Genomic DNA, 288,358 nt, shown 5'->3' with positions numbered 1-288,358 from the left:
CTTGTTGTGATTCTCTGGTTTCTGCTTTTTTTTAACTATTTTTTCCGGGCTTTTTTCCATTGTTTATGACTTATAGCACTTGTTGTTACAATGATAAAATATTTAATCCTCTTCACCCATCAGTTTAAATCTATTAGGAACTTCATCTTGTCATATATCTGTAGCATCTCAAACTCTATTCTGTCCAGCCGCAGTTGATGTTATCTGTTCTTTTGGATTAGTTTGGCATGTGACACATTTTTTTTTCTTGAAAGAGTCCTCAGATTTTGTAGTTACAAACACTCTGTCAGGAGGTAAAGATCCTCTGCTACCACCTGCTTTGCTCATGTTTATGAATTTGAATCAATAAAAAAACTGAAACAAAAACAATATTAAAATAAATTACCAATATGATGACTAAAACACATCATTACAGAGATGCCATTTTGGAAAATGGCTGAAGGGTTGCTCTTAGGAGTTATTTTCTGTCTCTATAAGACTACTTGAGCACCAAAACCTATGTTTTGACACTGCAATGAAGTATATAGGTCTCATGGTTTCTGAAATATTATATTATCCCTGCAACACTAATGCATTTTATAAAAATATCTTCCAGAAAAACTCAGCCCAGATTAGCAATGTCTACCCAAGCTAAATTACTTGTCTAATGACACGAAAACACAAATCAAAAATGTACATTTCTGAACAACATGTTTTTTACAGAGGTATATCAAGGGGCCAGGACCAACAACATGCAGAAACTTTCTGTGAAGGCAAGACAATCCCTCTCTTGAACGTGAAATGTGTCACTTGTGCATCTCCATATAAAACATGCTTTATAAGTGATGATTACACACTAAGGGCCATATTTATACTCCGTTTGCGCCGAAATTGCGTCGTTTTTTTTGACGCAATTTCGACGCAAAACTAACGCCAACTAACGCCATATTTATACTATGGCGTTAGAGGCGAATAGCGCCAAAGTTCCCGGAATGTGCGTCATTTTTTAGCGTGAACCCCTTCCTTGCGTTAATGATATGCAAGGGAGGCGTTCCCGTCTAAAAAATGACTCCCAGGCCTTTACGTGGTATTTATACTCCCGGGCAAAAGAGACGCCCGGGAGTTGGCGTGGCTAAAAACGGCGCATTTGCGCCACTTTTTAACGCCTGCTCAGGGCAGGCGTTAAGGGGTCTGTGGGCTCAAAATGAGCCCACAGGTGCCCTCCCATGCCCCCAGGGACCCCCCCTGCCACCCTTGCCCACCCCAGGAGGACCCCCAAGGATGGAGGGACCCACCCCAGGGACATTCAGGTAAGTTCAGGTAAGTATAATTTTTTATTTTTTATATTTTTTTTTGGTGGCATAGGGGGGCCTTATTTGTGCCCCCCTACATGCCACTATGCCCAATGACCATGCCCAGGGGACAGAAGTCCCCTGGGCATGGCCATTGGGCAAGGGGGCATGACTCCTATCTTTACAATGATAGGAGTCATGTTGATGGGGGATGGGCGTCGAAAATAAATGGCGCAAGTCGGGTTAAGACGATTTTTTCGACGTAACCTGACTTGCCCCATTTTAAGACGCCCATGCGCCATTTTCCCCCTACGCCGGCGCTGTCTGGTCTACGTGGTTTTTTCCCACGCAAACCAGGCAGCGCCGGTCTGATTGCGCCGTCTAACGCCATTCCATAAATACGGCGCCCGCATGGCGCTTCAGAATGGCGTTAGACGGCGCAAAACTTTTTGACGCTAAACTGCGTTAGCGCAGTTTAGCGTCAAAAAGTATAAATATGGGCCTAAGTGTAGTCCCACAACTGGACTTTGGAGTCTGTATTTTAAACCATGTGTTTTTTATCCGTGTAAGTTGGCCATGGGCAAGTCTTGTCATCAAGCTTGAATTTCAGTCATGGTGATAATTTAAGTCATTCAAATGCACTCATTTGTATCTTTTGCTAATCCTATTACCTCTGACAAATAAAGTTGATGTGCAAAATATTAATCAATTTTCAAACAGAATTAATGCAGGAGATGTGCTTCTTTTCAGAGTCCATGTCTGGGAACCGCCTTGTCCACCAAATATTGTGTTTTTTCCTCACCTAGCACTGATCTCCGATGAAATAGGGGCTACTAATTTTATAAATGGTTAGCCAAATTTTTGCAGCACATTTCCAAAATTCTTCAATCAAGTTACAAAGTAAAAATTAATTCTTAGGCTTTCAAATTAATATTTTAATGCTTGTCCTCACATTTCAATGCAAAATTGCTCCGTTAGAGCTTTGAAACGTTGACACGTTTGATCTCAGATGTATTGCAGTGTTCCAGGTCCAATTTGCTCACCTTGTACAGTGATAGTGAGCAAGAAATCCTCATATGTGATTCATGTGGACACCTCTACCCCTCTGGACACTTAGAATCCCTTGAGACCACAATTCCAGGGAATAGGAGACATGAAAATGCCAAAGTAATTAATTGCCTCAATAGAAGACCTTAACCTAAAAATCAAGCTCAGTTCTTTGACGGGTGGGTGCAAAGCAATCTTCAAAACTAAATTAATGTCTAAGTCTACACATTACTTGATTTGAAGAAGAGACCAATTTGATCTTCAGAGCCGTACAGTTGACTGAGCACCAACAAGCCTGTTGAAACAACAGGCTTTTCAATGCAGCCCATGAATGCACAGAACTATCCTGAATATTTATTGGTTATATCCATTACTCCATGCCTTAGGGCCCAATATTCGAAACACTTTTGCATGTGATTCTTAAACCCATAAGGGTTGTGACTCCTGGAGTGTAATGTGCAAGTGCTAAATCCATTTTGCGAGTCAGAAAAGCCTTTCTGACTCACAAAATGAGTTTTGCAACCTATTCCGAACTTCAATTATGAGGTGGCAGTAAATGGGGTTCTCTCCTAATTGTGAGTCACAGTAGTATGTATCAGTCGTTTGCAACCACAACTGTGATCACAAACCATTTAAATGTGACCTGCATTTCAAAGGGATTATAAGTGATTTACTAAAGAAAAAAGTCCTATAGAGGACAGTATCTCCTTTGACAGATCATGCTGTCCGTCTTTGAGGGAAGCAAACAAAATGTGTTTGCTATTCTCACCCCATTGTCTTACAAAATGTTGACATATATCACAACGGTGAGAGGAGGAGTGTAGAGGGAAATTAGCTGGTTGTATGAGAATACATACTCCAAGGTGAATTATCCACTAAAGTACCTGGCACACCCTAATAGTTTTGTAACACTACTTTGAGTACCTAAGAACACTTGAAGGGAACCACAGAAAGAGGTTTTCTCATTAAAAGAGGACAAAGCCCTGAACTCAAAGTGGGGACATTCTTCATCATCGGCCCCTCCTTCATCATGGAAACAGCATTGTTCCATGAAAGGCTCTCCCTAGAGCTCTTTAGTTGGAGAAGTAGGTGAGTATGCCTGTTTGTGTTCGACCATCCTTGGGGAATGAAAAGTGGAAGCATAATAATGTACAGTGGGGCGACCACTCCCTCTCATGTGGTTAAAGACCCAGGACATGGGAAGGCAGTGCTATGAAATTCCCTGGTATTATGCCAAATCTAAACTCTAGTTGAATCCTTGTCATTCGTCATAGTGACATGCCTAATTATTATTTATTACGCAAGTCGATTTGCGCCCCCTGTGACTGGGAAACATCCAGTGCGACCTATTTGTACGTTGGTCGTATCAGAAATTGTAGGCCCATTTGCAAACCAGTAAGTATCAAATTTGCACATCCCTGATTTGCAAACTGAGATAGTGTATCCAGCCTCTAGGCACTCTTGAGCCTGTTCTCTTCCTGCTGTGCTGTCCATTCATCTTTCCCCTCTGAGCACGTTTTTGATCCCGGGTAGGGTTATCCGGCTTGTGACTTCAGGTGCTGTAGGGGAAGTTAATAATTAATGTCTCATTGGCCAGGGCAATCCTTAAAGTTTTGAAAAGTGCAATAGATGCTCCATTGTTGAGAGAAGCTCACCAGGCACCATAGTGATCTACTGAAGACCTTCTTGTACACACTGATATGAATTAGTGGTCAGACAATTGGCTCCAGGTATCCTGTCAGAGACAGGTAGGTTTTGTGGGTCCTCCCCTTTTAATGCCACAGCAAATGTCAGTTCTCCGTCCAGGCTAGTGTCTTCCAGAAGGGTGCCTAAGCTACGCCTTCCATAAGCAGGAGACTTTATTACAGGAAAACAAGGGTTCATTTTGCATGGGATTTAGTCTTCCATAATGTTTTAACCAATGCTGCAGAAATAGGTGGCACAATAGAGCAAAGTGGAGTCGTACAAAACATTGCAGGGGAAGGAGACAAAAATGCGATGTTGGACCTGGTCCTTTTTTGCAGTGTCATCCACAAACTTTTTGCCTCCTTCCTCCTTTCTTTCCTGACCTTTTTTTGTTGGCTTTTGAACTCTGAGTACTTGACCACTGCTAACTAGTGCTAAAGTGCATATGCTCTTTGTGTAAATTGTACTGTTAATTGGTTTATCCATGATTAACATATCTGATTTACTGGTAAGTCCCTAGTAAAGTGCACTAGAGGTGCCCAGGGCATGTAAGTCAAATGCTACTAGTGGGCCTGCAGCACTGGTTGCGTCACCCACATAAGTAGCCCTGTAAGCATATCTCAGACCTGCCACTGCAGGGTCTGTGTGTGCAGTTTTAAACTGTACATTCGACTTGGCAAGTGTCCCCACTTGCCAGGCCTAACCCTTCCCTTTTCCTACATATAATACACCCCTAAGGTAGGCCCTAGGTAGCCCCATGGGCAGGGTGCAGTGTATGGTTAAGGTAGGACATATACTAATGTGTTTTATATGACCTGACAGTGAAATACTGCCAAATTCAGTTTTCACTGTTGCAAGGCCTATCCCTCTCATAGGTTAACCTGGGGGCCGCCTTTAAACATGATTAAAGCAGAGCTTCCCTTTGGGAGCAGACAGACATGTGGAGTTTGGGACCTCTAAACTCACAATTTAAAAATACATATTTTAGTAAAGTTTTGAGATTGTGTGTTTGAAAATGCCACTTTTAGAAAGTGGGCAATTTCTTTCTTGAACCATTTGTGTGACTCTGCCTGTTTGTGGATTCCCTGTCTGGGTTAGTTTGACAGTTGTGCTGTTTGCACCTCTCTCCAGACAGTGACACAAAGGGGGCTGGGGTGTAGCCTGCATAACCTGATGAGCCATCTGTGCTAGGAGGGAGGCGAGGAGTGGTCACTCGCACCTGAAAGGGCTGTGCCTGCCCTCACACAATGCAGTCTCCAACCCCCTGGTGTGTGTCTGAAGCCTTGTCTGGGCAAGGCAGGATTTCACAAACAAGTGAGACTTTCCTTTGAAGTAAGCCTACTTCAAAGGCCAAAATGGGTATAAGAAGAGCACCCAAACCCATGGACTTTAGACACTTCTTTGGGTAGACACTCTACCTCATGGACACTTCTGGACAAGAAACCTACTGGGGAAGAATCCCTGAACCAGACCTGCAAAGAGGAACTGCCTGGCTTCCGAAAGGACTCACTGGGACTGCTTTTCTGACAAGGACTGCTGCCTTGCTGTTGCCCTGCTGCTCCCTGGCTGTGCTGAGAAGTGCTCTCCAAGGGCTTGGATAGAGCTTGCCTCCTGTTCCCTGAAGTCTCAGGACCAAAAAGACTTCACGTCTGCAACTGGACTTCTTGTGCAGTGAAAATTTGACGCTCACCCTGTTAATAATGACGCACAGCCTGCCCCGCGGTGAGAAATTCACTGCACGCCGAACTGGAATGACGCAGCCCTGCTTCGCAAGGAGAAGATCGATGCAGCACCTGCGTTGCGACCAGAACTTCGACGCACAGCCCACCGGATCAACGCACAGCCGACCCGGGACGACGCAGCACGACTTCCAGAGAGGAATCGATGCAGCACCTGCCGTGCGGGATAAATTTACACGCAACGCCCACTGGATCAATGCAGCGCTTGTGACTTCCCCGGGACGCCAGAAAACCCTGCAACCCGAAGAGGAACCAAGTCCGTGCGCCGGCAATCGATGCAAATCCTACCCCTGCATGGAAAACAATGACGCAAGACAGTGTGCAAAGGGGCGAAACCGACGCACACATCCCTGTATTCCACGCATCGCCTCCTGTGCGGTCCCTTGCAGAGATTTTGAACGTAAACCAGGTACTTTGTGCTTGCAAGAGACCTTTATTGTTTTTAAAAGACATCTACTTGTTTTTCAAAGACATAAGACACTTTATAACACTTTTACAGTGATATCTCAACATTTACTTATTGCATTTTAATCGTTTTGACCTGCATCTTACCAGATAAATATTATGTATTTTTCTAAACACTGTGTGGTGTATTTTTGTGGGGCTATATTGTGTTATTGTATGATTTATTGCACAAATACTTTACACATTGCCTTCTAAGTTAAGCCTGACTGCTCAGTGCCAATCTACCAAAGGGTGGGCACAGGATAGTTTGGATTGTGTGTGACTTACCCTGACTAGAGTGAGGGTCCTTGCTTGGACAGAGGGTAACCTGACTGCCAACCAAAGACCCCATTTCTAACAGGCGGAATTCCTACTGCGGTGCATATGGCGATGAGTGAGGGTGAGGAGAGCTAGATCTTTGCAAAATAGTGCCGCCTGTAAAAGTAAGATGAAGATTTGCAAAGACTGCAGTTTAAGTGTAAAGGAATTAGTGTGTCACAATACCAGTCTGTCAAGAATGCTATGGAAAAAGAAACTGCACCAACAAGTCTCAACTATTCAGGGCCCTGGCACCTGCGGCCCCAGGCTTTGGAGAGAGTCACCAGAAGGCACAGCTCGATGTATGGTTCCCATTGGAACTGCACACATTCACTCCTGTGAATCACCAGACTGAAGTGAATGATGTCTTTAGTGCTTCACACCCCAGCAAGGTGCCAAAGTGCTTTGCTGACCGTGAGAATGTGCTTGGCTGGAAGTGCACGGTTTTTCTAGTGTGGCTTATGTAGGAGTGTGTGTGTGTGTGTTATGCATGAGGCCCACGATTGTGCTCTTTTCCTTTTATATGTTGTTGCTAGGACCGACATTTGCTCAGACTGCACCCTATTCGAAAATACATTTGGCGCCACTCCTGATCCTCCCCCCACCCCTTCCCCATTCCACCCCCTTCCCATTGGTGACCCAGGTGATGGTCTCTTTTGTGCTCACTGGTCTCATGGCTGACTACCTCAGACCAGTAAACAGACTGTTAATACGCATTTGCCACTTGACCCCTCAACTTAATCACATATTCAGTGGCAAAACTGGAAGTGAGAGTCCATGGGAGGGGGAGAGAGAGACTGAAGAGGAGAGTAGGGGAAGGGTAATTGGAGGGGGGATAACGAAAGTATACATCTTGCTATCCGCAGGTAACGAACTGAACAGTGGCCTGGAATTAAATTATTATTCGAGGCAGCTCGGAAAGAGTGGTGCACGTGCGCCTCTCTACCTGTGGGTGCCCTGGGCCTGGGCCCAGCGTCGGCCCTCGATGTTGCACCCAGCGTGTGGTGGAACAAAGGAGAGAGGGCGGAGGAGAGAGAGACGGGATGCGTAAACGATTGTGTTCGGATTGAAGGATGTGAGGATGCAGTGCGTTGTGTCGTACCAGGTTTTAAGATGCTGCTCATATCGTGTTGGTGAAATGTGTTGCTCCGTTTAAGCACGGAGTGTACTAAAGGAGAGCGAAAGAGAGGTGTGCAGGTCTTCAGGCTGGTGGAGGTACAGAAGATCGAGAAAGGAATATCATGTACCAGAAGATCCTAACCAAAATATCGAGGTCCAAAATATCGACAGGTAATTCCGTATTCCATATTCAATCATTCAGATTACAGTCGTTCGGCCCTACCATGCTCGAGGTGACATTTCGCTCCAGTACAAGGTTGATTATGATTCCCATTTCTATCACGTATATGCTCTTTTTGCACTGGTGGAATTTTTTTCTGCTCATTGCTGTGGCCCTGCATCATCAATTGGGGAACAGCCAGGTCTTTACTGCTTTCATGAATTGCAGGTGGATCTGAATGTTTCTTGTCTTTGCCATGAATGCACATGTACATTGAGTGCTCTGACCGAATTAGCTGCGTGCTGAGTAAACTAAAATCTATGCATATGAAGGTTGTGCCACCTTGACCTGTTTGTTATATAACAGATGTATTAGTAATCTTCTTTCTAAAGCATCTGAAGTATGTTTGCATTTTATTTCCACCCTTTGACATACCAATGCCGATTTTCAGATTTGAATTTTTCAGAAGATTGTATAGTTGGTAGGATGGCTCAGCGAGTTGAAGATATCCCACATCAGTTCAACCCATTGCAGGCCAGCTCAGCCTTTGATTCCTCTGCAGTCTGTAAATTGAGTACTATTAAAAAATTATTAATTAATAAACCCATCAAACGTGCAGTATGAAAAGCTATTCGATAAGCATACAGTGGAGTTTCACCTATCGTGCCCACTTCCTCCCAGATGATTACACAACTGTCTCCAGTTCTGGACTCCTGTGTGATAGCCTAATTTATTCTAGGTGTTGTAATCCTGTTTTGATTCCACTGAGCTAATTAGAATGACACACCTGTAATCAATGATTTGTATGTGGGAGTTCTGGACTGGAGACAGTGTCCGTGCGGAGAAAATGAGGTGTAGAGAATGACGCGGTCACCCTAAAATTCTGAAAAGAATGGCCTTTAAACCTCTGGTATTGAGATAAAAATCTAAAGTTTCCTAAAGGATTTTCTAAAGGCAAATGTCTGTTCTGTTGTTTTTATGTAAATATGGCTGCTTCAGAACCGTTTTTACTTAACTTTTCAAAGCAGAAAACTTTCTGATTAAATGGACCTTTAAAGTGCTCCAGGCAGCTTTTGAGCTCTCCTGATGTCAGCGAGGGGTCCATCATTGAACGACCTGCCAGGGTGGGAAGCTCACTGGACTGAAAATGAAAAACAGCTCTTGGAAAACTGCATACCAGGGACTCAGCCAATGAGGACATTTTGTAAAGTTGTGATGTGTCAAAAGCAAATGTTGCCTAAAATAAACCTTGTGTCAGAGGAGCAATACTGCTGCATCTTAGATGTGTGAAAGGTGTCCACTGGCAGCAGCCTTGACAGCTTTCCACAGAAACGAAGCACCAGTTCTTCTACCAAGAATTTGCAAAAAGAAAAAAACACAGTTTCTCAAAGAATTGAAAGAGTTTTCCACACTTTCTGCATCTCTGTATTGGAAGACTGTAATGTTCTGATAATGAAAATGTACCATTACATATTTGTATGAGATTTTTTTTAGGTGTCACCTGCACAGCACTTGTGCTTTGCTTGCAAAGTCTTTTGTGTTAAAAATAATATTAAAAGGGGCTTAAAACCCGTTCGCCTACTAACCTAAACTTACCATTAGGTGATTCCAACCTCACTCTAATTTACTTGCTTCTGATTGGCCAGCACATCGCCTGCTTCACTTCCTGCTCTTCCTGCTCTGTTTTTGCTATCGCTAAGCTTGAACCAAGTACACCTTGTGGTCACTGGCCACTGATTACTGGCCAGTGTCCTTCCACTGGCTACTTTTTTCTGCAGGTACTTTTTTTCTATTTATAATCCTGCACGCCACTGGAATGTTGCTTCTGTAATATCCAGTTGTAGTAAAACAAGCCTTTCTTATTATCTATATGTTACAGTATGCATGTATACTTTTGTGAAACTCTAATTCTACTTGTGACAGTGCTTTTTTGTGAAAATGCCACTTCAAAATACGATTATGAACTGGGTGTGATGGGCCGACGCTACCTCGGTCGGACCCGTCTTACCCCGGGGGCATCAAAACAAGGGAAACACCCGACCCTGAAGTCCTCCGGGTGGAAACCAATCAAGTTTTACTTCCAGGTGACGGCAGGCAGAAACAGTCGCTACGTGCCGTCCCCTGGATAAAAAGGGAGGAGAAGGACGAATCGACTGAGAGCAACGCGTGAAACGATGGAAAAGACCTCGGCAAAGCAGAAGAAGGAAAAGGGAGCGAGAGCTACGACCAAAGCATTCCTGCCGGCGGCTGGGTGGAGACCAGCGGCGATGACCTCGGGATCAGCACCAGTACAGCGGGACATCGCAGAGGCCTGGGAGGCACTAAACCCGAACTCCGGCCATGCTCAGGGAAGAGCATGGCCATTGCAGGTGCGTGGGCAAAACATACCAGAATTAGGGAGGTGGAGGGGACGAAGGAAGAGGAAGGGTGGGAATAAGGACAGTCATATTGAAGGTTCAGCTACTTTTTATTTTGTTGCTTTGTTTGGTGTGCTTGCTTATTCCTTTTTTTACACTAATGTCCCAGGAGTGGTGTTTTTTTTTTTTTTGTTCAGTCCGTTGAGTTGTTGATTAGGAATCCTATGACATAAGACCCCGGGGGGGGCTTGGAGGGAGTTCAGGAACGCACAAGGAGAGTGCAAAATTCAGGAAGTCATAGGGGAAGAACAGAGGTTAAGGAATAAGACTTGTCCTATGGCCGGTATAGAGGAAGAAAGAGGCAAGATCAAGAGAGCCAGGTCAAGAGAAAGAAGGAGATGCAGAAAGTTGACAGAAAGAACAAAAAGGAAACACTCATACAGAGAAGGCCGCTATACCCACGGAAGAAAGCAGGAAGAGTGAGAGAGTGAGTAAGAGAGAGAGGAATCAAGAAACTAAAGGAGAACCAAAGGGGAAAAGGAAAGAAAAGAGGAAAACAGGACTCAAACCAGACAGAGGGCATACAGTAGAAAGAGAGAAAGAAAGGATACAGAGATAATAATAGGAAGACAAAAGACAAATAAATATTAGACCACTTACCACTGTCTGTCTCTGTTCTCTTTCCACATGCGCCTCCTGTGAGCCCACCTGTTAAGAGAAGACGGCGAGAGGAGAATCAGAAGAGTAGCGGCCGAATACCCTCATAAATCCAGAATCACCTTAAAGACGCTTAACAAAAATAAAAACTACATATCATCTGACCCCGGGCTACTTGTCATCATGCGCCACCCTATTACACTGGGCTACTGTCCAATCTTTTCGTTTGCTGTGCACTGAAGTATAAGACTGCTGTGTGGTTAGTGTGTAAGTGGCACTTTAGAATGCATCATTGTCTACACAAAGCAAGCAGCACAGACCCGTGCACCTTCACAATCTAATGCCTGACAACTCCCAGCCAGGAAACAACAAAGGAGCAACAGACCAAGCATTACTGACCCTACACTCGCTTTTACTGCACTTAAGATAGGCTCAGCAAACGACTGCCACAAACATCAGACTAGTGACAATCCATATCTCTTCTGCTTCTGGCCTACACTGTGGCCTTATTGTGATGGGAAATGTAACAAAATGGATTTTCATCGCACTAAAGCCACTGTCTGTTATGGTGATATTTCACAGTACTGGTTTAATTACTGCAAAGTGTAATACTGGAAGCGGTATTTATGTGTTGTTCTTCCTCAGTATGCACAGTGCGAACATTTCTTTCATTTTCATGGTTTGAAATATATTGAAAACACTTTGTCTACATTAATGACAAGAAGCCACCAAAAGTCATTTTTGACCTACGGGAGAGGCCTTTTGAGATTAAATTACAGAGCAGTAAAACAATGGTCTTTTTCTATGGCAGTTTCATGCTATTAAAGGTAGTCTATTGGTTGCAACTCCTGACTTGCGGTTGGCCACGTTTTTGTTCTTGGATTGGAATGGTTATGAAAATAAGTAATTTTTAGAGATGTCAGACATGAAGGACGGCCTAAAATAAGTCATAGTACATCTGTTTTCCTACTGCTACAATCCGGTCGTAAACTCAACTGGTACTTTTGCAGATGTTTTATGTGACATAATACATAAATACATAAATTCCTTTATATGTGCAGAAAGATGCTTTATTTTATCCATTAGTAAATAAAATAAAAAATATGAAACTGTAAAAAGCGTGTTCATATTATTGATTGCATCTATAAGTCATTTGTGACGTTGCAGCTATCCATTATTTGCTACTCTTGTACTGACATGAATCAGGAAAAATGCTATAGCTACTGCCCAGCCGGCATTCACAAATTTGTCTTTTCTTTATTTTACAGTATGTGCCGGTTTGATGAGCTGTGATCCTGGCTTCGGCATGGTGACAATTGCAGTGCATCTTGGTTGCAATGTGCCTGTGTGGTGATATACAAAGTAGGGCTCGTGAATTAGAGTTCACTGTGTGTATCTGTACATCTATATATCTATATATATATTGCTGCCAGCATCTCAGCTTCTTGGCTCCAACTCCGCCACCTGAGCGGAAGGGCGATGCTCCTCGCATCACGTTTTTAAAGATGTCTACAACTCTGTGACACTATCTGTCTTTCCAGGCCTCTGAGGGACTTTGAGGAAGCAGTGGCTCTCCACAATGAGGTTTTTTCACTATCCAACGGTATTAAAAACACACACCGAAATCTCAGCTTTGTAAAAATGTATATTAAAAACGGCATGCATAGGTCAGCAGGTTAATTACATTTCATAATTGTATGAAAACTGCAGAAGACGGGCGTGGAAAACTCCCTGCTTGCCATGGAGCCAGTTCAGATTTTCCTTTTACGAGGTCAGTACTAAATAGTTACCTTCATGTTACTCCTTTTATTTATTGCATTAAGTAGTTCTGTAGGTGTCAGCCAAACTGCACTTTAGGACAGTGTGCTGTTTTTCACCCACCCCCTGCCCTTCCCCTGCTCTCCAATATGTGTGCTGTGCAATATGTAAAAAAAAAAAAAAAGAAGAAAATGACAAAACAATAGATTTAACATAGGTGAAACTTATTTGCTTTTCCAATGCTTGTTATTATTTACAAGCTAATGCTGAAATTGTTTGATAAGTGGAATTTGAAGATGTTGAAGATGAAAATGGTGGAAGACGTTCATGTGGAAAATGGCCTAGCTGTATCCCAAGGACTGACACAGGTTACACTGAGATCCAGTATGTACCAAAGCTATGTTAACATGGGACAAGATGGCTATCCCATATATCTGTCACTAGGTACCATCACCACAGAATATAGAACGTGGAATGCTTTACAACATTGAGCAATACGTTAGACATGCAAGAGCTCTGAAGTATACTTTTAAAGGAACGTAGTGAAACAATCTAAGACAGACATGATGTATACAGTGCATCTGACTGATAAACCAGTGCAGTCCTTTTTTCCATTCTTCTGCACCTGCCTCTTCTCATCCTGACTGAGCAGCCATCACATCAAGCATGTAGCCAGACTTCCAATGTGTACATTTGCATCTAGGCCTAGATTTATCAAAGTTTTTGCATCACCCAGGCACGATTCAGGGGGACACAGGCAATGCAAAATCTAGCGCGAGTGTTACCAAGCCGCGCAAGGCCACCTTGCATGGCCTTGTTGTGCTTGGTAAATATGGAGTAAAGAAAGGCAGTGCAAGTCACTTCCTTGTTGATCTCTATCCCAGAGAGGTGTTCCATGGGTGGAGCATAGGTGTTCCCATACATTCCCCCAAGAGTTTGGCACATTCCCATAGTTACAATGAGTAGTAGACCTGGGAATGCATCAAAATGCTACGCCTTGCCAGGGGAGGGGTAACAAGGAGAAATATATTTATTTCTCCATGTTTTGTCCTCTTTCTAGGTGTGCTGCATTCTGCAGCACGTGTAGAAAGAGGAAGAAGCCTCAAAGGACTGTTTTTGTGCAGGAATGGATACCTGCATTGGCTCTAGGCAGCCAAAAGTGTTCCAACGTAAGGAGAGAGCAGGAATGTGCCATATCTTAATAGATATGGTGCATTTATGCCCTCCCCCTTGTACGCAAGGTGTCTTGTGTTGCGTGAAAAAATGATAAATATGTGACTTAATCCGGTTACCACCCCATATACCACCATAAGCTTTTGATTGTCTCTCGCCTTTTTAAAAGTATTTTTGCCAGTGCTGAACAGCACGAATAAAGGGCACCAATAAAAGCCACTGGCAGAACCAAATGTCTCAAAGGCGATGGCCAATGCTAGTTGGCTTTCACAGTTGGAACTTCTAGTGGATCTACTTAGAGCTATCCTTGCTTCGGTTTTATCTCTTTGCTGATATCAAGGGGAATCTGCTGCCTTGCTATTAACTTCTGTACTAATCTTCATCATCAATCTAGAGCTCCAAGATTATCAAGGAGGTTTTTACCCCTTGTGTTTTTACCTCATAGCTGGGAATCACTTAAGAGAAAGTTGGCACCTGGCACAAATTAAACACTGACTTTCAGAAGCGTCCAGATGGGGCCCTATTTTTATTTGCTTTTCTTTAAGGGCAAAACCACAGATCGATATATCTACTATGACCTTAAAAACCCAAAGGTATTCCTTGTCAGTGATGCACTCTTTGTTTACATTTCACGTTTGAAGTTGAGCAGCTGAGAGAAACTGCACAAGGAGGTATTGTAAGGCGAGAAGAAGAGGGTCTGAGAAACTCTGAAGGCCACAATACCTTCCACAAACCCTATTATTATTCAATTCACAGTCTTGCATTTTCAGAATTGCAACTTTTTGAATTCTATTCATGGTAGTTGTTGTTATTTATTTATCCAATAAGAAGCATTGGCAAAATCAGTTAGGCTCGTTTTAGGTATTTGTGTTGCTGCTGTGTGACATGTGACCACGCCTCTTGGACAGGATTTCTAGTTGTGCTTCTTTTTCTACACCTTTTTAGAGACCCCACTTTTTTATTGATGTGCTGAGGGGCACATCAAAAATAACAAGATCTGAATATACAGTGACCCATTGAGAAGAAAAAGCCCATAGTCCAGGCCTGCTTAAGCTTATACACTATCCAGCCATATGAGTGCCTGTGCGACAGCCCACCCCTTTCAAAAAAACAGGCCAGAAGAATGATCCAAAGCACAACTCTCACTGGCAATAACAATCTGCCAAGAAACAGGCAGTCTACCACAAGCAAGATAGAACAGAGCTTCACTGCCTACTCCTACCCCTCCTGTACACCACATGCAGCAACCCGTGGGACCTATCACCTTGCATAAGGAATTGGAGAACAGAATGTTATTACACCCCTGTGGTCACTCATGTTTCTTCTGTTGAATCATGTAAGGCTCCCTGTGCTAACCTCCTCTGGATTAGAGCAGGAAATTAGCAGAATTCAGCTGTATCCAATATCAAGCAGTTATTATTCAGCCTGATCTGGGATCCGGCTGGCTCCAGTGAAATGTGCTAAATTTGTCCTGGTGTCATTTGCTGGAATTGAGACACATTCAGCAGCACCTGCACATTTTCTACTTTCCATCTTGAATAGCAATCTGCACTGGATGAGGAGCTTTCTTATTTTTAATTCCAGCAGGGCCTAACACAAAGGCTAATAGCCATCCTTCTGCTAGAGCCTCATCCTTGCTTTTGGAGCAGGGAGCTTTCTGAAGCCTAATAGTGCTTTCCATACTTTTTCGAACAACAATTCACTTTTTACCATGACTGTAGGAAAGTGCCAGACTTGGGTAGACTTTGTGGACTGTTCAGTCAAAGCACTAGAGGGCTGGATTAAATGCAATGAGGTGGACACTTAAGATGGGTTGTACAATTTAATAATGAAAGAGCACATACTAACTAATTGTACCACAGAGAAATTGCGCCAGCATCTGGTGGATTCTGAGTTGTCTTCTCCCAGAGAGCTGGGAAAGATAGCTGACAAATGGGTCGGATCCAGGGAAAGACCCAGGGTGGAGGTGACCATACGAAGGGTTCACAGGCTTCCCATCGGGGAAAGAGGTGAGCAAGGAGAAAGATAAAAATAAGGAGTTCTCTAAAGGGCCCCAAAGCACTTCTCAGGAGGGAGGCTCGAGACTTCTCACAATCCAAAGGAAAGGGGTATCAGGGTAAGAACTGGGATCCAAAGAAGGCTTATTGGTTGTGTCATGACTGTCATCAGGCAGATCATAAAAAGGGAGATGCAGCATTATCAAAAAGTCCCCCAGTGGTGGACAATCCCAAAGGTTGGCTAGCATAGGAGTGGGGATGGAAGTGTACTCTGGAGGGGCCAGAGATTACAGTGTAGCTATCTTAGTGTCTGTGAATGTGGTAGATATTGAGACCCAGGCTGTCGTACCTCCAAGCATGGAGAAGTACAGACAATGGCTGAAGATCAATGGGACTGAGGTAAAGGTTCTGAGGTATACAGGTGCTAGTGTCACTATAGTGGCTGCTAGACTGGTTTCCCCAGATCAAATGTTGCCTGGTGTCAGTCACCAGGCTACTCATGCTGACAATGAAACTAAGCTATATCTATTGGCTTTGGTGAGCTTAGAATGGGGAGGGGTCACTGGCCAAAGAAGGTGGTTGTGTCCCCTGCCATCCCAATGGAGTGTCTGTTGGGAAATGATCTAGAGACTCTGCTTGGGCAGAGGTTGAGAGGAAGGACTATGCAGAAATGCTGGGCCTCCCTGAGTAGGTGTCTGTCTCCACAAGAGCACAGGTAGCACTTCAGGGAAAGAAGGGGAATGTGGATCATGAAACAGTGGATCAAGTCACCCTCAACAAGAGAAAGAGCAGGAAGTCTGCTAAGGCAGCTTCAAAGAGGTCACAGGACCAGGAGGAAATGTACCCAGAGGGAAATGCCCTGTGTCTGAGGAGGGAAATGCAGCTGAGAGAGCCTGGCCTGACCTGGCAGAGCTTCTCAGTGCAGGGGGACCCTCCAGAGAGGACATATGCCAAGGGCTAAGAGAATGCCCTACTCCTGAGGGCCTGAGGCAGCAAGCTGCCAGGCAAGAGGAAGGTGATTTCAGTGGTACCCACAGGGTCTACTGGGAGGATAGGCTTCTGAACACTGAGGCCACGGACCCAAAACCAGGGGCATCCAGGAGAATGATGGTTCCCAAAAGTACAGATATCTTATCCTTACATTGGCCCATGACATCCCCTTAGCTGGACATCTGGGACAAACCAAACCTGGGACAAGTTGACTGCCCATTTTTATTAGCCCAAGATGTCTGAAAAAGTGAAGGAGTTTTTTTGCTCCTGTGTGACCTGCCAAGCCAGTGGTAAAACAGGAACTTGTCCAAAGGTGCCTTTAATTCCACTACCTGTGGATGGGACACATTTTGCGAGAGTGGGCATGGACCTGCAAACTGCATCTGCAAATCATTTTATTTTTGTGGTAGTGGACCATGCCTCTAGATGTTCAGAAGCAATTCCTCTTAGGACTGCAACTGGCCCTGCAGTAGCAAAAACCCTCATTCATATCTTCACCAGAGTGGGGTTTCCTAAAGAGGTACTGTCAGATAGAGGAAATAATTTTATGTCTGCCTATTTAAAGGCCATGTGGGATAAGTGTGGGGTGAGTTACACGTTTGGCACCCCATCATCCCAAATGGCTTAGTTGAAAGATTCAACAAAACCCTGAAAGGCATGACAGTGGGACTCCCTGACAAACTCAGGAGGAGGGGTGTCCTGTTGCCTTGCTTCTTGTTTGCATACAGAAAGGTACCACAAAAGGGGGTTGGATTCCGCCCTTTTGAGCTTTTGTTTGGTCATTCTGTAAGGCGTACACTGAGTCATGTAAGGGAAGGATGGGAGAGACCAGCCAAAGAGCCCAAGCAGGACATTGTGGATTATTTGCTAAGCCTGTACTCTCGCAAGGCAGAGTACATGAAAAAAGCAAACAAAAACCTTGCGGCCAGCCTCAAGTTTATCAGGCGCTGGAATTACCAAACGTCAGCACTGGTGGAGTACCAACCAGGTCAGCTGGTGTGGCTGTTGGAACCTGTGGATCTCAGTGCCCTCCAAGACAAATGGACTGGGCCCTATCCAATTTTGAAGAAGAAGGGGAAAGTCACTTAAATGGTAGACTTAGGCACCCCTAGGAACACTCACAGGGTTCTGCATGTGAATCACTTAAAACCCCACCAGGACAGGGCTGACATGACCATGCTGATGGTCACTGATGTAGGACAGCTAGTGGAGAGTGAATCCCTCCCTGACCTTCTATCACACAATCCCCAAGATGGGTCAGTTGAAGGTACAGCCTTATCTGACTCTTTCACTACCCAACAGCAGGCTGACTGCAGGCAGGTCCTCAGCCAGTTTGCTGAGCTCTTGTCTTTAGCTCCTGGATTGACAAAGTGGTGTGCCCACGATGTCGACACTGGTGACTGCCTCTCTGTCAAAAATAAAATGTATAGATTGTCAGACCAAGTTAAAGCTTGCATAAAGACTAAGGTCTGCAGGATGTTAGAGCTAGGAATTGTTTCACCTTCTGACAGCTTCTAGGCCAGCCCAGTGGTGCTAGTCCCTAAACCTCACTCAAAAGGTGGAAAACCTGAGAGGAGGTTCTGTGGGATTACAAAGGCCTCAATACAGTTACAAAAACTGATGCTTATCCTATCCCTAGGACAAATGAGCTGATTGGTAAGTTGGGTGCAGCCAAAGTCCTAAGTACATTTGACTTAACCTCAGAATACTGGCACATTGGTTTCACCCAGGGAGCAAAAGAGAGGTCTGCATTTCCCACCCCACAGGGCCACTTCCAGTTTACTGTGATGCCCTCTGTATTAAAAATGCATCTGCTACTTTTCAAAGGTTGGTTGGTGCAGCATACCTGGATGACACTGCTGCCTTTAGCTCCACCTGGGAGGATCACCTGGTCCACCTGAAGGAAGTGTTACAGGGCCTGCAGCAGGTAGGCCTAACTATCAAGGCAAATAAGTGCCAGATAGGGCTGAGTTCTGTTGTGTACCTGGGCCAACTTGTAGGTGGAGGCCAAGTACAACCTCTACCAAGCAAGATCCAGACAATTCTGAACTCAGAGCCTCCCAAGACCCAGACTCAGGTCAGGGCCTTCCTTGGCTTGACAGGGCATTATAGAAGGTTTGTGAAGAATTATGGGACCAGTGTGGCTCCCTTAACTGGACTTGCCTCTAAAAAGCAGCCCAAGAGAATCATTTGGACTGCAGGGTGTCAAAAGGCATTTGACACCATGAAAGAGGCTATGTGCTCAGCACTTGTACTCAAAGCACCTGACTAGACCAAGGAGTTCATTTTCCAAACAGACACATCTGAACATGGGATTGGGACATTGTAAGCTCAAATAAATGATGAGGACCATGATCAACCAGTTGCCTATATCAGCAGGTACTCCTCCCTAGAGAGCAGCGTTGGAGTGCCATTGAAAGGGATGCCTTTGCACTGGTCTGGTCCTGAAGAACCTGGGACCATACCCATTTGGGACTCAATTCAAGGTTCAAACTGACCACATGCATTTCAGATGGTTGATGCAGATGAGAGGTGAAACCCCAAATTGTTGAGGTGGTCCATTTCCCTTCAGGGAATGGACTTTACAGTGGATCACAGACCAATAGACCAGGGACTGACCATGCAAATGACCTTTCCAGGTTCTTCCACTTAGATGATGAGAACTACCAGGGTGTAGGTTAGTTGCTCATTCCCTTTCATCTGAGGGGGTCATGTAAGAAAGTGTCTCTTTTTGTATGGTCACCCCTCCCCACTGTTTGCCCTAATGATGATGTGTATGACTCTGTTAGTGCACTGGAACTTGTTAACAAGGCTCCCGTGCCTGTGCTCGCTCCCTAAATTGTTATATTGACTTGTTGATTGCGTGATTGGCAAGCCTTAACCCCCCCCTATAAAGCACTATCAGATGATACCAGGGTACCCGGGGGATAGGTGATAAAGGGGTCCCCAGTGGGACAGCAGCAGTTTGTGCCACCTTGGGTAACCCTGCCAAACTGCCAGACTGCCAGAGCGGTGCAAACTGCTCAATCAATCAATCAGTCAATTAGTAATTTGTTTAGCACGACTTCTCACCTGTGGGGTCTCAAGGCGCTTGTGAGGGGGTACTGATCAGTTGAAGAGCCAGGTCTTGAGGTCCTTCTTGAACTGATTCAGCGAAGGGGACTGCTGAGGTGGAATGGCAGCGGGTCCCAGGTCTGCGCAGCAAGGTAGGAGAAGGATCTACCTCCTGCTGTGTTCTTCCTGATTCTAGGGGTGGCTGCGAGGGCCAGTTGAGCAGAGCGGAGTTGTCTGGAGGGGGTGTGGAAGGATAGGCGATGGTTGAGGTAGGCTGATCCGTTGTTGTGCAAGGCATTGAAAGCATGTGTCAGGAGTTTGAAGGTGATGCGTTTGTTGATGGGGAGCCAGTGCAGGTTTCTCAGGTGGGTGGAGATGTGCCGGGGATGTCCAGGATGAGTCTGGCTGCTGCGTTCTGTATTCTCTGGAGTCTTGTTTGAAGTTTCTTCATGATGCCAGCATAGAGTGTGTTGCCGTAGTCGAGTTTGCTGCTGACGAGTGTGTGGGTGACTATCCTTCTTGTTTTGATGGGGATCCACTTGAAGATCTTTGGCAGCAGGCAAGGTGTGTGGAAGCACAACAATGAGATGGAGTTGACTTGGTGGGCCATGGTCAGCGAGGAGTTGAGAATGATGCCAGGGTCGCGTGTGTGGTCGGTGTAGGCAGGGGTGGTTCCAAGGTCTGTTGGTCACCAGGAGTCATCCCAAGCGGTGGGTGTGGGGCTCAGGATGAGGATCTGCTCAAATTCGACTGTGGTCTCATCAAGAGTGGCACAGTCGAATCAGTGACTTACATATATGTCAGAGACCTCTGAGGTAGGCCTTTGCAACCGAGATGGCAGAGTGCATTATCTTTAAGGTGCAGACATATAGACTTGTATGTCTCTATAGCATCCTTTCCATTAAGGTACACTACAAGTGCAGGTCGATCCATAGAATAACATGAGACTTAAGCCCCGGTTGACCAGGGCTGCTAGCGCCATTATGGTACAGCCTAGATATGTTGAGTTAGGTGTCAAACAAGTTGCCTTCTCTCCCCAACACAATTCTTGTGTCGAGGAACAGCTTGCATGCATCAAGGTGGCACATTACATGTTGCCCACCTGTTTGCCACCTTCCTTTGTGCTGTGGCTGAGCAGCATATGCTTTTCCCCATGCTTGCTGCCACCAAGACAGAGTTCTGACCTCCTGACAGGCTGAGGCAGGAAGGAGGTTACACCTCCCACCCCCAGATGGGCTAGTGAATAGAGCCATCAGGGGTGGTAAGCTTCAAAGGCTTCACTGCCCCTAAAAGCCATTAGCACTGCCCTCCAGCAAGGAAACAGCCCTCTCCCTGCCCCAGGCACATTGCTCATGGACAGGTGGGAAGTTAGGTATGCAGACTGTGCACACCCCAGCAGGATGGCCACACCTCTAGGGTGAGCAGCCTGGTCTGTACACTAATTTTAGTTTCTGCCAACTTAGGAGTGGTAGAATAGAGGGTTCTGGGTAGATAAAGATGACCTGTCCCACCGGATGTGGTCACCTCATGGGTGGGTTAGCTGTAGGAGCTAGCTGCCCATTGGACACTAATCTCCGCACTCCTAACTCCCCTAAGGGACACCCCTGACGCCAGAACCTCATTTCTGATGGACCAACTTCAAAGAAGGACCAAGAGAAGCTCTGCATCACCGACAACCGGACTCTGCCCACTGCTTCACTGAAAAAGAGGGAAATTCTGTCCCTGAGGCAACAGACTGGGAATTGGGTGATCCACCTTTGTCCTTGGCTGAAACTCATCATTCCCAACGAGAGGGATACCTGTGGAAGCCAGCAGTATCTTCAATCTCCCTTGGACTCATAGCACTAGTCCCTGCAAACTGCAGGTAAAAATAACTGCAGGATCCAAAGTTTCACCAGTCATTGGGCCCGCCATGGGATCATTTAAAACTAGTCTTTTGGGAGTCGTAGTCCAGCCTGCCTCCAAGATTCAGGCTACTACTTCACTCCCTCGGGCACTGGTAAAGTCATGAAGGATTCCTGCACCTTTACCGCCGCCAAGGCTTGTTGGGTGCCAGCCTGGTAACTATCTCCTTCAAGCAATGCTGCAGGTGCATGGACAGCGTGCAACCTGCATCCGACATCTGCAATGCAAACCCAGCTAAGATTTTGCATCCCCTTCTCAGCATCATCGTGCCAGAGGTAAAATCAGATGTGAACTGACTGTTGTGGCCTTGTCTGAAGGCCCGCACAACCTTAACCTTGCATGGTTTCCACCCAGTTCGATCTCCAAATGGTCGTTTGGAGCATCCCTGCTATTGTCTTCAATGTGAGTACCGTTTTTCACCACAAATAGCCAGGACAACACTGCACCTGGAAACCATGGGCCATGTAAAACCTGCTCTGATTGTTGTGATCTGATCCCAGGGACTGCACTAGTTAAACCCCTCCCTCCACCAAGAGCTCCATGCAACTTGCCTTTTAAGTTCATTTTTGCAACATTTGCCATTTTCCCATTGACTTCAATACAACATTTAAATGGTATTTCTGCAGTGATTTTCTATTGCTTCTGAAATCGATAACTCTGGTTCTACCGGACTCATACTGTTCGGTTTGGTGTCTAAATTTATATTAAAATAAGCTCTATTTTTATAAATTGGTATCAGATTTCTTTCAAGTCGTGGCGTGTTCCTCTAAGAAAAGCCTGATGCTCTTTGCCACACTTCCAGGACTGAGCTAAGTATTTACTAGTGCGAATCTAAGGACCATCGCTGGGGTACTGTGAAAGTATTATATGGTGAGGACTAACCCCACCACTTAATACTTCACTTTGCTACAATGACAGACTTTCACAATCTACTACGCTTCAAGTAGACATGAGGTGGGCAAATTCTTAATGTAACTAAAGAATCATGGGGTTGCACACTGTCATTTACAGACAGCACGTGCTCCATTGAAAGGACCACTAAATTTGCACAGACATAACGTTTTATTGATAAATAAATGATAATGTATGGAACTTGTGTTTCTGTGAATATTTATCATTTGACCAGCAATAAGTCTTGATTTGATACCATTAAAATCTTTGTTTTCATCATACTTCAGAACTTCAAGAACGTGCTTAATCTTTGCTTTCAGAACTGCTCTATGTGTACAGTTCATATCCATGTATTCACGTTTTGTTGTGTATGGCCGAAAACGACATCACACAGCATTTCCCTACACACATTCAGCAAAACTGCCATAAAATGCACTTTACATGTTTTCTCTGACTGCAAAGTGAGAGCTCTTTTCCCATGTTAAATAACAGGCAGCTACCTGTCAGAAAACATTGCCTTACATTTGACCTCTGATTGACATGTGACAAGATAAATACAGACTTATAAGGCATCTATATTTATTGCTTAGACTTTCGCCCAACAAAAATGGGCTCGCAATGACCTGTAGTTTGGGTATCACTGTCCTAGATGCTAATGCAATGAAGAGAAGCTAAGTCTCTCAACATGTCATCACGTTTCAAGTGCTTAAAAAAGCTGTGATTTGGAGGTATATTTTTTCTTTCTGTAAGAGATGTGCATACACTGTAAGAATGTCACATGTATCTGTCTTCATAAGTAATTATACTGATAATATTAAATACCGCAAATTTTTATTTATTTTATAGCACCTTTCATTGCAGTGTGTCAGAGCACTTTACATCACACACACATAAAATAGAGAAAATAATATTATGTATGTAAATTAACGTACAGGGAATTTTAGATAAGACAATAAGGGTGTAGGAATCACATATCATCCGTATGGTAGGTATTACGTGTTAAAAGTGCATTTCCAGGGCTGCTCCGGGCCCTGCATCCAGATCCTAAAAATGCATAAACAAAAGCATACACCCAGACTACATAGAAACCTCATTGTTTGCACGATGCCCTCAGCGTCACCCTCAGTGATGCTACTGCCCCAGAATAAAGGACCGGGAGCAGCCCACGAGCAACATCCTGCCCGGATGCATCAGCAATCGCGGTATCGGGGCTCTTTCCAAGCAGATTTAGCTCTCAACACAGTGCACCATCCAAGAGCAGTTACCCCCAGAAGAGATTATGGCCCACGCAACTCACCTCTAGACAACAAGATGGATAAAAAAGGACACAAGTAGAAAGAAACAACTTCCTGAGTGAAATCCTATTGAACAGTCGGGCCTCAGCCTACAAAGGTAGCAGCAGGAAGCAGAAAATGCACTGGGCCAGATGTACGAAGAGACTGGTCACAAAAAGTGGTCACAAATTGAGCCCCCAATTTTTTTTAAACATAGAAATTCACTGGAAAACCCCAAAGTTTAGAGGGACGTTATACTTAGTGATTATGGGTGTTAGTAATTGTATTGAGGACTGAGTGGGTATGTTAGTGACTGAATGGGTGAGTGTGTGGATGGGTTAGTGGTTGTGCAGTTGCTTCACTGAATGTGTGTATAGATGAATGATGTAAGATTTGTTTTTTCTGATCCTTTGTATGGATGTATCAGTAAGCGTATTGATGGCTGTATAGGTGTATGAGTGGATGTGTAACTAGCTGTGTGATTCTCTTATTATGTTATGTTATGTTAAAATTGCTTATATAGCGCCTAAAACTGCCCAGGGGCCTCGTAGCGCTTATACTGCAGCACGGATAAGTCACTGTTTCTATTCGTATAGAAATTAGGTTTTAAATAACCAAGTTTTCAGGGCCTTCCTGAAAGAAATCTCTTGCGAGTTTGCTCTAATATTAAGGGGAAGGTTATTCCAGAGTAAAGCACCTTGATATGACAAGGTTCTTCCTCCCCATCTTGCTTTCTTCACTGTTGGAACTATGACCAGCATAGCTGAGGAGGATCTAAGCGGTCTGGCTGGGATGTAGACGGATGCTAGAGTTTTGAGCATTTCAGGGCCATGATCGAATATAGCTCTATGAATGTGGCATAAGGCCTTGAACTGAATCCTTTTATCCACCGGGAGCCAATGTAAAGACGAAATTCCGGCCCTTATGGATTGTTGCTTAGGCATATTCAAAAGCAGACGCGCAGCTGCGTTTTGTACCCTCTGTAATCTTTGTATCACATAGCTTGTAGATCCTACAAACAGGGAATTGCCATAATCTATACGAGAACCTATCAATGCCTGAATAGCCAGTCTCCTGGCAAGAAAAGGCAATATTGATAAAACCTTCCTCAGAGTCCTAAGCAGAGCAAAGGAAGTTCCAGCTATTCTATTGGCGTGTTGGGACATTGAGAGTTGGGGGTCCAGCCATACCCCAAGACTTTTAATAAGACATTTCGGTGGCGGGAGGGTAAGCACTCCTGTTGATAAGCTAGGATTGATTAAAGAAGTTTTTTTTTGCCCAAAGAACATGACCTCAGTTTTATCATCATTGAGTTTCAGTTTACTTCCTGACATCCATGCAGCAACTGCCTTCAGACAAGGACCCAGTGCCGTCTCCATGTCCGGATGAGTCTTGGAGAGGGAAACAATATGCTGAGTATCATCTGCATAGGATGTGAGTTGGTATTGTATTGGTGACTAAGTGGTTATGTCAGTGACTTATTAAGTGAATTAATGCTTGTGTATCACTAGTTTTATCTAAGTGTGAAGACATATGTGAGTAGTTGTGGGTGCGTGGACATAGAAGAGCTTCTATGTGTGAATGAGTGGGTGTGTCAATGCATGTATGATATCATCAGTGAAGTCATTTGAGATGTTAGCAGTGGGTGTCACTGACCATGTCTCGAGTTACGTAATCTGTGAGGTCATTAGCAGTACATTAAGGGGGCACAAGTTATAGTTATCTAAGGTAACTATAACTGCTGAATTTCTATGGTTTTGTAAGCTGGAAATGTGACCCTAAATATAACGTTCCTTTAATCTTTGTTTTTTCAGAGAGTTTCTATGTTTAAAAAAAAATCTGTTTCCTAACTAAAATGTTCATTACTATACGTTAATCCAACCACCGCCGTGCATGGCCTGTGGCCAGGCCCTGACGCCAACCTCCTATAAGCACCCAAACCTGCATCATGCACTGCCTTCACCCGTGGACAGGAGAGATTGCCCTCAAAGCCTGGCCTGCAGCAGACCCTGTAGCCAACTCCACCTATCCACTGAACCCCATGCTGTACACGGGCCTTTGGTCGTCTGTGGAGGCAGATGGCCACGGCCTCTCTGGGTGTGAGAATAGATGTGAGAGGGTGTATTTGTGGGTGAGAGTGGCTGTTGGACTGTCTATCTTGGTGTGAGAGTGCGTACATCAGTGTTTTAGTGGGGCATCAGTTTGTGCAGGGTCTGTGAGCAGGTGCATGAGGGTGTGAGTGGATCTGTGAGTGGGTGCGTGAGTGTCTAAGTGGGTCTGTAAGTGGGTGTGTGAGTCTGAGTGGATGTGTGAGTGTCTGACTGGGGGCTGTGAGTAGGTGCATGAGGGTGTGGGTGGATCTGTGAGTGGGTGCGTGAGTGTCTAAGTGGGTCTATAAGTGGGTGTGTGAGTCTGAGTGGATGTGTGAGTGTCTGACTGGGGCTGTGAGTGGGTGCATGAGTGTCTAAGTGGGTCTGTAAGTGGGTGTGTGAGTCTGAGTGGATGTGTGAGTGTCTGACTGGGGCTGTGAGTAGGTGCAAGAGGGTCTCAGTGGATCTGTGAGTGAGTGTGTGAGTGTCTAAATGGGTATGTGAGTGGGTGTGTAAGTGTCTCAGTGGGTGTATGAGGGCAGAAAGAGGTTGAAAGAGAGAAAGAGAAAGAGAGTGAGATTGAGAGGGAGACAAAGACTTTTTTAGACTTTGATATATGATATACTTAAAATGACATATTTTTGTTTAATGAAAATGTACTTTTAATTTTAATTTATTTTTAAGAAATAAAATCACCTTTAATTTTTTATTTATACATTTGAATTTTTTTTTTTTTTAAAGAGGGAAACAAGTCCAGCTGGACTCAAACCCTCAGTGCTCAGTGTGAAAGTCCTTGATTTGCATGCTGAGCTATCTTTGTTATTTTTTCAGCCCTCTTTTTTTATCTTTAAGTGCTATCTAGGACTGTGAGGGAGCCCTCTAGGGCTTCCCCGCAGTCTGTATGTGTATTATTATTTTAAAACATTATTTTTTAAAAACAAGCCGTTTTTGGGCTATCTGGGACCGCAGGGAGGCCTAAAGGGCGGTCCCTACCTTTATTTTTATTTTATTTTACAAAAATGCCCTCTACAGGCTACTTGACACGCAGTGCCAATGCTTCAGGAAAGAAGCTATGTCCTGGGGGTTGGCACCCCAGGACGTAGCAGGAGCCTGCTCTGGGGGGTGGTGTTCCCCAGGGCCATCAGTGGCTCCAAGAGGGGGGCCGTGCAGACCCCCTCCAATGTTTACATAGCCCCGGGGGGTGGTGGTTCCCAGGGCCTGGGGGTCCAGAATGGACACCCTGTCAATTCTTTTCTGTTTGCCAGGGGTGGTGGTCTCTAGGGCATGGTGGGCCACGCCCCGCATATATCTATGTGGAAGCCCGGGGGTGGTGGTCCCCTGGGCTTGGAGGTCCCATAGAAACACCTTATATTTTTTAAAGATTTGCCCAGGGGGTTGGTGGTGGTCCCTGGAGAAGCAGGAGGAAGCTGAGTGTCCCCCGCATATGATAACAGCCCTGGGGAAGTGGAGGTCCTCAGGACAGTGGGGGGGCACGCGGCCGCCCTGCATAAACAATATAAGCCCCAGTAAGTTGTTGGTCCCTGGGCCAGCGGGAGGGGCCAAGAGGCCTCCCACATTTCTAAAAAAATTCTTCTGTGCTTTGGCCCACCCGGGAGCTTTATAATAAGGAGGCATGGGAGACCACACTTTGTTTTTCTTTTTTGATTTTGCAGTGGATCTGCGCGGATCCGACCACAACATTTAAAAAAATATATACTTTTTAGCGCTGGGGGGGGTCCTTTTGGGACCCCACCACCATAGCTAAGGGGTCAGGTTGTTCGTACCCTGGGCCCTTTCTTTTTTTTAAAATATTTTTCCTGGGAGTCGGTTTCAGCCGAGTCCCAACATGGCTGACGACACTTCAGTTGTTGAACTGTTTTCAGCCAATCAGATCTCTGCACGAGATCAGGAGGGGTTGCAAATTCTTAGCGTCCCTATTTGTACACATTTGGATTTTCTTAAATTTCTCAAAAACTACTGAATGGATTTGCACCAAATAACAAAAAAGCTCTTTCTGGACCAAGAACTACCTTTCTGCCAAATTTGGTATAAATCCGTGGTTTTTGTGCTATGGCTGTTCAATTCTTCCTATAGGAATTAACATTAGAAACTCTCTAAATTTCACCCCCCCCTCTTTATCTTGGCCCCCACTTCACAGATCACCCCGAAACTTTACAGACAGCAGCTCATGTGACTGTTAAATTTTTGGGGAACATTTTGTGAAGATTCGTCAAGTGCTGCCAAAGATATAGGCAAGCAAAAAACAGCTTTTTCTATAGAAATTAGGTCCTAACTATACCTACTGGCGACTGCCAGTAGGTTTTATATATACGCGTGTGCTTGTGAGTGCATCGATATAGATATATATATATGTGTGTGTGTGTGTGTGTGTTAGATAGCATCACAACATTTTCAGTCACAGAACAACCTGCCTTGTGAATGAATATAAACGCTGGGAGGATGGCCTGCAAGGAACAACAAACCACTATGCTATATTAAAGCAGTTGTGTTCTTCAAAGTAACCAGCGCTGCTTTTAAAAACAACTTCCTGTTTGGAAAGACATGAGACGGGACCACTGCCTGCTGTCCCCAAGGTCACCTTACAGGATTGTCAAAGTAGAAGGAGTCACTAAAGGACCCCTTCTTCTGTCAGAATCAGTTATCATCTTCTTTGAGGTGTGCCAGTAATTGGTCATTGGTTTGCCACTGACCAATTTGCTCCATACCATGCGAAATAGCACTTAGGAAGGAATGACACTTTTTCGCCCCCTCGTAATTGTGATTCGGTATGGGTCGGTAAACTCATTTGGCGATTCGGAAATGCATTCTTGACTTCGCATAATGGATTTAGTACATGGTAAAATACCATTTTGCTTTTGCAAGCCCTTTGACTTTACACACCGCATGGTTTGAGAATGCATAATAGCTTAGTACATTTGGCCCCCAGTCACGGTAATCCACCCTAATATCGAAGAAAAAAGAGGATGTAGCCAAAATATTGAGCCCTAAACTTTGAGAGCGAAAACATTGAGAAGGTGAGTAAATAAAGGTAAACTGTATATTTACGTTAGTTAACTCCACATATGTACAGTAATGAAATATATATCTTCAAAGTTAGGAGTTACATCTTGTTTTTAGGCCTCGATATTATGGCTCCTTATTTTTTCTTGAAATTTGACATACAATCGCCCTCCTTCCAGAGGCGTCCTGCCTAGAGAGATTCTGCCACTTAGTAACTTTGTCACAAGATTGCACCAGTGTAATGGGGTCGCAAGGGCTTAACCATTCCCCTGCACCCCTGAGTTGTAACATAAATTTTTACAACTGACATCCATTATTCTTTGGGAAGGCCATGCAGTGATCCTACCCCACTGATCATGTCGTGGGGCTGCTGAACTGAAGTACGAAGCCACAATGAACAGCATCACACAACATTTGAGGTTTACCGAATATGGTGACAAAGCTAATTTTCTAAATAGGAATGGGGTTACAGATCGACAGTATCAACTCCTCAAGTGGTAACAGCAGGCCATTACTTATTAACTCTTAGTGCACAAAAATAACTGATTAAAGTGCAGTGGAAAACTCCCGTTAACACACGCGTTTTTACATCTTTTAGTGAAATAAAATAAGCATTGGGCCTTTACCGGCTACAACTGTGATTTCTGAAAATATCATATCACAAGAAAAAGCAGTTTGAGTTACTTTTTAAAAAATAACTTATTTTGGGAAATGAACACGTTTGTAGTGCGCTGCTGTGTTCTACCGCCCATTTAGGACACCCAGAATGTAAATTAATGGCGATCAACCCTCCTTCAATCCTGTTAACTTTTTGAAGTGACTATTGTCCAGTAACTAAGCAACCTACTTGTATGGTCATACATTGTAATCTGTTTGCTCACACAGCTGTCTCTCTACATATTTACTTTTGGATTTATATGGGTAATAAAGTGGTAGGACGTAGCAGATGAGCATAGCGCAAAGTTTCTTTGCCAGCATATGGTGACCAGCTGTATAAGTTGGATTTCCCACCTAAAAAGCATTGTGAAAGTGTTGGATATCAGTACTTAGTGCTGTTGATTTCTATCCTATTGTAACTCCATCGAGAACAGAACTTATGCTATTTGCCAAGAACAATAAATAGTGCAAACCTTTTCAATCACTTGAGTCTGAATGGATTACATTTACGCTGGCTACGACCTCACCTGCAAGGAATACATTACCAAGAAAAGTGATACAGCCTAGTACCAGCTATCTCTACTAAAGAATGTGAACTATCTCTGTACTAAAGAAAGCAAAATCTCTCTCTATTAAAGAAAATGAAATTGTTTATCCCAAAAAGCCTTCATACTCTTGCATATAGATGGTAGCTTCCAGCTCCACAATCTCCCAGCCTCCACACTTGTTCCCTTTCGGGGCATTTTACATGCCTCAACATGCATGTTCAGGATCACAACTTCACCTCAACCTTAATGGAACTCCACTGTCTCCCCTTGCTCACCCCCAACATCTTCAAAACCAGCTGTATCATCTACAAAGCAATCACACCTGTCAATCTTACTGATGTAGCTGACAAACTAACCATCTCTGGTCGCTCGCATCAACCAAAAATTAGGACACCATGAGACTGGGGGGAAAAGTGGGAAAAAAAAGAAAAAAAAAGTCTATGGAACAAGGTGACAATAATATATCGAGTAAAACTGTGCATGGTGAAAACAAAATATGGCACTGGGTTTGTGCACGCAGCCTATAAATGCCAGCATGCCAAAACACAAGAGATTAAATGGATAAATCCAGTCGAGTTAAACCAAAAATCCATGTACAAACCGTGTGATGCCAGACAGCAAACAGAACAGGTGGCGATGTTGGGTTTACAAAATAGAGCATGCAATGTGGTCAGAGAAAAGTAATGAATGCAAACCGTACATGGTGACATTATGCAAGTCAACAATTCAGGAACCCAATTAGATGCACACAAGCATTATGGTCAGTGAAACGTGAGGCACAATAGTCATGCACAGTGGATAAAAATGTAGGATAGAACTGAAAGGATGAATCAGGGAGGAGACAAGAAACAAAGAAGGAGCCCAATTCGGAGTTCCTAGATGTCTTAAATGCAGATAGTTAGTTGAAAGGTAAAAACAATATAGCACACATTTAACATGGTTGGAAGAATACATGTCTACATATGAGGTTTCGTTTTGTACTACTTTTATTTCAAAGTTATTACATTTCTTCTTTGAAAGAGGAATCTTCAATGCTCGATCTGACTCGTTGCCTTTTCTGCTTACTTTTTTGGCTTGTAGTTCTCTGCTGTACTTGTCAAGAAAAATGTTATTTAGAGGAAAACATAGAAGGTTGACGTTGGTTGAACACTGTGTTGGTGACCTGATGTTCTTGGTGCTGATGAGTGATGTGCTGGGGTGGTCAGTATCCGTGAAAATAGATTCATAAGATAAAGATGGATTAGTCTTTTTGGTCATTGCTCTTTTCCTTGTGTAGGCCTCTTCCCAATTACATACAATTCTTTTTTTTACAATAAGAAGTGTCTTACTTAAATTTCCTGATCTTCCATTATTTGATTTCTTTAAGATAAGCATCAATTTTGGTATACAAATCATGCAGTTTATGGATAAAGCATACATTTTAGTGCTGCTGTCCCTGGTGTCACTAAAGTCCTTAGACTGTGACAAATTTAGATTATGAAGGTAAAAGAGAGAAAAACTAACCTAGAAAGCTGCACTGACACACATTTTAAAAGTGCATTTATTTGTATTTCAAATTTCAACTTAAATGCCTTTTTAATTAAATCATATGGTAGAAGGTTGAAGTTGATGTTAAAATATCATCTTGACTCTCAACTAACAGTATATGTAGAAACAGTATTACATTTGTAGTGATGAATTTAAGATTAATGAGTTTCAAAGGCATGCACAATGAGAAAAATGCAGTTCTCTGTTATACCTAATGTAATATGCTAACAATGTTTTTACATTTAAAATTAAATCTGTTACTCATACTGATGAAATATTATTAATGATGAAGTTATAAGTTTGCATGTTATATGTGGCTTACTAAAAGTATTAATTAAGTGCAGTTTATATGTTTCTTTGTGTTAGCATAACTGTGTCCTACAGAGCTTTCATTTGCAGTCAAGTAAAAGTATTGAATTAATTTTTTTCAGAACGCGAAGTCTTCTTTCAGATCTCGTTCCCATGAGAAGCAAAGTCCTTTTGTAATAAATTCAGTGCTAAAGTGTGGAAAGTAGTACCCATTTGTCCTTGGAAACGTTTTAATGCAGGAACATGAGCTAAGATCGTATACATTTTTTTCAAACCTGCTTGGAGTCACACGGAAAGGACATGTTCCCATGACATACTTGGGAAATTGTCAAACTGTTGCAACCAGGAGTCTGGTGATAATTTATGATTGGATGATGCCTATTCAACATAATAGGAACTTGCACCTTTGACCAATCAGAACACTTTTTATGAATTGATATACCAGTGGATATTCAAACTTTGGTCAGTCTTGCCTTTGTCAGCCACAGATGATTTCCTGATGCATGCAGATGCCTTGCTGACCAGATGCTTTGGTGATGAAGATTCCCTGAATGCTGTATCCCTTGAAAAGGTATCTTCCTCTCTGCCATTTGCCACTGCCCCTTGAAATGCCCTTTAAGGTTAGAGACTCCATTATGCTGACGCTTATTTTCTTTTTCTTTTTAGTTAGTGACCTGTAGCCCGAGTCATTCTTTTTCCAAATTGTTTTTGTCCTTTTTACATTTTGCCTGCATATGTTCCTCCCCACACACATTCCCCTAATTTGATTAGATGTAGGGTTGATCTGTGCCCAGCCAAAGATTACTGACTCTGCAAAATTTTAATTGACTAACAATTGTAAGTTGTAATCACCGCGTAATTTCCGTGTTGCGGATATTCTTACTGACGCTATGTATTAATTTTCTTGAATGCTTAAGTTTATTAATGTTAGTTCACCAGAATCTATTTTGTCGCCTTGGGCAACCTTTGGTGATTATGTATCTTCATAATTTGGTTTTCCACTTTGTCTACATGACTTTGAACTTGTGCTTATAATCAATCTTTGTACTATATTCCTGATTGGAGTTTTCCTTCCATGGCTGTATTAGCCATGATGTCTAAATTGTTGGTGTGGTGTTGAAATATTGTTGATAGTTCACCACACATCTTTTGGTGTCCAAAGGTCCGTTGACCTCGTTGCACATTTGAATCCTGCGAAGGATGAAAAATGCATCCACAATAGCCTTTCAATTGTATTCTAATTGGCTCGATAGTTCAGATCTCGTGAGGTTGATATAATCTTTCAATCATTTAATAGTTTCTGAGAGCTCCTCAAACAACAAGTAGGATCAAAAGAGAACATTTGTCATTTAATAAGGTTGGTGCTTCAAAGTAGTCGCCATTTCACAGCTGTCTTACACATTCCTCCTCTCAGATAGCTGGTTCTCTGGCTGGGATGCTGCAAAGCCCTTTGCCTGGCGAATTGTTGGGAGGAAGAGTGACAATATAAGGGGATTCCATACCTGTTAACTCAGCCACCCTGGTGTGTGCTTCTCAGAAAATAAGAGTGAAGCACTGACCAATCTTTGGGCCATTGATTGAGAGTCTGATCCATTCAGACTTCTGAATCCTGGGTGGTATATTTGAAACCTACGTTTGAATCCTGGGTGTCCATCCAAACCTGGTGGCATATTTCCTGCATGTTCACTGAGTGAGCATTGTATTGGGGGAGTCTGCTACATTTATCTTCTCTCTCTCTTGAAACCTGTGTGTGCTATCCTCAGAGAGGAATCTTAATTAACTCCAGGTCTGGGGCGTGGGGAGCAGAGGGAGACGGTGGTGCTAGATAATTAAGGAGAAGAGATACCAGCTTAGTTTACCTCAAACACATAGTCTTACCAATGCATCCTCACTCAGTGAACACCCCCACTATCAACAAGCATATCCTAGACACAGTAGAGGCAAAAAGAACCCTGGTAAGGGAGACTGCACAGACGTTACCAGGGGGGCTTCAGGTGCCTCAGCTATAGATTAAAGCTACCCCCTGTCAGTTTCCCACAGCCTGAGTAGAGAGGGCAGTAGCCACTCTCGGTAAAACCGTGCCCCCTCGACTTCTGAGCTATTCTTTAAGTTCTCTAACCATGTTGATAAGGAGACCCTCAGTGGACATACTCTCTTGTGCCGAAGTCCATGACAAACCTGACCACACTATTTTAAAAACCCTTTTCAAATGATAAAATTGGAAGAGGAGTAGATCTACTTAAAGACAGTTGCAATTGTCCACCCTGGAGTTTAATGCTGTGCATAACACCACAAGCGTATGAGTGGTGCAATACTAACTGATGGAAGCACCCTCCTCCTACATTTTCTGCCTGGGTAATAATGTTCACATCATCATCAAGGTTCTGAAACTTAGAGCAGGAACCTTTGGCCAAAACATTTTGGTCATGGTAGAGGATTAAGAGAATAAGCCTTTTGGTGTCCAAAATTAAACTTAATGCTTAAGAACTATTTAGTAGAGTTGCCTAGAGTACATCCAGGTTGTGATGCTTTTAACTATGTTTTGTAACTTGCCATATAAGCGTTAAATTATGAGAAAAGCAAATATAAATTTGAGCATTGCAGGACTGAAAACTCACCCAAAACTCATAAAAAAGCTCAAAAGAGCAGGCTAGGTGAACATGAAATAATACAAGCAACAATGGTGACCCTGAGTGGAACCAACAAGATGGTACCACTTCCTGTTGTTCTATTACATTAGCAAGTGTGTTTATAAGAAGGTAAAGATATATTATTCTTCCCTCAACATGCCTCTTCCCAGGTTCTACACCCTGGATGTAAGGATTGCTCATATATATGTTGTATTGACCTGTTTTAAAGTTTTATTTTATTTGCTAATGGAGGTGGGATCAAAAGTCGGAAAGGCAATTGGGGATTTTTATAGTAAAACACATCTAGAAGTCATTTGTGGAACTTTTATGGTAGAAAACAAATTTTTTCATGTTTTTTTAGCCTTTTTTCTTACATCAGCTTTGAATATTTGGTGCCGCCATTTTTTACTGCTGGAAGGGTTCCTTGTAGAGCGGCCACCTTTGTGATGTGAGCAATCTAGTTGTATTTTTTTACACAATGTGCAAACCATCTTGCATCTGTTTAAGAATGGCTGCCTCACATACACGCTTGATGTAAAGCTTGTTTCGATGTGTGTTATACTGACCTGTTTAAAAGTTGCTTTTATGCTAACTGAGGAGGGAACAGAAGTCTGGAAGGCATTTGGGGAGATTTTATGGTAAAAACACACTTATTGGTGATTTTGTAAGCTTTTTTCCATCAGCTTTGACTATTACGTTTTGCAAGAAGGGTTTCTTGTAGAAAAGCCAACTTTGTGAAGTGTGGACTAAGTAATGAGCCACCCAGACTGCTCTGTGGTAACTGATTACCCCGGATGTGAACTGTTGTACATCCTCTGGCCAGGTGTGGCCAGAGACTATAAAATAAAGGGGTAGTAGACAGCACAGGGTGTAACACCCATGCTAATACCTATGTGTACGTGTATGTTGATTAGCGATATCCCACATATGAGATAGTAATATGCTATTAGTCACTTTGGATGTGATATCATTATACACATGTATAGAACACGATGTGGGTTTGGAAGCGACTGAGTGGTTTCTCAACAGAAAACCTGCAAGCTTGTGGGAACATACTAGGATGCTATTGGATATGATCAAATTAATTCTTAATAACAACTTCTTTATCTTTAAGAATGATTGGTAAAGACAAAAGCAGGGGGTGGCAATGGGCTCCAGATTTTCCCCTTCTTACGCAGGCCTATTTATGGGCCTGTTTGAGGAGAGGTGAGTCTGGGGACCTGGGGCCTCCCCCTGGCAGACACATATATTGTACTGGGGATGCTATATTGATGACTGCATTATGATTTGGACTGGCAGTGTCAATCAATTGACAGAATTTTTCGAATTTTTGAATTCTAATTGCATGAATGTAAAATTTACACATCATTATAGTGACAAATTGATCGAGTTTTTGGATGTTGAACTATTTGCTGAGAATGGCAGAATACAGAGTAGATTGTTCTGCAAATCCACTGCGTGTAATTCAATCTTGCACGTGGATAGTGCACATCCTAGACACCAGATTACGTCAATACCCTATGGCGAGATGATAAGAGCACGACGAAATTGCAGTAGGGAGGATGATTTTGAGAGGTGTATTGAGGAGATTGGAGAATGGTTTGAGTTACGAGGTTACCAGAAACATATCATTAGGAGAGCACAAAATAGAGTAAGATGTATTCCCAGGACAGATATACTCAAACTCAGGGAGTATTCCGCCCGAAAACAAGATAAGGAGAAAGAGAGGGTGAGACTGGTTATGGACTAAACAGATACCTCTTAGATGTTGAGGAAATATGTTTTTAAACACTGGCATGTTCTACAACAGGATGAGGTACTGAGAAACCTTATTGCCCACAAACCGGAATTCACATACCGTAAGGGTAAATCCCTAAAAAGTATTCTCAGTCCAAGTTTTCCGGTAGCAAATAAGAATATTAATTGGTTATCAGCTCAGAGGACAGGTTTTTTCAGATGTGGCAACTGTGACTTTGCAGATGGGCTTGCCACGGAAAAAGGAATTTTCAAATAAGATGGGTAAGACCTTTACGATTAAGTCAGTCATCAATTGTAATACGTCCTTTGTGGTATATATTATTTCCTGCAAATGTACACGCTTCTATGTGGGGAGCACAGTCCGTCCTCTTAGGGTGAGGATTGGGGAGCATGCAAGAGCATTAGCACAACAGGATGTCAGGTCTCCTTTGGTGGAACATATGATGTCATGTGAGCTACAGAATACACGGAAGAGTTTTGAGTTCTTTGGATGCGACCATATACCGAGAGACACCAGAGGGGGTAATAGAGAATTGGTACTGCGCAAGAGAGAGGCAATGTGGATACTACGTCTTAGGGCAGTAGAGGAAGGCCTGAATACAGACCGCGAGTTAGAGTATTTTTTGCGGTAACACGTCTAAATGGTGGAAACATGATGTATGGCGTTACGAATTGATATGATTAATAATTTATGTATTTTGTTTTTAGTAATGACACCATATGTTCTTGTGTTGCCGATTTATACATATGTTCTTGTGTTGCCAATTTACACATATGTTCATTTCCTTTGAGTTATGACTAACTTTAATGTGATATTTCAGGACAATTGGGCCTCAGCTCCCCGTTTTGAATGTACAGCATTCATTACATTTTTCTACCTCGTAAAATATTGTCGATTATCATGGTTAATCATCGTCATGCTGTGACTACTAAATGTGTACACCTTGACATATTTCTGTGAATTCACCAGTGGTGCACGACTTTTTAAATGGTAAATATGTGTTGTATTATTTAGATTCAATGAAATAAGGAATCTTTAATGTTTTAGGTGGACATTGGAAGGTTTCTCCGTCCATTTGTTAAATGTGGGGATTAGCTCATTTATACCTATACACATATGAGGCCACATAATCATCAAATAATCATGGGATCTCTTTCCCCTTTTCCCTGCATGTTACTTTTATTAAATTCACGTATTTTCACCATAACACTATTATATGACACATGTGTATTAAGGTGAGGATATATTAATTAAGGGTAATTTATTTCAGTAGTTGCGATGATGTAAAATACTCCTAAGCTTTACTATTATTGGAAAAAAAAAATTAATGGAAATGTCAGTCACTCCTCTATGTCGGTGGACATTGAATGTAGCCTCGGGACTCTGCTTTGTATGTCTTACGTAAGCACGTAATCAGGAAGTGGGAAACGTAACCATTAGCCATTCTCCTTCCAGTCCTCCCTCTATCTTCTACATCAGAGGTCTTCAAACTGGGGGGCGGGCCCCCCTTGGGGGGCCTCAAGAGATCCCAGGGGGGGCACCAAACTCTGTCCAAAAGAAATATTATACAGGTAACATGCCTTTGTTTTAAGCAGAAGCATGTTATTGCAGTTTTAAAACAGTAACAGTACTTAACTGCAATGTTTAAATAGGTTTCGACCTATTTAAACATTACCATCTTTCTAAAATGATTATGAAAATTTTTGAGGGGGGGGCCCAATGATTTTTATTTTTCAACTGGGGGGGCGCGGCATTAAAAAGTTTGAAGACCACTGTTCTACATACTACGTAAATAAGGCGCTTCCGGTCACGGTACGCGACTGGTCGGAAGTGGCGAATTTTGTGGCCGATGCTAAACAAGAACCCCAGGTGGGTACCGCACGCAATCTCGACAGTCCTAATAATGCCGGGAGTATTATTATTCTATGGCGCTCATATACCATAGATGGCATACGATGTATTTTGACTAAATCTATCCAACATTCCGACTGTTCCTGACAAAATATCTTTGCGATTTTTCTACTTTATTATCTAGCATACACTTGGTCAGGAGAGGAATAAAACAATAGCCGAAACTAACTGATCTCAGATATAGCGTTGTGAATTGTTCCACAATACAGATTCCCAGGTACTCAACACGTGTGTCATATCTAGCACTATCTGGTATGTGTAGTGTGTTGTTTTCTTTGGGACTAATATCTTCTATATCGGTTAGTTAACATTGCGACTGTTATGACTTGATTTTTATTCAAGGTTATGGCTAGTTAGGGTTCACTTGGGCCTTTCGTGGTTTCGGTGATACACTGATAGCCACATTGTGCTTACAATTGGGGACAACTATTACTAATATGGAACTATTACATAATACGGGTGAAAATTGTAACACTGGTTTTATAAAGCACTTCTGTGGCTATCCATCCTACTCTCTTTAGTGAAAAGGGCATACTAATATTTTTGGTGTTATGATGATTATAGGTTACCTATATGATAATATATATTATATGACATTTCAGCCCTGAAGAAGTCGTTGGACGAAACACGTGTTGGCTGTGAGGACATCATGGAACCAATCAGCACACAATCAAACTACTGAATGAATTGTTGGATCTTATCCTGAGTGTATCTATGTGATGAGAATATAAAGCAGAAATACGGTGGAATACGGTGACAAACTCATTAAAATTTAGCTAAATATGGCATCAAAGCAAAAACTTTAGCACGCTTCTTCTATGTTGGATCATTTCACAAATGTACTCGTAGGATGGGACACTGTTCGTATGAAATATTTGGGGTTATTTACTTAGCTATATAACGTATCCAATTAGGTATCTACTGTGAGTTTTATGATAAGTAACGAGTGCCTCTGACTGGTATATTATTATTTGATTGGTTTGCCAATCAGTGAGGGTTGAAGGGTGTTATCCCCATAGAGTGCACCGTTTATAATTAATGTGGTAATTGGAGATATAAATTCACTGCTTGGATCGCCATATCTTCCTTATACAAACACCCCCGGGAGTAAACGATGTCCAGGATGTTGTTGTCCTCGATGTGCTGGCATAGCTGAGTGTTGATTGTTTTCTCGGTGACCTTAGCTGGGAAGGGTAGCAAAGAGATGGGGCGGTAGTTCTTGAGATCCGTTGAGTTGGCTGTGGGTTTCTTCAGAAGTGGTCGGATCTTGGCGTGCATCCAGGCCTTGTTGAAGATGTAGTGGGGGCATGGGTCGGTAGGGGCTCCGGAGTGGATGCTGCTCATGATTGAGTGGGTCTCGTCCATTGTGAGGGGGGTCCAGGTGTGTAGGAGTCTTGGGGGTTTGGAGGGTCCTGGCAGGGGTGTTGTTTGGTGAGTTCAGCGAGTCTTGGGGTTCGAAGATGCCGTAAATGTCTTTGATCTTCTGATGGAAAAACCGCATTAGTTTTCCTTGTGCTAAAAAATTATACTATATATTGTCACATTTTATCCAATTATCGCCCCATTTATTTTTTCCTTTTCTTTACCAAGATTCTGGGTGAATACAGAGCTATCCACTTTTTGACCAGAATAATGTTCTCAATACATTTCTGGGTGAATACGCAGCTATCCCCTTTCTGAAGAGAATAATAGTCTCAATACATTTCACACAGCTATCCTCTTTTTGAAGAGAATATTATTATCAATAAATTTCAAACAGGCATCAGACCTTCATTTAGTGCAGAATCTGTGCTTACAGCTGCTGCAGATGATATTCACATGATCTTCCATGATGGGAGCTCTGCTGCTCTCATCCTCCTTGATCTGTCAGTGACTTTTAGATACTGTCTCTCACATGGTTCTGTTGAAGAGACTAAGGATATTGGCATTCAAGGCAATTATTTTCTGTGTTTTAAGTCCTTTTTGACAGGTAGAATGCAGGCTGTTCAACTGGCATCATGCCATTACACATTTAACAGTCTTGTCTGCAGAGTCCCCAGGGCTCCGCCCTTAGCCCTACTCTTCTTAACATCTATTCTAGCTGACCTGATTGCTTCATTTGGATTTTAGTTTTATGGCTGCACTGATAATACTCAGTTGATTATTTGTATGGAGGATGATCGCAGACATCAACAAGGCAAGTTCAGTTGTCTTGTTGAAGTAGCCAGTGGATTAATACAAATTTTCTGTGCCTAAATTCAGGCAAAACTGAAGTATTAGTGTTTGGCAATTAATCTTGCTGGTCCTTGTCTTGGTGGCTTCAGTCATTAGGAGTTTGCCCATCCCTATCAACTACAGCTTGCAATTTGGGGCTTACATTTGACAATAATTTCGCATTTAAAACTAATATGAGATTCTACCTTTGATCAGTCCAGGCAGTTACTAATTCAGGCATTAATCATGAGCAGAATGGATTACTGGAATACATTGTATGCTAGCCTTCCTGACAATCGGAAGCGTCAGTTGCAGTTAGACCTGAATGCAACTGCTATGCTGATAGTTGGAACTCGGAAATTTGATATCTTTTTGGCATATGGAGGACATTACACTGGCTCCCTGTTCAGAACAGATGCTGGTTCAAGGTTTTATATATGGCAATTACATCTCCTCCAGGTTAAAAATACATATTCCTTCAAGAATACTTTGTTCCTCTAAGGCAAATATGGTGACCTACTTATCGAAGGATAAGATGGGTTGGACGGGCTTTCGTTATGCATCCAACATTTTAAAGTTTCGCAAGTTGTTAAAAACTTACCTATTTAATAAACTGTAATGGTCTTTGCCTTGGAATTTATGCCACCCCCCTCTATGTCTACAATTTCTAATTGCCATATATTAGCACCAGGGCACATTTGGGTATTTGCACACACAATAAAATCATCAAAATAAAATAAGAAATCCATTCCCTGCCAGCCTAACCCCAGCTTCTCAGGCCTTTCCCTGTGCACAACAGGGGCTGCCCTCAGGACTGACACTGAGAGCAACCAACCCCTACATGCATGGCCTATACAGTGACGCTGGGTGGCAGTTTCTGATCTATGATTAGACCCTTTTTTTCTTTTCTTAATATCTTTTGGATCTGCAGGTCAAGGACAAGCTTTACTGCCTTGGTGCCATGTATCCATAGAAGCCTCCCTTGTCGGTGGAGGATATGAGAGCTGTTGGGACAGAAGTCTCCTGCCTGGTGACGGGCTTGTACCCTCATCCTGAGTGCCCAACTGTACTGTTGTCTGGATCCCTAATGCTGATTTTTGTTGTTATAGGCGAAGATGGATGGATGATGTGTGCGCACCATGACATAGGCATATCTCAAACACTGAGGTTTTGTTTGACCAGGAGGACCTTCTGAAGCGCACCCTCATAGTCGTTGAGGACTACTAACTTCACTAAGAGTTAAGCAGCACAAGGGTGGTGGAGGCATCATACTGTGTAGTGATAAGCAGGAGTGAACAGATCCTTTATAACCTGTGTCACTGGAGAGCGGTTTACAGGCTCACTCACCTGTTTAAAGTTCCACTGCTGTGTGCTTAAGTCCCCTTTGGCTTACATCAGTTAGATGAAAAGTGCTGTGCAGCGCAGGAGTGGTGACTCTGCACTGGATGCATGTGTACCTGGGAAGGGTACAGTACGGGGATAGCTCAGTGCTGTGCAGTGAATGCATGGTGAGTGTGTGTATTGGGTGTATGTATACTGGAGAGGAATACACTGCATGAGAGACGTAGTGCTGTGCAGTGCATTCGCAGTGAAAGTATGCACTGGGTGTATGTGTGCTTGTGAGAAATATAATACATGATGGGTGAGGTGTTGTGCATGGCCTGCATGGTGAATGTGTGTGCTAGCAGTGGGCGTTTTTGCATGTAGCACACCACAGCGTAATACCGCAGGGCTACAGTATGCAGCAGTGCATGCAGAGTGAATATATGTGCTGATTATAAGTGCGCCTTGGGTGGCACAATACATGAAGGTAACAGTACTGAACAGTATGTGTGCTGTGTATATACAATGAGTAAGAGTGTGCCTGCTATGGTACATTATATGGAGGACACCGGGTTCCAGTTTGGGAAATCCAGGCCTGCATGGTGAAGAAATGAAGAGGAGAGGAATCACCCCAGACAGATGTGTGTACTGCTGCATTCCAATGAGCTGGGTAGGACACAGTGGTGAAGGGAGAGAGAGATACACCCGCTGAACACTTCAAAAGGTGCTCTTTGATTCAGAGAGAGATCACAAGAAAAGGGCCTGGACACATCTCAGGAAGTAGATGAGGCTGATAAGGAGACCCAAGAAAGTACAGCTGAGATCACTAGATTAACCTTTTGATGCACATATCACCGTGGACGATATCCAGGTGTGAACTCTTCTCACTTTCATGATCTGCATTGGCCATTGGAGTCTCTCCTGCTGTGACAGACAGCCTTTCAAGAGGAAGAGAGAGAGTATACACCTCAAAAGAAGCAGTACCTCAACATAAAACGTCTAAGACCCAGACCCTAAATCATATTTGCTGTTTTGAAATGGACTATAAGAAGGGGAGATTGAGACCCCAAAATATTGTCATTTGCCAAGCAGCCAAAAGGGCTGTGTGAGGAAGGTAATCTCTGTGAGACTTCTGTTCCAGCCAGGAACAGGTCCACAAAGGAGTGGCTGGGAAACACTATGTTGGCTGGGAGGATGGTCCACTTTATAGTGAACCAGTAAAACGTAAGCCAGGAAATAGCAACAGGCTGGTGGTTCCATTAGTGCACAGGTACATCCTGTTGTCACTGGTCCATGAAGTGTCCTTAACAGAACTAGAAGGGGATTAGAAAACCCCTGGTTAGGCTGAACCCTCTTTTCTATTAGCCAGAGATGCAGAAAGACACAGAGAGGTTCTGCAGAACCTGCCTCTGGTGCCAAATGAGAGGTACAACAGGAGGGAAGACTAAGGCAACACTTCTGTTCCATTTAAGCGGTGGGAATAGACATAGTTGGTCCATTTGACCACCTCACAGTCAGGCAACAAGTATATCTTCGTTGTATGGATCACAGCACCAGATACCCTGTAGCTATATCTCTGAGGAACAGGTTTGAAAAGGTGGTAGTGAGAGCTAACCTGTGGATCTTTTCTAGTGTCAGATTTTCAAACAATGTAATTTCTGATCATGGAACCAACTTTGTTTCTTTTTACATGAGAGAGATGTGGTAGCAAGCTGGTGTGACATACCACTTCTTTACGGCATACCACGCGCACACCAATAGTTTTGTGGAGAGCTTTAACAAAACACTAAAAGCATGATGGGAACTTTGCCAGAGAACCTCAGGAGGAAGTGGGATCTTTTCCTGCCATGTCTCTTATTTCCCTACCAAAAGATTCTGCAGAATGGAGTAGGGTTCAGTACCTTTGAACTTATGTATATGAACACCCGGTGCGGGTTCCACTACCCTTAGTTATAGAGGAGTGGGAAGGAAACTAAACGTCTCCAAAAAAAAGTGGTGATTGTTCTATGTGATTGGCCTCAGGAAACTAATGGCGCAATACATGAGTCAGGCAAAGGAAAACCTTCAGGCTAGCCAAGCATTGATGAAGGAAAGGTACAAACAGAAAGCTATGACGAATGGGTACTAGTAAGGTCAGGCGGTGTTAGTGCTAAAGCCTACTTGTCCCATAGGTTTCAAGGGCAAATGGTGTGGGCCACACAAAGCAGTTCAGAAGATGTCTGAGGCAAACTACTTGGTGGACACTGGTGTCACAAGGAATTGAAGGAGGGTGTTCCATGTGAACAGGCCCAAGCCCTACCGCGGAGGGACTACATAGAGAATGTCATGGCTATGGCAGAGGAAGTTGAGTATGTCTTCCTGACTTGCTGCATAGTGACATGAAGGATGGCATTTTGGAAGGGCTTCAGTCAGCCCCTGAGTTCACGCCTGAGCAGCATAGAGGGTATAAAGAAGTGTTGGGATGGTTTGAAAACCTCTTCTTGCTGACTCCAGGGTTGACACCTGACTGTGTACATGACATAGACACGGGTGACAGTCTGTCACTGAAGGGCAGAATGTACAAAATGCCTGATTAAGTTCAAGGATGCATTAAGGTGGAAGTTGTCAGGGTGTTGGACCTGGGGTCATTGAATGATCTTGTAGTCTTTAGTCTAGTCCTGTGGTTATTGTTCCAAAGCAAGCATCTACTGACTTGCCCTTCTGTATGAACTATAGAGCCCTCAGTGAGGTAACCAAAACCGATGCTCATCCAATCCCAAGAGCGGATGAGCTTGTGGCTCTGTTAGGTGCTGCAAAGTACTTGAGCACCTTGGATCTGACCAGGGGATATTGGAACCAAATGCGAAGGAGCAGTGAGCATTTTCTATGCCAGATGGCCTGTATCAGTTTAAAGTGATGCCCTTTGTGTTGAAGAAACCTCCTGCCCTTATTCAGCCCTGGTGAACCATGTTATGACAGGGATAAAAGAGTTGTGTGTGGCCTACTTGAATAATATTGCGGAGTTCAGCAATTCATGAAAGGATCACCTGAGGCACATTGAGCAGGTGTTAGCTAGGATACAGTTGGTGAAACTGACAATCAAGACAACTAAGTGTCAGATGGGACAGTCCTCTGTAGTCTACCTTGGCCCAGTTACTTAGGGTCGATAGTCGGTTGGGACCCGAGAGATTAGGAGTACAAGGCCTCAACCCCCATGGTTGGCCCAGTAATCCCTGCATGCCCCTTAGCCCACTGAAAGTGATTCCAATAAGAATGATCTGCAGATCCTCAGTTCTGCAGAAGATCCTCATAGAAGGGCCTCCCTCCGAATTGAGCATCCCTCCAGGAACCAAGTGTCTCGCAAACAAAACCCTTTTTTTTCACACAGGGGGTCCCTTGGAGACCCCATCATATGGGCCTGGTGGTCAGACTGTGCCCACCCTGCCACCAAGTGTGCCATTTAAATTTTATTTCAGGACTCTGGGACCAAGTCCCTCAGTCCTGCAATGGCTGTCACAACATTTTCTATGAATATTAAGGCTCTCAGTCAGCTTGTTTCAAATCTGTGGATCCGAAATGGCTGACAGCAGAAAAAGCTTCCAAAGCAAATTTGTTTCAAATCTGTGGAACCGAAATGGCTGACAGGAGAAAAAGCACCCACAGCGAATTGGATCTGAGCATTCTTTGAATTTTTGGGGACGTGTACAACTGTGGATCCTTAACTGTCAAAGTGTACCTGTAAAAAGACCCCGGCCCCACTAACCTGTCTCCTTACCTGTGGTGGACATGAGACGTCCACTTGCTTCACAAGTTCGTCTGCAGGAATGCCTTATCCTAGGAAGAAAAGATGGCACAAGTCAGTGATGGGCGGGGACCAAATTACCCATTCCAGTAACCCTGGAATTTTGTCAACAGGGAGGAGAGGCGGGCCGACCCATTTAAAACACTGCTGATTGGGCAAATGGAGAGTAGAGTGAAACTGACACAGAGGAGGTTGCAACTGACATGGAAGAGGTGGCAGAGCAAGGCAGGACCTGAGAGGCTGAAGATGCAGAACGAGAGGACTGAGAGGAGGAGACCAGCATCAACACGAAGGAGCCGACGGGAGAGGGAAGGAACATGAACGTTGATATTAGATGGTGGGAAGCCCAAGCAGGAGCGAGAGACACCAACACCGAAGAGCAGGAAGACCCAGCTGATGAGTGGTTTGACGCTGATAGAGAGACGCCACTAGAGATGCCACTACAACCCGCCACAGTCCAGGAGGGCTGTGGCTACAGCAGTGAGTGTTAGGGGCACGTTGAGGAGGGGGAGCCTCTACGCCCCAAAAGTGAATGCATGCATGAACTGGGGTGCACTAAATGGGCATGTTCTGAATAACACAAGGGTGACACTATTGAAAGGTCCCATCTTCATCACTACCCAAAGTACTTATTTAAAACCATTATAGTGCTATCCTGTAAACGATTCACATTTTCCTTATGCTTATACTTACCAATGAGACCCACGGTGTAGTTTCAGCCATTCCCTCTGGGTCAGTTTCAGGATAGTCATGTAAGAGAAAAGAAAACAAATTATTGAAAGCCCATTCTTTTCACTCCCTGTGAACTGGCAAAGGTAAGTAGTGCAGTGAGAGAAGAGACAACCCTACTCACCGTAGGATCCAATTGTTCTCTTGGAGGGCTTTGGATGCGTTCCTATGCTGGAATACCGAGGCAGAGGAAAGAAAAGGACCTTTATTTCTACATCTGACAAGTCAGGGACTCCCAACACTCTCCCTCTTCTCTCCTGAGTACTATGTTCACAATTACATCCCCTTTTTGGAAAGAAGCTATTATGTTTCTTATTGTATAAGTATTTAATAAGTCAGCACAATTCAACAACCTACCAAGTCTCTGAAGCCATATTTCTGCCTATCCCTACCACAGTACCCTAGCTTTTACTAAAATGTAACCCCTTCGTACCAAACCTAAGCTCCTCTCTAAAGTCTAAGTTCAAAAACAACTGAATCGATTTGCCCCTAATCAAAAAATGCACTTCCTTGAGTGAAGTTCTAACTTTGTGCCAACTTTGGGGTAATTAAGTTTTTTTTTTATTATTTATTTATTTTTGCATTTAAAAAAAGCAAACATCATCAAACACAAAGCAGCCTTCAAGTGTAGTGTACACATAACAGATTCTGCTGGGAGGGCTTATAGAGGAGTTAACTTGTCCAGGTTTCAAAAGAAACATCAGGAGAAACGTATCCCATACATGAGCACCTCCATTCGGTATTGCAGGTGAACTTGAGGAAAAGAAGACAACAGAAGGGGGGAAGGAAAAAGAGAACATAGCAAGAGTAGGGAAAAAAAGCAGCACTGCCAACATAACACCCTCAGAGAAAGGGGGTCACATGCTTGTAGCGTATAAAGTAGAACTGTCACAGCTGGACACTCACGCGAGGGCACAGAAAGCTAGTCATCTCCATTTGCTCGAGTTGCAAGAAACGCTACCAAGGGGGCCCATATATCCCTCTGTCGGGAACCCTCCGGCATCATCTCCCAGTACACCGCCAGCTGCTCCTGACAGTATGCAGCATCTCTCAGCCAATCATCGCAGTGAGGTACCCGCTTCTGTCCCCAGCACATTGCCACCCTGCGCTTAGCCAGTAGCAGCAGCAATCCCACCAGCCGTCTGGAGGCAGAGGGGACCTCCTCAACATAGCCCAGAAGCGCCATCACAGGAGTACGCGACAACGCAAGCCCAGTCATCCCATCAATTGCATGCAACACCGCCGACCAGTAACCGCGCAACACCCCACAGTCCCACTCCAAGTGCATAAAATCTGCCTCCAACGCCGAGCAGCATATACAATTAGCATCCGCTCTAAGCCCCATCTTCTTCAGTCGACTAGGCGTATAGTACAGCCGCTGCAGAAAGTTAAAATGGATTAGGCGCAATCTGTAATTAGGGGAGAGCGCCCGCATCTGAGCACAACAATAGCACCACTGCTCCTCTGAGATGGTCGCACCCAAATCCGCCTCCCAGTGTACCCTGGCCTTGGAATCAGCCAGGGTCACCGTGGTCTGCAAGCAAGTGTATAGGCTCGTAATGAGACGGCGAGCACTCGTGCCTTGTACAATAATTCCAATGTACAACAAAGAGGGGGCTCTGCAGGAAAGCAGGTATACTGCACCCGCAGCAAGGCTCGGATCCTAAAAAAGAGCAAGCGATATAATGCAGTGTCACTGTGCACTCTTTGCGCATCCTCCAAGGAGATAAACATCCCCGCCCGAAAACTAGGACCCCAAAGTAACCATATCTAGCTCCCATAGGCACTCAGACATCTGGCCATCCTCCAGAAGGGGGAGGCCCACCGCAACACGCACCAGCATCGACGGCGCAAAGTCCTCGCACACTCCTGCCCGCTTCAACAAACACGTCCAAGCATGCACCAAACACATCACAGAGTCCACATCCCGTCGACGGGGCCAGTTGGTCTTCCAATTACCCCATCCAGCCTATCCAGCCAAACTGAGTCATGTTCTGCTGCAGATGTGGCAAATAGCGTATGGGATGCAACCAGAAATGTATAAAATGGGCCTGCGCACAGCAATAATAAAGTTCCAAATCCGGGGTGGCAAGCCCTCCCTGTTCAAATGGTAAAGTTAGAGTCTCCCATGCAGTTCTGGACTGTCTCCCCTCCCACACAAGGGCCACCAGCAGAGACCGCAGCCGCCTCAGGAAAACGGCCGTGAGCATTAGAAGCAGGTTAACAAAAGGTACAAGAATTTGGGCAATACCACCATCTTTGCTATTGCAATGCATCCGGTCAGCGACAGCAGCAGCGAGCGCCAGACCGCCACCTTATCTTCCAGCCATGCAACCGCCATGCAGTAGTTAGCCTAGCACAGCTCATCCACATTCCGGTTCAGCCAAATACCCAGATAGCGCACTGGCCCGTCCGCCCAGCACATGGGGTACCTAGATCGGCACTGCACAGTGGCATCAGACAAAGGCAACACCACTGACTTGGACCAGTTCATCTGTATCCCGGAAAGCCGGCCAAATTGAACAACCTCATGTAGCAGAACATCCAGATGTGGGTCGCGTATATATAGCGCAACGTCATCTGCATACAGAGAGATGAGAATAGATCGCTGCTGAAACACCAGCCCCTTATGATTATGGTGCTGTCGAAGTCGTGCCGCAAGAGGCTCCATGGCCACCGCAAAAAGTAGCGGCAAAAGGGGGCAGCCCTGCCAAGTGCTCTTAGCAATCAAAAAAGGAACCAACAACATCCCGTTGATCCTCAATCAAGCAGTCGGCTGGGAGTACAATAGGCGAATCAGTTGACTAAATCTAACACTTAAACCTACTCTGGCCAGCAGGGTGAACATATATGACCAATCCATCAAATCAAACGCCTTCGTGGCATCCAAAAAGACTGCTGCTGCATGGTTGTCAGGCCAGAGCATACTAGAAATCGCAAAAAAGGTACGCAAATTATACAGTGTCAAAATCCCAGGCACAAAGCCAGACAGGTCCGGTAAAACCAAGGATGCAAGCAAGGGCTGCAGGCATGACACAATAAGCTTTGCCAAGATCTTATTATCAGTGTTTATTAACGATAGCAGCCGATACGAGTCGCGGTTACTAGGATCCTTCCCCAGTTTCATATTCGTCACTATAAGAGCCACCCACTAGAAGGTGCGGCGCCAAAACATCTGCATATTCCTTATAGAAGGCCGACGTCAAGCCATCCAGTCCCGGAGCCTTGTCACCTGGCAAACTACGTATAACCTGGAGCACATCCTCAACCGAAAAAGGGACATCCAGGCACTGCCTATGAGGTTTCTCAAGCCAAAGCAAGCTAATCTCCTCAAAGTAAGCAATAGTATCTGAACCACTCATCCCTGGCCACTCAGCGTACAAATCGGAATAGAAGTCGGACATGACACGCTGAACCTCCGCAACACCCGTCTGAAGCGTCCCAGTCGAGTCAGTCAGTTCCACAATGCAGTTACCAGTCCACGGCCTGCGAAGCATGGTTGCCAACATCCTCCCAGCTCGCTCACCCTCACCATACCGTCTCGCCTTCGCCTCCTTGCCCAGGAAGCACACCTCGCGAAGCGCCACCTCCTCATAGCAGGACAGCGCCTCCTGAACCTCAGCCAGAAGATCCACCGACCAGTCAGAAGCCAACCGCCTATCCAATTTGGCAAGGCGCACCTCCACATAAACGCGCGACCAGGGCCGTCAGGCACATGCAGCTCCAACAAAACCGGGGAGTGATCCAAAAGAGTGCGGGCATATGCTAAATGGACTTCGTCCATAGCTCCACATCTCTGCTACCCAGCCACCTATCTAATCTAGACCAGCTACCATGTGCATAGTTAACACACGTGCCCTGTCTATCTCCACCATGCTGGGCCCTCCACAGATCCACCAAAGCGCCGTCAGCCATAAAATGCGCCAATGACTTCGCAGCTGCCATATGTTGAGGTCTGGCCTGGCTCTCACGGTCCACCTCCAGACCCAAGACCACATTGAAGTCACTGCCCCATAAAATGGACCCAGGGCCTAGCGAACCAATCAGACGCCAAACTTCCCCAGAGAACACAGGGTCATCGACATTAGGCCCATAAAGGGATATCAAACAAAACGGTTTGTCATACAAAGTGCCTCTGAGCTTGACATAACTCCCCCCCAGGTCAAACACCACCCTACCGGTACGCCACGGCAATCCCTTCCAAATTAAAATCACCACTCCTCGCACGTAGCCTGAGTACATCACCATATGGCTCTCGCCGAACCAGCCAGCTCTCACTCTCACTCTCATGCCCTTAATCAAGTGGGTCTCTTGTAACATGCAGATATCAATCGTGTGTCGCTGCACATAAGCCGACACCAAGCGCATCTTTCGGCCATCATTTAGCCCCCTTACATTCCAAGTGAGGCATCTAACAGCTGTTGCACTGGTATTCACCGTCCCAACAACCATCCAGTCACATGCCCTCTCCAACCACTCCGCACAAAGCAGCAGCTGCCAAGGAAAGAGGAAGAAAAAAGAGGAAAAAGATATAGCACCAACAATCCCAACAACCAGTAGTTCACAATCCCACCCACGCTGGCCCCCCCCAATCGGGCCAGTCCAGTAAGCCCACCCTCACCCAAACTCAGAACCCCGTACAACACAATAAGGGGTTTAATGGGACTCATCCAAGGGAGCATCAGCGAGGCCATCCAGGTACCTCCCTGATTGGGGTGGATGGCCTGGAGCACCAGAAGAACATCCATGGTCCGGGACCAAACACTGTAAGATCAGCCCAGATCCAATCTGGGCTAGGTCCATCACCCAGGCAAAGGGGCACCACAGACTGCAGCATCAGAGCCAAGTTTAGTCAGTATCACTACCAGCAGGGGGCTCCACATCTGCCTCCTGTGTCTGCGCACTGACCGGAGGCGCTTTTTTAGGAATAGTCTTGACATATCTGGCAGCCAGTTTTGGGTCCGTAAAGAAGTGATTTGCCCTTCTGCAGTGCCCACAGCTTGGCAGGATAAATGAGGGAAAACTTGGCATCCGTCTAACTCAAGGTGTGCTTAACCGGGAGAAATGTCTTACGAGCGGTCTGCACCCCAGGCGTGTAGTCCGGAAAAATGCTGAGCTCCATGTTCTTTTATATCACTGGGCGCCGTTCACAAGCCAACAGGAGTATTGTGTCTCTGTCGCGATAGTTCAATAGGCGCACAATGATGGGCCGCGCCGGCACCCCAGGCAGAGGCAGGGGGCCAAGCGACTGGTGCGCCCGCTCCAACACCATCACCTGAGATAGCTCAGCGGGGAATAGCAATGCAAACATAGTCTCAATGTAATCCTCCATACGTCCCATGGTCGTTGACTCCGGCAGACCGATGATGCGCACATTATTGCGAAGGGACCAGGCCTCCAGGTCCTCGTTTTTATTACGGATAAGTTCTAGCACCCGCTCATCCGCAACAGTTCTCTCCAGCCTCACAACAGCCATCCTCAAGATCCGATGTGCGAGACTCCACGTGCTCGAGATGGGTGGAATGGCCATCCACTCTCTCCTTCAGGCGTTCCATCTGCTCAGTCAGGTGATCCAGCTTCCCATCAATGCTAGCCAGGCTGTGTTTAAGATCAACAAACATAGCTTTCACAGGGGACGATTGTACGTCCTCCTCTTGGGGAAAGTCGTCCGACCAGCCTGGCTGCTCTTTTTCTTGCCCTCAAAGGTAAGTTTGGGCTGCTTCTGATCTGCCTTCCCCATGTTGCACAACACTTTTCGCGCCACTCAGGTGTACACCCTGAAGAATGCCAACGCGGGCAGCCACACCTCTGACCGTGTTAGCGCCTCTGATTTAGGCCACTCCCGCGCAGCTCCAAGGAGGTCGGCGCCAGGCCTAGCGCTGCCCCCAACACGCGAGCCGTCGAGCGCTCCCAAAGGGAGCCCCCCGCACCTCTGGCCTCCACCGCAGCCTGCTGCCCCCCGCACCAGGGGTCAGCCCCAGCCAGCAGCTGCAGGTGGTCCTGGCAGGAGAAATGCCGGATAAACGCTCCTGCCCAGCAGAGCCTCACAGAGTGGCGGCCATATGCAGGACGGCCAAGCCACGCCCCGTTGGGTAATTAAGTTAATATATTTTTTTCTGAATTAAAGAGCAAAACGTCCTATGAGAATTAAAATAGGAAATTACACTTAAAGGCCACAAAGTGCATGAAGTATTTTTGGAAAGTTTTGTGCAAATCCATTGAGCGGCATCAACATTATTGAGAAAACAAAAAAAAAACATCCTTTCCATGGAAACTCTGACTTAGTCATGACTACATTAGCAGTATCGCTGCTAGTGTAATATATATATTTATAAAAAAAGATGGTGGGTGGTGGTGGTGTCGAGATATAGTGAATTCTATGTTTTGAGATACAACCTACTACTTGGGGCATGAAGATTTCAAAGACCACTTCTGAAAAGCGGTGATTAAGGTAGGTGCAAACCAACTAATGGTAACGGGTCTGACCTTGACTGTGTATTTAGAAGTTTCAGATACTCCACAGTGTCAATAACTGCTGACAAATCCGGCATGATAGTAAGACATCGGGCAACTTCATCTAGAAAGAGTATGTCCCAGAAGCTTAGTCAGGCAGTTTATAACACAGCCGGAGTTGCTACTTGAGGTCTAGAAGATATGGCAATGAAACTTAAAAAATTACTGCATCATACTACGGGATGTTTCAACAATGAGGTCCCTTAAGCGCCAAAAGAATTCAAGAGAATATTATCAAGAAAATTCCAAAAGTAACGGTTCCTTTAGAGCTATAACTTCCTACAGAAAGCAGAGTATTTTTCATTCAGTATGACCCAAATAAATATTGGGCCCCAGAATCACTGTTACACAAAGGCTCATTCCCCCCTCCCCCCCTCCCCCCCCCCCCCCCCCCCCCCCCCCCGGGAATCAAACCAAACAAAAAGCTGTCTAGGGTGTGCCGGGACGATGGCTCCAACTAAAACAAGGAATGACTGCAGCATCCCTTTAAGAAATACACGACCCATTGCTTTAGTACCGCTTTTTAGGGTCGAGCCTGCGTTGCAGGCGCTCGCGCATGCGTATCGCAGCGAGACGCTTTAGCTATTAGAAAAGGGCTCGGAGCCCTGTCGATGTCACATCAGTGTGTTTCATTGGTTCGTGGGCTTGCCTAGTAAAATCTGCTTGCTTTCATTAGTCCAAGGCACGCACACGTCATGCCTTTTCTGGTGGTTAGCCCTCCTCGAGCGCAGCGACCAAGTACAGAAAACATGCGAGGCTCGCGGTTTTCTGTCGGATCGTGACTACTTTTTCTCTATTTTCGTAGCGCGATTTCGCTTGGCAGAAGTCGAGCGCTTTACACAGTTAATTTCACTTTTTCTGGGTTACGTACATAAAAGCACTTTTGCCGATTGATGAAAAGTCGGGTTAGGAGTTTATAACGCGATCAGCTCTAGCATGAGCAAACGCGAGACCCGTTGCATTGCAAATGCTTGATAAATCTGAGTTTAACTCAAGAGAACGTAAGAGAACATACGGCTAAAGCATTTGAAGCACCGCCTGAATAGCCGCACCGAACTTTAGAGTTTTTTTGTTGTTACCTTTTTCAAGAAATATGTTAGCAGGTGTACATTATGAGAACGTGCTTTCCGTGTGTCATTTACATGGCCCAGTCTTCGCGTAGAGCGTGAAGCCAGTGACACAACGTTTCAGTTTCAAACAAATATTTGCAGGCACCAACGCTGCAGGGAAAAGGTCTCCCCAGATCAAGAGATTCTCAGAGACATTTTGTCTGCGTAGCTGCTGGCTAAAGTGATTCAGTGAGCTCTGACGTGGGTGGTCAGAGACAATCAGGCATCTGCTAAGTCACGGTGGGCGCTGGCAGGAAGACTGGTGCTGCTTCTGAGCTGCATGATTTACTTATGGCATGCAGGAACCTTGACGGTTCTGTGATGCCTAGGCTCCCCTTGCCGATCACAGGGTGGATTCATATGAGCTCAAGTTAGAAAAAACCCACGCAATGTCTGTGGGATTGGCTGGAAATACTGAAGACCATAACCATTAGTCCTGCCACAAAATATCATCTCCATGTTCATTAAAAGCAGACACAAACTTTGTGTATCTTAGTTTTACCGTAGTATGTGGCGAGTCCTTCATCTTTGCTGAACTTCTACAATATCATGGCAGTCAGTGGCCATCAGGAGGAACGTTTTAATGAAAAGAAGAGTTGGCTCATTAATAGCTACACTCCCAAAGCAGCCCCGGGGAAGGGACGTGGCCTTCATTGGAAAAACATTTAAAAAATTACCGACAAACCAATTGTTTTGGACCTTTTATCCATTCTGCTGGGAATAAAAAAACTATTTGCGCAGGATCGCTTGCAAACTCTGCAACCAGGTTTTAATTCATGGGTTTATAGGACTGTACTCGTTCAGTACATTACAATGAGGAATCAAGGGACCAAATGTGACAAGGAATATAATGCGGCATGGAAGAAGACAAGGTAATATGGCACTCAAAGGGACAAACAACATGAAGAAAGGGAGAACCCAAGAGCTCCTGAAGAAGTTCAGCAGGAGCAACTCTTTAACATTCATTTTTTGCAACGCAACTGCAATGCAGACCATAAATGGTTCATTGTTTCCCAGATGATGGACAAACACCTTGTTCAACCCTACTTTTTAATATATTTTTTTTATTGCAGATTAAAACATACAACAAATAAACTACAAATAAGGAAAAGTGTAAATCGATCTGTAGATTAATAGAGGGCCAAGTTACATTGTCAAATGGGGATGTTTAACAAACAGTGCTGTGGCAGTCGCCAGCGATTATTATTTGGACTAGAGTAAAGTGGGGTTGGTATAATTTGCTGTGAGGATGTAAAGGTCATAATATGGTGGTTGTGTCCATATGGACGGCTTATTTGTGGCAAAACCGGTATAGGGTATTGTTTAACCCTACTTTTCGTTCTGAAGCACAAGCATCATGTTTTTCTTCACTTTTTTAATAAACGTCACAAAGTAGCTCCTTGCTGTTGAAGTTAGTTAAAAAAAACAGACATACCAAATGCCATGCACAGTGGGTGTTGGCCATGCAGGATATCGACCATGCCCTGCGGACAAACCTAGCTGTACGTGACTACAGTACTAATGAGTAGTGTGAGATCATGAAGGGTGTTCAACTGTGCGGTTTACATTTTTCCTTTCATGTAGGTTTTGACATCACTGTGGAGCCATTATGAACTCACGAGTGCCCATAACAGTGATGGCATCATTGATGTCATTGGTGGTCATTTGTGGCGTCATCAATGATGTCATCTGAGATGTCGTCAATAACGCCACTGGTGATCTCATATGAGTGTGTATCAAGAGCAGTCCGTTGGTGGGGCATAGGTAATGAATGTGACAGTTTGGTCTTCACTTATCATACCGGAAGATATTCAGCAAGGTGCATCTAGACCTAAACATCTATAATCTCTTTACTGCTCATGGGTGTAAGCTCCTGCAAGATGCTTGCCCTCCTCATGGTTCTTGGGTGTGTGAATGAAGTGAGTGCTCTGTCATTGGTTGTACACAGGTTGGACACCCTGCCGATCAGAGACCTTCTGATTCATGTCTTGCTGATTGCCTACAAAAGGTTAGCTATCGTTGAAAGCTTTGCTACAGGGTGAAGGCTGTAGTAGTAGGTGCTTACTGTCCTAAGAGGTTTCAGAAGTTATGGATAGGAGTGAAGACAATACACACCAGGCTGGCTATGTGCAAGGTGTTCAGTAAAAGGTGAAGGCCGAGTGTAGCAGAATAGAAGGTCCTTCATTACCAAGGCGCTTGGGTGTCTAGAAGGAATGGTCTCTCCATAGACAGGTTCTGCACTAGACAAAGACTGTTCACAGGAGGTACTTTCCTACCTATGTGTGGGTCATTGCGCACAAGAGGTCGGCTATCTGGAAAGAGTTTGGTACAGGGCATTAAAGAATAGATTATGTGGAGGAAGGTGCAAGAGTGCCTATGTTGGCAGAAGCCTGGGGAAATGTTGCCAATACATTGAACGAGTACAACTGGAAATAGGACATGGAATGTCATACCAAGAGTGTGAGTAGTAGGGGCTCAGCCACCAAACAGGGCTTGGGTGTCGCTCTCAGTGAAGACTTCTATACAAAGTGAAGACTGTGTTTAGTAGGAAATTGGCCACCTAATGGGGCTTGGATGTCTGGAGCTGAAGGGTGTGCATAGTATGGTCTTGGGCACCTAATGAGGCTGGACTGTCTGTCCCTGTGAAGACATCTGTACAAGGTGAAGGCAGACTCAGGCCCTGACGCAAAGAGACTGTCAGGAGGCACACTGCCAATGCCCCACAAAGAGGTGGCGCACAGTCATTTTGACACCAGATGGCAACCCCTGCAGAGAACAATCCATTTAACAAATACACTAGGAGCTGCCTAAAACGAGTCTGTTTTCAGCTAATATGCTGACCTCAAGGCAAGTGCTAGTTTGCTCCTCCCCTGTGGACAGTGCAGGGTGCATTTTCCCTTGTTACACAAATTATACTTGGTAGCACTGACCATTTTAAAGGTGCAACAAGGACAGTGCGCTCTATATATACTATGGTCCCAGGTTTGCTAATATCACTCGAGTATGGGAAACTAAAAAAAGCTGACTGAAGAAAATTCCAGTAACCCAGAAGAAAAAACAGGGAACAAAAATTTCTCGGGGATGGCAGAAACAGACCGAACACCCAGACAGTAGAAACCAAAGAACTAAAGAATAGCTCTGTAAAGCAGGCACTGAAAAGGATGGAAGCAAGCAAGCAGCTTATCAGCAATGTTGTGACACACTGATCCAATTTCTACTGCTCCTTGAATACATTTGATTTGGTACTGGAAACGACTGCAGGTCAAGGTCCTTCTGATACAGCATCTAAGTTTGAGGCTGGAAAGTAAACAAAACAGCCCTTTCACTGTGCCTGCATTACCGTCCAAGGCTACCGTTCAGCAGCGGAAACAGCAAGGGGCCAAGAACACCAAAGGCAGCGAGGCGCACTCTGGAAGGAACTGGCATGGACTGGAGCAGCTTCCTTGAGAAGTAGGGCACTAAAAGGCCAAGTCTCAGTATGGTGTTCGCCATCTATCAGATTACAGAACATGCAGCTGAACACTTCACCAGCCAATGAAATAGGACCCCAAGCCAGGTGCCAAACTCCAGACTCCCCAAAGCTTCACAGGACAGCTGGAGAAGTAACAGCAGGCACCCAAGGGAAATGGGGAGGGTTGGGGTGGAGCGAGCTCACACTTTGCTGTTGCTACAGATGTTGAAGCCTCTCCTGGCCTTGATGTCATTGTGCTCGGTGTTGATTGGTCCGGGCAGGTGACTGGGGCAACCTTCCTTCTCCAGGAGTAGCTCAGTCCATCAAGGGTGTCCTATGATGCTTTCCAGCAACGGGCTGCGCAGATCACTCCTCCTGGCCAAAGGTCCACCAGCTCTTTTGGAGGCAGGAAGGTATTCCTTCTTCTTACACACCTCCAGCAAGGCAGCTCTGCAAACGTTTCCAAGTCTCGGTTGAGTCTGGAGGGAAAATAATAAGGCAACAGCACTACCGCTTCTCGTCGTAGTCTTCTCCCCTGCACTTCTGTGCAGGTCTTAAAGCACAAACTCTGAACTCGTATTGGTCAAGAAAGCAGGTGTCTTCCTCTAGAAACCAGACTTAGCCAACCAGGTGTCCTGACACTTTCAGATCTCCACGGGGACTTCTCTAATCCTAAAGCCCCATGACCCCGTTGTGATTACTGCATGCTCAGGTCATGTAGCCCTGGTGTCCCTCCTGAGACTTGTTTAAGGTGACTCAGGTACCTTGGAAACTGGCTCCAGGCACGGGGTAATTTCACAAGAAATGCAATGCAAGAAATGCAGTTCTCTGGTTGGAAGGGGGCGTGCAATGGTAGAATAAAGTTAAAACAGAATATACCCCCGACTGCCACTGCCAGTCCAAGTGTTACCTGAGTAGAGGAACAGTAGTCACGCTCTCAAAAAACAGGGGTACACTTAGGGTGCCCTCTTTTAGACCAGAGAAGCCCTCCTTCTTTGGAAAGAGGGAGCGAGACGTCTATACTAATCAGCACTTTATATGCGCTTGTGTCGGATTTTTGCTATCCTGGCAAATGTTTAGGAACCCTGAATGCCTTTTTACCTGTACTCAGGAGCCCATGTTAGTACTCAGAAAACCAGCTTTAGCCGCTCTCTTGTATTCTGCAGTACCTGGTAAGCACCGTGAACCTGTTTTCAGAGTTTCTACACATTAAAATTCAGGTCATTGTTTGACTATTCTGCCGCATGCATCTGTGTTGCAATATGCATTTGTCAATAACGTTTGCGTGTTGACTATGATATTCATAAACTCGACAGTGTCTTAGAAGTTTAAAAGGGTCGAAAAAAATCACAGACATGATGAGAATAAATGTACTACAAAAATAAATATTTAAGATGTTTCTTTATAGAATGGTTTGTTAGTAGACCAGTTTAATTGCACGTCCCTCGGGTTTTTTGGAGAGTGACGTGTATATGAATCAATACCTGGATGGATGGATTCATTCAAATCTAGAGTGCAGTTGAAATCCCTCCCCCGAAGCTCTGTTAGCGCAGCCACGCCCCTCTCGGTAAGTGTAACAGTACACCCGTCTTCTTTGCGCTACACTTGTTAGGAGAGGCACTACGGTGCCTTTATCTTGTGTTTTCTTTGGCAATGCTTATCTGATTTGTTATTTGATAAAGTAGTGCGCATTGAACCCTGTGCCGTACCTCCCTTCGTCCCTCCTATCTCCTTCCCTACCTCCGCTTCTCCCTGTCATTACTGCTGCCTCTCGCACGCCCTCTGGCTGCTTTTACCTCACGCCCCCTCCTACCTATTCTCACCTATCTACCGCCTCTCATTAGCTTATACCGCCTCCTGATTTATTATCACCCCGCCTCTCTCGTCCCTTAGCTGCCCCACCTCCTCGATTCCTCCACCCCCTTCTGTCTCCCAAAGCCCTCACGCCCGCCTCATCCCCACCTTCCCTCCGCCTGCTGCCTACCTACCAGACAATCTTTCCCTTAGCGCTTCTCCCCGCCTCTAGTTTCCTCAGTTTTCCTCCTACTAGTCCCTCATACTCCAGGGGATATGAAATCCTGTCTGCCCATTTCCCTTACCTTTCCAATTATATACAAAAGTAAAAAAAGTTTCAGTGAAATGACTTACAGCTACAATGACAGGCCACCTCAGTCTATATACTGTAGTGCCTCCCAACGCCTGCCCTCCCTATGCCCCCTCCCCGGCCGCTCTGGCCCCGCCCTCGATCCGGTCCCCTTTCTCCACCCTCCCCGCCCTTGAAAATCTACCCACCTCCCCTCACTTCCCTGTCCCGCCCCTCACTCCGGTGCCCTCCTCTCTTGTCCCTCCCCCTCCTGACCGCCCCTCAGTCCCCCTGCCCTCCTCCCGCCCCTTCCCTCCTCCTCCACGCCCCTCAGCCCCCCACCCCTGCCCTCCGCTGGCTCTCGGCTCGGGGCTGTCACTGAGACCGGGCACTGAGCGCCATGTCGCGGCCCCGGGATGAGCTTAGCGGACGGCTCCCGTACCGCACCGAGCCCCGTCGGGGTCCCCGCCTCAGCCTCCTCCAGCTCAAGCTCACCGATTCAGCGCTGCGGAGCCTGCGGGACTTCCAGCGGGAGTCCGCGGTGGGAGAGGTGAGACCGAGCGGGGGTCCTCGCCGGGGCTGAGGGAAGTTCCACAGGTTGAGGGTACCGTGCACTGGTGGAGATTGTGTAAGGGTCGGTGGGGGGCGTGGTGGGAGATCGAGAGGGGAAGGTGGGGTCCCCGCAGGAGAGACGGGAGTTGAATCTAGGAGCGGAGCCCGGGGGAACGGTGCGACTCCACTAGGGAAGACCCTCTAAGAGAGCCAGTGTTGTTGGACTTGGGCTGTAAGAGCAGAGCCTGGTTAACTCCCTCTCCACGCCCCCCGATGTGCGGGCAATGCTGTTAGGAAGGGGGCTGTTGCTACTGAGTGGATTTGATGAGTAGGTGAAGCTTAGGAGCGAGGGCCGAGGAGTGGACACAGGTCAGAGGTCAGCGCCTGCACAGGATCGCGAGTTCTTGGAGAGTGTGCATGCTTCTAAGTCAACGCATAGACATCAGTTGGGCGTTTTGGGTCTGAAAATGGCCTTGGAAAGTGTTCCTGCACTTGGCAAGAGAACCAGCATCTGGGTAGTCAGTATTCCTGCATACCTGGCAGGGAGCTGGGTTCATGGTCAGCAGCTGGACAGGAATGAGGGACTCCGATTGGCACCTGCAAAAGAGTCGGGGCCTCTCCAGCAGGTGGACGGTATCTGGTCATCACCTGGCCAGTAGAGGAAATTCATGAGACTCGAGCTACTGATCTTGATCTGCTCAAGTACGACTACTTGGGCTCCTTGACGCCAGTTGGTAAGGACAGATGGTTCTTGATCGCATCTGAACAGGATGAGTTGGACTTCCTGGCCGGAACTCTGAATTGTTGGCCATCACCTTCAGAGGGATCTTGGCAACTGTGCAGTATGTAGGTGGCAGAGCTCTTGGTCAAAACCAGAGCAGACGTTAGGGTCCTTAACCAGTGACCAGGTTTATGATCTCTACCTGGGTGGGAGAAACACTTCTAGGTCAGCACCAGGATGTGTGTCTGGGACCTCATTTACCATCAAGACTTGAACCTGAGTTCTTGATGAGTTCTTGGGCAGAAGTTGTGGGTTTTTGATAACACCCGCTAGGGAATTGGGGTCGACAGACAGTAACTGAACAAGCTAGACAACTGAGAAGGTTAAGTGTCTGCATTCTTTGTCAGCAGCTAGACATGAGTCAGCAACAGGGTAGGTACCAGATTTTATGGGCAGCATCATGGCCAGTTTTCAGTGTTTCTGGCCAGGTAGGTGTTGGCACTCTCTGTCAGTGTGAGTGGCATCCATGGGTCCTAGCCTGCTGGTGCAAACTCCTTCGACATAGTAAAGTAGCATTTATTCAGCTGCTGCTGCAGTGACCCCAGTGACCCATGCTCTCTTTAGAGGCAGATTTATTGTGTGTGCAAACTTAAGCTCACTTTCTGATCCTCCCTCTTACCTTCACATTAACACGTTCTTTCCATTTGTTTTTCCTCACTATTTGTTTTAATAGGTTACCTTATCAATGGCTCTCTTGCGCGGCCGCTAGGTGTGTGTACAGTATACTGGCACAGAGTTAGATGTGCCAGCTGTTCGCTTTTGGAGGATTTGCCTTGGACCGACTAGTTGGCAGCATTTGGTGAAGCATTTAGAACAGTACCTTTTATACTTCTTATTTTATTGCCACTATTATTTAAGGCCTGTAGAAACTGCTGATGTTTGAATATATATTCCTACATTTACGGGTCAGCGCACTGTAATCTTCTACAGTTCAGTCGGTTATATTACCCGCTCAGGTTGCACCAGGTGTTCTAATGCAAGTATTCATTTGCTTTGTCGTATGCAATAGCAGCTATGACGCTCATTTACTCTGCGTTGCAACCTCGGAAAAACTGTTTACCCGCTCAATTAATTACACAGCAAGGCTCCAGGCAGATACTAAAGTCACGACTTGCGTTACTCCGAATTTAGCAGGCCTGCCAAGACCGTATTCCTATTGGCTGTTCTATTTTTTATAATCCTCAAGTATTATTGGTTGCTCTGCCATGAGGGCTCTGAAAGTTCCATGCATGTCTAATATTGAACAGAGCATCTTGATTGGATGCCGCATGAGTTATTACTTCGTGGGACCACCCTCAGCAGGCAGAGTCAGATTTAGTTTTGCTTCGATTTTGTTTTCAGGCTTGCAGGTCAGAAACGTTCTAAATCTTGTGTTTTTTTTATTGTGTTGGACAAGTAAGAAACTGTTGGGATCAGTTTATATTTTCAAACGAGTTGACATTTAATCAGGCTTAAAAAGTATGTTCTTTGACAGATCTGCCAAGAAAATGAACCCTACTTGAGCTAGGAGTCCTGATCGGCAGCTGAACGTCATTAGCGTGAATGAATGTTGCAGTTACCTACTGGTAGTCTTCGTTACTGCACGACCAGCTCCCTTGTCCCATCCCTTCTCCTCGACCTCATCCGTCTCCCTGCTCGTTGCTCTGTAAATGAAATCTAGACCCTTTCTTTCCTAGTCCATCTCCTCCTATCCTAGGTAAGACTTTTAAAGTCCCCACTGAGTTTACAAAGTCATCACAGCTAGTCAGAGAATCCTCCTCTTGTGGGTGAAAAGGAGAGGTGTACAGAATGAGACGAGAAGTATGGCGTCAGGAGCAGTGGCGTAACAAAGGGCCTGCAGCCCCACAGGGTGCGGGGGCTCCCGAGCTCCAGGGGAGCCTCTCAGCACTGTACTCTGGCCGATAGCCCCTGAATGATTTCGGATGGGTGCCCCATCCTTATACTATGTAGGGCTACCCGCTAAATTTTCGTTACGTCACTGGTCAGTAGTAATGAATGTTACAAGTTAGGAAATAAGCTATTCCCTCTGGGGTCTTCTTTCTCGTCCCCTTCTTCTCTAGTTGAGGTTTTATAGAAAATTACCTACTCCTGGCACTCTCATAACCAACATGTGATGCCAGATGCTGCCAAACATGTATTTTTTCAGGTGCTACATGGATAACTTACAATCAGAGTATCGAATTCTAACTCCTTCATTGTCAAATGCAATCTGCAGTTCAGGGCAGGGGCAGGTGGACCTCCTGCCCATTGGCCTAACATTAGCCCACCTCCCCCTCAGTGCAGGGGGGTGGACCCCCAAGCTCCCGGTGCCCCCTCAGCATTGTACACTGACTGGGTTCTTGGTGGGGCCCCTCCATATACTTTGCAGGGGGCTCCCCTCAAGGTTTGTTATGCCCCCGCCCTCGTCAAGCGTCTCTGCACATTTCAGCAAGAGAGCCATTCCTGCACTTCTGCCCAGGAGGATACTTTGGCTGTTGCAGAGCACTTCTGCAAAGAGCAAGGAATCTCCAGTCCTGGCAAGGAATTGAGAGGAAGCCACAGCTCTTACCTGCTGATGGAAGCAAGTGTGGTCCCAGGTGGTCAGGTCTAATGAGAAAGTCTCTCCTACAGTTTTAGACCACTGTAAGAGTGGTGGACACCATGACACTTGCTCCCATTTGGTAGCTATCACTCCCACCCTCTTCCTTCTTAAAAGCCACTGGACAACGAAATGCAAACAAAATGTTGGGGCCAGACACATGACACAACAAAAACTTGACACAACTGAGTTTCTGGGCCTTGTTCCTCTCATATAATTGACTTAAACCTTGAAATGAGTATTTTCTTTCCCCATCTGAGCTTCCACAGTAGTGACAGGTGTGCTGCTAATTCGATCAAATGGAAAACTCCTGTGTCTCTACTGATTCCAGAACCCTTGAGCAGGAAAAAGAGTTGGAGGTTGCTCTTCATCCTGGGCGGCTGGCATCTGTTGTTAGGTCTAACATACAGAATAAAGGAGAGACATTTCTTCTGTTACTAAAAAGTGACGTTTTATACCAACTGGGGATGGAATCTGTCATGCTAGAAGGAGAGGAGACCAAAAACCTAGGATGTGCCTAAGAATCCCAGGTGGAGAAAGGCCCATGGAAGCAATATGTTGGATGTTAACATGTTCTCTTTCAGTTTGAGCCATGGATGTGCTGAAGCTTTTGGTGTTTCTGTCAGCCAAGCCAAATCTACTCTAAATCTGAATTCTGTGAACTTGATTTAGAGATTGGTGGATAGCCTGGTCGCCTTTATTATAAGTGCACTGTATCCTATGGCACTTGTAGTAATACGGATAGGATGCCCATCACATTTGCAATAAAGTAACCCATCCGCCAACCTCTAAATTATGTATATGTATTTTTTTTTTTGCAAGAAAATTACTGTCTTTGATCAGTGCACAAATCTCTCTTCTTTGACCACCAGCTTTGTCACATTCTTAAAACATGGAGCTGGTATTACCCAAGGAAGGTATAGGAGAAAAATCAATTTATTGCAATTCCCTTTTAGCGCATGGCCATCACTGGCCTACAGAACACCCTGCATGGAAAGCAGCGTCCAGTGAGGATACACCCAAAAAGTATAGAGAAACAGAAATTGGAGGATTGTGCAGTGATCCCTCCATAAAATGTTCACCCTGGGATGAAAGAGGGGTTGACTTGAAGAGAAAGGGTCTACTTTTGGGGTGAAGAAGCAATAAGGTTCTTGCAGGGAGGCGAATCATCCCTGTGAATGAGGGGGTTGAGGAAGAGGGCCTATGTGGTAACAGCAAGTATTTCTGTGGTGATTACATGCTCACCCTTTTATCACATTTCTCCCTTTGAAAACAGACTGCTGTAAAAATCATGGGAGGGTGGAAAGTACTGCTACTGCCCCTTTCACTGTAACCCCTCAGTGGTTGCTGTAACAGTCCATCACTGACAAGATGGCGCCGGTATTTGCGGTGGCAGGGGGCATGACGCCCCACTAAGGATTCCTAGAAAGGGACTTTTCTTTCTGTCAGCTTTAAGCGCTCTAGACATCAGGTGACTTCCCTGACTCTCTGCCTTTGCTGCCCCCTCTGTAACTGTCATTCGCTTCCAAAAATCCACTGGCGATGGAGAGAGTGTTCTGGCCGTGGTCCTTTCTCTACAGATGATGGCCCATGAAATTAATCTGAAATATAACGTGAACTCGACTTGCTCATTAGAGCCTGTGATGCGTGTTTTAAAACATAAAACAATAATTGTATTTTTTGGGTAGCTTTAGTAGATCAGGCCCCCACCTTCCCGTGGAGTTTTGAACAGGGAAGGGACACTTCCAATTTTATGAGGTAACGACATCACCGAGCGGCGCACGGCCATCTTGGTTAAGGCCGGACTTCCTGAAGGAAGGATCTGAGCCACAATGGTTGGTTGATCTTCTCCTCGTCCTGCCTTTCGTCGAACTAAGGCCTCCAGTGCTCGAGGAATCCCTCAGCACATATCTTTAAATGTCCACTGACAGCTTAATTTGTTTAAAAAATGTGTAGTGTCTTAACGTTTTTCCTAGAAGCTCTCTGCCAGCCATGTTGACTCTGGGGGGTAGCTGAATGCTAACAGTGCCTTTTCATAATTTGACCTCATGCCTCTTTCTTGCAGGACCCTGTACTAAGTGTTTCTGTTTCTTTCTTGCAAGTTGTCATCCACGCTTTCTCTTTTTGTCATCGATTTCTTATCATTCTTTTCCTCCTTCTCTCTCTTTCCTGCCTTTTTCTCTTTTGCTCTGGGTGAAAGTCTGATTATAAAATCTAAGTCCTGATCCCCATAATTGAGGATCCACCACCTGTAACCACGGTTTTAGGTTAATCGCTGACTGGGACAGTTCCACTCCCTTCGAGTCGAAAAACACTTGCAGCAAAGAGCCTAAACGGCAAGCTTCGTGCTACAAACCTCCTCATGTTAAAACATAACTACTGTGCTGTGCCAGGATCTGGGTGCAATTTGCATTAAAGCAAAAGTGCTAAATAAATATGTAAAGCAAAAGAAGTTCGCTGTGTTTGTCCCTGTGCTTCAAACATTCATATATTCGTCCCTGTGCTTCATATGTGGGTCAGCTACATGAAAAGACTGACTACATAAAGTTGCCGCAAATTGTGTGCCAATTTTTTGCATCCAGTCTGTAATTTGCAGTGTGACATATGCACTAATAGAACGCATTGCAAAATCAGCTGTGACACATGGTTGCAGAACGATCTGCTTAATGAATATTAATTTAGCATGTTGGTATTTGCGATTGCCTGCGATTGGCTACAGACAGAGGGATGTATGGTGGTCCAACCGGGGCAGCTTCACTTTTGCAAATCTGTTACCACCGCTTGTGATGAGTAAGTAACTTTTAAATGGTTTGCAATCACTACTGTGGTTTAAAGCCATTGATGAATCCCATTCCGATTGGCATTTAGGAAGGGCATTCTTTTGGGATGAGTTTAGTACAAAGCAGTAAACCATTTTGTGGTTGCAAACCCTGTGGTTTTCCGAATGACAGGGCGTGCAAATGCAAAATGGGTTTGTGAACTTGGGGCCATATGTACGAACACATTTTCCCATAGACACAAAATGGGCAAAACCCTTTGATACATCTAGTGTTATTATATCCTTGTCTCAGAAAGTCTTTGTTACCAGCTCTTTGCTGGCCCAGTTTTGCAGCTTAATGGTACTGCAACTGGCGCGTGAGTGTCCTAAAGACTTCGGAAGGACTGAATTAAATTGTCATGATTAGAACCTCTGACCACATGGATCTCTGCAGTAAGCTCATCATACGTTTTTTTTTTTACAGTTAATGTATGCATGTGTGTACGTAGCAGTATTTGTGTAGCACAAACAAAGCTTGGAAGCAGTGGAGCAGCTTTGCTACTAAAGTGATGTGAACGAGTAGGTGGGGATTGAGTGCAGATGGACAAGCTGGTGTTGTGGAGAGGGGAGGTTAGCCGCAGGACTGTGAGTGTCTTTTCGCTGACAGCCTCTAGTGCTGTAAGAGGAGCCCTCTATAGAGGGGGGCACAGAGCCCTCTGAAATCTGTGCGCATTCCTGGATTATTTTGATTCAGATGTAAACCAGAGAGCAGCTCTGTGGGGGAAAGGATGGGGCTTATTGTGCAGTCAGTTCACCCTGAGCTCGGTGGTATTGCAAATGCTGAGATTGTGTGTGACGTAGAGAAACTGTGCCCTGGCACACATGCACGGAGGTGCTGGCCAATAGAAGATCTTCCAAAGGGTTCTAAACTTCTGGAACCAGTGCTTTAAATGGGCTGGTACTGTCCGGTACTGACTACTTTTTTATTTTGAGAGGGAGAGTACCGGCATATTTAAAGAAAAACGTAGTACGTTTAACTGGAGAGGACCGGCACTTCTCAGAAACAAGCAGGTGCTCTGGCACAGAGTCCCTGCACTTGAATTTTTCCATTTCAAGCACTGTAGAGAACAATGCTAACCATTCGTAAAGATCCTGGAAGGCAGGACTCTGGTCCCTGAGCAGGAATTTGTAACATGTCCCTAGCATTCGTGTGTAACATGGCAGTTTAGCCTCCTTTGGCTGTGGGGCATATGTCGGAGTACTGTAAACCTCTTTAGAGTAGCTTTGGAACGATTTGCACTTGTGATTCCTGTTTTGACATTTTGATTCAAAGTGTAGTAAACACCGGCTCCTGCTGGATTCACAACGTTTTTCCAGCCAGTCATGAAGCGCACGTAGGCTTGACGCCCCTATTCCGCTGCCCTTAGCATTCTGCTCCCCTCTGGCCCCCTGCGCGCCGTTGCAGGCCCGCGCGCACCGGACCGAGAAGGGAGAATAAAAAAAGTTTGTCAAAGGGCACGCGACAATGAAGAGATGGGAAGCTAGAGTGAAGTCAAAATGGATCCCGAGTTTCAAAACTCGGAATTGTCGTCCATGTGCTTTCTTGCTCCCCTTTAACTTCCCCTCGCTCTCTGTGACTTTTATATATTTTTTAATTGGCCATACCCCCTTGCTTGGGCTTCTAGGCAGTGTTTACATCCCCATCACCTCAACCTGCACTACAGTTTCCTTCATGCTCCACCCGTCGTTTTTTAAGATCATTTAATTATTTATTTTGGAGGTCCCAGTAGCTGCACCTTTCTGCCTGGTTGCTCTTTCTTAAAATGTGCTTTTCCACACACTTCTTTATTACTGATATTATTTTTAAATCAATAATCCAACGCATCACGATGCATGTATGCATCATAACACATCCAATACTGTCTGACGTGCATGTGCATGCCGGTCTAAACAAACGTTGACAAAGCCAATAGTTTGGCTATTTAAAGCTGAGACCTTTTTGCTTTGCCAAGGCTTGTGTTTTGTGGTTGTGTTGTGTTAGAAGTGGGGTCGCTAGTTGGCAGCGATTTGCACCCTGTCCAAGTAGGTACCCTCACTCTAGTCAGGGTGAGGGAGTCACACAACTAAGATAACCACTGCTCACTCCCTTGGTAGCTCGGCTCAAGCAGTCAGGCTTATCTCAGAGGCATATATATATATATATATACATACACACACACACATTATATATATATATATATATATATATATATATATGCCTCTGAGATAAGCCTGACTGCTTGAGCAGGCTATATATATATATATATATATATATATATATATACACACACACAGACACATTCACCAAAAATGTTTTATTAAATTGTGAGTTCAGACCCCCAAACTCCACATCTCTATCTGCTCCCATTGGGAAATTATACTTAAAAGATATTTTAAGGCAATCCCCATGCAATGCTATAGGAGAGAAATAGTGCAATAGTGAAAACCAAATTCAGCAGAATTTTACTATCAAGACATGTAAAACACACCAGCACATGTCCTAACTTTTAAATACACTGCACCCTTCCATTGGGGCTGCCTTGAGCCTACCTTAGGGGCAACCTACTGGTAGTAAAAGAGGAGGTTTGGGCCTGGCAAGTGGGTGCATTTGCCAGGTCGAAACAGCAGTTTAAAACTGCCCACACAGACACTACAGTGGCAGGTCTGAGACATGTTTATAGGGCTACTGATGTGGGTGTCACAATCAGCTCTGTATGCCAACTAGTAGCATTTGAGTTACAGGCCCTCGGCACACATGGTGCACTATACTAGGGACTTAATAGTAAATCAAATATTTCAACCATGGATTACCTCATACCATTTAGACAGAGAGCACTTGCATTTTAGTATTGGTCAGCAGCTGTAAAGTGCCCTGAGACCGAAAGCCAGCAAAAATGAAATTCAACACAGGATCAAAATCAGGAGGTCAGAAGCCAAAAGACAGAGGAAACCACGCAAAAAGCTGACAGGTCTAACATGTTCATATTCCATTTTTATCGTATTCATGTTTTTCACAAATGTTCATTTGGTACATAGATAACTGCAAATTTTTGCTTTTTGAAAAACACATCTCTGCATACTTTAAAAGCAGATGTGTTTGAGACCAAGTTACATCATTGCACAGCCTGGCAGTCTAGTGTCCTGCTACTGACAAGTCTATAAGTTACTATTGGCCATATTTTGTACAGGTCTTGCTTTGGCTCATGTGTGGTAATACGCAAACCTAGATTTGGCATTTTGCCGCAAGGATAGTGATCTAAATTCTATTGTGATCGCCGCTGGTGCTAGTGTAACTCTCATGGTGTAAGTGTGGTATGCACTTGTCTACTAGCCTTGAGAGACTAACTTTTTGTAGTGCATTGTTTTTGGCCTAAAATTACTAGGGGGGTTGTCTGCAAATGATGTGATTATGTTGTTTGCTGTGCACCTGCAAAATACTTCCACCACTCAGACATAGCACCTTGCCAGTAACTTAGCACAGAATAACCAATATGTGTACTACCAGAGGCCACAGTACGTTGTCCATAGAGCTAGAACCTTCTAGAATGAAGGTGGAGCTGTGATACGAGAGATACAAAATATCTATATAGTGCTCAGTGAAAGAGTAAACTGCCTTAAGCTACTGCTGATTGATGGTGCTCCAAATCTGCATAAAACTGTAAGCAGATACAGGTGACTGACTGCTAAAAGCAAGAGCAGTCATGGGAAGTCAATTCCATCCACAGTAGAGAATGAAGCTCCTTCTAAGTCTAGGTTTACAATGTGCTCAGTTTGCACTAGCAAAAGAGTATATTTGTCTTCAAGAAGATGGCATAGTAGCCTTAACACTGAAATCCTTCTGCCTTCTTCGCAACCCGCATGTATATGAATGAAAACTTGACTCCATAATGCCTCAAGAGGAGTAACTTTGTTGTAATCCCCCAATTATTTGTTGTCCTCCAGAGCTGAGGCATCCAAGACTAACAGCCTTTCGCATAAATATCTGTCTCATGAGTCAGAGATGTCTGCACTCTACAAGATGGAGAAAGAGGACATGATGGCCCGGGCACCTGGTAGAAACCTATCCAACACCCCTAGAAAGTGAGCGAGCCAAGGGGGGGTTAGACTGGCTGTGCAGAGACCAAACCTTTTAAAGGGCCCTCGCCACAAGCTTGTTGAGTCCATGTCCAGTTCTGAACCTTTTAAGCGCCCAAGCTAGAAAATACTTTGGATAATGGACTGAGGATATTGGAGTGTGTTCTATGGAAGCATGCTGCATAGACCCCTGTCTATCTGCATGTGATGTAGGGTGCATTAGAAGAAAGTTGGTGTGCCAAGGGTTTTTTTTCTGTTTGCTAAACTAGATCATGGCGGTGGATGGGGGCGTGAATCATTTACCTACCATGAATTCCTGCATAGCTTTTTGTTCTCACGTTGAGAAGCTAAAATCCAAAGGGATTCTCTGTCTCAAATCTCATATGGTTCAAGGCTCATCTCTGCTCAGTTCTAATGTCACCTAGTCTGTGGCTTTAACTACACTAATTTGTGGATAGCGATTAGCAGAGTGCACCCTGAATGTACTCATAGGTCACTAAAGGCGATTAGTATGAGGTGATGGAATCTGTAAACATAACTCCAGATGCCAAACCCTTGGGCCCCCTTTCCTAGTTGAGATTGGTACTCACGATGGGGGCTCGGGGAGAGCAGAGGGCTTGCCCAGTCTCCCCCCGGGCTATTCGGGCGTAGGTGGTACAGACCACACCCGAGTTAGGATTGGTGACCAGTGCAGGAAGGGGCGGGCTTTGGGTGAGGGGATAAAAGACGGGGGCAGGGTGTGGGCGGCCTCTCAGTAGGCGTGTTTGTCTTCGTGCCCTCCTGCCCACCCATGCATTGAGTTGTGTTTATAGGGAGCATTTTTCCCATTTTCTGTGTTGGTTTTTGTTTTGAAGGAGTAAATGTAATTTCAATTTTGCGTTTCTGGGTACGAGTTATTAATACGTTTTAGCTTTGAGAGGGCAGGTCTGGGTCAAGTTAATGGGTTATTCTGTTGGTTTGAACGGTCAGGGGGGTGGGTTGGTTTTCTTATTTTTGCCGCTGGTAGTCAGGTGTGGCTGCGGGGGGTTTCTGGGCAAGAAGCATTTCGGGTGGGGAAGGGGATCGATATAAAGATGAGTGGACAGGGAATTTACACAAGGCAAGGGGAATTTTAGAAGGGATGGGTAATGGGTAGGTCAGGTCAAGGTGGTTGGGATAAGGGGTAGTGTTGAATGGGTTCTTTAGAGGGTTGGGGAGGGGATAGGAGGAAATGTATGTATTAGTGAGGTTTCTGTAGTTTTGTGAGGCTTTATGCCAAGGTGGTTTTGTTTTGCCAGACCTGTTCTATTAAATCGGCCTTTTACCCCTTGATAACGAGTTTGTGGTCTGTTCACTGTTATTGCCCGATCCTATTGAGTAACCATATTTGCTGTGTGTTTACAAAGCTCGGTGGATTAATGGACCTGGTGAAGAAATGTATTGTAATTTGACAGTTAAACCTCTTAGTATTGCCTTATCTTTACAGCCTTCTGCCATTAATTTCTATACTACCATTGCGAGTGCACATTTTAAGTGCGTAGAAGAACATACGTTTACTTTTAAATTAACTTGAGAAGAATTTAGATGTTTTTAGTTAATTGTTGAAGGAGTAGCCTACACAACGGGAATTGAACCCTCATCGGTCTTGCTATAAAAAAAAACCTCATTCAAGGGGTCGCCTGTCTCTTCCTCCCTCAACCCCACACCAACCCAGAGAGAACCTCTCACCATCTGAAAATGTAGTTTGCTGTGACGTTTTGAAGTGGAACTGAGAGTCTAGGCGCAATTTTACTGGATAAAGAGGGGAAGACGGAGAGATTTCATATATATGTTCTGTATCAAGAGGAAAACAAATCGGGCAGTAGTTTGAAATGACGGGGGAAGGTGTGAGTGGAGTTGAGTGAGGACAGCAGGTTTGGTTGAACACAGCAACAGTAGATCAGGCGTGTTTCAGATGATGGGCTGCAATACCTGGTAATTCTTAATGTGCAGTCCTCAGCATTTGAGGGTGAGGACCGGGCATCCCGTGTGCCACCAATGGAAACTGGGACGTAGGAAACGCTCTCCATTAGAGACAGATGACTGCATGATTTAAAATGGGGGAGGAATCAGGCACTTATTACATTTCAATGGCTGATAGAACGTCTGATGTGCTTTTAATGATCACTGGATACAGTATATATATTTTGAATGTAGACAAGCCAGGGATAATATTATGAATGGGACAGGTATGTTTTGAACGAGGAAAAACTGTACTACATTTAGCACGCATGCTTTTTTTTTCATGCAAAACAAAACATGGCCGGGACTGCTCCCACTAGCAGCCAGTTTAAATTTGCCCCGATTTATATTGTTTTTTTAAGGCTTATAATTTCCGAACTTATTTTGTATATCTGACTCTATTACTAAGTATCAAATTGATATCCTGTGGAACAAAGTCTGTTAGTTACTCTTTCATGATAAGTTAGCGAACCAGAAAGTGACATCCCCTAAACAAATGAAATAAACACACAAAGATGGCTACTGTTCGGTATTGTTAGGTAACGATCCTAATAAGAAACTATTCACTAATTTTCAAGGTTTGTGTTGTACTTCAACAGTTTGCCATAATATCATGATGCTTGCAACATTTCAGGAGTGATGCTCATTCAACAAACATGTCAACATCTCTTCTTGTGGTAGTTTGTTTCCATAACATGACGACATCGCCTTACTTAGGCAGGAAATGATGAATAGCTTGTTGTGTTCAACCCCTGTGTACAGTGTGATCTGTGGTGACTTTTGTTGATTACTGTTTCTGCATGGATATAGATAGCATTAAATATTTGACAAGGTGTTTTGCTTCTGGCATCAAAAAGAGGGTGAGCACCCTTGGTATGTGAACATACTCCTGAATGAAGTCATGCAAGGCTAGCCACTTCAGGAGGTTTTCTCATCCATGCGGTATTCCCTAATACCCCAGAAAAGTTGGGGCTTTTTGAAAGTCACAGTTTGTTGGACCCACCAACAACTCTTTACCCGATGGCCGCTGCTTCGCTCTTGGCAGGATTTCAACTCCTATTTCTAAACTGGTGGTTAGAGGGCCTGAGGTGGGAGTGGGGGAAATGGGGGTTGGTGGAAAGAGGTTACCCACTTCTCCTGACAAACTTGGCTTTCTGGCCTAGTGCCTTGACTACTAGGACCTGTGCCTGCTTGTCTGAAGAGTCTTTTAGGGGAGCAAAGGGAGACAACTTCTAAATGTATCCAGCTGCAAACATGCACTAGCCAAGCTGGTTTAGTTAACACACATACCAAAATACCTTTATGAAAAGTGGAGACAGTCACTCTGACTTTCGCTTCACCCTCCTGTCTGTGCTCCTTAGCCCACTCAGCACTTCACCTACGTGCAGTTATGGATCTAGGCGCTTGCGTCTTCATTAAACATGTGAGAAATCATACTTGCATGAAGGTAGCTATTTTCGTGAAGGGAGTGGAGGTGGATTGTTAGCAACAGCCTTTTTTTTCCTTCATTTTAATATAATGGCTGTGAATCATCTCCGATAGTGTGAGGTTCTTGTTTGCTAGGCCACAACTCTGAGGTCAGGGCAGGCGCTGCTGTCACCTGGTGCGCAGCGGAGTACCGAAGAGCATGACAGCAAGACCCAGGAGCTAAGTGCTCAAGCATGTAAAAGCATGACTTGTAACTGATGTGTAGGGTTAGTGGGATCTGAAAGGCCTGACATTTGATTGACTCTTCTCCAGCCATACTTGCTTCTCGGAGACCTGGGCCTGTTCAAGAATCTCCTAATTACCCCACAGGACAGGCTTCCTCTGGCACCCTTGTGTATTGTGTCTGTTGCCTGCAGGTTACATCCATTATTAAGAGAGCTAAAGCTGTCACTCAGCAGCTGGACCATGCAAGGGTTGCCTACAATGGTGTATTTTAGAGGCATGCTTCATTGCAGGTAGCCCAGCATCTGTCGTCAATATGACACGTGCAGAATCTTGCCGCTGTAACCGTAAGGCTTTTCCTCTCGTCTCATGTCAAGGTAAGCCTACTCTGGAGTAGACTTGATGGCTGTCATAAGCCTGGATAGGAACACTACAAGCTAGATACGTGGACACAGGCACGAGATTACGTATATTGTCAGTGTCTATATATTCACCTACCTTCGTATAAGTATCAATACATTGCCTAGAGCACCCTATGGGTGTATTAGCCTCCACCTGGAATTTCATAAAACTTGTTTTGTTCCATTTTTCTGCTCGAAGAGTTTCTGTTTTGAGTTTTTAATTGACATGGCTCTGGTCAGCTTGAGTAAAACCCAGTGATTTCCTACACGGTATATGAAAGGTACGGGATGCTGCTTTTCCGATGCATTTCTTGACCTTTGTTAAACTCTGTGTTAGCAATCTGAAGTGTACGTTTTAAAATCGCAAGATTCGGCATTAAGACTTGTGCAGTGCCATCATATTGATTATCAACCCGCTTGTGAACTGCTGTTTCCTCCCACATGTTCCTGCGAAACGGCACTAATGTGGCCATTCTGCCTCCTCCCTGTGCATCATCAACATCATAAGAACTGTTGCGGAAAAATCCAGGATTGTGCTCTTTCTGGACTTTGGCTGTTACGGTCCCTATACACACAGTCACTTTAGCCATGCCCCTGTGATATTTCCAAGACCCTCTGTCAACAAAAACACATACAATCCTGAAGGCAGGATACTAATGCAACCTGTTTCTGAATGTTATGAGGAGTAATGATTGAAAAAAATGTCCTTGGCTTAGTCCTTTCAGACTAACAGTTTCGTGTGGTTAAACAGCATTTAGCAAAAGAGGAGAGGCACAATGGTATGGTCTCAATGGAATGTGGCCAGAGCCAGCAAAAACGCACAGGAGGCAAGAGCTCACGTTGTCAGGCTAAAATTGTGTGTCTTCATTTACTTCTGAGTAGGACAGATTTAGTGAGGGGTAGCAACTCTTTAAACATCCTCACATCTAGAAACACCCTGCCATCCTCTCACCCTGAGCGGATCTGAATGAGAATCCATTCTGAAATTGTAGGCTACAAATACTTGGGAGTAAAAGTCCTCCCCCTCCATATCTGCACACCCTGACTGGCATTATTTATCCCAGCATCATTCCCTGACATGAGAAGATTTACGAGCGGATCATTGTGACTCAGAAAATAAGCCTGCTTCACGCTTCAATCACAAGATTTAGGCAGAAGGACATTTTGGAAGTCTGGAGCATTGATCTCTTTTGTGTAGGTGGCATTCGCCTTCTCTTTTGTCCAAAAAGATTTTAGCTATTTAGAACAACAGCTAGATGCTACAAAAGGCCCTAGATTGGATCAAAGGGGTTGGAAGTCGTAAGCCAGTGTTTTGCAGTTACGTGGCTTGCAGCAGCAAGATCCTAAGTAGCAGTAGACAAAAAGAGTATTGCAATTCGAAAATGCTTTTCCGAGGTTCAGCCTCACATTGCAGTTCCTTGCAATTCTGATGGGGGTGGGGGGTGAAAGAGGCATTCCCCCTATGGACCAACAGCAATGCCATGTATGAAATCATGTGTAACTCCAGTTACGGTCTCAGGCCACTGATGATATACCGATGCCCCAAAGTGAGATTCACAAAGTGAGAATTGTCCATGAGGGACTTGTGCTGTGATTGTGGCATCAAGCATAGGACAGAGCGTATATCACTCTTGGCGACCCTGTCACCTTCCTCCTGCATCACTTGCAGGGACAACAATCAAACACATTTAACGAATGTGGATAGAGATCTACTGCCCCTGGTAGACCTCCATCCCTGTATTCTCTGCTCTTTCGGTAGGATTCACAACCAGACTTTTGCCTCATTAATATTACCGGTGCCAGATTCAGTAAATCCTGTTAAATGGTGATATTTTGCACTGCGACTCGTTTGTGAGTGAATTACATCAGACCCCCAGTGCCCCTCACCCACCCTGCATTCTTGCAGAACGTTTACCGGTAACTCTAGAAGGAAAGAATGTTTTTACAATCATGGAAATGTTTTTCAGTTCAAATAACTAAGAAATAGTATTTGCTGCCTGTTGTTTGTGTTTGTTTACATTTTTTTAAAGACCTTGCTAAATGAACGCTTAACGAGTTTCATCGGCATATTGGATTGCTATAAAAAAAGTTGGTGAGGTATTTTAGGTGTTTGACAACATTGTATGGGTAAGTTATTTAATTCAGTCAATTGTTGTTTTTGCCTACTAGGGTGGTTGAATTCTGTGTCACTGTTTTTTGTGGAAATGGTTCGAGTAGATTTCGTTGACTTGACTTTTAATGTCATGGGAAAAGTTTCCTGCTTTTCTCGTTCCTCCGTTTCCAGATCCTGTGCTTTTGGTATTCAGTGTGTTTTTGTGGGAAGCGCGAGGAGACATTGGCTGTATTTGTGAGCTTACCCCGCGCTACAGATGAGTGATGTGAAGGTTTTTTTGTGCAAATATTAAATAGAACTGAGTCGAGTGCAGAAACCTTGGATTGTGTGTGTAATTGAAACCTGTGTCTGTGGAGATATATATAGTGCATTACTCCTTCCTGCTGATTATAAAGAAAGCAAACCAAATTACATTTTAACTGGGAAAGGTGGCACGTTGGTTATTTGTCACAACGTTACTTAAAGAGTAAGGGAGCATCCTTGTAAAAGGCCATAACATTTTCTAAGAATCTACCTGAATATGTCAATAGCCTGTGTTGAAAACGTCCTTTACTGAGGAGAAGGTGGGGGCACCTCCTAGTTTTTATGGATATCCACTTTACATAAATTTAGATATGGCACCAAATTGGAATTTATTCATATTGCCGATGGTCATCCTGAAAATGTGGCATAGATTCTCAGTTGGACACTCGTGGTGTGAAGCAAGTATATAATCCATGGTTGTGCCAAGATCGAAAGGCTCAATGGAGCAATTATCATGTAGATTTGAAAAACTCCTTAAGTTTGGTACATCCTTGTGTTTGGAAAGAAGGTTCAAAGGGTTGCCTGACCACGTGCCATGTGTCTGGTTTTAGGCTGACATTCATTGCCCTGCATGCCTCTGATCTCAGTAAAACGTCATGCCATCTTTGAGGCCTGCTGGAAGCAGTGGAACTCTTCTCTTATGCTCTTTCCTGCAACAGCTTGATCCAGAACAACAAAGCACTGACTGTGTTTATGAAATGGCATAGCAGCATATTGCTAACACCAGAAAGTAACCAGCAGGCACACGGAGAGTGACCGACTTATTGCCGTCTACAACCCAGAAAACTGTATTTACTCTCATCTGACCTTATTTTCCTGGAATTCACTTAGGCAGCCATCGTTTTTGGTTTCAGTAGAACATGTGGTAAATGATTGTAAATCGATAATGTGCATCCATTACTAGTCTGCTGCAATAACATATTATTTGAGATGGCTGAGACCCTCAAAAATACTAGTATGATTGAAAATTGCATACGTAGGGAACTATTTATGTATTTGATTTTATTTGAAGAATTTAATTTAATGCAAACACGACCTGTCAGGGTATCAGAGCACTGTACAAATGGCAGACAAGTTGTACACACAAGCAGAGATGCAATAAGAAAATAGCATGCAACAATACATATTCAGTGTAATAGACGGCCGTCAGATTCAAGTTCCGGAGGAGCCCAACAGTAAAACAGTCAAGCTGATGGACTTCAGTGCTGCTATTGAAGGAATCTATTCAGCATAATAATTTTAAGTTCTTTTTTTTTGAAGGAGGAAATCGAGGGGTTTAACCTGATTTCAGGACCTAATTTCAGGAGGCAGTGCGTAACAAATTCTAGGGGAAAGACCGGGGAAGGAGTGATTGGATGTTTTGTTTTTGTTGAACTTCTGTGGTTTCAACAGTAGGGAGTTAGTGCTTCTTAAGGTACGACTACCACCAGACAGTTCAAGTTTACTGGCCAGGTAGACAGGAGTGTTGTGGTGAAGGTCCTTGTGTGTCATGCAGGCTAAGGCTATCTTCAGCTTGATCTTTGCTCATTGATATGTTTGGATGCACCCTTGCAAGCAGAAGCTATTTAAAGAGGGTGATTTGAAGGGATTGACTTGTGAGAAGGTAAATACTTTGTTTTTACTCAACTAATGTTCTCTTGCATGCTCTTTCCACAGGTCTCTGGAGCCAGACTGTCCCAACCAGTAATCTCCTTCCAAGGAAACCAGGGGGTAAGTACAGCAGCTTGCAAGCACCCTTAAAGGGGAGGTCACATGATTTCTCTATTTTGTTTTCTTAAAGGGGATCTCCCACGTTTCCACACGTTTATGTTAAATGACCATTGCATTCTATGAATCGCAATATTCCCTTTAAAACAAAAGATTACCCTTCTTATTTTGTAGTAACAGATGAAGATTTGAATTGGCCCTCGAAGAAAGGAAAGATATCTTCTAAATGCTAATGTCTACTTGCATAAGTAGAAGATGATGTCAGTGAGTAAGGGCACATGTCCCAACAGTGGCCACATTATCTCTGACAGTTATGGATCTCACAATGCAAGTTGAATGTGTCCCATCACCATTTTAAGAGCAAATTAAACTTCAACTTTAGTGTTGAATCCTCAATATGTGTGCATGCGAATGCATTGTAAACATGCTGACTTCTACAGTATAGTGAATGTCTCTAAATAGGCATTTGCCAAATGAATCACTCATTGCATTTTTCAGCATAAGCATTTTGTGGGAAGTCCCATAACATGGTCTACAATATCAAGGCCAAGGTTTTGCCTGGGGGCAGTGAAGGTAGATATTGTTGGGACACAAATCCTTCAGAGGAGGATTTTACTATCGGGCAACGTGTGCGTCTTTCTCACAGGCTTTAAACAAATTTAATAAATCAGCTGAGGACCTTTTGAAATCTGCTCATATCTCTGTCCTCAACGTGCTCTGCAGTGACTTCAGTAGAAAGATTTGATGAGCAGAGATCAGTATCCCAAATAGGACGTCCTTTGTTTTCCAGATTAGATATGTTTAGTGTGTCTGCTACAACATCTATAACTATTCCGTACATGTGGTTGCAGACAGATGCCATTGGGATGGCTCAAGCAGTGTGGTCATTGCATCATTGGGGACATGTAGGATTTGGAGGCTGCATCGCCTCGTATCCCAGTGAGTGAAGCACTGGTGGAGATGAGGAGGCGGCTCGGGTCACTAAACCCACCCAAGAAATGGACTCTGATGGAGTGTATGATATCGTGCCCATGCCTGAGGAGGAAGCCAATGTGTTTGCTCGACGATGGCTCTACAAATGCTCAAGCCTGCCCTCAAAGTATGTCAGACACAGAAACAGAAAACAGATATGAATAGTTGGCATCCTTTTTGTGCCCTTGTAAATTAGGAGCAATGACTCTGATGAGCCCTTTATTGCATACATATGTGGTATACACTGTAGTTATGTACTGATCACGCAAGTATGCTAAAACAACTGTTTACAGTTTGTAATAATATTGACTGAAACAATGATTGTCTTTGATCTGGTAGTCATCTTGTCAAGCACCCATCCTAGAGGGGAGAGGGGGACCACAGGGGGAAGGACTTCATAACCCACAGGGTGCCTGGGCACTGCAGACCTACTTCTGGATATGTAATTATTACAAGGATGCTGTTCTTCTAAGTGCTGCTTGCTCTGACATGTTGTATTCAATTGGAGAAAGGCCAGTCACTGTGACTGGTCTGAGTGCGGAAGCATGGACACTTATCCCTTGACTATAGCACTGAAATAACAGTAGCACCCCCAGTGCGAGGCGAGCTGCTACAAACACACAGAGAGTAAAGGGGGTACGGGGGTCAACTTAAGTCCTCAGTGCGGCAGGCAAAAGAAGTGGCAAGAACAAAATGTAAAAGTTCAGTAAAGAGAAAAAAACAATTCCTTCTGATTGACCTTATGTTGCGCAACACAAGACCAGTGTGTTGTATGTTGTGTGGGGAAAAGAGCGTGAAGCAGACTAAGATTACCTCTGTGTTTTCTTCGTTTCATCTTTGACCCATTCAAGAGGTATTCACTCGCTTTAACCTCCTCCATGGCATCTAGCTAGACTTTTCGTGCCTTTAAGGCACTGGGAGGGCAGTGGGGAATGAGAGGTGTTTGCCAAACAGTTGCCTACAAACCCCAAGGGTGAGTTTGATTCTTCAACATCACCGCGCCCATTTGTTGGGCCTACTTTCATGGGATCACCTGCAGTTATTGAGAAGGGATGGGGGGCAAGCCCTGTTAGCCTGCACATTGTCCAGCGGCTGCAAATGTCTAAGAGAGGCCAGCCTCTGAGGTGGTCACGACTTCAGGCTCACTTAATATTCCACAGCTGTGGGTGACTCACTGTTGTGATCCGAGCAGAATGTTATTTGATCCTGCAGCCTTGTTTACGGTGTTGGAAATGGGTACAGTGAAATTTGCCCTTAATGTCACAATATGCTGAAACATAAATGAGCAGGGGCACCGAAATCAAGTGTTAAAGGGATCTAAAAGACCGAGGTGAAAGAGAAAAATCGGAGTAGGTTTTAAACTCAGTTACAGCATGGGATAGTAACTCCCCAAAACCCAGTATCCAGTTAGAGCTTTGTCCTTTAAAATAATGTTTTTTTCACAGAAGGACAATTAAAAGTATGAACAGTAAACAAACTGGAAGGTAATGTTGCAGCCAACATGGGCATCTATGAACAGTGTCATTCCATAGGGGCATGTCTGTAGGGTCTTGGCTGTCTTTGAAAACCGTACAGCCTCAGTTCTCTTCCTGTGGCTTTGGTTACAGTCCCTAGTGAAAGGTGCGTAGCAGAAATATATTTTTTTCATTATGTTATGGTACGTCTGCCCCAGTTGACTAGGCTCAAGTGGGTACCACTCAGTGGGTATGGGCGCAGGCTGATGATGTGCTGCCAAAATATCACTGACCACATAGATCTGAGTACAGCTGTCGATCATGTTGATTAAAGCTGTTTGCGGAATAGGGTAGGAGAGCATCCCTTCTACTGTACTCTGTATGCTTGTGAAGTACAGTGCTCACATGTGGGTTGTGCTTCGGGGTGGGATTAATGGTGAGATGCCATCTCGGATTTCAGCTGAATCTGTCATTAAATAGAAGCGTGTGTTTGCTTCTTTGTTCGGTCTTTATTTGGCAAATGTGCTTGACTTTTTGATGTCGGATAGAATTTGTCCTCCTAAGCTCCAGACATAGCACCATTATTAACTGCTGGATGTGGACGACACTGTCCTACTTGATGCTAACTCTGATAGACTACAGCATGCGCCTGACGTCCAAATCCAGTAAGTGAGATCAAAATCAACCTGGGGAAGGAAATCCAAGATACTGACCTTTGTAAGATGCACCATGATAACACTTGAAGAACAAGAGACTGCTTGCGAGAAGTGGCCAGGGTGAATCAATGCCCTGGGAGCTTATTTCACAGCGAATTACAGGCGTTTGCCCACCACAGCACCAGTAGAAGAGCTTTAATTGCGAAGCAGCGCAAACACTTATGCCTGTTGTTGTTAGCATTGTAGTGCAAGCCCATTACTGGGATTCATGTTCAACATGCATGTTGCCCCAACACCCCCTATGCTGTGCTACATGATAATTGTGGCTGAGAAGGATGTGAGAGAACGCCTGGTGTTAAGAGCTACTGTGCCTCTTAGGTAGGCTGTATGAACATGACCAATGTATAAAAGATTGGAGGCAGAACGTCATGGCTTGGTCGGCTCCTGCTGACATGGAGTTCCTATCCACTATAGAAGCTCTGCAGCCTGGTAGTTAAAATTCGCATCTCTGTTACCATGTATTCTATTCCTGTTGAGTCTATCCCGTCCCATAATTTGACGGAACGTTATATAGTGACAATTTGGCCTTGTTAGGATCTTGGAGGCAGGGAGACTGCAGGTGCTCTACTTTCTGTTGTGTTTGCCTTTAGGATCTGACAGGAACTATAGGAAGACATGTTTACATTCTTGGCAGGGGCATGCGCTGAAAATGGAAGCAAGCCCACAAACTGGGGATTGGTGGCAAGTGGGGCTGAAAATGTGTCCTTGGGGTGCCACAGTATGAGGATGGACAGTGTCATGAGTATGAATACGCAATACGTCACCTGTGGTCTTCTGGTACATATTCATTATTTTTTATCACCGACTTTGGCCCATAAAATATTAACATTAGGGTAAACTCTTGTAAAGTTGTTATGGCTTACTTAATTGGTTACAACAGAAATCATTTAAAAATAGCTCAGGCTCTTAAAGCACATGCTGCACATTGTTTGTGCATTCAGCATATCGTATGGTATAATAAATACCGCCACGATAGGTCAGATCGTTAATCCATTTACCGTGGAGTTTGCTGCATGTACTCTTTGACCACATGCTTAAATAACCATAAAATGGAGTAGGAGGTGACTGAGTCTGTTGCATATCATTGAATGTAACATGTCAGTCACTGTTTTTCTATCTGACAAACACCGTGGATTTATGAGTTTGCACAGACAATTGTTTTTTTTTAACCCACAGGTCACAAATTAAAATCATTGTGAAATAGCCTAGCGTCTTAAGTACTGTTGCAAGCTATTACTGTGAATCCTCGCAGTTGCAAACTGAATTTTCTATTATTTTGTGGTTGATAAAATGCATTTCTATGGTGTTGCAGTAAACATTGAGTTTTACAATGCATTTCATTTGTATTATGTAATATTTCAATGTTAATGCTTGGTATAATTACACCCAAAAGCACATGTTCAGTCTCATGCTTGATACTCCACCAGAACTCCCACAGATCTATGTGCCTGAAACATGGGTGGAGACAAATTTACGACTGCAAGTTACCACTGACACACAGACGCAGTAGTTCTGCACCACACCGTGCCAATCACTGATACTGCAGCAACCCCCCATATAAAATAATTGAGCCAGGGACTTAAAAAACCCTATGTGAAATAATGTTAAACTAAATTAATTTAGTTCAACGTTTTATATCTATCTGAAAATTAACTTGATGTTAAACGTCTAATATCAATTAAATAGAATTAAACAATATATATTTTATGATAACATATTTAAATAAGCGCTTTTCATTGAAAAACAAATGTAACTATTTAAAAAAAATTAATTTATCTTTAATTCTGTACATAATATTTTGTAATTTTAGTACATAATAATATTTTAATGTAGGTGGGCTCGTTTTATTACAATTATTTAAGTTTTTATTTCAAATTTAAGCTAAATGTGGTTTAGCATTTCTTTTATTTTGTTCTGTAGTTAAAATAAATATATAACATTAATGTACAACAATATTTAGCATACAAATATTTTCAAAAATCTTTTATTAAATGTAATAAACATTTTTACTTACACTTTTCCGTGGGGAAATCTCCCAGATAGTGATGATCTATCTATTACAAAGTATAGGCGAAAGTAAAAAAAAAAAGTAAGATCAATCATAGTTAATTTTCGGAAATGTGTACATCTAATATGTTTTTCATCCAGTTGATATGATATTCTACAGAGGAGGTGAACATACACCCCTCCCTGTTCGAAAATGATGATTTACTACTTCACCTGTTGCTGTCTGTACGGTACCTGTTCACTGTACAGGAATCTTACATTTCTGTTGTGCACTGTACCTGTTGTGTGTGCAATGAAATCTTGCACTGCCACAGCCGCCCCTGGGGTATTGTATGTAGTGTGTGTATTACAAAAGCGCAAGAAGACATTTTCACTGTACAAAAGCCTAAACTAATTGGGTTGTTAGAGTTTCCTAAGTTGCCCCTGGCCAGAAGTGATCATCATGCGATTAAGCCATTTTTTCGTGATAGGTACAACATAGTTCACTCTCTATTTGACTGCTCTTGTTCTGGCACAAATCAGGATAATCCGCCCAGTAAACTCTTTTCTAGAAAGAGTCATAGAAGTGTCTGAGCCTGCCCAGTTATTTAATTTTTAGGTCTGGCATGAACGTGCAGCTGTCTGCTGGCCCTTCTTAACAATTCTTCACAATATACATGGAGTGGGGATGACTCCAGCCATGGGAGAAATTGTTTCTCATCTCATACTATTGACTGCCTTTAAGATCTCCCCTACATCGAGCATGCGCTGTGCTGAAAAATGTATGCTTTTCTGTTCAGTGGGCTTACCATCCGCTACAGCATACCATTGGTTGTTTTTGTTTCACCACTCTATTCTACTCCTCTATGCCATTATACTCCACTCTACGCTACTGTACCCTACGCCACTGTACTCTGCCATTCCGCTCTAGGCCACTCTACTCTACACCACTCTTCTTCACTCCACCTGACTCGACTCTACGTGATTCTATGCTTTGCCATTCATGCAATTTCACGTTATGCCACTCCTCTTTATGCCACTCCACCGTATGACACTCTACTCTGTGCTACTATACTCCATGCCACTCTACACCACACCACTGCATGCCAACCCATTTCACACAGTGCCACTGTATGCCACTCCACTGTACTCGGCACCACTCTACGCCCCTTTACTCTTCTCCACTTTACTCCATGCCACTCTACTCTACTTCATCCCACTCTAGGCCACGACACTCTTTTCCACTCCATGTTACGTCACCATACTCTATGCCAATCCACGCCACTCTGCTCCACACACTGCTACTGCCGATCTATACCACTCCACTATACGCCACTGTACTCCATGCCACTGTACCCCATGCCACTCTACTCCACCTCACTCTACACCTCTCTTTGCCACTCTACTCTTTACCACTGTACTACATACAGTGCCACTTTACTTCACTGTACTCAGCTCCATTGCACTCTATGCCACTCCCCTCTTTGCCACTCCATGCCACTCTAAACCACTGTACTCCACTCCACCCAGTGCTATTCTGTGCCACTCTACTTTCTCAATTCTGTGCCACTCCACTCTGTTACTCTACTCTTGCCACTCTACGCCACTCCAGTCTGCTCCACCCCACTCTGTGCCACTCTATGCCATTCTACTCTTTGCAACTCGATTCTACACCACTCCACACCAATCTACTTTATGCCACACAATGCCACTCTACACCACTCTACAATACTCTATGCTGTGCCATGCCACTCTACTCTACTCCACCCCATTCTATGCCACACCACTCTGCTTTACACCTCACCAGTCTACTGCATGTCACTCTACTCCATACCATTGTACTCCACTCTGCCCCACCCCATTCTATGCCATGTCCACACCAGTCTATTGCATGCCACTCTACTCCACGCCACTGTATGCCACAACACTCTCAGGGACATAGCTTCAAGGGGGTGTATGGGGTGTTACACACTCCAAATGTATTCTGTAGTAAACAGTTGGGTACAGGGGCTCACAGTTAGGTATGATAAGGTCTTTGTCTGATTTCATCTGGATTTTTAAATACACAGCCATATGAAAATACACACAGTCTCTCTCTCTTTCTCTCGGTGTCCCCCTCCCTTGCTTCTCCCTCTCGCCCATCTGTTTTTAAGGTGTTCAAGAATTTGGTTGTTTTGCAAAGTATTGTGCTTCTCGCTACGATCTTAGAACCCCTAACAATCCGCACTACCCTCACTTGCAGCTGCCCCTTGAGCCCTCCCATGCTATGCTTGTCGTATAATGTATTTTAACTGGATACAGCATCATGATTGTTGGATAATCTGAATAGCACACCCCCACACAATATTTTTGACCGAGATACACCCATGACCACTCTGTGCCAGTCTACTCTGTCATGCTATCCTACTCTATGCCACTCTACTCCACACCACTCTACTCTACTCCATGCCACCCCACCACACCCCACACTACTCCACATTTCTCTACTCCACGCCACCCTACTCTACTCTATGCGACTACACTGTACTCTACACCACTCTACTTTGCACCACACTACGCTGTGCCACTCTACTCCACAAAATGCCACTCTACGCCACTCTACTTTCTCCACTTTATGCCACACTATGCCAATCTACTCTGTGCCATGCCACTCTACCTCACTCCACTGTATTCCACTCTCCTCCATGCAATGCCTCTCTGAACCACTCCACTCCATGCCACCCTATGTCACTCCAGACAACTCTACTCCACTGCTTATATGCCACTCTACACCTGTGTATGCCTTTGTACTCTACGCCACTCCATGCAATACCACTCTACACCACTCTACTTTCTCCACTTTATGCCACACTATGCCAATCTACTCTGTGTCACGCCACTCTACCTCACTCCACTGTATTCCACTCTCCTCCATGCAAGGCCTCCCTGAACCACTCCATGCCACCCTATGTCACTCCAGACAACTCTACTCCACCCCTTATATGCCACTGTACACCTGTGTACACCTTTGTACTCTACGCCACTCCATGCAATGACACTGTACACCATGCCACTCTACACCATTCTACTCCGCTGGTTTTGTGTTTTTCATTTTCGTAGATGAAAAAAAAACAGCACATACAGCAGCAACGCAAGCTTTCTTCCCACACAAACACAGGACAGGCAATAGCAGGGAAAAGACATACACAAACATCCACCCCTCCATTCCTCTGCCCCATAGCACACTAGTACAATATTGTAAAGGTGACGGGAAACTAAACAACCAGCAGCCTCTTATGTGTCACTGTCTCTGCAGCCAACTCATCATCTCTTCAGGACAGACTACAGGTGCTTACAATGGATCCCAGAGAGCGTGTAATCCCTGGAGAAGACTGGTGTGGCACTCACACCTCCCAAGTTTGATGCAGATGGACCTTTTCCTTTAGGGTGGTACAGATCTGCATTGCACTTCCTCTCCGCAGCTCCACCCAGGGTTGGTGCTGCATTCAGGCCATCCATTGGTGCCTACCAATGATTACACAAGCAACCTTGGCTAGTGGGAAACGGGTAACTAAATGATTACTTTTGGATTTTGGGACATCCTTTTCACTCTGAAGCGACACCCAGCATTGGCCAAGACTACGGCCCTGGTGTGAATATTCTTAGGCATGCATGCTTGTGTTTGCATGTGTTAGCACATACAGGGGGTTATTCTAACTTTGGAGGAGGTGTTAATCCGTCCCAAAAGTGACGGAAAAGTGACGGATTTACCACCAGCCGTATTACGAGTCCATTATATCCTATGGAACTCGTAATACGGCTGGTGGTATATCCGTCACTTTACTGTCACTTTTGGGACGGATTAACACTCCTCCAAAGTTAGAATAACCCCCACAATCTATTGGTTTTGCCAATGCTTCTTAAAAGAAGGCCGGTATTCAAATACTGCAGAAAGGGGATTATATAACACAACATTTTGCAAAAAGTTTATTCTGTTCCACTTGGTTAAGCACAAACGGAGGCAGAAAAGCACATTTCACAACACCCAACTGTGAATCATTGGCAAAACTAGGAATGTAAGATCCCCCGGTCTACAGAAGATCCTTCTGGGGCTGCATAAGATTTTCGTCCTTCTGGTATTCATGAAATTTAGCCCTGAGTAGACCAACAGGAACACCTACTTTTATAGCACTGCAATACTGCAAGATTGTGGTATCAAGTGATATACAACCAAACAAGATATTCTCATTATAAGCGAATAGGTCTCTGTTCTAAAAGGCCTAATTATTTGCTTTGCTAACGCTTTTTTTATTGTAATTTGCAAGCAATTGCATGCATCATGGTGCATGCGCCCCCATGGTTCGATATTCTCAAAAGTGTGTGCTGTTAAAGAAAACTAATTTCAAGATGGCCAGCAATTCATACACTTGCGTTGTGGCAGAAGCTCATGCATGCGGGCATGTTATGTATGATATGTGTGCACATCCATTGTGTTGCACAGCAAGACTTTTTAATTTGTCTTTCTGTTATGACACATAGTTATTTGTTTATGGCACAATAAAAAAGTGAAAAAACGTACAGCAGCTCAGTAGCACTCTGCCCTGCCACAGTAGAATATGAAAATATATATATAATAATATTGTTTCTTGTTACACACGCTCATACTGATCCTGCTGCCGTGAGGGGTGGAGTGTAAACCAGACGAGCAAACAGGTGTAAACTTTGGGACAATATTTATATATATGGATCATCAGAGAGGGGGGACAAAAGAGAGCACATGTTGGGGGGGGTACAGTAAGAAGCAGGGAAGAAAGCAATTAAACTCATCCACACCAGTGTAGTGCTGCATCCATCAGGAAACAAGCATTGGCAAAGTCAGTAGTTCTGGCATTGGTGCCGGCCTTTCCGCTTTGTCAGTGCTTCTTTTGTTTTATCATGGTTTTTACAAAACTGTATTGTTGGGGAAGCTGCTGATCCATCGTAAGTCTCTAAAGAGAGTTGGATAAAAGCAAAAAGCACATTTTGCTTTAAAAAAACACCCATTGCCATAATAGTTTTGATCAGTACCAGGGACTGCTTTGTGTGTGGATGTGCTACTAGTGAAACAGGGGAAACATCCTTTTTTACGACTTTTTTTTTACGAAGGTCGTGGTTAACGAAAGCGCAACAATGCTTTTTTTAACCACGACTTTGGTTTTTTGTGCCTTAACTACGTATGTCCTGAACAACGAACATGCGTGTTTAAGGTACAAAGAAGGGACTTGGCGAAGGTAAGTGGTGGGTTTAGGTTTTGGGGAGGGGGTGGGGGGTCAGGGGGTTTTAGGTTTTGGGGTGGGGTTGGGGGGGTGGGGCGTTTTTGGTTTTGGGGAGTGGGTGGGGGGTCACAGGATTTTAGGTTTTAGGGTGGGGTTGGGGGGTGGGGCGTTTTTGGTTTTGGGGAGTGGGTGGGGGGTCAGGGGGTTTTAGGTTTTGGGGTGGGTTGGGGGGGTGGGTCGTTTTTGGTTTTGGGGAGTGGGTGGGGGGTTTTAGGTTTTAGGGTGGGGTTGGGGGGTGGGGCGTTTTTGGTTTGGGGGAGTGGGTGGGGGGTCACAGGGTTTTCGGTTTTGGGGTGGGTTTGGGGGGGTGGGGCGTTTTTGGTTTTGGGGAGTGGGTGGGGGGTCAGGGGGTTTTAGGTTTTGGGGTGGGGTTGGGGGGGTGGGTTGAGGGATGTAGGGTGAATGGTGCCTATTGCTAATGATTTTATCAGGAATGCCTTTACAACGAAATATCGTTGTTAAGGCATTCGTGGTAAAATCATTAGTAGTAGCAACGAGGTCGGTGTTCCGACCTCGTTGTTAAGGCAGTAGTTGTTTTTGCAGTCGTTGTTTCGTCGTATATTCGTGAAACAGCACAGTGGTGTCAATCATAATCAAGTCAGCCAATGGCTGAAGTGGGCTGACCCATCACCTTCAAGCCTGTATGCTGTAGTGAGTGGAAGAAAAATGTGAATGACACAATAGAAGACCAATAGATGAAGAAGGCTGTCTCAAAGCCCCTATAATTAAGTATATTTTACATATAATATAAGTAAAATGAAAAAGCCTTGGCCAGACCAAAAAACAATCCCATCAAGTGAGCCCTGGAGGTGTACAAGAGAGAATGCTGTGAGAACGAAGCAGGGTCAGACTGGGACAAAAATAGGCCCTGCCACCAAAATAAAAGTGACACCCTTTATTGAAAGTGGCTCCCTTTAGCGAAGCAGATTGCTAATAAAAACAGGGTAATATCAGGGGAACCAACTGTAAAAACCGGACCACCTGGCAATACAACTGGCTCAAAATGCCTAAAAAAGCATCCCGCACACTGATCTGTCAGACCAGCCCATCAGGCATTTGCGACAGTTCTGTAGGTCAATTCGATTCTGGACCGAAATGCTCTTCAGTGGGTCAAATACAACAATAGGGTGCAAGGTCATTAAATCAAAAGCAGACACATGAGATAGACAAGAGAACTGTCCAATCATAAGAAAAGGACTGACCTAAAGCCGTATCTAAATCTTTGTTCTGTATTGGACGCAAAATGTCTGCCTGTAGACAGCCAGAGCAGTTCGTGGGTGAGATGGATTTCCTAGTGCTGTGATGTGTTCCAGTGCTGGCTGGTTCCTAATAGGCTCACGAATTGTCTCAATCTTGGCTTTTTGCCATACTTATATATATATACCAGGCAACGTGAATTCTGGATATGTCTGCTTTTTAAATATAGCTATTCCCACAAACTGGGAAGAGGCATTTAAAACAGACTGGGAAAATTATTCTGCATTTAGCTGTATACGTTTTGTCCAAGGTTTGGGAATGCACAGACACATAGGAGGCACTTATCTCACTGTTGTCTGAGTCTTTGATTACAGGTGTCTTGGAAGCCTATAAAATGGTAAAGTGTTACTTAGCAGACCTAGAGAAAATAATTTTCTAGCAAGTAACAAATACACTTTTCACCAATCACCTGTCCCCAAACTATCGGTCTTGTGCCTTATTAACACTATCCTAGTTTAGGAGTAATTCGCAGGTCGGCCTTGTGCATGGAAAATAATGATACATCTTTGTTTTACTCTTTTCCCTACAGCCAGCGGATTATTTGTAAACGTCTTTAGTGAAGGGAATGAGTTTATAATTAAGGAATATTTGTTGGAAAGTTCTATACTAGACCAGTGTCTAGGCTGTCATAACCGATAAAACTAAACACATAAATACAGAGAATAAATATTTTAGTTGTTACATATTAATGTCTTTTTGTAAAAAAAAGAAAAAAGTGAAATTGGCAAAATTGAAAATGAAGGTTCACATTATCCTTTTGTATGGGACATTGGTTTAGAATTAGTCTTAGACTCAGGGCACCGTGGTTGGGTTAGGATCCGTGAAAAGGTTATAGTTTTAGGGTCAGCCAAGTTACATGTTACAGCCAAGCCAAGGACTGGCATAGTGAGAGAGTTAGCCATAGGGTTCAGAGGTGGTGCTACATTATCAATAGGCTTAGGTTTGGCATTTGGGAGATCATTGGTCCTAGGTTTAGCATTACATCCATGTTGTGTTTTTTTTTTAGCTAGAACCTATTTTGGAAAAACAATGTGGGCTTACCAAGAACATACAGGGACCCTGCCAATTGCATGCCATTGGTTGACTTTGCTTTCCTTTCATGTACCTGCTTCTTCTTTGTGTCCCAGCTTGAAAATCTTGTGTTTGTTCCTCCCATGGAGCATAGCGTCTTTGCCGTCGCTTTTGATTGACTGTCTTCTGTGCTTCCACTGCTTGCTTTTCAAGCAGTTCTTTTTTCTATTGCATTAAGGGCTCCATGAGAGTGCATGTGTTTTCCAGCTGTCTCCCTCGTGTACTTCTCTCCCATGCACTGGTGTTGCTCTCCGTCCCCATTTGCTTCTCCTTCCTTAGCCCCTTCCATATTGCTTTTACTTCCTTTGCCCCTTCTATATTGCATTTGTCCACGTGTACTTCCCCCGTTGCTTTCTCGCCAGCCCTGTCTACATTCCTCTCTTGCTTGTTGCTTCTCCTCTCCTCCCTGGCACTCCAAGTTGCTTCCCGACCCTGTGCCCTCCTTCTGTCTTGCCTGTTGTTTCCCCACCCAACCTTGCCCTCAGTGTTGCTTCCCCAACCTGGGCCCTCCTCTCTAGTCTGGTCCTTTTCATGTCCACTCTAACCCTCAATGTTGCTTGCATCCCCCTGTTGCTTCCCCCCACCTGCGCCTGATGTGTTGCTTTCCCCACTTTTATTTATTTAATGATCCAACTCGGTAAATATACTTATAGTCGCTTACCTCATTTTGTAAGTGCATACATGCATGACGTGTGCACCTACAGAATGATGCGACCACCACGTCACAGATCCTCTTTTTTTTTTTTAGGCCGGGCTTGCAAGTGCTTTGACCTGAATTGTGGGCTTTTAACCACGCCCACCACACACCCATCACTTTCACTCGTTTCTGGGTTTGCCTTTCAAAAATCCTTTGTGATCATTGGTAAATGCTTTACGTTTGTCCCTCCATGGGGAGATTTTGTTACGCCTAGCAGACTGATCCAGTTACATCGATAATTGTATGCTTACCAATATTTTTCCTTTTCTGTCTCTCCATTGCACTCATGCTTATGGCAGCCATGGCGCTTTGAATTGGCACTTTGTCAACTAATGGTTTACTTTTCATTATCAATTTATGAGGAAAGAAAATGCAGTTAGGAATTTACAGCGTCAGTAGCTCCAACTGGAGCATATGCTAGACCGATTGCATTGCAAATGCTTGTTTTCGTTTGTTTTCCTGAGCCTTGCAGCACAGTATGGCTAAAAACGTTGTCAAAGCCGATATGTCCTGGACCAATTGGTTTTGCCAATGGTCGGATTTTTTTTTTTACATTTGAACAGAAAACTCCGGAATTAAAATGTCGGTGTATTTTCAGTATTATTATCTGAGCCTCCAAAGTGTAGGCATTAGCAGCGATTTTTCATGTACAGAAACACAATTGAGTAAAATAACTGTTCCCACATGCCTGTACGTTTTTCCAGAGGCGAACAGGAGACGTTTGTTTGAATTATTATATTTCCTTAGAACTTAATATCATTCTGGGTGCCGCTGACTCAGTAAGTCGTCACTTGTCTATAAGCGAGGTCTGCTGTCTTACAAGAGATGCGCTGGGGCTTGTTACACATGACTGATGATGCATCGACTAAGGGCGTGTGCAGGGTTTACATGAAACCGGAGTGTACAGCAGGTTGTGATGGAACTGTCGGGTTTTAGGTGTTGTTATGTATAGTTTCAGCCCTCTGGTGGCAAGACTCTTGTTTATAATATAATTTAGTGTACAAAGGGGGCTGCGAATTGGGCTGACGCCTCCCTGCTACGCTTCTGTCACTCGGCTGTGTCACTCCTCAATCAATCCGTTATTGTAAAGGGCGGTTACTCACCCCTGAGGGTCACGAGGAGGGGGGGGGGGGGGCGGTGCTCTGTGTCCCTGACAGAGGGGAATACAACCTGCAGGCCTATAAAGGGAAAGTGAGTCTTCATAAGAGAGCAGCACAAGTGGGTCTGCCTCTTAGGTCAGAAACAGTGTGTTTGTAAATCATATAACTGTAACCAAGAACGTGTTTGCTAGAAACGATGGTAGGGAATAGGGAAAGCCTTGTTGACAGACATTGACATCAGATAAGAAGACCAGACCAGTCCAGCCTGCGCTTGTCTCTGCACGCTGCAACACCGAGGAATGGGGCTCCGCCTTCGCCTCTGCAAAGTTGCGACTGTCTTAAAGTGTTGCCCTTTAATGCCGTCGCGTGCTGCAGCTTTTAATAATAAGTTTTTTCTGCGGTTTCATTTGTACTGCACTTTGCAAATAAACGCAGCGCCTTACCCTCTGACACACGTAAGGAAGTACATTTTCCTTTTTCGCGCACAGTATCTTCTCAGTAAAAATGAAAACGTAAACTTGGTTTCGTGGGTGTGTTTTTCTGTATGTGATAACATGTTGATTTCGGGCCGGTTCCGTGTTACATACACCCTTAACATACCTGCATGTCAATGAGTGCATTCTGCTGCAACAGACCCGCAGTCCTCCTAGCTAGCCACCCCCAATCATAATTGCTACCAAGAATACTGCAAACTCAGGGCTGGAGTTTGGGATCCTAAACATCTGTAAAATCCTCCATTCACAGATAAGCACCCCATAAAGCAACCCTAAACCACGTGAGAATGTTAGAAAGTATTGTCTATAGGGTTTAAGGCAGTGTACTAATAATCCACCCATAAAGCGTTATTATATGTAATATGCTTTTCACAGTAAAGAAGAAAGGCCTACTACCTTTGTCATAACTTTTCATAATAAAGAAATTAGACCTGTGGCATCGAAGATACATGTTCTTCTTAAAGCTCTTTTTCTGTATTTCATGTATGGTTGCGCAACAGCTGTGCTATGAAGTTATAACTAAAAATGGGGCTGCAGGGCTAGCAGAGGGAGAATTGTGGTCATTACCGTGGATTGCACCTTTATGAAAACATGGCAGGAAGACAGAATTTCACTACGTAGGCTATACTTAAGCTGGTAAACTCAGATCCACTGTTCTGAAACCTTGTGTACTTTTACGGTTATCTCAAAAGTGGACATTTGTCATTTATGAGTTCCATTTTCAGGGCTTTGTTTTTGTCCTTATTTGATGTAATGTAGAAGGATTTATTTATTTAATAATCCATTATAAAATATATTTTTCTTTTATATTCTATAAATGCTTAGAATTTCGTTATTAATGTATTTTTCATTGAAACTCAATCAAAAGTAATTGTATTAGTAATAATAGTAATAATATATATAATAGTAATAATAGCATGACATCTTTGTGGATAATATATGTAGCAGTGTTCATGGGCGTATTTTTGGTTGCTTGGCTAGCACTTAAGGAAAGAATAATTGAACGTTGTCTCTGAGCCGTTTGGGAACCATGTGCTGCAGAAAAGGCAGGGCTAGCATTTGACTTGAGAAATTGGCAATATAAAACAGACATCAAGTCTCGTTGTTTCGATAGCTATAAGTGAACATCAACCTGACTTCTGCCCAAGCAGCCAGTCGGAAACACAGCAGATAGGCTTCAAGGCATAATTTGGAAAAAACTCTAAATGATCAATGGTTAGTCATGTAGCAGTGACAGAGTTTCAATATATAGTGGATACTTGCATGGGAAATTCCAGTTGGGCGGGCGTGTCCTATGTCGCAGTGTATTTTGATGGAGCAGGAGAACAGAGATAAGCACTTTTAGTTACAAGAAGACAGCCATTTGTTAGTCAAAGAAGGCATTTGATGTTTGCCTTTGGAGTTGTGCAGGATCTCAAAATCTTTCTTTATTGCCGTGAGGCTTTCACAACTTCTTGCTGGAGGTATGTGTCTTTGTTTATATTGGTGCTGGAAGGAGGACCAGTGGATTTTTTCTCTCTTATTTTTTGCATTCAAATAGTTTAAGTATGCTTTTAGCACCTTGGGAAATAGCCTGTGTAAGTTGCAAATGTAGATCTGCAGTTGGTAATTGAGTTATTTGACAGGGAGTTCTTATGCTGATTAAATATGCATTGGGCCTAGTGGCTGAGAGGGTTGAATTCATAGCAAGGTGATTTTCCACTCTACCAGGGGTGAGCGTATTGGTTGATCTGCGTGATGTATGTGGAATTTGGGGTGCTCATGTTGATATATGCTGGGGGATTGTATGATGATCAGGTGAAAATGTGCTCTGGTCGTGCTAGTTAGATTGTTGTAGTGGGCCACGTGACGGTACCATTTTGGCGGTGATCTGGTTACCAAGATGACCTGTGATATGGGTCTGGAGAATGAGATGTTGGATGAGGTTAAGTTTTTTTTGCTGCTTGTTTAGATTACTAGATATACTGACTGTAGTGCTGACCAAATAGTCATTGAAGACGCCTCTAAAAACGAACGGTATTGAGGAGTTTGGCTCTGTATCGTACTAGTGTTTGGATATGCCACATGGAAGGTAGTAAAGAGAAAGGTTGATAATAGTTTGTTCTGTGATTCATCGGAGGATTACGTAGAATGTGTATCATTTGTGATATTCACATTACTGTACCAGAATGTTGAGGAGTTCAGAAATATTAACAATGAACAAGGGTTCATTCTTATAACGAGCTACAAAAGAAATGTATTGATTGGGCTCAAGTTCTGAGTTAGATGATCGCGCTGGGAGGATTACTTCTATATCTGTTGATCCTATTTATTAGATTATGCTGACGGCCTAGAGTAGACTTTTTTAGGTTTACCCAGATATTAAGTACATAAAAGTCCTTTTGTCTCAGTTGCCCTACAATAGCATGAGTTTCATACCATCTTTCTGTGACAGCTGCACAATGTCTCTTCGTATTCTTCCAGGGCCCATTGTTGGGGTGAGGTCAGTTTCATCCCGGAATGGAGTGCTTCATACTGTTGTGTTTTGTGTTTGTTGGCTGTGAGCTAGCTGTCCTGTGGTTATCCTCCCGCCTGCATCTCTCCTACGTACATCAGTTACCTTTTTCACAAACCCCCTTGAAGTGTACTTTGAGCCAAAAAATGAAAATTGCAAAATAACTAGTTTGAGCCATCACAATGCATGCCCACTGTTTACATTCGGCTCAGCAAAATTTTGATTTGTATAGCCTCATTTCTATAGACATTTTGTTCCTTCTGCCCTTTTATTAGTACAGCAAAGGACACATACGTAAACATGATAAATCAAAGATGTACCAGGACACTTTGATTAGAAGAAAAGTTGATATCTAACATTTTTCATGTATTCAATGAATGATTACTTTTTTATTGGCTTATGCAGATATAAATGAGAAACATGAACCTTTTGTATGCTCTTTCTTATATTAAATGTTTGCCTTTTCCCTTACTTAACCTGTACCACCCAGGGGATGTGCCTTCTCTTCGATCGTGATTTTGAAACCATGGACATTGGTGGGTCAAATGTCGCTTAGCCATTGGCAGATTTCCAGTAAGTCAGACACATCCTATTGAGAAAGCGCCCGCTGAACTAGGCAATGGCACTCCAATAATGCAGTCACAAACTTACTTTTTCCAGCATCTTGTTGGTTTGGCAGCCATGCCAAGCATGTTTGCTTCTAGCACACACTGCGTCCCAGATAGGGAGCGGTATTAATGGTCTGTCCTGTGCCCCACCTGCTTTTATTGTGCCCTTTGTGAGTCACTTGAGGAAGAAGCCCTGCAGCTATGACGTCTCTTTGTGATCTGAGATTCGTGCTGAGTAAGGCGATCTCCTGGTACATGCTTTCAGCCACTGGCATTAGTAGTGGTGTTAGAAAAGTTTCTCATGCAATATTATCACATCTCTGAAAAGTAGAAACGTGGAGTAAAACAATCTACTTTGAATGTTATCCATATTTATCAGGAATGGGCATGAACTGAAGTGATGGTAACCTGAGAAACCTCAGAACCTCGGATCCGTGGAGGAAGGGCAAGAGCCTTGCTTGGATGAAATGCAATCTTGAGTGTCAGGATTTTCGCAACAAGGAAGTTATTTACTTTATTATTTATGGACTTATATAGGTTTGGCCACTTCTACACAGATCAGTACACAACATAACCACATTGGGGCCTGTTCCTAAAGGTATATTTACATGTGAGTATAACTACATGTGTACAATTGCAGACCAACATGGAGGGTGCAGGTAGGTGTGCCAAAAACATGAATGCCTTGCGGGTGGAGAAGGGACGCGATACTGCATAAAAGTCACCCAGAAGAGGCTAGCACCTGGATTGGGTGAACAATGGTTTATCGACCCTCAAACGATCTAATCCCCAGGACAGATATAGGGGCACCAAAGGTGAGGCCCCACATCTCGGCCACCTCGTCCTGGTATAATTTTCTCCCACCCACCCTACAAAGCAAAGGGCAAATAAGAAGTCACAAGAACCTAAGCGCGTAGTAGACGACCACAAAAAATGTAAAAAGCCAGGATCAGGTGGCCCGGATGGAACCGAATAGTGCTCTACATTCCCTGGGATGCCTGATGTCAAAGCCAGCAAGGTTAAGAGAAAGGGATACGCAGCAACACGAATTCTGCACTTTGCAGCTCGAAATCGTGGCCAAGAGCAGACACACGATGCAAACTGACCCATGGGAGCAAGTTGAAGCCAGGAATCTGCATGGTACGAAAATGGCAAAGACTACCAGCACAGAAAGTCTACAAATTAGAGGATATTTGCGAAATTACAGTGTGACATTTTGTCTAGCAACGATGTTCCCATTTCCAAGCGGCATTTCGAGATGGCATGTTTGTATGAATCAGTGGAGCCCCGAGCCCTGTGCCTGCCCAGGCCTGAACTGGGGCCTGCAGCGATAACCTGCTCTCCCCAGATTACATAGAATCTGGCAGACCTCTGCGTGAGGTGCGCCCCGTCGCAGGTGGTGTCGGACACGGGACGGGGTCACTGCCCGGGGTATCATATCACTGAGGCCTACTGTACGGTGCGGAAGCTCACGCGGCGCATCAGATTAATAATCGGACTTTGGCACAGCGACGTGACTCTTGCACAATTAGCATCCTGTATACCTGCTACCTTGTTACCTGAACCCTGCAGCTCGCAGGCCAGTGATCTAGTTTTTCATGCGAGGACAAAGTAAAACCAGCGACTCGTAAAATGCAGCAGGTTGGAAGGAAAGGGGGGTTACGTTCGGGCAGAGCGCACAAACAGGAACGGGCACGAGAGGTGGCCTGAATATGCGCAATGCAGGCGAAAAACGCTAGTTTTCAGATTCCTTCAAGAAAACAATATATGAATTTGGGGAAAATTTTATCTGCAGAAAAGACATGCACATCGTGCATATTATATTGTTTAAGAGCGAAACAAACCATGTTAAACTGCCACGGTTGGATTTGTTTTGCAACCGCTCTTAGGTGTTTAGATATTACGGATATACCTTGCATATCGGCAATTTGAGCAATTAAATACACGGAGGCGGGTGTGCTACGATAAATTGTTTTATTTCACAGGAAGAATTATGGGTGCTCGCAGGTTGTCAGTGTCAGACCCACCTTTCCTTAATCACATCTCGCCTCCCGAGCTGCCCTTTATGTTTTCTGATGTCAGGCACTGTCTCCTACGGACGTACATCTGTTGTGCCTCGCAGTATCCTGATCCCAGGTTCTCTGGCCCTACACATATTTGTACACAGTATCCCTCCGCGAGGGACTGACTCCCAGGGCGTACGCACGTGCCTGCATGCCTGACCTTCACCGTGTGCGCAAGGGCATGACCTTAGCATGTGCCCATGACTGTCTGGCTGCGGGTGTCTCTCCTTTGCTCTCGAGCAGTGGTCTTCAAACCTTTAAATGCCGCGCCCCCCCCAGTGAAAAAAAAAATATCAGGGCCCCCCTCCCTAATTTTGCACAATTATTCTATTCAATTGGCAATGTTTAAATATGTCTAGACTTTGTGTTTAAGTTCGTATGGTGTTTTTAAATGCTATCAAAATACATGATGCAAAACATACTATTCTAGCCAGGAAGGCCTAACCGACATGTTAAAATATCCACAGAAGTGGGGGTGTTTTGAAAAATATTTGGAGTCCCTTCTGGTTTGACACATACTCTCAGCTTGGATAGAAGTGACAAAACAAGTTAGTGGTGGCCCATTACAGAGCGCTTTATTGCTGCTCATTTTTTTCAGCTTAAAACAAAGCCCTGTTATCAGCATAATGCTTCTTTTGGTCAGAGCCTGGCACCCTCACTGGGATGACTTGAGGCCCCCTCTTGGGGGGGAGGGGGAATACCCCCAGTTTGTAGACTCCTTCTCTAGAGGATATGAGTGCCCTGGGCGGTTGAGTGATTCAGGCTGGGAGGTTTCCTGCAAATAGGCACTTCACAACCACTGTGAATCACAACCTGCCTCTCCATTTGGTCACCATTACGATAACGTAGAAACTCGCGCAGTGCCAGCACTGTAGTTGGCCTGTGTTAATGGCGGCCATGGCTTCCTTGCTTACCCTGCTTCAGTCATTCCCTTTTCTCTTTTGTGGCTGCTCCCTGTGTTCAAGTGCAGACATATTCAGTTGACACTTAGATTAAATATTTGTGTTAGCTCTACAGTTTCTGGATTGAAAATTCTGTTTGTAACAGAAAAATCAGTGTACAGATTTTTGCATTACCTGGTTATGGGCCACCGTACGCATATCATGTTGGGTGCTTGCATTTTACATCAGCTGTGGTAGAACCAGCACTTGTACAGTCTGTGGTCCATGTTTGGCTGGCAGACATTAGTTTCTTGTATGGGCTACTCGAGGTGATGTGAAGGATGTGCACATTGGTGCTTTACTGCAATACGGAACCATTTAATGAGCCAGAGTGTTTTATTTTTTATTGCTACTGAAGGTTGGTGCTGGGAGCTAGAAACAGGCTCCAATGCTTATTATTTTCGATATGCTGTGGAGGAGAGAAGGCTTGCTGTTGTTTTTCCTTTGTGGCAATCTTTTTGTTTTATAGTTTTTGTGGTGACACTATGAGCGGCCAGTTAGTGACATATAGACACTTAAATGCAATTTTGAGATCTTGTTGTTCTCAGGGGCTGGTGGGGCCACAAGGGCAGTTTTTGTGGTTCAACAAATATAACAGGCTTTGGAACACTGTTCTTGATTGTTTGTGTTGGTGGTGCAAAAAGGCAATGTCAACAGGTGCTGCCGGACTGGTAGAAGAGGCGGATACTGCTGCTTATGTATGGCTGGTGATATGGTAGGTTGAGTAAGGGTGGGTGGATGCATGTTTTATGGGATGCATTGAGTGATTTATTAGGGTGTATGGAAAGAACTGTCTATGATAATTAGTGCTTCAGTACGAACTAGAGGGCGGGTCATGAACAGTAAAGATTTTTCGGACATACCAGAGTTATTTATAGGAATAAACATCACTGACAGTGCTTCACCAGGACCACAGGGAGGATGCACCAGTGTATTCATTTTCAAGACTAAAATTAGGAAACAGTAAACTAAATGTTGGAGGCGGCACGTTCTGGTTGGTTAAAGCGGGCCCCAGCCAGGCAGAACCCACCACTCCTGTCACAGATGGGTGATTACACTTACAGTATAGCCTGTGCTCAGCCTTGGGTAACTTGGCCCAGAGTAGTCAGGCTTATCACAGAGCACATGCCCCTGGAGAACGAACTGTTATCGGTGGCTAAGAAGAAGCCCCCACCGCCCCACCCCCAAGGGAAAAGCACTCTCCTCACCCACCGCAAGATGACTTGTAGTCGCACCAGACTCACCGGTCAGCACTTTTACGCAAGTTCATCCGTGTTGTACAAGGCCAAGTACAGCACAACTCGGGTTGCACCCCTACCTCTGAGGGTTACAACCAATGGACAGGGCATGTGGACATTTTAGTTAACGCCACCACAAAGGTGCAAGTGTGCTAATACTGGCCTGTTCTTTCAGGTTCAGTTCCTATTTTAGACTACCTGTGTTCGTAAAAGTGCACACTTTGGCAAGTAATGCCAACTCCAGTACCTATATTGGAAAACCACCAGGGTGCAAGATGAACACCAACACCCGTGTGGAAGTATGCACACACTTGCAAGTTGTACCAGTCTCATTTAAGTGTATGTTGCACCCGTGCAGGTATCTAACTTGAAGCCAGCTATGCCAAACTCCCCATATAAATGAACTCCCACATGCTCATGGGCATGGAGAGGCACGCTGGACCTGACTCACTACATGATCCGGCACCTCTTGACAAGGGTGCCCCTTTTGCAAGCTGTGCCAGGCGCAACATACATGAAATGCCCCATTGTGTAAGTGTGCACCCACTGGCCTGATATGCCAGACTCAGTACCTCTGAAGGCCCCATGGCCTCTGTGCATACCCTGGGCCATGCCATTGCAGGACCCACACACGTTGGTCTGTGCCGCCTCCCCTCCAGGTGATGACATGCATGTGCACTTCTCCCCTGCGCATATAGGGGGACAGTGCCCATGGCCCACAGCCACTAGTAGAGGACCAGCCCACCGTAATGGACCCATCCGACCGCCCCCTTTAGGTAGGGGATAACCACCTGGGGGTCCTTCCCTGCCCGGGCAGGGCACACCTTTGTGTCCCAGCTCTCCGCCTACCACCGACCCCACTGTTGGGGCCCTCACGGGAAGGTATAAGGGATATCAGAGTTCCCCTTGCATCGAACTGCCACACTGAGCGTAGGCACGCTAGCACCCCTGCAAGCCACCTTTATAGGGCTAGGACATGTTTTTAGTGCGGGGGTACACCCAGCACACGTCTTCCTAGTAGCCTGGGCCGTACCTGCCCAGGTATGTGGTATACCTGTTTCACAGGACCCTCCTGGCTACAGTACCTAAAACCATGTCCAACTCGCCCCTTCCTATCATAGGTGGGATGGCCGTGCCCACTTTCCACTGCCAGACAGTGGTGAAGTGCCCAGAGCCCTAAGGTCATGCACAGAGAGTTAGCAAAGACTGGGGCAAAAAAGCAAAATGTTTCAGGAAAATTACCTTAGCAGGGCCATTTCTAACACTAATGAAATATTTAATTAGCTATACTCTGTACTCACAGTGCTGTTCTTGGTGGGTGGTAGGTGGTAAGAGCTCTCTAGGTTCATTGAGGGATAGCCTATTCTTATATTTCAGGGCTTCAGCCAGTTGTTCCCATACTCCTGTTAGATCAGGTGAACCCCTGCCCTGCCTGGTCTCACGTTGTAAAACTAAGCTCTCATATTCCGCCCATCGCTCCAGTTCCTTATTCCAGCTAGCTAGCCCAGGGCCTGAGGGATGTTTCCAGTTCCTTGTTATTTCCCTCTTTGCCAGTATGTACGCAAGGTCTTGTAGCCTACTAATGGCCTTATTCTTGGATGTATGGGGGAACCAGTGAAGGAGACAGTGGCCAGGGATATCTCGGTCCAGGACCTCCGCCATATGAGTCATTACCCCATGCAATAAGCGGTTAGGTTCGTACAAGTCCACATCATGTATATGAATTCTGCGGCTGCTTCTCCGCAACGTGGACATTTATCATCTATTACCTGAAAGTGTTAGCGGAGCCGTCTAGGGGTGAGACATGCCCTATATATGTCATAGAAGTGTATTCATTTGAACCTGGCATTTTGAGATACTTTTGGTGCTCTCTCTAATATCTGCCCCCAGGACTCCTCTGGTATCGGGATCCCCAATTCTGTCTCCCATTTCATTTGCAGGTCCTCCAGGGGACGCAATGCTCCCGCGCGGATTGCCCTGTATAATCCGGGTATTGCCTTATATATACCTTCCGAGTTTATTATATAGTTGCTGACTCAATGGGGTCGTGGTTCTGTGCCTCCTGAGTGCCAATGTTTTGGATGGCGTGGGTAATGGCATGGTGTAACAGAAAGTGACATTGTGGGAGATCATACTCCTGCCTGAATTCCTCGAAGGACATCAGCCTCCCCCCATCCCTGTACAGGTCCTCTAGCCATGTATCTCTCGCATCTACCCAGGATGCAGTCCCCCCCCCCCCCCCCAGTCTCCCCTGTGGGTCACCCATACTAGCCAAGTTATTGGGATGTCAGCAGAGTAAGGTGTACTGTGTCAGTTTTTTGGAGACATCTCTTCCAACATTTACGAATGACACGGACCTCTGGGGTATCTGATTGATCAGGTCTGGTGAATTTGAATAGTGTTCCTACCAATTGAGGGGGATGAGGGACCGTTGAGGCCAGCCCACCCGTTCGGAGTCGACGCCCTGCTATCCACTGGGTCAGCTATTGTAATTGGGCCGCCAGATAGTATGATTCATAGTCCAGAACCGCCAAACCCCCGTCCGCCCGCGGTCTTTTCATTGTAGTGAGGGTCCCTCGGCGTCGCCCAGTCACCCAAATGAATGCAGTGATCAGGGAATCTAGCTCCCTAAAGGCCACGGCAGGGATCCAGAATGGCAGGACCACAAAATAGTATAAGAGTCTTGGCAGCGCCACCATTTTGAGGAGTGCTATTCTCCCAGCCACTGACAAAGGAAGCGTGTTCCAAAATTCCAGACTAATTTTCAGCGCCCTAGTGGCACTAACTATGTTACCCTCCAGTACATCAGCCCTAGTGTGATAGACCTTGACTCCCAGGTAGGCCATGCACCTAGGCTCCCAGGAAACATGTTCCAACTCCCCCGGTGAGTCGCGGTCTGCTGATAGTGGGTAGAGGTGTGATTATTGCCAATTCACTCGTAGCCCTGCTATCCTGCCAAATTGTTCCAAAATCGCCTGGGCTTCCTCGAGTTCTGACCCTGTATCTCGTAGGAACATAAGCAGATCATCTGCATATAGCGCTGTTCGTGCTGTAGTACCTGATAACAAAGAGCAGTCCTTGCTTGGGCGGCCAATGTTTCCATTGTCAACGCAAATAACAAGGCCGAGAGGGGGCCCCCTTGTCATGTGTCCCTCTCCACTCTATACAATTTGGATATTGTGGACCCTGTTCTAATGCGGGCTCTGGGATCCGTGTACAGCAACTGTGTCCATCTAACGAATCCCACCCCTAGCCCCAATCGTTCTAAGACAGCATATAGATAATTCCATTCCAGGCTGTCAAATGCCTTCTCTATGTCGATGGCAAAGACAGCTGCAGTTCTTTTTTCTAGAATATCAGCGTCCAAGAGGTTGATAACCTGGCGGATATTCTGGGCTGTGTTACGTGTAGGGATACATCCTGCTTGGTCCGTATGAACCAGGTGAGTCATAAGTGGTAGCAGTCTTGTCACAAGGATCTGGCTAAGAATTTTATAGTCTGTGTTAAGCATGGATAGTGGCCTATAGGCCCTGCTGTTATGTGCCGGCTTGCCTGGTTTCAGTAGTGGAACTATCAAGGCCTTCCTGGTCATGTCTGGAAGGCGACTCTGCTCTATTGCTGCTTTATATAACTTCGCAAGTTTAGGGGCCAGACCGTCAATGTACGTGGCATAAACTTCTAAGGGGAGCCCATCTATTCCCAGGGTTTTCCCTTGTGGTAGGCCCTTAATGGCCTCTCTGATCGCCCTCTCTTCCATATCCCCTCCTATTGCTTCCTTCTCTTCCCCAGTGAGGTGCCGGCATGGAAGAGGTTTCCAGGAAACACGTATGTCGTCATCTCTACTCTGTGTGACGCTGGTGTAGCGAGAGGTGTAGTAGTCAAGAAAATTGTGGTTGATCTCTTCCTGCCAGAATAATCTCTGTCCTGTGGGGAGTAATACTTCCTATAATGGGTTTCCCCCTCTTTGACGGATTGGCCAGCCATGCCAGTAGTGTGCCAGTTTTGTCCCTTTCAGCATGTGCTCTTACCATATAATTTTTATAGTGAAAGCAGCGGAGCCTTTCAGTGTGTTCTGCAATTTTTTACCTGGCCTCACTCACCTCCCTTTGCAGCTCAGGGTGGCCTGGTCTTTGCTTTTCTAGTGTGCCTGTACCCCTGGACAGGTGAAAGGTGTTCCAAAAATGTTCCCTGTTCAGTGTTCGGTGCGCATATGCTGATGAGTGCTATGTCCCTTCCCTCTAGGCAGCCAGTAACCACCACATAGTGGCCATTGGTGGCAATAAGTTTCCCTGTTTTTGGAAGGGGACTTTCGCTCTAATCCATATGAGAGTGCACTGAGCATAAGCAGAGTAGAATGTGTAGTACACCTGGCCTTTCCATCTCTTCTGCAGTGCCACCCCCTCTGTCGCAGTCAGGTGGGTTTCCTGCAGCATCGCTATGTGAGTCCCTCTTTTTTGTAAATAGGAGAACACTTTGTACCGCTTAGCTGTATTGTGCATACCCCTAATATTCCAGGATACAATCTTATAGTTCTGTGATTCCCCCATTAGGTTTGCTTGTTATATAAATTTCACTATGCATTCCCTTGCCATAAACAGTACAACTCCGCATCGCTCTCCAGGTTTACTCGTCGGGGGTGCAGCGGCAGCGTTCCCTTAATACGTCAACCAAACACCTTCCCAACTCCCAGACCCCAGGATAGGTGAAAAAAACAACCCCCCATCCAAACTAGATTTAGTCACGAAAACTCTCTTATGGGGTGTGTGTGACCAGGCCCGCAGCGGTGTAGGGCCCTCAGCTCCAGATCTCACCCCATCCAGCCTCAGCTGTTCCCAGAGCCGCGTGTCTTGTCCACCCTTAGGGCCCTACAGCGGTCTTTTCAGTTCTCATCTCAGTCTCTCATAGGGGCTTCATATGATGTCCTCAGAGGTCCCAGGTGTTTCTATCGGTAGTTCCACACTTGGTGTCGTTGAGTCTCCAGATTCCCCATCCTTCTCCAAGTGCTGTACATCTCCCTCTGTCACTGCAGAACGGGGGCTGGTCTCTCCTCTGCTCAAGGATGCCACGGCTGCAGTAGCACTCATCCTTTCTCTCCTTGCTTCCTGCAAAGATGGCACCACCTCACTGCGACGAGGTCCCCTAAACTATCTGCGCCGGCTCTGGGGTCGATTCCTCCTGGTGTGTTTGGTTATTATCTGGCCCTGATTGACCGTCCAGCCAATCTCGCACCTCCGGCGGGGTCCAGAAGAAGTGTGCTCCCTGCCCTTTCGCCACTCTCAGTGTAGCTGGGAAGAGCGTAGCACAAGGAATGTTCAGTGATCTCAGTTGCTTCTTGACCTCCAAGAAGGTGGCCCGCTGTTTTTGCACCTCTCGTGAGAAATCCGGGAAAATGCGGACCACACTGTTCTCCACTTTCATCTCTTCCCGTCTGCGGGCCTGTCCAAGAATATGGTCTCAGTCTTTGTAGTGTAGCAGCCGGGCCACCACTGGTTGCGGGGGTGGGCCCCCTGAGGAGGTGGCCTAGTTGGTACTCTGTGCGCTCTCTTGAAGGCATAAAAAGGGGATAGGCCCACCGGCGCCACCTCTGTGCGGATCCAGTTCTCCAGATAGGAAGTCATGTCATTATGCTCAACTTTTTCGGGCAATCCCATCCGAGGTCTATTTTCCATGTCCTCAGCGCGGACCTCGAGGACCTTCACCTGCTGTTCCAAGATAGTTAATCGGTCTTCTGCCGCTGAGAGCACAGGCTTAATGTCCACCACATCTTGCTCTGTCATTGTGATTCTCTCCGCCAGTTGTCTTTGATCTTCGCGCAACAGGCCCAAATCCGTTGTCAGCGCATCTATCTTGAACTCCAGTGCCTTTCTGGGGGCCGTGATGGCCTGCAGTATGTCTCCCAGTGACAGGTTTGTAGCCAGCCCCTCTTTGGATTTCAGTTTTTCGGTTCTAATGTTGGCTGTCTCTGGATGTCCCGTATGCAACACATTATCCCCCGCCATTTCTCTTTTCTTACTTGGTTTCCCCATGGTCAGCCGCGGGTGCGACAAATGTTCCCACACAGAGTAGTGGGGCAGCAGAGAGGGGCGGCTCTTACAGTGGCTCCTCTCTTTTGCGCCCCACTCCTTATGCCCCTTCAGTATGGAACTGCAAACCTCGTGACTATGTAGGTCGCTCACTCCTGCTCACCGCGGGTAGCCTAAAGCCTCAGTTTTGCACTCAAGTATAACACTAACCTTTGAGGTCCTCATTCAGTCTGTTGCAGAGCTGCCTCAAACACCTGTGCCGATCAGACTGAGTGCTGTATAGTGGTCTCTCTGGGCCCCGGTAGACTTCTCGCCCTTCTCAGGGATTCCGCAGACAATGAGCCTCAGTACTTCTGAAGAGGGCCTGCTGCTCGTTGGTCAGCAGCACTTTTTGGGTCCCCCATCCCTCTACCCTCCATCTGTTCCTCAGGCCGGCTCACCTCCATCAAATCCAGGGAAGTTAACCAACTTGGCGATTTTGGTGCACCCCACTGCAGTCGCTTACTGCCCTGTTGTAGGTGTCTAAATTCACATTGAAGGCCGCACTCCAACTCCAAATCTGAGGGGGTAGGGAGTCGCTGCCGATCGCCTGCCCCCCTCCTCTCTGTCTCCCCGTCTTGCTGCTGGCCCCAGAAGGGATAGGAGTGAGAACCGGCGGTCCAGTCCCAGGCCACCCCCAGCGCTTGTGAAGGCTGGGCCCGCTCTCCGTCTCCTGTCCCTGGCCCGGCGAGCTCTTTTCTCTGCTTCCCTGGGTCTGAATTGGGGCCACTCTCCTCCGGAGCAGGACAGCTTCAACCAGATTCATAGCTTCTGTCCCTGGTCCTAAGGAGCGTCGACCCCACTCTCCAATGAGGGGGTCAAATCTGCCTGCTCATTACATGCTACAGTTCAACTCTCTCACAGTGCTGTTCTTAGAAGAGGAAATTGGGTAAACCGTAGTCTTTAAAGTAACAGTAGATGAGCAATTTTTAACTTTATCATTTGTTTTGCAACAGGCGAAGTAGAGAACTACCAATTTTATTTGTGACTCTGATCCCACATGAAAATGTGCAAACCTTAGAACTCTGGTGTACTTCTGTATTCAGTATTCCTTGAATGTTATTTCTGAGTGGGTTTACCAGCTTCTTGTGGATGCAGTAGGTTCATGCCACCAGTCTGCATTGTAGATAGAGAGCTTGCGACCAGTTTAGAATCCTGGAGCATTGATTTCATGGTGGACTGTATCCACCACACCAAGCATGTGGTTGTACCCCTGAAGCATCCCACATATTCACCGGTGATCACTAGTGTGACTTGCTGACTTGAACCCCATTAAGTTCTTTTCAGTTCCGACAGATTTGCGACCATACCTTGTCTTCCATTAGGTGAATCATGATAGATTGAGGAAGGTATGATTTATTTTTTCAAACAATATTTAACTTAAAAAGTATTCAAAAGGCTACAGAGTGCATATAGATCCAGGTAGGGCCCACTTCCTCACCGTCTCATATTACAGTAATGATGCCACAGAGTCGAAAAGTTGATGCTAAATTTGCTACATGAGAAACCCATTCCTACGCTCAAAACCAAGGACACCTGTGTTTTTGTTACTAATTTGACTGACAAAGCAATGAAGACGTCCGCAGCTGTTAACTACATCTGGCTGACACAATACATATGAGAGACCAAACTATACACCTCATTGCCCATAATAGCAGTATCTAAGGACCTGAAAGTCCCCGAGTTACCGACAAGCGGGTGTAGACAGCCTTTTTAACACAAAATCTACAAACACCTTAAACATTGCCTTTGGGATGCAACTGTGGCGTGATGTGGAATAGATTTCATTGCTGTGATGCGTGAATTGTTACCACGGGGTACAGTACTTATAGTGATCATGAGAAGGCTGAATGAAAAGGTACACGAGGTCTTCATTTGTCCTGAATCTGTTTATTTGCACGTCAAGATATTTGTATACATATGCACCACCATTCGCCTTTCTATATAACCTGATGCAGTTCTTCTTTCATCCTCCCCGCCATACATAGGTAGGAAGCTGCATTCTTCTTCATCAATGTGGTCACTTTGTGCTGCAGTACAAAATAAAGTTTCACGAGTAGAGCTGTTCCGCAAAAATCACGTTAACTTACATTTTAAGCATAGGCACCTTCCCAGTCAATAAGGGGCTCAGTTTTCCTCTATTCTTAGTTCAAAACCAGGAGGCAACCTTCTCAACGCACAGCCCAGAAACACTCCACTGCCAGTGAGTAAGTTCATTTGCAGAGCCTTAAGGGGTGGCTTGTAAGAGTGCTTTGCGCTGTGACAGCAGCCTCGAATGTTCAATCTTTTCTATTGGTTTTGGCAATGATGCTTATGCAGCACATCACAGTAGCTTTTAGCTCCTCTCTAACCACCCCTAACTTTTAGCTGGGGGGACTGGATTGGAGTGGTGGCTCACTATCACACAACTAGGTCACATTGGGAAAGAAGGGATCATCTCTCAGGGGTGTAGATCATTTGGCCCACACGGGCACACCTACTGCTGGGCACGTTGTCCAAGCCCATGCTGGAGTGCTTTGACATTGGCATCACAGAGCTTGGCTTTGGGGACGTTACAAGCTATTAGAGGAAGCATAAGACCGCTTTCTATGTTTTCTGTGCACAAACCGACAGAGGAAGTATTGCAAATTCGCACACAGCCAAACTGTGCGGAGAGGAATGTATTGTACAATATTGTGTTGCGAAAGGGAGCTATTCTGTTTTCAAGAACTGCTTTACCCTGCTTGACACTATGAAATTGCCTTCCTTAAACTTTGTCTCATGCTTAGCTCGAAACCTACTGCTGTGCCCCCATGCTGATACTGGCATAGTAGAGATGCCACTCAGGATGCTGCGGTATTGGGCATAAGGTGATCTGGGAGCTATAAGCTGCCTTCGCACCGACAGAAACTCGTATGACGTCAGGAGAGTTCTTACATCTTGCATTGGGTGCTGTTTACTGTCTAGAAGTTCGTTTTTAACTCATTTCTCCTCCCAGTATGAACACAGTCAGTGTTTTTTTAAACAAGACTTAAGTAGATATCCACCTTAAGATGCTGCTATGGAAGTATCAAGCAAAATGGGGTGGGGGGGGGGGGGTGACCCAAATAACATGGGGTCTGCCCCCACCCAAAAAAAGCCTTCAATCGAAGTATCACTCAGGTTGACGATTCGTTGGCTTCACTGATGTGGGATACCTGGCGACAGCCAATTTGTCACTCTTATGGAAGATGGCTGTTGTAAAAGAAATAAAAAAATATCAAGCACTGCCAACCCCAGCATTGAGCATGCAAGCTGCCTGCCATTGGCTTCAGGCGCATGTTGGTAGAGGTGGGCAGAGTCCAAAGATGGCAAAGGCGTGGTGCTGGGAGATGCTGCTGACATATGATCTTATTCCAGCAGGTCCACTGCAAGGTCTGATCAACGACGACTGCTTCCCTGACTTGATGACAGGCAGGTTATGAGCTGTCACTGGCCACTAAAAGCTGATGGCTGCAACAGCGCAATGCAATGGCAAGTGGAGTGCAGTGAGATATGCGAGGGAGTATTAATCAACTTGACTGTTACTGTTGTTATTATTAATATTGTGTTTTTCTATAGCGCTTACCATTGCCGTTTTGATGTTACTAAGTGTTGTAAATATCAGTTATTGCCCAATTCTGTGGTACTCCTAGTTCAACTAGTAATAAAAAGGGAAACTATAGAACTAGTGTAAGATGCAAATAATGAGCAATTAATGAGGTAATCCTGAATGAGGTGATGTTAGATGTGTGTAATGTTTTTCTACCTGGCATTTCAGAGGGGATTCACCTGTAGAATGTTCCCAGTAAAGAGAGGTGGTCTTTTTCACACATTGTTTGTTCACACTGTCTAGTTAAACCTGCACAACATGGTCACCTTGACCAGGAATGTTAGTGTAACTATTGTTCCTGTTAATGGAGCAGATCGTGTATGGGAGAATTGCTTTAAAGCATTGAATATCAAAAGTGGCTCAGAAACACCATGTCTGGTAAAAGGCGCCCCTGCCAATGAGGGTCCAAGTTTGATTTGTTATTCTGTGTGTGAAGGAAGCTTGTACCATCGCTCAAAGTGCAGACAGCTGGGTGCACTGAAAGTTGTTGTGTTCACTGCACGTAGCTTGCCATGCCAGAGCACGTCTTTCCATACTGGAGATGTGCCCTTGGGTAAAACACACGAAATGAGCCGCAGGCTTAGGTGTCATCCAGAGGAGGCTGAGATAAGAATGTCAGAAGTTGGAAACCTCCCCAAGGACATGCAACTGGAGGGTGACTGTAAGCTTCACACACTTGTTCTGCGTGTGAAGAAAGCTTGCACCACCGCTGCACAAACACCACTTGTTCTGTGTGTGAAGGAAGCTTGACCTGCTGCTGCCCAAACACCACTTGTTCTGTGTGTGAAGGAAGCTTGACCTGCTGCTGCCCAAACACCACTTGTTCTGTGTGTGAAGAAAGCTTGCACTGCCGCTGCACAAACACCACTTGTTCTGTGTGTGAAGAAAGCTTGCACTGCCGTTGCACAAACACCACTTGTTCTGTGTGTGAAGGAAGCTTGACCTCCTGCTGCCCAAACACCACTTGTTCTGTGTGAAGGAAGCTTGCACTGCCGCTGCACAAACACCACTTGTTCTGTGTGTGAAGGAAGCTTGTACCGCTACTGAACAAACACCACTTGTTCTGTGTGTGAAGAAAGCTTGCACTGCCGCTGCACAAACACCACTTGTTCTGTGTGTGAAGAAAGCTTGCACTGCCGTTGCACAAACACCACTTGTTCTGTGTGTGAAGGAAGCTTGACCTCCTGCTGCCCAAACACCACTTGTTCTGTGTGAAGGAAGCTTGCACTGCCGCTGCACAAACACCACTTGTTCTGTGTGTGAAGGAAGCTTGTACCGCTACTGAACAAACACCACTTGTTCTGTGTGTGAAGGAAGCTTGACCTGCTGCTGCCCAAACTCCACTTGCTCTGTGTGTGAAGCAAGCTTGCACTGCCGCTGCCCAAGCAGCATTTGTTCTGTGTGTGAAGCAAGCTTGACCTCCTGCTGCCCAAACACCACTTGTTCTATGTGTGAAGGAAGCTTGAACTGCTGCTGCCCAAACACCACTTACTCCGTCTGTGAAGCAAGTTTGCACCACCGCTGCCTAAACTCCACTTCTTTTGTGTGTGAAGGAAGCTTGAACGGCCGCTGCCCAAACAGCACTTGCTCTGTGTGTGAAGGAAGTTTGCACCACCGCTACCCACACCCCTTGTTCTGTGTGTGAAGCAAGCTTGCACCGCCGCTGCCTAAACTCCACTTGTTTTGTGTGTGAAGCAAGCTTGCACTTGCGCTGCTCAAGCAGCACTTGTTCTGTGTGTGAAGGAAGCTTGCAACACCCACTGCCCAAACACCGCTTGTTCTGTGTGTGAAGGAAGCTTGCAATATCCACTGCCCGAGCACCATTTGTTCAGTCTGTGAAGGAAGCTTGTACAACTCCTGCCAGTGGTCTCCAGCTAGGCTGCATCTGTTCTCTTTGACGCTTGCACACTTCTGGGAGCTTTGTATCTTTTTTGTCTCCAAACAAAGTGTGCACAAGTCCTGTGTGCGTGCGTGTGTGTTTTATACAGTTTATATTCAGTCCCTGTCACTTGTCTATGGTTAGATTAAAAATACATACTCTCCTTGACTTGGAAGTTCCTCTTCATGGCTTTCAGAGTCTCAACAAGCAAAGAGCACGATTTTTTTGCACTGAGGTACAGTCACCCTCCAGTTGCATGTCCTTGGGCAGGTTTTCAACTTCTGGCATTCTTATCTCAGCCTCCTCTGGATGACACCTACTCCCGCGGCTCACCTCGTGTGTTTTACCCAAGGGCACATCTCCAGTATGGAAAGACGTGCTCTGGCATGGCAAGCTACGTGCAGTGAACACTACAACTTTCAGTGCACCCAGCTGTCTGCGCGTTGAGGAGGGAGTATTACCCCTACGATAACTGCAGAGATAGCCGGCTAAAAGCCCTGATCATTTTGACCCCCGCGCAAATCCCCGTTTGTTTAGGGGTTAAAATTGTGAGTTTTACGTACTTTATTGAGGTTATGGTTCGCCGTTGCCGTAAAGTCTGAACTCACTGTGGAATTGAACATGGTAAGAGGTTGGGTTTTACTAGGACATGTGGATTTATTTTGGTGCATGTTGTTCGCTATTACTGAGAACAAAATCGGAACATGTACTATTTACTGCACCCCATAAATTCTGAACCCCACAGTGTCAGATTTTCTCTCCTGATCAAATCGGACTACTCATATTCAGGCCCTAAATCGGCCCCTCGCATGGCTTTGGGCCCTTACAGCACCGTCGCCCGTGGGTCTTGGGCAGAGGGCGGTGAGCTGTGGGGTTTCAGTGACACCTCAGACACCAGTTACTCCTTGGGGAAAAACTCCTCTTTAATGGGGGCACATATGAAAGTTCAGCCTTGTTGAAAAACTCCACTTTGTGTGAGTCCCATGCAGGGCTATTATTAACAACACTTTTTGCTGAAGGGAAAAAAAGATGATAAAGAATTGTGTGTAATGGAAACAAGATGTGTTTATTTTAAGTGCTAGCCTTTCAGTTGTTAATTAGTCACTATTTTGTGATAACATTATTTGCTTGCAGTTTAAAAACAGGCCCTTTCTTTTGAAACCTCTTAGTAATTTTGACCTTAGGTATAAAAAATGTTGTCCTCTTTTGTCTAAGGTGCAGAGGCTTTTTGTTTTAGGAAGCAGACAATATTTAGTGGATTTCTCTTTATTACTAGATGACGTCACATCAGTGAACATACTTTGGGTTCGCGCTCACCTGGCTTGCATTTTAAAAGTATGTAATTGATAATGGCGCGAGGTGTAATGTACAATAACGCACGACGAAGAGCGCCTTTTATGTGGCGTAAAGCAGTACAGGGTGGTTTGCTTGATACATACGCTGCACTCCACGGCGGTAGTAGGTGTCGCCCGCTTGATACCACCATTACGAACCTTCTTGAGAGGTACCTGTTGCAGAGCAAGAAATGGAGCTTTCTTTGAGCAGGTGTGACTTGCTGGGGGCACTACTGACTTTTCATAAGTGTGTCACAAGACAGTGTTTATAAAGGTTATCTTTTGAGTGCACGTTAGTGTGCGCCGTGTTTTGTTCCATTAAAGTTCGGAATGGCTTGCTCGCTCCCTCTAGGAAGGGGTGATGTGGAAGTCTGGTGAGTGAAATAGACTGGGCTGCAGTGGCATCTAAAACCGCCCACCCCCCAGCAGTGGCGTACCAGAGGCCCCTGAAGCCCCCGCGGTGCTGAGGGGGAGGGGCAAGACGGGGGGGGGGGGGGAGCTCAACACAATACCTTGGCAAAAGAGCTCCTGAGTGCGTCCAGAGTGGGTTCCCTCCAAGCACTTTGTGGAAAGGGGGACACTCAGGGTTCGTTACGCCACAGCCTACCAGGTGCCTTATGTGCTTGGGAAGGTTGTTTAGAGATGGCACAACTCCTTCTTCAGCAGTCTATTGCACCTGTGGTGTCACAAGTGTACACCTGTAGTCTAATTTGAGTCTAACTTGGTTATTGAACATGGCCAGTGAAGAAGCAGAATGCATGTAAAGTGAGGTGTTATACGTAGGTGACCTCCTGCGGTTTTAATTGCTGCTCTGTGCAGTTGGCGTTTCTTCATACCATACTGATATGTGGGACTGTATGCGTTCTACTTGACTGTTACCTGCTTGTAAATAACATGACCAGACCTGTAAGGGTTCAAGGAACTAAGTCAGGCAGGACTCATGTGCCAGGCCCAGCTGCCCTGTGTCCATCCTCGGCTCTAATAGCAGGGAAAGTAGAGTCCGTTACCTACTCCTGTCTCTTCGTCTCACTGCTACCTTACATCTGCTGATCTAACGCATGTGTGTGCGTGTGTGTGTGCGTGTGTGCATGTACTCACAGATGCGATTCCTGAATCAGCTTTACTGAAAATGCAACCCACAGAGGTTGAGCGGGGACAGAGTTGAATAGCTCCATAAAGTCGTTACATGGCATAATGCCCATCACAGAGGGGATGTTGGGAAAGCCATGTGTTCAGTTTTGCTCATGTGTGCACTGCAAGTAATCCTGTCTCAGCTCTGCAAACCCAAGATGGCCCTGCGCCCATGTCACCTGGCAGCTACCCAGCTGCACCACTGTCCTTGCCAAACTTTTTTGTGTTAGTGGAATGCGTGCCTGTTCTCTTGCACAGCCAGCCTTTTTTGATACTGGGTCGCAGGTGGAACATATGTTGACATGAGCAAGTGAATCGGTCACTGAATCAGTGAGTGAGTGCATGAGAGCATTTATATTACACCAGATGCAGACTTCAAAGTACCTAGTCATCAGTGACTGGACTCTAAGGGATAGATGTATCAACAAACCATTTTGCGATTCTCTAATAGCGATTTTTGCGAAATTGCTATTTCTGAATGGCAAAATGGTATGTATCATATTTGCGATTCGGTAACAGCGATTTCTTAAAAATCGCAAATGCTATTAACGAATCGCAAATTGCGATACCGGCCCCATTTGCACCTATCGGCCTGTAGGCTCATATTTGCGAATTTTTTGCATTTCCCAAATTGCGAATTCCTAACTGGAATTCGCAAATTTGGGAAATGCAAAACCCAGGGTGCTGGGGGCCTAAGGCCCCCTCTGCTGCACCCCAAGAATTTTTTAAAGGACATGTAAGGCGCACACATGCCAAAGGGGCATGTGTACGTTACATGTCAATTTTAAAAATGCATTTTTAAAATTTGCCCATGCTTACCACCATGTTCAACTTGGTGGCAACAGCGATTCCTCAATGCCCATTTCGCATTAAGGAAAAGCTTGATACATGTAGTTTAGAAATCGGAAATAAGGATTCCTTATTTGCGATCTCTTCTTAAGAGAATCGCAATTGGCGATTCTCTAAACAGGTTCGCAATTTTAAGGAATCGGTATTTTTGCGATATTTAAAATTGCACAGCGAATGCCTTTCATACACACAGAAAGGCATTTTTGCATTCGCAACCGGCCATTCGCACCGTTTGGGAATGCAAAAACGCTTGATACATCTAGCCCTAAATTTCTCGGACTACACAATTTGGAAAAAAAAATGCTCTCAGCTTTTTTTCTGGCCTTAACAGTTCAACTTGCACCTCAAGACTTGTTTTTCTGGCAGTTACCAGTTTAAATTGGGAACGAAAGCCAGTATAGTGTCTTCTGAGCACATTGTTGTGTTTTAGACAAAGATCTTTACCACCTTATCTAATAAATATATCTAAGGCCTTGGCCCTGTCCCAGGAATCTAGATCACGTTGTTCTGATCCAGTTACATGTTGCACTGACGCACTTTCTACGATTTGCAAGTATTCGGTGGGCTGTTGGATCCACGTGCTAACAGGCTATTGCAGTGCACAAACTTAGAACTCAAGCTGCCACTAACAATATTTTCCTGAGAACCAGAGGAAGATTCTTTCAGATCTTGTTGATCTGCAACAACACTGCCCTTTACCTTTTTGGGAAGAAGAGAAAATGATTGTCTCAGATAATGCATTTTATGACCCAGATACAATCCTCGGTTTTGGCAAGGTTAAATAGTGCCAGGTCTCGTTCATCCTACACTTTATTGTGTCTAGTCGGCATTGTACGACTATAAACTGACCTTTACCTTAATCCATCTACGCCTAGATTAGAAGATCATCCTCATATGATTGGCAATCCAGCCCAAACTCTGCTATTAAGTAAAGGAAGGGTGCAGTAAATAGTTTAAAAAGTAGAGTGAAAGACCTCTGCAAGACCTGACTGGTATTTTAAACTACGTGCGCGGCATGGGATCGCCCCTTCGGAGAATTCTATCCAAATGCTTAGCATCCCTCTGTGGGCCATCAAGTGGAATTATGTGGTGCGGCATAGAGGGACTGTCAGAATCCACTACACTCCGAACCTCACCCCAGATCTATTCTGAATGCTGTCTTTAATAAGAAATAGGCAGAGGCCCGACTAGAGGCGGAAGATGATGGGTTGAGTCTAAGTGAGCGTGCAGTCATCTCACCACCACCACTTTCTCCAAAATCTTGCACACGCATACCAGTAGGTAGGTATATGCTGGGTCACTTCTGTGGTTGCCAGGCTCAAGAAAGGGCTTCTACAGGATTGTGTTCACAAGCCCTATCTTAAGAGTGGGATATTGCACTTCGTGCAATGAAGTGACTGAAAATATGTGTCATACTTGGGGCCACCACCTTTGCAGACCTTGAGCGGGGAGTTGGGTATGGTGGTTACATTTGGATGTCGGCTTGTTTCATGGTAAGGGGACTTGCCTGTTGGACGGCATCATCGAAATATTTGCTATTATTTTTATTTTTTTCTGGCAGTCATTGGCAAAACTCCACAGAATATTCTTCTGGGGGCAAATAAGGAAGAACACGTGGTGGGAACTTCTATTGCCGCAAGGTGCACTGCGGTGTAACTGCACTAGAGAGTCCAGCTGGAAAAAACAATAGTTAAAGCAACCACATCCTCGGGTGATAACCTCAAGAGGCAACAGCCTTGGGGACACACCACCCTGGCCCCAGCCCTCCAAGCTGCAGCACCCCCTCAAAGCCAACTCGTCTTCCTCGATCTCTGTTGCTCTCCCTGCGGTCCCTCCCTTCGCCCTCCGTGCTCACATCCTCAGTCACTTGCTGGGCCCTGGATCGAACTGGGGCTCGGGGCAGCAGGCCCCACACCGCCTCATTTTACCAGCCCCGTGCCTGAAGCCTTACATTCTCAAAACCCTCACATTGTACTGCAAGCCAAGGCAGGTGAATTCCTCTCCATGATAACAGCCCGGGCTCCCATCTCTGCCCTCCCCGGTAAGAGAAAAATGAGTTCGGATCTGAGAGCGAGCCTGCGCTCCGGGGAGACCACTGAATAATCCAATGTGCTAAAAATGGCGCTAAAACGCTGCCTCGGGGGGACAACCAGATGATGCCCTCAATAACCTGACAATTAGGCAGCAAAACTGCTGGGGCCCACAGCCCGTAAACAGTGGTTCCCCCGGGAGGTCGCTCTTTGAACGGTAGGGACCCCAGTGGAACGGGCTCTGGAGCTGGTTGCTGCTTTCACGAAGATCTCTCGCTGGAGCCTACGCCCCAACCCTTTCTCCAAACTAGCTATTTTGTCAGATTCTTGCGAAGTTGCTTTAGCATAAATCTTAATTAACAAGTCTTTTGAAAATAATGTGTCTGTCTGCGTGTACTATCGCAGACTATCTCTGTCAGTCATTCCATGCAGTATATTTTCAAGAAAACTGCAAAAAGCAAAAAAATATATATTTTGCTACTGTCGCCCTCAGTACAAAAGCCTTGAACTGGCGCACTGAAAAATAAATCGTAGACAGGCAAACGAAAAAGGAAAAAGTATGTAGCTAAAACCAAATAATGTTTCTTTTCGAGATTCCTAGAGCAGTGTCTGGTGGCTGCTTACCGGGCGGTACTTTCAGAATTCTGAACAGACAAATGTGATAGCCGGGCGGGTCACCCAGCCGGACCTGGCGGCGGCAGTGATCTACCAGCTACATTGCCTTGGTCCTGCGTTGTGCACATGATAGTGTCCGGGAACAGCCTGCACTGTGTGTGTGTGAAAGGTGAGGTGTAAAGAGTGCTGTTGGGTGGATAGTGCTGCTGGATGGGATATCATGTTCTTGCTGATTAGGTCATATTGGTGATGTCTTAAGTGACTTAGGGTTAGATTTAAAGTTTGGCCGATGGGGTTACTCCGCCACAAACGTGACGGATATACCGTCCGCCGTGCTACGATTCAATTATGTCCTTTGGACGTCGTAATACGGCGGACCGGAAAACTGTGACGTTTGTGGTGGAGTAACCTGTCCTCCAAACTCTAAATCAGGCCCGTAATGTCACATAGCCCAGCTTGAGAGGCATCATTAGGTCGTGGTTTATGGAAAACTGGGATTTGGTCTTGGGCAGTGGTTCCCAACTTTTTTTGGACTTCTGTGGACCCCCACTTTATCATTACTACAATCCAGGGACCCCCTCTGACTCATTATTGGAAGCTAGGGACCCCCCACACCCTCAGAGAGTCATTACTGAAAGCTGGGGACCTAATCTGTTAATATTATTTCATTTTCTAAGTTGTTGCAGACCCTCTGAGAAGGCTCCGTGGACCCCCAGGGGTCCCTGGACCACAGGTTGGGAACCCCTGGTCTAGGTGGGTTTTAAATAGAATATCCAGAACCATTTTTATTGAAACATCATTAGTATATACGTCTACGACAAGCCAAAGCACCATTTCAGGTGCTGGGAATGGTTAAAGAGAAGTCTGGAAACTGTCCATATTCCTCTGTGACTGCCTTGATGTTTTAATTTGGAATTTATGTTGAATTGACCTTTAGCTTCCGCAGGCCTGTTCTTGTTGGGTTGTGAGAAGCAGTGATGTTACACATAAAGCCTTAACATATTTATATTTGTCTACTAAGTGTTATGAAGATTTTCATTGTATTGTCAAGCATTTCCTTAGTTTTTAAAGACCACTCTCAGAGATGTCGCAAAGCTAGGCTGTAGTGAGAATGGCAGAACAAGGTTAATTTCAGTCTCTATGGTATGTAGTTTCCATAACTTGCAAATCGACTCAAGAACATCACAGTAGGGTTCAGTGATAAACTGTATTCACATTTCCTTCCACTTTTCTTTGTGAAATAACCCTCTCCTAAACTATGAGTCATTTTCTGCCTCATAATTGTTCTAATGTCCATGCAGGTTGTCAATGCAGCAGCAGTTATCTAGACATCTCTGTCAGGTAGGGCCCTCTTTAATATCTTGCATGCCCCAGACATCTCGGTCAGGTAGGGCCCTCTTTAATATCTTGCATGCCCCAGACATCTCTGACAGGTAGGGCCCTCATCGAAGTCTTGGTCCCTCAGACATCTCTGTCAGGGGCGGCCCTCTTCGATGTCTTGCATCCCCCATATCCTGAGATATTGTCTGAGAGCTGAAGTGAGAACATTCTGTCAAGTTACATTTTTGCAGTAGTTAACCTCGGATTTGTGTTCTGAACTTGTTATGTGTGTAAATTCCAATATAGATTACTTTTGAGATTACTACTCTGTGCAGTAGTATTGGACAGGCAACAGGGAATCTTATTTTAAAAAGCCATAAAGGGCAGCCAAATGAATCAGATGCCTAAAAGTGTCATTAGGTAAAGTGACAATCTTTGCTGTACACAGCCACAGCATGAAATAAAATTATAGGTGTGTCGCCGTGGTTTCTATCAATCTTCTGGGTTTTCCTTAGAGCAGGCCTGAATAATGGGCGATGACGACCTCAGGGGTGTGACAGATCGCTTTATTACAGCGAAGTGACACGTGCTTTGAATTTAAGGTGCCTACTAAGACCCTGCCTCCGTGGTGGCACTAGCAACGCCGGTATCAGGTGTGTTTCTTGCTCACACAGATACCACCTTGCCTGCGTAGATGTGCATCTGAGAATTAATCTTTCAACATGTACATTTGCACATCGATTCATGAATATTTCTATCAGTTGTTCTCCTGAGGCACTGTGCTCATCTGTGGTACACTTGCACTGTGCTACTTTGATTCGACACAACCAGGCCACAAATTAAGTGTGTGCTTGATGGGTGGGATGATTTATCAGCAAATGGCAAGAAGAGGCCAGTAGTTGTTAATCTCAGGCTTCAAGAGAGAAAAAAAAAAGCTGGTGCGTAAACAGTGTAAAGTCTGCCCCCTGACCATGTACACTCTCCTCCCTTTTATTATCTCCTCCATTTTATTTATCTTCTGAATTTTTTATAAGTGCATATTGAGGTGTGGGTACCTCACCCGTTGCATGACTGTTTAGGTCATATAAGGGTAGCTGCACTTTCTGTTGCAACCACTCTGGACTGTTTGTTGTTGTTAACTTGAAGACAATACACATCTCAACAAGCAGGCTCAGGCTTCATGCTTCAATTTAATTCTGATTCAATTGACTTTGATGCTGAAGCAGAGCAGTTTGGCAGAAGGTTAGTCCTTTCCCATTTCATTACTGTGCATGAAAGAAGGGACTTGTCGTCAACACACGGTTCCTTCCTCTGCTGTATGGTAGGCCCAAGCAGCGATGCAAAGGGTGTTTAATGTTGGCTTTACCCTACTTTGAGTGTGATACTTACATTTCGTTCCCTTTTGCACTACTTGGGCAAAACTGTTGTAGTTTTCTTACATAGTTGAGACCCCTGGTATTTGAATACACTCACTTTTCGTTTTGCTTTAACACCTTTCTCACTGCATTGCCTACACATGTAAATAACATACAGCATCCTCCTGTATGAAGATGGATCGTGCCTCTGGTTGGCAGCTTTCTTACAGTTAGGCAATTAATTTATCATCATAAAATTGTGTTTTTCCTTAAAGGCTGAATCAGCGGCCATTCATATACAAGGAAGGTGGAACACACATGCAAGCAGATTGTAAGAACATCTATTTTCCTTGTTTGTGTAAACTAATACTATAGAGCAGTAATTGTAAAAATGATACTGAATTTGTTTGCCGTAAGCACGTGTTTCTTTATCACTTTGTTTCAGACAAGCTTGTAAACCTGTTTGAAGATTTTGAGTTACACGTTCAGAAGAAAGTAATTACATAATCCGCCCTCTAGTAAACAGGCGATCATGATACATCCAGACACAGCCTTTGTAAGAAGCAATGTGTTAGCCTTGCTGGAAAAAGTAATGGAGCCATTGAACTCCCTTTTATATCCCATTTTTAGGTCACAGCCTAACAGACACCGCAGCTGTCTGGTGTGCTAAAGGCATCTTGGGGACTTTCAGAAAGTTGACCTAGGAATGTATTCCACTAGCTGATTACCACTGACTTTTTGTGGTTTGTAACTCACACTTTCTGCCTTTCCATTTACTGGCTTTATTTGCTTTAAGCTCTCCAGATTCAGTTCGTCCCTCCCATTCCCTAACCGTGTTTTCTTTATTCGTCCATAAACTTGCTTTTTGTTAACAGGCCTTTAAATCTTGTTCTTATCTCATCCCATTTGCTGTGCATGTAAAGACTGAGGTCAAATGTCAGGCATTATCTTCCAAGGGTGCTTTTTTACTTTCCTTTCTCTGACTTCAAAGTGAGAGGATTTATGTGGGAAATCCTGCTGTATACTGGGGGCAGGAAAGAGTTTTTTTTTCTAGCGCACAACAACACTTGAACTGTGTAAGAATTTCAGAATATATCAGAATTATGAATGCACAAATGAAGCACAATTTGTGTTATGTTTGAAGTGTGTTGGAAACAAGTACTTTATTATGTATAGTTTTATTAGTAAAACTCTATGTCTTGGCAATGTAATGGTCATTTCAATTGAAAACGTGTTGCCTGTAATGGCAGTGAGTTACCACTCCATGAATACTCCACTCTCCCCTGTACCACTACACGCCACTGCACTCTGCACCACTCCACTCTACAACTCTGCAATCTACGCAACCTTACACTACGCCTCTGTAATCCACCCTGTACCACTCTATGCCATGCACTCTTCTCCTCTCTACGTCACTGCACCAGTCTACTCTGCAAAAATCCACTCTACTTTCTGCCACTCTGTAACACTGCACTCTACGCCACTGCACTGTATGGCAACACACTCTAAGCCAATGCACTTTACTCTGTAACACTCAACTTTGTGCCCATGATCTCTCCACCAGTTGGATGCACACCACTGTAATCTACTCTGCACCACTGCACTCTATGCCAATGCACTTTACACCACTTAACTCTAGACCATTACACTGTATGTCACTCTGTGCAATTACACTCTTCGCTGCACCCCTCTGCGCCATTTCACTCTACTCTGAAACAGCCACTGCACTCTACCCTACTCTACTCCACTACATGCTGCTGCACTCTATGCCTCTCTACTCTTAACCACTGCACTCTGTCATTGCACTCTATGCCACTGCACTGTACTCTGCATCTCTGTACTCTTCACCACTCTACTACACAGCACTCTGACACAGGGATGTGGAATTCCTATTGCCCAACGCCCAGGACATATTGTTTGGGGTCAAGGGCAACACGTTTTCATGTTTTTTTTGTCCTTGGGACAAGTAGGCCCAACCCCCTGCAGCACAAACCCTTTGGCTGCCAGTTTACAGAAAAGGGAACTGTCTGCAGTTGAGGTAATATGTCTCCAAATGTTAATGCTGTTTTAACTCCTATTTATGGTTTAATAATGAAAAGCCTTCATTATTAGGATGAGCGTTGTAAATTAACATTTTGAGGTCACACTGCTCTACTGACAGTGGTTCCAGTAAAAAAACTGGGAAGAAAAGTTTATACACGTTTGGAAAGTCTAACAGTGTGAGGTTAAGTATAAGGCTCCCATAATACTCTCTGATTAGATGCAAATGTTTGCAGAAGCTTGTAAGCAAGAGTGATGCTTATTTGCCTTCAAAATTAAATTTCAGAAGAAATTGCAATAGGTGGAAAAAGTGTTTCGCTACTATGAAAATGTAGGTGTCATTTCTCTGAAGCATCATTTAGTAAAAAGGTTTGATGCATGCTAGTATTTCCAAAAAATATTCCCAATGGAAAATCACTGTAACCATTTTCAATAACATTATGGGACGCATGAAAATAAACAAGCACTGGCAAAGCCAGTCGATACAACATTTTGTTGTGGGTTTTCAGTTTTGTCAATGCCTGTTTTGTTTTGACAGGGCTTTTTGCACAACTTTATTGTTGTGGGAGCTCCAAGACCCTCGCCATTGTAACAAACACTGACAAAAAGGAAAAAAAAGCACACATTGCCACCAGTGGCGTAACAAAGACCCCACAGACCCCCTCCAAGGGGCCCCCTCTGCACAGCTCATGCCCTGAGTGAGTACGGAGGGGGTGCCCTCCATGTTTTTTGCAGGGGTATCCCCTCTAGTTTCGTTACGTCATGGATTGCAACAATAGTTCCTGGCACTGAACAAAACTACTTTGTGTGCCAATATGCTCCTTGTGGAAGAGCAGAACGTGATCACTCACTGTAAAGCTAGCCGATAGACAGAGAGCGAAATAGAAGTTTAATAAAAGCAAAATGTCTTTGGTAATGCCAAATTAGGGACCCAATTCCTAAAGAAAGTCACAAAAGTGCACCCATGATAAATGTCTTTGAATTTGTGGCTTTCATGAATTCACAAGAACTTACAGAATAGATCATGAAATCTTACTCCTAGAAAATATTTGTGAACTGTATTTTAGCACAAACAAATGTGTGTGTAGATTGACTCATGTGAAAATCTATTGAACGTTTACAAGTTCACTTTGCCTTCAACCACTTTTTTCCCAACCTTGAAAGAACTTCTACTTCTGCCATTGTCAGGAGCAAATTTCCCCACCTTTCTCATTATGGGAAAAGTTAGGGAAGAGCTGGTGAGAATCCTTAAAGCATTCCAGCCCTGTAACTATTGCTTACTGCATCCGTCAGCCCCAGTATGTAGATCTGCGGAAAGGTGACAAAATAAGGAAATTGCTATAGTAGGGATTGAAATTGCAAACATTCAAGCCCTACTATAGTAGTAGCCCTGGCATAATCAGATAGGCTATTATCAGAGCTCTCACATATTGAGATTGCTGCCATAATTTATTGCCACACTACATGGCACCAAAGGGACAAGTAGATTTTTTTACAGGACAAGTAGATTTAAGAAGCAACCTGTCCCATCGATAAGTAGACATTTTATTAAATTCCGCACCCCTGCTGACACTACTCTACAACACTGCACTCTCTGCCAGTGAACTTTACGCCACTCCAGTCTGCACTACTCCACTCTACGCCACTGTACTCTATGTCACTGCGCTCTGTGGCACTATACTCTACTGTGCACAACTCTATGCTACTCTGGTCTGCACCACTCTGCACCACTGCCCTCTGCATCACTCAACTCTACGCCACTCCATTCTGAACCATTAGATGCCACTCTATCCTACACCACAGCATTCTATGCCACTGCACTCTACTCTGTGCAATTCCACTCTTTGCCACTCTGTGCCACTCCACTCTTCACCACTTCTGTCTGCATCACTTGACTCTGCCCCACTGCGCGCTATTATGCACCAGTCTAATCTGTGCCACGGCACTCTGAGTCTGCATTGTACACCATTGAATTCAATACCTCTGCACTCAGTGCCACTGCATTCTACTCCACCATACATTGAAACACTGTACACCAATGCATTTTACATCAGTACACTCTACTCTGTGCCACTTTAGTGTATGCCACTCTGCGTGATTCCACACTATGACAGTCCACAACACTCCATTCTTCGCCATTCCACTCTGCATCACTCCACGCCACTCCACTCTCCTCTATGCCACTAACATTTAGCCATGCTGAACAACAGCCATGCTGGTGAACAACGTGGCTAAAACACATTAGGAGAGCGGATAGCTTATGCAAAGCAGAGCTTTGCCAATGCTTGTTCCTATCTCCTGTCTAGAATTTCATTGGATGGTGTAGTGTTTGAAACTGAAAACCACTGTTGGTTAGAACACCTATAACTGATGTCTTTTGGGCTACAGTCCTATAAGTAGAGCAAGGAAGGTTAGAACTTGTGGCCCCTATAGGCTCACAACCAATCAGATAGGTAGAAATACATTGTTAGTTGTCAGGAAGTGTGAGGATCTTTGGTTCGGTGAGGAGTTCGTCTTGGGATTGGCTGGCAAAATTCTTGCCAGATGTTTATTGATTGTGGGGAACAGTAACAGAGATGCCCTCTTCATGCACAGTGAATTCTCTCACTGCCTTTTCCAAGAGCTATTGCTCAGGGCTGCGGCAGCTGGACGATGTTGGTGGCCTCTGTGTACAAGATGAGCGTTTGGGAGCAGATATCTGTGGCGCAGTACACGACTAAAGGCCACAAGGCACATGTCATCCTTCGTCTCCCTTCCTTAATGCTACTGCACCCCGGCTTTGTGGTTTTAGTTCTATGCCTCCGCCACTCTTTGTACTGATGTTGCAGTGCCCATTGTATGTGCAGCACTCAGGCTTATCTTTGCAGGTCTTGCCTGAATGATCCCTTTCCTGGTTTTACTGCCCCTCCCCCCCCTGGCCTGCACCACCACCTGTGCAGCTATGAGGGTGGTGGTGACTAGACCATGCATTCACCTTCCAAAAGGGGTTCCCCATCACACTACAGGCCTGTCCAATGATTATGCCTGTGCTGTACCTGCTCTGTGTGTGTGGGGGGGAGGAGGGGGGAGTGGGGCGGGGGCGGGTACTGCTGCCTGTCACGTACCTGCTCTGTGCTGGAGGGTAGCATGCCAGCTGTTGTCATAAGTTACCTGTTCTCTTTGCCTTACTGAAGCATGGAAAAACCTTTTGAATATGCAAAAGCCACCAGCATTGACAGTGCCAATGGTGGGTCACTGGAAGGGTGTGCAATCGGGTGAAAGTCAGTGAACTAATGTAGTAATTGTAGCTTGCCTTTGTGTAAATGCCTTGTGGTGGTTTTATCTTTGAGGCAGCAGTATTCATGAGTAGGCCCTGTTTTGAGTTTTTTTGCTTGATATTTTTTTTTCTTCCCAAGCCTACAGTAATCATGCTCCATTTCTTAGTATTGGAGGCCTCACATGTTGATTTCAGTTAGCACGTTTGATGGCTCCATCTTGACTCTTCCTTAAGTGGTTTCATATTCACAGCTTTCATTTTGCTTAGTTTCACCTAACAATTCACTGTCATGATTTGAACTTCATAATGCTTGTGGTATGGTCACTGATGAACAGCTTGGGCCTTAGATTCAGTTTGGCAAACCTCTTTGGAGAGGTTATTCTAGCCCAGATGCTCGGACACCCTTCCCAGGTCTCTTTAATGAGAATGGAACCACTACACTCAACCGTCCTCACTGCCTTCCTTATGTCCCACACAGCTTTCTCTGACACATTACTTTCACCTTTTCTCACAGTATATCAAAATCCCGGCCTCGGATACAGGCCCCAGCAATGCAGTCCGTGTCTTCACCTTCTACCTCTCACGTGAGAATAAGGATAAGCCTCAGTCCAGCTTCGAGTGCATTCGGCAGGGCGTGTCCAGGTGAGTGCTCCTGGGATAGTAAAGTACTACATTTCTGTGTTGTGTAAGTGTATGTGCATGTGTGTTATGAGAACACATGATTTCACAGTTATTGCCTTCTGGGTCATAATTTCTGGCATACTGCAAGAGGGTGAGATTGAGAAACAGAGCGGTCAAATCACATAAGGCTGCCTTGTGTTACATGGATGTGGCATTTTTCACACACCTGATATATATATAGTCTTTTTTTAACAGTCTGAAGCAAGTAGGAAACTCCTACAGACAGTATGTAAGCAATGACTTAGTTCTTGCGATATTCTATAACCTCCTTATAATCTGGGAGGCTCACCCAAATGTCTTTGTTTATGCTGTTGAAAAGAGCAGGCAAAGACTAACCATTGCACAGTAGCGCTCATTGGCTTAACCTTGGTTTGGGATGGGCCTACGCCTTGTAGCCCCATCCCAATTTTAGTGATGGATTCAGAAGTGCAACATTTGTGCATCCTTGTTAGACCTGGCATCCTTGGTGTGGTTTCTCCCTAACCTTTTGCCTTCGAACTTCCTGTTTTACTGACTTTGTTTTTGCTGGCCTTAGAACTCTGCTAACTTTATCACTTCTAACCAGTGCTAAAGTGCTTGTGCTTGCTCCTTAACACATGGCAGAATTGGCTTATCTCCAATTGGCATATTTTCTTGTCATTTGCCTAGTAAAGTGCGACTACCTGTGCCCAGAGCCTGTAAATTAAATGTTACTAGTAGGCCTGAAGCACTGATTGTGCCACCCATTAAGTAATCGTTTAAACATCTCTCATGTCTGCCATTGCAGCCTGTGTGTGCAGTTGTAAACCACCATCTGGACCTGGCAAAATAAACCTTTTACCAGGTCAAAACCTTCCTTTTTAATACATGTAGATCACCCCTACTGAGGGCCCGGGACAACCCAGTGGGCAGGGTGCAGTATATTTAAAAAGTTGGGCATATATTTTAAATTCTGCATGTCCTATCAGTGAAAAACTCTTACATTTGTTTTCTACTACTGCGAGGCCTACCTCTCCAATAGGGTAACATTGAAGTTACCTTGTTACAGTTAATAAGATGTGACTTCCAAATGGGAACAGGTAAGCAGTTCATGTTTGGTGTCTTTGAAATTGTAATGAAAAATCCTCTCTTGTGGTAAAGCTCTATTTTAACTTACAGTTTTGAAAACGCCACTTATAGAAAGTTGGCATTTTCCTGCCTTAGCCATTTGGTGCCTGCAGTCTGTCACTGGGTCACAAAACTGAGTGCAAGTGGCAGTTGGGCTGAGTGCATTTCTCCTAAATAGCTGCACACAATGGAGTGCTTAGGTATGCCTGGATGGGCCATCACTGTCAGGATGGGAAGGCAGAGCTGGGCGCACCCCTACTTGCATTTGAATAGGCTGTGTCCTGCCTCCACACAAAGGACTTTATGCTCCGTGTAGTGAGACTGGAGCCAGGAGAGGCAGGAAAACTGTGCACTTCAAAGGGAAACCTCTAGAAGGTTCTCCCACTTCAAAGCAGGCACCTGATCTAAATATTGGACCTGGGACACCAACTCTTCACTACACTTCTGCACCTGTGGAGACTCTGCCAGCAGAAGGACCTCTGTGCTGCTGAAAACACTGACACTCTGGTGGACTACTGACCTGCTGTACTGCTGCCTTGCTGGATTGCTGCCCTCCTACCTGAGTCAGAGGGACTGGACATGCACCTGAACCCAGGACTCTCAGAGTAACACCAAGGGCTAGTCTGCTGGCCTCCTGTTCAGAGCCACAGTGACATAACAAGTTCCCAATCACCTGAACCAGCATCTAGACCCAGCTGAAGGAAGTCCCTGACCCCCAAGAGGTGTCCCTCAAGTCTTGGATACTTGGTACAGCCTCAGTGGAGCTGAATTGAAGTTTTTGGGCTCTTCTCAACACAAGCAGGCTTGTTGGCCCCAAAACCATGTCACTCACACTGCGCGCCAATGTGAAGATCTGTCAGCCTGATCCAGCAGGCTACTGCATCGACCGCTCGTGGAAAGCACAATCGCAAAGCTCCGGCCCGACTGTTTGCAACAGCAACAGTATCTTCACTACAGGAAAGACCATCCATGGAGCCAGACCTGCTCTTTGTGGTACATCGACGACCGTCCGTGTTGGAGCGTACATTTTAGTAATGCTTTTAGTGACCCAGACATCAACATTTGGTCACATTTATATTCACGTTTGAAAGCCTAACAGAGAGAAAAATCTGCATTGGTACGTACTTTGAAAGTATTAACATTTTATTATTGTGGTGGGCATTGTGCCTACCAGGAGCGACAATGTGCTAACAAGATTAAAATAACGTTAAAGTATATTTTAATACATTAGATTAACTGCTAGTAGTGAAACACATTTGATTTGTAGTGTTTAATGTGATTTGTATGTATAAAGTCACGTGCATAAAAATAAATGCACTTCTCTGTCATACCTAATGTGATACTTTAACAAAGGTTGCAATTATTAATGAAATGGTTTTACACATTCTGGTGATATATTATTAATACTGAATTGATAAGTTTGCATAATTTGTCAATAACAATATTAATGCATTACATTTCTTGTTTTTAGCAAACTAGGCCTGATGACCTGGTATTTGCAGTCAAGTAAAAGTGATGAATCATTTATTTTCCACTAACATGAGCTTTTTCCATTAGGTTCTTTCTCATGGATAGTAGAGGGTCCTATTGTTCACTGTATAAGATTTGTTTCCGAATGACCTTGATTCTGGTGCACTGAGACCTGGAGACTGAAAGATAAAGCAGTTGCAATATTCCAACAGAACTTTCTAATGTGAACTGTTGAAATTGTCTTGTACCATGGGAAAGAATATGGATTGCCACAAGTGATGTACAACATTGTTAAACTATTGGATTCACATGGAAAAGAGAAACAACTTCTCACCAAACCTGGGAAATTACTGTCATGTTACAAACTTGATTGGTACACAAAGTATAATTGGACATTGCCCCTTTTGCTAATATGGACTCATCGAACTGACCAATCAAACTGTTTAGAGTATTTTTAATTAAGGGATGCACTTAGTAAGTTAGAGAGAGTCCCTTTTAGAATTTTGTTCCGTTAACCTGTTCCTTGGATGTTTCCTGATTTCCATGTGCAGCCTGTGTTCTGAACTTTCTCTGATGGTGCTTCTAACGGACCATGCTAATGACCTACATGCTTTGCTGAGCAAATTGAATTGAATGCTGACCCCAGGAGCGGTTTATTCTAATGCACTTTATTTTCCCTGACCTGCGTTTCTTGAGTAGGCTTTAGCATGCTGACACCTGCCTATTTTAATTTTACTTAACTTAACAGAGCTCGAGATATTTTTCCTATTTATTTATGTCTTCCTTTTGACTTTGGGCCGGATGTGTTAGCCCATTCCCACACATGCTTGTCCTAATCTGGTTAAAAGTAAGGATAATATGTCTAAATCCTGATTTCTGAATCTTTGTAATCTGATTTGACTAATGTATTCACAATCTGATTTAAAGAATGTTTTGTGTCGCAAATTGTGTCTTTATTAATATGCATTATTCTTCTGGACTGTCTAATGGTGTTGATATTGAGTAGATCAAATTTATTTTATAGATTTGGTCAACCTATGTTCTTTATTTACCTTTACAATTTGATTTTGCACACTATTTACATGGCTTTGTGGTTATAAAATAAAGCGTTGAAACGTTTTATGGATTGGAGTTTTTTTCCGTGGCCAAATGGGTCATGGTGTTTACAATTATTGTTTGGGTTTGAATTGATTGTGTGTGGTTACTACACTATTGATTGGGTCTAAAGATCCCATCGACCTCAGGGAAGCCTTTTTGAATCCTGAGAAGAATGAGAAAAACACATTAACATCCATGACGCTTCTCTGCTCTTTGCATCTCCTTCCACTGAAAACGGAACTCTTTGCGCTGGACTGAGAAGTGGGGAAATCTGGTCCCTGTATGCGATCTGCGCTCCATCACAGTCTGCCTTGTGACTTGATCCCGGTCTTGTACAACCAGATAGATGCGAGTGGCACTTTTGATGTTTTATCCCTATTTTCATTTAAATCTTTACAATTCCATGTCTCCGGTTCTACTGATTCATTTTTTGTCATTTTGGTCCTGATTTGTTCATTAAATTTTGCTGTACTGTTCTAAATTGGTGTGGGAATTTTTTCTTGACTTGTGTTTTCACTTTTATTACTGTTTGAAATGCAGCGTACCTCCTTCACACATTGCCTCTAAGCTAAGTCTGTCTGCCCTGTGCCAAGCAACCAGAACGTTGAGCACAAGTTAATTTTGGGCGTTTGCTTGTGCCTCACCCTAACAAGGGTCGGTGGTTGCTGCTTGGGTAGGGTTTCACCCTCCTCAGCCAGCAACTCAGTTTCCCCCAATCCTACTGTGGCACAAGACCTTCCTTGGTGTTGCTTAGTGCACTTCTGATGAGTCCTGATCTGTTTCTCTTCTCCCATTCTTCTTGAGAAGGAAGCAAAAGATGGTCAGCTTCATTCCAGCTTAGAGTACCTTATAAGTGATCTCTCGAGACTCGGTATTACCCTGCCAATTGCTGCTCTTTTCTACTCTCCTCCATGTAACATCCTCTAAGGGTTTGGACCCACACACTATTTGAGCCAGTGCTCCACTTCTCCTTTCCAATGCTCTCTCTTCCTCAAACACTGCAAATCTAGTAAAATCACAAGGTGGATATTTTTACACACATATTTTCTCACTGTCTCTTGACTCTTCTCTCCCCATCCATCCGTCTGTCAGTCTTTATCTCTCTCTTTCTCTACTACTGGACATCTTTCTTGTCCTGCGGCCTTAATTGCTAACAGAACAGCCTTCTTACCTAGGTACACAATTCATAGACACCGCCCAGGACCTATAACAAATTGCACCCGAAGATATCAAACTCTCCTCCGCCATAAACAGTAAAAACGCCGCACACACGACCACAAATTGAACACATGACCACTTCAATTGGAGCCATGCGCTTAGCACCAGTAGCTCACCCAACACAATGATTAACAAAGGACTGCCCTTAATATAGCTCACCCACAAAGCCCATGCCTTACTCGCATACCCACCGCCCACATGCACGTAGTCATCATCAAACACATCTGTCCTTCACCCCCTTATTGAGACAGGAGGATCCCAACCTACTTCCGGCTAAAAGTAAGGTAGTGAAATAAAACATGGCTTGTTTGCTTTAGATAGCAGTGCCTCCTCTTACAGCACACTCCAATAGCATATTTACTTCCAGATGGCAGAGGTATCATTTTAATGTCAACCTTGTTTGCTCTACACAAATATTTATCCAGAATGATTGTAAAGAAAATAATACTTCTATGGCAAACACTTGACGTGCAGTCAGAAATGGGCTGTAGTTGCACAATGCATTCTTCGAGTCCCTAGTGTTTCAGAGACGCCACTGCTAAGGATGTTTGTACAATCCAAGGCACCCTGACGTTGCCCAAGTGCATTCCTGTTTGTTACCCAATGTACCTCATGCCCAGTGTCCAGTCTTCCACTCCTTCCGCTGTAGGAGCAGTATTCTTGTGACAGTGCTTCCCCTGAAGAACATGTCTGCAGCCAATATATTCCACGGCCAAAGTATCTTTTTCCCAGCAGGATCTCTGTCACTCCGGAAGTACATCTCCCCTTGCAAGACTTTGACCTCTCAGTCACAGAATATATATTTTATATATGCTTACACATGTAAGAGGGGAGCCCTACCTATCTTACCAAAAAATGCTGATAGTCTCCAACTCCTTATAACTCAGTACCCACAAAATATTCTTTGTTCTACTGTAAATCAGTCACCAAATAACCTTAATGTAATGACGTGATGTGTCTGTGTATCGATGGTTGAATAGGCATGCTGTTGAATGTTGAGTGTGGATGCTGTGACAATGTGATGATGCAGGTAATGTTGGTGTCTGCGTCCTGGGTGTAGCCTCGGCACTGATTACAGCTGGAGGGCGATTGGAGCGCCTAGAGTACCTGGTCGCTATGATGGTAGCCCAAGGGCCGAACATGAAATAAAGAACTTACCTACCATCTGACTGGTTCCCGACTCATGTGTGGAGCCCTTCTTCTTCTATTACATTTTCACCTGAATGTCCTCTTGGACCAGTCGTTATTCTGGACAAATGAAAAGATTTGACAGGTGCGCAGTACTGAAGGCAAAGTACATTGGCGATCGTCTTGTTTGTGAAGGGTGACTGAGTGTACTGGAACGTAACTGGTGTTTGAATGTTGACTTTCAGGTGTTTCAGTCTGTGAGTACTGGAGCCTGTCATCACTGTGTATGGGAGACTGTTTGTCTGAACTTTGTGCGGCTTCTAGAGGGCGTAGTGCTGGGTGCAGAGTTAGGTGATTTCTTCAATCTGGCATTTGATCCTATTGGTTTGGCCATTGGTTGGGCGTTGGGCATATTGAAGTGCTTGACTGCACTTTGTGTCTGTGTGAGCGAGAGACAGTCGTGGAGTGTTTTATCCTTGTGTGTGTTGCTTTTGGAAGATAGAAATGGCGTGCTTGTCTTGCTGTTTTTAGGTCATTGTTACATTGGTTTGAAATGTGTCCTATTTGTAAGGAAAGAGGATGATGTGATGTCTGGTTTGTCTTGATTGTATGGAAAGGGGATGATGTGGTGACGTGGTGTATGTGAATGCATTGGCTGTGCGGGCATGTTGTAGAATTTTGAATGTGGATGCTGTGAGAATGAGTATACAAAAAGTAATGGATCAAATTCTTGATTTAATATGAGCTCCTGGTAATTATTATGCGCGCACGAGATTAATTCAAGCATTCCATTCATCACTTTTTTTGTACACTGTAGTGTGTTCTCTAATTGGAATGGGTATGCCCAGATGTGGGTCCCGTGCACACTGTGTCACTGGAACCAAGATACACCTGGCTGATGAGTGAAGCTTGTCGTAGTGTACTTGTTTTCCGGTCAGAAAGGATCAGGCTTGGCGGTCCAGGCTGGACTGTTCTCACTGGAGAAGGGTCAGGACTGATTTACATATTGCTGGGTCCATACTGAGGTGGCATGGTGTGCAAAATGATGATGATGGCCTGAGATGCAGCGCGAGAAATGACCAAACTGAGATTAATTCAAGCATTCCGACCTTCTCTTTAGTGAGAATGTAATGATGCATGGAATGTTGGTGTCTGTTTCCTACATGAAGTGTGAGATCTGATTACACCTGGTGGGAGAATGGAGCCCTACCAGGACCTTTATGCCGTGACTGTCACTAGAGGGCGTAATATGTAATAAAGAAATCACCTTCTACCTGAATGGCTCCTGACTCTTGTAAGGAGACTTTGTTTTCCCATTACACATTTTTCTCTCTCTGCTGCAAATTCTCCTTTTGAGTATTTACAAATTTTGGCACCTCTGTGCAGGAAGTATATCTGCATTTACCTAAAATACATCTCTCCTTACTTTGAAGTATTTATACTTTCTTGAAGTTATCTTTCTTGGAAGAAAAGTATAACATCCCCTTGCTGTGAGAATCTCTCCTCTTATAGGAAGTACATCTTCCTTGCAGTAAATATATCGTTCTTGTGGGACGTTACGTCTCCTTGCAGGAAGTATTTCTCACCATGCAGGAAGTATATCTTTCAGTAAGTATGTTTATATCTTTCAGTAAGTGTGTTTCCTCTTGCAAGAAGCACTTCTCCCCTTTAAGAAAGCGTGTCTGCTTCACAAGAGTTCTCTTTTCCTTGCAGTAAGTAGATCGTTCTTGTAGGTAGAACTCTCCCCGCGCAGGAATCAACGCCCCCCGCAGGCAGTTTTGTCTGCCATTGGAAGTGCTGCCTCTTTTAAACTTTATTTTTTGCTGTTTTTTTTCAATACCAGAACAATAAAACAGCCCTTTGCAGTCTGATGTGCTCTGAAAAGCCATGTTCAGATTACTTTGCATGAAGCACGCCTCACCTGCAGGGTGCTGTATGTAGTATAGCTGCCTTGCAGCTTCCCTTCTTGGTATATCTTTTGAGGATGTAGCTCTGAATGAAGAAAGTTAGCCTTCCTGCAAGAGGGTGGTTCTTGCTTTGCCGCTAGCAGCCCTTCACGGTAACTGCCCGTGAATGGGGTTACTCTCCTTGGCAGGAAGCAGCTTCCATGACTTAATTTGTGTATATTCAGGCTAATATTTATTCTTTGATTGTATTCCTGAAAGTTTATTACTCAGGATGTAACTAGCCTGTATATGCGAAAATATATCATATGACCAACTGAGTGAGCATACCCCCACTATGGAATAGAGCAGAGCTTCCTGCCCACTTCTGCCCCACACACATGGTCCCTCCATCCATGCCACCCATGAGCTATATGAAGTCACTGAGCTGTGAGCTTTTGGTGGTGGGGGTACATAATGCCTGAATAATAGGATAATATCTTTTGTTATAGGTCTGGACAGAGCCACCTGGACTGTGTGGGCACCATCCAAGATAAAATCACTGTTTGTGCCACCGACGAATCCTACCAGCTTACACGCGACCGTGTGTCACAGGTGGAGAAGGAGACGTGGAGCAGGGCTGCCATCGAGATCAAACCTGGCTCCTCCTATCGCAGTAAGCCAACACCAGGGTGTCCGCCCTTGTTTTAGCCCTACATGGCATGATCCAGTATTGCTTATCAGCAGTTACATAGAAGCCCTCTTATAGCAGATGTGGTGGTGTGTGCTGTTGCTGTACTCTGGTTGGAGAGGCAACATGTATTTCCACTGTGAGAAAGGACACATAAGTATTGAAGGAGACAGGTTACTCCAACTGAGAAGTATTTTCGAAGACATGTTCTATTTATTTGGGAGAGGGAGTGAGACAGAGAGACCTACTGCAACGCATCAGTGCACAGGCGCAGTCTCAATTCTAGACATACACTTTCATTTGGGTTCTCGCTTTCTTACTGTTAATCTTATTTCAAGGAGCAGATGCAGATAAGTGGTCCATTGCTGCCGGTTGAACTAGGAAGCCATTTTGACCAAATTATGAGTTGCTGCAAAAATCACTTTCTTTCCTCACTTCTCTATGCCCAATAATGCTTAAACATTTGTTTTATTGATTTCTGTAAAGTTTGGAGTTTTTTCTTTTACTTTTAAAATATGCTACTGTACCTTTAGACTTCACTCAATGCTGGTGTCTTAGGGGGAGCCACTGCACTTGACAAGAGGCTATCCCCCAGAGTCTCACTTGCTGACATTAGACCCATAGAGAACAAAATTAAAGTTCATGCGTGTATTCGGAGACGATGAAACATTTTTACGAATGGAATTAAAAATGATGGTTTTCTTAAAATATAACAAAAGCAGAACATCATGCAAAACTGACAAAAATACAAAGATGACAGTGCCGCATTTTCAGCTTCTTTATAGGTTAACTTGTCCATGTAAACCCATTGGGCTGAATTGTGCAAGTCGTCCTCTCCCAACAACTTCATGGTAGGTGCCAACATTTACCTTGCCCATTACACCTCTAGATGCCATCTCTTCCAAGTACACCGTGATTCTTCCAAGCCAAGCTTATATCAGAATTGTGGCTACAACAAGGGGTGCGTGAATGTACTTGAGGTTGTGGTATGAAAGAAAATCAAGAAGGAACCGATGTAGATCTCAAGAAGGAGATATTTTCTGAGATATTTAGAAAAACAGTCATGGTGTGCTCCTCTGTGAAGTTGTTGAAGACCGATGTTTCCTTTGAATGTATGATAACAGACCATTGCGCTCCATGAAATGAACCATTTTCCAGGTGCAGAATTAACCAATTTGCTTCCATCCTTTTTGGAGCTAGCCCTTGCTGTTGGTAAGCATCCTTCGTAATCTCGGTATGGTTAGAGCCCCAGCATGCACCCCTTCCACGTGCTACTGTGTCAGATTTTTTCAGTAAGTTAATTTCTAGGTAGTTTTTCCCTCATTCGGATGAGTTTATGGTCTCCAAGGATGTTTGTTTTCTGCATCATTCCAGTGTTTTGCATATAAAAGATGTGCAGAATTGAGTGTGCAGCGAGGATCAAGGGGACTGCATCCTTGCCAGATTTCCAGCATACCTACAGAAATTAAGTCTGCATACAGTGTAATTAGATTGAACCTATTTATGTAGCCAAGTTATCCCACAAATATGGCACGGATCCAGCATTCTTTGTCTTGCTTTGCACATCCGTGCCTTACAACATACTTCCTACAAATCTAAAGTTTTGGGATTTTTACTAGAAGACCATTCTTTTGTAAGTTTTGTTTGAACTGCACACCAATTTTGTGCTGTGGGAGTGTCACGAGCTGAACATGAATAGACCTAAGGGTTTCTACATGCACAGTATCCAAGTGCAAGTCTCCCAGATTGTCCTTTCAGGTTTAAGGAGCCTAATCCAGACCTAGTATTTTTTGCAGGAACCAGACAGATTACAAGAACCAAAATGCATTGTAGAAATTAGGAGTGGATTCACTACCCATGCCTGATATAAGACAATGTGATGTCTCTGCAAGAGTTCTTCATCTCAGCCAGCTGGTCGTCTTCTATGAACACAATCTCAAGGTGGCCTTCCCCTTTAAGCTCCATATCTGAGTCGTTTCTTTTCTGACTCTTCTGGAACATGCACCACAACAATAGCATGGGCAAGGACGTCGCCTGCACCAAGGGGCTAGCACACAGTGGGCCTGATTCTAACTTTGGAGGACGGTGTTAAACCGTCCCAAAAGTGGCGGATATACCACCTACCGTATTACGAGTCCATTATATCCTATGGAACTCGTAATACGGTAGGTGGTATATCCGCCACTTTTGGGACGGTTTAACACCGTCCTCCAAAGTTAGAATCAGGCCCAGTGTCCCTTCGTTCACACTTTGGTTGTAGTGAAGGGCTCACCATGATTTCCACTGAAAAGAGGTCCTTTCACAGACTTAAGGGAAGTTGTGGATTGTGTCCCCTGGGCTATCTCTACAGGATGGTGTCGGACGATGGAGGGCTCGAGACAGTTTATAAGCCTGGACAACCCACAGGCAGTCCACTTTGTCACCACATGCTTGTTGTTTGCCTGCACTGAACATCGGCTTCTATCGCGCCTCCAGCCCCTTAGTGGTTTCATAATGGTGTAGATGGGATAGGTTGAAAATCAAATATAATGGACAGACATATTGCATCTTAAGTGGATTAATGTTGTTCTAAAATGACTTTGATTTGGCTTTGAGGCTTGCCTGAGGTGAAGGTAGTTTACATTATGGCAACTTTTGCCTTTTAGCTGTACCCTGGCATTGATCACATATTGGTATCATCATTTGCTGGGAGTGTTGCGATCGGGCTCCATCATGGCTGTTTTTCCCTGTTATTTGTCGTCCGTTTTTGTAAACTTCTGGAAAAAGAATTGAAATCTTATTGTACGCAATGTTGAAAATGTGGCAATGCTTTTTAAAGCAAATTATCTGATTCAATACATGATGTTTATCATGTGTTGGTGAATAAACGTCCATTGTTCGTCATTTGTGAATTTTATCCACCTAAAACTGGTGATGGGTTTTCTTTGTAAGGTTGAGGATTGCGTTTTTGTAATAAAACTAGCTATGGCCACTTTATTACCATTATCTGCACCGAGCAGCAGTTTCCCATCTTCCAGTTCCTGTATTTTATTATTTTAGCAGACAAGGCAGCATCTGTGTCATAACATAGACATGTTATTGTTTTGGAGTCATAGTTCTTGCTCTCGCTGCATGCAATGTACGTTTTTAGCTTGATGGCACTTTAGATGCAATGTTCAGTTATGAAAAATAATCCTTCATCACTTGCTCACACCAACCCTGGCATTGGCTTATGATGCTACTAGTTTCCCGCTTCTGTTTTTAGGTCTCTGCTGCAGACAGCTGTAACTGTGTGAGGAAGATCTGTTGTTTCCAGTGCATGACAAGAGTGGGCTTTGGGTCGGCCTCTTGGTCACAAGTAGATCGCTTTCTTGTCTCTCTTAGGTGTTTGCTCCTAATTTGATGGCTTTGTGCTCTATTCTTGTGTTTGTCCGCCCAGAATTATTTTGGTCTCACATTGGTCCTTTCATTGCTCATTTGAAGAGACCCTTTTTTAAATTTCTCTGTAACACAACCGAGCATTGGCAAAGCCAATTATTTGGCCTTTTATATCTGTGATCTAATTGCTTTGCCAATGCTTGTTTGATCTTCTGTTTATAAGCACTTGGAAATTCAGAAGTTCCGCCGATAGCTTAGATGACGTGTCACCCCTCCAGTGATCCACTTTTGTGTTGTATTGTGTGACTTGTTATGTACCAGCTGAATCATCTCTAAGGCGCACCTGTTCTTCATTTAACACAACGGCCTCACAGGAAAGGAAAATGCTAATGGTGAAGTTACCAGACCTAGTTCCCTTTCTAAAGTTAAAGCACCAATAAACCATGATACCAGTGGTATGACAGATTTCTCTGTAGTTATCCTTGTCCAGAAATGATGTCTTTTCTTTTTTAGTGACCCTCACTCACTCTAGTAGTGACAGTAGGTATGGTTAAAAGTAAACAACAAAAGGGTTGCTCTAGATTGTTATGGTCCTATAACCCTTAACTAATAGGTTACTGAATAACGGGATACTTTTGTGAATAGTGAGTTATTTTTTATCTTTAGACCCCCGGTAGGATCTTTGAAAGAGCTCCCGCGAATCGGTTGAGCCCACCCTGGCTTTTAGGAGCTGGAGTAGACCCAATGATGAAGCATGCCACTACTAGAGTTGGTGAGGGTCACTAAAAAAAAAGACATATTTTTCTGGACAAAGACAACTACAGACAAATCTGGGATACCATTGGTATCATGGTTTATTGTTGGGCCGTGGGACACTTTAATTTGACAGCACTTTTAGAATACCCAAGATGTGGGGAAAATGTCACATTTGGACTGATACATTTGTGGAATAAAAAGTTATAATCGCCTAAGCGAGCAGTGCCTCAAACATCAAAAAAGGGCTCCACATAGTGAGTGGTGGAAAAGCCTCCGCAGCTACTCCACTGCTGGGTTTGAAACAATGATTGGGTGCACCGTGTGAGCTGGAAAAAGATGCCCAGTAGATCTAAATGAACCCAGCAGGTGGAGTGTGCACACACAGGCCAGCAACATCTTCTCTTTTAAGCCTCTTCCGAAAGTTTCAAATGTTCTCCCCTGGCCTAAGGGCTTCAAGACTTGGAGCCTGAGGACCAAGTTATTTGCGTTCAGTGGGGGTGGGTCTCTTCCATGTTTTGCCCAGGGGGATGAGAGTCCCTGCAGCCACAGTTATAATGGGATACCAAACGGTGGACGTTTGTGTACTTTTAGAATGCCACTTTATTTGGCATATAAAGTATGTCCTAGGAGAGCATTAATTTCCTGATGCTGAGCAGCAAGTGGCACGGGTGCTTCAGTTCACTGCACCCAGTGTGACTCCAGTAGTCCTGTCTGTTTTGAGACCACAGAGGTCTTAAGATCTGCAAAGGTAACAACCATGGCGAGTACATTGCCACGCTTCTCACTAACAGTCTTACCATACCACACAGAGACCGCTCAAAAGCTTGCTTCCTTTTTCAGTGCTGGTTAATTTCACACCCTGTAGTATGTAAACGGAGTTATTTTATTGTTTAGATCAGTGTCGTGAGAACTTGCTGGGTTTCAAAGCATTAGTTGTGTGTTTTTTAAAACCTGCAGGATCATATACTGTATATGTAAATTTTGAGCTATGTTTTAGATGGAATGTTTTGTGATACGTTTATGGCACCACACCCTATAGTGGAGGGAAATGCAGCGTGAGTATTGATGTTCACATTCATTAGTAGAAGTGCTCTGCCTGAATTCATGAGTGTGTTTTCCATAAGTCTGTAGTTAGTGGGTTCTGGCTATTGGGCAGTTCTCTGTTCTTGTGTAGGCTGCGTTGGCCTGCATAGTGTGCGGGGCTTAGGTTTGTGTTGATGCTTGCGTTCAGTTCGTTGCTAGTATGCCTTGGTGTTAGTTACAGCCTAAACCATATGTGAATGCATAGCCAAGTCTTGATGTTGCTGTGGCACACCAGGCATGTTGCTATGGGAGAATGTTATACCCCTCAGACATGTTTCCTGTCCCTTGGGCAGGCAACAATGGTGCGAGGAGGCAACGTAACCAAGACACATTCCTTCAGGGAACATGGCAACATTTTATACCTGGCTTTCGAGCAGTTTCTCCTGTTTGTATGTGGTAATGGTGCAGTTATGGGGGAACACGTTGCCTAGTGGCAAGAATCATCTGTACAGCATGGTGTTTGTGACGACGTTTATTAACTCGTGTTACACATTCGATTCATTATACTCTGTTAATAGCCAAGAGTTAATGCTCTTCTCAATGTTTGTTGCATGTTGCTTTGTGCCTATAACTGGTTTCGACCCTAAATATTTAGACCCATTGGTCCTGTTTTTGGTCTCTAGACAAGTGTTCCCTACCTGGAGACTATTTGTACACAAGCATCATCATTCCAATTGCGGATAGGCATCCCAGATGCTAAAGTAAGTTAAAAATGATGGTTCACTGTTTTTTCACATTTACTATTTTCATATCGTATAAAAAATAATTTTTAAATATCGTGACTGAGTAATGCCCTGTATGGTTTCTATCATATTCCGTTTTTTTAAATATCTTTGACACTGATGCATTAGTTCGACTTTTTTGATAAAAGCAAATAAAGAAAACAAGACCCAGAATGCACTGATTTATAAAATTAAATACCAGGGTTGAAAACATCCTTCCAACATATAGAAATCTGATAGCTCTAGATGCGTTACTCATTGTTTTGACCAGCCAAAGGTAATGCCGTACAAACCTCAGATGTGTCTCTCTCACCAATAGTTCTTAAACTTTAGACTTCTGTGGACCCCCCCCCCCCCCTCCTAATCATTACTTGAACTCAGGGACCCCCCCTCCCACTCCACTGTCTAATTTTTAGAAGGTGGGGACCCTGGCTAAGCATTTGTGATGATTTCAACCTCAAAACAATACACAAAAATACATAAACAAGCATTCATGAAACAAGTACACAAATTATGAAATAATTTCTTCAATTCACAAACAAATATATTTTAAAAATCACAGTTTTGGACATGGCCTATCATCATAGCCGAGCGGAGGTTAACCCCCTGAGCTCCGCAGCATGCAGACATGGAACAGAAGGAAAAAGGAGCCCCGTCCTAGCCCCGCTGAACTCAATGTAATGCCGTAAGCCCTGAGGAATGGGCCGACCCACGGGAAGCCTCTGAGGGTAACTGGTGGCCATGATCGAGTGCTCATCGGTGTGCGGCCTCTCTACACGCGGTGCGGGCTGTGGCCGTCAGCACCAGTGGGGATTCGTGCGGGGAGCAGATGAATGTACAATAGCATTGGAGCCCCCCCTTGCACTTGGGGCCTTTTCGATAAAAAAAACTCAGCATGGGAAATAATACCCCCTGCTTGCCAGGAGCGGAGACTGGGGAAATCCAACACTTCAAGATGATGGATTGAAGGGACACAGCATTAATATAGGTGAGCCACACAGGCGCCCAGAGACAAATCTGAGGTTTCGGGGCATTGGGGAACACAGGGTAAGTCTTATAACTCTCACTACCTCCTACCAAATGTTTAGAAATCTGTTTCTGACCTGCGATCCCACACCAGCGACCGCTGCAACTACCCATTGGTGATCTTGGGCCTTCTTGGAGTGCATTACCTGGAAGCTAGGGGAGTGACATGCCTTCCCTATAACTTTGAGTCTCCCGATATGAGCCAGTACAGTATACAGTTTTTATTTGATGCACCATATAAAATACCTATAGATTCAAGTGAACTAATAAGCTCAATACTTCAATCTTGTGGTCGATCTGAGGAGGCTCGTTTAGGCCTCCGCTACACTACCTATATTTGAAACAGCACCAACCGAGGAGGGGCTGAAAGTAATGAGCGGCTATCTGAGGGAAACAATGAAACATGCTCGGAGTCACCACCTTGACCTGAACCCACAAGCCACATCCTACATGCCTTTGAAAAAGACACAGTCAAGCAGGGTGTCCAGTTACTTTCAACCAGCAGAATCCAGGGAGGCACACGTCCCCACAACTATTACAAACACAATGGCATTGACCAAAGAGGACTTCCTTGCTTCCCTACAGGATTTAAAAAAAGAACCATGTGAGGAATTAAAAACAGATTTGGCTACGTCGCTAGACACTCTCCGATGTGACCTTAATGATAAGCTCACCACATTGAGACAAGACATAGACTCTATGGGCGAACGTTCGCTGGACCTGGACAATAAATGTCAGACTCTGGAACAAGAAGTCAATCAACTGGAACAACTTCAAACCCAACTACAAGCGGCGATCCTCAAATGTGTAGATTTGGAGAATCACTCCAGAAGAGACGTCCTTCAACCTACAGAATCTCGAGGAAGAGCTGAGATTTGGAGGCGTTTGTGGTAGGCATGTTTTTTTAACTTTTCGGAGACAAGCAGATCAAGGTTAAACTGGAGCAGCTCCACTGAGTGGGACCTCCACAACTTGGAGAAGGCAAGCACCCAGAAGACATTGTAGCCAAGCTGCAATCCTTTACGTTGAAGGAAGCCCTCTTACACGCCGCAAGGAGAAAAAAAATCAATCACCTTCTAGGGCCCTTCACGCCACTTATTTCAAGACATTGCACAGTCCATTCAGGCCCGCAAACTCCAATTCTGACCCATCACTGAGAAGCTGCACACTGATCTCATCAACTATAGATGGACTTGCCCATTTGGCATCGCCTTTGAGTACCATAATAAGTCACATCACTTCACCAACATGGTATAAGCAGCACTGCTTCTAGGCCTTTGAGACGCCGGCAGCCACGCCATAGAGAGACGTCAGGAGAAACCATCTATAAGTACAGGGACGACCTGCAGCGGTGGACCATGGCTCCAACTGAGACGTACGAAGCAGCAAGAGAAACAGGGACTAATGGGCTGACCTGGAATATATTAGTCCGCCTGCAGAGGCCTCTGCTGAAGAACCTGCACTGTTATATCCTTTAACTATACAGCCCTTTATGTCAATGCATAGAGCACAATGTTTCTTCCCAAAACTGCAGGCCATTGTTCTGTGGACTTCTGACTTCAGACGATAGTTTCTGACGTTCGGTCTTCTTTACAAAAGGAGAGGGCTCTTATGTTCAGGAGCATAACGACAATTACCATTCTATTTACCTTGAGAGGATGTTTAAAATACTAGCATGCCATATCAGTACCATGCCTATGCACCCATAATCATGCACAGTCTGGCTGATTCATTTGTTGGTGGGGGGACTCATTCCTCGATTCTTTTTGTTCATTACCATGTTTATCTCACCACGGGTGAGACGTTTTTGATGAGTGATGAAACGGGGGTGGGAGGATTGGGACAGCAATGCTTTTCCTTTGTAGAGGAGGAGGGCAACTGAAGGGAGGTGCGGAGACCTATGTAGAGAGCTAAGGCTTGTGGTCTGTTGTCAAGGGGGTGGACTCTCCAGCAAAATGTCATAAATTGTGGAAGTATCTCTTAGATAGGAGACACGATATAGTAGCCCTACAAGAGACACAGCTAAAAAGGTCTGAGGATCATAGGCTGCGCAGTAAGGGGTATCCCCTGATCTATAAATCGTCGGCCCTCACCAAACCCAATGTGGTGGCCCTTCTTTTTCATTCGTTCGTCAAATTATAACCAACGGGGTGTTAAACAGACACAGAAAGGAAATTACTGATGGTGAAGGGGAAGATTGCTAGTCGGACATGCACAATAGCTTCATGTATGTCCCTAATACAGCACAATCTGCTTTCATACAAGGAGGAAATTATAATCATGGGAGGTTCACTCAATAGCCCTCTTAGACCACACCCCTGTAACTCTGATGTTGGAATGGGCACCTTCACTCCTAAATAGCGTAGGTAGTTCTTTCCCACCTCTTTAGTGCAAGATCGCCTCTTTCGTGATGAAATATGGAAATCTAATAGAGATTTCTTTCACGCAAATGACCCCTGAGAGACTAGCTGGCCCAACACTTGGGATACCTTTAATGCCTTTATCAGGGGGAAAGCATTTCACTCCTATCAACTTTAAATAAACAGAAAGCCCAAGATAGACTAACACTGGAAACAGAATTAGAAGTGGCAGAAAAGGCCCACAATGATAATCCCTGTCTGCCACTACAAAGGCGGGTTACTGCTCTTCTGAAAGTAGAACACAGTATACACAAACAGAGCAGAACATACCCTGTTACGTCTCAAATCTGGGGCATGTGACCAAGGCAATAAACTAGGAGCCCGTCTAACATGACAGGTTAAGGTTAAGCACAAAATAGAATATATTAGTCATATTAATCTAGTTGGAGGCAGCAAAGCAACAACAGAAAAATATAAAGCTAGTCAATTTGGGATTTTTATAAACAATTATACACAGCTTAATCTCCCAGTGAACAAGACCAACTACACTACTTATCAAACAGAAATCTTCCTCAGGTGACTGCAGATCAGAATGAGACCCTGGGAAGCCTGATTAGGGAAGACAGCAATCTGAGCCCTAAAACGCTATAAATCACCTGGGCCGATGGCTTTACAACCCAATTCTACAAAACTTTTACATTAGAATTGGTGCCCCATCTAACTACACTGTTCAGTCATATAGCTTCCTCAGGCAGGGTCACACACTCAATGAGCGAACACACTATACACCAACAGAGCAGAACATACACTGTTACGGCTCAAATTTGGGTCATATGACCAAGGCAGTAAACTAGGAGCCCGCCTACCATGACATGTTAGGGTTCATCACAAAAAAGAATATGTTAGTCATGTTAATCTAGTTGGAGGCGGCAAAGCAAGAACAGAGAAAGATAAAGCTAATGCTTTTGAGATGTTTATAAAAACCTCTTCACCACCATGTTTGGCGTTTGCACTGAAGTTTCTGTGTTGATACATAGCGTGTGGTTTTTGATAAGGAAATCATTGTTCATTACTCTGCTATGTCCTCATGTCTCTTTGCTGTTGTCATTAATGTCTGGGTCAAGCTTAATGCCATCAAGCAAACAATGATAAGAGTAGGGACAGATGGATACTTTGAAAGCGATGAGAGAAGTTCATTGGACAGGCAATGTTGCTGAATGCAAAGTTATGCAGACAAAGTTAAGAAACACTGGCAACATTAAGAGAAAGGCTACAGGTATTGGAAGCCATCGCACATGAAACAAGACCCAGCTATCCAGCGATTCTTACAATTTGTCAGGGTAGTGAGGAGAGCCACATGGAGAAGATAGACCAACAAGACTGGTGAGACCTCATCTAAAGCCTCCTAAAAAGTTTAAAACTCTGACGGAACAGTTCATTTGATGGGGAGTCAAGGCATGGAGAAACTCAAATACCGACATCACAGAAAACTGGAGACAAGTCTTAACCATTTACGTCGATAGGGAGCGAGGGAAGAACAAACAAAACAAATATGATTGAAATCTTGGATGCTAGTAAAACAAAAATTACATTCTTTACCTGAACCACACCATTTTGCCAACAACACATTCAGAGGTAGCAATCCCAGATGCAGTAGTAGCCAAAAAATGCCTCACCCCATGCGGCAAGTTCCATGTTACATATGGTTGTGCTTTTTTTTTATTGCTAAGGATTTTGCTAGAATCGAATACAAACTTTTTTGTACAGCTCTCTAGATCCAATCGCTAAGTTAAGGACCATGTTGCCTGTTTTAAATCGCTGTTCATTTGCAAAGAAGGGGTAACCAAGACCTGATTGAGCTCTACCGCAAGCATCTCTAGGGTGTACATAAGGTTTTTTAAGGAAGGTATACCTAAAGGCATTATTTTCCGCAAAGATTTATTTTTGCAATAAGACCCTCAGAGTATTATCCTCAGCCTTACAAAGGGAAGCATTCCAATGTATAACCCTAGCTGGTCCCTGGACAAACATACATCTTAAGCCCAGTTCCAGCCTTAGGGCAGCCACCGGTACAGCTGTATTTACCATAGGAGTTTTCTGTGGATCTTACCTTCCAGAAGGTTCAAACTCCCCATCCCCCATTTGGAGCAATCTATGAATTCCAGGTAATAAAAGAGAGAAGCGTGGATCTTAGCTTGATAGACTGTTAAAAGGTGGGCAAAATGCCTTCTTCCTGTGGCCATATATAATGCCCCCAAACCTCTTGCTTGACTAAAGGCTTTATATTTATTAAAAGTAATATGGACTACGTCACTAAGGTTCCTGCATACAATTTTCCCTAAAAAAATGTATGAGTTCACAATTTCCAATTCTTGGTTACCTAATGTTCAATGGAAATTAGTGAATTTTGCTTTCCTATTGCCATGGAAGTGTAAAATCTTACTCTGTGAAACACTGATGTTAAAAAAATGGGACTCAGAGAATTGTAACAAAGATTGAAGGCAGTTCTGTAAGCCTTTAGGGGTTAGATCAAGAATAATGATATCATCTGTGTACAGTAAACAGCAGATCAAGTATCCACCTATTTGTGGGGGACAACCCTGGCTCTGGGGTAAAAAAGAGGGCAAATCTGAGATGTATAATGAAAAAAACACGGTAGCCAAAAGGCATCCCTGCTTTAAACCATTCAAAGTGAACATTTCAGGCGAAAGGCCTTCGCCAATCCCCCAGAAGAATTCTACACCAAGTAGAAGAATGCAGAGCAATCAATAGCTCAAGAAGGATGGAAGGAATGCCCAAAGTAGCCAGTTTTCTCCATAATAGGGCTCTATCTACTTTATCGAACGCCGTGGTAAAATCAATAAAAGTGGCATGAACCGATCCACTTCTTAATCTTGCATATTTTTCTGTGATGACGTGTAACATTTCGATATTATCTTTTGTACCATAATTGCGTCTAAGCCATGTTTGCTCCATGGGGGTGATGTTATTCTCCTCTGCCCAATCAGTGAGTCTCGAGAACACACATTTAGCGAAAGTTTTTCCTACTGCATCTAGGAGGGCGATCTGCCGATAACTGGCCGGTCAATTACGGTCGCCTTTCTTAAATAGAGGTATACTGATGCTACTAGTCCATGAGGAGGGAACACTTAAAGAAAGGAAGCACCTATGAAAAATCACAAATAAAAGCTGGCCCCAAAGGCCGATGTCTTGTTTTATTACGGAAATGGGCACATTATCAGGGACCATTGCAGCAGATTTGTGCATAGAGCAAATAGCTTGCTCTGTCTCTTTCAGTGTCGGAAAGGAGATAAAATACATCTTCTTACTCCTAAAGGGCCAAGAAAATACCACCCCATTAGAAGCATACAAAGAGGCGAGAAATTCAGACCACCGGGCAGGAGATATGGCAGCAGGAGAGGACTGAATTCTAGCTCCACACCCCTCTCTTAGGATGAGTATGGGACGTGGAATAATCCCCTGGCCACTTTTAGGGGTACTCGGGGGAAGTTGGTTAACAACTGATTCATAAATTTTGTAAAGTTTTGCAGTTACTTCCTCTCCCAGGTATCCAGAATTACAACTGCCGATTCCAGTGACTCCCTAACACCTAACATCCTTCTGGAGTCCCACTGGGTCCTTCCTATCTTTTTATCAAAGACCGGAGTTGCCCCATCCAAGTCCTGAGCCCCCATTGTTAACAGATTCAAATCTAATGTAAATACGATAGGGTTATGATCACTAATCAGAGTGTTTATAACCTTTAGGTCAAGTAGCAAGGAGTAGGCACCATACTCCAATATCACATAATCTAGAATTGCCTTTCCCCCTGGAGCAACATGAATAAAAGAGGCAAGAGATTCAGATAAAGATCTTCTATTCACAATCATACAGTCACTTTCCATAAGGAGCTTAAGCAAGAGTTTCTCTCTTTTATTTGTTCTAATCGATGGAGGAAAAAGGCAAGCAGGGATTCACAAGGCTGTCTCTCTCTCTCTCAACCTCGGGAACCTGTGATATGGCATGGTTAGATATCTTACAATTTAGTTCACCTACCAAGACTATAGAGGAAAAAGACTCACTAACTGTAGTTTTTTTATATGCAAAAAACCTTTTGTAGCAGGGCATCATAGTATGAATCAGGCGTAATATATGCATTTACCGATAGCAGAGAGGTAGAACCTGTATTATTTTGCAACTGGAGAGATAAAGCGATAAAAAGGTTACTGGGAGCTTTAAAAAATTCGAAATTCCACTTAAGTCTAGTTGATAAGAGGCAGTCCACACCTCCCTTGGCATGCCCCCTTCTAGAAGGGGTAGCCTTGCAATCAATAACATAATAATCTTCCCACATTAGATTTGTATCATGCCTGGTCTCCTGAAGACAAATCAAATCAAGTTTTAGAGAGCTAAGGGACAATAGTTTTTCCTTCGCATATTTTACCCCTGCTATGTTCCAAGAAATAATGTTTAAGCCTGGGCTAGTTAAAGTGGCCGGATAGGTGTCTGGACCCCCACACCTGGCTTAAGACGGTTGTGAGCCAGCTCCACCCATCCAAATCAGTAACATTTTGCTCAGGGGCAGCCCGTATTTTTTGCAGAAACACCTTCCTATCATCCCCCACTAAAGAGATTTTAAAGGCCTGTGTATCCAGCCTAGGCCTAGAGTCATAATGGCCAGGCTGATTGTAAGCATTAAAGGCTGGATAACAGTCTGTTAACCTATCTGCAGGCATTCCTCCCCCCACCCCCACCCCTCTTTATCGCCCATCCCAGTATAACTAGGACCTAGGAAAGGGACCACATCAGGAAGTTAGCATTTTGAAGGACCAAGTTCATCACACGCTTGCAACGAAATGTAATGCTTGATTTACAACCTGCATCAGAATCCAATAATGAAACCAAAGCGATATCTTCACTTTTGATTTCCTTCAATGAGCTAGAATGTGAAAAACAATTTAACATGGTAGATCTGTTGAAAATTAAGTCAACATCAAAGAGTAGGGAACAATCTAGAGTAAGGGGAGCCCCATAGTGTCCCCCCCACAAGGTAGCCCTCCAATAATGAGGTATCATTAAAGTTTCTCGAAGACCTCGGAGAAAGAAAAATACTGGAGCTGTTGGGTTCAAAGCAGGAACCCCCCCCCTCAAGAAAAAGGAGGGAGAAGGAGGGCTTCTTCCTAGGGACCCCTCCATGCCCCTTTGGGGAAGACAAAGTTGACAGAATAGGCCCTGAAGTGGGGTGAAGGTCCAGAGTAGATTGAGTAGTCAAATTTAAAAACTTCAGACGGACTTGAGGAGAATCTCAGGAAAGTGTACTTTTCTTCTGCCTTTTTTAATAAACCTTTGAATCGGCTTTTTCTGATTAATCTTGTTTATTAAATTCTTCCTCTTACATTTCTTATTTTTCTTATGGTTTCCTTCCACTCTTTTGAAAGGAGGTTGCACCACCTTTATCTGAGCACCAGGTTCTTGGGGTGCTGCTAAAAGCTGGTTTAACGAGGAAGAGTTAGCAACCAACAGATGAGAAGAGGGGGAGGGAAGAGGAGGCTGTGTACCAAACAAGCTTTGAGGAATCTGGGAAATCTGAATATACTCTGTAGTTCCTGTTGGAGAGGACAGGGTGACTGGCTCCTGTGCGTTCCTCCCTAAATGTTTCTCCACAGGGCAGACGTCTTTTAAGGCCATTTTGGGCGGAGATTCACTTAACTCCATGCCCTCTGATAAACCCACGGAAGAATCACGCTGTAGCTCAATCTGGGAAGATTTACCTTTCTCCCAAAAGGAGCTAGGAGACTATCCATTGCAGAACTATGGTGCAAGGTATCTATAAATAGAGATGCAGCACTTTCAGCCTATATTATCTAGAATAGAGGTAGGAGAGTGGAGGTTTGCATGCTTTCCTTTCAAAACAATAAATCCTCATCTTCAATTCTTCTTCAGTTATGAGTAACCTTTCTCACTGCGGAATGAGGACAAATAGATATAACAAAAATAGGCCTGATGTACTATCTCCATCCAAAAACGAGGAATGTGCAACATGCTCACCAGCTGTTTTGTGAATGGGGGTAGAATTTGCAATCCACCTATGTACTAACAGGTACATAGCTAACTGCCATTTTGCAGGGGGAAATCGACCTGCTAATAAATATTAAGTAGGTCTCCTTTTGTTACCCTCTGTGAATTTCTTTGAATAAAACGGTGGTGGCCTGCAAGAGACATCAGACCACCATCCCTGCATTGCTTTCCTAAAAACGGAGAAAAAAAAATTTTTAAGCAGTCCTTATCCAGTAAAGAGACATGTTCTGCTTGTAAAAAAAAAAAAAATCCTATTTGGAAGACTTTTGGGGCAAAGGGAAAGGGTGGAGCGGGCAGCATACTTCTTGACCACTGCCTGTCCCCATGAGGCCCTCCAGCATGATTCGCAAACGGGAAGCTATCCCACAGGGACAGCTTCACCTTGGTGTATCAGTTAACCACCTCAGCTTGCAGCATTGTAACATAAAATGGTTTGAGACCAATGATGAGATCAAAAAGTATTGATACAGTCCTCTGTGATTGCTGAAGAGGAGCGGGACTTGTTTTGTGCTCCCTCTTGTAAGTTAATCAGAAAGGATCTTAAAACCCCTTTTAGGTGTCAGAAATATGTTTCCAACTCGTAAAAGGGACTTTATGAAACAGGGTTTTGTTGTTTAAAAGCCTGATGCACTGGTTTTACCTCCACAAATACTTCTGAGAATAACACCTTAACAAGTCTTTTTCTGAAATATTGTTTGATCTGGGCATGATGTGATGCCATAGACAAAACTTTACATACAGGTGGTAGCACTTTTTCATACAAGGCGATTGAAATGGTGACTGGTTTTAATGTATGTTTTATAGGCCCTGTTGAAGTTCCTAGGGAGGAACGAAACGTGTTGGCTGGGTCCACTTGGATTTATGGAATATAAATAAAAGAAAACACTTAACAGTACTGAACTATTGGATGAGAAATATTTCTGACTGACTAGCGCCTTCAATGCTGTGGAATGGGGATAACTCAATATAGAGCTTGAAATTGGATCAACAAGTGGTCTATGAAAGTGATGTGCTCTCTCCTCAATACTTTCGATATGTAGACAAGACATTACATTTAATAAATACATTAAATAGACAGGTCATTTTCAACACAATGCAGAGGAAGCAGAGAATACTCTGAGACTGGAGTGGGGATTTTTCCAAATGTATGCTAGGTAATGTAGTTTTGGTGGAAAGAATAATAAAAGCTTGCATCAACTATGCAGGCAAAGTTACAAATGATTTTCAACAGATCAGAGATAGATGGGGAAGAAGGCAAAGATTAAACAGGGAAGGAAATATCTTCAGTGCTACCAGAAGGCAGGGAAAGACCGATGACTGGGCCTCATATCTTCTAAAAAGTTCCATGTTTCTGTAGGGAGAGCTAAGGGAATATAGGGTATTCCTTGTGGAAGTCTTCTTTCAGCTTAGTCAAAATGCAAAAGATACACTGTGAGTCCAGTAAGAGTCCACTTCTGCTCCCAGAAACCTATCCCACCAATCAGTCGATTTGTATAGCGCATCTAATCACCTGTGAGTGTATCCAGGCGCTTTACTCGTTGACTGTAACTTTGCATGTGACCTTGTACAGCGCTCCATTGCCTTGTGGTTATATTCACGCAATACAAAAAACACATAACATACATAAAGACTGGAAGGGGGACATGATAGCAGGAAACTCATATATGGACAAGCCAACAGGAATTAAATGCCCTTGATTTTATTATACGCCAACCATTACTTTTGTTAAGCTAATGAATAAAAGGGGTTCATTAAAGTTGGATAAGGTACACGTGCTGTTTGCATGCCGGTTTGGGCCTAGGTAATCCTCCAACATGAAGCTGTGATGTCTAGGAACAATACTGATCATTGTGGGCGTAAAAGAGAAAAAGAACTGGTGATCATGAACTAGGGACACCAGCTTTACAGCAACATTTCTGTGCCGATAAGTGTAATCTGGATTGTAATATAGCCAGCCAGAGGGTCTGGTGTGGTCTATAATATGGAACTTGAATTGACTTGGGCTAGTATGTTGAAGTCTGTCTGAGTGATTTTTACTGGCTTGTAGGGCCTGAAGGTGTACTGTGTGTAATGCAACCAGCTTGGTTATTTCCATGTGTGTTGTAAGGAGGAGCAGTGTGCTTGGTTACAATTAAGTAGGAGCATGGTGGGATGTCTTTGGTTACATGTGTAACTGAAAATTACAGTGGCCTGTTTCTGGTTAGCCCTACCAAGTGAAAGAGTTTGTAGTATTTAAAGTGTTTGTTTTTCTTGTCTGTGCTCACAGAGGATACAGCATCACGCCTTGAGAAATGCCCACTCGTGAGCTATTTTAGAGCCTACTGGCCTGTTCTGGTGAGCTGACAAAGAACAGGTGTTATTTCACCCAGAAAGTGAAAAAGCAGTAACAATGCCTTTTAATCTTGTTTTTATCTTGTCACATTTCCTCTCTTCAGAGACAGCAGTTAACTGTCAGTTTATGTATTCTTACAATTTGCTACTTATTTTATCCTGGGGTTTGGTGTTTTCTTTTCTTTCACTGCAAAGGTAGAGGATTTTATAAACATGAACAGTTTGACAATTGTGCTGTACAAAGAGTGTGAAATGAAAGCCCTTTTTTCTAACACGTAACATGTAAATAGCTTGTAGATTAGCTGTACAAACATTTTAAAATATATTTCAGTAGTTATGACAGCACTTTTTTGTAATTTTGTGAGATGGAAAAACAGATTTAATAGAATGAAAACAAATCAGAACACTTTACTTTGTAATGAGCAAATAATAAATATTTTTGCTGCACTCAGTTTGCGCAAAGTATTGTTTATATGCTATATAGCCTTTCATTTTAAAATGTGCTGGTTGTAAATTACAATGTTCTATCAAAATACTTTATATACATGAACTGAGGAACATCCCTGCCCCCGCCCTGATTACAATGCTATTAGTGAACTAGTAGGCAAGTCCAGGGTAACGTGTTTATGTACGTGTATGTGGGCTAGATTTTACTATTCATGGAACACAAATTGAGTCTATTAAATCTAACAAAAGAGCTTTTTGTACAGTGGAATTGCTGAGCTCTCCTATTTGAAGATGTTATCGTGTGTGATAATGAAGAAAACGGTGGCTCTGTAAAATAAAATGTTGCTTGGGTCCATTACAGTTAGATCGAGTTTATTATTTAAGTCACTAACTAGACCTGCAGGTCTGGTAACATTTTTATGATTTTTGGGGGCCTGAGTATACATTGTTGCATACAACACTAGTGAACCTTATTTTCCTATACCAGAGTGAGTGATATTTTGAATAATTCGTGTTGTGCGTGTTTCCAAGCACCGTTTATTGTCTTTGTTAAATGTATTTGTCAGTGTATTCAAAAGAATTTGCCTCTGTGCATTTTGTATTTGCTACTCGACAGTCTTTGCTTGCAGAGGCAGAGGCAGGCGTGTGCGTTTGTAACCTTAAGCTGTTTGTATGCAGACATTTGTGTTTTAGCTTTGATGGTTGCGATTTCAATAAGATACAGCTGTGTGCAATTTTGATGATGGCTACGCCTTTGCTTTTAATTGAGCGGGTCTTTTAACTTCACTTGTAAATGAAACTTAAGTTGACTTCGTTTCAGCAAGCAGCAGTTTCTGTTCTGTGCTATGATTGTTACTCCGGGCCTGAAGCGTATTTGTACAGGTTTTTATTGGCATAAACATGTGAAGGTTTGGGCGTGTATGTGGGGTGTGAACATTAATATTTGTGTTGAGTTTCCTTGCATATGTGTGGGTGCAGTTCTGTAAATCGTGACTTTTGAATGCTGTCAGGTATAGTTTATTCAATATTATTTATGGATTATGTACAGCACACTGTACCCTGGGGTCACTGGGAAACTATGAGAAACTGCTAATTCCAGTTCTTGGGTTAGCAGAGCTGTTCAAACAGAAGCTGTGCTACATCTTTGGTGAGTGGGAATCACACTTCATATCCAACTTGGTGTTTCCGTGCAAAAGCCTGAGCATGTATGTTTCTGAGCTCATGTGTAGCTTTGAAATTGGTCTGCATGTGTGGTGGCGGCGTCAGCAAGTGTTGGGTTTTTTGTAAACTTCACTTTGTAAATTGGCTGTAGTCTTTGTGCTCACGCACACTCATGCCTCGCTGTAGCAATGTTTGTATTCTCGGAGTTGTAAGCAGTTGGAATAAAAACAGCATCCTGCTGGTGGTGTGTGTGGGCAAACATGCCAGAGACACGTTTAGAAAGTGCGAATCCAGTGTAGAAACCTGCTGGTCTGAGTGGTATTATACCACACTTACGAGCGTAAACGTTACAGTGCGAGACCTGTAGACCATCTGCAGGAATACAAAGTCTCTGGGGCAAAAATTACAGAATTCAGCCCCCATTCGAGGTCAAAATCGAGGTGCAATCAAAAAAAATGTTTCTAAAACTTTTAAAGATGGTGTTTGCATGAAGATCTGTCAGCAGGGTTCAGACTCTGGCTTGCGTTGATAATTGAGTAGTTGCGTAGAAGTGTGTAGTGTAGATACCGAATCGTGGAACGTTTGTTGTGTGTTTGCTATCCGAACATGCAGAGGTGCAGACTCGTTTGGAGGCCCAGATCATGTGTGTATGATTTGTTAGTCTGTGTGGGGCCTGTCTGCACGCACAGCTTTGTGTGAGTATGCGAATGGCAGCACCTGAATTGGAATCTGAATACGAGTCAGTGCAGACGTGTAGCTAAGTCCTCTCTTTCGGATGTGCGTTAATAATTGTATTGTACCTCTGCATAGCTGTGTGCTTCATTTTGTAGGTGTGTGTGATCCACGCCACGTACCACATTCTAATGCAAATGTTTGCATGCAGGGGTGTAGGTGTGCTTTAAGGCTTGGGTCTGTATTAGCACTTGGATTGTCTGTGTGGGTGTGCCCGTTTGTACAGGTGTTGTATTAAGGTGTGTGTGAGGGAGACTTAACCTGCCTGTTCAGGATTGTGCCCAGAGCGTATTTACATGCTCTGCTGTAGTTATATTTGCCGAGTCCGGTGTATATGGATAATCGTACTTTGTGACTGGGTGTGACGTATGTATTGATCTGTGTGGGCATGTGGCTTGACTGTGGGTTTGATAGCTGAATCCATGTTTTTTTTCGCAGACAGAGGTGTAGATATGTTTGCCATTCTGTGTATGTCCGCTTCGTCGCCGGCTGATGACTCATGCCTAAGCTGTCTAGCTGCATGCATTGCTTCCAGAGAGGCCTCTATATACACCACACTGCACCACAATGTTCTCTCTTATAAGCTCTTGCATACCAAGTGCATTCACTACATTTCATAGGTGAAATTAGAGATAGAAATACTTAAAATTAGAGGCAACGATGTCAGCGACGTAATGTCTCAAATAGAGGCTTCCTTCCATTCGAACTCTAAATAAATATATTAAAAACGGCCAAATATTGCGCTTGCTGGACATGAAACACGTGTGCTTATTTGAGCTGCACAGTAGATACTGGCGCACTTTGCGTAAATATTACTTGTCCAATAAAAAATAACAAGTTACTAATTCCCAAGTTAAGCGAATGGAATCTAGCACAAGAGGCAGGGGGCGGGGTGAAGCAATGTTTGCTGACGTACGAGGCTCTCTGTGTCAGACATTGTATTGTGTCTCCAGCTCAGAGAGGTTCGCGGCTGCATTCCTTGTTTTGCGAGGCCACGGTGTAGTGTTTCAGCTTCACTGTGGTCTTTCCTTGCAGCGCTGTAATTCCAAGCTAAACTTCGATTGCACGTGAGGGCTGACACCAGCATTGTCGTAACTCAAATTGGTGCCCCCACCCCTCCTCTCCGCAGAAAGGGATGACGTGGAGCCCCTTATTTCTCATTAATTACTGGCATTGGGCTGAATGGAGCCCCCTGCGTCACAGTGGCCCGCGTTACGCTTCTGGGCTCGAGCTGATCATTCTCATAGGTGGTGTTTCCTTGGCGGGCTTCAGCCAGACATGAGTGCGCTGTGTCTCTTGGTTGGCTCTTGGTGTGAGCAGTGGCATAAAGAAACCTGAACCTCCCCCCCCCCCACAGAGTATATGGAGGGGTCCCTTCCGAACTAACCTAGGAGCTCTCCTGGCAGAGCCTTAAACTGAGAGGGCCCCCTGAGGGTCGGGCCCCACCACACTACGGAGGCTACAGGGGCTTTGTTACACCACTTGGTGTGAGGCCTGTTCTATCAGGGCGACTCAGCATCCTTTGTGGGTACTGGGGTCTCCGGGCCTCAGGTTCTGTTTCGCTCCATTTGTCTCACAACATTTATTCTTTTGTAAGCTTGGCTCACCCAAGAGAGCTGGTTGAGCAGTCGAAGCATGCTCCAGGTTTGGAAAAGACATACTAGGTCATGAGCTAGAACTCCAAAATTAGGCCATTGGTACCACTGGGGGATAACATTATTTTTTTGCAAGGTGTGGATGCCTAGAGATGGAAAATATGTGATAGCAAGTTATCCATTTTTGCCTTTTGTCTGAGATTATTGGATTAGCAACCATACCCGAAAAACAATAATGGTTTTCAGATTTTTGATACATAGCATACAAATTCATCATACTGTGTGGAAAAATAAATCTAATTCCAACAGTTTGGTTAACTTTAATATAATTTAAAACTAATTTTGATTATTAATTGAAATAATAACAGAATAGTCCTTTAAATAATAACAATAAACCTTCATTGTATTCCTCATATTTTGATATAGATTATATGCATAATTTTCACATACAATTTCAAATAATAATAGTTGTCACATCTTACATAGGGAATGTATGTTGTGTGTGAACATAAACACAATTTTATCATTAACATTCGTCTTCATCATCTTCTAAATAGGTGTCATCATTCTCTGCGTCTGCTTGATCTTCACAGGTGGGAAGTCTGCACGTCAGTGCACTTGAGGTCATTTAGATAGCAGACACTTGTTGGCAGTTTGCAGTTATTAGTGCACTTATAAGCTAGTAGCTCTAACACATCCTGAGGTGCTTACTGCCCCTCCACCCAGTACACTACCAGTTGATCTGCTCCCTCGTGTTTTTACAACTTCCATCCTCTCCCAATTGGACTAAGTGTCTGTGGATCAGTCAGAAGACATCTCTTGCTTATAGCGGTTTGATAATTCTTAAGTTTGCATGTTTCTTGAGATAGTCCCTTCAAGGTGGAAGTTGATGACACTATCTCACCCTTCTTTGCGCAGAATAGGTGATATCTCAATCATTCATGTGATGAACCAAAGATTTTGGTGCGTACAGCAAGCACGATAATTGCTCCAATTTGCCCATTAGTTCTTCAGAGAGATCCCATTCATTTCCGAGCTGCGAAAATGTTTCCTGTGTATGTCTGTTGGCAGACAGGATTTTGAATATTTAAAATATGAGTATGAAATAAAGCAGAAGCATTTGGCATTTCCTGTGGGCGAAATTAGACCCTTGATGGCTTTGTAATATAATGGTGCTAAATATAGAATGAACAGTGAATTACAGGAATATTTTTCACTGAAGTGTTTTAAGTGACACCTCATTGTCAATTTGATGTAACCTAGACCCCCTTGGTAAAAAACATCTCTGTAATTCACTTTTTACTTATCTATTTTTATGTTATGTATGACCTGAAAAATCATCTGTTACTGCTTTTCACTGCTATGCAGTGGCACAAGAGTAATTGAGGAGACATACATAACATGATCTCTCTTCCATGTCCAAAATGTAAAAAAAAAAACCTGACCTCCTGCCACCCAACCCTGCCACTTTCTGCACCCTTTGCTTCAGAAGCTCTGCTCTGTGGTTTCCAGCGCTGCTCTGACAGGGTCTTTAAGCGCCCAACCAGAGCAGCCTGGAGTTCTTATACAAATGTTGCTACGTCATAGAAGTGAGTTACTGTGTTTGAATCTAGTGGCTCTCTACCAGAGCCATACATAACAATCAGAATAATAGTGGGGCTTATGGACAGATATTCTGTTGAGGTAAGATGGTGAGTTCTTTGCAGTGTTAACTTGCTTTCAAGACTCGGTTGTATTCTTGCAGTGTCATTGAATAGATCTGTCTGACTGAATGCTACCAAGCCTACGCTGTCACATCTGCTCTTTACCCTAGTTTCTCCATGGCCCAGGCCAGATTGCAGCTTTGAGCCCAGTGGCTGAAAATGTGTAAACTATTTCCAAAGCCTCATTAATGCTATAAACACCCTAAACGTCTAAATTGTGAACTAGGTTCTAAGATGTTAAAGTAGTGGTTTTAAAGTCCCCGTGTGCTGTTGATGAGCTGCCAAGGATCTGGAGGTCAGTGAACTGGATGTTGCTGGACATTGTGTAAGAGATCGGCAACGCCTCCAGCTAGTTCTAAAGTCAGTGTTAAAACAGGTAAACTACAGGTGCTGAAATTGTCCTAGCATCCACCCTGGGTTTATGAACATTTAAGAAATGGTGACTCCGATAAGGCTTATCACAGTCATACTTTTTATGTTGCATAGGTACCCACAGGAAAGGAGGCACCCATTAGAACTACTAGGGGATTGCAACTAGTGCCTACTAATGTAAAAAGTAAAAGCCCTGGAACATTAAGGTTTCAGCCAGTAGAACATGGACCTTAAGATAGGTTAAAAAAGAAAATGCCTCATGTCATACATGGTTTGAAAACAGTATGAGAAGGACTCCTGCACAATCAGTGACTGGCAAGTGTCAACGCAGGCTGTCTACCAACCTAGTATTTAGATAACTCCAATGTGTTCTTAGCCCCCGATGAAACAGATGTTTTTGTTTGATCAAGTTGTCTTCCTAGCAAAGGAAGATATCTGGTCCTTACGCTCTTGCTCTCTTGGTAAGCATCTTCTCTGCTCTCTTGTGTAGTACAGCTCCACTCCTCCCAGCGGGGCACAGCAGCAGGGCTCTTCCATTTACCTAGGTTTGGTTACACCGTTTGGGGGAAAACAGCAACATGACATGTCCCGGTCAGATTTGTCACCAAACTGGTACAGTAGAGAATATTAAAAACTCAGAGAGAAAAATTGCTCATGGATGGGCAGTTCTTACCCACTTCAGAGAGTAAACATTTTCGGTCATAATGTGTGCTTTGTTGTAAATTCAGAACTTTGGTGAGCACGTCCTCCCGGGCTTTCTTCACAAAGGAGTGTGATGGCAGGACTAGCTTGTCATAGGAATGGCTGAAAGAAGCAATACTACCTTCCAAAGTGGGATCTGTCCAGTCTCTGCCATGCCCGAATCGCTCTCATGAAAATATGAGGGTGTCCCCAGAGGGCCTTAAGGACTGTAAAATGGGTGTGATGGGTCAGACCTCTCAAGCACGGGTAAGCCTTCTCTTGGCAGATCTGCAGGTGCATCTGCAAAAAGAGTAAAATCCGTTTTGTGCAGTGCATAACTTCTCCATCAGAATATTGTAGTGGCACAATGTCAGTGTGGAATCCCAAAATCAACCCAGGTGGGTTACACAGCTCTGCAAAATGAAGTTACATGGGGAATGCAAGTCCAAAAGGTAACATAAAGATAAACCTCTTTGTGCTGCAGCCGTCATTCCTTAGGGAAGATATAATCCACAAAGTACACGTTTCGGTGTAACTTTCAAACAAACTGCTTCATCCAAATGCCAAGATACGCCTCACTATATAGAAGCAGTGAGATACTAGACACCCTTTTATGATACAACGAATGGAAAGAGTGTGATCATGTGCAGTGCTTGAGTGGAACTCCAATTTTCCATTGAAGAGGTTCCAAGAGAATGTCTTGTTTGCCCCACAAAGTCAACCTTCAGGTTTCCTCCACACGCCTGACCCATTGCCCGCATGGTTATTTGCTCATCTATGCCTCTTCACTAGCATCATGTTAGCGCAACACCTCACTGGTCCAGAAAAGCTTAGTATCTGTTATTATCTCATCGGAAAAAGTGCATGCACAGTCGCTTATGTTAGCTTAAAGGGGCTTAGACCTTGCGCCCATTGCTTACCACAGGTTGACTTCATCGTCACTCTTATTTCCGTGGTTTTTTTGTTTAGCACGTGCTGTTTTTATTTCCTCTTTGTATGTTTGTCCTCCCATGGCACAAGGGCACTTCTTTCGTCCCATGATTGTCTATCCGCTGCCCGTGCTTTCACGGCTGCCCTATTTCGGAGGAAGCACTCCATAATACTGCATCAGTGATCAAGCACTACCTAATGCCTTATCAGTTTGCAAGCTGTCTATTTCTGTCTTGCTCCCTCGCCTGCTTTAAAGACGCTTCACTGTGGCAGAGAAAGTTTATTTGCATTCTGCGTGTGTTCATTATATTTTTCCGAATGTTGTTGTTTTTGTTGTATGACAGACATGTCCTTCCGCGTTGCCTTTGAACCCTCCCTCCCACTCTCCTTCCCTCAGTCTGTACTGCCTTTGCCCCTTCTCCCTCCCTTCGTCCCTATGGCCTTTGTCCCCTCTCTCTGTATCTCTTTGTTATTTCTTCAAACACACTACCCCCATTACTCCCACCATCCATCCTTGTGGATTTTGATCTCTGTCTCCATAACCCCGTCTTTGGTACCGCTTCAGATACTCTACACCATAGTTGAGGAAGTTTATTTTGAGTGTGCACTTCATTTAGACATTTTCCTGACTTTTGTTGTTTTAGTTATATTGTAGGCACGATGTTCCTTTGTGTAGCCCTCTCCCTCCTTCCATCTGTGTTGCCTTTATCTGCTGCCTTCTCATCACCCTCTGTCTGTGTGCCTTTGCCTCCCTCCTATCCCCCCACCCTGTGGCTTTTGACTCCTCTCTCTGTTACCAAAGCATACCATACTATACAATAACAGGCCATCGCTTAACATACCAATGACAGGCCTTACCATATCACACCATACCATACAATGACATGACATACCATACTGTACAGTGACATGTCCTTCCCATACCATACAATGACATGCCGTACCATGATATACCATATAAAGACAGGCCATACCATAATGTACAAAGAGAGGACGTTCCATACCATACCATGACATGCCATCCATCCATACCACACCATATATTTACAGGCAATGCCATACATATTACACAATGGGAGGTCTTACTGCATCATACCATGCCATACGACAGGCTATAGCATACTATACAATGACGCACCCTGATATACAATGACAGGCAATACCATACTATACAATAACAGGCCATACCACCCCATGACAGGCCAGACATACCATTCCATACTGTACAACTTTGGGCAATATCATACTATACAATGGCAGGCTATATCATACCATACGATGTCAGGTTGTACCATATCATACTATACTATACAATGACAAGCCATACCATACCTTACCACACCATACCAGGCCATACCATACCATAAAATTTCAGGACCTGCTGTACCATAGCATACCATGCCAGACCATACCATACTATGTCAGGCCATAAGATACCATTCTATACAATGGCAAGCCGTACCATACCATAATACTATATGATACACAATGCACAACACCTGCACTGTTTACAGCATAGCTTATTAAAACATTTACACAGCCAGTAGATTTCACATAGGTGGGACCTGTCGGCTTTGCCAATGCTTGTCTTTTCCATTTGTGATGGGGCGTTGGGCTTAAGCAGAACCCTCTGCTCCCATTGAAGCAATGCCAAAAAATGTTTTCTTGCCAGACACAAGCAAGCCCCATGTGCCTTGGCATCCCTGATTATGAGCTGCTGTTGGCTGGCACTTGCATTGTGTTGTAAGCCTACTCACCACATCAACAGTGAGCCTCTGGTTCCACTATTCCCATGATAATGAGCTTCTGTTAGTTGGCCTTCTCCGTGTGACTAACAACATTCCTTCCTTAACTCTTTATGCCTACGGTATCATCACCAAAGGTCCAAAACAGACAAGTGTGGCTCTCTGTAACAAGCCCACTCCTTTGTGAACCCCACAATCGTACATACCACTGAAGTCTCTGTAACCTCCCTTTTATCTATACACTGTATTCACTGAGCACTCTGTCCATACTACAGAAATACCAGTGTAACTTGTTTTTCTACTCCATGCCTCCCTAATTCACAGTGCACTGCTCTCACCCCTCATTTAAGTAAATGTTCACTTGTGCCTTTGTGAACATCTCTCATTCTTTTGTAACCAGCATGCAGTGGCACGCTTTTGCTGTGATTACTGTAATCTTTGTGAAGTATTCTTCAATTTCCTGGGGCAGTAGCCCTTTGTATATAAATAAAATAAATACAACAACGGGTAGGTACATTGCTTTCACAGTGGTAATAGTAAAAGGAATGTTCCCCGCATTATGATATCTGCTGCCACCAGCTGTTGCAACCTCATTTAGATCTTTGCGGTCTGCCTGCCATGTTAGCAGAACCGTGGACTCAGCTCCCCTGCCAAGGTACTCCCGCCATATTATGAGATCCCGGGCTGTCCGGTGGGGGTCTCACTGCCTTGTCTGCATCCTTGAGTGCGGCAGTTGCACAGAAATCAGTTTGCTGAGCAGGTGCCATATTTTGTTTGCAGTCTGCATACATTTTTGTCTTTCAGGAACAAATCCTTAAAATGGAGGTTTACTCCTGAAAAACAAAAACGCAAAGGGCCCTAATATGTTGGGAATGCTTTCCAGTGCATGAGGTCATGTCTGTGTTGTCCTGTTTAAGACCACCACACTTTCCAGGCCATCACAAACAGTAAAAATTTATTTTAAAAGTACAGCCCTGAGTAGAGTGGACCTTCATCACACATTGGCTGTCCTATTGGCTGTCCTGCTGATTGTTGGGCTGCATGTGAATGATTTCCAACCGCATAGGCAGCTCATCTCTAAACGAGGCAGGTGAACTTCAAGTTTGATGGGACCCCAACTCCAATGAATTCCACATGACACCCTAGGTATCTTACTGTTGAGGGGCCAGTATCTGTTCAGCACTATTGGTGGGGGTACACTTTATTTACACACAGTCCAGCAGGGCCTTGTGCTTTGTTGATGATCAACATATAATGAAATAGGGCACCTCCACTGAACTAGCAGATGTTGAGTCTTCTGTGGAAGAAACACTGTGGCAGTCAGAAAGTTGAAAGGGCAGGGCGACACACAGTGGCGGCCCGTCCTTTAGGGCAGAGGGGCCACGCCCCCCACCTTTTGCCCCTCATGAAGAGTGTCTGTCAGGCTGAACAAAGGTCAGGCTGACAGACACTCTTCATGTTCAGGTCAAGCAGCCAGGAGTGAGACATGCATGATCTGCACAGACTCCTGGCTGCCTGAGCTGAACTTTGCTGGGCTGAGGAGGTCACAGCTCCTATGGGCGTGACTTCCTCAGCTCAGCAAAGGTGCCTCGAGGCCCTCCCCTGGGTGACGAGGAAAGCATCACCCATTGACACTCGCCCTGGGCGCTTCAGGATTAAGCCCTGAAGCACCCAGTGCGAGTGTCAATCAGTGTCACTTCGTCACAGAGTGGGGTGGGGTCAGCAGTCTCACTGACCACATCCCACTCTGTGACGAGGCTGGGACTGCTGCCTTCCCTCATTGGCTGACCAATGACGGAAGGCAGCAGTCCCAACCCTCCTGGGACCTGGAGGCTGAAGGTAAGTGTGTGTGTGTGTGTGTGTGATGTTTTAAAATGAATGTTTGGTGCGTGCGTGCATGTTTGAATGTTATGAGTGTTAACGGATGGATGTGCGTGCGTGTGTGTGTGAAAGAATGAGTGTGTGTGTGTGATGTTTTAAAATGAATGTTTTTGTGCGCGTGTGCATGTTTGAGTGTTATGAGTGTTGTTAATGGATGTGCGTGCATGTGTGAAAGAATGAGTGTATGATCTTTTAAAGTGAATGTTTGGTGCATGCGTGCATGTTTGAATGTTGTGAGTGTTAATGGATGTGCGTGCGTGCGCGTGTGAAAGAATGAGTGTGTGTGATGTTTTAAAATGAATGTTTGGTTCGTGCGTGCATGTTTGAATGGTATGAAGGTTGTTAATGGATGTGCGTGCGTGCGTGCGTGTCTGTGTGTGAAAGAATGAGTGTGTGTGTGTGTGCTTCCCGCCGCCCCCTCCCTCCTAAAGCTGCCGGCCGCCACTGGCGACACAGCCAAGAGCTCACAGTGGAAGAGCCTTCGTCCCTATAGTGATATCTGCACTGATGTAGATGCAGCAGTGTTACAGATTGATGCATAGTTTCAGTGGGATAGGTTCTGGTTCAGAGCTTTCCTTTGAGTTACATCATATATACTCATGCTTGACAGACTTCATTAGGAATAGAATATGATAATACAGATGATGTGGTCTTGAAGATGAGTCCTATGAGCAAACTGGTGTAGGAGCAGGGACAGACTGCTACACCTACAGTTATAGAATTAGACTTCTGCAGTAGGTTCAGTAGTTCAAGTCCTGTGCCATATTTTCATAGCATCTTCAGACCATGTGAACAATTGCAATTTAAATCACTGTACTTAACATTCACAATTATCAACAGTCAGGACACTGGTTCTATGGTACTTAAAGCGGAATGGATTTACTGTCTCCCAGCCAGATGCTATAGCTGGAAGAACAACAGTGGTGAGAGGTTTTGGGAGGTGCTTCACCACCAACTTTGCTTGGACATGTTATTACTATCAGGGGTGTTGTTGGTTCAATTGGCTTAATTAATATCGAGCAAGACTCTGGCTCCCAGAATGCACTGATATATAAAAGCCAGTGCTTTAAATGGGCCGGTACTGTCCGGTACGGAGTACTGGCACTTTTTTATTTTTAGAGGGAGAGTACCTGCACTTCTCAAGAAAACAAGTAATACTTTTAATTAGAGAGTACCAGCACTTCTCAGAAATAAGTAGGTACTCTGGTACAGAGTACCCGCACTTCTATATTTCCATCTCAAGCACTGGTAAAAGCAAAGTCCAGGAAAGGAAAATTGGTGTCTCAGTGACCTAGAGCCACCTGGTCCCCTACACCTAGGGAACGGGTTTGTGTTTGGGGGGCGCCGGGGTGGCACTTCCCTTCGAAGGGGGCGCCGTTCCTTGCTGCTATAAACTGAAGTCTCTGCTTGGGTGTACTGAGGTAGTTATGTTTGGTACACCAGGGCTTATGCTTGCACGTACAGCTTTGAGGTGTCGTAGCTTTGCCTTGATAGGCGCCACCGTCGCCCAACCCGTTGTTACTTGTTCTATCTATTTGGGAAGGAAGAAAGGCTGAGCTTATCTTTCAAGAGTTGGACCTGTGATCTTCAGTTTACACACCCAGCCGTTTGCAGCAGGTGCATCAACCCACCAAACCATCTAAAAGGCTTCACTCCTGCCCTCCCTCTCGTGTGTGGCTGATTCAGGCTGCTTGCCGAAGAGGAGCCCCTGACAAAAAAGTTTGAGAAAGTGTTGCCGCCCTGGGCTGTCCTGCCTCGATAAGAAAGAGTAAACTCTCCTCGGTGATGCGCCACCGGCCTCCGACGGGCGTTTTCTCGGCGCTGCGTCGGGGGTTGAGCTGATTACAACTTCTTTCTGAGAATTCGCTAACAAGTCTCTCGCCAGGAGGATCGCTCCCCTTCGTTTAGTCACTAATTATTTTTCCAAACGGACCAATTAGCTTGTTATTCTGTTTATTTTGGGGGCGGTGTCGGTGATGAAGCCGAAGCGCGCGCTGGTGTCGCAGTGCTAGCCCTAGGCCCGGAAGAACATGTGTGCACGAATCTGCACAACAACATCTGCAGAGCTGCCAGCTCGCCTCGTCTCCTGAGTGTGGTTTTCAGCACGCCGAGGCTTGTGGTTTCACTTGCACCTTGTATGGCTGTTTCACTCTTAGCATGCCTAGTGCATTTGGCTAAAAAGAAAGGCCTGCCCGAAAGTCCTTCGCATTACAGGGTCCAGTCAACAACTATGTAGGCAGTGATATAATCAAATGTTTCAAGTCGGCGTCCAGCACATGGACGATACAAAACAAGTCTAGCCCCTCCCTTCCGAGCTACAATTCTCTCTGTCACCGACGACGCCATTGGTCAGTGATCATAAACCCTTTTGGGCGGTGGAGGTATACTCATTCTAGTAATAAGTCTATGTGGCGTAGTCATTAGACGTTCTCCTATTTCATTTCAGACCTATGCCAGGCTGGAGACCCCTGTACGTCATTGCCCACGGCAGCTTTCAATTAGTGGGCAGTTCAATGGCTGCCTACTGCCCTTCTTCGTGCACTGGACTTGGAAACTTTCACGGATTTGCTCCACATTACAATTCCCACAGAATGAAAAACAATTGCCCAGCCCTACACGCAGCCTGGGCGTGAGATGGGTGTATTTTGACAGACTGAAACAAGATTAACTACACTCCTCAGGATCTTGGGTCTTCTAGGGATTGTATTTGTACAGGGAGGGTCCGAGGTCCCAGAATTAGTGTTCCACTGAGCGCTTTATCACCATGTGTGGCAGGCAGCGATTCATTGAATGAGTACATATGGATGGAGTCTAAGAAAAGGCAGGTGTCATTGACTGGTACTATTTGTGACATATGTAGGGCTGTTGCATGGGTGATCAGACATGGGTTCTGCAAACACTCTTAAGATGTAAGAATGAGAACAGGCATCAGTCCTTTGTAAGTTATTTACTTAATGTTGAACGTGGTTAAAACGGCCACCGTTGAATCTGTTCCCTGCTTAGTAATCTTTCTCCAGAAGTTGGAAAAAGAAAGGGACAAGTCAAACTCGCCTGTATTTTTGGATCATTGTCTTTCTTCCATTTCCAGGCCCTCCCTACAGTTCCCAACTCAGCTACAGTCACAGTACCATCTCGTCCTTGGCTTTTTATTGAAAGCCGATGGCTAACAAGGAATGTGGTGGGTGATTGAGGACATGAAGGCGGGCAGGGGCATGCGGCAGGGTTGCCCAGTGACCCCTCTGCACTCCCGTTTATTTCACTCTGCTGAGGTTCAGTTTCCTGGGCACACCAGATGGTAGCTTAGGGATCCCGTTAGATGATCATTCCTTAATTAGGAAACTGTGTAGTAACTATGGATGAGTAGGTATTATCGCAAGTACTGTCTCCAAGGTTGGGTGTGAGAGCCGCTCCCTCACAGGAAGTGGGTGGTGAGGGAGGGATAGGAGGTGGAGGAGGAGCTTTGTGCCTGTGAATACATAAGTGCGGTGGGGATGCGTGGGAAAGTATAGGAATGCAACAACTAGCCACTGCCACCGCTAGTAGCAATGCAATGTACAGCCCTTCACCGCAGGAAGTGCAACGTAACAGAACCATCTAGAAGTTGAAACTGAAAGAGCAGTCATTGGTTCTTTATAAGCTGCAGATTGGATGTGTAGGGGTGCCACAGTTTATGGGTCATTTTGTGAGTGACAGGGCTAAACACTGAGCTGGGGATGTATTAGTGGTTAACGTTGGTTTGCTCCTCTCTTTCTCGCCTGGCTTTTGGCTCTCGGCTCTCAGACCGCCACCCACTCCTCTTTTACCTGAAGTGATCACCCTGCAGCCCTGCTCCCCTGTCCCACAGTTCCAGAGAACACCTATGTTGATATACTTAACATGAAATACATATGTTATATGGGCACCACAACAAAAGTGGCCCGAATTAGTGAATTAGATTGTTAAAAAAGTGGCTCATGCTTGCAAATAGGGTTAACTTTACATTTGTAAAGGCACGCTGTGTAAGTGGTTTACAAGGTATGGAAGCTTGCATGGATTTGAACTTGTATAAAGCAATCTATGTTTTAATATTGAGGGAAACCTCAGAAAAAAACAGCCCAGCAGACTACGAAATTGGCTCACTAACAACCAAAATAAAAGTGCCACACACTGACCTGTCAGTCCAGTCCACCTTGAACTGCCTGACTGCCTTATAGGTCAGTTCAACACTGGAGTCAAATCTATCTTAAAATAACTTCTAGAAAAGTGGAGATTCGTTTGCACCTTTGCTTTCGTCAATGTTTTTCCCTGTATGCATTGACAGTGGCTCATCAGGGTTGGAGCCAGCAAAAGTTATTGAGCTTTGTACACACATTAATTCATTTATGTGTAGTTTCTTTATTATGTTGTATTTTACTTTACTGTTCTCTATGTAATGCTAAAAGCTAAGTGATTTTTAAACATTTTTGTATTTTGATTTTTTTTTATCTGGGTACAGGGGTTATTTTTCTGATATGTAACAGAGATTATGATGAGTTCTGATTCTGCTCCTGAGCTGAGGGTGAAGGTATGTAGACAGGTTGGGGGCAGGGGGCAGAAGAGTGCCTCTGAAGGCAGTAATTACTGCATGGGACAGAGGCATCCCTTGAAGAGGTGAGGGAGTTTAGTTTCAAGGAATGGAGCCTTACAAAATCAAACAAAGAGCTGGGAAATGCTCTCAACTATCCAAGGAGGGGTTGGCAAAAGCAATAGTGACCGTTTAAGGCCATTAAAACATAAGTTTGTGATTTACAAATGAAATAATTTTGGTACTGGAATAAAATACCGTAAGCACGCAAATCATAAGGTGCTCCATGAAAAGGTGCAAGGTACAACAACCGAAGTAGCCAGAACTGTCTGTGGTTATTAAAACACAGAGTCAACGGGAAAGACAGTGGAACCAAATGTACAAACCAAAAGAAGGAGGCCAGTGCATTTAAGCAAGGCTCGATGATCAGCTTACATCAAATAATCCAAATACAGAGGTAGTTAAGTTTGGTGCACCATGGCTTATGCTAGTAAGTACAGCTTTGAGGTGTTATAACTTTGTCCTTGATAAGTGCCAACGTTACCCAACCTGTTGTTACTTGTTCCGTCAATTTAGGAAGGAAGAAAGGCTGAGGTTATATTTGAAAATTTGGACCTGTGATCTTCAGTTTACACACCCAGCTGTTTGTTTTTCATTGTATAAATGGGATACAATGAGTCTTTGGAGGTGTGGGAACTGGAGCCCTCCAAGACAAAAGAGTCAAGAAACAACCCTTGGTATTGTTAAACTAACAAAGTTTGATAGTGCGCTCAAGCCCACCAACAACCCAATTTTTTTTAAACATGTATTTCATTAGGTCGAGCCAACTAGACAGCACACATGCTGTCTTTTGCAAGACATATTGTGGTTTACCATAAACATTGAGTGACTTGGAACCTGCCCATTGCTTAACATTGATAAACTTTCATTGTTGTTCTCATTTGCCTGCTTCTTATTCGTCTCCCAACTTGGCAATCGTGTTTGTCCCTACCATGGTGCATTGCCACTCTACAATCTCTTTGATTGGCTGGCATTGCTGCTTCCAATGCTCACTTTTCAAGATATACTTTTTTCTTGTCTGTGAAGCACTCTATTAAAGTGTGTGTATTTTTGAGCCATCTCCCTCATGTACAACTCTCCTCCTGCACTCTGTGTTGCTCTGTTGCCCAGCTGCTTCTCCCCTTAGTCCTTCCTCTTGCACGCACCCATGAGCTTCTCCTCATTCCGCCTTCCTGTGCCCTCCCTGTTGCTTTCTCCCATGTTGTTAATGCTCCAGACTCCCCCCATAGTTGCTTTCACATCCCCTCCAGCTCTTCACCCGATGTTGCTTTCGCCTCCCCTTCTGTGTTACTTTGTCACGTCTCCAATCCTCTTGTGTGCGGCTTTGCATCCCTGTGCTGATGATCAACGACACTCAAAAAGGAAGAGGAGGAATATGTTCAGTGGTTACTGCCATAACAGAGCTGAATGCAAGCCTACTCCTGTAACTATGTGTCTTATTCCCAGTGCTTATTCACATGTGCAGTCACCTATGCTAAAAAACAAAAGTGGTCAGCAGGTAGGGACAAATTCAAATACTACTTGAAGAGACCAGGGCTAAATACTGTCTTTATGGGTAAATTACTTTCCCTTATTTATTTAAATCATTTTTATACAAAGTCAGCCGTGGCTCGTCGATGGACAATATACAACATAAATATATATATCAATATATACATTACATCACAAATATCTACTTACATATACACAAACATTTATAACAAGAACGAATCAAATTGTTGGCAATATGCCAGAGGAGGGTTATGCCCAGCAACATTTCTTTTCATTGTGGTTACTGTTACAAGTTTGTGATTGTAATCCGCTAGATTGCGATGATTAAAGGTTTAGATGCAACCAAATTACAAACACCTATTTATTTTTTGAAACCGTGCAGCCGCCCCTACAGAGGTTCCGGTAACGAGCCTGGTTGCTCTCTTGAATTAATAAAGTTTCAACATGATAATAGATGCGGTGACTCTCAAGCATTACTAATTTCAACAAAAGAAAGAGGCGTCATTGCCCCCTGATAGTCCTGATGAGGCCCTGACTGAAGAGGCCGAAACGCGTTGACACAATTTTGCGAGATTGAGTTCTTTAAGTCAAATGACTCAGCTAAGAAATTTAATATGCACTACATAATACCTTTAAAAAAATAAACAGGTGTTTGTCATTTGGTTGCTTCTAAACCTTTAATCATCGCAATCTAGCGGATTACAAGTACAAACTTGTGACAGTAACCACAATGAAAAGAAATGTTGCTGGGCATAACCCTCCTCTGGCATATTGCCAACAATGTGATTCGTTCTTGTTATAAATGTTTGTGTATATGTAAGTAGATATTTGTGATGTGATGTATATATTGATGTATATATTTATGTTGTATATTGTCCACCGACGAGCCACTGCTGACTTTGTATAAAAATGATTTAAATAAATAAGGTAAAGTAATTTACCCATAAGGACAGTATTTAGCACTGGTCTCTTCAAGTAGTATTTGAATTTGTCCCTACCTGCTGACCACTTTTGTTTTTTGCATGTTGTAGTACCCAGGTCAGGTAGAGTTATAGGGTTCCCCCCTTTTTTGTAGCACAGTCACCTATGCTAGGCAAGGTATTCTGGAATGCAAACAGGGAGCTGCTGTGAAATTTAGTGAAGTGCCCCAGGCAGTGGTCTCTTTAAATGAGAAACAAAGCTGAACTGGGACAATTTGGCAAAACAGCAGTTGTATGAATCGAAGGCATCGCAATGCATTGGACCTCAGAAAGAAAGGGAGGGGCCGTTGCTTATAAATCTACAGAACAAGTTGGCCTGGTTTAGCAAGCTGTCCTCCAGGAAGACCTAGGAGTTGCTAGGAGAGGGTGACACAGACGAGCCAGAGAACAGCTTGTAAGAACTAGTGAGTTTACTTAAGTGCAAAAGAGGGGGGGGGCTAGTAGAAGTTTGAACCTGTCATTAGTGTGATCGCTGATCCAAACAGGCCATCACATTGATCCACCTGGACCTTCAAAAAGGGCCTGAACAGACCCATTACATATAACCAACAAACTATCCTGTCAGACTCAACATATAATTTATGAAAGCCCTCTACAGCTCCATGAGACCTTCTTATAGGGTCCTAACAAACCACTGTATAGCTCCAGCAGACCATTACATAGGCCCAACACACTCCCCCATAGCACCAAGCAGATCTCTCAAAAAGCCATCACACTCTCATACAGATTCTAATAGTCTTACTGCCAATCACATTGTCCCATCAAATCTTTTTATAGCCTCAGACAATCTCAGAAGATCCTCTCAAGTTCTCAGCAGCCCTTTCATTGTTGCCATCACTCTATCAGACAGCCCCTGACAGGCAGTTTTATTAATAGTTAAATAGATAGAGCAGAATCTCCTTAAAATATGCTTTTAACCCAGTAACATACCTCTCATAATTTCCTCTAGGCTATCTCATAGCCCACAACTGACTGCCATAATGCCCTTAGAGGTGCCTCACCCGGTCCCTAACAAAACATCAAGCAGCTCCAACTGGCTATCACACAACCACAAAAAGAGGTTATTACAAAGCCTCAACAGTTGTTCATGGATGGATTTAGAGTTTGTCAGATTCAGGGCGTTCAACAAAGAGCAGCAGATGTCACCATCACTCTACTGAGAGTACACAGACATCAATACATTATAAATTGGGCTAGATAGACATCATCTGCCTCTTTGTGGCAGATGTCCCACATCCAGCAATCTCTAAATCAAGGTCTCTGGTCCTTTCATGCCCTCGCATATACCCAAAAGTCCCTCAGCTAGCACATAACAGGCATTACTTAGGCGCACCATCTTATAAACTGACTCTCGGCATTATGCTAGCAGCTCGCAACTTATTTTGGAACATAACATCTATGGAGCTCCTTGAAAGGACAAAGTTTGGTTTAAAGAAGTCAGTTCATAACTGACTTCATTGGAGAAACGTTTTCTACATTTCTTTGGTGTTAGAGTTTTTTGTGCATTTTATATTTTTGTGCATTATTAACAACTTGCAGAACGTAGACTTACTCTCAAATTTACATGTACAGGCTGACATGGTGCCATTCCACTTGAAACAGATTTGCTATGTCTTGGTTAAGTGTATTTTCTTGGCTTATGTTAACTAGGTCTCAATTTAGGTCACAATGAAATCTTGTTCAAAATGGATCTCTCCTCCTGTATGTTCACAGTTCATCATTTCTGCCACACAAAGTCAAGCAGAGTAATGTTTGTTTCATTCCATTAACATTGTTCATGCTCTTCTTAAAGAAAGCTTTCCAACATGCACACAGTAGCACATTTCCAAGTCCCTTCCGTTAGCTTCATGTTCTGCATTCATTCACAATAGTTTGCTGTTGTTCTTTTTAACTCGTTTTCCTGCCATCTCCGGATGACATTAGCATAGGGGGGTCAGAATCAATAGTAATATAGTGGGATAGTGTTTAGATGCAAAGGCAAAATGATGTTTCATAGAGTTGTACTGTGATTTTCTAAGAGTATAATTCTTTTGCTCACACCATGATGATTTTGCAGAAATTGATGATTTCCTATGCAAGAAAACTGCAGACAAACCACAGGTTTTGGGGGCGAGCCAGATCTTTTCTGAAGATTTTCTGATGCTACTAGGAATACTGTCCATTTTCTCCTTGACTTTGCTGCTCACTTGGGACATGATCTTTTTCTAAATCTACACATCATCCTTAATTGCTCTACTTGCTAATAGCCTTTATGGCTTTAAGTTTATGCATCTGCATTTATGATTTTTACATTGCACCCTTTGAATTTTTGTAATAACACTTTAAAATTTCCAGTCCTGCTCTAGAACTCCATCATTGAGTCTGTTTTTAATTAATTGGCTATATTTTGATATGCTGTAAGGTGCCTTTTCTTGGGGACACATTGCCTCATGAAATAGAAGTTCAACACTGTATCCGATTCATCTACTCGTGGTCATGCTGTTGAGGTAATATTTTGAGATGTACAATTTTAGGAGTTCCAGGTGTCCACATTGGCATACTATCCCAACTCAAGAAAGAGTGCTCTCTCCTGGTCAAGCGTGGGTGAATAAATGTGAAACAATAATCATTGTGGTGAATAGAATTTCTCTTTCAATATAAGAATGTGTGGTGTCTGCAGTTGTCATGGAAACGTTCATTTTTAGGTCACAGCCTACCAGACAGTGCAGCTGTCTGGTTTGCTAAAGGCATCTTGGGGTCATTCAGAAAGCTGACCTGGGAATGCATTCTGCTCATTGCTTGCCATTGGCTTCCTGGTTTGTAGCTCACATTTTCTTGCTTTCCATTTTCTGACTTTATTTGTTTTAGGCTGTCCAGCTTGACTTTGTACCTTCCCTTGCACAAACCTAATTTACTGCATCCTTCCAAGTGCTCCCTTTCTGTAAACAGGTCTGCAAATCGTGTTCTTATTTCGTCACATTTACTGTGCATTCAAAGACAGAGGGTGCTTGTTTACCTTTCTTTCTCTGACTTAAAAGTGAGAAGATTTATGTGACAGTCTTGCTGGATACTGGGTGTAGGAAAGGGTTATTTTCTAGCACACAACAACATTTAAATGAACTGTGTAAGTATTTCAGTATATATCAGAATTAGGAATACAAACAAAGCACATTTTTTGTTACTTCTGAAGTGCGTTGGAAACAAATACTTTAATATGAGCAAAATAACTCATTATACCAGGTGATGCAATTTCCACACATTTTTGTACACTATATAGTTTTATTAGAAAAACTGTATGTTTGTGCAAATGTAATGGTCATTTCAATTCCACACCACTGCACTCTACTCTGCACCACTCCACTTTACACCACTCCATGTTACTCCACTCTGCACCACTCCACTCTGCGCCATTGCAATCTACGCCACTTCACGCTATGCCTCTCTACTCTACCCTGTGCCACTGTACTCTGCCAGTGCACTCTTCGCTACGCTACACCACTACACTCTTCACCGCTGTACTCTACACCACTCCAGTCAAAGCCACACCATTCTACTCTGCCCAATTCCACTCTGTGCCACTGTACTGTACGCAACTCTGCAACACTGCACTCTATGCCAGTCACATTACTCTAATACTCAACTCTGTGCTCCTGCACTGTACACCACTCCACTAAATGCCACTCTAATCTATTTTGCACCACTTTACTCTATGCAACTGCACTTCACATCACTTTACTCTACGCCGTTACACTCTGTGCCACTCTGCTTAACTGCACTCTACCTTGCACCACTTCACACTACACCACTTCACTCTACACTGAAACAATCTACTCTGTCACTCTACTCTACTCAGCGCCAATCATCTCTGTGCCACTGCACGCCACTCTGCTCTTAACCACTACACTATATGCCAATGCACTCTACCCAACTGCACTTTGTCACTTCACTATGCCACTACACTCATCTCTGCATCACTATACTTTATGCCACTGCTCTCTACGCCACTCTGCTCCACTCTACACCACTGCAATTTGGCACTCTTCTTAGAAACAATGCACTCTCCTCCACTGTACTCTATGCCACTCTACTCTGCACTACTCCACTCTACATTACTCCACTCTACGCTACTGCACTCTATACCACTGCACTCTAAGGCACTATACTCTACCCTGCACCACTCTATGCCACTCAACTACTCATCACTTTATGCCACTGCACTCCATGCCACTCTACTGTATTCTGTGCCACTTCCCTCTGCATCACTCAATTCTACGCCACTCCACTCTGCACCACTCCACTCTACGCCACTCTAATCTATGCCACTCTACTCTATGCCACTGCACTCTACGACGCTGCACTCTATGCAACTCTACTGTATTTTGCACCACTCTACTCTGTACCACTCTACTCTGCTCCACTCTGTGCTGCTCCACTATGCGTCTCCAGCCTGTGTCACTGCTCTCTGTATCACTGCACTCTACAATGCACTCCATCGATGACCTGCCAAGTTAACGCTGTCTCTTCATCAAGTTTCCACACCCTCCGTCTCCAGTGGAAGCTCTTCAAATGGATCCCCCCCAAGACGAGGAAGAGAGTCACCCACGCACTCATCACCAGCAAACTGTACAATGGCAATGCAATCTATGCCGCCATCACCAAGAAACTTCAATCAAGACTACAAAGAGTCAGGAAAGCAGCAGCCAGACTCATCCTGGACATCCCCCGATACAGCTGAATCTCCTTCCACCTTAGAGACCTACCCTGAGTCCCAGTCAACAAGCGCATCACTTACAAACTCCTGATCCACACCTTCAAAGCTCTGCACAACATAGGACTGGCATACCTCAACCACCGCCTCACCTTCAACGTACCCAGCAGGTGTGTCCCTTCCTCCCAGCTCGCCCTTGCAGCCTTCCCCAAGATCTGGAAAAGTACAGCAGGAGGAAGACCCTTTCCCTACCTAGCAGCCCGGACATGGAACACACTACCCTTCAAGCTCAGGCAGACCACATCACTGAATCAGTTCATGAAGGACCCCAAAACCTGGCTCTTCAACTGAGCAACATGGCGACATCCATTGCCTTAAGACCCTATGAGTGTTTAGCCGTGCTTTACAAATCCATGATTGATTGATTTTGATTGATATGCAACACTCTAATATTCACCACTGCATTCTACGACGCTGAATTCAATGCCACTGCACTCTGCGCCACGATACTCTGCAGCACTCTACGCCAATGCACTCTATACTAGTCCGCTCTACTCTATGCCACATCAGTGTATGCCACTCTATTCAACTCCACACTGTGCAACTCTAATACACAACACTCCACTCTACAGAAGTCTACTGCACTCTTCACCATTCCACTCTACAACACTCCACGCCATTCTCCTGTATGCCACTAATGTTTAGCCATGCTGATCAGCAGCCATGTTGGTGTACAACATGGCTAGAACACATTGAAAACACCAGTAGCTCTTTGTATAGATGAGACCTATTGACTTTGCCGTTGCTTGTTGTTAATGCAGGGGCTGTTGCCTCATTTGGTTACCCTAAGCCACCCTTGTTGCAGACTTCAAGACTTAGGGAATTGGTTTGAGAGTATGCTTTCTAAAATATCTGGAACCATTACCTTGGCTCTAATGACGAGCAGAGAACTCTTAGCCATCATGATGTGTCTTCCCATGCCCCACTGTAAATGTACCTTGCAAGCCTTGTTTTTGCAAGTCACTCACAAATGACCACCGAAGAGAATCTTTGACAGATTCTTTGTGTATCAAGGTGGATGTAGGGTCTTTTGGTCCTGCTCTTGATAGTCTGGGTGTTTTGTTACAGATGTTCATGGGTGAGCGAGTGTGTTTTCTTGGGTGGCACACAAAGTGAACTGAATCATTGGGAGATATGTAAGTTAAAAGCTGTCCAAGGGCGCGAGCGAGACCTCATGTGTGCTTTTGTTTGCTATTTCCATTAATATGAACTTGGATGTTTTTTTTTTACAATAATTTACGTTGCATCTCATTGTGAGTCAGATTGCCAAGTTTATTTCAAAACCGCACCTAGCAATTCTTAGGAGTTGTCTCCGTCCTCCCATTCTGTGATCGTGTCTTTACCTGCATCCAACCTGCCTGAGACTCAAAAAAACGCTTTGTGTGCAGATTTGGAAAAGTGTAGACATTGTTTTGTAACTTTAGATCATGTGATCAATTCTATTCTGACATTTTACATTTTGTACTAATGTTTGTGAACATAGTAAAACTGCTTGAATATGTACTTTTAGATAAATGTGTTAAAATGCCGAACAAGTCGGACTCTTCAATGGAATGCTCGCTTCCTGAGAAGCCACCGCCTGTGTTCTTGACGCCAGCTGCCAAGAAATGCAACTACACTGTCAGTGAGCAGAGGCCTCTACGGGAATGGCTAGTGCACCATCTGGCACTGAAACCTCACCGCAAAGCAGACCTCCTCCTGCGACTGGAGAAGACCACTATCAGCCTGAAGGACAGAGCAGACGTATCATCTGTGCTGGAGCTGGTAAGGAACCACACTCCTAAGAAGCTTTGGGTACATTATCAAAACCCGTTCAGGGCCTGGGGTTTGGGCGTGCAAGGCATCCTCTCAAAGCCTCTGGGTAGACACAAGGGAAACTAGAGAGAAAGTCGAAGAAACACAAGGGTAGCTGTTGAACCATGACTTAGGGCCTGATTTAGAGTTTGGCGGAGGGGGTTTCTCCGTCACAAACGTGATGGCAATCCCGTATGATCCCGTAATAGCCTACAGAGATCGTAATACTGCGGATAGGATATCCGTCACGTTTGTGGTGGAGTAGCGTGTCTGCCAGACTCTAAATCAGGCCCTTAGCTAGCTAACCTTTGCTACACACACGGTAAACAATATATGCATAAGCTACTAAGAAAACGCCTAGAAATGTTGTGTAAACTGTGAAACGATTACATAGCAGCACAAAGTAAATTGGGACAGATGACTTACCTGGGTAAACTTCCAGAAACACAAGATAGGCTTTGAGCATTGCTTATCCCTCTGTCAACTCCTTGAAACACAAGACAGACCAGGAACAGTTGAACTTGTCTGAGAAAAAAACTTTACACACAACATCAGGATATATTACCCAGAGTGGGGAATTATGGGGGTCATTGGGGTGTCGAACTTTACTAATCAAAGTACACAAGCTGCAACAGAAAGTGGGTATAATCAAAGTGTCCTTCACTCTTTGAGTAGATGTTGGCAGGCCAGCTAAGGCTTAGAAGGGCCATAAGAGAATACTGTCACACGAAATGTCAAACACCAAAGCAGATCTCATCCAACTAAGCAGCATTCTGGAATGCATGTTGTTGGTAATTGTTAGTGATGCAGTGCTAAGTAAAGAGAACTATTCTCCTTTCTCTGCAGTGGTCGGCCCCTTTATCTTGAGAGGGTTTGTCAGGTGAGGCTACGTAGAGTGCATCACAGTAGGCCCAGTTAAAATAAATTACAAATGCCAAGCCAAGTGTTATGTGTACACAACACTATAATTACATTTAACTTATGAGTTGTTATTAACAATATAAATGTGTTCTGTGTTTTGGAATGGATAGATGTTTGGGAAGGTGAGCAGCCCTGTATCACTTCTCACTCCCTCCTTCTTGGAGTACAGTTACAAGACGTGGGCCACGAGCAGACACGTGCAGCCACACTCACAATCACCCTTGCGTTCTCTCGGTACTTCTATATCTGTCTCATTTTTCCAGTTAATCTTTTGACTCCTTTCAGGTTGGAAGATTGAACCCCAAGGACAACAGCTATACTCTGAAGGAGGATCTCTTCCATCAGGTGCAGAAAGACTGGACGGGATACTCGATTGAGGAGAAGCAGCACATCGCACGGGTTCTTCTCAGGTATGGCCACAGGATGGGGGCTGACTTTGTCCCGCTTGGAAGCGACTGTGTATATTTTTAATTGGGGAGGTGCTTTTTAGGATCAGTTAAGTCCTTTTCACTCACTATCCACCATGCTGTAGCTCTGCAGTCGAGAATAAGATGGAATAAAGCACACTTCAACCACAAGGTCTCTCAAGGGAGGCAGAAGAAGGGGGTAGTGAATCGATGCTGGTGTGCGCTCGCTTTCTTCTACCAAATTGATTTTGGAACCATAATACCTTGCCCGAAGTAAATCATGAAACCAACAGGGTTGGACAGACTGATTTTACTTTCCTGTTATGATTTATCTTACCACCAGGGCAGCAAAGCTATGAACATATGTAGGCTACCGGAGCATCGTTTGCGCTACAGTTTTAAAGCATTGTTCTATTTGTTTGTGCAATTCTTACGACTGAGGGAAGAGCAGTGCACAGTCTCCCAGAAGCAATGGTTTCCATTGAGTGGAGACTCTGTCATGTGCTACTTAAAACATACGCCTGGTCTGCAGATGGAATGTTTTTGCAACTCACCTTGATAGGGTCTTCCAGGGTCACTCCTCCCCGGAGTGTAGAGCGGGGGTTCATTAATGAGCCCCTTTCTGTGGAGAAGGACCTAGGTGTGGAAGCAGGTGGAGAGGGAGTTTTAAACAGCGTTGATGTGTTGTGCAGTGTCTTCGCGGGTCACATTTTGCCATTTCATTTAAGTCTCAAGTTAGAGATTTGACATTTAGTTGTCACTGAGTGATACATCTGCAGGAGAGTCGCCTACGCTGAAAACTGATGCGCCTCTTGATGCTTTTTCGTGATTCCTGAAGTGAGTTAAGTGCTTCTGAAAGGTGCAACGTTAGAAGAATTAGAGAAAAAAGCTTTCCATGGTACAGTAGCTTATCCAACGAGCATGTTTTATAGCTCTTAGAGGCAGAATATTTTTGTTTCACCATGCAGTATTATAAGACAAATTTTCTCTTTCCTTCTTTCTTCTTTTAAGGTCTTCTGATGTTAGCCAAGTGCTTTTTGATTTTACCAAAATTATTTTTGTAATATACTTACAACAGTGGTTTTTAGCCAGCACTCCATTAGTCTGTTATTGTGTCATTCACGTGTCTTTTTTGCCCGCTACAGCATTTGGTCAGTCCACTTAAGCCAATGGCTAACTTCATTGTGAGTGACAGTATTCTGCCCTATCAAAAGGAGCAGAGCCACACAAAGTAGTTCCTTTCGGAGCCAGGCCGACTATGGCAATGGGTACTTTTGGACACCAAATAATATTTCGCTTTTAGACAGTGTTTTTATTTCAGATTGACAGTGTCTGGCAGCTTATCTAGCAATAAAAATGTTGGAAAAAAAACATAACAAAACAAGGATTGACAAAGCCAAAAAGCTAGCAACTAATACCAGACTTAGTGGTCTGCCGATGCTTGTTTTAGGTCTCACTTGACAGCATAGCTGTCTCCTTACCTCATGTGTTTTAAAGAAAAAATAGCTTCAAGAAGTACCAAAAAGAAAGGGACGTTGGCTCCGGTCACATGTTACCCTGAAAATAGCATTTTTGATCAAATGATGTGCATTTCCATCCAAAAATGAGTTCTTGTTCCAACCATGAATATCACACCTTCTGATGCAAAGGCTTGTATTGCAGTCCTTTTGGCTGCAGAGGGGTTTATCCTCACCTAACATGGGTGCCACATTCACACATAATGATGCGGTGGCCTGCACTTAGTGTGTCTTTCTGGACAGTGCAGTGTTAGAACACAGATAATCATTATTTCGTTAATCTGTGTTGCACTCACCCTTTTATCTCCACTGCTCAAAAATCTTAGCCCGCAGTGTGGCACCTTCCACTGGAGCCATCATTGCAGTGGCCCTGGATGCCCACACTTCAAGGGAGAGGCGGTGCTGGTATGCTGAAATGATGCAAGTATCCCAATGGCAGACCTAGTATGGAAGTGGCAGTGTCACTGAAGGCACAACATTCTGGCCAAAGGAAGCGCTGGCCTGCTCGGGAACCAGAACGGTGAGCTAGTGAAGGCCCATAAGCGGTTCCAGCCCAAATACACATAACATTACACTCCTGAGCTGCTTCTGGATTCAAAGGCCCACCTTCTTTGTTCATATATGGGGCCGCTGCCTGATATGAGTCAGAAGCATGCTGAGGAATGAGCTGTGCCCCAATCCCTCAGAGCCACCCACTTACCACAACCGTACACCTGGGCCTGCCAAAGACCCCCTACACTATCACCTGAAAACAAGGGGCGGTAGTGGGGAACCCAATACAGGGGATGTGGCACATGCACCCACTTCATTATCTTGGGCTGCTTGCTTCTTACTTGATGGGTACTGCTCTGCCCATGTTGAGGTGTGTGTCACATGACTATTAGTTTCTGGCCCCTTGTGCTGAAGCTGCTCTTTGCCCATTGGAAGACAGGGTTGGTTGCGAGAAGTTGTAGCAGAAATCTCCCCTCACCAACCCCTTTTCTTGGAGCAGCATCTCTGCAAGAAGCACACTTGCAATATATGCTACTTGCATATAACCTAGCTGCCCAGCACATGAGGCACCCTCGCAGCATTGTACACTGGTTTAAACCCCCACAATCCTTTTAGAGCGTACGACCTATGAAACCACAGGATCAAGCATTGACTATTACGCAAAATGTCTCTAAAATGTCATTAAAATGGAATACATTTTTTTCTTCTGAAATTTTGGGGATTAATGAAGAACAGTGGCTGCCTGTTAACCACCTGGAACATGGGACAATCAAGGAAGTAATAAACAATGGTTCCTTGTGGAATAATTAAATTAAGCAAACAATAAATGTACCATGACTAGTATTTATATAAATTATCAACATTAATTCAAATAGAAAGATGAAGAAAGATAATTAGTGACAATAGCATTAGAGCGGCTTTATTTACAACAGGTAATTCATCATGACTGTGCTCAGTGTTCAAGTCTGCAAGCACATGCATATCTTTTCTTTATTTTTTTATTTTTTTCCTTATACTCAAAGATGTTTTTTTTTATAGTCATTCTTCTGACACTGCAGCTGAACAGCATCTTTGAGTTTATTATTATTCCTGTAAGTAATTCCCACTTCCATTCCTTCTTGGCAAGGGACCTCTGGGTGCACTAATTAATAGGCCTCATTTTCTCATGACTATACACTTAATAATCCTCCATACTGATTGTACCTACTCTCTGACCAAACCTCACCTCCAAATATATATACAGCTTATGATTATGATCTTTAATCTCCTGCTCCGATGATGACCCTTCAAACTACTCTGGGTCGAAACGTCATCAATGTCTTGGGTAATTGGATCTTGCTTGAATTAACTTTATAACCCTTTTGGTATTTGTTAGAAATGGGGTCTCTAGTTGACAGTGGTTTGCACCCTGTCCAAGTAGGGACCCTCACTCTAGTCAGGGTAAGGGAGTCACATAGCTGCCCATCCCCTTGGTAGCTTGGTACGAGCAGTCTGGCTTGTCTCGGAGACAATGTGTAAAGTATTTGTACACACACTCACACAGTAACACAGTGAAAACGTTATAAAAGGAATCCACACCAGTTTTAAAAAATGCCTTTATTTATCTGCGTAAAACAAGATCAAAATGGCAAAAATCCAACATACACAAGTAAAGATATGAATTTTCAAAGATTAAATGTAGTATAGCACTTAGAAACGCAATTGCTCCAATTGGGGCTATCAAAATGCCTTAACGTAATAGCTTCCAACAGTCCGGCGCTAACTGCGAGGGAGCGCAGGCCGGAGTTGTATAGACTCCAGTTACAGTACCTTGGAAAACAATGAGGAAACAAAGATATTGGGCTGTGTCAGGTAGGTGAGGTGTCACTAGAGCTGCTGCAGCGTCGGTTCCTTAATGCTACCAGGGGGTGAGGCCTTTGGTTCTTACTACTAGGCAGGGGAGGGTCCTTATGGTTTCAGGGGAAGTGATACGAAATTACACTTAAAAGTTATTGCAAGGCAATCCCTATGTTACTCTATGGGAGTGGTAGATCTTGCATTAGTGAGAAATGAAATTAGCATTATTTCACCATCACGACATGTAAAAAACACCGGTACATGTCCTACCTTTTAAATACACTGTACCCTACTTAAGCCCTGGGCCTACCATAGGGGTGACTTACGGGTAATAAAAGGGAAGGTTTGGTCCTGGCAAGTGTGCACACACAGACACTACAATGGCTGGCCTGAGACATGTTTGCAAGGCTACTCGTGCGGGTGGCACAGTCAGTGCTGCAGGCTCACTTGTAGCCTTTGATTTACAGGACCTGGGCACAGCTGGTACACTATACTAGGGACTTACCACTAAATCAGATATGCCAATCATGGACAAAACCAATCACCAATACAATTTAGATACAATTTAGACAGGAAGTACTTGCACTCTAGCACTTTTAGATAGTGGTACAGTGCCTAGAGTCCTAAAACCCACAAAACGAAAATCAGCACAGGATCAAAAACAGTAGGTCAAAAGACAGGGCAAACCACGGAAAGAGCTGCCAGGTCTAACAATATGTACAATTTAATCTGTACAAACTACAACATAATAATCAGGGCCATTGGAATTATATGATTGTGCGGCTACGGTGTTTGTTGCATAGTTATAGTTTTGCCACATATGTACATAATTCATCATACGCTGCGTAATCTGTAGATTTTAACAAAAACATTTGTTTCCAACTCAAACATGTGTTGCCGTGTAGTGGAAGGCCTATTTGCAATCCTTGACCATTATGTTTTTTATTGGTATATTTGGGTGATTACCTGGTACTAATGAGGTGGAACCAATGCTCAGACAGTGTTATCAAGTGTAGAACTGGCAAAATAATGAAGTAGTACTATCCCAAAAAGGGCTTCATCATGTTGCAAAATTTACCTTTTCTTTCCATATACTTTATCAACCCTGCCTCATAATTTGGCCCATTGTTCCAGTGGCCCTGGTAATAATTATATGGTTTATTGCCTTTCAGTGTTATAAACCCCATTATGTTCTCTTAGATTCTTCCGCTCTGCGTGATCACTTGGGCACTGAGCATTATCATTGTGAATTAAATGTTAAATATTCAAGTATGTTCTCTGTCTATTGTCATTGATTATTTTTCTTATGCTTTATCTTTATATTATTGTGATACTTCATATGAATTCCTGACATGGTATATTTATTGTTTGCATAATTTATTTATTCCACAAGGAAGCAATGTTCTTTTCTTTTGTGGGATTTTGTTTGGCATAATACTTTTGTCTCCTGACAAAATCTGATAAGGTGTCCTCAGTGTTGTTTTTCAGTATGGGGCAACGGTAGTGGATGTTGTATGGAATTGGTGGATGATGCACAAGTGATCATGGGTTGAGTGAACTGCAAAGAGGGCAGTAGATGGTGATTTGGGTTTTAGTGGTTGATAAGGGATCTTGGGCTTTGGTTGGTTCTTGACAGCAGACGTAGTGGTATTTGTGCTAATGGTTGACTTTTGGGTGGCATTACAGAGAGTTCTATTAGTGTTTTCTGGTCTGTGAATGCAGTGGAGGGTTTCTGTGTACAGGGTGGGATTTGGCGAGTGTCCAGTGGGCTCAAGGACTGTAGAACGGAACCTGGACGTAGGATGAGAACACTATTGATAGGCCAGGGTGCAGAGGTAAATATAATTCCTTTTGGATGCAAGAAGTACTTAATATGCTAAAACAATGCCCGTCATTGGTATGTCTGCTGGAAGCTGCAGACCTGCATGGTATGGTGACCACACGTCCCGGATTTCCCTGGACAGTCCAGGTTTTTAGTGGACTTGTCCCGGTGTTCTCCACTTTTGATACTGTTAAATAAATGTCCCGGATTTTGGGCGAAAGGGCAGGTCAGTCCGCAAAGGAGAAACAAAAGGTATGCTTTCCTTTTCCACAAGCGCTGCTAAAGTCTGAAATAGTTTTAAGTCCCTGTTTCTGCCAGACAGCACAAGGGAAGCCTGCTCGCTGCGGAGAAAGAAAGTGGGCAGGGAGGCGAAGGATGGAAGTTCTGCAGATGCTTAAGTGTTGTAGAGGTTTGTGTATTTGTATACATGCACTTGTAAATGTGTGTGTGTGTGTGTGTTTGTGTGTGTGATCTCTACTTTTTCCCTGCCTGGCAGGGAATAAGGAACGCTATAATCCCATCTCAAAGACCCTTGAACGGCCAGGTTGTGTAGGTAGAGTAATGTGGATGGACTTTGGTTGTTGGTGCAGAATGTATCCGACTGTAAGACATCTTGGATCGAGATGTACATCAGAATATTTTTCATTTAGGTATAAAATACAAAAAAAGTAAATAGGAGCTTAAGAGCTGCCTTTAGAGACAAACTGTGTCTAATAGTGCGCTGTGCAAATGTCCTTATTTACTTACAGACCTTAAACCTGATTTCACTGGCCACCGAGTTAAACTAGCCTCCAAACTTGATGTTATGAGGCTCTGTGGAACGCTCTCTTTTTTGTTGGCATGTCTCGCTTGGTGACTGGATTATGGTGGTTAGAGATCTACTGGGCCCCATCCTTGCTAAGCGGTTGAGAGTCTAAGTGTCCCCACTGTGCTTTTCATCTTTCTCCCTGCCGGGGTAGGGGTGGCTGTCATTCATGAGTGTACCGCTTGTACAAGTATTGGTAGGGAAGGCTTCCTGCACACCGTGGTGTTCACTCGTGACTCTTTCAGGTGTGTTTGTCATTGTGTGACAGGTGTGCACGTCTGCTTGAAGTGGTGCATATGTTAGAGTGCTGGATGAGGGTACAAGGGAAGTAGTCTGCCCTCCTAGTTGCAAGCTGAGCTATCTGCCTGACTGAGTGCAAGGGAAACCGGGCCTGTGCGAGCACAGGGTGCGCAGTCTGCACTTGTGAGTGCAGGTTGGTGTCACTGCACAGTGTGCGAGGTGCACTCATGTGACTGCAGGGTGATGTGTGTGACTGCATGATGGGCAGTGTGTATGTATGGCTGCATGAGTGGTGAACCCATCTAAAGTTGTATGCCTGCTTGAGTGCAAAGTGAAGGGTGTTGCCAGTCTGAGTGCAGGGTGAGCGACCTGCCTGTATGAGTGCTGGGCCTCTCTCTGCGCAGTTTGCACCATGAGAATTTCAGGATGAGCAGTTTGTCTGTATAAGTGCATGACGATAGGTGTGCCCTTTCGAAAGCAAGTTAAATTGTGTTTTTTGTGAGAGCACTGTGTAGCACATTAAAGCCAGACCTCTTGCCATTTCCAACGCTTGTTTTCTATCTGCGTTTTTGGCTGTGTCTTGCGGCCAGATGTAGCAAAGGGTTTTACCCATTTTGAGTCGATGGGAAAACGTGTTCGTACATATGTCCCTTGGTTGCTTTGTTCTCTCTTTGTTCCTAATATTTTATTTATTTATTTTCGGTCTTTCTCTCTGCTCCTCCTCTCACCTAACTACGAAGTCGGGTTGTTGAAGGCATTTTCGACTCATTCGTCTTTTTTTCATTAGCATCAGCAGTATAAGTTTCAGGGTGCGGCACGAAGCTGCATTATTAATAGATCTGCAGCCCAGCCCAGCTGATGGCCCTTCTCTTAAGAGAAGCCGCAGTTGGCCAACGGGAGCCGTTTCTGCGTTGGGGTACACTGGACGATCATGGCCTGAGAGTTACACCAGTGCCTAGGCTCCAGTAGGGCGCAAGCACGGGTCACTCAGGCTTCCGTAGAAAGGCGATCTTCAGAAGCCACCATGTCACTATGGTTTGCCTGCACTTCAGCCTTGAACTGTTCTCATCCATTGGAAAACACTGGACCGACGTGTAATTAATCAGTATTTGTGCAATACTTGCGTGCTTTTGATACGGGCGTTGCTCCCTCCCTCGACACTCAGCGTGTGCTCAGCGGTCTTCAGGTTCTGGCCTGTGCTCCCGACCACTGCAAGGGGAGGCTGTGCAACGTGGCTCTAATGATTTGAAGCACCAGACGGATGTTGTCTTTCTTGAGAACTTGGCATCAATGATAGTGGGTTCTTGAATTTATTTCTGCAGCCTCCTGTATACTGGGCTTAGAACTCGGTTCGTAGCCTAAGACTGCATGCCTGTGTCATATATCCACTGATACACAGCTGCTGCTTGCGCGTAAACATGGGACTAAAGAAGACTGCCTACTTAAGAAATCACTGACATATAACAACACTTGCTGCAAAAAATTAAGATGTGCCAATTGAGACATTAGTAATTGGCAAACTAAAAAGCAGCCCATGGCACACGTGTTCGTAAATTTTTTAGCTGGAAGCTAAATTAAGTCTGGGTGGTATTCCAGGACTGAACACCCCCTTTTAAAACATGTTTAACGAGCACTGGCAAAACCAGTATGCCTGGGCTTGGCAGACAACAATAATTTTATTCATCTATTTATTGTTTAATATGTTTTTTATTTTTTGCAAACGTATGCAGTGGGCTTTGAATATTTAAAAGTAATAGATAACAAAATGCCACCTTTTAAAGATGGTGTGTCAGAGTTTACAAACAACAAAATAAAATAAAAATGATCTATCACAAAAATAAATGAAACATGAAATAAGAGTTATGACAACCACTCCTGGCACTTAAATGAAGAGTGCTGTCTCACAGTGACGAGGACCAGTGGCTGAAGTGGGCTTACCCTTGACTCATATTGTGTCTGATAGAACCAAAACGTCAATGACACTTGAAATAACCAATGGTTGATGACGGAAAGAAGGAAAACCAAAAGCTTATGTATGTGTTCCTCAACCACTAATTTCACGTGATATGAAGAAAGCTGTTTTATAGGTGTCATGTCGACAATGACAACTATTGTGACTAAGGTTGTGAGATCAGCCAAAATGTGTCATCTTCCTGATGGCTATAAATCGTTTGTAAATAAATGGATCATAGGCAATTCCTGCAGTGAGGTGTATGTATATATATATGTATATATTATACATATACTTGTATGTGTGTTTATTTTTTTCTTAAACATGAGGGTGGTGAGCCAGCTCAGCTGTCTGTCTCTATGGCACACTTACAAATGGCATGCTTCCAGCAGCGTAAAGACCACTCACTTCTGGGACAATTTCTTTCTCAGCCCTTTAGTGTCTACAATTCTTAAGCATAGTCACCCAGCTGTTTGCTGAGAAGTTTCAAATGGTGTGCTGCTTCATGGACCTAAAAAGATAACACATTTTGTTTATGTGATGCACTCACATTTTGATTCATCACCTGGAGCTTCTCCGATAACATCCATGCATAAATATCTTGAACCCCTTCCTGCACTAATCAAGGTGGTTTATATTAATAAGAGCAGATAGACTCTACAAGAATGATCAAACTGCATGCTTGTCTGTCACGCTTTAAGCCCGCTCTGCTCTTACTTCTGCAGGAGACAGTCCGGTGGTGCCTCAGCACGGCCTCTCCAACCTTCGAACCTTTCGCGGAAGGAGACGGAGATAGCACCTAATCAGAGCACAGCAAGGAAAGCTCCTGAACTGGTAAACATTATTTCTGTTGTGCTACATGTGAACATGTCCAAATCCCTGTTGCTGAAACACCAAGCCTTGCTGAAGTTGCAGGAGCGTTCCAGAGAAAGGCATGGTCTTTTTGCTTCAACCCTCCCCTGGTGCTTACCAGTGTTAGGGCACAGTGGCATTTGGGTGGCACAAAACAAGATGGAGAATCATGGCTCTCTCAACAGCTTGTCCATCTCCTCTTTCAATAAGTGCACTCAACCACCTCCATTAAATTATGACGGCAGGTGACCTCTGACTAGGATGGGTAGTCAGAAAAGGAACATTAGTTGTCAGAAAAACAAGACAGGGAAGCAAGAAATAAAAATTTAGACCAGGCTTGTATGATGCAAGAGGGAAAATATTGTAACACCGCTCGCAGCCGAGAAGTTATATAAACATGACACTTAATGTATGAGATGCAGCAAGCCTCTAGTTCTCAATAATATTGGTTTTGTGGTTTAGACAGATACTTAACACCTTTATGGTATATCCAGCTTACCTTTGAAAGCTAGAATAGCATGTGCTGCTCAGTAGAAATGCACAATTCCTTGCATAATATAAAACACTCCTCATTCTAGAGTTGTATGACCTGTTGTTTTGTTTCATTAAAGGCAACAGTAGTCATTTGGGTTAGAAATATGTCATAAGCAGAACCAAGCCAACTCTTTATGGGGCACATTGGACATCATGTTATGGAGTCACACTCATTAGGTTTTGACCTAAAAAATAAAAAGCTTTTCCAGCATGGTGCCTTGCCTTTGCCATTTGTGCCCCAGTCAGACCCTTGTTAGCAGGTGCTCTCATAAGGAGGCCAGTTCTATTGTTTATTATGTGGACGTATGGATTGTTTGGTCTGTTTTGTTCACTTCGGTTGAAGTATTTTCTCCTTACAAAAATGAACATCCAGGTAGTCTTTTCAAAGACATCATCATTAATGACACCTCTCAGATTTTTCTAATTCTGTTTGTAATAAAATGAAATCTTTTTGTAGTGAATTAATGAAAAGAGGAGAACTACTAATACCTTAAATCATTTTATTTCATAATCAAAATATATCAAAATTAATTCACATTTAAGAAATTAATTCCAATATTAACCTTCTTTTATATTGCGTGACACATCTATAATATGATATTCTGAAGACTAAAAATGCTATCCCAGGCAGTTCTACTCATTTATATAATTCTAATAGTTAGGTCCTGGCATGAGGAGACACGAGACACAAGTAAATGAGACCTAATAATTTCAATCAATTACTCTACTACATTCCATTTCTTTCCTTTAGAGACACTTATTTAAATTCTTATTTAAAACCTTGTACACAGCTAATGCGTTTTTTCAAAGAATAATATGATGAGTTATTTGTGAAATGTAAAAGTTGACCCTGAAAGGAACGGTTTTTTTTGTTTTTTGTTGTTGGCACCAGAAACGTTCAGCACCTTCAGAGAGTACAGAGAGACAGGCTAGCAAAAAATGTAAAGAGTCCAACTCGTTGAAGCTGATGCCTCCAGAAAGACCGCCAAAAGCTTCAAGCATATCCAGCACTAGCCCTGGAAGGGACATTCCAAGAACTCCAGGGTGTGTGCCCGAAAGTCACAATGCCTTCTTAAAAAAAAGCCACCGGTGTCAGGAGCCAATGGACCACTGTTTAAAGAGTGAGGACCTCGAGAAACACAGCGAAACATCTACCGACAATGTGGGGACTCCAAGCCCTTCAGGGCAGGAAACGGTGGAAGAGGACTGTCCATCAAACAAAAAACCAAAGCGGCACAAAGAAGAAGGACTGGAACAAGAAAGCACCGACGAGGAGGAAGAGGAGGATGACTGGGAGGAAGAAGCACTTAGGCTCGAGCGCTGTCTCTCCTACCCTGAAGGTAATCAACCCCTCCACTCGCAAAGGGAGTTGTGAGTTATGTAGTTAAAATGTAAATGTTCTCAATGAACCTTTTGTTCTCCTATATATAGCCCTGTTGTCTTTCCTGAGTTATTTCCACTTTTCCATGGCTCCTGTCCCTGATTTTACCAGCTGCCATGCGTTTTCAGCATGCAAGTGTGTGGGGTGAGATTGTAAAGTTCCATTGTGTGCGGTTAGCTAATATAATGTCACCAGTTTTTTCTTGCACGCCGTAGACCTTAGCAAATAATGAAGTATGCTGGGGACAGGTGGTGTGGTCACCCTCAAATACCTCCGCTATCATAATCTCTAGTCAGTATAAAACGTTTTTTACTTTACTTTCGCAGGCCTGTCTGCTACATAAAACATTTATGCCATGTAATCATACTTTTGCTGTGACAAGAAAGTTTTCCCATCTTCAAAAGCTTGCGGGAGTGGCTTCAAATGCAAAACCAAAGGGAAGCCCCCATTAATTCTCCGTGCTAACAATGGTCCTCGAGTGAGACAACCTCATTTATTTTGCCTTTATGTAGGAGTTGTAGCAAGTAATCATGGACCCAAGTTATGGGACCCGAGTTCCAGACCCCAGATCCCGACAAGGGCTCCTTACATATGCATGTCGTACATTGTTTGTTATCTGGGAATTAGTACTGTGTTTCTTAATTTATTGCTAACCCGGAATGCTGAAATCACTCCCCTCCTCTTCATAAAAGTTCCCTAGATGATCCCACGTGTCAGCAGGCTGCTACTGGGTGGCAGTGGTCAAAGTCCTAGAGATTTGAACGCCACTTGACATTTGCCTCATTCTGCATATTTTATACAATCTTTCCACAAGGCATAAGTTATGGAAACAAAGATCTCACTGGCCTTGATCAGAATGTGTGTCACAGCTCTGTGTAGTATGGTACATAAGTGCAGTGTGCTTTTCCAAGTCAGTACTCATTTATAAGGTGTACATAACCCATAAGTATCTGAACGTCGTAGTATACCAGACTAGGAGGCGAGGAGTTAAAACAAGTACGTTTTCAGCCCCTTTTTAAATTAAATATCACTGGCCGCCTACTTGAGCTCTTTGGGGAGGTTGTCCAAAAGCTGAACTCCAGCACACCGGAAAGACTTTATAGAGTTCTCATCTTAAAGCGAAGGGGAGTTTAACTATGTATTGCAATCTACTTAACCACCCTATGTCATAGGGTGCATAATAGCCCCCTGTATCAATGCGCTTATTAACACTCCCTACTGTCTGCAGTGCGCAGCATGCTAACTTGAATACGGTTGGTATTCAAGTTAGCATGTAGGTGGTTGTGGTAAAGGAGATCCTAGTTCAGCCCAGTAGGTGATCTGGTGTGGTGTGCAGCACCCCAGGAATTCTGCGGCTAAGGGATATCGCAAGATGTGATGCTCTTGCTGTCGGGGGGCAGTGAAAGGCTCCTGAAACTGAATATTTCTGACATAATGCTGCATTCTGTGGAGAAGATACTAGAGTTGGTGTTCTTTCAAAACTAAGGGTAGATCAGGTGCCTCCCTGAGGTAGCGCTTTGAGGGTGGACCATGGCTGTAGCTCCTCTGCACACCTGACAGGCGTCACCCTAGCAGCCCTTCATGAAACTTGATGCAGCAGTACTCCTAACCAGTACACCATGGTGGTGGTAGATTTTATATGCACCACTTAGAATCTGTTGCAACCCAGTCAACAGCCTGACATCAAAGGTTTGTCCTTGCGCGTCGTCGGCAGCATGCAGGAGCATGCCACCTGCCAAAGCAGCACGCTGACTGCTGGTAGCCCAAAGCAGAAAGCAACTTAATTATAAAACTAGCTATGCAGCTGCTCATTGTTTCAAAACCATTGGGAGGCATTAAGCCGTGCCGTTATGGGTTTCTGTGTAAAACAAAATGTGCTGCTTTTTTTGCGCAAAACAAGTAGCAGCACTAGTATGTATCATTTTCTTGGGGCACCAGCTTTTTTTAGTTCAGCTTGTTTGCTGACAACAACAATCTAGAACATGGTTTCTATACTTTTCTTAAGAACGTGTGCTTACTAGGGTGCACCAGCACCTGTACCGTTCTATTAAAATTATAAGTGATGGTTCATTTATTTATACATTTAAAACTTTTATGGGAAGTAAATAGCTGCTGTGTTGAGGCAGCAGCATGTTTGTTTCTTTCTTTTCGTTCTGTACATGTGCTTTCAATAAAATAATAAAACAAAAGTTGACCATCACATCAGCTTGCCCTACTCAGGCCTGTCTGCTTTGCTAATTCTCTATTGAACATTTGAGCCTTGCTTTGAGGTAAACTCACCTCTCTTCCTGAAGAGCAAGTGAACATTTGTTCATCACGTCCCAATACAACACACTGATTGTGGCTTCAGAGTCCAGCAGCAGAATGGCCTTTATACAGAGGGGGGCTTAGGTGTGCCAAAATGAGCAGCGTTGCCAATAAGCTGATAGGTCGGCCTGAGATATATGTAACTCTCCCCTAGCCCTGTTGAGGTCATGGCCTATCAGGATTGTCCCCAGTCACCCAACTCTGTCTTTTCTGCGCACTTTTATATTGCAAGTGTTCCAGAGGTGAATTGTGTGCATAACTGATTCACTGGTGATAGAGAATTTTTGGGGTAAACCAAAGAGAAAGGACACAATTGCGGGGATAAAGACCATCTAACCTCAAGTTCTCAACCCAGCCAGACCTAGAATTAAGGATCTGAGTACCCTACAAGTATCTACCCTCACTATTACAAAGAGGGTGGAGTGCAGAGACACCGTTAGAGCTGAACCACTCAAGAGCTGGGATCAGGGACTGTGACCTTGGATCTAGACAGGAGCAAACATCAGACAACACTCACAGAGCCAGGCTCTGATTCTTACATCCATAGCTGAAAGAAGGCCACAGAGGGATGCACAAAGAGCTGAGGAACCACCAGCCTGCAGTAGTTGTCAAGAGACTGCTGTCTGGTCCATTACATTGATCAGGTGTTTTTAACTCCACAGTGGAACCCTAGCCATGAGACTTTTTCTACTTGGCCACCATTGAGCTGATTCCGGTGGAAGCCTGCATTTCTGCAATTAGAGGTAGTCATCATACTGGAACTAATACAAGGGAAGAGCTGATTGATGAGGCACAGGCGTCTTATCTCAAGGAGGAAGAAAATCATGCAGAGTAGCCTCATTACAAACCCCCTGGCAAGGACCCTAGACACTACACTCTGATGCAGTGGCTGAACAGGAGGGAGGTGAAGTCATGAGTGAAGGGTGCCCGTGAGTAATGATTCTTTTTGAATACTGAAGACTGCTGGCAAAAAATAGATTTTCCTACCACACCAGCCCACTCAAAGGAGACCTTTGGTTTGTCCCAGTTTGCTCCACATTGTGAAGCACCAATCTAGTAAAAGGACTGAGATCCAGAGGAGTGTATGTGGCCAGAGCTTGAGTGCATACTATGGTAAAAAGCAAAAATGTGGTCTAGGATCCATCAAAGTGGGGTACTCTGATCATGGCAAAACATTGAACTGTTAAAGTTGTTGTCACCCTTTAGCTCTTGACCAAAGAAATGTAATTACCCTTCCTTTTCTTTGTTTGCTGCTTGAAACTACCTCCCAGGAAATTGTGGGTTAGACATATAGTGCTTGTAGTGTTTGATCAGCTAATGACTACATGAAGTGCAAATGTCATTGTGTGTGGAGCATTACTTTGTGGGCATGTATTGTTATGATGAAGTGGTTGATGTGAACTTGTCTACATTTAAGAAGATAACAGCCTGGTGTCACCTTGCGATGCGTAAACCCACTTTGTGGTTCTAGATGAGGGTTCAAAGAGTCCTGTGTGACTGCCACACTTAAGCATGGAAGGAGGAGCCTTGGGGTACCATGTGATTCTGGTACATGACAAATATGTTTCTGACCTAGCAGATGACATACTATATCTAATATAGAGAATTAAAGACAATATCATCTTCTGACGTGACAGAAAACTCTTAATAACAGAGATGGGGCTTGCTTAATAAATGAAACGTGATCTGATCTGTTGGGATCCTGACTTAGTTCTAGAACCCCTGCTGACAGCCACAATAGGGCTTTAAATTTACTCTCCACACAGGGTGCCTGCATCTTTTTTTACTACCGAGTCCTTCATCCAGAATGACAATGCATCTGGATGGGCTCAACCTATGTGAGGGAGCGCTTGATAATTCAGGAAGCTTAAATGGGTATATCTCATTAAACTTTCCTACTGGGGTATCCCATTCCATGTTTTTTTCAGTGGGTTCTCCTGAAAAATGTAAAAGCATGCAGATGGACAAGTTGAGAGTCGGCAAACAGTCTATCCTGATATGGGTTATATAAGTGAACAGCAGCAAGAAATTATGGGTCTGCCGGACAGTGTGATTGGATCTTTGTCAATTTTTGGTAGTAGGTATATGTGGATCCTTTTTATAACCAACTAAAAATCCTTCTGGTTTACCCACGAATTATCCAATGCATCCTTTGTGATGGTTAAAATTTGATGTCTAAATTCAGAGGTAGGATTTGAGGGGAGGCTGTGTAAATGTTAGGTTGTGACTCCCTTATCATAGAAGTCACTGTCCATTAACACAATGCTTCCCTCCTTGGCTTCAGGTTTAATAGCAATAGAAGGATTCCTTTATAGATCCAACTTTGCATGAAATTCTACGGGTGCTAAATTGCCTCTATAATATTTCCTCTGGCTGGGAAGAAGTTCCTTCAAATGTACTCATTTGTGGGGGCATATCAGTAGATATGGGACAAAAGGTAAAATTGTTCTTCAGTCCTGTAATGCTAGTTTCAGATTTAATTCCTGCTCTGAAAAATACTTTTTAAACTCTAGAACTAGTTCAGGATCTGAAAAGATCCAATCACGTTTGTTTTATTTAAGTTGGCCTTATTTCTTTTTTTAAGCTAGAAAATTACTTGTCATCATAGATGTTGTAAGTGACGCAAGGCTGCAGCACGTAAATGATGAATGCCTAAGATGCTTATAGGTGTATGGTCTTCTGCTGGGCGGCCTGCTAAGTTTAATTTTATGATTAGGAAGCCAGTTGCAAGTATATGTACCTGAATCGTGGAGTGAGTGGGGTGTTACAGGGCATATTGGAAAGAGAGAAGGTGCTCATTTGTGAAAATAAAACGTAACATATGGTGTGACTGAGTGGGTAGTCCGGCAGACGTCACCACGTTCTGTCCAGCATTACAACGCAGCACGTCAGGTTTCTCTTTGGGGGAACCAGGTCAGTGCCACCGATCACATGGCTTGGATCCCTGGGCGAGTGCTAGAGATAGTAAAACAAGAGTAAATGTAACCGGATCACCTCCTATTATAGGTGCACAACGACGTCATGTCCCATTCAGTCTGCAGAGGTGAAAACATGATATCCAGGAAAAATGCACAGTTTATCACGGGCTCATTTTTGCAGCTGACTCTGCTCCCAGCTGCGCCCGTCACACTTTACGCTCTTCTCCTGTGTGCTTGGGGGGCTTTAAAAATGAACCTGCCAGGTTGGAATGCTGAACTCTCAAGTGTGAGGCCAGTTTGTTGCACGTCAACCTTGTTTCTTTCATGGTACTTGTCCACAGACGTTTATTAGACAAACTACTCGCTCTTACATATTTATTCCTTAAGCTAGGGGCTTCGATGTAGTATTTTGTTCGAAAGAATATACGGACAGGGTGAAATAAATGTGACTTTTAAGTAACCTGTAGTGATTAAAAACGTTTATTTCCAACAAAAAATGCTTCACCTAGAATATATGTTGGGTTTAATTTTCAAATTAAAGAGTGGCCAAATGAAGCAAATAGTGATAATGAGGCCTGGACAGTTGGCAATTTCGTCTGTTGCAGATTTTTTGAGTACTATTAAGTGTTGTTTTGCTTCAAAGTAGTATCTGGCCTCGGCACCCTTGGTGGAATGCAAGGCACACGCCTTTGAGTTCTGTTTTTTCTTATTTCTGTAATCCGCAGGGCTTCCTTGTGGCCAGGTTAAAAATAGAACCATTTTGAGTTTTGAGTTTACAAAAACGCCCCTTTTAAGTCGCCTCTGTCGAATAGAATCCATTGTTGTGGGTGAACTGAGCATCTGGAGAGAAGTAGGCACCATTATGTTCCTGGAATTGTATACCGGGGTTGCCATGCCCACCCCAAAGGCTGTCAGTGTTAAAATGGCCCCTGGGGTTATTTATAGCAGGGCCTCCTGCTCCCTTCCCTCTCATCTTCTCACACAGGAAACCTTTTTATGTGGGGATTGAAGCATTTGCATTTACCAGTGTGTCTTTCCTTTTTAGACAAAGAGCAACTCGCAGGGTCCTCTCCGGCTTCCTCAGAAACCCCTGATTATTTCCTGTAAGTACGCAACATTTTTAACTTTAGCCAAAGATAGGCAGCTTTCCTTCCGCAGGCCCACCTGTCTCAGACCAGGACTGAAACGTGTAGATACACCACACTGTAAAAGGATTTTTTACTGCATTTACTTCTTTTTTTTTGTGCTAAAACTTGTCTTCGCCTTTGGAAAGTGATACTGTTTTTTAATTTCAGTACACACTGTATGCTGTTGTTAGGAGTGTCGAGGCCACTTGTAGCCAGGTACACACGTTTGTTTGCAGAGGAGAGGCAGCCACCCGCCATGCACACAGGTAAGTATTCCTTTAACCCCAGCACCATTCAGCTCACTACAAATGGTGTCCAAACTGTGCCACAGTCTTCAGCTCGCACATGTAATAAAGCCACCGGGAAGGACATGGTCGAGAAAGGAGGGTGCGGGGCAATGAAATGACCCATGCTACAAAATAATACATCCCATCCCCTCCCCCCCTCCCTCGCAGCACCCTTCCCATCCATCAGCACACGGTGAGGTACTGAGGCAGGATGTACGTCTGCTGGCATGTGCTGTTTCCATAGAGACCAGCTGCAGCCCACGTCACCTGTTGCTCTCTGGGCGAAATCCGCTATTGCTCATTTTCTGCAAAGTACTTTGTCATAGGGTCGACAGGTTATCATAGAAGGAGCAGAAAGGTGGGGCGTGGGATGCAGGAGGACGATCGATGTTTTCCCTTTATTTAGTTAATGGGATAGATTTATCCCTCTGGTGACGTTGCGTACAATTAGCAGAGTGCGCGTTGTGCAGGTCGTTATAAACTTACAATGGCGGACAGCACGATGATGAGGGGGAGAGCGATGACGTGTGCTGCCAGTTCAGATGCTTGTCTGCTAGAGCGCACACCGCCTTAGGAACGGTGTTTGCTGCCGGAGCGGTCATCCAGGAGACTGAGGTGGCTGAGTCCGCGTCCTACGGAGAAAAGCCTCGAGTCCATCCTTCAGGCGACCAACATGGAGGGGGGCTTCGCGGCACGAGGTGGACTGGCTCCTAATAACATGTCATTGGACATTAACTTATTAAGTACAACTGATGGAAATGTGCGTTTAATTAGGTATGCTCTTAATGGCAAGACAAACAAGCTTTGGCAAAGCCAATAGGTCTCGCCTATGCAAGAGCTACTTGCTTTGCCAATGTTTTGTAGCCATGTTGTACACAAGAGTGGCTGCTGTTCAGCATGGCTAAAAGTTAGTGGTGTAGAGGAGAGTGATGTGGAGTGTCGTAAAGTGGAATGGCGAAGAGTGGAGTAGAGTGGAGTGGTAGAGAGTGTCAGGTATTGGAGTGGTATAGTTTGGTGTCACGTAGAGTGGCATACCCTGGTGTGGCATAGAGTAGAGTGGACTGGTGTAGAGCGCATTGGCATAGAGTGGTGCAAAGTAGAGTGGGGTAGAGTGGTACGGAGTGGCGTGGAGTTGAGTGATTCAGAGGGCAGTGGGGCAGAGTAGAGTTGAGTGGCATAGAGTGCAGTGGCATATAGTGGAGTAGAGTAGCATAGAGTGGTGCAGAGTATACTGCTGTAGAGTGCAGTGGCATAGAGTAGAGTAGTGCAGAGCAGAGTGGCATAGAGTTCAGTGGCCGAGAGAGTGCAGTGTTGCAGAGTTGAGTGTCAGAGTTCAGTGGTGTAGAGTGGCATAGAGTACAGCGATGCAGAGTAGAGTGCAGTGGCATAGAGTGCAGTGACAGTGCTGTTGTGTAGAGTGCAGTTGTTAAGCCTCATTTGGCATGGAGTAAAGTGGTGTGGAGTGCAGTGGCTTAGAGTAGATTGTTTCAGAGTTGAGTGGTATGGTGCAGGGTAGAGTGCAGTTGCGTAGAGTGGTATAGAATGGTATAGAGGTTAATGGTGTACAGTAAAGTGGTATAGATAGCAGTGACAGAATGCAGTGGTGTCAAGTAGATTAGAGTGGCGTACAGTGCAGGGGCATAGAGAGGAGTGTTACAGAGTAAAGTGCATTTGTGTAGAGTGTATTGGAGCAGAGTGCAGTGTTGCAGAGTGGAGTGCAGAGTAGATTGGTGTGGCCTAGAGTGGAGTGGTGTAGAGTAGATTGGCAAAGAGTGCTTTGGCATAGAGTAGAGTGGTACAGGGTAGAGCAGAGAGGCATAGAGTGCAGTGACATAGATTGGAGTGGTGCAGAGTAGAGTGCAGTGGATTAGAGCAAAGTATTCATGGTGTGGTGGCACACTGCGTTACCGACAACACATTTTCAATTGAAATGGCCATTGCATTTGCTCAGACATACAGTTTTACTAATAAAACTATACAGTGCAGAGACAAAGATGTGTAAAATTGCATCACCTAGTGTTAAGATAAAGTATTTGGTTCAAACACACTTCTGAAATAAAACATGTGCTTCATTGTGTTCCTAGTTCTGATATATTCCAAAATACTTCAGTTCATTTAAATGTTGTTGTGTAGTGGGAAAAAATCTGTTTCCTACCCTCCGTGTCCAGTAAGATTGTCACATAAATTCTGTCACTTTGATGTCAGAGAAAGAAAAGTAGGCAAGCGCCCTTGGAAGACAGCGCCTGAAATTTGACAGCGATCTTTGCACTGAAAATGTGATGAGAACAAGATTTACAGGCCTGTTTACAGAAAGAGAGCACTTGGAAGGATACTGTAAATAAGGTTTTCACAAGGGAAGGTACAAACTCAAGTACGACAACCTAAAACAAATAAAGCCAGCAAGTGGAGAGCAAGAAAATGTGAGTTACAAACCACAACGCCAATGGCAAGCAGCGGGCAGAATGCATTCTGAGGCCAGCTTTCTGAATATCCTCAAGATGTCTTTAGGAAACCAGACAGCTGTACTGTGTGATAGGCTGTGACTTAGAAAGGTAGAAAATAAAAGAAAATGTGATGAAAATTCTTAACCTAAAAATTCAAAATGATTGGGAGTAGTTCGGGACAGCGTTTCCCATTTTTATCTTGCTTGTAAAGTGGGTCCAAATTTATGCCTGCGAGTGGCTCAGTGAGTCCTTCTGTGCATATCTATGTGTGATCTGTAAGTTCGAACTCTAACAGGACTAGCCCAGCTTCTCATGTGTTGGCAATGCAATACTTGTTACTTCCAGTGCTGTGCACCGCAAAGGGGCCTGATGTGCAAAGCCGTTTTGCAGTCTCAAACTGTGATAGAGAAAATCACAGGGCTTGTCTTTGCTAAATCTTTTTTTGCTATCTTTTAAATACATTTTGCATTTTAGTGTAGCCTTTCTGAATAGTAAAAAGGGTTTACTGACTAGTTCTTAATTGCAGTTAAAAAAAAAATTAAGTCGGTGCCCCCTCCTAATTGGGAATCGCAATTTGATGCCTCAGTGGTTTGTGACTTCAATTGCATTTGCAAACCATTAAAAAGTCAGCAACACCTCAAAAGTGATGTCTGATTATCAAAGGGAAAGCTGTCTTCTTTGGACAACTTTTCCCTTGGGAATTGAGGGGGGGCAGTTGGTGGTCCAGTGGACCACTGCCTTTTCGTGCTGATGTGTTACCAAATGTGAACTCAGGCTGATTTTTTTAAAAACATTTTCTTGCAGGTCACTATCTGTGTGTTTCTAGTCAATCGCAGAATGGTGTCTAATTAATACACAGTAAACAGGCTGTTCTGCGACCCCTATAATTTGAGATTCTGTGATGTTCTATTCGTGGGCTGATACATTGTGCTTTCTAAAACAGAAGTCGACAAGTTTTAGCTTTATGTGGTGAAAAAGCTCTTGTGTTGTCTTGGTTCTAATAACCATACAGACAATAACATTTGCAGGTCTGAAACCATCAGCCATTACTGATCCCCAGGACAGAGCACCAGTAAGAAAGACATTCAGACCCAAGCTCTACTTAATGACTGCATCAAGAACTTCAGTCTGCACAAAGCCTCAGTGGAAATGAAAATAAATTATATGAGCCCCACAGTACACAAATATTCAATAGATAGTGCAAAGAGATGATACAAAGAAACAACAACTTGAAACAGCTGTTAAGTAAAACCTATAGTTTGCTGTTCTTCTGCAGCTTCTTCTATGGGAAACTGAGTGAATTTTACAGTTTATGTACCAGCAACAGGATTATCCGTCCTGTCATCAGTACAGAAAGTTAAAACTCTAATCTGTATTCGAACCTCTCAAGTGTCATTGCACATTGGGCTGCCAACAGCGGAAATAACTTGGAAGGCAGATACACGAGCAGCCTGTCTTTCTTGTGATGTGTGGATGGGTTTTATTCAGCTTGCAGGGGTGATTGGTGGTTTGCATGTATGTACACACTGCTGGTATTATGGCAGGTGGATGGCTCATCTTTAAACCTGCTGTAGAGATATCTGTCTCAAAGATGTCCCTAGATTTGACTTGCTAGTAAATATTGTACATGAGTTAGCCATCTTGTGATACTAAGGTTAACATAATATGTATATTTATAAAGTACATGCTCACCCCTTGTGGTGTCTTGGCAAAGAATAACAGATGTTTATTTTTACCTAGTAGTGCTCTCTTCATTAACCTCAAAAAGATGAAATGTTGAATAGACTCGTCCGGATTCAGAACTATGACTATGAGGTCAAACGTCCTGGGGTGGATACAATTAATCCCCTGAGCCACCAGGCCTGGCTTAACTTACTTAGGTTATTGTTATTCATGAACTGTAGAAGCTTATGGGTTCAGCACTCCATCTCTCGTCGCTGCATCTTGCTGTTGTTTTCCATGACCTACTCAGTCTTTTGTTCATCTGTTATAAAAAGCAAATTTGCCATGAGGTGCTGTTATCTTTCTTTGAGATGGATGTGGCTGGCCATGTGACATTACTCCTTGCTCATTCAGTATGCTCACATATGGTACAACTGTTGTACTTGCAGGACTGCTAGCAACAGTGCAAGATGGCTCCACGATCCCTCTCTGTGCATTGCATGGGGGGGTGTACATGAGTCTTGAATTTTAAAGAGAGCTGGTGTGGTGTAAGAGTGGTTGTATGACCATAGCTTGCATGCCTCTATATCTCTGAACCTGTGCCTTCTCCTGAGACTAATGCCTGGCAACGTACTTGCCCTATGACTGCATATCTCTCTTCAGTGACCAGACATATTTTCCCCTACCATTTGCAGGCATGAATCATTGTGTTTTTTATACAGAAATGAATTTGTTTTGTGAAACTATTATCATTAGGGTTTGCTAACATTGATACCAAGTTTGGCATGCACACAGAGTAATGGAATTACTTTTTGCCAGAACAATGATTTGTAAAGTTATGTTTAACTTTCTGGCCTATGGCCTATTGTCTTGTAATGCCAGTGCAAGAAATGCAAGTGGCACTAAGCTTTCACTGTGCCCAAAAAAGTTATTATATTGTAGTATACAAATCAGTCCAGCCTCAAATCGCAGTTAGGTCTGAACTGTTAGGGCATGTCTCCTCTGCATGAGAAAATAAAGAACCTCAAATGCATATCAGCGTCTTCTGATGGATTAATTTTCTTGCAGATTCCTCATCTTAAGAAGTATACTTCCAGGCTGCTGATTGGGCCAGAAAAGCTCTTTCTCAGCAAAAGCACTTAAGCACTGCCAAGTGGTGCTAGCGGGTCCAGCTGTGACTCTCACAATAGATTATATTTTGCACCAACCATCACGCTGATATCTGTTCCTGTTTTTCCACGCCTCTTTAAACATGTCTAGGGCTTTATATCAGTGCCTCACCAACAAAATTCTACAGAATTGAACTGCACCATGTCATATGTCTCCTACAAAACTCTAAGGCTTCAAGTCTTGTCACAGATGCTGCAGAGCGATGTCTTTTTCAGATTCACATGACAATTGCTTGTGCTGTCTCAGATCAGTACTTGTGCCACAGCCTGCAAAGTGAATACATCCAAACACCTGAAGGCCTTATGGAGCGTGTGGCCAAGTTGTTTCTGGCTAAGCCCCACAGGGAGCTATCTAAGTGATCTTCTTCACCGGCAGGTTTATCACTAGTAAGGGAAATATCTTCTTAAAAGATAAAGCTGCCTTTTTCCTTTTAGACATGGTCCCTTTCCAAGGGATGTTCAGAGTCCTTACACCATTCTTCAATGTAGAACTCTTCCTCATTGTCAAAGCAAATTCCAACACAGATGGGACCATAGTTTCCATGTCCATTGGCCAACCATGTGCAAGTCAAAGCCTTCCAGTTTGCTCTACTAAATATGTTTAGGACAGCTCCTGAACCATCAGTGCTATCTCCCAAAAGGGGCTGACAATCTTGCAGGCTGGGCAACAATGGCAGCTCTGACTCCCCCCCCCCCCTTCTGCCTCTACTCTAAGGGCTCCTACCCCAATGCCTAAAAAGAAGACAGTCTGCCAAGGCACCATCCGCCATTCGGTCAGAGCCTTTCTTGGTGTTAATAGAGACTACTATGGCTTCTTTTGAAGCCTATGACTTCGGTAGACATTATTCAAGTGATTAGAGAAAAAGTTAAGGCAAACTTTAATGATGTCCTCTTGATAGAACACCTCACTAATGCTCAGAAATTAGCCAAATGGAACAGAGTTTTAGCTCTGACTCCAAGGTCCTCAAAATGTCTGATAAAGATCATGGCCATACAGAAGATGATGATCCAATAACCTCCCTCCCAAGTATGATACTGATGCTGGTTTATCTGGACTTAAAAAATTCAAGTGGCCTATATAACTCACCAGAAATGACATACCTCACCACTCTGGTGCTTTCACATTTACGGGTGTAGTACGCAAGGTAGCTTCCCCATTTACAGCTGCAGTACGCAAGGTAGCGAAAGCCTTGGAACTGACCTTGCTCTCTTTAGAGATGCAAACTAACATTTTGGCTGAGATTTTGGAACACTCCTCCTCACTGTCAGAATGCTAGCTTCCACTCTGTGAAGCCTTCCTGGATTCTGTTGTGGCTGCATGGGAGAAACTATTTTCGGGCCAAACAGTCCACAGACGGATTGCCGAAAGTCACAGGCCTGGAGCAGTCCACAGACAGATTGCAATAAGTCACAGGCCTGCTTCAGGTCATCCCCACTTTTAGTCCTCTCATCCGTTACCAGAAAGTCAAAACATCCTCCTTTCAGCAGAACCCAAATGCCTTCCCTATGGTGTCACCTGATAGAGAGCCAAAGAAGCTTGACTGTTTGCTTATGGCAGCCTGGCCCATCACACTGCTATTACCACCTGCCTCCTGAGTTGACTTTTTCATGTCTAGTGGGAATTGACAAAACTTAACTCTGATCCACTTGCTTGACCACATGAAAAGCTGTTTACAGATTTGGTCAGTGACTGGATGCAGACAAACACATCTTGATGCAGGGGTGTGGACATTTTTAATCTACTTGTCCATGGGACAACATGCAACAGAAATCTTCATATCCTGTAAGTAGTCTCAAATCAATTTTGTGGACTGACACAGAAACATTAATCGATTTTTGTTTTAATAAAACTGACCAGCGATAACAAAGATTTGTGAAAATGATAAAGTAAAACTTGATTAATGATAAAGTAAAACTTGACTTAATTGCTGAGAAAAGTGATATTCTCCTTAAGCACTGAAGCATAACAATAAGTGATCTTGAATAACTGACCTCAGGTACAGTAGTTTGGATATACTAGTCCAAAAAGCAAGCTGTAGCATATTTGCACATACTTCCATTCTGGCTGTATATGGAAATATCTACTATAGAAACATCATGCTTCCAAAATACCAAGGACCAAACTATAGAATCTGGAGTTAAGAATAGTAAATCTTTACTTACCAATTACCGTCTCAATATTTTGTATATTATATTCTGGCAGCATGTTATTCTGAATTCATAATTAAGGTGTTGCAGTCAAAAAGAAATGGATAAGACATTCTGTGCCTGCTTCCAGCCTAATTGGTTTTTCCCCTTTCGTCTTTCCTTATTAACATACTCACTGCAGATACACACAACCCAACTGCAATGACACTCCTGGATCAGACAAACAGACCCACTCACACTCAAACAGTCCCATTACATAGACACATAACTACACTACAGATGAATAGACTGATAGATCACTTACTGCACATGCACACAAACCCATGCAGACACACACCCTTAGAGGCATACCCCCCGTGCAGACATAAACACACCCACTGCAGATAGACCTAAGCACTCCCTATTGACTGGCATACACTCCATCCTCTCCTCCCTCTTCCCCCTGCCCCCCACCAGGGTAAATTGAGACAAACTGTTGTGGAGACACACACCCATTGCAGATATGCATGCCCTGCACAGACACACATACACCTACACATCCTGCAGAGACACACCTACACCATGCACAGACACAAAACCCCTGTAGACACACAGCACATCCCCTGCAGATTGACAGAGAGTCACCCCAAGCACAGAGATTCTTCCTCAACATAAACATGCTTGCACACAATGGTGAGACTTGCGTGCCCTGCACACAAACTTTGCACACTTTGAGCAGCAATTACCTGCACTATGTCTATCCTCAAGCAAACCAACCCCCTATAGATTTCCGAAACAGTAGAGGTTGCTGCCTGGATTAGGGGATGGAATGACGTAGTTGCACAAAATGCTGTTACAATGGTGGGCTGGCCCGCCAGAATGTGCATGAAGATGTAGGAAAGAGAGGAAGGGTCACTCACAGTCAATTGGTGCTATTGGTGAATGACCAATAACTGAATCCAGCTAATGTGGGATGGAGCAAGACTGCACCAAAGGTTTTGAGGCCAGTGTTCAGCTGGCTAATAGTTGGCCCATTGCTAGTGAGGGGTTGGCATACAATGTGTTTGCATTCCTCCTTTTTAGCATCTCTAAAAATAAAATAAAATTGCTTCTAAAGCTCCACTGAGCAATGCATCTTCTGTGATTCAGCTCTTCCCCCCATATACATTGTAAATAAACACAGCCCCATCAAAGACGCCACTGCACAGTTCCTGTAAAAAGTGTTCAGTGTTGCAGGGAACATCTCACCTGTCTATATCCATTGTGTTACAGCCTGCTCTGGCCAGTCCCTGATGCTGTTTTGTACCGAAGTAGACCAAGATGACTGTGCTAATAGAATAGTCACAAAACTTACTGACAGGCTGATGCCCTTGTTCTGCTCTCTCTTCAGCATGGGCAAAGTCATTTATGCATTAGGCAGTGCCTAACTGGAAAGGTTTGTATAACATTTGCCTAACGTGGGCCTGACTGGAGCAGAGATACTGCCTGCAAAGAAACCCACAGATTTTCAAAAAGGCTGGAAGAAGCCACTCATTTTCTATTCTAAGAACGACGTTCAACAAATGCAAAGAAAACACAAATGTATGCTGCGGAAGGGGGCAGTGTCCAGGGAAGTTTTGGATTATGTGGTGAAGATGTCCAGCATGGGACCATGAGGGCAGGTCAGAGTCCATGTCCATACTTTCAAAATTACCACTGACAATCCAAATTAGTTCAAATGAGATTAAATGAATATTTGTTTATTTTAGCTGATAATCCTGAAAATCTAGTATGGGTTTGGCCCTCCTTGGGACACGCTGGACACCCCTAGTCACTTTGTCTGTTTAAGGCTCTGTAGTTTGCAATGCTTGTTTCAACGTTGGTCTGCATATGGCACGGCTTTTCAGTTTGTTAGCCGCAAAGTGTAGATGTGCACCTGTAAGAAGATTCACTTGCACCTACTTTTTCTTATGAGTAAATATTTTCTGAGGTGTGAGAAGAGGGTGTTTCAGTGTGGGAATGCATGCCCTGGGAAGTTTTACACACCCTCAAAATAATACATTTGGGAGTATTCACAAATCTTCCCACAACACATTTGCGTCATGGACATGGCCAAATATTTACTTATATCAAAAGTCGGACGAAATCTGTGTCCAGGGTGGCAGTGGGGACGAAAACACCACCTAACGTGGTGGGATTGTACAGAAAGGTCTTGTCCATTAGGCTAAAGAATAAAAAAGTTTTAAAGTTGCGCTTAATTTACTCCAGTGATCAAAATACAAAAGTGAGGGTAGGCATGAATACAGATGCAATGTCAAAGTTGTTTGTGACTCTGATTATAGAAAAAGAAAAGCATTGTTTACTCCGATTTTAGGTGTATTGGCAGAGCGGTTTGTGGTTCCCAGTAATTCGATATCAGAGTGTACAGGACTGAGGTGCATTGGAAGAGCTCACGTTAGGATTCGCCTTCATATTTGTTACTTCATTTTTCTGAACTGCTGACTTTTGGTTAGGCCCAGCACTTTTTGTTCACCCTGGACATGTGCCATTCATTACAAAAATATTTTTCCATACTTGGGAAACGCATGGAATTTTGTTACTTTCACCCAGGCATTCTGTCCCATTTCTTCCTAGGCAGCCTACGACTGTGGGCACATGTACTAATTTCCTGTTTATGGCTGTGAGCACAAAAGTGTTACAGCTTTGTCCCTGTTTACTTTGATTTAATGTCTAGTTGTCCTTGGGACAAAATAGACATTAAATCTTCTTGCCCCTGACAGAAATCAATGTCTCAGGCTCTGGGCGATTTGAATTATTCATCCCTGTTTATGTGTGTCGTGGAATTTACTTACACCATTGATGTATCTGTGGGCACAGTCGTGCTGTGGCAACACATTTTTAGGGTCGAGCGCGCAAGCGCTCTGGCCTGTTGTAATCTCTCTGTGGTCTCTTAACCACGCCCATCACTTTTGTTGGTTCATGGGCTTGCCTTTTAAAATTGGCTTGATTTCATTTGTGAAAGGCATGCATACGTTATGCCTTTTCTGGTACTTAGCTCTCCTCGAGCGCACTGGCCGACTACTGAAAACATACAAGGCTTCATGTTTTTCGCATGGTTACTGGCTACTTTCTCCTTTTATTTCTTATGCAGCATGATCTCGCTGTGCAGTAATGGAGTGCTTTGCATGACCACCAGTTTAATCCTGTTGTTTATCCTAGCACTCCTTGGCACATTCAAGGTTTTACACAGCGCAAATGCGCTTGTTTTTTTTTTATTATTTATTTGTAATCGCCCCGTCCCCGCCCCTAGCCTCACCTCCGCCAGCCCCTCCCCTTGTTTAAAGGTACTAAAGTTCTGCAGGGAGAGGGACTCTAACTCGAGCAAATGCACGACCCATTGCATTGTAAATGCTTGTTGATTCCTTAGACTGGATTCTCCAGAGATGTCCAAGCAACACTTGTGGCATGCTGCTGTATAGTGAGCGGCTCATTGGTGAGAAAGCTGACTCGTCCCTGGAACACTTCATGGAGACTAGAGCTACAGCTCGTTCATCCAGGATAGCATCTCGAATGCACCATTTTTAATGACTATAAGAAGTTTTGTGGCTGCTCTAGCTTTGTGAAGTCTCAGCAGAGATAACCTTCTCAGCTTGACTTGACACCCCAGCAGCTGTACTGCTCTTTTCTGCACAGAAATGGATCTAGGAGATGAAACCAACAACACATGCAGTCTTAGCGCAGTCTCACCTATATGGAGGCAACACCTTGCTCAACGGCATTCCAGTGACCACCCTCGCCCACTGAAAGGCATCCTTCATGTGTCTTGGGCTAAAGGATCTTCACCTGCTACACCTGCAAGCCCAGATCATCTTTAAAATCAGCTTCATCACTTACAAGGCTCCCCAGTCTACCTAATTGACAAACTAACAATACCACAGAGGCCAAAGCCAGACGAGGAGCTCTGGTATCACCAAACTAGAAGATAAACACTGCAGGAAGGAGACCAAAAAACAAGCCTTCTCAGCCCACCTTTTCCTCCAACTCCATGATCTGGAACAGTATCCCTTCCAACAAGAGAAATGCACCAACCCTCCTACAATTCAGGAGGACACTAAAAAAAATTCTCCTCAAGGAACACTACCTCATATACACTAACTTCTCATCCCTTCCACTGGCTCCGCCTTCTCTCTCTGTCTGCCCTCTGTGTAGCACTTCATTGCTAGTTGGATAGAAGTATGCTTTCGTTGCTCCCAGAAGGTGTCTCGTTCACAGATGGGTATTCAGCTTTTTACCCATGTGCATATGGCAGTAGAGTTAATACAGACAACTGCATAACGAGCGCACATCTATCCAAATATAAACTAACTATGAGACGTTCATATTAAACAGATTTAGCATCTAATCTTGACTGGGGTCTATATATGAAGGATGTGGATACATTACTGTGACAGTAATGGGTCCATGTGTATCCGTACTTGGTCCACTAGCTAGTGAAATTGGAGGAACACCTTCATTAGGCAAGCCCCCTCTATGAAGGCTTGGGCTTTACCATCAATGTCTCTTTTGTAGGGGGGAACTGTACAAAACATACATGAAAGCCTTCCTTTCTCCTCAGAGGATCTGGAATATTCTGGAGATGATTCTAAGATTTCGGACTGAGACTCGTATCCCAGGTGTGCAGGTTTTCAATCAGCTTGGCCTCATGCCACCTGCATCCTGTTGGTACTACACACCAAATTGCGAATGACGGCCCATCAGTGGTGGCTGTTCCCACAGTGGCTCCAGCATCAGAGGAGTCTCTCAGCTCAAGTGTAGGTGTTCCAATCTGTCCATCTGGATCTGCTCTGTAAGATGGACCCCTCCAACCTATTGGTGGACCATCCTTTCAGACTGCCACAAGCTCAGGTTAGCATGTTCACAGATGCCTCATGCTGGGCTGGTGTGCCTATCTAGGTAACAATGGCTGCCAAGAAGGCTGGCATTAAATAAATATATGCAGTTCACTGAGCTGAGTTCATTCAGTGGTGCGAGTTGAAATGCATGAACCCCTTCAAATCACTCCTTTGCCGTGTTTTGCAATTTCGTCTGTTCGTTGCTTAACCTGGCCTGGTATATATGAGGCCTATCTGGAGACGTGGTCTACTTTCATGATTAAGCCTATTTAGCTCACCACTAGTGGTGCAGTTTCTCGAGGCTTTTCTGAACTTGTTTCATTCTACTTCCATTTATTGGTCCTCAGTGGGATTTGAACCTTAGCATACTTCTGCCAAGCACTACTGCCTCACATCTCAGGCCTGCAGTAATGGGTACTTAACCTCAATGGTGTTGCATGACTTCCTTGGTTAAACCAGACTACTCATCACACCTCTGTGGGAGGTATTGCTCTGGGAGTCATTCTTAAGATGAGGAATCTTCACCGAAGATATAGCCTTCAGAAGAAAACGTTACTGATATTTCTGATAGACACATAGGCCCTCGTTACAATCCTGGCGGTCGGCGTAACACTGGCAGTAATACCGCCAACAGGCTGGCGGTGTTCCGCCAGTGTATTATGACCGTGGTGCATTCGCCACGGTCATACCGCCGGTCCCTCCAGTATACCGCCAGGTTTCAGCCAGGCGGTCATAATCCCCAGGGCAGCACTGCAAGCAGTGCTGCCCTGGAGATTTTAAGTCCCCAACCGCCAGCCTGTCCATGGCGGTAAACACTGTCATGGAAAGGCTGGCGGTAAGGGGGACTAGGGGTGCCCCTGGGGGCCCCTCCATTGCCCATGCACTTGGAATGGGCAGTGCAGGCCCCCCCTGGCTCAGCCCCATCGCGCATTTCACTGCCCGAATTACGGGCAGTGAAATGCGCAATGGGTGCTCCTGCACCCACTGCGCATCAACATTGCCGCCGGCTCTATTATGAGCCGGCTGCATTGTTGATGTGACTTTTCTGCTGGGCCAGCGGAAAAGTCATAATAGGGTGCCAAGCATACCGCCAGCACTGGCGGTATGTTGGCTCATGCGGCTTCGGCGGTCTTTTTCCAAGACCGCCAAAGCCGTAATGAGGGCCATAATCTTCCCGCAGATTCCTCATTGCCCTCGCTTCGCACCTGAAGAGTTAGGGGACTGACTAATCAGATCCCAAGAAATACAAACATTTTAAATGGTATAGTTGTCTGTTATTGCTCTCTCATTTCCTCTCTGCATGCCTCACTGCAGTGCAGGAAAAGTTCAGGAACTCAGGTCATTGCACTGGTTGGTGCCTACTACACGCCAGTGGCATGCCTGGAGGCGGAAGCCACCACCTGGCAGTGCTGGACGGCTATTGCTGGGACAAAGCTTTCTGCACCAATCAGAAGCTTGGAAGGATAATTCTAAAGGTGAAGACCGTGGGCAGACGATGTGTCCACCAGAAATATTGTTACCAAAGTAACTTTTTCATTGTGCCTTATAAATGAGGTGTCGCTTGGGTGTTTAGAGATAGTGAGCATGGGTGTGGATATCTCCACTCCTGTTGGGGAGAATTAATGCAGAACAGAAATAAATAGTGGCGTAGTTTAAAAGTTGGCGTAGGTGTAAATTGAGCACAAGATATTAAATATAACTGAGAATGTAATTCACCCATTAGGAGAAACAAAAGAAAACGTTGTAAAATGTTGTCCCGACATCAAGGCTACACCAAGAGAAGGCAAATCGAAGTCCTTGTTTCCCAAGAGAGCTTCGCCCCCAAAAGCTCTAGAACGTATTGTCATTAACCACCCAGGAGGAGGTGTCTGCCATACGAGAAGTACCTCTGGCTACTCGCCGTTTAGTGAGAAAGATGATATGATGGGGTCCCAGCCAAATGCAGGAAGTGGACTGGCCACTAAACAAGAATCTAGGCAACCGTGCAGTAACAGATACGGCCCACCCTTCCCACGCTGATTTTTCACTTTGGTCACTTGATGTTATTTCTTTATATTAGGAAATATGAGACCCTTACGATGTGTGATTTATATTCCTCAGTTTCTTCCCTTCTTCTGTCTGCTCTAGTGTCTGGCCAACCGTCTGCCTCTGTGCTCAGCTCTTAACCCGCTCTACATTTCACTGGCTCCGCCCCCTCTCCATGTTTCTGTCCATCCACACTGTCCGTATCGTCTTGGTGAGCCGGCTCGCGCACCTCTGCCCCTCTCTACCCATCCCTGCCTCACCATCCCCTTCCCTCTACTCCCGTTCCCTGGGCCTGTCTTGCAGCCACCTGGCTGCCGCAGATAGAAGAATGGCTTTGGGAAGAGTTGACGAGGTGAGAAGAAGCGATGAACAGACATTGTCCGTTCTAAGTCTGATGGCTGGGAGGATGGGGATGAGCAAAGCAGGCAGTTCATCGCATGCCTTGCCGGGGTCAGGTCAGAGGATGTGCATCCCTACCCCTTGGAGGTGACTCAAGCAGCCCAGCCCTCACTTCTCTCAGCGAACTACCCGACTCTAAGCAGCCTGTTATAGACTTTAACTTGCCTCTGCACCTACTTCTTTTTCCTTCCCTTCTGTAAGCACCTGCAGATCCGATAAAGCTGAAAAACAAACGCAAACATTCTCTCCTGTGCTCCCTGTCCCCTGCCAGGAGACCCCCCAGGCTAGTGACGAGGGAGCATTTTTTCACAGCGCAGTATTTCTGCGTGCAGAGGTAGGTCTCTTGGTAATGCGTGCCAGCTGCTGCCTACGGCGCGTGTACCTGCCGCGCGTCTCTGCGAAGCGCACACCTCCACCCACAGGCCCTGGCGAGGAAGCCCAGGGCGGGCTCGGAGGGGCAGAGCGCCGAGAAGCGAGCATGGTTCCCCCGCACCCTGCCGAGCCAGCTCTGTCATTTGCCTCACAAGGCCTGGCATGGCTGCTGCTGACCACACAGAAAGGAGGAGGGAACACCATTCTCTGTATTCTAATATGGATGAAAAAATACAGGCAACACAAGCCTGATTTTAAACACGTAGCTTCAATTAATAGTCGATTCACTCATTATTTGCGACTGCCCTGGGTACTTACTCCAACATTACTCCTGCACTTAAAATACTTATTATACATTTCACAGCAAGTGATATGTTTTGTACTTTTATGCTGTGGCTCTGGAACATAGCTACCAAATACTCCAGAGCTGTATAAACAAATAGGGAAGCACATTGCAGTGTAGGGAACTTCCACGTTTCCTTCTGACTAGGAAGTGGGGCACCGATGATGCTGAGAAGAGGTGAACAAGTTCACCTGTCCCTAAAACTAGCCCATACATATATAACGTTTACATAACAACAGTTTTATCAGATTACCCATATGAGTAAAAAAGTAGAGCAAAATTAATTATACACTTGACAAAACAAGTTGCTTCTTTTGTACGTAGTACCAGGTTCCCATGTCCTCTCTTTGAACTCAGTCAAAATGAAAGCACCGGTGGTGTTTGCCGTCGTCTGTATTGGTACCTCTTAGGCTCACAGGCAGCGAGTGTGTCATAAGCAAATGCCAGTACTGTACCTCACCACCCAAGGACTATTTACTGTAAACCCATTCTGGGGAAAGTGGGCCAAGTATGTTTTTTTTGCCCAGCCCCGTTCGGTGGGTAGTAAGAATAAAACCCCAAGGTGCCTCTCAACCACACCTGCTTCAGGCTCCAGCCCCCTCTGTGTAAAAAGACAGCGGTCTGGTGTGGGCTGATGTCGCATCGTGTTTCCCTCTGTTGTGTGTGTTCCTGCTTGGCAATAAGTATAATGCCACATGGAATGTGGTTTTGTCATTTGGTGGGTTGGTCTGGTGGCTACGCCGGTTGGGAGCCGAAACGGCCACGCTCCTGGTGATCTATCCAGTAGATGCAAACATCTAACCTTCAGCTGAACCTGATTTTTTCTCAACCTATCCTGATGGGTGACTAAAGAGGCTCTCAGTGTGTCCTGCGGGGTCCAGATTGGTTGAGGTGTGCAAGGGACTTTGTTGCGGGAGCTGCAGCAGCTTACAAAAGTATTTTACATTGGAAGGAAGGAGGTGGCACGAGGACCATCGAGTTTGTTGATAGGATTAGGTTGTCTGCTTCTCTGTACCCACTTTTCTGTTGCATCCACCAGAAAGCTGTCGATGGCTCAAAAAACAGGAGTTGACAAAGAGCTGCAGAGTAAAGTGAATCATTTTCTAGAAGCAGTTCCAAGCGCAAGGCTTTTCTTCCCAGAGAACCAACCCTGTTAAAAAGCAATGCACCTGAAACGTCGAGTCTTGTTGCTGCGACACATGGCAAGGCAAAAACACCAAGGCCCAAGCCAGCAGGTAGAACAGGAGGGGCTGTTTCCTTCTATGCACAGCGGGGCTGTGCAGCTGCATTCTCAACCAGGGACTTGGCTTTCAAGAGAACAGTCTCTGCCAGAAGCACTCGCTGGATGTGCACAAAATCTTCGGAACCGCCTGTCGTTGTGTAAACAGTGTTTAGAGAGCGGCAGTTTAAAAGACTTTGCAGAAGTCAACATGTGGCATGGGGTGTGCTGCAGGGCGAGGGACTTCATGAAGCGCGTGGGAATGGCACGCTTAATGCAAAACACCCGCTGGTTTGATTTGCTGATAAAGCGCCATGAGGCCTGTGGCGACAGGGAACAGTCACTGCATAAAGTGCGCTTAGTCGTTTGCTTGTATTCTGTGCATGGAACAGGACTTCCTGGCTGACGGAGGCTTTCAAGGAGTGTGCAGTTTGGCTGTCACCAGGAGCTGCTCGGTTTTGTTGCAGTTCAGCATCCACCTGTTGACACACAACCGGATATTGGCAGATACCCTACCCGGAGCACAGGCTGGGAGCTTAACATGGTTATATCTGCACGGATCACCGAATCTAATGACGCCCTTGGGTGGGCTGAGGATTGTGGGCGACTTGTTCCCAGACGTAGCCGTAGGCATCACTAAGCAGAACAACATTTTACAGAATATGCCCAGAAACAGGGGCAGTCAGACCAGCCGTAGCGATAGCAGCACACACTGAGGTGTGAGCCACGGACTCAACGAGTATCCTGCCTGTAACCCAGCACGGCTGTCCGTCTCCCCCATCTGATGAGCACGAGGTTGGTTTCCGAAAGTGACACCGTCCGTACAGATCAAAATCTGCAAACCTGCGCCCCAGAGCATTGTGTGTTCCGGGAAACCGAAGCACCTGCAGCAGGTACAAAGTCATGACTGCCTTGAGTGTGGCGGCGCAGGGGCATCGCCCCTCCTCCTGAAAGATCTCTCTGATCATGTCACTGCGTGACCCTGTCCATCTTCCCATGTCCTGTAATCTGGGTCCTTTTTGTAGGTCCATCCTTTCACTCCTCTGTCCACCCTCGGATTTCTATTGGATTTTAATTTGGATTGAGTACCACGCAATCTAACATCGTCTTCCTTTCCGCCATTTCCCCTCTCAAGCCCATTTACCTTCCCAACTTCTGTCTCCACTCCAATGTAACCCCCGCCTCCTCCTTCCCAGCAGTGTATCACGTTTAAATGGCCAAAGGGCGACATAAAAAGTGGGAACAAGGGACCCCAAATTACATGGCTTGGCCTAGATGCCAGTTGCTGAGCCTTAACATGCAGTAGTTGGGAGTCTGCTGATGCTTGCACGGCGGGCTGGTTGTCATGCACGATTTACAGACTCGATTCTGTAAATCAACACTCTAAATCCATTGCAACAGAGACACCTAGTGGCCAGTCAGATTGTGCCTCCTTCTATCGTGAATGATGATGTCACAATAGGTCTCGAAACCAAGACATCAACAAATGGATATTCTGGAATCTTTATTGTTAGTAATTTTTGTTGATAAAGGAATGGGGAAAGGCTGAATTTCTTTCTTCTCTCTGTAGGGGCCCTTTTCGAAACTGCTGGGATACCAGGTTAACTCCCTATTGAGTTTTCTGTGCACGGAAAGCAACCCTGGCAATTTTGTCTGCCCCCTCTCCCCCTACCCCTGGGGTGGGGGGTGAGCAAGTGTCAAGCACTGCTGCTTTTGTTACTGGAGGCCGATATTGCAGAACCTCTGCAAAACCAGCCCTCAGTAACAAAACCGGCCCCCACCGCTGCAAAATCGGCCCCAACTTTTTCAGCCTCCCGGTTAAGCGCCCGCTACGGCCAGTCCGGCCCTGTTTCTGTTCAGTGAAGCGGAAGAGAGGAACTGACAGTTGTCTGGGTGATCACAAAAAGCTTGGGTCGGCGCCCTATTTACTTTGGGGAATATGAAAGGTTTGCGGGAGAAAATATCACAAACAAACGGGGGCTCCTCGCATTATTTTTTGATCGCTAGAGTTGCACTGCTACTAATTCCGCTCCTCAGTTTGTCCTACACATCACCCAGCCTCCTCATATTAATACAGTTAAGCTATGCCGATAAATTGGGGTTGTTACTTTTGTAACTGCAACAGACTGCATCAGTTTAACCTTATTCTTGGTTTACTTTGTTCGAAATGTGCCTTTGAACTATCTCTACTTGCGAAGGATTGTGAAGGTGATTGTGATTGCGAATGACTGTGAAGGTAAAGATTCTAGTGCTCGCAAGAGAGTTACTGTTGCAGCAAGAGTCATGCTGTACTCCCCACAGCCTCCTATGCAGAATTGATCTTTTAGGAGTAAGTCTCGGCGTGTACTGTTTCCTAGTGTAATCAGCCAGCGCTGAATTACCTGTGATGTCATAAATAGAATGTGGGTGCCAAAGAATGGATAATGTGAGGTAGCTGGGAGGAGGAGCCTGGAGAGATGGGTCAGAAGTTACTTGTTACTTTTACCTAGTTTCAGGAGATCGAGCAAAGGCCAGGAGGTGCTATAGGTAACTCCGACAGACGCCTTTGCACAAATAGCCCTTGGTGTCCCCTACATTTTAAGGCACTCGGATCCTCCCTCCGGCTTATGATGAAAGATTATCAGTTTTCTGAACATTTCAGATATGTTTCTGTGAATCAGCCTCCCATTCTCAGCAGACACGGGGATGCCCTGGAGAATACTCTTTTTAAATGTCCTTTGCGATCACTGTCAGGGGTGTCGGCGGTTGTTGGGGAACTGTTATTGATTGTCTTATTGGACAGGGCACGTTCGAGAGCACCTGCTCCGGTGATTCTATGTCTGTGATATCCTACAAAACCTCAACATAGAATATAAAAAACTCGCCTTCTCAGTAGGAGGACTTCAAATGAGAGGGACGCCCACAGATAACTAGTAGTTCAGTTGAACTCGTAGGATTTTACCAGCATCTAGATAAGTTACTCCCTTGTTTGCCTGAGGCAATAGCAGTGAACTACCAGGTGTGGATCAAACGGTAGGGCGAGGTGAGTGATTTACGGGCAGAGGTTCCAGAAGGTGACCTGTCTGTTTACCTTTATATGCAACACACTCATAAGGAAGTCATATGTTATAAAAAATGAAACAGGAGTCATTACCACACTTTCTGTATAATTAAGCTATTCGATAATATACACTTAAAGTGCATTCTGAGACATTTGCTTTCAATTCAGAATGATCTTGCATGCTATCAAAGTTGAAGATAGGAGGATAAGGTGGAGAGATGTAAAAAAGTGTGACCTGCAAGCCTTAGTTGTCTGTCAAGTTTATTTAAAGAAAATAATAATTGACACCCACGAATATGGTGTTTACAATTATTTATGCTGCACACTGGTCACCTGGTGATATGTAATACTTTGTTTGTTCATCTTGCTGGGAAAAGCGAATAAAGAGTACACATCAAAGTGGATGTTCATTACGAGTCAAAAGTCAGACTTTGTTTCCATACAATAATTTATAATTTCATGGGATTTTTCGAAACACCTCAGGTCAACTTTGCTCCAGCCACATTGCTGGGAGTAAAGCCTCATCTGTACACCACCTCACGGTGCCAAAGTGTAAAATGAAAAGGGAGTTATTCACTGGCAATATATAAAAAGCAGCAACATAGCGCTTGACCCAGAAATACAAAGGGAGAGGCCTGCTTCTTTGCTCCACATGTTATACTATTAGGTTGTGGAGTGTTCTTTGTCAAAATGTGGAGAAAGTGCAGTGTCTCTAACCGTGTGTGCCACCTCATGGGCTTGCAGCTTTCTATCCACACTCTAAGCATCCACCGGGCAGTCAGATACTTTGGTAATAGTCAGTTGTTGTCAACATCATGTAGAGCGCTGTTTGATTCCTAACCATGCCACTGCCGGTAGGGATTGACGTTCTAGCTCCTGGAAACCAAGTTAGTTCTGCGAAGGAGCATGCCAAAGTGGTCACTGACACAGACAGATCAGAATAGTGAGGACCCCGGGCACTTTTTCTGACCCCTCTGTAGGCCGCATCATAGAACAGGGGTGAGCAGTGCAGGCCCAGGGGTGACTAGCATAGGTACAGGAGGCCGGATCGTTGCCAGAGTTCCAAGAGATCAAGAAACGTTTCTTCAAATACAGTGAATGTAAATTAATGACTGTGTGTACTCGGTGTTACCCTGAAAATATAGGCATGGGTGCCAACTCTCAGCGCTGTGATACCCTCACGGGTGAGTAGTGTGCTTTACAAATGCTTTGATTGATTGATTGATTGAACTCTGTGTCCTAGTATGTAATGTATAATTTTGCTGATTTCAAGCTCAGCCTGCTCCCAGCCCACCACCGCTGCTTGTAGACAGTTCCATGTAGTATTGAAGTGTTCTAGGCATGACCGCTGTATCAAATAAACTGGGCTCCATATTGTCTTCTTGCGTTGATTCGAAAGGTGCCTGGAGACCTGGATCTGCCCATAAATGTTGATGTTACCCTTTTTCATGCTGTGGCAGTACCCACAAATACAGATCCTGGTTGTGAACGAAGCCTTCAGTGCTCTCCGAGCGCATTTCCACCCTCCACTGCCTCCTTCATGCAGTTCAGCTTTCCCAGTGCAAGTGAATGGACCAGGCTGCTGCACGTGAATGACGCAGACAGGAGCGGGAGAGGCTGAGATCCCTCATTCAGATATTAAAGACATGTTAGGATATATTTATATTTAGTAACCTTGGCTCTTGGCTAGGCTAGTGCTATAAAAATATCATATACACATCTAACATAACTTCTTTCAACTGTTCAGGGAATGTAGGCCGTTTAGCAGCATCCATCCAGGAAGGATGACCCTCGGCATAGTCTTCGAGTAGTGTTTTCAAGAAGGATTGTATTTCTGGTAAATGCACAGTACGAACACTGGGCTTGAACGATCCCTTTTAGAGAACTGTGTACCAGCGGGGCAGCCTTGCTCTTATGTAATCAAGAAAGGCACCTGAATCTGGAGATACCGTTAAGTGTGATGCATCTGCCCTGTTTTTGTAACTGCACACTCTAAATGTGATGATTCTGTCCTGCTCCTGTAAGTGTGTAGGGGGTTGATGGGGTTCTAACATTGGTGGGCTTTATGAAAATGCATCTGCTAAGGGCATTTCTGGCTATTGGATATTTCAAGGCCTAGTAAGTTTCGCAGTTTTTCGATGCTACTCTGTCTGCTGCTGGAGAGGCATGAACCTATTCCTTACCAGTTCTACCTGAGTGACTGATGGTGATTATGTCTTTGTCAGAAAGTACAGTGCAATCACTTCGCCAGAACAGCGACAAGGCTATGAAGAAGATTTTGATGCAGATTATACCGAGTATCTAGACCTCCACTCCAAGATCAGCAAAGTGATGGAGAGGTTCATACAGCTGGGGTCCAGAATGAAGAAGCTGAAGCCAGGATCATCTGAGCACAAGGTGAGAGCAGGGGATGCAGGCGGGTCACCATTGAGGGGGGAGGCGTGTGGACCTCAAGCAGTGGAGAAGGTGGTCTTCTTTTAAAGTCCTGCTGGAGTGCCATCAGACATGAAAAGGCGGAGGTGAGAGGATACGTGAGATTTATTAGATCAGGGAACCTGACTGAAGATGAAGGGAAGGCAGACAATTTTTCAAAATGTATTCCAATTATGAGAGGCCCAGGGAGATCCTTGCCAAGGCTTAGCAATCCGAGAGTGTAAGTTTGTTTGAATGGGAAGAGACAGAGCTGGAAAACGGTATGTCTCCTGAGTGAGAGAAACCCAGACCACGAGCAAACGTGAAGCGTATTACTGTGAAAGCAGCCACAGTGTGAATGTCGTCACTTGTCTTCTCTCACGTATGTTGCACTGCAGGGCTCCTTGTAGAAACCGAGGTTGGTTCCACTGTGTCTGCCGAGTGTATGGCAGTGGTCGCCATAATAATAATGTCTGCTTGATCACAGATGCTATCTTGAGATGGTGGCACTGTTGTGATTCTGTGTGGTTGATATGTTTGTTTAATGCCACCTCGTCTCTTGAATATGTTACCCCTTCTTGAAAATGTATATGGCACCTTCTTGATAATGTGCACACATGTGGGTGGAACGTTGGTATTATGTGCAAATGTATGTGGCTCCCCCTTGGTGCAGTGTCTAAATGTAGTTGCCACCATCTCTTTTTATATAACATTTTATTGGTATTTGTACAATAGTGAAGCATTATAGAACAATATGTGGCACAGCAACCGAGAAGATATTTATGAAACAGCAGTCGGTATACCCTATACAATGTTACATTTAAGGTCAATTTCACATTATGAAACTGGGGCAATTCCCTATGGAACCCCAGAGTGGGGCAAACCTTTGCATGCTGTTGGGGCAACCTCTAACATGGTAAACAGTTTTTTAAAACACAGCGCAGTATCCATTCCATTCCCTGAAGCCACTCCCTAAAGGAAAGAGCAGAGCTCTAGTGTTTAGCAATATCAAACTAAGCCAGGAGACATCCAAGGCCAATGAGAGGCTAGGCAGTCAATGGGAGGTAACCCTCTTCCTTCATAATTCCAGGGAATGCCAGGCCTAACCTAATAGAAGTCATTGGGGACAGTGGTGTAACAAAGGCCCCCGCAGCCCCTGCAGTGCGGGGATGGGGCATCCAAACTCCAAGGGGCACCCTCAGCCCAGAACCAGGTCTGAGTGAGTCTGAAGGGGGGCCCCTCGATGTTCTTTGCAGGGAGCCCCCTCCATTTTCGTTACAACACTGATTGGGGACTTAGAGGACCCTTGCCAAAGTTAGGAATACAGAAGACTGGTATGCTTGAGTCCCTCCACCCTCCGAGATTATGTTGGTTAAATCTCCATTAGAAGTCTGGCATCTGTACCATCTGAGTGCTGGGACCGTACCCATTGTCCGGAGGTGTTATGGTGCAGAGTTCGCTCTGTACATATACTTGAATTAAATGGAGCCTTGCAGAGATGTCTAGGTTTCCAGCTGTCATTTTTGCATCCCTCCAATCTATGACATCCAAGAGACCCAAGTTCACCTTTCATCTGGCACCGTCTTAGTTCTGTGCATGAATGTATGTTGCACAGTCTTGGTATTGTGTGCACTTGTATGTGGCACAATGTTTGATCTACATGCAAATGTCTTGAGACTGATCATGCTTCTTACCTGAGAGGCTAACACGCCTATTATTGAGTGGAGGAATATCTCGGTTTTATCGAGTGTTGGCTGCGGGTAAGGTGGTCCAGATGTGGTTCTGTGTATTGATGTTCAAGGTTGAACACACATGGTGTCTGTGGAAGATGCAAAGATGGCAGTGGTGTTCTCTCATGTGATGATATCCAGAACTGAGCATACATGATCTCCATACTAGGTGTGATTGTTGTTTGGCCTATACCAGCCACTGAAACGATGCTGGTTTTGTATTGTGTACAGATGCCCAAGATGGTAAATACGTGGTCTCCTGAGCCAGTGACGCCGGCGTTGCCTTGTGTGCTATGTGCTGATGTCCAAATGCGTACCTAGGTGAACATGAGTAAGCATAGCCGTGTCAGATGCCTGTGTCTGACCACGTGTGGTCAGTCTCCTGTCAGTGGTCTGTGTGCTGATGTCCATGTTTGAACATACTTTTCTTCCTAGAAGTTGCCATGCTATGCTCTTTGTGGCAGATGCCCAAACTGATAACATGTAATCTCCTGAGAAGAGGGCACGTGTGTGCTTCGTGGTGTGGAGGAAGTGCCTCTGAAGAGCATTATCACTTACATTTCACAGTATGACCACTTGCTTTATTCTTCAAATTTCAGATGCTGGAGGAGAAAATTGTGACAGCCTACAGGAAATTCAAAAAGGTAAAATCCCTTATTCTTTTTGGGAAAGGTGTGGGCGAATTTCCCTCGCCTTTAGTAAACAGAAGATGTTTCTTCGTGTGCAGCGCCTCCGAGTGAGAGAGGGATGGAAATCCTCTCTGTGGGAATGAGGTGCTCCACTCACCTTTTGCTCACTATCCAAATATGAATCAAGATGTTGGTGACATGTCAGATTGACACCCGGAGAAACAGGGAACATATTTGTGTCGATATCTAGCCCTGTGTGGCCAGAGCCAGGGCAGAGTTCTCCGCGCTTCTGACATAGTTCGTCACCAGAGGCAGGTTGACCCGCCTGTATTGCATGTGTTTAACCTCTCGGGCATTCTGAATAGGCGGTGGGTCGGAGCACAGTCAGTTGCATGCCAGGAGATGGGCAGCAAAACCCTGGTTCCTAAAATGCGTGGCCACGAAATTAGCACAATAAAATAGTTTATTTAATTTATAGCTTTAACATTTGCGGAACAAATTCAACTACAAAAACATTGGTGTTTGCATTTAGCCGAAAATAACCTTAAGGACAATAGTTGATGGTGTTGCCCGTTGTTTCCTAAATTATGATGTAATTATTCTGTTGCACCTTAATCAACCTTATAAAAATGAGAGGCTGACGGGGCCCTCTCAGATTTTGAAGTTGTGACCCATAGGTTGCAAACACACCCCTCTGTAGGCTACAGCCTGGAAAAAGAGTGCGTCTGTAGGAGAGCTCTACCTTTCACATGTACCCTGTCCAGCTCCAGGAGCGATTGAGGGCCTGCATGGGCTGATAATCATATCTTGAAGTCGCACAATAAGCCGTGGATTGGAAAGCACATGCACGACCCATTCACCCCAAGCACACAATGCCCAGAAGCGTTACTGTCTGACAAGGCGCAGTAGGCGACTGGAGGTGAATCGATGCAAGCCTGGTGTGAGCGGCTGTCTCTTCTGGTCTGATCTGCATGTCAGAGCAGTGCAGTAGACGCCTACATTAATACTCCCCAGGGTGTTATACCAGTGTTGTTTGATGCGTTGAAGGGCTTCTGTTGCCATCTTAATCTAAACATATTAATGCCCCCTGCCCATTTGAAGGGATTAGTAATAAATAATACTAATACCTTGTTTCAACGTAGTGATTCATTCCAGCATTCATTCAGTTTCTAAGCACTATACATAACAGGTGTTAATTTTACTTAATGTAACGTAATTCATTTTATCTGCCTCAGATGAATGAAAGGATGAGCTGGCCATGTCAGGATTCGAACCTGTCACTCAATAGTGACATCTAATGTCACCAGAAAGCGCTTAAGTTACTGAGCCGGCTTCCGGGTATTATCAGGAATTTTGTACAATTATAATTTTAGTATTATGTCTTTCAACAGGCACAGCATTTTCGCTTAGTTATAGATTTGCTGTGTAATTCATTTCAGGCTCGAACGATCAGAAGTTATTAAAAAAAGAGCGCTAAAACGTAATTCTACGCAATGGCAGACACTTTGCAGAAGTTACTTGATAACCTTTCAGTTGCGGATTTTGCATTCAGATGTTGAACTGGTAGTAATGACGTGCAACTTTATCCGGGCACTTTTAGTAGGTGTTGCGATGTCAAAATAACAAAATGATAGTTTCACTAATTGTGATGCATTATGCCACATAATTTTCTTTATGCGGTCACATAATCTCGCCTATCATTGCCACATAATTCCAGTGGCCCTAATAATAAGACTTCTCAAAACAAATACAAACGAAGGAAGATTCTGGTAAAGCACATTTAAATTTGGTGACATTTATGAATCTAATTAGGCATTTTTATTCTTATCGTCAATATATAGATAGCCCTTGCCGTGTTTAACCAACACATCTCTGCTGTGCTCATATAGATCTGGGACCAAAAGCGTTACTATGGACAGAGCAGTGTGACCCAGCCCTATTGTTAAATTTCATCAGCTTGCAGTCCTATAGGGAAAAGTCGTGGAATTTGAACTATTACAGCAGCACTGAGAACTCATCAAAATCAGACACTCGGTTTGCTTGTCACTTTTCTGAAAGATGTGGTAAGCCATGGCAATTATTTAAAAACAGAGAAGAAGGAAAACAAATCAGGAAAATTCAAAATCAATTTTAGAATTTGTAGGCGAAAACTGAAGAGTGTAGCCCTGGGCGAGAGGCCTGCAGAGTAGGAGTAATTATGGTTACTTGAGAATAATGCAAAAAATATGAGCAGCTGGGAGCAGCACACACGGAGCGTTCCGTGATGCTTAGGGTTTTGGTTGTGTTATGTTTTGGGAGACATTGTGTGATGCACAGTCTTCCGCTGGAAGAGGGACTTTACGGAAGTATGTTTCCATTGCACGCTGTCTGGTCGTGGCTTGTGAAGATGCGCTATCAGTGGTGCGAAGGGTATGTCCTACAGTGGCATTGCAATCTGTAATGGTCACTAGATATTAATGGATGAGAAGGCAGGCCCAACACACTGCCTCTGAGAGCCTTGTGCATTTAGATTGTCTGATTCTGATATTCATATTACTTGCTTCCTGGAGGGAATGACCTTTTGGTTACCACCCACCCGCAGCATCCCGCGCGCGACGGTCTTAAGGTAGATTGTTCCCTAATCCTCCTGAAACGTTGCTCCCACCTGCCAGCGGCTCAGCTTACCAGGAGCATTACAGGGATGGCGCCTGCCGTGCGCCTGCACTTCACATGACCTGGGAAATGCTAATGCCGCAGCTGTCATCTCAAATTCTGCTAAGCAGCATCAGCAGTGCAGCTTTCTGTCGGTGAACCGCCAAGCACAGGTCTCATATAAACCTCGGCCACGCTTTTAACAAAGCCAGTCATTCGGTCTTACGGTACCTCAAGCCCCCTATCTACCAGTGGTGCACTAAACCCTGTGTTACAAGAAATAAGTCAATGGTGTGGCCCCTAGCGGCAGGTTTTACCATCTGAGTGGTCATAGACACTTTGGCACTAGGTGCCACCACCTACACGAAGGTAGTAAAAAATCCTGAATTATTATTTGAACCTTTTATTTAATGTTCAAGGTGAGACTCATCCTCATTTGTTGGGATTGAGCCTTGCACACTGGATAAGCACCTCTCGCATGGAGGCCGTTGCACATGCTGGGGTTAGGATCGTGCACTCATAGCAGGGCCTCACTCTCTAAAAGCTAGCTTCACTCAGTGGGAGTGGAGCCTGCTCTCTGCAAGCAAGCGAAGAGCCATTCCCAGCATATCTCACTCATTGAGAACCAGTTTTATGCACCAGAAGGGATTCCCACTCATGGAAATGTGGTCAGTTTCTGGCCTTTCTCAATATCATGATTGACCTGCTTAGAGTCACACACCTAGACCTGTATATTTTCTATATAAAGATATCTAGTTTACAAATGCTAAAATATTACCACAGTGGGCCTGAACCTTGATGTCTTTGATAATGACAACCCCACTGATAGCTAGAAAGCTTTTCCTTTGTTTCCAGATGCATAGTAGAAGGAGGAAGTGGTAGATCAGTTCCATAGTGTTATTCGGTCACAGACTCTTTGCTTATTTTGGTGCTGCACCTCCACAGCCAGACTCCACTGTCCGTCTTGAGATAGTCTCAGAAGTTACTCTGTTTCTTAGAGTCTAGGGTTCCCGATTGTCCGGCCCTCAGGCAGTCCTCATCTGAACCTGACCCCCTCTCACGGCTTCTTAACTCCCACCTTGCCAGCTTTCTCCCTCTGTCACCTCCATTTCGGATACTCCATTCAGTTTGCTTCCTCACCCTGATATCCTCAGCCTCCTCCACTCGGCTTTGGCCCTGAGTCTTAACCATCATCTCACCACCCAGCTCTGTATGCCTATGTCACACTCAGTCTGCACCTCTCAGCTTGTTCCTTCTGTTTGCACCTCACCTCCTCTTATCCTGAGCTCTAGAAGATCACACACACATAGACCCAGATTTACGAGAAAGTGGTGCTGCGCAGCACAGCAAGTCACTGCTGCGCAGCACTGCATCACTTGGAAAGGGCAGGATTGTGCCCTATTAAAGGAATACAGCACATTCCTGTCCTTTCTTCCTGCGCTGGTGCACAGTGGGCTGCCTACCGCCAACGCAGGCACCCTTGCATCATGGTGCAGGGGTGTCTGCGTTGCATGCAGGATTGTTTTGAGCAGGAAGGGACAAGCTCCTGCACAAAGACAATCCTGGGAGGCTTTTTTCTCTTTCTGTGTGTGTTGGAGAAAGAGTGCTGCACAATACAGCACACATAGAAAGAGGGATAAAGGAGGAGAAATAAGGATATTTCTCCTCGTTACGCATCCCCTGGGGAGGCATAAGGTTTTGATGCCTCCCTGGGTTTAGAAGTCCTTGTAAATCTGGGGATGCGTCAGAATCCATGGGTGTAGCGTGGGAACATCCTCCGCAACACCCACTGAATGCCTCCCACATGCATAGTAAGACAGGCATCCTTACTCCATAGCTTTGAGACCATTCGAAGCCACACTAAGGGGCTTTGCATAGCCTCTTTGATATGGTTGAAAGGTTTGCGCTGCTGCCGCATCACTAATGTGATGCAGCGGCAGCGCAAGCATCTCATAAATATGCCCCATAGTGTGCTCTTTCGTGCAATGTTGTTGCCCGACCAAAAACCAGTCATAACGTTTCTGAGACAAATAAGGGTCCGGACAACTTTGTTGGCATTCCAAGTAGGACAGAGCTTGATTTTACTTAAAGCACCATAGAACGCATAGTTAAACTTGCTCCTATATACAGAGCGAGATTAAAACATAACGATGAATAGTATTGCATTGAGAGTTCGCACCCAGACTGAAAACGCTTGCCTCATCATAAGGCAGATCTTAATTGTGGATCTTACTATTCTCTCACCTGTCTATAGCTCTTGTATCTTATACCATCTTCTCGCCTTTCAGTTCAGAAGATAAGATGAGTTTCCATTATGTTATTGCCTCTAGGCCGTGGGTGAGTTGAGGGTGAAGAATTACTTCTGGGGTGGACTACTTAATACCGAGCACTGGAAATTGACACTTTTTGCATCATTGGAAGCTTCTCACACTGGCTGCCTGTGTGTAGCAAAACTGATACTTTTTGGCTGAGCCTGTAGTATAAATCCATTGACTTCTCTTGTGCCCTTTGTAAAGGCTTATTCCTGAGTGTGGGGTAGCAGGGGGCAAAGACATTTACATTTATGTAAGAGAGTCACTGACTGAGTGAGTAAAGAATGCCAAACTCTCTCTCGTGTTAGACGGGGTGTTGTGTACCTTTGTGCAGTGTGTATTTGTGTAAGTGTATGTTCCTGTCCCTAATCTTTGGATTGTGGGCACACAGTGTGACCAGCCAGGTGGTTGTGGACCCGAGGCAACAAAGCAGTATCATGTGGCATATATGAAGTACAATTAAGTTGGAAAGAAGATATTTTGTAGTATCACCATAAAACGCAATTGGACTCTAATATTTTGGGGTGCAAAAGAACTTGGAACAGAAAGACTGGTGACATTTTGGCAGGAAGGGTGGACAATCTTAGAAGTTTAGGGGGACAAAGCACCAATTGAGCCCACCTATGGTTGAATTCAGCAGACTTAATCGGTGCTCTGATGTCAATGCTGTCCTTCATGCTTGCAGCTAAGATGGGGACTTGAGTCCAGCCATGCGATTCAGATTTCATGTTCAATTCAGATTAGATCTGTCGTATACCACGCCTTGCAGGCAGATGTATGCAAATCGAGACAAGCTATGCTAAATCCAACTAGATGTGCCACCAGTTTTGTTCCCACAGGAGAGAGGACTATTGCTGGTGTTACAGGCGCACTACGGTAACACGTCAGGGGTTTCATGCAAGCAGCTTTGACCCTGACGCACGATTGGCCGGTGCCAGGCGAACCTGTGCAGGCTGTATGCGCTGTAAAGTGAACTTCTGTTGTAAACCTGCAAAACGCACACATCTGGTTGAGATGCTCTTACGCCTTAGTGAGCTAGAATAAAATCGCATGAATGAACAACGGGCTTTATTTTGATTTTCCGCTTTAAAAGCTGCTCTACCAAACGGAGGCTAAAGTTCTTGAGAAGCTGAAACAACACTTAATAATAATAAAAATAAAAAAAACTCGCAATAGTCTTTGATAATTAGTGGACTGGAAATGTGGAACCCTTAAAATACTCTTTATTCCACCCTGTTAGTACATTGTTCCTGCAAACCATGACGAAAAGCGGCAAGCAGCAAACATCTGTTCAGTTCAGTAGCGCAAAGAAACGTATTTGGAGATGAACCTTGCAGTGTAATATACGTTATGTTAGGCTATGTTATGTCATACATGGTTCTGCCCTCTGGGAACAAAAACTGCTTCACTGGAAAAAGATTGTTGTTCTGGAGAGGTGTCATGGGGGCATCCATTATTCCGCAGTTTGACGTCATCTCTGGAAGTATATATAAAAGCAGATCTATTTTTCAAGCGCTTGCCTAGTCCTACGTTGCAGGATTGTCATTTCAAGAATTGTCACTGTGCTCAAAGGCCTCCCATTCATATTCTTATCCGTGCAGGGGCAGCTATGCAGGTTGTTGCCTTGGTGTATGTGTTTAAAAAACTATAATTCCCTCATCACAGAGCTTAGGGCCTGATTCAGGATTTAGCAGAGGGGTTACTCCTACAAAATGCTGACAGAAATCCCGTCCGCCAAAATATAAATCCCATAGAATATAATGGGATTTATATGTCGGCGTACAGGATATCCGTCCCCGTTGTGATGGAGTAACCCCTGTGCTAAATTCTCAGACAAGCCATTAGTGTGAAGTAGTCAGGCCTGTTCTGCCTCTACCCTCCGCAGTGTCTCCCCAGTGAAAGCCATTTCTCCTCCTGACGTTTATTTTTTGGTCTCTGTTCACAGACATATCCTGGGTACCGGGAAGATAAGAGACGATGCGAATATTTACACCACAAGCTCTCGCACATCAAGCAAGTGATACTGGAGTACGAAGAGAAGACCAAGCCCTCGTAGGTGAAGCTCGAGCCAAAGATTGTGCCTCTAACTTGAACTCTTGCAAGCTGGTGCTGCCATGGCCTGCCAGTACATTCCAGGGAACTCGTGCCTGTGGGTCTGGGGGATTTGGGCCCTGCGTGATAGGCCACAAACATTTGTAAGTAGTCCCCGAAGGAAGAACAGGACTGGCCCGGAACCCGACCTCCCCCTTTGTCACATAAGGCGGTGTATGTCAAGTTGGCATACATGGAGCCTTTGTCTTTTGGTGCCCTTGAGACTGCCTTGAGATTTGACTAAATGTTGGCAGTGCTGTGCACAGTCGTAGACATTTAGCATTCTACCAAATGACTCTCTGCAGAGACAACCAGACGACTACACGGGGCCATCAATGGACACATGAAACCCCAGAATTGCTTGTGATTGCCAGTGCCACCAAGTGGGGGTCTGGCAGTGTCTTCATTCTAGGCTCAACTCTGACATTTTTGCACCGGCCATAGACCTGTGGTGGCCCTGGTAAAATTCAAAGATGCACATGGAAACTAGACAGAAGTTGTCCTTTTTTCATCAGACATCCCTACCACTTCTGGCACACTGGAACCCAGTTCTCCTCTGGGGCAGATTCAGTCATTGAAAGGTAGATTATTTCTGCAGGGCAGAAACCAGAATATAGTCATAGGGGACCACATATCGTAGGACCATTTCTTATGTCAAGTGCTAGAAAGCGAGTCCCGTCACCTAAAACGTGCCTAGAGTTGGGGATAAATGTCTGAGTGTGCTTTGAAGCAGCATACTGGCAACACATAGCTCTACATTTGAGGAGCATTAGAAAAAACAGAGGAGCATAGTAAACAAAACAGGTGCATGAAAAATCTCAAGAGAGAGAGAGAGAGACGCAAAAAAGCTGTAAAAATAAAAACAGTAATGACCACAGCAAAATACTGTGGAAATACAGTAGACTTATCATCAGTCCTCCCATGCAGGGATATAATCATCAGCACAGCCAGCTACTACCATGTAGAAGGAGTTGGTATGATTTTAGTTATTGCTCCAACGATTGGACCCTTCAGATTAGGTCAGGGAGCTTAAGTGAAATGCTTGAACTCACAAAGTCATAGCTGATGTTGTCACCAATGGAACCAGTAATCTACAAAGAGCTGTAATACAGAGAACAGTGCCGACCTACTGAAAATATGATCCTTAATTTAAACTCAGTGTTATCACTTATGATGTCTGTCTTAAATATGTAGGTATTTTTCTTTGAAAGGTCTGTTCCCACTCAAAAGGTACATACAGCGGCCTCCGAAGCTGAGACAAAGTAGTTCTCATGACGTCTTAAGCAGACCTCTAGAGCAGTGGTTCCCAACCTGTGGTCTGGGGACCCCTGGGGGTCCTCAAAGCCTTCTCAGGGGGTCCGCGACTGCTTAGAAAATTAAAAAATATTAATAAATGTTGACAAATTAGGTCCCAAACTTCCAGTAATGACTCAGTGGGGGGGTCCCCGGATTCCAATGATGATTCAGTGGGGGTCCCTGGGTTCAATTAATGATGAAGTGGGGGTCCACAGAAGTCAAAAGGTTGGGAACCACTGCTCTAGAGCAACAATCCATGCGGGCGCTCTTTGTAAACAGTTTCTGTACCACAATACCCCCAATAGCATTAAGTAAATCACAGGTGAAAATGACCGATCACCCCTAGGCAGGTGCAGAGGTCAGCCCTTGAAAACAGCTGGGAATCGTGACAGCCAAGGAAGAGGGGGGTAACCTTTTAGAAAATCTGACATTTACTGTCTTTTACAGCCTAAAATACTGGATAACAGGAATTCTCTGTCAGTTTATCTATAGGAAATCAAAAAGTATTTATCCCCAACCCCTCCCTATGATGTTTCAAAAATATGCCCTTGATCTTGGTTGCTTATGCTCCATGTTACAGACGTCATTCCGTACATAGGAAGAAGAACTATAAAGCTATGGTCTCTGGTCTACACGAGGCTTGTCTGTGATTCAGGAGGCCCTTGGAGGTGGCAGGAGGAAGACGGGGCAGAAACTCTCGACTACTGTTGGAGGCAGAGTGGGCCCATTTAGTGAGACCCATTTTGCTTCTCCTATTCCGTTTACATCAATACTTGCACCCATCACCAAAGAGATGGGATTGAATACAGGGCAATTGGCTTTTATACGTGCCTAGAAATCGATTGAAGAATCTGATTAACATTCAAAATATAGTTAGTTAAAAAAAAGTAAGAACAACTTAGAGCAGGTGTCTTTAAACTGGCGGGCGTGGCCCCCTCCTAGGGGGGCCCTTAAGTCATCCCATGGGGAGGCACCAGGCTCTGACCAAAAGAAGCATTATGCTAATAACAAGCTTTGTTTTAAGGTGAAAAAAAATGAGCAGTAGTAAACCGCCCGGTAATGGGCCATCACTAACGTGTTTTGTCATTTAGATCCTAGCTGGAAGTATGTGTCAAAAGGGAAGGGACTCCAAATACTCTTCAAAACCCCCCACTTCTAATAATCACACTGTGAATACTCTCGAACATTAGTAAGTCCTGCCTGACCATAATAGTATGTTTGGCACAATGTATTTGATTGGATTTTTAAGTCTACACGTATTTAAGCATTGCCAAATTCATAAAGTAATTGTAAAAAAAAAAAAGAAGAAAAAAATAGGGGGTGCGCAAAAAAAAATTTCACTTGTGGGGGGCGCAGCATTAAAAAGTTTGAAGACCACTGCTTAAAGTGAGGAAATGGAGTTGCTTGTGTTGAGCCATGTGCCACAGTAAGCAGAATTAGTGCGCTTTATCCCAGATAATGATTATCAAGTCTCAAAGCACCGGAACAAGAAGGTTGGATTATCTTGCCAAAGAGTGGCCGAAATTAAAAAATGTATCCCCAGCTGTTATGTCTTATTATAGGTTCCAGCATTAGCTGCTGAATAATGTTATACACAGCAGGACCAAGGAGGCTTCGGAGCAAATTGAAATGAGACAACTGTGTCTCATGTCACTGGTGCTGGCACTGTTTCCTCCATGAAACTTCCACTTATTGAGTCAAGGAGACTGGTTTCTTGAATCAAGGTTTCTGACTCAGAAACCCCCTTTTCACATTCCTTCGTAAATTGAACTTACTTAAAAAATACAGTCGGCAGCAGTCAAGCATCCCACTTTCCAGGGATCTTGAAATGTTTCATTGTATGACATATTTCTGATGTAGCATTACAACTGAAGAATAGGGAACACAGCCCAAAGACAACCCAAAAATAGCCAGTCAGCAGGATATTCAAGAAAAAGCAAGGTTCTTGGGCCAGACATCCAAATCCGACAGACTTGCTAGCACTCAGTATTGGAGCAATGTTCCACATGAACCAACCATATGAGAACACTCAGATGGTAAAAGTACCAAAGAGTTTGCGAATATTCAGTAGGCCATCCAGCAGTCCAGAATGTCAGAAAGTTGCTTTGTCTGATGCTTGAAGAAGATGGAGGTTGACCTAATTTTTTCCCATTAAATGCCTTCATATGTTTCTGTCGGGGGTGGGTGCCTTTCATAGGCTTGTCAGACGTCCTCAGTACATACTATAAAGCTGAAAATATACATTGCGTGATCTACATTCACTGTTTTAATATGTTATATTTAGGAGTAGACTGGACCAATCACACACATTCACCTCATGAAAGAAGAGCTAAGTCAGGTCATCCACCAAGAAATCCCAATAGAAAATGGAATACAAATATGAAAAACATCCAAGTGGCAGCTTTTCATGTACGACAAGTGATGGGACTCTCCTTCAATTTGTATTTGTTTATTCATTTTTTAAAGAAAAGAGAATTAAAACCAGTATTTTACATATAATAAGTCCAGCAGAAAGAAAAAAGTTAGGCAAAAGCGAGAAATCTTTCAAGGTACAAAGAATGAAATCCTGCAGAATGTGAATTTTGTAAAGCTAGGATTTCTTTTTCTTGTGGCTGTTTTATAGCGTAGTCAATTCGTATGTCAAAATAGTAGAAATGCCAGCTGCGTAGGGACCATTTACTCCGGTGATAAGTGACATAAACTGCAAAACATGCTAAACTAGGTGTGTACTGACAAGCTCATCAGACTGTATGGAGCACCAGAAGCACCTATCGTGATCTGGGAAGATGCTTCTTTGATACACCTGGTTAATTGCAAACAAGGGTTTCTGAATATTGGGTCTGTACGTATGCATCTTGAAGAAACATTTGATGTGTGTATGCATTAAATAGAGAGTCAGCGATAGTTATGGTTCAGCATATGCATAGGATGAACTGGAAAAGGTGTGTTAATTAGAAGTATCGGTTCATTTGTACGAATAATTCCCAAAACTCACACATTCCCTGAAATAACTCAAAATGCAGAAATGTTATGGTTATACTCAAAAACAAACAGTGAGATTTGCTAGTTATGGTTAGCTGTGTGGCCGTAAGCCCCAGTTTAATAAGCATTCTTTAGCACATTGCCGCTTAGGCGTGAGGCGATACCCCACCTGATACCGTGATCATTTGTGGCCCAGTTGTTATATTAAAGAGCAGTGAGCTGGTTCGCTAAGCATCTGTTCACAGAATTAACTTGAAGTAGGTACGCAGTTCTACAAAGTTGGGGGTTATGCTAATTTCTGTCCAGTCCATTAAACCAACGAACGGTAATATTTCCTAAGGGCGGAGACATCCCAAGTTCTACTTACATCTTTTTGTTAACTTTTCCTTATTGAGGGACATAACGCTAGTACAAGTTGAGTGCACGTGGCATCGACAGGTAGCAGACCCAGGAGCACAAATCGGCAGCTAGTCATAACACACACTTAGCATCACACCTTTCTTCTGGTGTTTGTGTTGCGAAGGCGGATTCGAGTTTCAAGATGGACGCTCGTGCAAAGTAGATACCTAATAATTCTGTTCACATTTACATCATTCATTTAACAGGTCAGGCTTGATGAAACGCAAATAACACGTCCATTTTCTTTCTACAAAGAAAGGTGTGCTCAGTGCCCCCACTCACAGCACTGGGTGCACGGCATGGCCTATGGCAACGCCCTGCAGGCTCTGGCCACACAGCAGGTGGAAGGTCTTGTCCTGTGTCGAGTTCCTTGTGGCCCACTCTTCGCAGAGCACGGCCTGTGGCAAAGCCCAGGGGGAACGGGAAATGGCTATTTTTTTTCCTGTTTAGACCCGAACTACTATCTGAAGATGTGTATATTTTGTTTGATTACTGACACTTTTTAAATACACTATAGGCACAGCAATGTGGACCAAAATGTGCATATTTAGTTTTCTAATTAAAATTTGTGACAACAATCCACTTTTGGTGAGGGGTCAGAGGATGTCCGGGTCAGATCCTCTACAGTATACCATAATTCCCCATGAGGTGGGGCATGCTTACTTTGCCTCCTCGTTGCCAAAGATTTTGTTTCCTGTGCCGAGGTTAGCGAAGCAAGCCCCCAGTCTCACGCCTCGAAATGGCTGCCATAGCGAAAATGTTCAGCTCGTAACAGCTAATCAGGTGGCCTCCTCAGATTCCAGTTTCAGCTTGTGAACCCAGCTGGCAACATCTTCATGGTTTGAACCACACTTTCTGGGGACTATAGAAGGGAGAACATGGAATACCATACTGTTTGGAGATTATTCAAGTAAAACAAAGTGCACAGAAAGCCATGGCCCCTGTTTTGAGGGCGTCTGAATAGGAAATGCAAGTTATTGGATTATCTGAAACCATTCCGCCCCCACCCCTCACCACTAAGCTGCATAAAACTTTTCCATAATGAACCATACGTATGTGCATACCTTTTGCAAAGTTCTGTGCGGATTAGCCAGTTATGGGTGACCTAGAAACCCCCTTTCAATAGAAAATGAGTGAACCTGACTTGATGTCACTAACCTTTTTACATATTGTGCACCTGTTTATTTAACTTCATAAAGAAGTGTAAGGTCGTGATGGTAGCATTCCAAAGACTAGATGGCTCAGGGAGCCTTCCTTCATGTGAGCCAAGTGTCCGCCACAGTACACAGTCCCACGTGTTACGCTGTTCTGTGTTTTGTCATGGTAAGCTGAAAACCACTCTAACAGTGGCAGTTATAGAAGCGAGGTCCATGGAAGCGAGGTCTATGGAAGCGAAGTCTATGGAAGCGAGGTCTATGGAAGCGAGGTCTATGGAAGCGAGGTCCATGGAAGCGAGGTCTATGGAAGCGAGGTCCATGGAAGCGAGGTCTATGGAAGCGAGGTCCATGGAAGCGAGGTCTTTCGTGGTTTTGTAGCAGAATATGTATAGAACCATTGTCTACTGTGTCTATAGCACAAGTTTATTGCTTAATACTTTGTAACGATTTCATACATCCTTCGGCCCTTGCTGTTTAGGGGGAAATCAGAGTAGGTCAATCTGTCCAGTTCTAACTTCTCTGTCTTCATCAGTGTTTCGTGTTAGCACAAGAGGTAAACAGCCACCATCGAGGTAGATTTCACTATATTCAGCATTTAATAAGACTTAAGACAACACCACCTGAACCACCCTGACAAGGTAGTTTTTCCGCAGTAATAATTACGTTTCATAATTCGAGCACAAGCCATACTCTTTTGCCATAAATCACTCAAGATGTCAAGTTACTGAGCCGGTACATGATGCCAGGAACAATCCCTCCGAACCCAAGGCCTTAATCAGTGATGGGCACACCCGTTGCCTTGTTCAAGAGTGCCATTGTTTCATCACATTCACAATAATCACCCTGGGCAGGATTAAGGAAAGTCACGAACAGTCCGCTGGTTCTCTTCCCAGAAAAAGAAGGGTACGAGCGATCCAGGATACTGGCAAGCACTGCCCATCACAATAAAATTTCAACTGGGGAAAACCACAGCAAACCACCTTCATATTGTGAAAGGTACTTCTGAACCCAAGCTGGCCAAATGCACAATCATCAAACCGCTGCCTGGTGCACCAAGTGCAGTGTTAACGACCTGCGCTGTCTGTTACGCGCAAAGGCTTAGGCAACAACTGGTGAACCTCCATGAGACAAGAAGCACTCCCAGATGTGTTGCACCCCTATCCAGACCTGGTGCACCCAAGAGCTTCCTGTTGAAGAAATAGTATTGCTGTGAGATATCTAATTCTTATACCAGCCTTCAGTTTTGCAGTACTCGGTTACTGCCCAAACACTGCCTCCACCCAACCACCGATGGTCTTCCTTTCTACTTTTTTTGCCACCAAACCGGTCACCCATCTATCTCCACCATGTACTCTCACGTTGCAAACATCACGCTCCGCATTTGCTTTCTATAGCATCTCAGTACCACCTGTAGACCAAATGTACTCTTTCTAGAATCGGATAAAGTCAGCAGACAAAAATGAGTTCATTTTTAATTTCATAGCAAGTATTACATTTCTCACTATTTGCATATGAACTAGCAAGTACATTATTAGATTTTTTTTATTTTTTCCATTGATTATAAAAATACGCTTGCTAATTAATGTGTTTTAGCTTCTGGCGGAGCTATGAATTGGAAACACTGCCTTACAAAGAGCAGCACAAGGTAAAATAGGGATGTCGGAAATCTTTTTTTTGGCTTGATTGTTTATCCCTCTAATGTGCTTCTACTGCCTTGTGGTTCTACGGTCAAACTGGGCAAGAACATGTCATATGAGAGCGAATCCCTCACGATTCTTACAAGTGTAGGTACATCTCTGGCTAAACGGACTGCTTAATTTGAGCCAGTGGTTGCAGCGGGGTCCACCAGCACACGTTTTCAGGGACCAGCACTTATGTTTTCCTCAACAAACTGATACAGAGGAGGAGAGAGAGAAAAGCACAGAAACTGGACAGAAGTGGGAAGAAAAAGGCAGAAAAACTGACGGAGGGAGGAAGCAGGGATGAAAAAGAGTCCGCAAGAGTGGGACAATGGAGCAGACAGTGGCTAATGGTGGATTAAGGAAACATAAGGTGCGACCAAGAATACGCACCTTTGGTATTTGGCACCCCAACCATCGATAGCACCTGCCAAAGCTTCAGACCTAAACTTCAGGCCCTGGCACTAATGCTTTTACAAATTAAGCACCGTATAAGTGTCTTTGAACGGTTGCTAGGTTCTCACTTTGTCTCTTGTTAGTGCACCGGTCTTTTGCCTCTCCCTTTGCACACGAGTGCAACCCTCAGCAAACTAAGTGCCATTCAACAATCCGCTGTGGAGAATAGAAGACTATCTCTTGCTTTGCATTGAAATTTAATGGAGCTGGCCATGGTGGTTTAAGGATTAAGTCCCTGGGTCGCCTGCATACATGACACACAATCAGAGCAATGTGGTTACAGACGCTTACTTACCTAAACGTGCATTGGTGTTTCATGTGATCATCCACTCTGTGCTTTGTTTGGTGGCGGTTAATTATTTCATTTTTTGCAACTTGATTTTTTAAAATCAGATTGTCTATGTTAAGTGTAACAAAGAGAAGCAACTGTGAAATGTACATTGATATCAATATGGGTGAAATAAATATGATTTACGTTTCATGTTTAGACGTTCTGTGTAAGAATGCATGAATTTATATGTGTGCAGTGGATTGTGCTTGAGGCGCTGCATGCAACTGAGTAATGGCGCCTTCTAGAAGCTACCTAGTTAGCCGGTGTTACACCTTTACTTGGCGAGGTGTCAGTCTTAAAAATAATTTAAAGTATATGTGCCCAGAGAGGAGAGTCTCAGGAGATGTTCAAATTGCACACATGAACATGTTGTAGAAGATGTCTTCTGACCAGCGATATTCCTCGTTCAAAAGGAGATGATTACAAATTATTCTTAATTCTCCTAAAAACATTGTCACCAGGTACTACTTAAAAATTACTTACTTAGAAAGGTATAAATTACAAATAACTGATACACTTATTAGTTGGTACCCAGCGGAGATAATTACATTAACTTTTCGTTGCCAGGGAATTTGCACACTTCTGTGTTGATGTTGTCCAAACAGGTCTCGGACACGTCCTATGACATTTGTGGAATGTGGTCATTTTGGTTTTTTATTATTATTTTATATGGTGATTCGATAGAGTGGTCATACACTGGGAGGAAAGTGGAGGACTTTAAATATAGCAAGGTTGGCTGCATGTAACGGTACTGGAAGATGGTCTGATAAAGGTATCAAGAGGAAGAAACATCGAGTACAGTACAACTTTTACATAGGGTTTTAGTATGGGGGACATTAGGATGGGTCAAAATATTCACAGTAGTAATTGCATAATATGTACAGAAAGTTAGGGAGCATTGTGATTGAAACTCTGTGGAACATACAAGTTATAAAAGCTATTTAGAAAAAAGTGGGTAGGGTGTGTATCATTTAAAGAGGGGGAACATGCTTTACAAAAGGTTGTAGGAGGTAAAGAGCTTGTTGAAAGAGATTAAAGGAGGATGGGGAAGGAAAAGCCACTAAGAAGGGTAGTGAGAGATGAGAAAAGCAGCACTGAGGTGGAGGAAAAGCAGCACTGAGGTGGTTGATTAGGGTGAGTGGGTTGAGAACATGGGGCAGAGAGCTAGGAAGAAAAGGGAATGGGGGAGACATTAACTGGTTCTTGAAAATAAATACAACGTGCAAGACTAAGTTGGAAGGGAAACTCTTGAACTATATGATCTGATAGAGCCTTGTAGCCGCACATTGCTCACCTTAAAATATTCCCCAGGTGTCAGAATAGATCCAAAAAAGCTTGAGCAGTACCTCTGCGCACAGGTAGGTGATGCTAAACAGCACAGCGTTGGCGTCATCTGTGGTGGATGTCACATGTGCGGTGCGTATATAAGCACCATCCCAGCACACTGAACCCAGTTCCACTCCATCTGTGCCATCAATGCAGATCTGGAATACTGTTGTCATTTTTTTTAACCATATTTTCAATGTTTTGGTCCACCATTTTGTGCCTTTTTTGCCACTAGAGTGCCTTAGGAATGTCCCTTAAGAAACTTGTGGGTTTTAAACCTGTGGAGCCTCTCACAGGCAAATGTTTGTGACAGACCTCCACCTGGTCTGCTTGTGGTGCCTGGGGCCAGACCATGACCCCAGGGCCTTCTCCGACTACCATATGATGAACCCCAAAGCGATCCAAGAGTGGGCGGTGGAGCTCCTAGCTGCTTCATACCAGACTAATCTTTTAGGTCCTGGTCGTGTGGAAGGTCCCAGGCCTGCTCTTGGAATAATTCTCGCCAGTCGTTGTTGAAGTTGAAATCATTATCTGGTAAGACCCACAAGAAGAAGAGAAAGACCAAGAAGTCAAAGCGCACTTCGGCTTCTCTGTCCTGGTCTAAGTCATCGGACAATGCGCAAGAACAATATCACAAATCTAGGCCCCACTCCCACACGCCCCTCACAGAGCCTCAGTCTGGGTCTGCTCTGAGCCTCCGTGAAGTTTCTGAAGCCGGAGCGACCCTGGCCTCAACTCTTGGGTGGCTGGACCCCTCGGGAGCGGTCTTCGATTCGAAAGGTGCCCCGACTGGTTTACCACCAGCAGGTTTGACCTCAGCACTATTCTGGCCCTCCAGATCCATTTCTGGATCCAGACCAAAAAAACTCTGGTAGCAAATGCAACCTTCATCGAGGTTCGGTCCAGTGATGCCAAACCCATAGTCATTCCTGACTTTGACACAGAGATTTACCGCTGTCATCTGACGTTGAGTGCGACCGGACCACCACCTTCTGGATCTGAGATTGTGCATCCTTTTCCTGACCGGCCCAGTGGGGAATATGACTTGGGTGACTTAGAGAATCCCTACAGCTCCCTGATTCCCTTGGACAAACCTTTGGCTGAAGGAAACTGGTATGAGGACCTGCTGATGTCAGTTGTCTGTACACCTCACCAGACACTGGCCTAGTCTCTCCTCCTAGTTTGGCTATGGAAGAAAGGGCTTCCTTTGCTTTGGTGATGTGGAGGGTGGCTGAGATCCTCGACCACATTCTACCCTTAGTGGAAGTCAAGATCAGTGTCTTGACAGGTGTTTCAGTCTGGGGTGTCCCACTTAGAACTCCTCCTGCCCTTCAACTAAGCCTTCTCAGATGTCCTGCTACAAGTCTAGGCCAAACCCTTCTCAGGCACTCCTGTGCACAGGACTTTCGCATGCCTCCATGCCCCGCTTCTGGGGACCCAGCTTTCCTCACTCTGCATCCCCACCTCTAAGAGCGTGGTGGTGCAGGCCTCCACTGCTAAGGTCATCCTCAGCGCAATTCCTAACACTCAACCAGATAGGGAATCCAAGAGGCTGAATAGCTTCTGGAAGATGATTTTCTCTTCCAGCATCTTGTATTGTGGTCGGTTGACACCATGTGCCTCTTGGACATATACAGCCACATAGTGTGGGACTCGGTTCCGTAAGTCCTGCTCACGGTCTCAGAGAAGGCCTGAGCCATCCTGACCCAGGCTATTGCTGATGGAAGGGATCCAGCGAAGTTCACCGTCAGATGCAGACTGGACAGAACAGACCTGCTGGGCAGGGCATTTGCTTCATCAGTGGTACATTGTTACAATGCCTGTCTGAGATCAACTGGTTCTCTGGGGATGTCAGGCATCCCTTCTGGACATGTCCTGTCGCCTGTTTATATTGACAAGGGCAATTCAGCCCTTTAGTGCTTTCAGGAGATAAGGTCTCCTCCTGGTTGTTGGGGCTCACCATGGCTCCACGCCACCCACACTCTCCTTTTAGCTCCCTCCAGGGTTACCAGCCATGTTCTTTCCAGCCCAGCCTCCACGGCTAACAGACTTTACACCCTTATATGGCCATACACATGACCCCCACAAGTCCTCTAGGACTCTAAACCAGAGATCTGCCAGTCCACCACCCCTGTCAGCAGCTGCCTCCAAGCCTCTTTACTATGCCCTAACACCAACATGAGGACCCTGTTGGCAGCAGGATCATGCATCACCTGATCCAATGGTGTGTCATAATTTCGGACTAGTGGGTGCATCAGATTGTCTGGTGAAGTTACGCTCATCCACTTACAGAAGCCCCGCCGTTCCTGACGTTGTCCTCAGATTAGTTGATGGGGAAATATTTCTCCATTTATTACCCCAGGAAGTGCAGCCACTTTGGGCCAAAGAAGCCATGGAGATGGTGCCACCGTCTTAAGTAGATCCTGGTTATGGTTCTTGCTGCTTTTTGGTGCCCAAGAAGGACGGAGACCTCTGTCTTATCCTAGACCTGCATGCTCTCAATGCCTTCCTAAGGAAGGAGAAATTCAAGACCCATGCTTGCTCATATCTGGTCTGCCCTCGACCATTCAGACTGGTTGGTAGCACTGGACCTGCAGGACGTGTATTTTCACATCCAGATCCTCCAGGCCCATCAGCGTTGTCTGTGGTTCCCAGTGGACAAGGATAATTTCCTGTTTGCTGTGCTCCCCTTTAATCTCCCCAGTGCCCCTCGGGTGCATCAAGATGATGGCAGTGGTTGCAGCACATCTGTGAAGGTCAAGGGTCCCAGTCTTCCCCTACCTCAACAATACTCTGCTTAAGGCGGTATTGCCTCATGCAGTCGTCAGCGACCTCCAGACTACGGCAGACTGCCAGCATTTTCTGGGGTTCACTATGAACATACCTGAGTCCTTCACAGATGCTCCTTTTCATCTGAGCCATTCTGGACACAGTGTAATTCCGTGCCTACCTGCGGAAGAGAGAGTCCAGGACTCTTGGGCTATGATGCTGATGTTTCAACCTCAGTCCTGGATTTTGGTGAGATTGACTTTGAGACAGTTGTGTCTGATGGCCTCCTGCATCCTGCTAGTGAAGCTTGCTTACAAGCAAATGCAGGCTGTATAGTGGGTTTTAAAGTCCCAGTGGGCACAACGCCAGGGGAATCTCTCCTTCCTGGTCTTGATTTTGAAGAAGACTGCAAAAGGTCTGCTGTGGTGGTTATTGGACTGAGTTTGGGTCAATGGCATACCCCTCTCCCTTCCCCCACCTCGGAGAGGCGACAGTGGTGACCAATGCATTGCTTCTGGGAATGAGTTTGCATCTCTGAAAGGTGGAGATCAGAGACCTCGGTCTCTAGCAGAGACTCGGCTCCATACCAGTTTTCTTGAGCTGAGGGCAGTTCTCTTGGTATTTAAATATTTCCTGCCCTCCATCAAAAGGAAGCTGGTCCACTTGTTCATAGACAACACTACAGCCACATGGTAGTGCAACAAGCATTTTTGAATTAGGGTCCCAGGAGGCCCTGTTCCTCTAGAAATTACTGGAACATCAGGACTTTTTCCTGGTTGTACAGCATCTGCCGGAATCTCTAAATGCCAGAACGGACAAACTCAGCCTGTCAACCATGAACAGCAGTTACATCCAGAGGTGGTTCAAGGTATCTTTCTGGACTGGGGACAACATTGGCTAGATCTGGGCCCCACCACCGATAACGCACACTGTCAGCACATCTGTGCACTTGAGTTCCCAAAACATCTTTTGCTCTGAGACACATTCCAACTAGACTGGAATGCAGGACTCCTAGATGTCTTTCCACCAATACCTCTCCTCCTGCAAGCTCTCAAGAAGATCAGAACTGACCAGGCCCAAGTCATCCTGGTGGCTTCGGTTTGGCTGAGGAGGGTATGATATTCAGAACTCTGAGCATGAGTATCTTTCCTCTGATCAGATTGCCACTCCAGAAGGATCTCTTGTCACGTTAAAAGATCAGCTCAAATGTAATGCCAAGAATATAAAAATGATGGCGTTTGGTGATCTACCTTCCAACTGCAGGCAACCTTTTTGGCCCAACTATACTCCTCCACTGTGCCCTCAGTTTGGCATTGTGAAAAACCTAGGTGTGAAATTCGATGCCCATTTATCCTTCAAACAGAAATTAAAGCTGTGGAAGGCACATGCTATGGGATGTTGAGCTCACTGAAAAAGGTTTTACATCTTCTGTCCTTCTCAGCTAAATAAATCAGTTATCCAGGCTTTGATAATATCAAGGTTGGACTACGGCAATGCACTTTATTTGGGCTTGCCTGAGTATCTCCTGGAGAGATTATAAAGAGCACAAAATGCGGCCACTCACCTCCTTCTCCACCTACCAGTGAGATTGCAGATATCTGCATACTTGCGTAAGTTGCACTGGCTGCCGGTTGGGAAAAGAATCATGTTCATGGCACTGGTTCTGACACGTGAGGCCCTTTATCAATCTAGAACTGAATACCTGAGATCCAGATTCTGCTTTCACCTCCCCGTATGTAACCTGAGATCAGCTAATAAATTGATGGTTGTAATTCCCAGAAGTGGCGGAAGATCTACTGCTTTTCTAGAGGAGACGGCCTGGAATAAGCTCCCTTTGGGACTCCGTAGTGTATAGTGCCAATTAGCTTTCAAGAAACAGTTAAACATTTGCTTCTTCAATCAGGGCTAATTGATGGCTATCTTCCTGACCTAGTGGCTTGTGCAAGGGGACAATCTATAGAGTAGCTGTGCACAATACAAGTCTCCATTCAGCCATTCATTCATTCACAGCAACAGGGCAGGGTTCTGCACGCAAACCTGCACACTCTTCACCTTCATGCATGGATACTGAGCAGCGACAGTTGAGGGTATTCAACCTCCCTCCTGAGGTCTGCGATGTCATCTTTCAAGCCAGTCATCCATCAACCAACGCTGTATACTCATGCAGTTGGAAGAAGTTGGTGGCTTTGTGCTCTGACAAACATGTTGATCCACTGACTGCACCCTTGTCTTGTGTGTTGCCTTGTGTTGTAGTTTGTTTTGTCTAGCCCAGCAAAGCCTTGCTCTGGGTACAGTTATAGGGGCTCTTTCGACCATATCAGCTTTCTTGCAGTTGTCAGATCAACCCTCCCTGTTCAAGTCACCTTTTGTGACACATTTCCTCAAAAGTCTTCAACACACGCTCCCTCCCAATCCTATCGTTATGCCCAAATGGAACCTTAATTTGGTTTTGGCCTACCTGATGTGTTCCAGCTTCTTGCCAGATAAACACTTACATAAGCATAGAAGAAGTACACCTAATGACCCTTGGTATACAGACAAGCTCATAGTGATGACACATTGCAAAAAACTAGAGTGCATATGAGACGAGAGTGGGATATAATGATTGTAGAATTTTATATAGAGCAGCACCAAGTGCATACAAGCACTCCAATAAAACAGCTAAAGCCTCATATTACTAATCTCCATTATGCAATCTAAAAACCCATCAGAGTATCTTTTCGAATTGGTGTCTCAGCTCACCACCCTGGAGTTTAGCAAGAATTCGTTCAACATCTTTTTAAAGGGACAAATTGAAAATATCTGTTCATGCTTTAACAATTGACTATAAAGGCACAGTGACACACGCATCAGTGAAAGCTCGTATCTAGACAATTTCTCACCTATCGATGATGCCCAGATTACTGAGCGTCTTCGATCTAAGTCAGGATCCCCTCCTGATCCTTGTCCCCCTCCACTCTTCACCAGGTTGAGCCAAACTGGCCTTATATTAGCTAAACTTTGCAATCTCTCCTTGCCATCACGATTTATCCACCCAATCTGGAAGCAGGGTCTTATCACCTCCCTTCTCCAAAACCCTTGTCAGATCCCACACTAGTCTCCAAATGTGGGCCTCATCTCTGTTCTACCAACTCCAGCCAAAATGTTTGCAGAAAAAGATGTTAAAATTCAGTGCTCTGCCTGCTTAGAAAAAAACAACTGCTAGATTCTTCTTTGGCAGGAATCGGAGCCTCTCTCTGTACTGAAACGGCTCCATTGTCTATAGTAGATGATATCGATTGATCCTTGATAATAGTGGCTCAGCAGCACTAATTCTACTAGACCTCTCGTTGACCTACAACCCAAATGTCTCACACCGTGCTCTTATTCAGACGGGCCAATTTAGGGATTTGTAAGAAGGCTGTCAGGTAGATAGGTTCCTATACCACTGATAAAACTCAGTCAATTAAAGTAACCCCTTTCCATTCTTCTGATTTCACTCTTAGGCTCCTCTTTGTGTATTTCACCGTTCAAACCTTTGGTTTCATATGCAGGTGATACACTGATTTTAGTCACCATTGCAGAGAACCGTGTATCTGCCAGCGCATGTCTGCCGTAGCCAGCTAGATGAACTAGAGCTGTCTTAAGCTCAACAGAAAAAACGGAGGGACATATTTATCGCCAAGTGACACAGCACAGCAAGTCACCTTGCAGCGATGCGTCACAGGGAAAGGGCAGGAATGTGCCCTATTTAAAAGAATATGGTGCATTTCTACCTTTGTCCCTAAGCTGGTGCCTTTTTGGCAGCCTAGCGCAAACGCAGGTATCCTTGCACCATGGTGCAAGGGTGCCTGCTTTGTAAGGAGGATTGTTTTTGTGCAGAAGGTGCACCTCCCTGCACAAAAATAATCCCCTGAGGCATTGAGGAAAAACAAGGAGAAATAAAGATATTTATTTTCATTGCACCTCACTTGGGAAGGCAAAGCATCTTGTGGGATTCCCAGGTAACCGCTTCTGGTAAATCTGGGAATGTGTCAAATCCATGGCTGTTGCATGGGAACACCCACGCAATACCCATGGAATGCCTCCCTGGGGCAGAGTAACGCAATGCAATTATTTGTGCTGCTTTACTCAAGTGGCTTTATAAATCTCATTTCGGGCTTGTGTCGCTGTTGTAACAGATTGCGTGGTGCAAGAGCGACACTAGGCCGCTCACAAATATGCCCTTGAGATCTTACTTTTAGGAAGACAAGCCTCCATATGTCTTCACAGTAGTTGTCGGAAGTCTTGTGCACTACCAGTAGATTCTAGTAGTATTATCTTTGATAGCAATCTACTATTTGCTACTCACCATAACCAGGTAGCAGCCTTTAGTTTCCTCATTCTTAAGGCGCTATTCAATATTTTTGCCTCCACTTATTGTGTCCAGATTGGACTATTCAAATCTCTTTACCTGGGTGTGTTGCAATACACTCTGCAGCGCCTTCAAGTAGTGCAAAATGCGGCTGCCTGTCTGATCCTTAGAATACCCAAACCTGTGTTAGTGAAATCTCATCTCAAATCTTTGCCTTGGCTTCCAGTCCGCAAACATTTCTTGTTTAAGGTGCTATGTTTGACTAACAAAGCTTTCATGAACTCTAGCATATCAGTCTCTCCGAGTGATCCCTAAAGTCAAAACCGGTTAGGCAGGCAGGTAAATAATTTTCCTATCTGGCTGCCAAGGCTTTGAATAACCTTCTGTTGAACATCCGTAGCACCACTGAGCATGGAATTTTCAGAAAAAGACTAAAAACTAAGCTTTTTAAATCCCTTAATTGTTCCTGCAGCCTTTACGGCTGGAATTCTTTAGCTCCATGGCACCCTTTTGGTAGCATTTTCGCCCTCTACAAATGTGTTTCATTCATTCATTCACATGTGTTTGTTCCATATGGAAGGCACAAATGAGTCAAAAAGTTTACTTTTTTCTTTTAGGGATTTTAAAAAAATCAGTTGGCTAGTGATTTAAGTTGTGTGGGTATGGCCAATGAGAGAAAATTTTAGTTAGACCGTCTTTTTTTAGGTTTCACCTGCACAGCACTTTCGCTGCACTTGCAAAATCTGTTATAATTAAAAACAAAACAAATCTTAACAGAGGGTTAGAGCCCACCTATTACTTACCTTTACATGCCATTGGTTGGCTCCCAGGTCACTCTTCTCTCTTGTCTTACTGTTGGTCAACAATTCCTTCTGGGCTCCAGCTTCCTCCTGGGCGTCTGAGCCTTCGTCCATGAAGTGCAGCATGGACCAAGTACTGTTTCCCGTGGCCAGTGACCTTCCACTGGCAGCAGGAAATAGCACAGCTTTTGGCATATACTCTGCATGCCTCCGCAGTCTTCCACTCTCCCCCCTCGCCAATGTCATGTTGTTTGACCGCCTGACACCTGCACTGTTTTTTAGCATTTGTCACCCTCCCTGTGGTTTCACCCTCCTCCTGCCCTCCTGCTCCCCGTGGTTTCAACCGTAGTCTTCCCTAACCTACTCCCTGTTGTTGCTTCACTGCTCCTTCACACTCCCCACACTGTGAGTGAATACTGGCCACATAATAGTGCGTTTTTTAGGGTCAAGCCCTTAAGTGCATGTGCAAAGAAATGCGTCTCGCATGCGAGACACTGTTATGTTCAGTAAAAAGATTGTAGCCCGCCTGTTGCTCACCATTTGTTGGTTTGCATGGCACTGTTCCTTACAGCCTCGTAATTCGTCAAGCCATGTCAGGCATCATTTTCGTTCCTCTGTGTGGAGCAAGGATCAAGCATTAATTGATTCCAACTTAATTAGTGTGCGTCTGCTGCTCCCAACGTGATCAAGGTACTATTTTGTTCTAACTTCCAGTGCCCCTCAAACAGAAGGCTTGTGGCTGGCAAAAATGTGCCCAGCAGGACAAACAAAATTGCAAAGTTTTAATTTTTAAATCAAACTTTATTTTATTTTGTTATGTCATCTTTTCTCAGTTTCCACTCATGTGTTTTTTGTTTTTGCTCGTGGGTGCTGTTATCAAGAGATAACAATAAACTTGTTTGAAATATGCTAAACCAATTGCCCGGAAATGTTTGTTTCTTTTACTTTAAACCATGTTACACAACAGATTGCACAACTGTGCAATATCGAAAAAAAACATTGACAAAGCCAATAGATTTTGCATCGATGAAAACGTGTGGGTTTGCCAATGCCTGTTTCTTTAATGTCTGTTGCAAGAGGGACTTTAGTTTTACGCTTCATCAGATGTTTCCCTTGTCTGGTCAGTTATCAAGCAATAATAAAGGTTAGATTTCTGGTGTCCCCCATTAACTAATATAACGGGTACCTATATATGGTGGAAAGTTGGCTTCCAATTTCTTTTCATACTCATCAGATTATTTGGTTGAGCAGGCATGGCCTAGCGCACAAGAAATAGTGTGAAGGTGGAACTGAGGTACAGTACAACATAATCCACAGTTTCAATAAGTATGGGCATGTCTAGCAGAATTGTCATTTTATGTAAAAGAATAACGCTTTAATAATACTTTTAATGCATACGCATACATAGAGGGAAAATACTAAAATAGTGAAAAACACACAAATTAAATAAGCGATAAAATAACACAATGAAAATACAGTCATTACATTGGGCATCCAAGTTGCACACAATATTAAATTAATGCAGCCACTAAATGTTCATTAGAGCAGAACTTTTTATAAACCAAGGACATGGGAGGATGTTACCCTCCTCCCCAATCACACCAATGACCTTAACTCTGTGGTTACAGAATATTACGAAAATGCACAATACAATTTTTGCACCTAGCCATGGAAGAAAACAGGATCCTACATCAAGTGAAATGTCTTTAACCCCTTCGCTGACAGGCCTTTTCCCCCTCCTGTGCCAGGCCTTTTTTTGGCTATTTGGGCCAGTTTGCGCTTAGGCCCTGATAACTTTTTGTCCACATAAGCTAGCCAAGCCAAAGTTGCGTCCTTTTTTTCCAACATCCTAGGGATTCTAGAGGTACCCAGACTTTGTGGGTTCCCCTGAAGGAGGCCAAGAAATTAGCCAAAATACAGTGAAAATTTCGGTTTTTTAAAAAAATGGGAAAAAGTGGCTGCAGAAGAAGGCTTGTGTTTTTTTCCCTGAAAATGGCATCAACAAAGGGTTTGTGGTGCTAAAATCACCAGCTTCCCAGCTTTCAGGAACAGGCAGACTTGAATCAGAACACCCAATTTTTCAACACAAATTTGGCATTTTACTGGGACATACCCCATTTTTACGATTTTTTGTGCTTTCAGCCTCCTTCCAGTCAGTGACAGAAATGGGCGTGAAACCAATGCTGGATCTCAGAAACCTAAACATTTCTGAAAAGTAGACAAAATTCTGAATTCAGCAAGGGGTCATTTGTGTAGATCCTACAAGGGTTTCCTACAGAAAATAACAACTGAAAAAGAAAAATATTGAAATTGAGGTGAAAAAAACTGCAATTTTTCTCTACGTTTTACTCTGTAACTTTTTCCTGCAATGTCAGATTTTTGAAAGCAATATACCGTTACGTCTGCTGGACTCTTCTGGTTGTAGGGATATATAGGGCTTGTAGGTTCATCAAGAACCCTAGGTACCCAGAGCCAATAAATGAGCTGCACCCTGCAGTGCGTTTTCATTCTATACCGGGTATACAGCAATTCATTTGCTGAAATATAAAGTGTGAAAAATAGCTATCAAGAAAACTTTGTATTTCCAAAATGGGCACAAGATAAGGTGTTGAGGAGCAGTGGTTATTTGCACATCTCTGAATTCCGGGGTGACCATACTAGCATGTGAATTACAGGGCATTTCTCAAATAGACGTCTTTTTTACACACTCTCTTATATTTGGAAGGAAAAAATGTAGAGAAAGACAAGGGGCAATAACACTTGTTTTGCTATTCTATGTTCCCCCAAGTCTCCCGATAAAAATGATACCTCACTTGTGTGGGTAGGCCTAGCGCCCGTGACAGGAAATGCCCCAAAACACAACGTGGACACATCACAATTTTTGACAGAAAACAGAGGTGTTTTTTGCAAAGTGCCTACATGTAGATTTTGGCCACTAGCTCAGCCGGCAACTAGGGAAACCTACCAAACCTGTGCATTTTTGAAAACTAGAGACCTAGGGGAATCCAAGATGGGGTGACTTGTGGGGCTCTGACCAGGTTCTGTTACCCAGAATCCTTTGGAAACCTCAAAATGTGGCTAAAAAAACTCATTTTCCTCACATTTCGGTGACAGAAAGTTCTGGAATCTGAGAGGAGCAACAAATTTCCTTCCATCCAGCGTTCCCCCAAGTCTCCCGATAAAAATGATACCTCACTTGTGTGGGTAGGCCTAGCGCCCGTGACAGGAAATGCCCCAAAACACAACGTGGACACATCACATTTTTTGAAAGAAAACAGAGGTGTTTTTTGCAAAGTGCCTACCTGTAGATTTTGGCCTCTAGCTCAGCCAGCACCTAGGGAAACCTACCAAACCTGTGCATTTCTGAAAACTAGAGACCTAGGGGAATCCAAGATGGGGTGACTTATGGTGCTCTGACCAGGTTCTGTTACCCAGAATCCTTTGCAAACCTCAAAATTTGGCTAAAAAAACAAGTTTTCCTCACATTTCGGTGACAGACAGTTCTGGAATCTGAGAGGAGCCACAAATTTCCTTCCACCCTGTGTTCCCCCAAGTCTCCCGATAAAAATTATACCTCACTTGTGTGGGTAGGCCTAGCGCCCGTGACAGGAAATGCCCCAAAACACAACGTGGACACATCACAATTTTTGAAAGAAAACAAAGGGTGTTTTTTGCAAAGTGCCTACCTGTAGATTTTGGCCTCTAGCTCAGCCAGCACCTAGGGAAACCTACCGAACCTGTGTATTTTTGAAAATTAGATACCTAGGGGAATCCAAGATGGGGTGATTTGTGGGGCTCTGACCAGGTTCTGTTACCCAGAATCCTTTGCAAACCTCAAAATTTGGCTAAAAAAACAAGTTTTCCTCACATTTCGGTGACAGACAGTTCTGGAATCTGGGAGGAGCCACAAATTTCCTTCCTTCCAGCATTCCCCCAAGTCTCCCGATAAAAATGATACCTCACTTGTGTGGGTAGGCCTAGCGCCCGTGACAGGAAATGCCCCAAAACACAACGTGGACACATCACATTTTTTGAAAGAAAACAGAGGTGTTTTTTGCAAAGTGCCTACCTGTAGATTTTGGCCTCTACCTCAGCCAGCACCTAGGGAAACCTACCAAACCTGTGCATTTTTGAAAACTAGAGACCTAGGGGAATCAAAGATGGGGTGACTTGTGGGGCTCTGACCAGGTTCTGTTAGCCAGAATCCTTTGCAAACCTCAAAATTTGGCAAAAAAAACACTTTTTCCTCTCATTTCGGTGACAGAAAGTTCTGGAATCTGAGAGGAGCCACAAATTTCCTTCCACCCAGCGCTCCCCCAAGTCTCCCGATAAAAATGGTACCTCACTTCTGTGGGTAGGCCTAGCGCCCACAAAAGGAAATGGCCTAAAACACAACGTGGACACATCACATTTTTTCACAGAAAACAGAGGTGTTTTTTGCAAAGTGCCTACCTGTGGATTTTGGCCTCTAGCTCAGCAGGCCCCAGGGGGGCAGAAATGGCCTAAAATAAATTTGCCCCCCACCCCCTCCCCGGGATCGACCTTTGCCTACGGGGTCGCTCCCCTTGCGTGACATTGGCGCAAAAAAAAAATCCCCGGTGCCTAGTGGTTTCTGCCCTTGGGGGCAGATTGACCTAAAATCGGCCGATCTGCCCCCAAGGAGGGCAGAAATGGTCTAAATACAATTTGCCCCTCAAGGGAGCGACCCTTGCCTAATGGGTCGCTCCCTATCTCTAAAAAAACAAACAAACAACAACAAAAAACACAAAAATAAAAAATTGCCCTGGCGCCTAGAGGTTTCTGCCCCTCCCCAAGGAGGCAGATCGGCCTAATAATAGGCCGATCTGCCCCCAGGGGGGCAGAAATGGCCTAAAATAAATTTGCCCCCCACACCCCCAACCCCCCCTGCCCGGGAGCGACCCTTGCCTACGGGGTCGCTCCCCCTGCGTGACATTGGTGCAAAAAAAAAATCCCAGGTGCCTAGTGGTTTCTGCCCCCCTTGAGGGCTGATTGACGTAGCAAAAATCGGCCGATCTGCCCCCAAAGGGGGCAGAAATGGCCTAAATACAATTTTCCCCTCCAGGGGAGCGACCCTTGTCCAAGGGGTCGCTCCCCATCTGTAAAACAAAACAAAAAAAAGTCCCCGGTGCCTAGTGGTTTCTGCCCCCAGATCGGCCTAATCAAAATAGGCTGATCTGCCCCACCAGGGGTGCAGAAATGGCCTAAAATAAATTTGCCCCCTAGGGGAACGACCCTTGCCTAAGGGGTTGCTCCCCTTGCGTGAAATTCACGTAAAAAAATAACTCTCTGATGTCTAGTGGATTCTGTCCCCCTTGGGGGCAGATTGGCCTCATAAAAATAGTCCAATCTGCCCCCAAGGGGGACAGAAATGGCCTAAATATAATTTGCCCCCTAGGGGAGCGACCCTTGCCTAAGGGGTCGCTCCCCACCTCCTAAAAAACTGAACAAAACAAAAAGGAAAAAAATAAAAAATGATCCCTGGTGCCTAGAGGTTTCTGCCCCCCTTGGGGGGGGGCATTTCTCTTCCGATCGCGCTGGAAGCTGAGCTTCCAGCACAATGGGAGGAGGCCCTGTGACAAATCAGGCTTCCCCTTACATCCCTGCCTTGGAGGGTGGGTGGGGTGCACATGGGGGGAGCGCTAGCGCTCCCCCCAGTTCCCGGGTGTAGGGCGAGGTGACCTCGTCCAAGGCACCCTAGGGGTTAAGGTCCCGCGTTCAGAGTTATTGAACCAGGACAATACGTTTCTCTCCTGCTTCAAAGTAAGCCTGAGGGCTACTATCATCACTATATGGGAGGGCTAGTCATGGTACTGAATAGATACAGATGGTTCTCTGACCCACAGAGAGAATCAAAAAAAGTGTCTAAAAAAAAAACATGCAGCGCAGCAAGTCACCTTGCTGTGCTGGGTGATAGAGAAAGAGCAGGAAAGTGCTGTATTTAACATAATCCGTTACATTTCTGTGTTTTTGCAGCGCTAGCGCACAATGTGCTGCCTAGCGCCAACTTTGGCACCCTCGTACCATGGTGCAGGATTGTTTTTGTACAGCAAGGGAGACTTTCCAGTATAAAAACAATCCCCTGAGGCATTTTTGTGCTGCAAAATGAAGCACACATGGAAAGACGAAGTAACCAGGAGAAACAAAGATACTTCTTCTTGTTATGCCTGGAGAAGCATAGCATTTTGACACATTCCCAGGTCTACCAGGAATGGTAAATCTAGCAATATGCGGAAATCCACCCATGGAACGCCTTCCCAAAGCAGAGTAATGCAATGCAGCGATTTACGCTGCGTTAGAATCCACACAAGGCCATGCCAGGTGGCTGTGCATGGCTTGATAAATCTAACTTAAGCGTTGCATCACTCATGCGCCCTGTTGCTTGGCACAAGGGCAACGCAACTCTTTGATAAATTTGGCCCTCACTTTATATTGTGAGTTCATGGCTGCAGAGCACACCCTGGGACTACTCATACAGGATCTCCAGTTAAAGTCACAATCCAGGTTACTGTTGTTCAGTGATCATTTGAGGGCCGAAACAACTTATTTTTAAGGCGTTAGCTAAGACTGATTTTGCTAAACATTATGGAACTTATTTATGGGGAAGTGGCGTACGGCAGTGCTGCAAGTCTCCCATTTGAAAGGGCAGGAATGCACCGTTTTTATGCAATACAATGTATTCCTGTACTTTCCCCCCCTGGCTGGCACACAACTGGCTACCTAGCACCAAGGTTGAAAGGGTGCCTGCGTTGCATGCAGGATTGCTTTTGTACAGGAAGAGGCACCTACCTGCACAAAAACAATCTCAAGAGGTGTTTTCCTCTTGCTATGTGCCCTGTAGAATGCAGCACACATGGAAAGAGGGAAAAACGAGGAGAAATACAAATATTTCTCCTTGTTATGCCTTACCTGGAGAAGCGTAGCACCTTGACACAATCCCAGGTCTACCTGTAATGTTAAATCTAGGAATGTGTGGATGTGTGGGAACACCTATGCTCCACCCTTGGAACGCCTTCCCAAGGTAGAGTAAAGCAACACTGCAATTTGTGCTGCATTACTGTAGATTTATCAAGCCACATGCTTTGCGCTGTTACAATCCACACAAGGCCATGCAAGGTGGCTGTGCCTGGCTTGATAAATCCAATTTAAGAGTTGTGTCACTCATGTGCCTTGTTGCGTGGCTCAAGGCAGGCACAACTCTGAGATAAATTTGGACCTCAGTTTATAATGTGAGTCCATGGCTGCAGGGCACACCCTGGGACTACTTATACCCTCGTCCCAGTTCTCTTTATCTGGCTAGCACGCAGGCTAACAAGCAGTTTGCACTGACATCAAATCTTGTTTGCTGACTCTGACATCACCAGGACACAACAGAAGTCTTAGACAACGATGTCAGAGGTGGGTATCTTCATTTTTATGGTTTGGCCTGACAGCACTGCTGTTGCTAGAGACAATTATGTCACCAGGAGAGAGTATTTGGCTCCAGCCACATGTTGGGATCCAGGAGTAAGTTTTGAGTGGGGAGAATGTGTCTGCTTTCACAAACAGTAGTTGCCTTTCACACAGCTGTGCTCATTTTGTTTATCCAGCTGCCTGAGGTTGAACTTCCAGGGGCATACACAACATATTGATATTAAAGTGCCTTAGATAACTAGATAATTTACAGTTTATTTCTCTGGCAGCAACACCGAAGGGAGGACAGCAGTCCTTAGCCTACATTGATTTTTAGTCTGGCTTAATAGTGCAACTATCACCTTATGTTTTCACCCAAACCAATATCATTCTACAGTTCTTTGCTTTCACACAAACATGTATCCATTCCAATGTTATCTACTTGTAATGCTTCCCATTACCTTACAGCAGACTTTTAAAGCCAGACCTATTGGCATTGCCACTGCTTGTTTCTCTTTGAGCATCATGCATACTACCACCCTGCGCTCCTCATTCCATACTAAAATGTTCACAATTATACGAGCATAACCGTAATGTAAGGTGAATCGTGGATGAAGGCATGGTAACTTCAAACCACACGCACCAGTTTTTGGAACCATTGCAAAACCAACGTAGCTAATATTTGCAATGATCCACAATCAAACAGTGAAACACATGGGGGCCTATATTCCACTGGACGCTGGACTTAATATACACTGGGAGGTCACTAGTCCTCAACCGTATGTTTATCTACCATGCCCCAAAAGTGACTGATTGATGCCACCAGCCCTGACGTGGTCACGTGGACTACTTCCTTGAAACTAGAGTGTGAGGAGGTGACATTAGAGTTGCCTGTTCTTAGGACATACAAGCGGTGCCCCACATCTGCAGGCCTGAGTGAACAAAGGACGAGGCCAGACCAGTTGCACAGAGGCCTAGGGGCTTGGATCCTTTCATGCGTGCCGGAAGTGGGAGTGAACGGAAGTTTCAGTGAACAGGTGCAACATGACTGATCTTACTCTGTCTAATAGTTCGACGTGCATTGCCCTGGACGGTGGCTTCCATTGATGTTAGGTGGAATTCGATGTGCTGTGTGCACGGCATTGCCACATCAATCTATGCGAGCACAAGGGCTTGCATGCAGGGTTAGAACGTGAGGTGGTGGATAAATGGTTTAATCTTGTCCAAGAGGCTATTCCAATACCATGCTAGCTGAGTCTTCTTACTGCTTGTGTGAGGCTTCTTCTTGAAGTCCTGGGGTAGTACGATATCATTTAGGAGTATCCTGTACTGTTACGGTCATATGGCACTGTACAGTATAAACGGGATAGTCAAGGTAGTAAACGGGATAGCTCAAGTATTGAGGGTTATCAGACAAAGGCTAACTTAAGGCGGGGGTAAGGATCTCTGATTCAGTAGAATACAGTAAAAACACAACAATGTTACTTCCCCTTTAGTGCATTATCTTAAAAAAGAGACACTTTAAAAGGCCTATAACTAGAACACTTACTACTGAGATGCACGCAAAACACCGAAAAGCTGGTAGCGTCTTCGGGGGTATACTTATGACCCCAAAAAGCTAGCGTTTTGCACTAACTTTTCTTAACATTGGTACTTTGGCCAACATTATTCTATTTACTCATCTTGAGTCAATCTTCAACTAAATGATGGGGGATATACCCAAGGGTTCCTGAATGTCCACTTTACACCGAAGTACCAAATTGGCACCCAAAGGAGGTTTAAAAAAATTAACTGGTCCAGTAAATAGAGAAAAAACAAATAGTTATGTTCCAAAATCCACCACCCAAACAGGATCTCCAGTTAAAGTCACACTCCAGGTTATTCTTGTTCAGTGATCATTTAAGGGCCCAACCAACTGATTTTTAAGTCTGGCGTTAACTAATACCAATTTTGCTAAACATTATGAGGCTTATTTATGCGGAATTGGCATACAGCAGTGTCGCAAGTCTTCTTGCTGCAAAGCCCTATGCCAACGTGAAAGGGCAGGAATGCACTGTATTTATGCAGTACGGTGCATTCCTGTCCTTTCCCCCTGGCTCGTGCACAATTGGCTGCCTAAAGCCAACCCAGGCAAACTTGCACCCTGGTGCAAGGGTGCCTGCATTGCATGCAGAATTGTTTTTGTTCAGGAAGGGGCACCTTCCTGCACAGGTTCCTGAGAGGTGTTTTCCTCTTTTCATGTGTGCTTCAGAATGCAGTACACATGGAAAGAGGAAAAAAGGAGGAGCGATACAAATATTTTCCCTCGTTAAGCCTTTCCTGGGGAGGCGTAAGATTTTTGGTGCTTCCCCAGGTTTGCATGATTTAGTAAATCTGGGGCAGCGGCAAAACCCACCACGAGGCCCATGGAACACCTACTAGGTGCAGAGTAAGGCAACTCAGCGACTCGTGCTTCTTTGTCTTACTCCATATCTATGAGGCCATTCAAAGCCATGCAAAGTGGCTTTGTGTGGCCTAATATATATGGTTGAGTGGTTTGCAATGCCGGAGCGTCAGAAAAAGTGAAGTTCCAGTGGCACAAGGCTCTCATACATAAACCCTTGTATATATATAAAATATTTGTGCTTTTAGGTAGCGCCCCCCAACAATAAAGTTTCACTAAAGCAATTACGAAACAAAACACATATTGGCAAAGCCAAAAGCCTGGAAGCTAATTCCAGATCAATTGGTTTTGTCAATGCTTGTTTAAGATGAGGATAGTAGAATACAATGGACCAGTTTCAACTACATGATCCCAAAGTGCCTAAAGTCTGGGGCCTCCAAATGATAACCTAACTCTCGCAGTTAACTTTTTCTGGTGGCAGGTCATCCATGGAGACCTGAAACATGTACAACAATTAGGATTTACACCAGTAGTTACTGGACACTGAAGAGTTTAGGGTTAGCATTGCTAATGGCGTCAGCCTTGCCAATGGCTGCAATCAGTGAAATGTTCAATGTACGAGGGCCTAAACGAGGATTTTAAACAGTGTGGTATCAGGGTGACTTCTTGCAGCCATCAGAACAGGACCCACTGTTGGATGTGTAGTCTGAGTGCGTCTTGGCTGCGATGAGTTCCAAACAAAGTGAGGATGGGTATCCTACAGGTCTGGGATCGGTCGGGGACTAATGGAGCAGCTTTTTGTCCCAAATTTCCTGTTGCTTCTCTGGACAGCTGTCTCGTGCGTCCCGAGTGTGGCGGAAGGGTGGTAATTCAGCAGAGATTCTAATACGTGTCCTCTAGCCTGCACCCCAGCTCTGGTGATGTGCTGATGACAGTGAATATTGTACCGGCTGACCGGTCCAGTGCTTCTACCCCTTTGGTTGCCGAGGCAGACTGCTAAAGCCAAAAAGAATGCATGATGCATTCGACAGTTTGAAGGCTGCTCCTACCCTGGAGGAGGATTCAGGTTTTGTTGCTGCCCATGTTTTGAGTTTTGATCTTCCCTTCGTAGTGCCCACAGTGAAACCAGTTCTTGTTGTTTCTGCTCCAGTGGCCATGGGAGATGGCTGCCATACACAAAATGGGGATGGGCAAGTTTTGTGCCGTTATTTCGAAAGAGAAGCTCAGAAGCCAATACGAGTGGAAAGTCTGTCATCAGGACTTTGTGAATGACAAGGCTCAAAAGGGGGCGGGAAAACGGTCCAAAATTAATAGGAACTGTGTGGGTTGCAGCCTGACCTGACAGTAGGCTGTGGTGCTCAGCATTGCTTCGGAGTTAAAGAGCGAGAATTCTCAAGGTTTTTATGCAGGAAAAGGAGGTGAGTGGTAGGGTGGCAGTAGGCTAGGTCTTCAGGATTCTGGTTGGCATTTTGCAGAAAGGGAGCATTTGGCCAGTGTAGAAGGACAAGGGGAAGGAGCATGTTCAGCAAGAGGTAATGATGATGGTTACAGAGGTGGGAGAGGGCTGTATTGGAGCTGGGTTTAAGTGTGGTTTGGAGAACACTAGTGCCATGGGGTGATAGGAGGCAGGTGATAGTAGAATCATAGCCGAATCATAAGTGGCGATTGGCTGAAAGATGTGCCAGGTCAGTCGATCACAGGGTGGATATATAGGCCCATATTTATACTTTTTGACGCTAAACTGCGCTAACGCAGTTTAGCGTCAAAAAATTTTGCGCCGTCTAACGCCATTCTGAAGCGCCATGCGGGCGCCGTATTTATGGAATGGCGTTAGACGGCGCAATCAGACCGGCGCTGCCTGGTGTGCGTGGAAAAAAACCACGTAGACCAGGCAGCGCCGGCGTTGGGAAAAAATGACGTTAGGGCGTCTTAAAATGGCGCAAGTCAGGTTGACGCTAAAAAATCGTCTTAACCCGATTTGCGCCATTTTTTCGACGCCCAGACGCCATTTCATGACTCCTGTCTTAGTAAAGACAGGAGTCATGCCCCCTTGCCCAATGGCCATGCCCAGGGGACTTGTGTCCCCTGGGCATGGTCATTGGGCATAGTGGCATGTAGGGGGGCACAAATAAGGCCCCCCTATGCCACAAAAAAAATAAAAAAATTAAAAAAGTTATACTTACCTGAACTTACCTGTACTTCACTGGGATGGGTCCCTCCATCCTTGGGTGTCCTCCTGGGGTGGGCAGGGGTGGCAGGGGATGTCCCTGGGGGCAGGGGAGGGCACCTGTGGGCTCATACTGAGCCCACAGGTCCCTTAACGCCTACCCTGACCGAGGCGTTAAATTCAGGCGCAAATGCGGTTTTTTTTGACCCGCCACCTCCCGGGCGTGATTTTTGCCCGGGAGTATAAATACGACGCATTTGCGTCGCCGTCATTTTTTTAGACGGGAACGCCTTCCTTGCATCTCATTAACGCAAGGAAGGCGTTCACGCAAAAAAATGACGCTCTTTCTTCATACTTTGGCGCTAGACGCGTCTAACGCCAAAGTATAAATATGGCGTTAATTTTGCGCCGAATTTGCGTCGAAAAAAACGACGCAAATTCGGCGCAAACGGAGTATAAATACGGGCCATAGTTCACAGATGCGGGTAAGAACAATCTAATATACAGTATCCTTTTTGTTGAGAAGGAAGACATTCATATTAAATTGTTTCTTTATGGGGAAAAACGATGGGATGTGGGAGTAGATTAGTGCAATGGTTTACTGGTTAGAAGAGTGCTTCCCTTTTGTTATCCAGTGCACTGATAGTCTTGTTGTAGCCTTCTGTCTTGGCAGTACCTTAGGCGTATGTTTGTTTTGTTGAACCTTGCATTTGTAAGTCCTGGTTGTTGTGGCTGGGATGTTCACCGGCTCATTTTCAGCTTCCTGATTTCATGTTTGGAGTGTGGTCTTGGGAGGGGTCGGTTTGGGTCCTCATTTCTTGATGCAAAGGAGTATTTGTGACATGTTTGTACAGCAGAACGGTGTATTTGTAGGATCCTTGGATGATTTATAAGTCACTATGGAAGATAAATGGTTAAGAAGACGGCGCGCGACTCCATCATTAAAGGTACTTTTGCTAGCTGGTGTTTCTTGGCCGAATTATAACTGGCTCCCAGTGACCACTCTGCGCCAACACTTTCCAAAAATGTGTTTCTGAAAATGTTTATACTGGCAGATATGATACGGAATCATAGTTTTAGGGGGAAGCGGGACGTGCCAAAGTGTGTTTTAAATGAAAGTATACTAAAGTTGGGAGAAAAGTCCAATTTCGGTACGTTCCGTGGGTATTCTTTATGTGACTTTTGAAAAAAATAACAAAATGCTGCCCTCCAGTGGGCATTTATTGTATATTATCATTATAGGTTTTACGAATCCTGCGTACGTTTCCAGAATCCATAATGTGCGTACGTACTTTTTTGGATTCTGGAAACTTCAGCCTAATGATTTTCTTACAGGTTCACAATAATGTAAACATTAAAAACGAAAAAGGTATATTAAAAAGAGGAGAATTCCACTCCTAGCCAGTAAAGGCTATAAGATATGTGATAGGTGAAACAGTACTGATATGTTTTTAACTAGCCCCAGACAATGACAAATAGCTGATGTTAGCAAACATACTCATAAGCATAAGAATGTGAAGACAAAAGATACACTTTTGATCCCCCCCTTCCTGCCTCTTTTGCCCCCCCCACCCCTCCCCTTGTATTTAACCTGGATGATAGCGGATACCTTTTGGCAAACACACAGGCCACTTGAAGAGTCCCGTTGCTCAGCAAGGTGTAGATCCAGTTTCAGATATAGGTAACTGGGGTCTATTGATGAAGGAGCTGTCGGGTACCATTTAAAAAGCAACAGCAAAGTTGATGAGGTTTGGAGGATGGCCAAGCAGTGCAATAACATTCTTTAGAGAGCCTGTTAGGCGTCCAAAAACTGAAAACATAAGCTCAGAGTTTCCTCTGCCTGAATAAACAATCATATGTTGAGGCCTTGCCAGTTTTTCCCTAAGTGCCTCTATAACATGCCACTTTATGACCTGCTTTCGACATATTAGGTCCAAAGATTGGTCCACATATCTCTCCATCTATTACACTGGCAACAATCGCGCTAGTGTAGTTATAGTTAGGACAACGTTTCCACAGGAAAGACATTTTTCTTTTAATCTGGGACAAGGAAAAAGGTTTCTCATGGGTGGGGTGGAAATGTACAATGCTCGCTTTACTTTCCATAGGATTCGTTGCTCCTCGTTAGAGAAAAAACAACTGAATGGAATCACACCAAATTTGACAACAATGTGTAAATCCGTTCAGTAGCTTATGAGAAATTAGATTTTAAACAAGTGCCCAGATTGGCACCAAGACATTGCATTTTGGAGATATCTGGATTGTGATTTCTTTGATCGTCCGTAGATTCGTGAACCCATTATGGATGTGTGACTCCAATTTAAGAAATAAAGTCACCCCATTTGTCTAGGAGGCTTTTTCTCCCATCACCTATCACAAATTCGAGAATCCAGCAGTTGACTTGTAAATCTGCCACGTTGTGATTCGGCTGCTGGTTACAGAAACATTTCTGTTGTGGCCACCATTACCCAACATGGTGCAGTGAGCACTGTGTTGAGAAAAATTAAGCAAATTACATAATGTAACAAAATGAAACTACGATTTTCCTTAGGTCCATGTGAGAACACCCCAAAGGGGTTCCCCTGCAATAAAATAATTATTGAAAAAATCTCTTTATCGCAGGTTTGGAATCCCATTGTGGATTTGTGAATCCTGTGAGAAAACACAAAGGAAAGTATTCAATACACTAGTGCTATGCTTAGCCATTGGGTAATCCCCTACTGTGCATGGTCAAAAGCTACATGTCCGAATCCAGCTAAGGGTTGGGTGCAGGGCCTGGCCAAGGGAGCCCTGGTGCACTTGGCCAAATGATGGCCATAGCGGGCACTGGCTATCTCTGGACATGTGGGTGCAGGGCCTGGAGCCCAACCAGGATGTGCATAGCTGAATGCAATGCACAGCTGGAGTTGGTTGTCTGTGGCGTACTGGGCTGTGCATGGCTGAAGACAGTGCCTTGAGGGTGTCGACCACCTCATAGTGCTGGATGCAGGGCCTAGCTTCAGGCGAACTTACGCTGTGTATGTCCAAAAGCTGCACGCTGAGGGTGATGACCGCGAATAGAGAGTTGGGTGCTCGGCCTGGCCCTGAACCAAAGGCATAGCAGCAGCTGGGTGCCCGTGGAGGGCTGGGTGCAGCACAGCCTGAAGGCCATGCACAGCTGGGGTTGGCTGCCCACAGTCGGTCAGGTGCGGCAAATTCTTGGATGATATGATCAAAAACCCCAAATATTCACTCAAAACACCAAAAGCTTACAGTGAGGTTATAGTGATCTTTGGTTATAACACCTCTCCATATTTTTCAAATAACTCAGAAACCCACCTAAAACACCTCAGTTCAACTACAGTGGTGTTTAAGAGTTAAAATAGAATAAACATTGAAATTCCCTAATTGTGGTAAGTAGCGCAATTCATAACTCACATAACAGCCATGCAAACAATAGCAAGCACATCAAGTGTAAAGTTTATGATCTCACAGTATTTATACCATTAAATAATAACATATACATGAGAAATGCAATTAAACAAGACATCATCAAGCCAATTAATGATAATACATTTATAGTCATATCTGTCAAAGTGGTAAGAGTAATGTGATGACTACTATAATCTGTAAAATGACTTACACATTTGTAATTGCATATGTTTTGTTAAGGGAGTGGTCATGAGCATTGCATTGCGTGTGATTAATAATTGTAAACATAACAAAGAGGAAGCCCCTGTTTAATACCCTGATCACTTGAAAGATGTGTTTGTTTGTTATTCTGATTTTACTGATGCTAAAAAACCACTCAAGAAACTGCAAGAGCAGCGTCTGTTCAAGGGCGATTCCTCACTTTACAGCAGCACCTATGCACCATTTGCATTGAGTGGCAAACTAAAGGTCTTGCCGAGTTAGTTTCAGTTGCAAATCATTGTATTGCTACGCAAGAGCTAAATAAACAATTCACTGAATCTAAGCAAATGTTTAAGAAATTAAATAATTAAATGAAACAGTCAAATGAGAAGAACCGGATGGGGTAATGACTGGGGAGGATATGGTGGACACAGAGGAGCCATAAAAAGCCAAAAGCAAGAGAATGGAACAGTCAGCCCCTGCAGTTGAGCCTACATATTTTAGTGCTGGTCAGTTGGGGTATTAGAAATGGGAATGCCTACATACGGCCCAGAACTCACTTAACCAACACAAAAAATCTGAATTCTCCCCTTTTCCACAAAACAGATATCCTGCCTTTAAGGACAGGCCAAATGGAGTTGGTTGTTCTGTGGATGGCATAGACCAGAAAGGACTGCATGTCTGATGTGTTACTAAAAGCTCACCTCATGCCTTTCTGATACTGATTCGAGCAGTCTACATTGAACACGTCTGATGCAGTTAACATTTCTAACAAGCATAGTCCTCATTACATGAGATCCTGTGTCTATCTTTTTGTGTGTAATTGCTGGCCAACATGGCTTTGTCTCAAGCCTTACTTCACCTGTGAACCTCCTAGGAAGTAACATCTTGCGTAAACTGAAATGTACTGTATAATGTACCAATGATGGTACATATCTGAATGTACATGCAGAAAACAAGAAAACAGGGTTTGGTGGTCATGTATGAAAAAAGTGATCTGCGTGAAACTAATGACATCTCCAAACTACAATCAATCAGTCAGTGTCGACGGCCCTTCTACTCTATGGTCTGAGCATGCTAATAATGTAGGTTGTGTTTTAACTGTCAGAGCTGTTGAAATCAGGGTGAGCCCTTTGAAAAAGCTTCCCCATATCACACTTCCCCATATCACACAATACTTATGCCCTAATAGGGAAGCCATGGTCCCCCAAGTCCTGGTGCTTATTGTAGGTATTTTAATACTCTTCTTTTACCAATCAAGAAGGCTGGTAAAGACACCTATCATTTTGTGCATGATTTATGTGCTATAAATACCGCTGTGGTGCCACATTTATGTATTGTAACAATTCTTGCTAGTATTCTGTTATGTCTACCAGTCAATGCTGCATGGTTTACTGTTGTAGCTCTATGTTCCACTTTCTCCTCCATCGTCTGGGGTCAACTCAACCAGTTTTGTATGCCTTAAGGATATATAGCATCACCTTCCATCTTTTCACAGGCTCTCAACATAAGTGTGAACACCTTCAGCTTCCCAGAAGGGTCTACGGTAGTTTAATATGTTGATTTGTTCATTGCTTCTAGCTCATTGGATATATGCAAGGTTGGTCAATAGTGTCTGTTGAATGAATTGGTAAAAAGGGACATTAAGTGGGTCATTATGACTTCGGCGGATGGAAACGTCTGTCCGCCGAAGTCCCGACGGGTAGGTTGCTGCCAGTGTGTCCGCCTCCCCGCCAGCCCCATTATGAGTTTCCCGCTGGGTCAGCGGGAAACTGCCTACAGCATTGTCTACGGCTCGTAATAGAGCTGGCGACAATACTATAGTACTTAGGGTGCACGAGCACCCGTCACAATATTAACTGTCTGCAGACAGTGAACATTGCGACCGGGCTGGCCAGGGGGGCCCCTGCACTGGCCATGCCAAGTGCATGGGCAGTGCAAGGACCTTCCTAGGGCCCCCTGCACCCCGTCTCTGCCAGCCATTTCATGGTGGTGCTACAGCCAAGAAACCACTGGCAGAGAAGGGAGTCGTAAACTCCAGGGCAGTGCTGCCCTGGCCGATTAGGACCGCCAGTACCGTCACACCGTCATATCGACAAAACGTGGCGGTGCTGGTGATCCGAACGCAATGTTACCACCGGGGTCGTAATGTGGTGGTCCGACCGCAACGAAGACCCTGGCGGTCATTGGACCACCAGGGTCATAACAAGGCCCTAAGGCCCGTATTTATACATTTTTTGTGCCGCATTTGCGTCGTTTTTTGACGCAAAAACGGCGCAAACTTGCAAAATACCATTGTATTTTGTAGGTTTGCGCCGTTTCGCGTAAAAAAGCGGCGCAAATGCTGCGCTAAAAAAAGTATAAATACGGGCCTAAGTGTCTGAAATGAAACTGTCATTTTGTCTGCTCTATGCTTGATATTTGGGTCACAACATCCCAGAGAGGGAACAGCATCTGTATGCTCATTCCATCAGAGACACCCATAAACTACTTAGACCCATTACCATCTTTCAGATATGGGGATGGCAGGTTACTGTAGACAGTGGGTTATAAGTTATGCTAGGACAGTTATACTACTGCAAAATTTCTAAAAGAAATACATCCCTGAACCTTTGTCCTTAGCCAGTGGGACAGTTGTTTTTGTGTCTCTAAAACAAGCATTTCCATCGGCACCTCCATTGTGATTACCAGATTATGCCAAAGCGTTCATATTGTATTGAAATGAGAAAGAAGGCTTTGCTTATGCCCTCTGGTTCAGGACATTATGAAAAAAGAAACCCATAGGCTAGTATTCCTTTGCTCTCAATTGAGTAGCAAAGGGGCTGCATCCAGGCCTGTACACAGTGACTGCACCTCCTCATCTAGTTGAAGCCGCTGAGCACATTATGGTGGGATGACCGCTCACTGTTGCTGTACTTTATTCTGTAGCTACATTGTTATTGACCACTAAAATGTAGTACATTTTAATTTTTTGTAATGAAATACTGTTGTTATCTGCTTCTCATTTAAGGTTGGATCGATCCTGTGTTAAACCATGCTTCTCTTTTTTCCATAGATCGAAATCGCAAACCACATGATTGTATTCTGATCACTGCTGACTTAGTCAAACCTCATACAGACTCATTAATGCACCAATATCAAACTGCAATATTTAATGATAAAGGACTTTTGGTTGCTTGTTATGCCATCTGTACCATTCACAAAGACATTGAAAGCTGATGTTTGCTGCTTGTGGACTCTGCCCAAGTAACCAAACTTGTAGCTCTTACTCATGCCTGTATTTTACCTACACAGAAAGCTGTCACCATTTGTGCTGATTCTAAATATGCCTTTGGTGTCTCCCATTAGTTTGGCCTCTTCTGGATGCAGGGTGGGTTCCTTACCTCTGTGTCTGTCTCTATCAGGAATGGGTCTTATATAAAAGGTTTACCTGATGATACCCTTCTGTTACCTTCCAAAGACGCTATTGTCAAATGTGCTACACAATAACACACCCAGGATGAAGTGACCAGAATGAATACTTTCACCAAAAGGGCTGCCTTGGCCCCCACAACTCTGCTAACCAGGCAGAGAGCCAGTGCTTTCCTCTAAAGGTATATGCTGATTGGCATAATTCTAATTGATAAGGACAACCTACTTGTAAGACTATAATATGTGGTATAGCATGTAGGTTTAGAGCCCCTAGTGACCTTAATGCACTTAAGTGAGTACTGCTGTGGTTGATGTCATGTTAAAGCCAGGCCTGCCTTGCAGGCTGGTTTTAAAATAAACCTATGTCCAAATTAAATTTGGGAATTAATGGTCCTTCCAAAGTCCAAAACTACCTTTTTATGATTTATAAGTCATCCCTAAGGTCTGTCTTAGGTGCCTCAAGGGCAGGGTGCATAGTTATAAAAAGCAGGAACAATATAAAAACTGTTTTATATGCCAAAGTTGTTTTTCTCTTTTGTAGTGCTGCTAACAGCATAGGCTAACATGGGGGTGGTTTAATTTTTTTTTTTAATAAAGTTTAAATTTGGATTGGAGCTAGCTAGCCATTTCATTCTAAGCATCACATTAATCATTACATTAAATCCCAACAACTTGCCATAGACAAATTTAATATAACTATTATAGAACAGTAATTTTAGAACTTACTATCCTGAAGTTACATAAAGCAGCTCTGTATCAGCATCTTCTGATAGTTCAGCATTTGACAGCCCGAGCCAAGCTGCTCCCCGAGTAGGTATGAGGAGACCTTTTCCATTTTGATTTTTGTGGGAATGTTGGATTTTGGGCTAGATGTTAGCCACACTGCACACGAGAGGGAGGTAGCTGAGTGCCTATTGGTTAGGGTGCTTCCCTTCCTCAAGTCCAGAAATGAAGGATAAATAAGGTAGCTCTTCCAAGCTCACCAGAGCACTGTCTGGAAAAGAAGAGAGGACTACCTTGCTGGACCCCTGGACTGCACCAAAGAGAAGATTGCACTCTGAAAGACTGCACCTGGTGCACTCACAAAGCTGCACAAAGAAAGGAATATGCCAGACTCCAAAAGGAAAGGAGTGAACTCCCCTGACCAGCAACAGGTACAAAGGAGCCGAAGAAGCCACCTGGAAAGCCAAAGAGAGAACACCCAAGCTGATCAGTTGTAACTGGACTTATCCTGGTCTGCGGAAATGCATTGGGAGGGATTGAGTCATAGCCCCCAAGTGGCAACCCAGAGTCTCTGGACCCTTGCCAAGTGCTGGAGGACACTCATTTCCCCAAAGAAACCAAGAAACAGCTGGCAGTCTCATCGAAAAAGACACAAAGGCTTTCAAAGCCTCTCTGCTTGCTGCTCAACTGCAAGCTTCAAGAGAGCCAAGCCAAGTCAATGTAAGGTCTCACAAAGCCGTCCTGCACAGCTTTATTGGAACCAATGCAGCACAACTCAACTCGATGCAGGCTCTTCTGAATAGACACCGGATGACGTAAAGCTTTGCAAAGCAACACCTCGCAGACTGTGCACCAAAGGCATAAGGTACAGTAATTAGCAGGCCTAACTTGGTCCTGTGCCTGACCTGTGCTCCATCATGGTCAGCCTGAACTTGTGACCTTGTCTTGGTCCAGCACAACCACCCTGAGTTGATGCTGTGCACCTTTTGGTGTTACTTTCACCTAAATCTTTAGAAATTCATATCTCCTGTTCCCTACATTGGATTTTTGTCATTTATGTGTCATTTTAATGATAAAAATACTTCACATTTTTTATAAATTGGTGTTGGATTTTTATTGTGCGGGTATTTTTCTTATTTAGTGTTTTGGTGGCATTAAATGCTTTACACACGCCTGTTTCCTAATTTATGCCTGGCTGCTCATTTGCCAAGCTAATGGAACTCTAAAAAACAAATGATCTAAGATCTCTTCAGAAATTGGGCTTATGTGGCCCGATGCTCTACTTTAGCGCTTGATTCATCCCAAAACACTCCTAACCTATAGACTAAGGCCCATATTTATACTTTTTAGCACCACATTTGCGCCGCTTTTTGACGGGAAAATGGCGCAAACTTACAAAATGCAATTGTATTTCGCAAGTTTGTGCCGCTTTTGGTAAAAAAAATTACGCAAATGCAGTGCTAAAAAAGTATAAATATGGGCCCAAATTAGTTGGATATTTCATCCTAGAATACCCCATGATACTTGTTGCACTGTATCAGCATCATCTGAACTAAGCCCCTCCTGCTTCACGTGGCTATGGCTTGTGACTCCGGTAAGCGGAAGCCTACCAGTTACCTTTCCATTGATGGATCTGGCCTGTCCTCTTCTCTGTGAGTTAGGGCTGTGTTGGTACTGGGTGTGAAACAATCAACCATACTGAGCTTGCAGTCCACCTCTGAGACCAATGCTCCCTCTTCAAAGACAATACATTCCTGCACTTTTGTCATGCTGGGCATGCACCCATCTGCCCATGTTCTCTAATGGAGGCATGTTCTCCCACTTGAGCCAATTGATTGAAATATACAGTGTGATTACTTCCATATCAATCCAACTAACAAACTCACATGTCCAGCGCTCAAATTAACTCACATTTCTCTATACTAATCCACCACTAATCCTTTTGGTTTCCGAAGTAGCATTCTACTTGTCGAAAATCACTTTGACGCCTCATCAGTGGTAGTAAGCTCTATATAAATACAATTAAACTTACAATATGCATAGGCTCCGAATACATAATGAGAATATTGTATCATCCACTTCTCACTCACCGATCAAGCAATGCCCCTGCCTGACCGCATCATACTTCTGCTGTTCGTCTTGTGACTGCTGCTTGTTAATTAGTCTGCAAAGTCAGAAACCAATGTGTGTTCATAGATCACAGTGAATGTACCCAAATGTACTGAGAAAATCCCTTACTTTTTTTTATTTAACAGAACTTGAGTAGAACAATCTGTCATTCTGGAGCCCTGCTGCAATGCAGCAAGGCTGCTGGAAGGCCCATCATATATTATCTATTATGTGCATATTACGTGGAAACAGAGACTGGTCTGGATCGTGCTATCCTACCTATATTGTGTCTGTCATCACTCACTTCCCAATCTCAAGGAAAAGACAGCCCAGAGATATTTCAGAGAGTGGTTGTCACTTTGCTATCCTGATCCCTAATTACTTCATTGAACTATACATATAAGAAATCCTCCAAGTTGCTAACGTTTTGTTGAAGGTGGCAAACTCAGTCTTAATTGCCTTATGCCTGAACATGGATCAATTAGTGCTTCAATGGACTTTAATTGTACAGAATTGAATGGAATTTCAATTTTACCTGGGTGTCAAAAGTAGTGTTTGTGCTATTATGTGGACAGAATATTGTACATTTATCCCAAATGCCACTCTAGGCATATATGAGCAAATTGATCACATATTTGAAAGTGTTAAGGGAATGTGAAATGTTATAGTCCTGGCCCCTTGATATACCTCCTTAAAAATTTGTCATCCAGATATTTACATTTTAGATTTGTGTTTTTGTATTTTTAGAGAAGTCATTTAGCTTTGGTAGACATTGCTAATCCAGGCCAATTTCTCTCTGGATGAAATTTGTAAAAATGGTGGATGTGTTACAGTGATGATGTAATATTTCAGGAACCATGAGACCTATATACTTCATTTTGGTGTCAAAATATAGGTTATGAGGGTCAAGTAATTTAGAGAGGCAGACAATAACTCCTCAGAGCAACCATTCAGCCTTTTTCCAAAATGGCAGCTCTACAATGATATGTTTTAACCATCATATTAGTAATTTATGTTAATATTGTTTTTGGTTCAGGTTTTCCATTGATTTAAATTTGTGAACATGAGTGAAGCAGATGGTAGCAGATGATCTTTACCTCCTGACAAAGTGTTGCTAAGTACAAAATCTGTGGACTCCTTCAACGAAGAAAAATGTGTCATGTGCCAAACTAGTCAGAAATAAAAGCTAACATCAACTGTGGTTAGACAGAAGAGAGTTTGAGATGCTGCAGAAATACAGCAAGACGAAGTTTACAAAAGATTGAAACTGATGGATGAAGAGGATCAAATATTTTATCATTGTAACAACAAGTGCTACAAGTTATATACAATGGAAAAAAGCCTTGAAAAAATGATCAGAAAATAGCAGAAACCAGTGAATCACAACAAGAATCAGAGTCTTCGGAGAAAGCGATGACAACCAACCCTAATACCCATTCACTTAGAAGATTGATGGCTACCCTCATCTCCAACAACAAATCAGAAAACTGAGAATCTTCAGTGTGTATCTGTGGTTCAGCCAGAACAAGGGCCAAACGGATTGACGAAAGAAGAATGTACAGGATATATGAGTTTCAAAGAGCAAACATGTTTTTATCGGCAGTTAGTTTCTTCCAAGATCACGTTTTCAGCCGAGTAGCTGATCTAAATAGCAAGGTGAATGTATTTACAGCAGATTTATATGCCCATCTGAACTGCATGCATGCATATATTTGAAAATATGAATGTACAATGAGCTCCCAGCAACAAGGTAACCGTCAGCCGTCAGTTAAGTTTGCACTCTTTGAAAAAGAATATTAAGTTTTAAAGTCACTCGAGTGCTGACTACGGGTTCTCACTCAGTGAGATCAGAGAAATAATGGTCAACATTGATGAAACTGTATGGATCTATAATAATGAAATTACATTTTCCCAGTGAGAATGTACAATGACAGATTTTGTTTTTGTTAGTCTAACAACAAGAATGAGCCACTTATGGTGTCCTCAGCAGATTTGACCCTTGAAGTTCTTGCTGCCAAAATAGGATCACAGGATCTAGTAAAATCAGCAGGAACCATTTTAAGAAGTGTCCTGAAAGATTTAGATTTTGGGCTTAATTAAAGTTTTTAGATGCCCCAGAGCTCCACAAATCATGGTAATCAACAAGAATGCCTGATGTTGTTTTAACATTTTTTTATATCATTGTTTAATATCAGCAAAGCAAAACTGTTACAAACTAAAGTTCTTGAGTTTGGAACAGAAGCTGTCAACATTGATGATGGCTTTGAAGATCTAAGTGAAGAAATGGAAGACAATCCCATGAACCGGCAGGCCTATGATGTGCAAATGTACTGTCTTTTCCATGTAATGTTTTATGAATTACATCAGGGCAAAAAGAAAACTCTGCTATGTATGATGACTGCCCACGCAATCGATGACAAGTGCAAAAGTAGAGTGCTAATCACTTCATTGAATGGGATTGGTGTATCAACAAGTTATAATGACATAGTACAGAGCAGGGACTTGTTATCAGCTCATGCTGTAAAATCTGGTGAATCCGACAGCACACCACTTCCAAGTCACTTTACCAGGGAAGAATTTACAATTGCTGCTCTTGATAATTTCGATTTTGAAGACAGCTCTTCTTTGTCTGGAACATCCAGCATACATGAACTGCCATGGTGCTTTTTCAAAGCTGTGCCAAGGAAGTAGATGCTGGAAAACCAGCTGTGTCAGCTCTAGGCATAAACAAAGCTGTAAACATATATCCCAACTGCCTTTCCAACATGTGCAAAATCACTACAAGCCATTGACATGTCCTAGTCTTCCAGAATGTTTCAAAGTGGCTGAGGACATGGGTCTTCTTCTACCTGATGCTGCGGTCCACAAAGCTGATTTAACTGAATTTATCATACCCTTATTCGTTGTGGCCTGAAGGATGAAGAAAAGCCAGTTTCTTCATGGGCTGGAATTTATGCTTGGATCTCTCAGAATACTGTCCCACCGAAGAAGGATGGGTTTTTACCAGTAATACCATCTCCAATCACAAACTACGCAACAGTATACACAGCTCTAAAAAAGAAATAAAAAATGTGCATGCTCAGCTTGATGACCGGCCTGTCCTCCAATTTTCTGTGATGAAGGTGTTTTCTGCATTGTAGCTTACATTTTTATGAGCAATCCAGTAGACCTTGATGATTTTTATCCAATGATGGGTGTTTTCCATATGACAAAAGTTGTGTTGCGGTATGCAGGAAGTTATCTCAGTGGATGTGGCATAGACAATGCAGTTATTGAGGCTGAAACCTTGGATGCAAAACTGTCCAGTCAGTATTGAGTGGAACTCATTATGTTCATTCATTACAAGGTATGCTCATCTGAGGTTATAGAAACATTGCATTGGAATGCTTTCTGGAACAAGAATGACAAATTAGGTTTTGCTTTATCTCAGAAGTGAACATGGCACAAGGTGCACTTCATTCAAAAGACATAATGCAAAGCCAGGCAATGTTCAGTACACTCAGTTCAAAATCAGGAAACCTCAAAACCAGGTTTTTTAGAGTTTGTCAAAGAATGTGAAGAAATATTAGAACTTTGCAAGTACTGGTGAAAGGTTTCATCATGATAGCTCTTGTGAAAAACATTGTTTATGCTGATCAGGAAGGTGATTGGGAATTGCACATGAAGACTGTGGAGTCACTGATTACTGTGTTTTGCAAATTCAATTGCATAAATTACCTGAGATAAGGGTCCTGGTATTTTGAAAGAGTGAAGAAGCTAGAGGTGGAAAAACCATACCGCGACAGAAAATTCATTCAAAGGCATTTTGCAGTGAAAGACAGAGAGGGAAGGTTCAATGCTGTGGCTCTAGATATGAAACTTGAACAGAGGATCCACAGATCACAGAAAAGCTCCAAGGGAATTGTTGGTCAAACATATAAAAGTGAGTATGTTGCTCAATGACAGCTAGTTTACCATAAAGTCTTTTTGTATTTGCAGTGTTTTCAGAGAGATGCGAAATTCAAGACCATTGTGAAACGGTTCCTCACCACGAACTTGTGGAATGAAAGGGGAACGTTTTAATAAACATGTTGACAGCCTTCTTCATTTCATGCAGTAGCAAGGAAACCCCTTTGAAATGACTGAGCGTGTGCGACTACGCGACTTTGTGACCAAACAGTATGCTGATAGCGTTATAAAGACATGTCTACTAGTTGTACTGGAACATGGATTGAAACTATATGCAGAACTGAAGAAGGAGAGATTTGTACTGAACAAGAAAAAGCTGTTTTACATAATCACTAAAGCTAAACTTCCACACTTTAGTTGCCATAATAAGAGTTTCGTCCAACCAGCCACTACAAAACAGGCTACAAAAAAACAACTTTCACAAGCACATAGAGAGCTAGATGTACCAAAAGAAAGGTGTGAATTTATCAAGGACATTCTGTTGCATGATCTTCTTCCAACAACCACATTATTTGATGGAGATGCTGCAACCAAACCAGTGAAGCACAAAACTCATACAAGAGCTCTAAAAAAACGTGCCCTCATTGAAAACTGCTGCTGTTGTGGACTATATGTCACAATTGACTATGGTCAAGATTTCATTCATGCAAAATTTCGCAGAGATCATTCAAACTTTTCTACAGATATCAAAGTCAGTGTTCACCTTTCAAGAACTGCACATTGCCTTTCACATGTATCTTGAACTATCTGTCAAAGAATGTGAGAGAATCAGACAAATGCCTACAAGTGGAACAATTGACCTTGCCTGCTTCAAAAATTCGACACCTGTGCAACTTGATAAATTCTGGTCATCAACATCGAACAAGATGAACTTGGAGATGCTAACTCGCCAAAACATTGCTGTTGGTTAAGTGAACACTGAATTTCCAACTATTGCAAGTGGAATGATTGTCAATGAGGAGTTGGTGCCTGCAGAGATATATTCAAAAGGTATGAGCCATATTTCTCAAGAACTTAACAGCAAATTGGAGGAAGCTGACCTTCGTGTTGAGCCAGACGTTGAGTGGACTGTTCAAAATGGTTCCAATAAAGTCATTGTACTGTCAAATGACACAGATGTTATTATTGTGCTACTTAGAGTTGTTGCAATGTTCCTAAGTCAAAGGTTGTCAGAGTTATAAATATGTTATGGAAAAGGCAAGAAAAGACTCTCAATCCTGCTTTATATTCTCTACAAGAAACTTGACCCGGAGATTCCCACTGTTCTTATCAAGGCACATGATCTTATGTGTGATGACACTATGAGCAAAACTGGAACAAAGCTTGGAGCTTTAACAGCTGAACCTGTGAACTTCCTAACAGGATTTGCTGAGACAGAAGAAGAATATGACTTTAGAGCTGTAGAAAAATACCTTGTGCATGTGCGGAAAATGAGTTCTGACTGACACATATTTGACGATCTTTGGTACAGTGAGTTCAAGAGATAAGTACCGCTTAGTGACTTTCCACCGACGTCATAGTCTGTGCACGGACACATTTAAAAAGCATTCTACTTGATCAGAAGATGTATAACTATTTTGGATCATGCATATGTAGATCTGTGAATTTGGTTGGGAAGATACTGATGGGGTGTTAACACCTACAAAATTACTAAAGCCTTGATGCACAGAACTTACAAGTACATATACTTGCAAAAACCTGTGCTACAATAAGACGCCCCTGTCGAAATGCTCTTCTCAAATGTTAAACATTCTGCGAATGTACCACGAGTGAAACAAATAAATACAGTGAACTATGAAAATGTGTCTAAAACAGGAGTGATAAAATGTTTTTTTTCCATATTCAGATCATAGACATTGGCCCTCATTATGACCCTGGCGGTCGGCAGAGAAGTTGCGGTATTACCGGCAACAGGCTGATGGAAAAAAATGGAATTATGACCATGGCGGTTACCACCATGGCCATCCGCCACTTCTCCGTTCTGACCGCCAGGGCGGAGACGACCGCTGGGCTGGAGACTTGGGTCTCCAGCCCGGCGGCCATCACAGGACCGCTGGCGGTATCACCACCTAGCTGACCACCATGGATTTCATGAAGTTGGGAACCCCCATGAAATCCATGGCGGTAAGCACTATCAGTGCCAGGGAATTCCTTCCCTGGCACTGATAGGGGTGTCCCCCACCGAGTCCTCCCCCCACACTCCCTCCCCCCTGCCATCCCTCAAAGGTGGCAGGACCCCCCTCCCCACCCCTACCCCAACATTGCTACACAGACACACACCGTACATGCATGCATACACCACCAACACACATACCCGCACATATACCAACAAACATGCCTACAGACACACACACACAGTCATACACACACACACACATACAGACATACATACAGACAGACAGACACGCACACATTTCCGAACACACTACACCCCCGCATGCATTCATGCACTCACACACCCCCTCTACATACTCACAAGCACACCTCCATGCACGCACACAACACACAACACCCCTCCACCCCCCTCCCATAACGGATGATCAACTTACCTGGTCCGTTGATCCTCCGGGAGGGGACGGGATCCATGGGGGCTGCTCCACCGCCAGCACCCCGTCAACAGAACACCGCCACGTTGAAATCATGGAATGTGATTCGGTGGACGGTGTTCTGATGATGGGGCGGTGGAGGTGGAGCAACCTCAAGTTCCCTGCCGACCGCCAGTATGGCGGCTGGCGGCTCTCCATTCGAAAAAGGACAGAGGGCTGCCAGCAGTCATTATTCACGAGCAGAAAACCACCTGCACTGGCGGTCTTCAGCACGACGGTCCCTCGGGGGTCTTTCAAAAAGACCGCCGAGGTTGTAATGACCACCATTGTTTGCTGTATACATAACAAGATTAAAAATACATTATTATTTGTTTTATTTCTATCTATGTCTCTTCTTCCTCTATCATAGCCGCCATTTTGGAAAATGGACGATGGGTTGCTCTGAGGAATTATTTTCTCTCTCTGTAAGACTACTTGACCCCTAAAACCTATGTTTTGACACCAAAATGAAGTATATAGGTCTCATGGTTCCTGAAAAATTCCATCATCACTGCGGTACATCCACCATTTTTAAAAAAGTCCTCCAGAACAAATCAGCCTAAATTAGCAATGTCTACCCAAAAACATTGTCACAGATCAGCTATAAGTCTACCCCAGCTAATTTACTTCTCTAATGATCCAAAAACACAAATCAAAAATGAAAATGCCTGGACAATAATTTTTTTAAGGAAGTATATCCGGGGGGCGGTATTATTATATGAAAGTGTTAATAGATTACATATTTTCATTTACTGATGTTTGATTATGGTAAAGTGGATTTTTGGAGGGGAATGAAGATTTTAACAATTGTGTAGCTCATCGTTGCTGCACTCATTGATTGATATCTCAGCCTGAGCCTGCATTGCCCTGGAAAACATTTTAGCCACTGGCAAGGGTATACCTCCACCTTACTGTAATGATGAACTGGACCGTAAACTGTACTATGGATCCTTGGAATGTTCTGAATCTGATATGGAACAGGAAGTGAATGATTTGGTCTCCGCTGAAATGTTTTAAGAATTGCATCAATAAATAGCTCCAAAGGAAAAGATTGTGAAATAATAGTTTTATTACAGTTGCCGTTATGTCATGCTTCGTGCTCATGCTAACAAATGCCCAAAGAAAGAGCCCATCACTGATGCTTCAAGCCTCTCTTTTGCATCTTGGCTGCCGAGACAAGAAAGTTGATTAACTTGCTCAGCAAAGACATTTTTACATTCCTCCTGCTACTGAAGGTAGTCCTCTTTCTTCCTAATGATCCGAGTCTCCAGACTCATGCAAGCTTATTTCTTTGGTTATAACCAGGTGTTTCTGTTACAGAACTGTCATCGAAAACAATAAATGTGTGTCCTGCCTCTGCAAAAACAGCATGTTTTGCTACCAGCTTCCAAAGGAAACCCATAGTTGGCTGGAACTGTGATTTATAATATTATTTTTTCTTTCTAGTCTTTCAGACTACATTCACATATGAGACAATTTTCTTTTACACAAATTTAGCATCATTTTCTCACACCCAACAGAAATACACCACCCCTACTGCACTCTTTACCAGTAGTTTGAGAAATAAGGTTCAACCTATATGGTGTGAGGTAGGTGGTATGCAGATAATTAAGCTGTGTATAGCTGAATATGGTGTTCCTGGATAATATAAAGGGATGGGCCAATATTGATTCCCACTCTTTGATATTAGGTTCTACCCTATCTCCCTTTCCCAGAGATTCCTCAGATTCGTCAGTGCTGCAGTATAGATTGTTTAAAAAGATTTATATTGCCAGGATATGAGCTGATGACCCCCTACAAATGTAAAACATATCTGCAAAACGTTGTGCTTGTGTGGCTCGGTTTGGTACTTCTCCCACATGACCCCCAGGGATCTCATCAGCACCACATACACCAGAAATTATGATTCGGGCAGGCCATTCTTGTCAGTCAAGGAGCTTATCTCCTGGAATTTTCTCTCCGCACAGCAATCACCCAAAGAATCAAGTGTCACCTCCCTCCATTCCTGCATCCGTCGGGCAGTAACTGCCCCTCACTGTCAGGAGACCAATCCATGGGATTGTTGGTGCATACAACAGATGGTGCTATGTTTATTGCACTCCAGCAGAGGAGCGCAATGGAAAGGAGCTTAATGGGCGTAGGTTCCCACTTCTTAACCACTAACAGTGCAACCAAGGCACCCTTCTCGATGCCTCTTCCCTATCAATCCTAGTTGCGCAAGTCCTCCTCGTTAAGCCACCTGGTGAGCTACTGCCCCTTCTTGAATTGAGCACAGCAATGTAGATAGTGATACTCTCAGCCTTCCTTCGTTCCAGATCAGTTCTCTCAGCAGTGCCTTTACTGCCTTCAACCAGAATTGTGGAATCCAGATTGGGAGGTTTGTGAAGTGGGACAACATGCACCGGAGCATCATCATCTTAGATAAAGCAATCTTCGCCATTATGGGCAATTGCATTGAATGCTTGGACTCATTACTGCCCTTCAGGGCCCTCAGTGTACCCGCTAGGTTCTGTTCCCAGGTTTCCTCGTCTATGTGATAGACTTTTACACCAAGGTATTTAAAGGTTCTGGTCTTCCACTTAAGTCTATGTGGACTTCTGCTAGGAACGGGATTACTGGGAATGCACATAACTTAGCCCAGTTTGTGGGGAGCACTGAAACTGTGCCGAAGACATCTAGGAGTCTCCTGCTCCAGGGAATACCCACAATTGCATCCCGTAGGTACAAGAGCATATCATCAGTGCAAAGCGAGACTCAGTAGGATTCTCCTGCCACGCCCCTTTGCTCTTACCACACTTGCAAAGGGTTCCAGCGCAAGTGAAAATAACATAGGGGACAGGTGGCATCCTTGTTTAGTAACCCTGTAGATCTTAAATGGAGCTGAGATTCAATGGTCCACCCAGTTCTGTGCTCGTGTTTCCTCATAGAAAAGCATGACCTATTTTTCCAAGCCAGCCCCAAGGGCAATACACATGGAAAAGAAGACAACCCTACTCTATCAATTTTCAAAGACTTCCCACTCTGATAGTGCCAACAGAGATATGTCCTTCTTCTTTTGGGAATGTGCCTGTGGCATTCAATCATTCTCAGTTTTCCGTATACTGGAAAGGTAAAAAGAGAATCATGCCCATCCCCGCTCCACCTCTGTCCATCACTGTTCGAACTACAAAGGATAACCAATCCCTAGTTACCTCTTTACTTAATCCTTGTACTGCAAAGATGCTCCAGAAAGTCTCATTGCCCCGTACTATCAAGGCAGAATGGAGTTACTGAACCTATTCTTTTACATATGCATACTGAGAGCAGGCCCAACCAATCACGGCCTTACATGAGAGGGTTTTCAAGCGGCTTGTGAACAGCAGAGCCTCTTGGTTCTGGACAGAAATGTATGTCACCGGATTGCTCCACTGCTGAGCGAAGGCAGAATATGAATCCTATCGTAATGGTTATCTGTAAACATGGCAAGGAGATTCTAATTCAATCAATATTTTTAGGGAGGAAGAAAATGTTTATTGTGGTTGTAAACTGTTTTTCACTATCCAAGCGTTTAAATTGCAGTGCTGATTTATCCACCATGTGGTCGATTTTACCGAACATTAGATGAATATCCTTTTGTTCTTAAATATGTAGAGTGATCTGAGGAAGGTATTTTGGCTTCTTTTAAAATGTTTTTGTGTGGTGTTCTTTTTAAAATCTTGATAATAGAATAATTGAGGAGACTGCCTCTTAGAGAAGGGACTACATTGTGGTTCATGATTTTTCTCAACACTCTGGAATAAAGATCTGTTCTGCAATGATATTTACAGTGTGAATGTTCTGATAGATGAAACAGTACTGTGAGCCACCACCAACTCAGGAATAATCAAGGCCATTTTTAGGTCAAAGCCTATCGGACAGCGCAGCTGTTTGGTTTGCTAAAGACATGTTGTGGATATTTGGAAAACGTCCCTGGGAATGCATTCTGCCCATTGCTCACCATGTGCTTTGTGGTTTGGGACTCCGATTTGCTTGATTTCTATTTGATTGCGTTATTTGTTTTAGCCAGTCCAACTTGAATATGTCCCTCTTGTTGAGAATCCCTTGTTCATAGTATTCTCCCCAAGGACTCTGTTTCTGTAAACAGACCCTTAAATCCTGTTCTTATCTTGTAACATGTGCTGTGCATTCAAAGAAACCACAAGCGAACTCCTACACTTCCAAATTCAGACCAACCTGAACACCTCCCTTCTTTGCACGGTAGTCTATAGACCACCCAGACTATGGCCCTAGTTCAGGAGTTCAGGTAAACCTTCACTGACCTCATCGCCCCCCACACAATCGCCTCCACCGACTACATGCTACTCGGTTACCTCAACTTCCACCTTGAAATCCACAACGACCCCAACACCTCAGACCTTCTGGGCAACCTCGCCACCCTCGGTCTCAAGCAACTTGTCAACCTCCCCACCCACTCAGCAGGCCACACCCTCGACCCCATCTTCTCAGCTGGAAACATCATCATCTTGAACACCTCTGAACACCATTAGACCTACCACTGATGCGTCCACTTCACCTTTACGAAGACCACCGCTCACCACCATGACCCACACCCCCCAGGCAAAAACTAGAGCAAAGTCACCAAAACCCAGCTCACCGATGCTCTCAGCCCACCCTCCACCAGACGCCACAAACCCAAATGACTCAGCACGCAGCCTGCACCGCTGAATTACAGAATGCGCCAACACCATAGCCCCTCTCAGAAAACCAGCACCGGAGGAAACCAAATTGGTTCACAACAGAACTCCAAGAATCCAAACGCAACTGGAGACGACTGGAACGAAAATGGAGGAACAGCAAAGCAACTGCAGATCGCACATCTTACAAAGACACAGTCACCATGCACCACCAGCGAAACAGAGCCTCCAAGAAAGCTGACATTCAAGAATGTATCAGCACCAATGCACACAACAGCATGGAGCTATTCATTATAGTCAAGGAATTCACAAACCCCGGTTCAGACACCTCAGACTTCCCCCCTCTCAAGACCCCTGCAACAACCTCACCAGCTTTTTCAATGGAAAAACCAGGACATATATGAAGGATTCATATATGGACACATATGACCAAAACCTGCCCACACTGCCCACCAGCATCACCAAGGACCCCACGCCACAGATCGTGAACATCTGGACCTCTATCTCCACAAAAGACATCCAGAAACTCATGAACTCCATCCATTCAGGAGCACCCTCGGATCTGTGCCCACATCAACCTGGCCAGTGCCACCATCACACCAGAGCTCTGCCAGACTATCAACCACTCCATCAAAACCACCACCTTCCCATCAACTGGAAACATACAGAAATCAACCCGCTTCTGAAGAAACCCTCCGCCAACCCAAGGGAGATGAACTACAGACCCATCTCGCCACTCCCCTTCCCAACCAAGGTAACAGAAAAGGTTATCAACATGCAACTGATGAAGGTTCTTGAATTAGACCACATTCTGGACCCCTCACAGTCTGGATTCAGGAGCAACCACAGCACCGGGGCAGCCCTCCTCGCAGCCACAGATGACATCCTTGCCATACTGGACCACTAAGACACGGCCGCCCTCATTTTCCTTGACCTCTCTGACATGTTCGACACAATCTCCCACTCCACCCTCTGCACCAGATTCCATGACACGGGCATCTGCAGTAAAGCACTGGAATGGATTTGATCCTTCCTGACAGGAAGAACCCAGAGTGTCAGACTCCCACCGTACACTTCGGCGCCCAAAGAAACATGCTGCAGAGTACGCCAGGGATCCTCACTAAGCCCAACCCTCTTCAACATCTACATCGCCTGCTCGCTAAGATCGTCAGACAGCATGGACTAAACATCGTCTCCTATGCTGACGACACCTAGCTGATCCTCTCCCTGACTGACGACCCATCAACAGTCAAGAGAAATTTCTACAATGGTATGAGAGCAGTTGGCGTCTGGATGGACGCCAGTTGCCTCAGGCTCAACTCGGACGAGACAGAGAACCTCATATTCAAGTCTGTGCTGTCTACCTGGGACGACTCCTGGTGGCCAGCCACCCTAGGACACACCCCCACCGACCACAAATGCAACCTGGGCATCATACTGGACTCAACGCTCTCCATGACCAGTCAAGTCAACAACGTCTCTTCTGCCTGCTTCCACACCTTGTGGCTTCTATGAAAGTTCAAGCGGTTCCCCACTGATACTAGAAGGATGGTCACCCATGCCCTGGTCAGCAGCAAATTGGACTACAGCAACAAACTCTATGCCGGCATCACAAAGAAGCTACAAGCAAGACTACAGAAAATCCAGAACACAGCAGCCAGACTCATCCTGGACATCCCACGGCACTGTCACATCTCTGCCCACCTCAGAGTGGCTCCTGGTCAACAAATGCATCTCCTACATGTGATTGACTCATATCTATAAGGCACTTAAGAACATCAGACCATATTACTTTAACCACCGCCTGACCCTCTACACCCCCACCAGGCAACTCCGACCTCACCACTATCCCCAGAAAAGCACAGCTGGAGGAAGATCCTTCTACCTCAGAACTCGGACATGGAACACACTCCCTCTCAAACTCAGACAAGCTACATCACTGAAGCAATTCAGGAAGAATCTCAAGACCTGGCTGTTTGAATGATCAGAATGCCCACCACAGCGCCTTGAGACCCCATGGTTGATAAGCCGCGATTTACAAGCACTGATTGATTGAGACAATAAGATCTCACTCTCTTGTGTCTGTGGCTAGTTCAGCTCTGAATGAACTTGAACCACTAGCTGTGGCTGCAGCTACTGGTGCACCACTAAAAACAGGGCTGATGGAGGGAGTGGTGCTAGCTCATGGTTCTTTTCTTTGGAGGTTCCCCTCTTTTGAATCTCAACTGTTTTTGGGGGTGAATAGGCTTGAGACAGCAACTCCATTTTAGACTCCTCTAGACTAGCCCTGGGCATGATTATTACCTGCAAACTTTTAGTCAAGTGAATGGCAAAACCTCTTGACAGTGGAACGACTAGTACGAGGGCTGGTGTACAGGCTTGCCAAAGCTGGTGTGGTAGTGGTAGCTGTTCCCAGTGATGCAATATCAGTGTTTTTTGGAAAAACTGCCTTATCAATTCATTTGGGACAGATGTTTCACCTATGAGGGTTCTGCTTAAGCAGCTAGGTTTTACCTCTGTGCCATAAACGTCTGATACAGGAGATGAGAAGGATGCAGGAGGTGACAACGTAGAGGGCGGTGCTCCTGCCATGTCTTTCTTGCGAGAATCCAGTTTCCTCCTGGGCATTGGTTCTACAGTTCTAGTGGCTTTTTTGAGCATTTGGGCTGGTAATCAAAGGCACCAGTTACAACACCTTTGACTCTTTCCCACTCTCTGACACTCCTGATCAGCACTGGTACAAACCAAGTTCTCCCTTGTCTCTTGCCACCCCTCGCTTCCTGTCACCTCACCTTTTTTTACGTCTGCTTTGGCTCCTCCTCCTCAGTAATCCTCTGTGATCTGCTGTTATCCAAGGGTGGGCAGAGTGGGGAAAAGCCGGGGGGGGGGAGAACGGCGGTGGTCCATGTCAAGTGGGGCCCAACCAATGATGAGACCGGGCCCCGGAGCTGGGTAAGAGATATGTTTTATTGCACAAGCAAACAGCTCGCTATTAACACACTAGCTCTCTTTTCCCACCACCCCAGGCTCATATTTAACCCTTGGCTGAATGTCATCGCAGCACAACCATGGCTTCTCACAGAGGAGGGGTGTGACCACTCTGACCCCTAGGCAAATTGCGACAATGGGTTTGCCTAAATACAGGCCAACCCTACATTCCTCCCCAACCAAGAAAATAAACAAAAACCATTAGAAAGAGAGTATAGGCACAGTCCAGAAGTGCACAATCATAACATTTACAAAAAATAGGATTTTTCGGTCAAACGCGGTCAGCGTACTTTCGGGATAGGCCAGGATTGGACTGGAGATGATATTGCCTACCTCCTGACCTCCCAGGCAGTGCCCGCTGAGTGTCGCTGGGGGGGTCTTGAGCTTCCAGCTAGGGTTAGCGCTTCTTCCACTGCTGGAAGAGGGTGGTGTGGTGGGCCGGGTTGCCCAGAAGCGCCACCTTTCGCTATCCAGGGCTCAACCTGCCGGGGGAATGCGGGAGAGAAGTTAGCACCCTCCTGATCACTCACCGTGGTGTTGTCCATAGAGTAATCCCTCCTGTGGTCTGAGGGAGGACGAGGTGAGAAATCTTTTGAACTGGGATATACTTCTCATGATGCTCTCACTGTCTTTCATCTCTGTGACCATGGTCCCTTTGATGTTGGTCATAGTCCACAACTCCACCTCAAAAGGTAGACGGAATCTTTCACCTGGATGGCGGTCTTTCACCAGTACCATGTCCCCTATGTGGACAGAGACTATACAGGTTCTCCACCTCCTTGATGCATAGTCGTTGTTGTGAGACGTCCGTCTCATTGATTGGCTTTGAGGGCTGGGCTGAGTGGTCCAGAGAGGGTGATGGGGTATGGCATCTGTCACAGCTCTTCCAAAACAGAGTTGGCTTGGGTTGACACCTGTTGTGGCGTGAGGTGTAACTCTATATTCTCAGAGGAAAATGTAGATAGCACTCTCAACGTTCTGTGACTGTGCTATGGCAATGCCGATCGTTTTGGATACTGTTTTCACAAGTCTTTCACAAGTCTTTCCACTTCACTATTGGCCTGAGACCACCTGGATGTGATCTGACAGTGAATGGTGTTCCAGGATCTCAAAAAGTCAGCCTACTCGTGGCTGTTAAATGGGGGCCCATTGTCTGTGCACAGCTCCCCAAAGAGGCCATAATTGGACATCATTTTCTCCATCTTCGGGATGACTACATAGGCTGCTGTAGACAGCACCAGTTCTACTTTGGGGTACCGAGAATAGTCATCTATGACTACCAGCATGTGGGTCCCATCAGGAAGACTCCCGAAGTCAGCACTAACCCTCTGCAGTGGGGCCTTCTTCGGTGATGACTGGTGCAGGGGGATCAGGCGCTCCACTTGCCTGGCAGACAAGGCAACCTCTGACAATGTCCTCCACCTGTTGGTCTAGTCCTGGAAACCAGACTTTGCTTCGAAGCCTGTTTTTTGACTTGACATGAGGTCCAATAGGTTTCTCATGAAGCGGGCGCAGTACATGACCATTCCCAGGAAGCTCCTGACCCCAGATACAGAGGTGGGGGCCGGGTCCTCTTGGATGTCTCTCACCTTGGTCGGGTCGGGCCAATCCCTTGCTTTGAGAATCGATTTCCCAAAAAACTGATGTATTTGTTTATGAACTCACACTTCTCATAATGCAGCGTTAGTCCATGCTCCCGCAGCCTGGTGAACACTGCGCGTAGATGAGCCAGGTGACTTTCGAGCATGGGGGCGTGCACTAGGATATCATTGCTCATGTTTAGAACCCCTGTGAGCTCTTCTAACACTTATTTGATTGTGTGCTGGAATATCTCTGCGGCAGTAGATATGCCAAAGTTCAGGCGTGTGAATCTCCAGAGGCCCATGTGAGTGCAGAATGTCATTATCGGTCGGGAGTCCGGGTGCAACACCATCTGGTGGTACCCTGATCGGAGGTCCATTTTGGAGAACCATTTGGATCCCGAGAGTTCCCCTATAACGTCGTTGATCATTGGGGTGAGGTGTCTCTCTCGCTTGATGGCCTGATTGGGCAGGTGCATGTCCACGCAGATGAGGACTGCGTCTGGCTGCTTTGTTTTTTTTTGCAACGACAATTGGGAAGACCCGGGGGTGGGCCTTGACACCTTCTCCATGATCCTGGCGTGTTCTGGAAGTAGTAGCTCCCACTCTACTCTTGAGTGCAAGTGGAATGCCATTAGGAAGTGTCGGAGGGCAATGGGGGCCATAGAGTCGTCGATGTGTAGTTGAAGGGGTGGTCCTTTGAGGCAGCCAATGCCGCTGAAAAGGGTGTCAAACTCCTTAGTGAGGTCTTCAAAACAGCTGCCATGGATGCTGAATGCGAAGTGAACTAGGCCTAGGTTCTGGGTGGTCTGGCAACTGAGCAGGAAACCTGACCCTTCTCGCAACACATAGATTCTTGTAGCAAGCTTCGTGCTCTTGTGTTCGACGTCTGTTGTGAAGATGCCGCTATCTTTAGCTGCTGGGTGTTCCCGAAAGCATACACCAGTACCTTGGTAGGTTTAAGTGGGGGTTGGGTCGTTAGGCTGTAGTACATCTCGCGGCCATAAGGTTAATTGAGGCTCTTGTGTCAATTGGAGCCGAGAAGGACTGGCTCTGCATTGTTACCTGACAACTGGGCAGCCGTAGGCTGTGGGCCTCTCCTTTATCTACTGTCCTTACCACATGGACAATTTTCTGGTCATCGTCCGTGTCGCTGTCTGAGGAGGTGGTGGGGAGGGCAGATACGGCCTTGATTGTTTTCTTGGGAGTGGGCGGTACTTTGGGTGCCAAGTGGCACATCTTCACAAAGTGATTGAGCTTGCCACATGCGCTGCAGGTTTTTCCTCGGGCAGGGCAGCCGCTCGGGTGGAGCAGGGTGGCACTGCACCATCTGCAAAGTCTATCTCTCGGTTTTGCCCCGATGTGCGCCATCTTGCCCTTGGAGTTTCCTGTGACCACCACGTTGATGGCCTCAGACTTCACTTGGACTGTCGTTGTTTGTTCCATGTGGGTGACATTTGCTTTTGACAGTTCCTGAGAGCGCCCTAGAGTGAGGATATCCCTCATTCGCATATTAGGTTCTTGCAGAATGCGCTCAATGAGCTTTGAGGAAGCGCACCCCTCGATACACTGGGCTCTGATTTCATCTTCCTCATCTGGTAGTGTGATTGTAGTGGCTAGCTGTCTGAGGCATGCATAAAAGACGTCCACGGACTCCTCCGACTTCTGGTGCGCTTGGCACAATAGGAAGCGTTCACAGTCGGGGTTTGCATATGGTTTAAAATACGGGGAAATGGCGTCCTTCACCGTTGCTTACGTGTGGGGGGTTGCCTCGACCACTGACTTGGATACTTTATGTATGTCAGCCCCACCCAGGTGTAAGAGCAGAGGCCTTTTGCATTCATTTTTTACTTCTAGAGCCCCAAAGTAGGTTTCAAGGCATTCGATCCAGGCTTTCCATCTCACCGCTTTTGTGTGAGGGGCCCCCCGTAATTGTGAAAGGTTCAAGAGCTGGGATGCTGGCCATGTTGGAGGGAGCAGCGGGCTGTCGTTGGCTGTTGCTGGGTATCCCGGGGGAGCCTCTTTGACTGGGTAAGGTTGCCTGTGTTGTGACTCTCTTCCCAGCAGGTGATGTCTTAGGGCCTGTTTAGTGTGAGCCCAGGGGTTGCACGCAGTCTGGGACCAATGGGCGCCAGATGTTCGGTCAGGGGTTTAATTGTGGATGCTTCCCCCCTTATACACCTCTTATGATGGTCCCCACAGGCTGCGTGAGGAGTCTGCAGCAGGCACTGTACCTTGAAAGGTCTTCATGCGTTGGAGCACGTGTCAAGCATCTTCTGCGATGGTCTCCGCAGCCGCAGCTTGCGTTGCTAAGGAACGCCTGCTGATCCACCCAGCAGGTGGGCTTTGAAGAGCCGGCAGGCGGGCACTGTGAGGCCTAGAGGAGCACCAGCCTTTACAGGTGGCAACAGCAAGCATCCTGGGGGCAGCAGTGAGTCTGGAGGCGGGCCTTGTGTTGTGAGGCAGGATGAACAGCTCTCTGCACACAAGGTAAATTATTGATACTTTCTTTTTTTGGATCAAAGAATAAATGTCCCCCAGCAACCAGCATCTAAGAAGCCATCAGGCAACCAGCTTCCACAGAATGCTCTTGCTGATGAAAAACAACATTCCAATACAGAGCGCTCGTGAGCATGGTTACAGTGCACTCGTGAGTTAGCCCCCTTAATTAAAACAGTAAAAACGTATAGAACATAACACATCTCTGTTCTTCAATGACAGCAACAAAGCAATAAATTCAACACAAAATCATCCAAATATTTAGGTCTGCTAATAACTCTTTTGGGGAGGTATCTGTTAGAAGACTCATCTTGAACAGTATCCTTAATCTTATCTTGCACAACGTCCTGATGCCCAAACACATTGAATGTTTCACACCGCGTATGATTCAGAACATCTTCCTGCTCAACAACATTGACATCATCCAACACTCCAGTCTCATAAAACATCATCCCATCCTGCAAATCACTCACTCTTCTCAGACCAGTCTCATAATATTCAGAACCCGTATCCTGTGACTGGAAACTTAGCGTGTCCACACCTTTGTCCATACCTTTGTCCACTTTAGCCACCTTCCTTTTACTCCACCACTTCCCATCTTCTTCTTTATCAGAATGCTTGGATACCTGAACCACTTTATTTTCCTGAAAATACTTGGAGCCTTTCACTTTGGAAGATCCCCAACTGTGAAATCAATATCTTTCACTTTTTTAATCTCATCATATCTACTCTTGGCCTTCATCTGCGAACCTACCACTTTATCCTTTATTGATTCAAAACTGGGAATAATTTTATCTGGATCAGATTTCTCAATTACCCACATATGTGACAACTCGTTAAACAAGTGTCTTCCCCTCAATAACGCAAAAGGAGTTACTCCAGTCGTAGAATGGGGAGTGTTATGATAGCACCAAATTCTATCTCCTAACGCTTCTTGAACCAACCCACCAGCCTCAATAGCCAATTGAATTGTTTCCTTCATCATGCGATTCACCCTTTCCACCATCCCATTCGCCTGGGTACTATAGAGCGCAGTTGTTAAATGTTTGATCCCTAGGTTGCTCAGAAACGATTTCATGAGATGGGAGACAAACTGTATCCCATTATCTGTAGCCACGAAAGCTGGAATACCTTCTGACTGAAATAGTTTCTTTAAAAACATAATTACACATGTAGTGTTAGGTTCCCTTAAAAATTCATTTGACACCCATTTCGAATGATAATCCACAACCACCAACAAAAATCTCTTCTATTCATTCAATCCCCCAATAGGTCCAATAAAATCCATACCAATTTTTTTCCCACGGCCTCAAGGGGAAATCCACAGGACACAGAGGAATATTCCATACACTTATAGTTTTCTCAGCTCGAGAACATACACCACAACTATCAACCCTAACTTCCACATTCGCATCCATCCCAGGCCACCAGTAATACATACATAATTTCTTCCTTGTGTCTCTAATTCCTACTTGCCCTTTGTGAGCTAATTTCACCAACCCACCCCTTAATTCAGATGGTAGGATCAATTTTGTGCCTCTCATAACCAAATTCTTTTCCACACTTAATTCCTCTTTCACCTTAAAGAATGGTTTTAGTTCTTCCACCACTTGAGCTTCTCTTGCCCACCCACCACTGATGTAACCCTTCAAATTTTTTAAAACAGGATAATTTCCTACTTTGTTCTCCCAACACTCTCCTGAAATGACCCCATCCGATGCAACAAGGCCATCAATCAAGCCAATCATCATCTCTTTCTCCTC

General features: G+C 44.5%; 1 protein-coding gene across 1 annotated transcript; it reads left to right on the top strand.

Moving 5' to 3' along the window:
• Positions 1-59,801: 59,801 nt before the first annotated feature.
• Positions 59,802-231,154, top strand: ELL3 (elongation factor for RNA polymerase II 3). Its single transcript, XM_069222630.1, has 12 exons — positions 59,802-60,024; positions 78,360-78,413; positions 126,791-126,918; positions 135,353-135,516; positions 177,823-178,076; positions 179,313-179,437; positions 188,823-188,931; positions 190,376-190,823; positions 197,135-197,192; positions 219,400-219,571; positions 221,916-221,960; positions 228,834-231,154. Exons 1-12 carry the CDS (start codon positions 59,875-59,877, stop codon positions 228,942-228,944), a joined length of 1,818 nt encoding a protein of 605 aa, XP_069078731.1. The 5' UTR covers positions 59,802-59,874; the 3' UTR covers positions 228,945-231,154.
• Positions 231,155-288,358: the final 57,204 nt, after the last annotated feature.

This window comes from Pleurodeles waltl, chromosome 3_1 (assembly GCF_031143425.1).
Source record: "Pleurodeles waltl isolate 20211129_DDA chromosome 3_1, aPleWal1.hap1.20221129, whole genome shotgun sequence".
In the NCBI taxonomy this organism is placed as follows: Eukaryota; Metazoa; Chordata; class Amphibia; order Caudata; family Salamandridae; genus Pleurodeles; species Pleurodeles waltl.
Note: the sequence above shows the minus strand (reverse complement) of the source record. Positions and strands in the feature narration are given on the sequence as shown.

Excerpts from the sequence above, each read along its gene's own strand:
- ELL3 (XM_069222630.1), top strand. The coding sequence starts at position 59,875 with ATGTCGCGGCCCCGGGATGAGCTTAGCGGACGGCTCCCGTACCGCACC. Across the intron at positions 188,932-190,375 it reads CAAGGAAAGCTCCTGAACTG|AAACGTTCAGCACCTTCAGA; the intron begins GTAAACATTATT and ends TGTTGGCACCAG. Across the intron at positions 190,824-197,134 it reads CTGTCTCTCCTACCCTGAAG|ACAAAGAGCAACTCGCAGGG; the intron begins GTAATCAACCCC and ends TTTCCTTTTTAG.